The 283,314-nt window shown below is 40.4% G+C and overlaps 20 protein-coding genes and 1 long non-coding RNA gene across 35 annotated transcripts in view; 10 read left to right on the forward strand and 11 right to left on the reverse strand.

The window, feature by feature from the left end:
* Positions 1–4,987, forward strand: part of b3gntl1 (UDP-GlcNAc:betaGal beta-1,3-N-acetylglucosaminyltransferase-like 1) — a 20,755-nt gene extending 15,768 nt beyond the window's left edge. For all 3 annotated transcript variants that reach the window (XM_067583034.1, XM_067583043.1, XM_067583051.1), the window contains one exon: positions 1–4,987. This exon is cut by the window's left edge and continues 518 nt beyond it. The gene's annotated coding sequence lies outside the window, so the exon portion shown is untranslated.
* Positions 4,988–6,263: 1,276 nt separating this feature from the next.
* Positions 6,264–11,934, forward strand: metrnlb (meteorin like, glial cell differentiation regulator b). Its single transcript, XM_067583072.1, has 5 exons — positions 6,264–6,640; positions 7,727–7,910; positions 8,048–8,273; positions 9,468–9,527; positions 11,038–11,934. Exons 1-5 carry the CDS (start codon positions 6,546–6,548, stop codon positions 11,352–11,354), a joined length of 882 nt encoding a protein of 293 aa, XP_067439173.1. The 5' UTR covers positions 6,264–6,545; the 3' UTR covers positions 11,355–11,934.
* Positions 11,935–15,417: 3,483 nt separating this feature from the next.
* On the forward strand, positions 15,418–21,535 carry LOC137176991 (polymeric immunoglobulin receptor-like). Of its 2 annotated transcripts, XM_067583060.1 has the most exons (9): positions 15,418–15,552; positions 15,871–15,915; positions 16,151–16,477; positions 18,417–18,737; positions 18,889–19,209; positions 19,632–19,709; positions 20,020–20,127; positions 20,238–20,299; positions 21,004–21,535. In XM_067583060.1, the coding sequence occupies exons 2-9, from the start codon at positions 15,879–15,881 to the stop codon at positions 21,178–21,180; spliced, it is 1,431 nt and encodes a 476-aa protein (XP_067439161.1). In that variant the 5' UTR covers positions 15,418–15,552; positions 15,871–15,878; the 3' UTR covers positions 21,181–21,535. The 2 variants fall into 2 exon arrangements, with proteins under 2 accessions (XP_067439161.1, XP_067439170.1); XM_067583069.1 differs by lacking the exons at positions 15,418–15,552; positions 19,632–19,709 and having other exon boundaries at positions 15,642–15,915.
* A 6,789-nt stretch (positions 21,536–28,324) lies between these two features.
* Positions 28,325–33,221, forward strand: tekt4 (tektin 4). Its single transcript, XM_067583085.1, has 7 exons — positions 28,325–29,876; positions 30,951–31,021; positions 31,157–31,300; positions 32,068–32,154; positions 32,286–32,421; positions 32,501–32,655; positions 32,754–33,221. Exons 1-7 carry the CDS (start codon positions 29,349–29,351, stop codon positions 32,965–32,967), a joined length of 1,335 nt encoding a protein of 444 aa, XP_067439186.1. The 5' UTR covers positions 28,325–29,348; the 3' UTR covers positions 32,968–33,221.
* Positions 33,222–36,027: 2,806 nt separating this feature from the next.
* LOC137177013 (lysyl oxidase homolog 4-like) lies at positions 36,028–57,242 on the forward strand. The gene is made up of 15 exons (XM_067583098.1): positions 36,028–36,599; positions 37,555–37,823; positions 37,924–38,540; positions 39,278–39,489; positions 45,530–45,568; positions 45,694–45,901; positions 47,028–47,208; positions 48,691–48,845; positions 48,970–49,137; positions 49,632–49,794; positions 49,881–50,124; positions 51,079–51,194; positions 51,596–51,732; positions 56,260–56,371; positions 56,482–57,242. Exons 2-15 carry the CDS (start codon positions 37,556–37,558, stop codon positions 56,550–56,552), a joined length of 2,691 nt encoding a protein of 896 aa, XP_067439199.1. The 5' UTR covers positions 36,028–36,599; position 37,555; the 3' UTR covers positions 56,553–57,242.
* A 5,160-nt stretch (positions 57,243–62,402) lies between these two features.
* On the reverse strand, positions 62,403–68,681 carry r3hcc1l (R3H domain and coiled-coil containing 1-like). 2 transcript variants are annotated; one of them, XM_067583116.1, is made up of 7 exons: positions 68,600–68,681; positions 67,536–68,042; positions 65,884–66,071; positions 65,517–65,587; positions 64,656–64,751; positions 64,411–64,551; positions 62,403–63,791 (listed from the first exon to the last, which is right to left on the reverse strand). In XM_067583116.1, the coding sequence occupies exons 2-7, from the start codon at positions 68,016–68,018 to the stop codon at positions 63,739–63,741; spliced, it is 1,032 nt and encodes a 343-aa protein (XP_067439217.1). In that variant the 5' UTR covers positions 68,019–68,042; positions 68,600–68,681; the 3' UTR covers positions 62,403–63,738. The 2 variants fall into 2 exon arrangements, with proteins under 2 accessions (XP_067439217.1, XP_067439224.1); XM_067583123.1 differs by having other exon boundaries at positions 68,515–68,631.
* Positions 68,682–68,866: 185 nt separating this feature from the next.
* Positions 68,867–74,418, forward strand: crtac1a (cartilage acidic protein 1a). The gene is made up of 14 exons (XM_067583109.1): positions 68,867–69,124; positions 69,905–70,110; positions 70,222–70,418; positions 70,534–70,670; positions 70,799–70,955; positions 71,038–71,172; positions 71,475–71,611; positions 71,733–71,869; positions 72,008–72,090; positions 72,303–72,403; positions 72,493–72,661; positions 73,614–73,759; positions 74,045–74,084; positions 74,171–74,418. The coding sequence occupies exons 2-14, from the start codon at positions 69,914–69,916 to the stop codon at positions 74,176–74,178; spliced, it is 1,644 nt and encodes a 547-aa protein (XP_067439210.1). The 5' UTR covers positions 68,867–69,124; positions 69,905–69,913; the 3' UTR covers positions 74,179–74,418.
* A 1,387-nt stretch (positions 74,419–75,805) lies between these two features.
* golga7ba (golgin A7 family, member Ba) lies at positions 75,806–81,933 on the reverse strand. 2 transcript variants are annotated; one of them, XR_010925940.1, is made up of 6 exons: positions 81,807–81,933; positions 80,679–80,804; positions 77,954–78,106; positions 77,175–77,276; positions 76,822–77,055; positions 75,806–76,609 (listed from the first exon to the last, which is right to left on the reverse strand). XR_010925940.1 is itself a non-coding variant. In XM_067583136.1 (5 exons), exons 1-5 carry the CDS (start codon positions 81,852–81,854, stop codon positions 76,972–76,974), a joined length of 513 nt encoding a protein of 170 aa, XP_067439237.1. In that variant the 5' UTR covers positions 81,855–81,933; the 3' UTR covers positions 75,806–76,971. The 2 variants fall into 2 exon arrangements, 1 of the variants encoding a protein (XP_067439237.1); XM_067583136.1 differs by having other exon boundaries at positions 75,806–77,055.
* Positions 81,934–83,801: 1,868 nt separating this feature from the next.
* Positions 83,802–93,817, reverse strand: zfyve27 (zinc finger, FYVE domain containing 27). Of its 4 annotated transcripts, none has more exons than XM_067583162.1 (13): positions 93,486–93,813; positions 91,485–91,722; positions 91,293–91,363; positions 90,998–91,184; positions 89,980–90,075; positions 89,466–89,578; positions 88,846–88,964; positions 88,355–88,426; positions 87,958–87,978; positions 86,143–86,284; positions 85,975–86,021; positions 85,778–85,859; positions 83,802–85,610 (listed from the first exon to the last, which is right to left on the reverse strand). In XM_067583162.1, the coding sequence occupies exons 2-13, from the start codon at positions 91,718–91,720 to the stop codon at positions 85,540–85,542; spliced, it is 1,257 nt and encodes a 418-aa protein (XP_067439263.1). In that variant the 5' UTR covers positions 91,721–91,722; positions 93,486–93,813; the 3' UTR covers positions 83,802–85,539. The 4 variants fall into 4 exon arrangements, with proteins under 4 accessions (XP_067439263.1, XP_067439253.1, XP_067439272.1 ...); XM_067583152.1 differs by having other exon boundaries at positions 93,476–93,812; XM_067583171.1 differs by lacking the exon at positions 87,958–87,978 and having other exon boundaries at positions 93,476–93,811.
* A 1,481-nt stretch (positions 93,818–95,298) lies between these two features.
* Positions 95,299–100,365, reverse strand: si:ch211-284e13.5 (uncharacterized protein LOC793850 homolog). The gene is made up of 4 exons (XM_067583189.1): positions 100,130–100,365; positions 99,133–100,061; positions 98,067–98,402; positions 95,299–97,389 (listed from the first exon to the last, which is right to left on the reverse strand). Exons 2-4 carry the CDS (start codon positions 99,662–99,664, stop codon positions 96,821–96,823), a joined length of 1,437 nt encoding a protein of 478 aa, XP_067439290.1. The 5' UTR covers positions 99,665–100,061; positions 100,130–100,365; the 3' UTR covers positions 95,299–96,820.
* Positions 100,366–102,052: 1,687 nt separating this feature from the next.
* avpi1 (arginine vasopressin induced 1) lies at positions 102,053–106,379 on the forward strand. The gene is made up of 3 exons (XM_067583211.1): positions 102,053–102,348; positions 103,229–103,694; positions 104,944–106,379. The coding sequence occupies exons 1-3, from the start codon at positions 102,315–102,317 to the stop codon at positions 105,143–105,145; spliced, it is 702 nt and encodes a 233-aa protein (XP_067439312.1). The 5' UTR covers positions 102,053–102,314; the 3' UTR covers positions 105,146–106,379.
* Positions 106,380–106,430: 51 nt separating this feature from the next.
* On the reverse strand, positions 106,431–112,890 carry pi4k2a (phosphatidylinositol 4-kinase type 2 alpha). Its single transcript, XM_067583202.1, has 9 exons — positions 112,397–112,890; positions 110,474–110,674; positions 110,254–110,385; positions 109,196–109,349; positions 109,042–109,103; positions 108,811–108,910; positions 108,020–108,153; positions 107,867–107,926; positions 106,431–107,666 (listed from the first exon to the last, which is right to left on the reverse strand). The coding sequence occupies exons 1-9, from the start codon at positions 112,733–112,735 to the stop codon at positions 107,505–107,507; spliced, it is 1,344 nt and encodes a 447-aa protein (XP_067439303.1). The 5' UTR covers positions 112,736–112,890; the 3' UTR covers positions 106,431–107,504.
* Positions 112,891–115,074: 2,184 nt separating this feature from the next.
* On the forward strand, positions 115,075–118,595 carry pgam1b (phosphoglycerate mutase 1b). Its single transcript, XM_067583213.1, has 4 exons — positions 115,075–115,456; positions 116,826–117,100; positions 117,209–117,389; positions 117,946–118,595. The coding sequence occupies exons 1-4, from the start codon at positions 115,318–115,320 to the stop codon at positions 118,110–118,112; spliced, it is 762 nt and encodes a 253-aa protein (XP_067439314.1). The 5' UTR covers positions 115,075–115,317; the 3' UTR covers positions 118,113–118,595.
* Positions 118,596–119,444: 849 nt separating this feature from the next.
* Positions 119,445–124,619, forward strand: exosc1 (exosome component 1). Its single transcript, XM_067583252.1, has 8 exons — positions 119,445–119,592; positions 120,716–120,831; positions 121,105–121,179; positions 121,305–121,393; positions 121,496–121,529; positions 121,640–121,690; positions 121,970–122,054; positions 123,337–124,619. The coding sequence occupies exons 1-8, from the start codon at positions 119,460–119,462 to the stop codon at positions 123,441–123,443; spliced, it is 690 nt and encodes a 229-aa protein (XP_067439353.1). The 5' UTR covers positions 119,445–119,459; the 3' UTR covers positions 123,444–124,619.
* A 62-nt stretch (positions 124,620–124,681) lies between these two features.
* On the reverse strand, positions 124,682–129,566 carry knop1 (lysine-rich nucleolar protein 1). Of its 3 annotated transcripts, XM_067583241.1 has the most exons (8): positions 129,457–129,510; positions 128,822–128,933; positions 128,659–128,733; positions 128,344–128,412; positions 126,965–128,227; positions 126,789–126,860; positions 126,554–126,622; positions 124,682–125,682 (listed from the first exon to the last, which is right to left on the reverse strand). In XM_067583241.1, exons 5-8 carry the CDS (start codon positions 128,177–128,179, stop codon positions 125,377–125,379), a joined length of 1,662 nt encoding a protein of 553 aa, XP_067439342.1. In that variant the 5' UTR covers positions 128,180–128,227; positions 128,344–128,412; positions 128,659–128,733; positions 128,822–128,933; positions 129,457–129,510; the 3' UTR covers positions 124,682–125,376. The 3 variants fall into 3 exon arrangements, with proteins under 3 accessions (XP_067439342.1, XP_067439338.1, XP_067439328.1); XM_067583237.1 differs by lacking the exon at positions 128,822–128,933 and having other exon boundaries at positions 129,457–129,566; XM_067583227.1 differs by lacking the exon at positions 128,822–128,933 and having other exon boundaries at positions 128,659–128,759; positions 129,457–129,560.
* A 2,669-nt stretch (positions 129,567–132,235) lies between these two features.
* Positions 132,236–138,755, reverse strand: gprc5bb (G protein-coupled receptor, class C, group 5, member Bb). The gene is made up of 3 exons (XM_067583263.1): positions 137,408–138,755; positions 134,431–134,543; positions 132,236–134,326 (listed from the first exon to the last, which is right to left on the reverse strand). The coding sequence occupies exons 1-3, from the start codon at positions 138,510–138,512 to the stop codon at positions 134,282–134,284; spliced, it is 1,263 nt and encodes a 420-aa protein (XP_067439364.1). The 5' UTR covers positions 138,513–138,755; the 3' UTR covers positions 132,236–134,281.
* Positions 138,756–144,744: 5,989 nt separating this feature from the next.
* LOC137180537 (LITAF domain-containing protein-like) lies at positions 144,745–156,497 on the reverse strand. Its single transcript, XM_067585929.1, has 6 exons — positions 156,362–156,497; positions 147,521–147,588; positions 146,031–146,139; positions 145,796–145,855; positions 145,488–145,635; positions 144,745–145,392 (listed from the first exon to the last, which is right to left on the reverse strand). Exons 3-6 carry the CDS (start codon positions 146,128–146,130, stop codon positions 145,287–145,289), a joined length of 414 nt encoding a protein of 137 aa, XP_067442030.1. The 5' UTR covers positions 146,131–146,139; positions 147,521–147,588; positions 156,362–156,497; the 3' UTR covers positions 144,745–145,286.
* Positions 156,498–165,073: 8,576 nt separating this feature from the next.
* LOC137177145 (somatostatin-like receptor F_48D10.1) lies at positions 165,074–178,231 on the reverse strand. Of its 2 annotated transcripts, none has more exons than XM_067583275.1 (5): positions 177,510–178,231; positions 175,623–175,763; positions 175,116–175,405; positions 173,016–173,145; positions 165,074–167,256 (listed from the first exon to the last, which is right to left on the reverse strand). In XM_067583275.1, exons 1-5 carry the CDS (start codon positions 178,089–178,091, stop codon positions 166,957–166,959), a joined length of 1,443 nt encoding a protein of 480 aa, XP_067439376.1. In that variant the 5' UTR covers positions 178,092–178,231; the 3' UTR covers positions 165,074–166,956. The 2 variants fall into 2 exon arrangements, 1 of the variants encoding a protein (XP_067439376.1); XR_010925980.1 differs by lacking the exon at positions 165,074–167,256 and adding an exon at positions 168,798–169,901 and having other exon boundaries at positions 170,948–173,189; positions 175,133–175,405.
* Positions 178,232–196,509: 18,278 nt separating this feature from the next.
* On the forward strand, positions 196,510–263,388 carry pkd1a (polycystic kidney disease 1a). 2 transcript variants are annotated; one of them, XM_067583284.1, is made up of 56 exons: positions 196,510–196,778; positions 212,281–212,352; positions 212,468–212,536; positions 213,669–213,740; positions 215,131–215,294; positions 215,915–216,165; positions 216,753–217,004; positions 217,112–217,280; positions 221,759–221,936; positions 223,992–224,206; positions 226,067–226,188; positions 226,313–226,463; positions 227,646–227,908; positions 228,229–228,609; positions 228,993–229,481; positions 229,622–229,753; positions 230,719–230,894; positions 231,612–231,742; positions 231,920–234,573; positions 235,404–235,601; positions 235,712–236,011; positions 236,160–236,605; positions 237,043–237,193; positions 240,493–240,645; positions 241,332–241,472; positions 242,938–243,259; positions 243,448–243,664; positions 244,164–244,323; positions 244,432–244,584; positions 244,777–244,921; positions 245,080–245,415; positions 245,554–245,642; positions 245,921–246,236; positions 247,008–247,185; positions 247,423–247,687; positions 247,777–247,972; positions 248,481–248,651; positions 248,759–248,902; positions 248,994–249,204; positions 249,312–249,438; positions 249,574–249,684; positions 250,018–250,067; positions 250,515–250,729; positions 250,879–250,957; positions 251,089–251,204; positions 252,202–252,404; positions 253,313–253,507; positions 253,609–253,748; positions 254,396–254,526; positions 254,799–254,907; positions 255,061–255,186; positions 255,937–256,108; positions 256,242–256,532; positions 257,960–258,094; positions 259,512–259,838; positions 260,102–263,388. In XM_067583284.1, the coding sequence occupies exons 1-56, from the start codon at positions 196,510–196,512 to the stop codon at positions 261,152–261,154; spliced, it is 14,082 nt and encodes a 4,693-aa protein (XP_067439385.1). In that variant the 3' UTR covers positions 261,155–263,388. The 2 variants fall into 2 exon arrangements, with proteins under 2 accessions (XP_067439385.1, XP_067439392.1); XM_067583291.1 differs by having other exon boundaries at positions 254,805–254,907.
* LOC137180538 (uncharacterized) lies at positions 200,287–203,163 on the reverse strand. The gene is made up of 3 exons (XR_010927987.1): positions 202,448–203,163; positions 201,430–201,535; positions 200,287–201,098 (listed from the first exon to the last, which is right to left on the reverse strand). It is a non-coding gene; the product is annotated as an uncharacterized lncRNA (long non-coding RNA).
* Positions 263,389–264,080: 692 nt separating the features above from the next.
* tsc2 (TSC complex subunit 2) overlaps positions 264,081–283,314 on the reverse strand; it is a 25,862-nt gene continuing 6,628 nt past the window's right edge. Inside the window, exons 17-42 of one of the 3 annotated variants that reach the window (XM_067583305.1) lie at positions 282,638–282,760; positions 282,436–282,542; positions 282,191–282,347; positions 281,783–281,905; positions 281,512–281,646; positions 281,034–281,223; positions 280,763–280,856; positions 280,572–280,674; positions 279,163–279,257; positions 276,462–276,602; positions 272,762–272,923; positions 272,462–272,620; positions 272,259–272,371; positions 271,182–271,424; positions 270,152–270,400; positions 269,365–269,454; positions 267,475–267,632; positions 266,727–267,376; positions 265,900–265,978; positions 265,727–265,813; positions 265,348–265,534; positions 265,121–265,260; positions 264,951–265,029; positions 264,765–264,856; positions 264,575–264,673; positions 264,081–264,486 (exon numbers count right to left, since the gene is read on the reverse strand). In XM_067583305.1, coding sequence (XP_067439406.1) covers positions 264,319–264,486; positions 264,575–264,673; positions 264,765–264,856; positions 264,951–265,029; positions 265,121–265,260; positions 265,348–265,534; positions 265,727–265,813; positions 265,900–265,978; positions 266,727–267,376; positions 267,475–267,632; positions 269,365–269,454; positions 270,152–270,400; positions 271,182–271,424; positions 272,259–272,371; positions 272,462–272,620; positions 272,762–272,923; positions 276,462–276,602; positions 279,163–279,257; positions 280,572–280,674; positions 280,763–280,856; positions 281,034–281,223; positions 281,512–281,646; positions 281,783–281,905; positions 282,191–282,347; positions 282,436–282,542; positions 282,638–282,760 — 4,023 coding nt within the window. In that variant the 3' untranslated portion in view covers positions 264,081–264,318. The remainder of the gene's footprint in view (positions 264,487–264,574; positions 264,674–264,764; positions 264,857–264,950; positions 265,030–265,120; positions 265,261–265,347; positions 265,535–265,726; positions 265,814–265,899; positions 265,979–266,726; positions 267,377–267,474; positions 267,633–269,364; positions 269,455–270,151; positions 270,401–271,181; positions 271,425–272,258; positions 272,372–272,461; positions 272,621–272,761; positions 272,924–276,461; positions 276,603–279,162; positions 279,258–280,571; positions 280,675–280,762; positions 280,857–281,033; positions 281,224–281,511; positions 281,647–281,782; positions 281,906–282,190; positions 282,348–282,435; positions 282,543–282,637; positions 282,761–283,314) is intronic. The other 2 variants (XM_067583318.1, XM_067583310.1) reach the window with 2 other exon arrangements.

Here is a 283,314-nt window from a genome sequence, read left to right on the forward strand (position 1 = left end):
GACAGGAAGATTGATAGCGCTCTGCTGTTTGTACGCTAAATATCAAGCTTGAGCAGAGGATAGTTAGCTTAGCTTAGCAGAAAGACTTAAAGACATAAAGACCAGAACTTCTAAGGCTCAATAATTAGTCATATTTTATTTGTTTAATCTGTTCAAAAAAATATAAGTATAAAACCGCCAAGTTGTGGTTTTACAGGGATTATGAGCGTGACTATTTCTTGGCCAAGACTCTTTTCATTCAGTTTTTGTACTGATTCAACACAAGACATAACGTTTTAATTGATGAGCTTAAGAAGTGCTGGTTGGGGGATCTTTTTAATCTTTTGGCAGAGGCAGGCTAGCTATTTCCCCTAGTTTCCAGTGTTTGTGCTAAGAGAAGCTAACTCTGGCTGTAGCTTCATATTTAATAGACAGATGTGCATAATGACGATCTTCTCATCTAACTTTCGGCAAGAAAGTGAATGAGCATATTTCCCAAAATACAAAAACTATACCTTTTTAAAATCTTGAACATGAATGTTTAGGCTTATAAAAGGAACCATTACCTGACCTCCAGGTGGAAGAAGTGGCAAGAAAAGAAGAATTTGAGGGCTGCTTTGGTTATTCAATCACAAATAGGAGGGCATTGGGTTCCTCATTTTACTTATTGGAGCACAGCTATTTATCATGCAAGGCTGACTGCCAATGTTGACCATTGGAGGAATCATCTTATTGTTGTTTTTTAATACTGTGTAGACTGAGACATGTGGTATTGGCCAACCTGTATACTTGAACTTGTATTGAAGTTAAAGAAGTGATGACAGAAGGGTAAACTTATCAACGGTGGCATGTTTTATGAGCAGACTCCTTACATAGCTTTCTTAACAGTCACACTCTGATGCAACCAGGCAAAATCAGATACACGCATATATCTGCTACAAACGTACAAACATGGATACTGTACGTATTTGTTTTTCTTTCTCTGGGTCTCTTATGAAATCTAAAGAACAATAACCTCTTTAGGAGAGCACAGTTCTGATACATAAACACGCACAAAAAGTTTATTTTACCTCACAGAGTGTGGAGTTTTTCTGCCCAAAGGTAAACAGACCTTTCCCCACAAATCTCCCCGGTGTTTCCTGGGTCGGCGAGGCGGTCTGCTTTACTGTAAATCTGGCCGCAGCAGTTTGTAGGGAAGCGGCAGTGACGGTAAAAAAAACTGAAGGGGGTCTTCAACTTTGCCAATGTTTTGTTTCCACTACCTTTGTTTGTTGTCATAGACTGAACATACAGTTGCACAGCAGTGTGAATGTACAGAATCACCGTACCGTATTAGAAGTTTGACTTGAATTCTTTGTGTTTGATGAATAGCAGGACTGTTTGGGCCTGATTCAGCTGGGGTTTGAGGTGAAAACCCCAGACCTCTGCCACCCACAGTACAGCTCTGTATAGGGGCTGAGAAAAATATCACACCCACTTAGCACTTACTCTCCACTTAGACCCTCTTCCCGCTCCGTGTCTCTACACACAAACACTTAAACAGTGATGTGTCTTCCTCAGAGATGTCACGTCTTTGCAGTAGGCTGGTTATTTTTGTCATAAATTCATTTGGCAGCAGTTTTGTCAATGAATTAAGCTAAATCATACTAACAAGGCAGGTATCATAATCAAGTAACATTAAACTTACCTATCACAGCTGTCAATCAGCACATCAAAGCTACTATAAGTTTTCAAATCTTATTAACGGAGCAATAAGTTCCAAATTGACCACCATCACGCTTATTAGAGGGCCCAAATTTAGCAGAGATTTGGAGATTTTTTGGTGGCGTTGCACTTTAAGATATTTCTGCTTTGGCTTCAGCCTCAAGCCGTGGTAGTTGTTGCTTGTGCTAAATCCATACAAACCAGGAAAAGCAGAAAAAATGTTTGCAATTAAGAACCTGCAACCAGGGAATGTTTGGCATTTTTGCTTGAAAAGAACTTAAAATAATTGCTGATTAATTTTCTCACTAATCAGTCAACTAATGAATCGTCTCATCTCCACTTTGCAGAATTTCACTTTTTTGGAGAGATATTGTATCTATTGATCTGTGACGCAAGTGTTGTATTCACTTGTGGTTTAGGTTGTTTTTTTGTTTTTTTGCTTCTTAGCCTCTCTAGTGACTCTCTGGCAACAACAGCAACATGGTATGGCAATGTCTGTCACTTCATCAATCCACCACTTTGATCTAGACTAAAATATCTTGATGGATTGGTATAAAATAATGACTTTAATGATGCTCTTACTTTTCCTCCATTGCCACCAAGAGGTTTACATTTGTGTCTTTTAGTTAAATGTCAAGAACTATTGCATGGATTGTTATGGAATCTGGTTCAAACATTCATGTCTCCCTCACCGTGAATTATAATCAGCGTTGGTGATCCTTTAACCTATAACTAAATACCTGCAAAACTAGAGACATACCCATCAGACTGTAGACACATCTGTATAAATCTGTAACGTAGTTTAATCCTTCATCACATCTTATCAGTAAAAACTGAATACATTTGTCAGCTCTGCTCACCACGCCTGTTGCTAAATATTTGAGTGAAACTACAAGGTTGACAGTTATTGCTTCCCACTGTGGCCACTCAAATTCAAAGTCTTGGAGCTACAAGGTGCTTTGGATAAATGTCCACTAAATTGACATCATATATTTTAGAATGTAACGAACCAAAGGGAGTTGTTTAAGTAAGACCGCGCTCCGTCTAAATACATCCTGTCTCTTTTACCCACTTTGCACTCATGATAAAGCACTTGGTAGATGATCAGAGTGAGCTCTAATGGAGAATCTATGAAAGAGACTTGCAGAGAGAGTAAACAGAGCTTTACTCAGTGTTTACACTCTGTCTCTCTGCAGACATCAGACCTGATAACACACACACACACACACACGCACAATAAATGACCCTGACCCTGGAGCCTGTTTGACTTCACTGGTCAAATAAACCTGCACGTGTGTAGAAGAAATGCACACATACACACACACAAAGCTGTGTGTTTTCTGGCAGTGCAGCTGATAAGAGAGTTAAGAGTTGGGTGTATTTGGGTGATGAGAGACCACAGAGGTCAGACACTGAAGGCTTTTTCATTAACCGGGAACTTTACCACATTCCTTTGTTTCAACATCTCTCTCTTTTTTCATGTGAGGTGTGTCTGTCACTAAAACTGCTGCTGAGCACAGTAACCACATCGTCTGGAATGATGAGATCTGGAGTACACGGTTATATAATAGCTTTTTGATAAGGTGCAGCTAACATTTTTTGACATAAAGCATGTCTTCATCAGAGTAACAGGAGGCAGTGGCAGTGTAGACGGATTTAAAACGCCTGCAAATCATCCATTTGGTTCAATGGTGTTCAATGTATAAATCTTCATCCGCAGTATCTGCATATGTAGTCAAAATGGAGTCAAAACCAGAACATGACTTTGGCGTCTTTCTTACCATTTAAAAAAATCATTATGCTACAGACAAGTGTAATTTCCATTGTCACATCAGGAAAGACAACCACTAAAACAGGAATGAAAACTCTTACTGTTGTAGCTGTTGAGATAGACAGGCTAGCCATAGCTAAGCTAACACAAAATTTACATATTTTTTTGTACTTTTAATTGACAAACATCCATTTAGATGAACCAATATCTCGGTAATTTCACATAACTACATAAAGTAGTAGCTAAAGTAAATGGTAATGCTCCTGCTAAAGGCAACTAGCTAAAGAAAGTAGCAGACTCACCATCACAGTTTATGACTTTTGTAGAATTCACATGACTTGGTGCAGTTAAACTACCTTTAAAATGATTTAAATTGTAGATCAATATGCTATAAATATTAAAAGTATACAGGCAGACAGACAAACTAGTTCAAATGAACAAGAAAGCTGAAAGAAGGTGCATTTTGCTTGTAGCCAGGCCTACATGTGTTTGTGTGTTTTCCCATGAAAACGTTGCAGTATCTGCCTGTTTAGGTCTTACGTTGGCTCAATGGCACCTAAACAGGCATAAAATTAACTTCAGTCTCTCTGTTATGCAGTTTTCTGGCCATTCAACAGTTAACTTTTTCTCAATTTCACTGTTTTCATAGTCACTGCCGTCTTCTCTCTTATGAAGTTGTTAGTGGTGCAAGCTGAATGAGTGATGCTCTCCCTTCTTGCGTTGTCAAGCTGCCCTTGAGCAAGGCACTTCAACAGTGCGAACCGACACTGCTCAGATGTCCCCCTGGGTAAATAAAGCTTTTTAAAAAGAGAGAGCAGTACGCTGCACACGAGCAGCGAGGAAGTGAGGGTCATGAAGGTTGAAATCAGAGATAGAGGAATGTGTGTGTGTGGCTCCGTAAGGAAGCAGTGTGTGGACAGACGAAGCGTTCCTCCTGTCAGGCTGCCTGAGAAGAGCCAGGTGACGGCAGGAGGATACGGCGCGCAGGTCAGAGGCTCTGCTGCTCTGTAAATACTTCACATGGTGAAGGAGCACATGAGGTCAAACAGCACATCAGCAGCTCAGACTTCCTCCGCTGTGGTGACAGGATTAGACTCAGGTCAGACTCCCTCTGCAACCTCCAGATCTTTGGGCTTCAGTTGTGTTTACAGTGAAGCTACATATATTTCATACCAGGGGCTGAAATGTGCTTTACAGTGGTACAGAGTTGTACGTTTCATGCAAAGAGACGAAGGAGGGGTTGAAAGTCCCTTATTAAAGCAGTCCCTCATACCAAATCCAGTTTTTTATTTATTTTATGCCTTTTTTTCCTTTTGAAGAGGAACTTGATGTCACAGTTTTTGTTTGGTAGCAGTAGCCTGGATGCATTTGTGTGAAAATAATTTTGGCTGTACTTTTTTCTAATAAGGCACATTTTATACAAGGTTTATAAGTTGTAACTGGGGCTCTATAATGTTTAAATCTGGAGTGGTGTCTGATATGTTTTCCCACAAAAGAGTTCAAGTACCTCATTAAAAAAATGCTTCAAATTGACATCTCCTCCTTCTCTTTCATTAAAAATCCATCATCTATGAATATGCAAATATTGTTCATTTAAAAAGTTTAACTATTAGACACCTTGTATCCTACTGAAAAGTCCAGTGTATATGCACTGGAGGTTTTCACATCGCACTTGTGTACAGTAGGTTGCATATTGGACCAGGATTATAAAATTTAATGGGCAAAACAATTGAATGGCTTCTTGAATGAGTCACTTCAACTTGTAGGCTTTGTCAACACAGAGGCTCCTGGCAATATTGGAAATTCCCACATTATGGAAGAGTTTGTGGGGGAGTTTTGGGGGCGGCTGAGAGGGAGAGGGAGTGGGAGGGGGTGTAAGACAGTCTGTCTTTAGGTATTTCTCGAAATGCGTTACATTGCTCTGGCTGTCTGGGGGAATGTGACGAGTCAGTAACATGCTTGCCGTTCCGACTGTTTTCTCACGGGAAAACCGCCCGAGAACCAAACAGGCGTTTAGAGCACATGTGTGATTTCTCGTTATGTCAGGGCCTGTCTTTTTTTTTCTCTCAGAAGACTATACGATATGGAACAAACACAGCAGTGACATGAGGAACGAAACAAGAATACTATAGCCTAACATTAGGTACCAAGAGTAAAGTAGAAGTCCCACTTGAAGCCCATTGTCAGTTTTGTGTCCAGTAACGTGAATATCTGAACAGGCTTGGCAATGACTGCAGAAGCTTTTGGTAAGGAAGTTGCTGTTCCAGATCTGCATGCTGCTCTAATTTTCACTGCGATGATATGATCCATCTGTTTATAAAGCCGACACGCACACACAAACACTCAAACAGACTTACTGTTTGTCTCTTTGCATTTTAAAGGACCTGGTGGACGTAAATACACGAGGAGCTGACATGCTGAATAGAAGAGAAATTGTCTAAGAAATCTATATGGTTAAAGGAATAAAGCCAAGTCGTTTTAAAGATAATTTATACTTTGTTTGCTTTTACTTAAATGTGATTTTCATTTGTGCTCATTCTGGTCAAGTTCCTGATGCATTTGGCCTTTATTTCTGGCCTTAAGTTTCTTTTATTATTTCTTTTTTCTTTGTTGTTCTTTATTTTTCAAAACACTTGAATGTTTTCTTTATCGAAATTACACACACACACACACACACACACACACACACACACACACACACACACACACATACATCTTTCAGGGGAATTTGTGGGCGTGGTTTGGAGCGAGCGCACGCGTGTCACTCAAGCAGACTCCTCTGCTGGCACGCGCCCCCGCTGACGTGAAGCGGAGCGCGCGGCGAAAGTTTTTTAAACAGCCCCTGTGTCCCGCTGCGCGCGCACTCTGCTCCTTTTACAAACCTCTTGTCAAAATGTTTTTGTGGCTCTGAGGCAGCGGCAGACGCAACCTTTGCCTCGGCTGAACTCGCCATGTAGCCCGCAGGCGCTGAACGGAGCATTACGGGACATTTCACTGGATCTTGCGGTTCGGGAGCTGCAGAGCGCGGCTGGTCTGGTCTGGTCTGGTCTGGTGTGCGGGATCCGGTGACCGCCCGGGCGGACTGGCCAGCATGCTCCGGCCGTGGGCTGTGCAGTGGATCACGGCTGTGCTCCTCTGTCGGGCGGCGGCACAGTACTCCAGCGACCAGTGTAGCTGGCGAGGAAGGTGAGGATGGAGAACAAAGGAACCAGTATACTGTTATGACCGACTGCAAAGAAAACACAATGTACATCCTTCAGGATTGTTATAGTATGTAGAGTTGTTATTTTCATCTGTATAATCCTTTTTTGTAAAATGATCTCGCTCCTCATGGATGTTACTTTGTGTGTAATCGTGTGGATGCAGAGGAGACATGAAAGAAACTTCAGTCGTGTGAGAGGGAGGTTGTGTCTTTGAACTGATTATGTTGCACATTATCCGGGATTTCAGTGAGCTCAGAAGAATGATTAGACGCACGGATGTTTAATTAAGATTTAATGCAATCCTCAGGAAGGGCACAGGAAGGCCACAGGGAAATTAGTGACTTTCATTTTGAGTCAGGGATGTTTCTGGCCGCTTTGTGCATTTGCTTGTGATTATTACTCATACATTAAATGACGTCAGATCTCAGTAATCTATAGATGAGTATTTTATTTTATTAGAGAATCACTTCTCAGAAAGGAAACGACTAAAACTAATCATACAGGATGTCTGGAAGGCAGCAGGAGTCTTACTAAGAGACTATTCTGATCAGCATCTAAAGTCAAATTTTTTGAAATGTGATTCATACACTTATGATCACAGGAATGTCTCTGCTCCAGCTCCTATCTTAAGTCAATAAAGCCATATGGCGCCTTTGATCACTCCTCCAAGTGCCAAAGTCATAAAAAATGAGAGCCTGTACTTCGCACTTGGTGTAAAGTTTACCCGCTTCAGACTTCTAACGACTTAATAGCCCAATCAGTTCCTGGTGTTGAGGTAGCTAATCCACATCTGAGACCAGCGACCACATCAGTCCAAGTGAAAGATTTGTTGGCAGACAGCTGCACCAAAGTAGTCAGTGCTACAAATGAATGATTTTGTCTCTCATAAAAATCCCTTATATATGTTTTTTAACAATGGTTTTCCAGCATATCCTTATAGATTTTTTTATTTTTGTCCCTGATCAAAATTCCCTTATTGCTGGATTATTTTAGCTATTTGATGTGATTCAGTGAAGTCACCCTTGATAATAAGGGAGGATAAAAAGACAATCTGTCCTCTCCACTGCAGTGGTCTGAGCCATGAGTCCCATCGCAGAGACGTGGAGCAGGTCTACTTACGTTGCTCCCAGGGCTCGCTAGAGTGGCTCTACCCCACAGGGGCCATCATTGTCAACCTGAGGCCAAACACAGAACCTTCATCAGGACACATGGCAGGTCTCCATGTGTGCATCAAACCCCATACTTACTCCCAGGTAGAGTACAACGTCTATATCAGCATAGGACCTTGCCTCAGTGTATTTAGAGTTTAAATGAATCATAGAGGAGCTGTATTTATTTGAAGGCAGTGTTTTGTCAAATTATAAGTATCCTTTTGACCCTCCTTGTTTAGGGTTCTCATGTGTATCTGGAGCGAGCTGGGGATCTGAAGCTGCTGCTGGCAGAGGGGGAACAGGCTCAGGGCACAGTGCACTGCTTCAGCCTGGCGGAGGGGGCTCTGTTTGTGGAGGCCGTCCCACAGACAGACATCAGCCGGAGGATCACGGCTTTCCAATATGAGCTGGTGCCCAGCCAGGGGCCGGGGGCACATATGTACCCATACCTGCACCCTGGTTTAGGTAAGAGAATTCAAGCATGTGTTTATTGTTTGGCAGATATATATTTTATGTAACATGGACAAAAAAAAAAAGAGGTCTTTATTTGTATTCAGCCTTTGTGTTGAGTTTTGTGCCACCAAGAATTTGAGTTCTGTGTTATTTTCTGTGTGACCAGTGAGAATGTAAGATGTGGGTTTTGAGTCAACGTGGGTTTTTTTGTTTTTTACTTGAGCTAGTTTTTAAAAGTTCAAATCATAGTATTCAGTTTCAACAGTCACTACCAAGTTCAGAACATATATTTCAAGTTTTATTACTCTCAAACCACACATTTCAAGCTGTCAAATCTAAGATCATAACACTGGAAAAACATTTTAGAAAAAGGCAAAATATTCACTGTGATAGATTATCTGTTTCAAGTCAGTTTCAGTTGTCTAGACGTAAATTTTCACACCGTTGGGCGTTTTGTCGATTGTCCAAAATTTGTCTGTAGTTGTCTAAAATGGTCTGTTAAACTCCTGCCTTGACACAGGTTGCCTGTTCAGTGGCGTAAGTGAAAGTGACAGACAAGAGTTAGGCTAAAAAAAGTTTTTGCCCACATTACTGTTTCACCTTTGTTTCTTCATCTCACACTCTCTCGTCTCAGCCAGACTTATGAAAACAAGCAGGGCAATCAAAAGGTCACGTTAGGGTCAAGCAGAAAAGTCAGCCAATCGTCTCTCAACTGTCAATCAAGAGCAAACCCCCCCTCAAAGCAGGGCGTTTTGGGTAGCCCACCCGTATGAGTAAAGCAGTCTGGTGGAAGGGAAGGGCAGTGGGTGGAGAGGAGAGCTGGAAGAAAGCCTGTCCAGGCCTGTCTGTCTGTCTGTTTGTGTGTGTGTGTGTGTGTGTGTGTGTGTGTGTGTGTGTGTGCGCGCACGCCTCTGTGTTTTATAGCTGTTTTTATAGCTGACAGGGTCAAGGGGTAATTCTCTGATTACGTCTCTTCCCTCACCTGCTGTTCTCATTCACATTCTCTCTTGATGTCTCTTTTGTCTCATTAACTCCCACCAATAAAGAGAAACAGAGAACCAGAACCAGACTAAGGGGTGAAACAACTCACAGGATGATACAAAAGCTAATGAGCAAAGAAAATAAGAACAGCAGTGATTTCTTATGTTAAAGTATTTAACAAAGAGCGTCTCATGTCATTTCTTTTTTTCACGTTTTCCATTTTAGTCACCTGTGAACCATGTTCAGATGAAGAGGTCCTCATGGCTGTGTGCACCAGTGACTTTGGTAAATCCATACACTCAGATACACACATACAGTACCATAGACTGTCACACACACACACACACACACACACACACACACACACACACACACACACACACACACACACACACACTGCTTCATTGCTTTAAAGGTGCACTATGTAAGATTTGGAAGAATTTTAGTTTAAAATGTTAAAAAAATTAACTAAAACTATCAACAGAATGTGAAGAAATAACAGTTTTGTCATTATGTCAAGGACATCTATGTATTGTGTTGCAGAGATGTCTACTGAAGTTAGCATGTGAACCAGCTAGCCCTGGCCCGTCCTGTCTCGTAATACCACTTCGTACCTCAGGGGTGATAGTGAGTCACTGTAGCGTCCAGTCTGCCCTCAGTCCAATATGACAGGAAGAAGTAGCGCTGCCGGAGATTTTGAGCTAGGCTGAAAGCTGTTGTAAGTTTCACTGTAGGACTGTTAATATGTCACTTTATTAAAGTAACCATTTAGATTCCCAATATGTGGTCAGTTTATCCAAGTAACGCCTATTTGGAAATTTGCGCTGACATTGTTGGAAAATCTGCTGCTGTAGCCGCTGGCTGGGTGAGACAGCTCGTCATCTCAGCTGCATGATCCTGATGAACTGATCTGTGCAGCTCTTTGACAATTTACCGCTGGCTCTAATGTCTCCATAGCATTTTGATATCTTGACAGTGCGATAGCCCAGATTCACTGTAAACAGTAAGTTTTACGCTATATTCAGTGAGTGATAAAAAAGGGGGGGCAGGTGCTGCCCCCTATTTGTTTGGAGCAGATGGCCAAATCTAACACATTGCACCTTTTTAAAGTGGCTAGAAATTGATATTTTTTTTATATTAACAATGTATTTACAGAGAATTATCACCTGAGTGTATAGCTCCTCTTGGCTTTTCTGAGTCTCCCTTTAATTCACGCTTTTTTTTTGCATTTTAGCTAACCGTAATTCATTAGTCTGCATTCAGTCACTTGCATGTTTGAGCTTCACTGTGCAGAATGATGTTTGTGCAGAGTTTGACACTAGAAGGCTGTTTTCATGTTCATCTGCTGAAAGTGAAAAGTTTGTCTGAGCTCATTGAAAATCTGGTTTTAAGGGGCGGGCCTATGAACATGATTTGTTACATCACAACTAGTTTGGAGCAAATTGTGGTCCAGTATTCAACTTACACATGTGTGATGAGGAAACCTGAAGCTTTCTGTGTACGTACACTGAGAATGGACCTTTCAGTGGAGTACGAGACATCTTGTGTCCAACAGTTAAACTTCTGAAACAAAAAAAAAAATTGCATGTTCATAGATTCTGGATTTTTCAATGAGGGAGAAGGAAGAGATGTTGTTTTAAGGATTTTAACAAGATAAGCGAACATTTTTGTGGAAAAAAACATGTTACACATAAATTACTATTCAAAGTAGAGTATTTTACATGCATCTTAAAACATGTGTGGAGGGGATCTTTAAATTTCCTTCTCTTGATGTCTCCTGTTCTTGTCTCTCTAGCGGGCAGTGGCATCATTCAAGGTGTGGCGTCAGATACAAACGACCACCTCCGAGTTGTGGTGACTATGAGCCGGCTGTTCCGTCAGAAGAGTGGGTTGTTCGCTTGGGGTGGAGTCAGAGGGCGGAGCTGGAGTGGACATGTCAACGTTCCCGCAAAGTGCGGTGTGCATCCTGGAGGGGATGAGTACCTTTTGACTGGCTATGTGCATTTTGGCGAAGCCTGGCTTGGCTGCGCACCTCGCTACAAGGACTTCCTGAAGTTGTACATCAGAGCACAGGGAGCGGGAACAAACCCCTGTCAAATAGACACAGACTGAGAAATCTCCTCATGGTTCTGGATAAAACAGGGTGAAGGATTATGAAAAAGTCAGTGAGGAAGACGCAAAGAGGAAGAGGCTGAAATGTGGAGGATGGAGCTACATTATTTTGAGCCCGATAGATAAGCAGGGTTACGGACCGCCAGCCATCATTAAAGGCTACTTCTACAGGCTCTTTTGAATGCTGTGCAACTTATTGCTGCCCTGCAGCAGAAATAACAGTTTGAACAATTAAGTAGCCAATGTGCTGCCTAAACTGTTTAGAAGTACTCATTTGACTGTACTTGTATACTGTGTGTGTAAATTTGTTTGTGCATGAGTGAGACGATGAATGAATGATGAGCTTAAATTAATTTTGTGCCTGACTGGTTAAAGGTTTTATTCTCATGATGATACGGCTTGCGTGGTCATTCTTGAAAGAAAGTTTGCTTTGTAAAAAGCTTTCTGTAAAATTTAGGAGTCTTCTGACAGAAGTGTACAGTTTGCAGCTCTGTGAGTCTTTATGTACTTAAGTGTGCGTGTTTTGCTAATGAGTTCAAAGCGTCTTTATATTTACAGAAAATAAAAATCCATCCTTCAATCTGTCATTCTTTTTAATTCACAAAAGGTATACATTTGATCTGTCTACTTCTCTCTCTCCACATATATATATTAGAGACCCCGCATCATATCTATTATGTGTCACTTTATGGCTCACTGTGGTTTGGGTGCAGATAATTAAAAACAACTGGCAAGTGAAGTTAATAGTAGGACCAAAAGTTACCAGCCTCTCTGTTGGCCCCCATGGATGCAAACAAAGAGATATTATTCACCTAACTACCCAAAAGAAAAATCCATTATGAGTGTTCAGTGACCATTAGCTGGCAGGGGAGCCGCAGTGCGTCAGCACTGGCGTAACTACCCCTGTGGAGCTTTGATGAGCCACTGCTCTAGTTGGCATCCTCTCTCTGCTTCTGTGTGTGTATGTTGTGGGCAAGTCCCCTTACCGTAAATCATTCATTTCAGAGTGAAGCCGTTTAAAGTTAAGGTAAATTTAGGGTTCTGGTATGGTTAAGGTTAGGGTTAGGCTAATTCTCGAGGAAATGAATGTAAGTCAATGTAATGTCCTCTGAAGTGATGAAAACTGACTGTGAGTGTGTGTGTGTGTGTGTGTGTGTGTGTGTTTTCATGCACGGCCGAGAGAGAGAGAGAAGCAATTATTTTTTCCAACATAGCCAACCAGGTCCAGTTCAATAGCTAATGAGCTGAAGTTTTTTCCCTTTGGTTTCATGAAAAAAGGAGTGTGTGTTTGAATTACAATACAAGCTAAACTATAAGCACAAATGCAACTCTGTGTTTTCTTATGTCAGTCAGAGATAACTAATTGATCATTTAGGAACTGACCAAATTGTTATACAGTTTGATTTGGCAAGAAAGGCTCTTTAAATGGTCTTTCAAAGAATTTGAGCAGCAAGATAGACATACATGGATATTCTCAGTCAAAAGTACCAAAAGCTGAGATCATTAGGAGGAAGTGGTCGGAGCTGCTGCAGAAAACTGTGTGGGCATAAACGTATTCATATCAGTGTGATATTATAAATATGTATTAAGATGATTGGATGTTATTAATCAGCTTGTAGCCAGGAAGCGCATGAGCAACTGATGGTGAAGCATGAATGAAGAAACTGATGCAAGCACAACTTCAGTGCTATTCCTGAGCTAACGCTCATACACAATGCATTAATTTACTTCACCAAAACTAAAATGTATGTAGACTGCTGGATGGTTGAGAAAGCTGAAAGAAGAGGCAGATGTGTACTGTAGATGACCGTAGAGGAGTGTATGTGTGCCTCTCCCTCTGCCTGCTGTCAGCAATTGTATGTGTGTGTGTGATGATTTCTTTCCTCAGGAAGAGCAAGAATGGATGGAATGTCCCCTCCCACACACACACACACACACAGACGTGCACGTCTTCAGATACAAACCACGTCTGCTTTACTACACAGTGAAATCAACCGTCCTTTATTCCTGACAAGTATCATTGTCAGCATGCAGGTGTGCAAGCATGATGATGTTTTTTGTCACAAGTCTGCAGTAATGCCTCCTCCCTGTGGGGCAAAGAGACAAACACACTGCCAAACACTTACAGGGGTACTCAAATAATTTAGTACACTTCCATAAAGTTGGAGACTAATGCAACTCATTTGCATCTTTCGCTAGAATCACTACCTAGTAAAAACCCCCATCTTTCCATCTCCATTCTTCCAGAGAGAAGGTTTACATCAACATAGAAAGAACTGTGTGGGTGATACAACCCTTTTAACACATAGTGCCCAAAGTTTAGGAGTTCAAACATAATTGGACACTTGGCTACTAGATGTTTCTTGGGCAGCTGTGTGTTGTTTTCAGTTCATGCTCAATATGGGGAGTAAAGAGATGACTATGCGTGTAAAGAAGATAATGAGGCTGAAAAGGAAAAATGCAAAAAATCTGTCAGAGAGGTATTAAGGGTAGCTGGTTTGCTAAAATCAACAGTTGGGTACACTCTGAAAGAGCAGGTGCACTCATGAAAACTAGAAATGTCACAGTACTTTCTATATGAATGTAAACCTACTCAAGTTAAAGCTGAGACTTGGTACTTTAATGTAGTATCTACTATTTTATTTCAAATAGAATGTGCTGAAGCACAGAGCCTGAAGAACAAAATATATGTAAGTGTCCAAATACTGTCTGGACTGTAGTTTGAAGGTTTAAGATATACCCTTAAGACTTGAGAGGATTACCTATAAATAACACCCCAGCTTCATACAGACTGAGGGCTATATGGATGTGTGTGTGTGTGTGTGTGTGTGTGTGTGTTTGTCTTGGGTTGTAGTTTGAGAAGACCACAACACACGCGTTCTGCACGCTGCCGACATGCAAACAGGCCACACTGCAGAAACCCACTATAGCAACATTCAACACCCCTTGGCAATCCAACCTGGCAACAGCCCAGCTCTCCTTGGCATCCTCGCTAATTCAGGACACAGTTAACCCTCTGCACAGGGGTCTTAATGTTAGCCTTTCGGTGTGAGAGCTTGTGAGATATGGAAACAGTCTGTGCTGCAGTATGCGAGGGGCACAGCTGAGCGGTCAGCTGGAGTCAAGGGAATGGCTGAGCTCAGGGAAAACACACACGCATGCTCTCGCCCACATACACTGGCATTTTATAATGCATCGGTCAGGGTGGGGTCAGTAGTTTTTAAAGGTGGCATAATATTTTAGTTTGTAAGTCTGTCTGGTTTCTTGGTATCTGTAGGAAATATGACACAAAGACTGATAAATGAAGTTTACATAGACTTAAAAATCCACAGAAAATATGGTTCTTTATTTTAATACAGACAGTAATTATTTATCCCTTGTAATGTATGTATAATGTTTAATGTATGTTGAAATTGTACTTTTTGACAGTTAGTTGAAAAGTTTGCTATCTAAAAGCTCTGTATGAATAAACCTGTCTTGCTGTATAAAGTTGGTGTAATATAATGTTGGATATTAGTTGTTCAAAAATTAAAAGTTTATACTAACTCTACTGAAGAAAGTCATGGTCACACAGCAGGGTGGAAAATGAATAGTTGAGTAGCATTTTTAACCTTTTGAGGACATTATGAAATCAGTATCTTATGAAGAATTTCAGACAGTCGACTCAGAAAGGCAAATATTAGAAGTTGTAGGATTGTACTAACAAAATCAGCAGGATTTGCATTTCAATTTATTTGAATCAGCTTTAATTGATCAGTAAAAGAGCTTAACAAGACAAGATATGCTTCTGTGTTATATTAATAATTCAGAATAATACTGGATTGAAAATGACATGCCAATAATAGGTGTAAATTAAAAAAAAACTACTGATACCAAATACTACTATAGCAAATTTACCTACAGTATATGTGAACAAAGCTCCCTCTAGTGGTGAGCATCTCTCCAGGACTACCACCACCCATTCGCTCTCTCTCTCTCTCTCTCTTTCTCTCTCTCTCTCTCTCTCTCTCTCTCTTTTTCTCTCTCTTTCTCTCATCACATTCACCTAGCACATTGACCCTCCGTTTCCTGAAGCAGTCTGAAGGCTCACGTGCACATTCAGATCTTTCTGATTCCTTGTTCTATTCTGTAGACAGAACATCGATTGCACATCTGTCCGTCCTGGTAGAATGATCCCTCCTCTGTTGTGCTTCCTGAGGTTACAATCATTTTTTCTTTGATAAAGGGTTTTTTAGGGAGTTTTTCCTTATTTGAATCAAGGGTGTAAGGTTAGAGGATGTTGTATACTGTATAGATTGTAAAGCCCCCTGAGGCAAGTTTGCAATTTGTAAAATTGGGCTATACAAATAAAATTGACTTGACCTGACTTGATCTAACTCCAAGGATAATAAAACACTGTTGATCTAAATGCAGAAGTGACAATTTTCAACATCTGAATGGCACGTCACCACAGGGTGGGTGTAGCAATTTCAATGTAAGACATACTTAGCTTGTGGTTTCTGTTCCTTTTCACAAGAATTGAAGATGTGGAGCCGTCAAAACCTATTGTTCACCCTGTGCAGTAAGTAATATTAACTGATTAAATATATCTACTTTTATGCAAATACAAGTGGTCTGGCTTTGCCTTGGTATCGATATTGGTTTTGGTAAATTCATTATACAGCTATAACAAATAAAAACTGATTCAAATGTTCAGTGACAAATGGATAAGAAGGTGTGTGAACCTCACTTTAAAAACCATGAACAAAGTCTGTTTCCAGGTGTTTCTTACATGTCATGATGATTTCTCTTTGCAGTTGCTTCGAGTCAAGTCATCAGCGCAGCAGGGTTGATCCGTGTGTCTGGATATGAAGGAAGAGAAGCTAAAGTTTCTTGCCCCTATGAAGAGGGTTATGAGTCTTATGAGAAATACCTGTGCAGGAATGAATGTGGCGATGATGATGTTCTTATTACGACCACAAGAGGGAAGACAGACAGATACTCCATTGATGATGACAAAAATAAAAGAGTCTTCACAGCGACCATCTCTGATCTTAGTTCTACGGATGCTGGTAAATACTGGTGTGGGGTGACCAGGACCGGAAAGGATATCTACACTGAAGTAAAACTGGATGTAAAACCAGGTAAATAAATAATCTCAGTACTGAATTTGACTTCTGTGGTGGAATGTAATAAAACACATATTTAATTAATTGTTTCAATTTTGAGGCACTTGTACTTTACTTGAGTACACATCTGTTACTCAATACTTCTATCCCCTACATTTCTGAGGAAAGTATTGCACTTTTATTTTACATCCCTTCATTTAACTGACAGATATACTTACTAGTTACTTTGAAGATTGATGTTTTATATACAAAATAAATGATTAGCATGTAAAATATGATGCCATGTTATAGATTAAACTGACCAAAAATATGTTAATGGTTAGAAAATACTGCTTGACTAGCTATAGCATTTAAATGCGACTTACATGTTGATATATCAGTAACAATAATCCAGTGGCAATATAACACTTAGAGGGGTCAAAAAACTGAAGATACCCCGAGCACAGCAGTGCCTCTCTCGGGTGCCAGCTAATGCAGGGAAAATACAGTAAATCAAAAACGTATTCCAGCGCACACCAGGATATTAGGACTTTCTTCAGTAGAGTTAGTATAAACTTTTAATTTTTGAAAGTAACTACTGACAACTAATATCCAACATTATATTACACCAACTGTATACAGAAAAACAGATTTATTCATACAGAGCTTTTAGATAACAAACTCATTACATTCTTAAAACAAACAGATGTCAAAAAATACAATTTATAAAGTGTTTCATCATTTTCATAATTTCAATATACATTATACATTGTATATTAATTATAAGGGATACATAATTATTGTCTATATTAAAATAAAGAATCATATTTTCTTTATGTCATATTTCCTACAGACACCAAGTAACCAGACAGACTTACACTATTTTTTTAATGGGTCACATTAAAAAGCAAAAGGAGGTGCGAGTTCACAAAACACGTAGTTTGCTCCTTTTGCTTTTTTAATGTAAGGCGTTAATAAAATAGTGTCAACCCTAATATCCTGGTGTGCGCTGGAATACGTTTTGATTTACTTACATTCTGTTGCACTTTTACTTTTGATTCTTTGAACACACAATATGTAATTTCTGCCGCTCGGGGTCTCTCAATCAAAACAATAACAAAGGATGAAGTTTAATGACGTTGTGAAGTAGAGTGGGAACATGGGAGTTGTTGTATTCACTGTTAAAAAACCAGCTTCTCCCAGTTAGGATTCCTTCAGTGTTCATCATTCAGGATCTTTTTACTGAGAGCTGAATTATCCGTAGAGGTCTCCTCCTCTTCAAAACAAACGTATACAATGATTAAAACCAGTAAAAACACTGAATATAGCAGTTTGACATAAAAAAATCAGTGTTTCTCCAATACTGTTTTGGAGACAGAGGACATCCAGAAGGGCTCTGTATGAGCTGAGCTGCCACTAACGTTTGCTCAGCTTGTTTGTCTGATAAATTAAGATCTAGACATCTGATCACTAAAATCCTTCATCCGGTTAAAAGATATACTTAAAAATGACCAAGATCTAAAAAGTTATTGTAAAAACATGGCTTAAAACTGAATAAAAGTCAATTTATGACAGTTTCTGGTGGACACCTACAATGCCAACATATTATCTTGTATGTGTTAAGTCTTTGGTAGACACCACTGTGGCAGGCAACCACAACGCATGCACATGCCAGATGATTATCATCTTGTGCACACATACTCTTTCATAGAGCGGGTATGACGCCATTGTCAGACGACCAAATTAAACGGACTGTTACCTTCATAGGTCCAGTCATATTTAGACATTTTAATGCAGAATAGTAATATATTATATCTTTAAGGACATTTAGCTAATAAAACTTCTGTACTTTAAGTAATATTTTAAATGCAGGTCTTTTACTTGTAATACTGTGATATTGCTACTCTTACTCAAGAATGTCAATACTTCAGTCTGCGCCTGTAACCGTCTCTGATGTTGTTTGTCTTACCGACAGACCGCTGCTGTGACCATTTCGCCAAAGTCCAAGGTTATGAGAACAGTTCAGTGTCCATCAATTGTTCATACAAGTCTGAGGACGGGAACAACCTGAAGTACATCTGCAGAGGAAACCAGCCCTCCACCTGTCTGCAGCAGGCAGTAGTCACCTCTGACATTAAACAAAATGGACAGTTCAGCATTAACGATGACAAAATCTCGAGCAAATTCACGGTGACCATTACCAGTTTGACCCAAAAGGATTCTGGGATGTACCTTTGTGGTGTCCATAGAAACACCGGCCTGGATGTCTTCTCTGGTGTTGAGCTAGAAGTCAAAGGTGAGAGGTCATGGCTCTAACTATATTAAATATTTGAAGGTGAGGCGTAGCATGAAAAACATTCTTATCCATTTCTAATCTGACCTGATTGCAAACTGCAGTATTATTCAATTCTTAAATAATGTTGCTCAAACCTCCTTGTGTTTGACAGAGTGGTGCTGTATGAAATCCCACACTGTGAGCGGCATTGTGGGACTTCCAGTAACTATGGAGTGTCCCTATTCACCACAACACAGGACAAACATAAAGTTCCTCTGTAGGGGAGACCACCGTAACGACTGTACAGTCATGGTGACGAGTCAACACAGCTCAGATCAGACGGACCACAGGTTCACACTGCAAGATGATGCTGCTTCCAGCTCGTTCCTGGTCACCATCACAGAGCTGAAAGCAGGTGACGCTGGGACATACTGGTGTGGTTCAGACCCACAGTGGAGTGTTGGTAACTACACCAAGATTCAACTGTCTGTAGGTAAGATTATGAAATGAGCAACAAACAATACAGCTGAATATATGAGTGTAGCTGTAAGTTACGTCTAGGTTTGATTCTCACTGTATAAACCTGGGTGTCCCGGTGGTTCAGGAAGCTCAGGTCTGCATCATGTAACCATGACATCCTGGTTTTCATCTCTCCTTCTAATCTCCTAACACCATAGACCACACAGTAATTGTAAAAATGCCTTTTTTGTGGTACAAAACATGGTAAAAGTGTCTCACAACTATTTATGTCTCTTGCTTAATCAAAACTCATCATCAGATAAACAGTAATTAGTGCTTGTTTAAGTTTCAGTTGTAAGTGATTTATAGTGGGGTTTTTTTCAAATGGTTTAAGCTCATTTACTATTCAGAATGAGCTGATTCAGTGATTGTCGTTATAATCTTTTCCTCTGACAGTTTTTCCACAGCAGACCAGCACTGTGGAACAACTTGTCACATCACAAGTCACACAAACCTCTAGTAGACCTATCACAGGTGTGTGTACTTCTTTTAATCACCATGTGGGGACAAATATCTGTTCACACAGTCCCATTATGACCACATTATAATCCATACAAGGTAAACCATTACATGTTAATGATTTCTGGTTCAGATTATGGTTGGAGTTTTGCATATAGTGGATATTGTCACAGTTAAAGAGAATATGAATGCAGTGAGGGCACAGTTCTGATATTTGGTGCCCCTTCTGCTGTTTTGTCCTTGAAGTTATGATAAATGATGAGTGAGCTGTTGATGTGTGTTTTCAGGAAGTGGATATTTTTATACTGTTCTCGTCTTGTACCAGATGCAGCACTCCCCTTCCACCCTGTGGTTTTCATTGTGCCTACTGTGCTGCTCGCTCTCACGTTTACCCTGGTAGTACTTTATAAATACAGATGCTGCAAAGAGCAAGGTATGATTTACACAAAACTTGCACACATGCACACAAAGTTAACAGTCAAACACACACACATATGCATACAAACAAATTGTGTAACTAATTATTGTGCTTTGTGTTTCCAGGAATCAACAAGAACAGAACCACTAAGACAGCAGAAGCAGATGATGGGATGAGTGAGGACAATGTAAGAAAATTAAACTTGAACGACTGCAGAGTTCGTTACAGTCCACATTACAAACATGTGAGACAGAAACAACATACTGATGATTTCAACCATTAGAGGGTCTGAATATATGAAGTTGTTTGTATTTAGGATGTCACTAGTGAAAAGACGGTGGATGAATGTGTTGAGCAAATTTCATTGCAGTCTGCCTGTTAGACTATTAGATATCTTGTGTAAGTTATTTGGTGGTAGTGGTAACCTCAGGAACTAAAACTGACGGGGTTTCATCCTCTTGGGAACATTTATGTACTCAGTTAATATCATGTTAATTTCAGTTCTTTGGTAAGCATTTTTCATTGGAAAGATTTTGATCGGACACTGGTGCTGAATCAAAAGTCATGAGGATCAACAAAATTATTAGGAATGATCTTTCTTGGACCATGAATATTCACACTGAATTTCCTGGTAATCTTGCCTGTAAATGACAAGATGTTTTGCTCCGGAACAAAGAGTTGCACCGACACATCGACCAATTGACTGACATCGCCATTCTTAGAGAGGTAGAGGTGCAAAAATAATATAGTCTATAATTTAAGGTTATTAAACATATAATTAAAGAATTAATATATTTCAAAATATGTTCATAATAACTGGTGCATTTACAACATTAATTCTCTTCAAACTGTTGCCCTCTTATCTGTTCAATTTTACTGATTCTTTTTTAGGATTATGAAAATCAGGAAGTGATCGTGAGCTCAAAGCAGGGGACCTCTAAACAGCAGAGCACCTGGCACCGTGGGGATGAGGATGCTGGTGAAGATCAACAAGATTCTGTGTACCAAAACTTCACAACAGATGACATCTACTGTAATGAAGTTTACGTTAAAGCCAATAAGAGATGAACAGTATAAATAACTTTGGTCAACGATGCATTTGTACTCAAATTATCCTGTTTGTATTGTCTTCATATGAGAACATTTTCATGTGCCACTGTGGTCCAATTTTCCGACTGTCTGACTTAAAAGCCACAGTAGGTTTTGTTGTGATTATTTGTACAAAATGGTTTTATTGTTAGCATGTATATATTTGTTGGCATAACTCTGATTTTACACTATAGTCTTTTACACTCATTATGACAAACAATTTAACACACCTGCACTCCTTGTAAGAAATTGTGGATAACCATTTCAGGCAGTTACCTTTATATATGTATATGTACCTTTAAAAAAGTGAATAAATAAACAAAACCAAGAGAAACCCGTCTTCACAGAGCAGTCATCATTGAAACAATTCAGCATTGTTGTTTGCACTATAAAAATGGGAGTACAAAAAACACTATCGCCACACCATCGATTGTCAGTTCCAAACATTTGATGAATTGAAATAAATAAGTGATTATTCTTATTACATTAGGACATGACAACATATCCCGGAGATATTCAAAGAGAGAAAAAGCAGTGCAGTAGAGCCGTGGCTATTAAATGGACTTGAAACAAGATTAGAGCAGGAAGAGTTTAAACTGTATGAAATCAGGTATTTCAGAGCAAGCTTAAATAAACCTGCATTCTCTCTAATGGCCAGCAGGGGGCGACTTCACTGGCTCCTAAAAAGTCAAAGCAGAATGTAACAATGTTGTTAAATGTCTATAATGGATGTATTTCAAAGAGGAATATAGAGAATGACTCTGAGAGGTTGTGATGCTTTACTGTGTCTGTATTCAAAATGTTTCAAATGTTCACCACAACTGTTTCATCTTTTACTTCACAACTTTGCAAAGTTCCCAAACTTGGGTGGAGGTCACCAGTGATATCCTCGCATCACTGGTGACCTCCGCCCAGCAATTACAGATGGAAATAGCTTTTAGCTCTATCTGGTACAAAAAATGTATTGTGCATTGTATCTGTTAAATGGACAATAAATAAATGAATAATTAAATTGTGTATAAAGCCCAACACACACACACACACACACACACACGTTACGTAAGGCAAGGCAAGTTTATTTGTATAGTACATTTCAACAACAAGGCATTTCAAAGTGCTTTATATAAAGTATAAAAAGCATCAAGACAGAATATAAAAGCAACACAACTAAAAAGACATTTAAATGCAATTAAAAAGTATTAAAGTATCTTTACACTAGCTTCCTGTCTGTCAAAGAATTGATTTTAAAATACTGCTGTTGGTTTATAAAGCACTGAATGGTTTAGGGCCAAAATACATTTCTGATCTGCTGCGACATTATAAACCATCTAGACCCCTCAGATCATCTGGGACAGGTCTGCTTTCTGTCCCCAGAGTAAAAACTAAACATGGAGAAGCAGCATTAAGTTTTTATGCTCCACACATCTGGAACAAACTCCCAGAAAACTGAAGGTCTGCTGCAACCCTCAGTTCTTTTAAATCACAGCTGAAGACTTTTCTGTTTGCCTCTGCCTTTTATTAAACCAAATTTGAGACCAAATGTCTCTTGCTTAATCAAAACTCATCATCAGACAAACAGCAATTAGTGCATGTTTAAGTTTTAGTTGTGAGTGATTTACGGTGGGGGTTTTTTTTCAAATGGTCTCATTTACTATTCAGAATGAGCTGATTCAGTGATTGTCGTTATAACCTTTTCCTCTGACAGTTTTTCCACAGCAGACCAGCACTGTGGAACCTGTCACATCACAAGTCACACAAACCTCTAGTAGACCTATCACAGGTGTGTGTACTTCTTCTAATCACCACGTGGGGACAAATATCTGTTCACAAAGTCCCATTATGACCACATTATAGTCCATACAAGGTAAACCATTACATGTTAATGGTAACACTTGATTTCTGGTTCAGATTATGGTTGGGGTTATGCATGAAGTGGACATCGTCACAGTTAAAGAGAATATGAATGCAGTGAGGGCACAGTACTGATATTTGGTGCCCCTTCTGCTGTTTTGTCCTTGAAGTTATGATAAATGATGAGTGGGGTGTTGATGTCTGTTTTCAGGGTTTGTTTTTTTTCATTCTATTCTCTTTTCTTGTCAGATGCAATAACTTTTCACACACTGTGGTTTCCATTGTGCCTGCTTGCACACACAGTTGCACACACAGTTAACAGGAAAACACACACATATGCATGCAAATAAACTGTGTAACTAATTATTGTGCTTTGTGTTACTGTGTCTGTATTCAAAATATTTCAAATGTTCACCACAACTGTTATCTTTTACATTGCAACTTTGCAAGTAAAAGTTGTCAAACTTGGGCGGAGGTCACCAGTGATGTCTTCATATCATTGATGGCCTCTGCCCAGCAACTACAGATGGAAATGGCTTTTAGCTCTATTTGATACAAAAAATGTATTGTGCATTGTAACTGTTAAATAATAAATAAAATGAATAATTAAAATGTGTATTGTTAGCTGATTCTGATGTACTCCAAAATCTAACACAAGTGTCAATCTGGGCACTGCTTAGGAGCCTAGGCCACAGTCCTATGAAGTACTGTCCCTATCGGTTTGGTGCCATTTAACTGTTCACAAGTTCTGCTGTAGGGCTTGAGTTACTACTATTCTACCAACTGCCTATCAGTTAAATTGCAAGCAAAAGTATTAAAAAATCAGGCAAAGAGCTCTGCTGCAAACTCAAAGCTTGTCTGTCAACTGCGCTCCTCAAAAGAGACATGTCTTTTAATACTCGGGGACCAAGGGGAGGTCTCCCTAAGATTGTCTTATCAGCTTTCTCCACATATTTTGCATATTTTTTTCAAAGCAGTTCATTGGTTACATGGAACATGCATACATTATAGTATTCAAAGGTATACATTAGAATATTGTCATATGAAAGAAGTCACAATGCATCTTTACAATGGTGGTTATTCACATGGAGATCCTACAACACCTCTAAAAAAAGATCCTCTTTTCGTTTAGTCCATCAAACAAGACCGTGGTTGTCTTCCAGAAAACCCAGAACCCATCATTAGCAACGGTTCTTATTGATAATGATCGAACACAGGTCTGTACAGCAGCACATCAAATTGACAGTGTTAAAAAAAAATCAACATATAAAGGTGTCTAACAGCAGTCCTTTAACTGATCAGTCCAGATATCATTAAAACATATAGTGCGGAGCAGTCCCCGACTTGAGAGGGTCAAAGATGTTCATCCAATAAGGATCAAACTGCACTTAGATGTTGTCTCTTGCCGTTCTGAAGATGAAGGTCTGACTTTTGGTCTTTAACCCCAACAGATCATCCCACAATATGAAAAATTAGTCTATTGGTTCATTTAGTTTCTAAGCAAGGAACTTGCATGGAGCTTCAGGTCACCGTCAGCACATTCAGGTTTGAATGTCTGATTATGCCCATGAATCTATGCAGTCATCTATCTGTGTCATCTAGGAAGGCCACCTCCGACCATGGTAACCACCTATCACAAAGTCCTCACTTTGCAAAAATGTCCTTACTGCTAAAATGTCCTCATTCTCAAGGTCTGAGACTCAAATTAGTCCTCACAAAGATAGATGTCCAAGTACACTTAGACCTTTAGATACACTGAGTCCTTTGCTGGTGCTGTTCTACAGTTACACTGAATTCAGGATTACACACTTACAATCCTACAGCCCATTAATAACTATTAATTAGTCCATATTGTTGATCTCATATATATTCATTTAATTTAAGAGGTTTCATTGATTCTGTGAAACTTTTTTCTGGGAAAAGTTTTGCACACACTTTTCCTATTTTTAAAATGGGAGAGAAGTTGGGGCAACAATGATGTTCTTATTATGACTACACAAGTGCAGAACAACAGATCCTTCATATATGATGACAAAGAGAAAAGAGTCTTCTCAGTGACCATCTCTGATCTTCAGCTCATGGATGCTGGGAGATATTGGGGTATGTTTGGAAATGATATATACACTGAAGTTAAGTTAGACATAGTGCAAAACAAACAAATATGTAATGTCTGTGTGTGTAATTTGACAATTTAACTTCAAAATTTAATTCACTGTCCTTCAGTTTTCCCTTGATGGTATTGTTGTGTTCAAACACCAGGTTTCAAACTGTATGTATTGTGAGAGTGTGGGAACTGATAGTTTCACACTAACAGCAGTGTGTTATGTGTTTTATTGCACCTCACAATATGTGTTAAACCTCTCAGTCCAGCATCTTGAGGAAACAGCTTCATCAACTGTCACATTGTTTCGATGATGACCTCTTACGGACCCTAAGCAGAAATCTAAGTTGGGCCCCCTGTTTTCTTTCTTTGTCTATCAATCCACATTTTACTTAACACTGTCATCAGCCAAAAATATGATCTCTAACAAGTCTGAGCTTCATTACTTTTTTCATCTTAAAGGAAGCATAGGTAGTTAACAGCTATACAAGTTTTCTCTTGATATTTTCTTGTGTGTCCCTAAATTTTATATTTGTACCTTATATTGTCATAAATACTTTGAAAGTGACACAGCAGCAATTATCCTTGCACAAAAATGCGAGCACAGTAAATACATGTGGAAGAATAAATTTCACTCACTCTTCAGTTGCATTTGTGTACATTTGAGAAAACTGAATACTATGATACAGTATGTGGCGTATTTATCATTTAAGAGCAATCATATAAATCTTTTCACAAAAAGATGCAGTAGTGTGATAATTTGTAGTTGATAAAATACTGTTAGTATGAATGCGGAAAAGAGAGATTTTAACATATTGAGAACATATATTGTGGGTGTTATATTTACCCAGACAATATTCTCAACATCATACAAACTGTGAAAACAGTTCACACAGTAACACACATCTGCTGTAGTTGCTATGTTTCTTTGAAATAACACGAAGACGTGGAGCCTTCAGAATTTGCTGTTCATTCTCTGCAGAAAGTTATTTGTATAATATAAACACATTTATTTATTTCAGCAAATACAATGGTTTATGTCAGATAGCTTTGTCATAATAGAAATGTATCTATTATGACACATTTCATTAATGCAGCTAGGATTTATGTCTGCATGATAAAAATGAAATATAACACTGAAGACATCACAACGGATGTGCTCTGACAGTTAAATACTGTTTGGTATCAGTTTGTCATGAATTGAGGGGGGGGGGGGGGGGGTTCTTATGAGAGCTACCTGCAGGAATGACTGTGGTGACAATAATGTTCTTATTACAACTACACAAGTGAGGAAGGACAGATACTCCATCTATGATTTCTTGACACAAAGAAATGGGTTTTCACAGTGACCATCTCTGATCTTAGTCTTATGGATACTGGGACATACTGGTGTGAACTGACCAGTGCCAGAAGGGATATCTACACTGAAGTAAAGCTGAACATAATGCCAGGTAAACAAACAAATATACAGTATAAATGATGATGATGAGGAGGAGGAGGGATACATTTTTCTACATTGTTGATATTTTCATTATTCATATCTCATATATCTAAGCTTTTTTACTTTTTACAGATACATTTTCATAGGGATGAGTGTTAAAGAGTTGTACATGATTAAATCCACTGAACAAGAAAGAATGTGCCTGAAGAAAACAGTTTTGTGTGAAACAGACACTGAGATAGTTTGAATAGTGGGCTTCTGAAGATTATATATAATCGGACAGAAATGTATTTGAAGAAAAGGCTTACCATAAAAGAAATACACAGACTATCCTGACTGCAAATTGCACTGTTGTCAAATTGCTAAATCATTTTGCTCAAACTGTCTTTTCTTTGACAGAGTGGTGTGAAATCCCACAATTTGAGCACCATTGTGGGACTCCCAGTAACTATGGAGTGTCCCTATTCACCACAACACAGGACAAACACAAAGTTCCTCTGAAGGGGAGACCACCGTAACAACTGTAGAGTCATGGTGACAAGTCAAAGAAGCTCAGACTGGACGGACCACAGGTTCACACTGCGAAATTATGCTGCTTCCAGCTCATTTCTGGTCAACGTCACAGAGCTGAAAGCAGGTGATGCTGGGACATACTGGTCTGGTTCAGACCCACAATGGAGTGTTGGTAACTACACCAAGATTCAACTGTCTGTAGGTAAGATTATGAAATGAGCAACAGACAATACAGCTGAATATATGATAAGTGTGCACCCACCACTGAAAGTAGAACAATAATGCTTGATTTGTTTGGGACCATCAGTTGACATATTGCTCAAGTGCAAACCACCCTAAATCCATCTTTAGACACTTCAAATATAGGGCAACATAAAAAAGCTTGTCATGTAGAAACGACAGAGTCTGCAGTGTACTCATCAGTAAGAAACAGTGACTAGGCGCGCCTCGGTAGTCTACTTGTTCAGACGTATACAACGTAAACACAATATCCACGATACAATTCCAGCAGCAGAAGTTTGTTGCATGTCTTTCCCCATCTCTATCTCTTCTTGTTTCCTGTCATATCTTAACTGTTGCTATCCAATAAGACATAAAGATGCCCCAAAATATATTTAAAAAAAGAATGACCTAGCAGGTTATAATCATATGGCCTGATTCAAACTTTCCTGATTGTCACTGATAGGACATTTTTTACTAATCATGATGTACAAACAAAGACGTACAACAGAAATTGTTTGTAATGAGACTTTAATGAAGGTACATGCACTCTGTAAATTTTCAGTGTGTTGCTTTATTTGCTGTCAACAGCTGGCATTAAGGAAATTTGGTCCCAAGTGATTTCCAAGCAATGTAATTCCAAAAACTGGCATTAGCTGACGTGTTTTGACTTATCACTGGTGGTGGAAGAAGTATTCCGATCTTTTACTCAATGCTAATGTGGTGTCTGATTTTATTTTAGGTGAGTTATTGTGTGTATATGCTCTCTCTGATCTCTGTCTTAGAGTGATCATTACATGTTTATTACACTCGACACAGAAACATATCATTAGCATTTGGCCAAAACTCTTATGTCCCTTCTTAGCTGACTCAACTACAACCATCCATGAGCTCATCTTCTATGTCTACATTATAAATACATGCTTCCCCCCCCCCCCCCCCCCCCCCCCCTCTTTACTGCCCCTGCAATTCTGCCTGTCCTGCTGAGCCTGACATTTGCCCTTGTTAGGGTTTATAAGTATTACAAAGTGCAAGGTATGTTTTACACACAATATGCTCAAACACACACAAACACATGCAAAACATTAACCATGATTCAGTCTGCCGTGTTGTAAACTTGTATTCAAGGTCTTTATTGTTACATCTCATTGCACAAGTATGAGAGAGTAAAAATCTTAGGTTTAAGCTCAGTAAGGGAAAAACATATAGAATATACAGTATATATATAAAAATCATCATTACAGTTTTACCTTTACATACTATTCAGGTCAAATTCAACCCAATTTTACATTTCAGAGCAGTAAAAACACCCCAAACGCCATTGTTTTAGCCTGAAATTTAATGACTTTTTCTAAGTGACCCAGGGAGTGTTTCGGGTTTAATTTGACCGATATTTATTCAAAAATCACCATTCAAAACTGTTGTTGCATTCTCCACATTCAATAACATTCACTGAAATCATTCTGGCTGTTATGTTCTCCCGATTTATGTAAGATGAGACCATAATATAGTAGTAGTTGTAATGATAGTGGTTGTGAATGTTTTTTCTTCATAAACAAATAGTGCAAAACCTAAAGAATTCACTCTCTCTGCTCTCTGAAACTTTAATTAAGGATTAATCAGCCATTTATTGCTGACTGATGAGGTATTTATGAATGAAAAATGGATTCGTAGTTCAGAGATTTTGTATACAGACTAATTATGAGGGGACAGTGTGAAGGGTCAGAGTATGGACAGTTTATCGGCTATTAGAGGTTTTTATTAGTGATTATTTCAGTAAACTGTACTGTGTATGTTACACTTGTTTAATAAGTGATATTCTCCTTCAATCAGCTCATTTGATAATTAGTCACCTGAGCCAAAGCTGCCCCTGCCAGCACCTGTAACCAGGCAACACCAAACAAACTGTCTCGGGACTGAAAACTGTTCACCACTGTTGACACTTTAACTTCTGGTGTAGCTGTTTGTTACAGTTTGATGTGTTTTTTTTTTTTCAAGTAAGAATCCTATAATTGTCAGAAAATGAGCTGGGAGGTTTTAGTGTCACGGCCACACTTTGACAGCCGAGCGGTGGCCCAGGGAGTCCCGGAGAAGGAGCCTCCAGTAGAGCCGGAGGTCCCGCAGCCGTCCTCGGGTTCAGCCACCGCGGGGTACCGCTCCGCTAAGTACACCCCAGCTGAGTGGTTCTCCAAATACCATAGCATCCTCCAGCAGGCAGGCTCCGACCAACATGAAGCCCGGAGAATCCAGCGAGGGTCCAAAACTCTGTACCAGGACACCGAGACGGCGACTTTAAGGACCCAGGCCGAGGGAACATGTCATCTGGGAGAGAGACTCCAGGAGATCCACCATTGGAGGTCTGAGCTGCAGCGGCACATCGAGCAGCTACTGGCCGACACCGAGTCACTGCTGGCGCTGAAGACGCGGCTAGAGAAGGCGCTGGACGCCACCGAGACTCCGTACGCCATCGCTACCGATAATCTGAACTGCAGGACAAGAAGACTGGGACCAGACCTGGTCAGAGACACAGTGGAGGAGGAACTGTTAAAGGTGAACATAGAGGTCATGTGAACTGGAGATGTGTGTCAAAGTGAAACAGGGCATCACTTTAAATCATTGTGATTAATGTCACTGAACAAAATAAAGAAATATGAATAAAAAATTGTGAATTGATGAGTTCAATGTGAATTTTAAACTAATAATATATCAATTAATTTTAAATAAGGGATAACTAAAAGCGAATGATAAAGGTACATAAATACAGCAAATATTTTCACAGAATAAACGAAAATGTCAAAATGAATACTTATGAAGTCAGCAGCTTAAAGACTCATCAATATTTAGTCCAAAATCTTAAGGTAACAACTAATGATAATTTCCATTATTGATTCATTTCCCAAATATTTTAATTATTTTCAATTATTTTCTTCTTAAAATAGTAATAGCTTGTTTTGTTCAGCCAGCAGTCCAAAGTCCCAAAGATATTCAGTTTACTGTCACATAAGATAAAGAAAAGTGGCAACAGAGAAGTTTGAACTAGGTTGGCATTTTCAATCAATTATCAAAATAGCTGCCAATTAATATTTTGTCAATTGATTAATCAATGTTTGTGTCATTGTTTCTGCTCTAAAAAAAATGAATTCATTGTTGTATAGAGCTGCAAGGATTAATCAATTAATCGATCAACAAAATTTGTCAGCAACTGTTTTGATAATAAGTTTTGAGTGAGACTGAGAAAAAATACTAAAATTCTCTTATTCCAGCTTCTTAAATGTGAATATTTTCTGATTTCTTTTGTATTCTACGATAAACTGAACGATAATCATCGGGTTGCAGACTGTATGGTCAGGGAAAAAGACATTTTAGGTTGCATCTTGGGCTTTGGGAAACCGATTGAGATTTTTCAACAGTTTCTGACATTTTATAGACCAAATAACTACTCAATTCATTGAGAAAATAATTGACTGTTTAATTCATAATGGAAATAATCATTAGTTGCAGCCCTAGTCTTACAGTAACAGGCTTAAAGCAAAGTGTCTACTGGATTCAGTGTAACAGTGAAACAGCTCCAGCAGAGGGCTCAGTGTGACACATTAACCAGGAGTGTAACTGCGTTTTTTGTAGGAAGTGGACTTGATAAGGAGCATCCAGGCTTTATTGAAGAGAACTACAACTCAGGTTGTCAGCCAGATAAAGTGAGTGTCAAACCCTGTTTACTGGAACTTAAGCTGCCCAACATGAGAAATATAACATATATAAATATTATAAATGTTATAATATTATAAAACGTCATCCCTGGTCCTCTTTTGATTTGTGTCTCTGTGTGTCAGGATGAATCGAGAGGCCAAGCAGATGCTCGAGATGGACTGGTCTGATAAGTACCAGGCCTACAACTTTGATGACCTCAGTGGGAGATACACTAATATGAGTCCAGACACACGGCACCACCCCAGCTCAGCCACTGTGCAGGACCAGTGAGTCTGTGTATAAATACATGACATGCTTACCTACTTAATCCTCTTCGTTCCTTTGTGGAACATAAGTCCGTGACTACCTGCTTCCATCTGGTCCCATCCTGTGCAGTATTTTGTGTAGTTAGAGTTAGACGTTAGCCGTTTTCAGTTCCGAGGTCACAGTTCTCTGCCAGGTTGTTTTTGGCCTCCCTTGTTTCCTCTCTCTAGGTGGAGTCCATCTCAAGGCAACTTTAGGAAAGCAGTCCTGGTCCATTCTGAGGACATGTCCGAGCCATTGGAGCCACCAGTGTTTAATTTCCAGCACCACATTGCGACACCTCTTGTGTTGCTACCTTGCTTGTTTGCCTCCATAACTCTGAAGGCTATACCGGCAGGGGTCATACCCCCAGCAGGTCCAACCAAGCCAGGCAGGTTTCAGGGTAGAGGCCAGACGAAAAGCAGCACCTGGCCCTCCAGGTTGGGGGCTGGGTGTGGGGCTAACAACTCCACCCCATAAAATACCATCCTGTTACAGAAACTGCGACAAATGCAAATGCTAAAACCATGGGCGCTACAGTAGACCCGAGCCAATCCATTGGTAATCTGACCACACCTGATGAAAGCCAAACATGACATACTGTACCAGTCAAAAGTTTGGACACACTTTCTTATTTAAGGGAATATGAAGGTGTGTCCAAACTTTTGACTGGTACTGTAAATATGTGAATAAAGATGAGGAAATGTGTCAATAACCTTTCATGCACAATCTGGCTTCTGGTCTGCTGCAGGATGTGTAACCACACGTCATGGACAAAGTTTACGCAGGACAACCTGTCTAAGGCCTTGCAGGAGGAACATGCCACTCACAGTCTCAGGTCAGAGCGCTCTCTGTTGCCACTGTGTCAGGCAGATTAGCCTCAGTGTGATGGGAGCTGAAAGTGACACTGGAGTTCATTGTTTTAACATTTTCAGGAAAAAAAAAACTGGTCTTCTGTTTGTGTGTCAGACTGCTGGTGGAACAAGTGCTGCTGGACACCACTGACGATCTGAGAGTCCAGTGCTCCAGTGTGGACCGAGCCTTCGGCCAGCGCTGTGGGGAGCTGATAGAGGCCAAGACCCAGCTGGAGATGAAGCTCACACAGGTAGACAAACAGACAGGCAGGCAGACAAAGAGATTGACTCATTGATTTGGATTGATGTTGTATGATCGTGTGTGTGTAGACCTTGGAGCAGATTGGAGCCCAGGAGAAGAACATCGTGGCTTTGCAGCAGGCCATCCACAACAAAGAGGCTCCTTTAAGAGTAGCTCAGTCCAGGCTTTACCTTCGGTCCCTCAGACCCAACATGGAGCTCTGCAGAGATGAACCCCAGCTCAGGTACACACACACACACACACATAAGTGTCCCAGCTTTTTCTATTGATCTCTTTATCTTTCTTTCTTTCCATCTCCTCTTTTGCTGTCTGTGTCTGTAGTTTGGAAGGGGAGGTGAGGCAGATTGATGCCACTCTGGCGTCTCTGCACCAGCAGCTGAGCGAGGCCAGAGGCTCCCTGTCCCACCTGGAGGAGTCCCGCATGGCCCTTGAGAAGGACATAATGTGTAAAACCAACTCGCTGTTCATAGAGAGAGACAAATGCATGACTCACCGTAAACGCTACCCAACAATCTCCACACTATCAGGATACTGAAGACGATGACTCTGAGTTTTTGTGTGGAGTTTGCTTTGGCTTCACTAGTTTTTCTAAGTTTAAAATCTTGAATTGTTTTGTCTCTTTGTGGTGGTGTGTTGTTTCTATCAGTGAGCCCGAAAACTCAGTAAACATATTTAGTTGTATTTCAGTCCATTACATGATTAAAAACTGATTTGCTTACTGTTGCTATACACTGGTTTCTGATTTATTAATCACTTTGTCAAAAGGTCAATAAAATGAGTCATCCAGAACTTCTTACCAAGAGTGCAGGTGCTTAAAATTGTTATATCGGTTTAGTTGTTAATCAAACACTACTGTATAAGCAGTTCATAACTGGTGTGAATGTGAAAGCCTGAATGTAAAAATAGAGTAAAAGCAATGACATATTTTTATATTTAGAACAAACATTTGAACAGACAATAAGGGTGTTGGCCTTGTGCATAATGCACACAGTGTCTCTCTCAACGGGGAGATGTACTTATGTACCACTTCTGCTGTGGTGGGATCTCTGCAAGTTTTTAATAAACTCAAACATTTTATGGGAGGGGATTTTGGGGGGTTTCCAACTGAAATCATGTTTTCATGGCTATGGGTTCACACGCCGATTTATGTGCCATTTATGAACCACATTCACAGCTAAATTTATATGTATTTGCCTGCACAATCAAGAATGGAAAATCAGTCACAGTGGTATGGATAGTTTTCTTGATAGAATAGAGTGCAAGGATGCAGTTTTCTGTAAAATGTGCAGATTTGTTTTTTCGTGCAAACAATAGCTGTAGGCTATAATGAATGCACAAGGGATAATCTATTACATGTGGGATTTCTGTCAGTTAACACCTCTGCTGTCTGGGTTTATGTTTAGTTGCCACTTTATGCAATAAAATAGTTAATTAACAGTGTCGTTCACTGTAAAGCCAACGAGCAGCTGGTCTTGCCTGTGCAAATATACTGTATTTTAGACTGAACTGGCTATAGAAGACACTTTTTATCTATGCTGTCCAGCAGAGTAATGACTATCTTCAGTCCTTTATTTAACTAAATAAAGACTTATTTTTAAGAGACAGCCTTTATAGACTGTTGCTGTTGGTTGAGCATGTTAAGGCAGTGTTTTGCTGTTATTGCCTTTGTGATGCAGGACGTTGCAAAGTAAAGAGGTCACTCGTTTTTTCAGTTTTTTTATGTTTGTTCTTCTTCTTATAACTTTTCATAAGTCAGTATTTCTGGAAAAAAATGGCTCACTCACTTTTGTGTTGGCCCACCCAAAATACAATTTCTGCCTACACCACAGGCTCATTCACACACAAAGCAGGCCACACAGAGGTCATCATGTGCTGTAACCTGCTACTCTTAAGACAGAGTTGGGGTTTTTTTATATGTTCAATCCACTACTCTAGAACTAACCCAGTTCCCTTCCTACCTGAAGGGATTACTACCTTACTTTACATACTTATCTTTGGTGGTGCACCCAGGCACACCACACACAAATAACAAAGTGGTGCTGGTCTGTCCAAAACCTGCCGGTTTACTCAACTGGGCAAGTTAAACAAACTACCCCATGTGGCAACACATAAATGACTTCACTAACTAACCACAAACTAAAGGACTAGGTTTATATCCCAGATGAGCCTTATTGTGTTATGGCTGACTTGAACACCAAACACAATGGATACAATACCAGGATAGAAGTTTACTGCATGAAAGTTTATTGGAATAAATGAAAAGATAAATGAAGAGCATATACCAGACACCATAGAGGTGCTCCAGGAAGGTGGAGAGAGAGAGCTGCATAGTTCAGCCCAAAAGTCAGATGATCAACCCAAAGCTGTGGACAGGAAACACCAAAATAAACAGGATGTAACACATTTCTCTGTAGTGACTTCACTTGTTCAAAACTCTTCACACAGTTCTCTTAACATGCAACTATGCAAAACAGTTACTTTCACATCCGAAATGCACTATAATGCAACCATAATGCAACACTTCAAACATATCTCAGGATTAACTTTTGTATTTGTCTTCCAACAAAAACTAGTAACACAATGACATTGACAACAAAAATAATAGCACCTCTTTACTGCATGGATTATGCTACCTTACAATATGTTACAGAAGTAACAAAGAAGTAGTAATAGTAATAAAGTAGGTAAGTATGTAATTTCAAGATCCAGTATTGTCATGTTTGAGACTGGTGTTCCACTATACTAGTAATAATTTACTCCACTAGAGTGAGCTCTTGAGCCTCAATATCTCCTGTCCTGTCATATCTCATTATTACACTAAGCTGACACACAAGCAGCATAAAAAACCTATTGTAGGAATATTTCACCAGCTTTATATAAAAAATTACTCACAAGTTTAGGATATTGATTAAATCAGTTATAAATACTAAAAACTATTCATTCTAATCACTTTATAACACAACTTTTTCATTTTCATTGAGTTGCACTCAGGTTTATAAAACTTTGTATGTGAGAAGGTAAACTTCCAACAAAAGGGACTCTTGACTTTTTAAAGGCATTTCTTGACAAATTACATTCATCACTGTAGATTTATTGCTTCTTTCTTATATTTGGTTACTTTGGGGTCATCTCATAGCTCATCTATGGGAATATCTGCCCTTAGTTTACGTAAATGTGAGCCACCATCCATCTCTATTCTTAGAGAGAGCTTCCTGCAAGCGAGGAGGTGCCACGACTAAGGATGTTATGAAACTTAACTTCATGCAGAGAGAAAAAAACATTCAGACTGGCAGCTCCATTCTTACTGCTGCAGCATACATAGTATTTATTTCATGACACCACTAACTGTGGGCAGAGGATACTGCCAAGGCGTGTGTGTGTGTGTGTGTCTGTGTGTGTATATGATTTTACCATTGTGCGGGATAGAAACACACCCCCTTTCAGACATCAGATGGGAAAGTTATTTTTTATTTAATGTATATATACATGAAGTGTTACAATGAGAATGAGAATCATGGTTGAGTGAGACTACCACACACAAAAAATAAAACAAATATTCACTTGTAGAACTAAGTGTATACATGTGAGCACGTTGTGAAATAAGGAGAGAAAAAGAAGAGAGATCCTTATAAAATCTTGGTGTTTTATAAGTTGAACTCACGTGGCCTGTGTGTCCAAACCACGTGACCAGCCTGCAGCAGAGAGGTTGGTTTGAGTTAAACTACTGTACTTGCTGCAGAGTGGCAGCATATGTACATAAAACAAGTGTTAACAAGTCTGATTTTGGGGTGCACTATTTATGACACAATCAGCTAAATACTGATATTCAAATATGGCAGCTGAAATACCAAAAAACTAACTAATTTGCTATGTTTTGGATTGTCTTTCCTTTGTGTTTTAATTGATTTCTATAGTTAGTTTTCCTTTGATGGGTGATAGGTGATGTAAAGGATAAATGTAACCAGATGAAAAGAAGAGAAAAGTTGCATAAATGAAGGAAATGGGAGGGATGGATAAAGTAGCAGATTGGAGGGAGTGACAGAATAATAAAGAGGGAGGGAGAAGAGGAGAATAGAGAGACATCAGGACCAAACTCACTGCCTTCTTTTCCTCCAGTGCTCTCTCCCTTCTTTCTCTCAGTGAATCCAGGCTGAGATCAACAGATAGGTGAGTTCAACTTCAGCATTTTTCTCTGTCTTCTCTTCACTTCACCTTTTGTCTTTTGTTGTTTTTTCTTTTTTAATTTTTTACCTCAGTCCCCTTTTTCCTCTATGATATATGATTTCATCCCTGCAGCTGTCTGAACTCATCAAACACTCATCTCAATTTTAATTCATCCTTCATTAGTCTGAGTTACTGCTTTGATTTACATATATTTGTTAATCTTATTAGATGTATTTATGTATGTTGGCATGTTATCCACGTGTAGAGCAGAATTTGACTGACCTCTGACCCTACTTTAACATGCCTCTCTCATCCTCTCCTCTTCCTCAGATTGCTCCTTTTCTCCAGTTTCTTCCTCTTTATTAGAAGAAAAAGGTTTTAGAGATGGACCAAGGATGAATCAATCATTGCCCATTAACCAAAATGTCTCTCACAGGAGCAGACCTGATGTTTTATTTATGTGTGAGAAGATTTTTATGACAGTGTTTATTTGCTTTTGTGTCTGTTGGCTAAATTCATGCAGCTAAGCTTGAGGGTTTGCGGAAAGCCAAAGTTTCCGTTGGCTGGATGTAGAGGCTACATTTAGCTCTGGTTATTACCCCCTTGCCCTGACTGGTTCAGACTGAGGGCTGTGCTCAAGCCTCTGACTGTCCTTTAAATGACTTTGATTATTATAAAAGATAAAAAGATCTATTTTTCTTTTGTTTTACTGTGGAATGTCCCATAAGTGTTAGAACAGTTTCTAATTATATGTTTTGTCAGAAGAAGGAATGTGAGTTTCATGGCTTTGCGTGATTTGGGGGATTTTTGTGGTACCATGTGCATTTTTATGTTGGGGTTCCTGCTTTACATTCACATTCTCCGGTTTCTGTTATATTCCCCTCGTCTTCACACACCTTCACACTGCTTCTGTTTCATTCGCACCAGCTTTTCTTCACTCTCCTTTTTTTCTCTCCAGGATGGTGTGCCTCAGCTCCCTGCCCACACTCCTCCTCCTCCTTCTTCTCTACACCCCTCCGCTGTCTGCCCAGGAGGTGCTCGTACGTCTCGCAGGTGTAGGACGGCGCAATGCAAACGAGGGACGTGTGGAGGTGTTCTACAATGGCGCTTGGGGTACAGTGTGTGATGACGAGGTGGATCTGCACCTGGCCAATGTGATTTGCCGACAGCTGGGCTTTCAACGCAGCTTTACGTGGGCACACAGTGCCAAGTTTGGCCAGGGACAAGGTATGTCCTGCCAAGAACATTTTGTTTTGAACACCTAAAGTGCTCACTGATTTTTTTATTTCTCTTGATTCAATGACTTACCACCCTTTGTTGCTCTTAGGTCTGATCTGGTTGGACAATGTGCGCTGCATGGGCACAGAGCTCTCTATTGCAGAGTGTCGCTCCAATGGTTGGGGAGTCAATGACTGCACCCACGCTGAGGACCTGGGGGTCATTTGCAGCCCAGAAAGGAGACCTGGCTCCCCCTCTATCTCTTTGGAGGAGGCCCCTTCATCCTCCAGGCGCCAGCCAAACCAACCAAGACAGAGAAACCATCCACCGCAGTCTGTGTCACCCCCAGCTCCACCTGCAGCCCAATCCCAAACCTCTTTATCTGCAAGAGGCCATGAAATCGCCCTTCATCGCGGCCCATCTTCTTCACGTCGCAGCAGCATCTCGCCACAGGAGAATGGCCACGAGATCCAGATTTTGCGACGGAATCGTCCCAGAGGAGACCAGCAGGTCAACCCAGCCTTGCCTCAAGGGCACCAGCTACCTACACATCTGGCAAATGGCGCTACCTACAGGCAGAGACAGGAGACAGCAAGGAGCGGTCCACAAGCAATGAGACAGGAGGCACAGGGGCAGGTGAACAGGCAGCAGTTCAGTGGGAACCATGTTGAACCAGAGCCTGTTTATCCAGGCATGGGAATGGAGACAGATGCACACTACACACAGGTAAAAACACACACGGGCATAGATACACACACAACTTCTAGCACACACCAAAGAAGTAAACTGCTCAAGCTTTATTCAGGCTCCCATACATAAATGTCATTTGTGGAGCCACAGGCCAGTGGGCATGTATAATTAGAGACAAACCTAAAACCAGACCTTCTCCAGATCCAGTTCTTAAGCACCAGCAGGGCCTGAAGTTTAGGAACCAACCACCAGTAGCTGAAGAGTCCCAGTTCTTTGCAAGGAAATGGCAAGATATTTATCACTTGTGTTTGGCTTTCTTTTCAACTTGGAGAATTTAAACTGTCTTCACTATTTTGTTATCGTCATGACACATATCCCTAAACATTAAACAAATTCTGTGTTCTGGTAGTTTTCTTCCTGTTGCCTATGTAATGTGGATGATTAGAGGGTATGATGATTAGAGACATAGCATATCATCTTATCATGTTATTCTTCTCTCGATTACGTGCTGTTGGCAGTTAATTAAGTGAAACAACTGTTGTTTGAGCAGAAATGAAGTCATGTCTATTAACTCAGATTAATCCTGTTTTAGTGTGCACGACAAAAGCTTGTCATGCACACTAAAACAGTGGGTTGAGGTTAGAGCAAAGCCTTCAAAGCAAGTGAAAAAGATCCATTTCCATCCCCTGACATAAAACCTTTTTTTGTATAAAGCAGTGCCATATTCAATTATTTATCATCTTTTTAAAAATTGCATGTTTTCTGGTGGACAGGGATCTTCGAGGGTTCACTTAGAGGAGGCTCGTCTTCGGCCTGTGCTCTCCAGCAATCATGGCGGTCTGGTGACAGAGGGAGTGCTGGAAGTGAAGCATGCTGGGAGGTGGCGTCATGTGTGTAGCCAGGGCTGGGACCTCAGCAGCAGCCGTGTCGTCTGTGGCATGTTAGGATTCCCTGATGCAGAAGCCTTTGACCAAAATGCCTACAGGTGAGTATGTGAGAGTGGATGAAGGAGGGAGACAGAAAAAGAGTGAGTGTGCACACAGATGCGTATGTGTGTGTATGGTTATGAAAGGGATGGAAAAGTGTGGTGGACACATCCCTTTGCGGATTAGGCGGCCCCATGCCTGGATTGCTGTTCCATCCCCCCCATAGTAGAGGTTAACCACAACTGCTGTCATTAGTACAACCACATTTGGCATGTCCACTGTGGCATCAGCCGAGCCCGGCTGCTGGCCAGGTCTGTCTGCCCCATTGGCTGAGTGAGGCTCGACACAGAACTTTAAAATAGTCCTAGAGAGTATGTTATTACTACAAGATTATCATCATCATCATGGCGTGTGTCTTCACATGAAACCTCCCAAACATGGTTTCTAATCTCATATAATTAAGAAAGTCCCAGTGAAAACTGTGCACAGCAGCACTTTCTAATGCGGTAGCCTGCAAGAATGACTGAGTACTCACCTCTATTGAACTTAAATAGATTCACCATTGAAACAATTTGATTTCTGTGTATGTCTCTGTTAAAATCATTAGTTAAAAATCATTTAACAATGAGGAGTCAAATCACAATTTACATTCACAGCATCATCCAATTATTAAGCATTGAGCTCTTTTCGAGCTAGCCTCTGCTCTTCCATCTGTAACTCAACAGGTTTCCTTTTTTCTGTCTTTCTGAAAAGCTCCTCCTGGGGTTTTCTGCCCATATTTTAAAGCCCATATTTATTATATCATAAGAATATAATAAATATTTTTTATAATAACAACTAATCAAATGTGAAAGGTGTCAAATGCTCCCAATCATACTCCTACACCAAATGGCAACTAGCTGGTAAACATATTGTAGCATTTAGCTACTTCTCGCAGGAGTTCTTGGAGACGAAACCAGCACTAAAAGTGAATATTGGATTTACATTCATCAAGTGGACAGAAACACAACTCCAAATGAATGATGAAGTTGCTCTGTATCACCTGCAAAACTTGTATGCTAACAAGTTTGGCATATCAACTTAAAAGGCAATAATATGTCAGCGTTGTGTTCATTACTTGTTTCAGCTGCCCCCAAATGACCAAAATTAGTTGTTGCCGGTTTAATCAAACTGGGTTTCTTTTACTGTACTATACAGTAAAATCTGAACACTTCATTATCTGAACAAAGAGAAAATGATGATTTGTTCATCAGCATTCAACAACAGCTTCATGTGAGCTGTATAGTTGTTGAATCCCAGCAACATAATCACAGTGTTTACTTCTGAACCTTCTTCTGTTAAAATTACAATGTGCTAACATTTTCTAGGTAGTCCAGTCAAAGATACATATTTAGTATAACATATAGACAGAAAACCCCAGAAATAAAGACACAAAATTTGCTCAACTAATAACTTATCTGTTTAACTGCAGCCATAAATACCCCCAGAAGCACCAACACAAACCTTCAAAGCCCTTACACACATACCATTAAAACCCCAGTACCTCATTCACACACATACACACTAATACATCCCTACAAGCCTTACATCGACTATGTCCAAAATCCATGTGCACACACAAATAAACACGCAAACACATGCCTGTGCGCACGCAAACACAGCCCTCTGTGTGTCAGTCTGTCTGCCCACAGAGGTCTTTTTATGGCTTGGCTAACAGGACGACTGTACTGACCGCTGGCCTGCCCTGCACCATCTGTCTCTCCATGTCGCCAAAAATTACGCCTTGTGTCTTGCTCTGGTCTGCCTGGCATTAGGATACAGGCTGTTTCTCCTCAGCTTCGCTGTATACCACTGCCGCCACAGCCCTAGCAACAAATAAGTCTTGCTCATAGTGGTGCTTCCTTCAAGTCACAAATGGAGCAAAGACATTATCAAAAGACAAGACTCTAGTTGTCCATCATACTAACTTTCTAAATCTAAAGCTACTGTAGACAACAACACTGAAAAACACCTAGAGCCAAGAACCCAACCAGCAGCTTGTTGAAAGACTGGACTGGGCTAGAGTATGTTTGTTTTTTGTCAACCTCCACCCAGCTACGTGGGAGATGAATGGAGCAGCCATTTTTGTCCAACAGTAAACAGCTGGGGGGGGGGGGGGGGGGGGTTGAAAAAAACGCATTAGGTGGATCTTTGGCATCTAGTGCCACTGGTGTTCATGTATTCTAGGGCAGATATTTGTGTGAGGTTAATTTTGTGACGTATTTTATCCGGTTACAATAACCATTTTTAGCTGGGGCATTGTTGGTTGGTGGGATAGTCCACCACTTTGGTTCAGACTGAAATATCTCCACAAGGATTGCCATAAAATGTTGAACAGATATTTAAGGTTCCCAGAGGATGAAGCCTACTTGGCTGTTTCTGTTTAACCATATGATAACAGTCACATCACATCCTCCTGGTGCTGCCAACTGTGCTGGCAGTGGGCCATGCCTGCTCTTCTTTGGGGTTTGTGTCCACTTGAACAGCTGTAATTATGGTCTGAGAGATCCTCTAATCCAGAATATTCTTTCAACTGAACCTGCTGCACACCCTTTGCTGTGTCAGCACTTCCCCCTGTGGCCATGTGGTTGTTTTTTTGGTGTGACTGCTTTTGTCTCAGCCTGTTAAGTTGCTCAGCGCATTTTTACAGATGTTTTAAATACTCCCCCACTTTGCTGTGCTTACAAAAGGCAAGTGCTAAAGCCATTTTCCAGCTCCCTTGTTTCATCAAATCCACACACTCTTTGAGGCTCACAGTAACTTCTTTAGTTCCCCTAATTTATTTATTTTCACCCCCTGCTCCTTGTTGCTCCCCTCCTCAGTTACAGCTTTTTTAAGAGACTTTTTATGTCTTTGTGGCAATTATGCTTAAAGCCACATTTCATGGAAAGTACATCATTATGACCCCTTTCAGTTTTCGTTCCATGGAGGTTGATGGGACTGTCTAAGGGCTGTTGTGGAGTCAGTGTGGCAACCTGCTGTCTCTTGAGTGAGCCGATTGTTCCAGTCAGGCAGCTTTGCATTCATGCAGTATAATGACAGGTTATGTCTCCTTTCCTGACAGTCAGCTCCTCTCTCCAGTGTGGCTTATGGTATTGTGTGGTCAGGGTTGCATAAAAAAAAACCTGGCATCTAGCTGATGATCCTGAGGAGTAAGGAACTCTTCTCCTGGTTAAAAGGATTCATCAGAACCTGTTTGTTGAGCCTGAGGCTTGATGCTGCGGTTGACTGTGCTTTGTTTCAACCTGACAAGTGGCATCATCCACAGTGCTTTCAAGTCTCAGTAAGACCACTGAAATTGGTCTGAAAACCATCTCTGCTGTGAAGTTAGGCAATGCTTATAAAAGTTGCCCAGTTCACAGAGATTTCAGTCTTACATCACTCGCTCCTTGTTTCCCAACACGCAGTCCTAACGTTGGGTAACGACACGTGGGGATTTAAAGGGCTTTGTTTTTACAGAGGCAAGGCAGGGAAAGTTGATATGTACGTGCATATTTGCATGTCTGGTGTGTGTGAACCAACATGCTACTGCTCGACCGCACAGTAGACACTGCCAAGCAGAGCAGGCAATTATATGGGTAGCACTCACCCCCCCTCTCACTCTCCTCAGCCTCCTCCACCCCCCTCCACCCCATGAACTAACACCCCTCTTACAGTCTGTCTCTCTCTTTTTGATTTACCACTGTGTAATGAAATATTTTAAACTGTGCAGACAGACACACAAGCAGATAGACGAATGCAAACACACACTGTAATACATACAGTACCCATTTACAAAAAAATCACTCCTCATCTACATAAAGAGAGATCTGTATTTCAAGATTAATGTAGTTGTAGTTGTTCTGTCTATACAAGAGAGAAATAGAGAAAGATACTAATTGCAATGTTTTATCTCATGTAAAATTTAGTAGCAACTAGTGGAACCAGTTACTCAAGCTAGTGTAAAAAGTACAATATTTTTCTCTAAAATGTAGTGCAGTGGAAAGATTCACTAAATAAGAAGTATTTAAAGCTGAAAATTATACTAAAAGCTACACTAATCAATATTTTTATATTAATAATGAATTGAATAACAAACCAGCTCCTTTCAGCTCTGTGGGGCTTTTTTTTCAGTCTCATTATTCTGATTAAGCTCATTTCCAGATGTAGCAGGCAGCGGTTTTCAGTGAAAAAGCTCTGATAAACCCACAAAGAACCACCTGCTCAACACTAAACACTGGTGAAAATAGCGGAGCATATAACAGCTGAAAAGCCAGATAATTCACCACAGGAGAGCATAACAGTCAAGAGGGGCCAAAAGCACGTGACTAAATATACATTACTTCTACCTCTCAAACTCCACAATTTGATGTGATTCCAAGATGTAAAGAGGAAGAGTCAAAGACAGAGTGTTTCTCAGCAGATTAAACCACTTTGAATGTGTTCATTGTAGAAGAAGATGAACAAATGTATCCACCAGAGGAGGCCAGCTGACTGTTGTTAGACTGTTTGTCTAAATTACTTTTCTCCATTCTTTGACTTCAGCAAACATCACAAAATAGCACAATGTAACAGCTTATCTGAGGTTGGAACTTTCCTTTTACTGTGACAGAAATGATACATATAGTTTTCCCTTGAGTGTCTGGCTTGTTGTTGGATTGATTGTGGTGCACATGTTCCCTACAGTTGTTTTTCTGGCTCCACACACACATTTCTCAGCTAATGTTGGGAACGTGCATAACAATTTGTGAATTGCTAGGATACTGGGGTTCTCCTGGAGAGGAAACATCTCCCTTTTTAGTCTGCAAAATGTTTAATTGCATCACAAATCTGGTTGTATGGTAAACTCTTCTTGTGTCTATACTTAGTCCTCTGACTCATTTAATTCAGGCATGTTCAAGGCGTCAGTCACGCTGCACCTGTCTGTGGTTACACTGGTTGATGCATGTGGTCAGTTGTAATGTGTGTGTCACAGAAGTATACTTCCCAGACTCTGCCTGGTTTGTGAATCATCCTTTTTATTGAACTCCCTTTTTTTTCTTCGCTGTTTTAAATTTTAGCATAGTGTGTGTGTGTGTGTGTGTGCCCAGGCGTAGGGAGCCTCATTATGTGTATAGGCTACACACTGTTTCCCTTTAGGATTTGACTCTAGTTTAAGGCAATACCCATGAAACTAGACAGTTTTGAAAACCCTGTTGGAGTTGGCAGACCTCAATAAGGCCTCTTACAGGGATTAATGTATAGTGGCTTATTCATATTTTTAGTTTTTTTTCCACACGGATGCCCCAAACCAGACATACACTGTAGACATATAGACAAACACTGAAACAGAAATACCCATGAATGTAGAAATGGAAGATCTAAAAAAAAAAAAAAAAACATAACAAGAATGTGGAGGTTTGAGAGGAGGGAAAGAAAGAGGGAGTTATGTGATCCGTTATTGTAAATCTCTCATACCCTGTCTCGTCCATGAGGGCTATGTTTATCTCCTTCATGTTGTGTCTCCTTCATATTTACAGATTCCAGTCTGCTTATTTAAGGTTTGATAGATAGGATGGAGGAGATGTCAAAGAGGAGAGGCAAGGATGATTGAGAAGAAAAGAGGAGAGTAGGCAGAAGGGAGGAGCACAGACTGCGAGACAGCTGGTTGTTTTGTCTACTGGATGTAAAGCTGAACAGTTGTCAGGAGTCTACAGCCATGTTAAGGCCTAATATTCACCATCTTAGTTTAGCCTGTTAGCATGCTAACATTTACTAAGCACAAGGTACACCTAAGGTTGGCAGGAAATTTGTTAGTTTTGCCGCATCAAATTTTGTGGCAATCCATCTAATAGTTGTCGAGACATTTCACTCTAACCATGAATGATAACCTCATGGTGGCACTATAGGAAAAGTAAGGGGATCACCATAGACAGTAGGATTCATCCTCTGGGAACCATGAATGTCTGTTCAAAATCTCACGACAAATCCATTCAATAATTCAAAAGTGTTGGACCGACTGACAGACCATCATTGCCATCCATAGAGTTATGTTGCTGGCATGGCTACAAAAATCCAATTATTGTGTTATTTGTCTTTCAGGAAACAGTGGGACTCTAAGTTAGCGGATCCATCCTCCAGGTAAAATCAACATCCACTCTTTGAAGCACTCTTTGTATCGTGTGTATAAAATGGTCATGTATATAGCAAATCACAAACCTCACTATTCATCTATCATCTATCTTTCTACTTCATTCCCCACCCAGGCTGAGGACACAGATCAGTAAAAAGGCCTACTGGGTGGAGAAGGTGCAGTGTCAGGGTGTGGAACCCTCTTTGTCGCAGTGCCAGGCCCAGCTGTCCCTCCCCAGGAATGATGTCCCATGCCGGGGGGGCATGCACGCTGTTGTTCGCTGTGTTCCCGGATCCCAGTTCGCACGCTATGGCAGAGCACCTGCACCACCCGCCGTGCCGGTCAGTGTGGAGGTGGAAGCCAAAAAATATAGATTGTAAACGAAGAGTTATAATTAAAGGAATAGTTTGACATTTTGAGACATATTCTTATTTGCTTACTTAGAATTAGATGAGAAGATGAATACAACTGACCCAGCAGGCTAGTTTAGCTTAGCATAAAGACTGATAACAGGGAGAAACAGCTAACCTGGCTGTGTCCAAAGGTTAAAAAATCTGCCAACCAGCACCTCTAAAGCTCACTAATTAACCCATTGTGTTGTTGTTTTTTAAATCTGGACACAAGCAGAAAGGTTAATGAGACAAGTTGTGGTTGCCTGTTGGCTCTTGCTTCATATGTAGCTAATAAGTATGAGCGTAGTGTCAATCTTCTCATTTAACTCTTGACAAGGTGAATAAGCATATTTTCCAAAATGTCAAACTATTCCTTCAAAGTAGCAGAATTACAATACATGCAAACAAACAGCAACATTAGAGGAACAGTCTGTCCCATGGATGTATTTAGGGAGCTGGATACAGCGCCACCAGTCACCCTTGCTGCCAATTTGTCCTAGTGGCCACTAGCAGTACTGCAGCAAAGCCCTGCGGTCCAAGAGTATTTTCCCCATAGACCACCATTATAAAAGAGACGTCTATAAAACTGTTGACAGGACACCTAAAACTGCAAATAAGGTTAATTATTACTCTTTGTATTAGGAGTTCTTAATCCATTAAGGTCTTATATTTGTAGAACTTTCCTATAGACAAGAAAAGCGATTTTAAAGTTTGTAACTTCATCATAATGTAATACATCCATGGTCTTTCCCGGGGGGGTCATTTAACAGAATAATTTAGCTATTTTAATTTTCTCAGGCTGTTCCACACTGTCAAGAAAATATTCCTTTGTCTTCAGTTTAGCTGAAAGAATAGAGCTTTCCATAAGGATAAAAATTTACCAATACAAGCGTACAAAGAATGTCTGTCACATGAAAAAAAATTCACATTAAAAAATGATGATAAAACAATTATGAATAAAATAAATTAAAGTATGAGGCTGAAATTTAGTTGTTTAGGCAGTTTAACAATCTGAAGTTGTAGCATCTTAACAGGCTTTAAAAGTTAAATTTTTCACCTCTCCTTTTCCTTGCAGTCCGTCGTGCGTCTGAAGGCGGGGCCCCGTCTCGGAGAGGGCCGTGTCGAGGTGCTGAAGGAGGGGAAGTGGGGCACCGTGTGTGACCACCTGTGGGACATGCCTGCAGCCAGCGTGGTCTGCAGGGAGCTGGGCTTCGGGACAGCCAAAGAAGCCCTCACCAAGGCTCAATTGGGACAGGGTGAGACAGAATACATAAACATAACTACACAAATAGTGTACATAAGGTCACGCTGCACTTTGAAGTCTATGTGATGCTTTCCAGTGATGCGTTCTGCATTACTCACCATCACTAAGGAAGTTATCATGTGAGATGTTTGATGTTGAGTATCACAAAGACCCCTGGCTACTGTGATAACCGGTGATGATCTGAACAGTACTGACTTTGATTCGGTGCCTAAGTTCACCACGCACCCCTGAGCATGATCAGTCCAACTCAACGATCCTTGAGACTAAACACTTCTCACTAAATATGTATTTCTAAACGGAGCGATGCAGTACTCTGAGAACTTTGGACCCAAGCAGACAAATAAACCCTGTGAAAATGTCTCCTCCTGTCCCAGAAGCTGATTGTTGAGGAATTCGACTCATGACCAATTATACAAGTGTAAACTATACTAGGAGGTTCCAGCGGCCAAAACAATGCCTTGTGTTGTTGTCAAAATAAACCTGTTATATGTGAACAGCTAGCAAAGCTTTGAAACCAGGATGTCAAGCAATCAGTGCTGAGCAGGACCAAACATTCAGAAAGATTGTGATTATTTTGGCGCTGCGTTTTTTGTGGGCAGGAAAATATAGCCATGAAAGTGTCTAACAAAAACAAATTTAAACATTTTCCTCGGAAATAGACCCTGCTTTCACACACTCACTTTTTATTCGTGCCATACCTCTGCAGTAGCTCTGTAATCACGTTAATTTCCTGCCATTATCTTTCTGCCCAAATAAGCACATTGCATGTCCTATAATGGTGGGTGTATTTCCTCCTCTCTGCTTGACTTAATGAAGTAATTCATGGAAAAACATTTGAGTGTTACTTTTAGGGCTCTATTAAAGTAGGTGCTATAGTGGTGCTATGTCTAAATAATGAACACGATTAAATGTCAGGATGGAGCATTGTGGCTTTTAATGTCAAATTTCAGGCCAGTTTACCAGTGTTGTAAGAACAAATAAGAGACAGACCTGTGCCTTGCAGGAGCCATTTGAAAGCTCATGGGTAGCGCAGTCAGAGAAGAGCGACTTGAATCTAGACTTGATGACATCTTTAGCTATTTAAGCCCAAATTATAGGCTTTATAGGACTTCAGTCTAGGCCTCACACACCTACGCAAACATAGATGTGTTCAAAGATTTTCCTCCATTTTGGCGTTTTGGTATCTATTTTGGGTTATAAAGCGTGGCCCTGGTGGAGTGTACAGTAATTTGGATAGAAAGCTCTCTGGCTAAACTCAGTTTCAGAGCCACATCAGAGGTCCCGATCATGTCTGGGCTTTTAATCCCTCTCTGTGGACATTTGTGGCTGCAGAGCCATCAGGTTTTGGAGACTTTAATGTACTGTGTGTGTATGTGTGTGTGTGTGTGTGTGCGTGAGTGTGTCTTTTTGCATGTGGCCTATGGTTAGAAGACATGTGAATCAATCAACTGTCGTTCCACACCCTCTTATGTAGGTACTGGCCCCATCCACATGAACAGTGTGCAGTGCACAGGCAGAGAGAAGTCGCTTACAGAGTGTCACTTCAGGCCGGTGCCGCTTTACACCTGCAAACACAGCCAGGATGTAGCAGTCCGCTGCAATGTCCCCAACACCGGCTTGCAGGCCACGGTGAGAAACACACACACACACACAAAACTCAAAAACATATCCACCTATTCACATATAGGCACTGATATATGGTAGTGTTCAAGGATACGCAAGAAAACAGTCTTGGCCCTCGATCCAATTCCAGGTGCGTCTGGCAGGAGGCAGAGAGCCAGCCGAGGGCCGTGTGGAGGTGCTGATGGAGGTCAGAGGAGTGAAGCGCTGGGGCTCCGTCTGCAGCGAGAACTGGGGCATCAACGAGGCCATGGTGGTCTGTCGACAGCTGGGCTTGGGCTTTGCCTCCAGAGCTCACCAGGTGAGCGACAGAATAGAATACAAATGTTCAGTCTTTGCTGTTTTTCTCTCCTTTTTTGGCTTTAAGCTTTTGTTCTGTGTGCTCCTATGTCAGCCGCTCTCTCTGTCCTGCTGTTTGTGTGTCTGTGCTGCCGTGTTATTACCGAGGCCTGAGGTAGGCTAATTACAGGCTTCTCAAAGGTCCACTTCCAGCACACTGAAAATAAAAGTGGGAAAGTGAGGCGAAGAAAGATCGGGAAAAATTCACAGAGCAAACAAACTGAAAATAGAACTGTGCATGGAAAGGGCAGTGTGAGACTGTTTTGGGGGGGCTGCTGGGAACATTTAACAGGCCGTTTTAAAATTATGAAAAAGAGTGGAAAATGTGATAATGTCTACTGATAGTTACAAAAATATAGTTTCTTTCTTTCTCTCCAGACGTATTTAACACAACGACACAAAAACGAGCTCTAAAGATTTTGTGTGTGCACATTCTCTCCTTGTGTCTCTCTGCAGGAAACTTGGTACTGGCCTAGTTCTTCAGATGCTTCAGATGTGGTTCTCAGTGGAACTCACTGCACTGGCAATGAGATGTCTATCCAGCAGTGTCGCAGAAACACAAATGTGTACTGTCCCAGAGGAGGAGATGGCAAAGCCGCAGGAGTCACCTGTGTAGAGAGTGAGCCAAAAAAATAAAACACACAGACAAGTTTGTATTTATTGTGCAGCGACTGTGAAGTAAACTCTGCGTATTTACTTCAACAGCTGCTCCTGACCTTGTACTGGATGCCCAGCTCGTCCAAGAAACGGCCTACCTGGAGGACAGACCCCTCCACCTGTTGACCTGCGCCAACGAGGAGAACTGTCTGTCCTCCTCCGCCGCCAGGATGAACTGGCCCTACGGACACCGCCGCCTGCTGCGCTTCTCCTCACGTATCATGAACATGGGCCGCGCTGATTTCCGACCCCGGGCCTCCAGAGAAAGCTGGACATGGCACCAGTGTCACAGGTAAGGATGGAGGGAGGATAAAATGAGGGAGTAGATGAAGTTAAAGGCTGCAGTGTTGACAATGAGCCAGTTGTGTCACTTAGAGGAGCTCTCGGGTTTTCATTTTAACCAACAACTGCTCATTTTACGCCTTCGACCGGATAGGGGTAACAATGTGGTGATTTTAGCTGCTTGGTTGGAGAGAAAACCTGCATAACCTCCTCCATGGCACAGGACTGGGAATCATTATGAGGTGGTACAAGAAAAATAAGAATCAACATTTAAAAAAAAAAAAAAAAACACAGTTGCTACCAGAGGTCAAAGAATTAAACGTCTGCAGCAAAAGATGAATGGGAATTAAAGATTTGACGAGTAAAACGGGATCACTGGGTGCAGCGCAATGCAGAGATCTGAACTATAAATATCGCACAACTTATAAAAGTCTGTTATTTAACGCAATAAACACAATCCTTTACCCTGCAAAATGATGTTTACAATAAACATCCTTCTCATTGGTCACCCAGTTGTTACATTCAGAGCCATGACGAGGTTCACAGCAGCTTGGCTTCTTATCTCAGCGGTTGCGGTTTTGTGTGTCCCAAAACGAAAGGCACAGCTCAGTGTCTCTCCCAGCCGCAACCCAATCACTACCTCCCCAACCAGCAAAAACATGGTCTGACTCAGTTTTGGTAGAAAATGTCCTGGGAACGGTTGTGTAATGAGAGAAAGAGCAGCACTAGATTGATATCCATCTGCCCACCTGTGTTTTTACAATTGCTGTCTTTCTCAACAACGTAACAGGATTTATGATCGCTATATTTAAAATAAATGTCAGGGTTTTTTTTACCAGCAGGAACAACAACAAAAAAAACAGCAACAAATTCAGTGGAGATCGCTTAGTTTCTGTCTATAACATTTTGCCATTTGCTTCACTTTCTTCATGAATTAATTATGCTATCCCGATCCAACTCTCAGGCACTACCACAGCATTGAGGTGTTCACCCACTACGATCTGCTGACCCTCAACGGGACCAAGGTGGCTGAAGGTCACAAAGCCAGTTTCTGTCTGGAAGATACCTACTGCCCTGATGGTGAGATGGAATTCAGATTAATGACACATAAATCTACTTTTGGGGGGGGGGGGGTCTGGAGATGAGAGGCAACATCGTGACAAACAAGAGGACAACAATCAGGAATACATAGAAGTGAAAAGCTGAAATCCCATAATGAGCATTCAAAGGCAGCGGCAGACTCAGAGGCCAAGCCTAAATTGATCTTGGCTTCACAAAGCACAGACAGTTTAAAACAGCTTAGATCCTCTCTATTCATTTGAAAGTCACTAAAAAAAGATCTGTTTTTGAAATAATTTCGTTATAATTTCAGCCTGTTTAGTACAAGAGCCCAATTCAAATCCACAGAGACTGACAGCAAGGAAAATTTACACATCATAGCTTTCTCTTTTTAACTCTCCTTATTCTGTTTTGTCTCCCAGGTATCCATAAGCGGTATGCCTGCTATAACATGGGACAGCAGGGTATCTCAGTTGGCTGCTGGGACACCTACCGCCACGACATTGACTGCCAGTGGATCGACATCACAGACATACGACCTGGTGAATACGTCTTCCAGGTCAGGAGATTTCTTTATTATGGAAAAAAACATCTCCCAAAGTGAACTGTCACCTTATTCTTTTATACAGCATTCATGATGATATTGCACCAATGATCTCTGTAGCTTACAGTCACGTACAAAAGTGAAGAAAAAGAAAAGAACAGAGCAAGCACATCTAAAGGCGCACGAGATAAAAGCTGTGATAAAAGACTGTAATTTCAGCTAAGTGGCTCTTGGCTGTGTTTACTGCCATTCAGGTGTACAAATGTACGTAGTTTTAGGGTGTGTGCGTATTTAAGGAAAGTGAATTTAGTCTGTATTTATACAGAAAGCAGACCTGCTATTATCAATCAATCAAACTTTATTTATATAGCACCTGTCAAACAAATGCAATTCAAAGTGTTTTACAAGCGACTGACAAAACGTTGAATGTTAAAAATGGATTTAGAGACTCATGTACACCAAAACAACTAAAAAGCAAAAAAAATAATACTAATACTAATAATTGAATAAAAAATAAATAGATTATAGTAAAACAGTAAAATGTTAATAAAATTACAATGGAATAAAATAAATAATCATGATAAAAGCCAGACTAAACAATGGATTTTAGTTTATGTTTAAAAATATTAATATTTTCAGCTCCTCTCAGATCCTCTGGAGGCTGTTCCAGTGGCTTGGAGTGTAACGGCTGAAAGCAGCATCAATAGATGTTTTTGTTCCGCTTTGGGGAACAGCTAAAAGAGAAGAACCAGAGGATCTGAGAGGCTTTCCTGGTTCATAAACCAGCATAAAAGCATTTCTGAGAGGCAGTTTGGAGTTTCTCTCTCTGAGCCTTTGATACTTTATATCTAAAATAAAGTTAAAAAGTGAGTTAATCAGCCAGTGCCATCAGGAGACACAGCCACATAGAGCTGAGTGTCATCATCATAGCAGTGGAAGGAGATGCCGTGCCTCCTGATGATACTGCCCTGGGGTAGCGTGTACAGATTAAAAAGTAACGGTCCTAAAATTAATCCTTGTGGTACCACACAGGTAACCTCATAGTGTTTGGAAGAGTGGTCATCTATACGTACAAAACATTTTCTTCCACAAAGATATGAGGTAAACCAGTTAAAAACAATTCCAGACAGGACAACATGCTCACTTAACCTATCTGAAAGAATCTGGTGGTCCACAGTGTCAAAGGCAGCACTCAGGTCAAGTAGCACCAGAACTGAAGGCTTGTTGCTGTCAAGATTTGTTCTGATATGATTCACTACTTTTAGCAGGGCTGTCTCTGTGCTGTGATGTCTCCTAAAACCTGATTGAAACATTTTTAATTTAGTGTTTGAGTTTAAAAAGGTACTTAACTGATTAAAAACTAGTTTCTTTAAAATTAAGCTTAAAAATACGAGATTTGAAATGGGTCTAAAATTGCTGGGTGTTAAAATATCCAGCTGTAGTCAGTGATTTACTATGGCAAGGATGTCTTCAGATACAGAAATAAAAATAGTTTTAACAAGACTAGGTCAAAACCTAGTATAAGGCTGGGCCATGTATGAAATGCTAGAGGGCTTTTAATTTGTACTTCGCCTGGTTACCATCAGACATGGACAGCATTCATTTTCAAGATGTTTTTTTATGTAAGTTTATTTATTTGTATTGCACTTCTCATACAGTAGCTGTAACTCAAGGTCATGTACACATAAGAATAACATTAAAGATACTTAAAATACATTACACCAGATTTTGGGTGTAGAAAGGGAGAAAAAATATTAAAACATAATAAAGTGACATATTAACAATCCTACAGCGAAAATTACAACAGCTTAATCTCTGCCATCGCTGTTGGGTGGTGCAAAATGCATTCTGGTTTGCTTCAGTGGACTTCGGCCGCCTTCAGCCAACCAATGCTGTAACTTCATCACTCAGTTAGTGACAGACATTCTGTTATAGGACCGGCCCCTTGACATCACTCTGTAGAGGATATACTGTAGGTAAAAGTGCAGTGTGCTTGTTCTGCTGGCAGATACCAGGTCTAATGTGGATTATTTTCTCCCTGAAGTGGCCAGCAAACTCTTCACATTTAGAACCTGGAAGCTCGATACTGTAGTTAGTTGTGGTCCTTAGAAAGTATGGGCTTATTTGCAGAAAGTACAGGCTTATTGACAGTGGAAAGGCTCTGTCAGCACTTTACATACAGAGTGAGTTTTATGTTTAAAAGCTGAGCTCGTTGGTTCGACTGCACGTGTCTTGTCTGCATCCTGACATCCAATCTGCTGTGGTGACCTACTCATCTGTCCTCCCTCTGTCATTTGTTCTATTTTTTCCTTGATAGCTCAGTTTCAGTAAAGTGATGATGTTTACAGTTTCTAATTATTTTCAGTGTGTTTATGTAAAATAAAGATGTTTAAGTCTGGCTTGCATGTGTGTGTTTGCGTGTGTGGACTGTATGTAAACTACATGCAGGAGTGGTCCTCCTGCACTGTATGAGCCTGTACAAATGTGACGAGTTACGTCTCGAGAGATCAAACCACATACATGTCATAAAGCAGAGATACACTGTTGCCACGACTACGTGACACAGCAGCACTTTGTGGCCAGGATTGTGGTTCAACAGTAGTTGAGCTGCTCATAAATTTGTGTTAGAAGTGAGAGATTGGGGGAGAATGCAGATCTTTCATGCAGCTGGGTGTTTCTTTGGGTCTTTACTAAGAATGACAGGGTGGCAGTCATTTTTAGGATCATACATTAAAGCCGATGAGTCACGTTCACATCAGCTTGATTGCTCCTGATTGCTCTGTCATTTAAAAATCAGCTGTGCAACCTCACAGTCTTTTACATGACAGTGACGACCTTCATTGTTCTGTAAAACAGGCTGTTGGCCTTTTGTTTCACATTATTACAAGAGCTTTTAAAAAGGCATCAACTGCCACCAAGTTAATATAATGTTTTACACTGGGACTATAAAATATGTGCTGAAATCATTGGCCGCTCTCAACATGCGATATTAAAAACATATGAAGTGCTTGACACCAAATTTGGCTGAAAATATAATGAAAAAGAATCACAATTATGAATATTTTAAATCTTAAATAGTGCTCTGTATAAATATAATTGGAACCACAAAAATTATACTGTATGTAAAAAAATGAAACTGGGTCGCTTTATTGAATGTGTGGTCAGGTTATCTGTTTGATGTGTGCATCAGGAAAATTCATTTGTGCGCTTTTCTTATATATATGGCAGGCAGACAGACAGGGTGGAAAACAACAAACCATAGCAACCAACCATGGCTACAGCCTAATGATAGGCTGCAATTTAAATCCAAAACCAAAACTGTCATCTGCATCTCTGGGCCTTTTTTTCCTGTACAGATAACAGTGGAAAGTGATGTCATGTAACGCCTGAACCCCCAATTTATACATCATGAGCCATATAGAAAAAGAGAGAACAATAATCCTGTGGCTTCTAAGTGAGCCCCGTTGACAGCCAGTTGTTTCCTAACTGTCTGAAGTAAAGTGTTACTTTCTCACTTGTTCCCTTACTTTATTAAGAGACACTCCTTTCCTTAATCGAAACTTCAGAAAGGTACTTTGTCAAGAAACCAGTGGAGACTCCAGGAATCACTGCTCCTGGACAAGAAATAGTCCTGCACATAATAATTTTTACAATTTGTATTTTGTACAGATTAAACAAACATATAGTTAAATATAACGTGTTAATTAGTGTGCTTTAGAGGTGCTGGCAGGCAGATTTTTTTAACCTTTGAACAGAACCACGTTAGCCATTTCCACCTGTTTCATGTATGCTGAGCTAAGCTAGCTAGCTGGCTGCTGACTGTAACTTCAAATTTAACATAGTCAAAGTGTATTAAATCCTTCAAAGTGTAATTGACAACTTCCCCAAAATACACTCCCAAAACATGCATCTGTATGGTGTAAAATAGGTTCTGTGAACAACATTGTTCTTAATCTGTTGTTGAGCTTAGTTATTTGAAGGACTGTTTAACTTAGATCAAATAATTTCCCAATCTAAATTAATTCAGTAAGAAAAAACAGAAAATTGAACTGTGTTAAAGATTCATCTTTACAGAACCTGCCAAGATACCTATTGATACTAGAGTTGGTATATGCAGTATTGTCTTTAATGGTTTTCAACATGGTGGGGTAAATCTGTATTCCCAGATGGGTAAAGGAATCATTGATTGTCGTTTCAGATAGATAGGGAATACTTTTGACTGAAGTACAGAAGGGCATGAGTGTGGATTTTAACTAATTATTTTATATCCAAAGTTAAATATATAGTAAAATATCATCTGCATACAGGGCAATGACTCCTATTACAATAGTAGAGAAAAGCTGGGATGCTCTAACTGCTTGCACTAGTGGTCCAATTGCCAGGGCGAAGGGCTGTGGGGACTAGTGGTACCTTTGTCTGCACGAGACTTGCAGTGGAAATGGGAATCAATAAGTTAATAAATCCTGTCTGATCAGTTATGGCGAGGGGTATGATTCACTTGAATCTTGCAGCATCGTAACTGTAGTCTCTCTTCTTTTACAGGTGGAGGTCAACCCTACCTTGGACATGGCTGAGTCTGATTTCCAGAACAACGTGATGCGCTGTCGGTGCAAGTATGATGGAGCACGGGTTTACATGTTTGGATGCCATGCAGGTAGAGTGTGAAAGCTTTTTTAGTGCACATAAATCCCATCTCTACACCTCAATACTCTCCCAATTTGCTGCTGTGTATTCCATTTTCTCTTCTTTGTTTGTTTTCATCAGGTGACGCTTACAGCCCTGAGATCGAGGACTTGTTTGACCACCAACGTCAGATCTCCAACAACTTCCTGTGAATTAAGGAACACCCAGATATAAGGACAAAAAACTGTACAACTCCTCACCACACCTCAACATATCAGGGGAAGGAGGTTGAATGACAAAAAAACATGCCAGTAAATAGAGACATGAGGGTCAGAGGGAGGAGGGTGGGGAACTGGGATGGTTCGGGAGGGAAGGAGGGAGGAACTTTATGGAAAAATGCCTAATTAGTATCCCATGACTGATCATCATCAAAGTGACTGTTCCTGTTAGAAAGTCGAGGAGATAAAAAGACGAATGTAGAAAGAAGGAAAGACAGAAAAGTAGAAAAAGACCAATGTAGGCCACCACAAGCTTCATTTCACCATGATAAAACGTTGTTTACAATATTAAAAACTTATGTTACATTTTTTTATCTAATTGAATTCCCTTGATTAAGACATAACCATAGTTAAGAAAGTGAAGACATGAAGGCACATGAGTACTTGTACAATACTTCAATAGGCTGTTGTCCATATAATATCAACACAGGTACCAGACTGTCTACAGAGCTCTGTGTATGCTTCCTCTGCTTTCACTGTTCACATTACAAATGCAGTATTTCCTGTTTCAACCTTGTGGTTTTTGGATGATTTGGATGATGGTTTTGGATTAGAATTGATTTTTTTTTTAATTTCATGGTGCTATTTTGCCGTATTTGAATAAATATTGTAATGTATTGCAAATGTATTGTCATGTACAGTTTTATATTACCTCTCTGGAATATTGTTCTTTAGGTCTCTAATTTATACAGAATTTTAATGTACTTTTAAGTTGAACCTTGTCCCTGTGTGGCTGTTTTTTTGTATTTGTTAATTTTATTATGAGAAATATTTTAACTTGTTTGTCCTTTACCTGTTTAACATCGGTAACATCAGATGAGATCTGGTTGTACCACGGTATTGCACCTTCAACAGTACTTAATGGTAGTGAAAGAATAAACATCAGATTGACAAACTGTATGGTTATTTGAGGCATGGTTATTTTACTGCAGAGCTTGCTAATGTAAAACAAAGATAAAGATTAACATTACAATTTCTGCAGATTTGAGGAATGCTGATTCACTAAAAGACAGTGATTCCCTTTTTAAACTGACTATATAGTGAAAAATTTACAATTTACAGTTTCATTTAGCAAATGCTTTTATCCAAAGTGACGTACATCTGAGAGCTGATACAACACAAGCAGGGATCTAGTCAGGTGAAAACAAGACGAGTAAGTGCCATAAAACTAAGTTTGAGTCTGATAGGACGTAGGTGCCAACAGGAGATGCCCAGAGGCAATGCATAGAGTACACAGAGTGCATAGAGGCAGATTTTTTCCCCTGTTCGTGAAAGAGCTGGGTCTTTAGTCTTTTTTTTAAAGGTTGAGAGGGACTCTGCGGATCAAACAGAGTTTGGTAACTTGTTCCACCACTGAGGAACTATAGAAGAGTCTCGTAAGCGACCTGTTGTGGTGGTGGTACCAAGTGCCTTTCATTAGTAGAGTGTAGTGAGCGGGAGGGAACGTAGACTTGAATGAGGGAGTTCAGATAGGCAGGAGCTGTTTTAGTTGCTGTTTTGTAAGTGAGTGTCAGGGTTTTGAATTTGATGTGGACAGCAACTGGGAGCCAGTGGAGTGATATGAACAGTGGGGTGACATGTGTTTTGGGCTGGTTGAAGACCAGATATGCCACTGCGTTCTGGATCATCTGCAGAGGTTACAGTCATATGCGAGTACATGCGAGTACATGCAAGGATGCCTGTCAGTGAGAAGTTGGAGTAGCCAATGCGTTATATTATGAGAGCCTGAACCAGGAGTTATGGTGCATCCTCAGACTGGTAGGGTCTGATCTTCCTGATGTTGTAGAGGGCAAATCGATACGACCAAGCAATCGAGACCATGTGAACCTTAAAGGTTAGTTGATCATCGATCATGACACTCAAGTTTCAGGCAGACTTTGTGGGCATGAGTCGGGCTGATTCGAGCTGGATACCGATTTGTTGTATTGAGGGACTGGCTGGGTTGTCAAGGAGCTCAGTCTTAGAGAGGTTGAGTTGAAGATGGCGTTCTCTCATCCACCCTGATATATCGGCAAGGTATGATGAGATCTGGGCTGAGACTGTGTGGTCTGTGTGGTCAGGAAGAGCAGGGTATAGTCGGCATAGCAATGGTATGACAAACCATGAGAGCCTTGGGAGGATTACTGTGCTAAGTAAGGTGGTATATATTGAGAAGACAAGGGAACCGAGCACTGACCCTTGAGGAACCCCTGTGGATAAGCTGTGCAGTTTGGACACTTCTCCACTCCAAGATACTCTAAAATATCTCCCTGAGAGGTAGGATATGAACGAGCGGAGGGCAGATCCTGTGATACCAAGCTGTGATACCACACAGAACACAGTCAGACTCAATGGTTACACAGCTGATTGGTCTTTAGTACATGTTTTTGTCTGGTCTTGAATGCATTGATAGAACTACAGTTCTACATATCGTCAGGTAGGGTATTCCACTGAGTTGTGGCTTTCACAGAGAAAGCTGACTGCCCAAATGCAGTGCGACGAAATGGTTTGGTACAATCTTGTATAGAGGATATTCTGGAGGATCTCACAGAATTTACTGAGCAAGTGTACAGAAAGTCACATAGTGGAGGAGGGGCCAAACCATTTAAAATTTTATAAACTAGGCACAAATCTGAGAATAATCTAAAATTCTCAAAGCTCAATACCCTACAGTGATGGAAATGCATTGGCTTTTTGTCCAGAGCTTTTAGAGTTTGTTTGTATAAGGACTCAAGAGGTTTTATGGTTGTTTCTCCAGCTTGCCCCCAACATGTGATGCAATAACACATATGGGAAAGAATCATAGCATGCATACATATCTTGGCTGCATCCAAAGAGAGACAGTTTCGAATATGTCTAAAATTTGCTAAGTTGTACTTTATGATTCCATTACCGACAGGAGTGCAGTCTCGTTAGAGTGATCCTGTTTAAAGCCAGATGAATGAAGATAAATAACAAAATCACAAGTAACAGCAGTTCATGCAGTTTATACAGTGCTTTGTGCAAATTTTATACTCTGATAACAACCAAGTTTAGACTCCATTGCTCCCTTTAGCAGTTTCTATAAAGGTTTAAAAAGAGCGACTGGGTTTCCCATTTTCTCCTGGGAGCCTGAGCTAACTCATTCTTAATGGTTGTTTCCAACCTCATTCCCACTGATGAACACATACACACACACACCACACACTTGTAACTCTCACAGCTGCCCACTGTCACATTACATAAGCTATACTTTAAGTATGGGACTTTCGAGTTAGATAAGAATATCATTTTCACATTCAGTAAAGAAAATGACAATAAATATCAAGTGAGTTACATAAAGAAAGTTACTACTGATAGCTACTGTAAATAAAATCATTTATTAGTGACAGTGGCAGCACAGTGTTACTGTTACTAGCCACCATTTTCCATAAGATAAAGACCATAACTATCTGTTATCTGAGAATTTTAGAAACTCCTACTCCATCCTACAGTAACGCTGGACATAACATATCATGCCTATCAGTACCTGCTCCCATTATTAACATAATCATTTTATTATCATGCATTGCAATGTCCTTTGATTAAAGGAAGACAAACTTTAAATGAACAGCAGCCACTGTAATCCCCATTATGTAGTAATATTCACCTTAAGTTTGCTAACATTAGCCACCATAAGCAACTGTATCAGCTGGTGCATTTTTGCATATGAATTCTGCTTTTTATTTGTAATTGGAACACTGTCATTTCTTCTCTCAAAAGTTCAATAATCACACTTTAAGTGGGCACTATCATCTTAAAGAACGTACTGTTGTGCTAATGCCAAGATGCTACTGACTGCACAGGTCATGATCAAACTGATTGATTGTGTAATTAGTAGCAAAGCATTGAATTTGTGAAGGGAGAAGGCTGATGTAAGGTGTGATTGCTGACAGTGTTTGGTGCTGGGAAACGTGCCACCCTACACCAGCACACTCCTTTATTGTGGTGGGACATTAGATTGTTTCTTCATTTGGACCATGCCTCACATTTCATTTGCTCCATGACATAACAGCATTTCTGTGTAGCACATTGAGGGCAGAGCTACTCCCCGGGACCACTACTTGCTTAGTAGTGGTTTGTGTTCGTGTATTTAATCTAATGATTGTGTGTGAAGCACCCAGCGGGCTGTTCTGCGGTGCATCACCTCCTCATGAACCCACAGTAAAGCATGACATTATGGGCTGGGCTCAGATCTCACATGATGATGGTAAAGAAGAGCAGCTCCAGGAGGCGTGTAGTTCAGCTGCAAGAACAACAGCGCACATGGAGGTCCACTTCTATTCTGGCAAACTCACTGTGAAAATGTGGCCACATTTGCTTTTATTCCACACTGGAAGACATTTTTGGAAGTAAGTTATGTAAGAGAAGGGTTATGTGTGCATTAAACCCAGCAAAGGCCTGGCTGCAACAGTTAAAAAAAACATAACCAGCAATAACAAGAAAATAATGTAATTAATCACAAATTAGAGGCATGATCTATTCACTAGACACTACAAAAAGTCTCACAAGCTTGTGTAGCTTATGTGGTGGTAATGGGTACATTTTGTGTTTATTCTTCTGTCTTGAAGAGATTTAAGTGACATAAAAGAAAAAGCAAAATTACAAAAAGTCTACCAACCATGAAACAAAATCATATTTTTGTTGTAGACTTTACCCACCTCTTTCCAGACTCTCAGCAATGGATATGCAAGTTTAAATTAATGAATCAGAGTATAGTTGATGAATCAGAATATAGCAGTCAGACTGAGAGGTAAAATATGAAAATTCACAGCCCTCTTTGCCTTTATTTTTAAATCTCATCACTTATGGTTCCTGGAAAAGTTTAAATAAATTATGGTGTACCAGCAGCCATAAATAAAACTTTAAAAATACTACTACTCTAACTGATTTTTAATTCCTTCTCCATTAAATAAAACTGCATTTTTCTTACTAATATTCAGTTTGTCCCCATTTTGTCCGTAAAAACACACAATACACATGCTGTCAGACACATTTTCATCAACTTAAGTGTGCTGGGCTCATTTGATTCTTAATCCGCTGATCCTGCCTACATCTCTAGAGATAAGGGACCTCTGAAAGGGGATTTGTTGCTGCAGAGATTTTATTTGGATCACATAAAATGGCTATTAATTTAAAACCAATGTGAACACAGAAACTGAACGTGCAGTGGTGCCTCCTCTGAAGCTGCAACACTTTAATTAGCCCACAATGAGCCACGTGGCACCATGTCTCTGTTGCTCTTAGCCAATGATCTAGACACAAACTCTTTCTTCCAGCGGCACTGGAGAGTACAGATTTAAGAGAGAAGAGAAGTAGTTGTAGTATTGAATATTAGGCAAATACTGTAGACTGAATGGTGTCTGAAGGCAACATAATGTTTTAATATGAATGATCATCTTTTAAGCAGCAATTTATTGTCTTACTTTTTTTCCCACCAACATATTGCAGCTAGTGAAGCCAAAAGTTAACAGCATATTTCAGTTTGAAGTTGATGCAAAGTTCACTAACCGAAAACAAATAAATTTGCAGCTCTCAAGGTAAATGAGACGCGTTGCCACATGGTCTGTGGTCAGCTGCCTCCAGCTGTCAAAGAAGTCTTGAGCCTGGATGTGTGTGTTTGAGGAAGCTCATACTAAATTATGAAAGATTACTCTGAACTGGGAAACTGAGGTTGAAGTTAAACCTTAAAAATTCAATAAACACTCTCTCTCTCTCTAGAGAAAGCCAATTTTACCACTTCAAAATTCTAGCTTTCCAGGAATAAAGACACACAGGCCTTAGAGCTTGACCACCACTCTTTTTTTTTATCTAAAGCCGTTTGAAAGAGTTATTGTGAACATTACTGTTAGAGATTTTTCTCAACCAACAGATTGCGTTATACACCAATTGGAGTGGAAACGTATTATCAAAACTGGAATTGAAATAGTGTCTTAAATTGTTAAACATGAATTATTCAATAACTTATTTTGCCAAAATGCTTGTACAGTACACAGTGTGACCTAAATACAACATCTACTTATTCAAGTTTACTGGCCAGACATCTCTGCTGGCTGTGCAGGCACATTAAAACCCCATACTACGAAATTTTTGGGATTTATTCTCCAGTCATACTAGTTCCATATAATAATGCTCTTCATAATGTTTTAAATGTCAGATTTTTTTCTAAAAATGGATTTGAAGAGTAAAGGAGTAGTCACACAGATTAAAAGGAACATGAACAGAATATTAGACACATAACTGTGATTTGCTTTGGAATATCTTGTTGATCACCAGGTTGAGATTTGTCCTTCAGAATAAATGACATCATCATCAACAAGACTCCTCTCATTGAAATTGTGTACAGACAAGCACACAACACAAAATACAAACATTACATTAAATCAACCTGCTGAGTGGTGGAGGCCTTTCAATGGGTGTCAGCTGAAAACTGAACTGATTCAAAGGTTTGTAGTAAAAGTTTAATAAGAAGTAACCAGTTATGATGCATTTACTATAGCGAGGTTCAAACGGTAAAAAACGCTGCGTTTTTTTAAAACCTTTAATTCAACTGCCAACAGAAATCTTAATGTCTTTGTGTAAAATGATGCACTGTTTCACAAGACTGAATTCAACCCTCAAATTTACAGGTGGATTTACTTGGGTCATCTTTACAAAACATAAAAAGTCCATATAAAGACAAACATGAATAACATAAATTAATTTGTTACCCTTTACAAGTGATGAGGCTCAGTCCTCGTTGCAATGTTAAGAGATATCAAAATAAGTGAGTCTGTTGTGCGACACACCCTGCACAACCAAAATATGAAGATAAAGGTTAGGGAAAGGAAATGGGACGCTCTCATGTGATGTAACGCTGCAGGCTAACAAACAGACGAGGATGAGATGTTCAGTAGCAGTTGGTGAAGGACTGTGGCAGAAAGAAGGGGAAAAAAATGGTGGGAATCCATTTCTGGGAAGTGTAGTGGTAGGAAGGAGTGACCAGTTAAGAAAAACAGAGCAGGAGAAGGACAATCTTTATCGAGTGTGAAGAGGTACAAGATGTCTTTAGCCTCTGCTGATTCAAGGAATCTAAAAAAAATAAAATAAAAACCAAACAGAAGGGAGGTAGTTTTCTGTCCAGTCACTTCCCCTCCCAAGCATCTTCCCTCTGTTTGACTGCCAGGCGCTTTTTTTCTGAAAGATAAATCACAGAGAGACAGTTCATCATATCAATCAGAGAAAGCCCTTAACTAAACAACACTTTCATGATTTGTTGCTCTAAATTTGTAACAGTCTGCCACATGCAGGGATCTGTGGAGCTGAGGCAGACTGAACAGCCAGTTGTGGATATGACCATACGTGGCATCCAGTCCAAGGACATAATGTTCAGCACATGATGCACTTCAGCGCTGACATTTACTCTGCGTGTTGTGATGTTAAATAACGAGCGCAGCAGTGCATCCATGCTAAGAACAAAGGAGCTTTTTTTAGTTCACTATACTCAAGGCTCTGACTTCCTGACTAGCTGTTCAGTGGACAGCCATTTGTGGTTTTCTGTGCTTATATACTTATGTTCCATCTAAGAGGGGAAATAGCTGCTGGACTGATTATAGACCTGTTATGATCTGCACAGCAATGGACGGAGAGCAACTTCTCTTGGCATCAACCTGCAACTACACTTGTAACTGTAGTTTCTTTGAAAAGTATGAAAACAGCTCCCACTTGTGGTGAAAACCTTGTGATGCGAACACTGAGGCAGTGAGACTGTCAGATTAGGGTTGTCATGTTCTGCTGACCGCAGTTCATCTCTTACCCTTTGCTTCCTGGAGCTTCTTCCTCTCTGCCTCGCGCTGCTCCTTCGTCAGGTTGCTCTTTACACCGAGGGCACCAATCACGAGCTTTCGAGCCAGTGCTGCACTCGTCTGAGGTCTCTCCTTAGCAGGCAGGAGGTAGTCTTGGGATGGGAGGTGAATTAAGATAAGATTAGTCTTTAAATGTATATGAGATACAGAAGACAAACTGACAGAGAACCGGGAAGACGGTCGACTGTGTTTGCACCTGAGCAGCTGCGGGCTTTGGCCTTTATGGCAGGGGAGGATTTGGAGAGTGGTCGCAACTTCATCAGCATATGTTTGGATCTCAGAGCTTCACGGGCTGAAAAGGGAAAAGAAACAAAAGGTTGTTTACTATTATTTGTATACGATGGAAAAAGACACTTTGTAAGATGATGTGAAAAAGTAAAGACAAGTAAAAGAAACAACTTATAACACCATATAATACCTCAGCAGTAAATGCAAACTTAATGTTAATAATGTTTTGAATTTCTCAGTCAGAGGTTACGGTCTACTAAAGTCCACTGATCCTCCTTAATAAAACAGTTTCCCTCCCATTATGACGGGGAAAAGTGTCACAACATCGATTTCTACTGCAGAGGATAATGTACTGTAAGGTAGCCCCCCCCCCCTTTCCGGATTTTTATGTGTGGTGGAAAATTCATAGTGTAATACATAGGTATTTTTAATTGTGTTGAAATTTATGATGTAATGCCTATATACTCTTTAATACTCTTTAAAGCTCTCTTGTTTTTGCCCCCACCACCAGACAAAATCAATAGTCTGCCAAGCATTAACAGACAAAGTAAATAAACCTGTGAGCTACTCTTTAATATTATTATAAGCAGTGATATTTTAGGGGAGTTACTGGGATAAATAAGAAAAGACCAATGAGAGGTGTAAGAAGGATCAGGAGAATGTATTGCCTGACAGTTTCAGTTGCTCTGCGCGGAATAACTCAAGGTCTTTACCACTTCAATTCAATAAAAGACATTATACTTTTTTGACAATCTCACCTCTGGACGATTTTTGTTTTCCAAAAGTTAATTCATTTGCCACAAATGATGTGAAGCAGAATTTCACTAACCTGCTATGGGGCTTGAGAAGAGACCCAGGGCATGTGTGTCATCAATCCACTGAACATCAAAGCCTCTTTGTCTGAAAAACATAAAAGTCACAATTAAGCAGAACTAAAAGGTTACTAAACCTGAAGGTAGATAAAACTGATACTTCAAGTCATCTGAGTTACCAGAGACCCCACACTGAGTCACTGAGATTTCAAATTTAAAGACCTTTCTTGACTCAGTGAGTCAGAAGCTGTTTAAGATCAGTTAAAACTCAAAGTTGATCTTAAAATGAAGAGTTGACAAGAAACCTGAAACATATAGATGACTTTGAACTACAGTATATTAAGATTTGAAAAGTATAGAAGTAGTACAATGAATTTTACATACTGGTAGGACTGAAATAACTTAAGAAGATCCTCGGTCTTAAACTCTGCAGGAAAATCATAGATCTCGACGATGTGAGAGAGTTCGTCCTCTGTGAGGTCGATGTCCTCATCATAATCTCCATCCATGTTGTAGTAATCAAATCGGGCCTCCTGGATGGACTTCTTTTTTCTACCATCCTTCGGAGCCAGCTGGAAGGGTGAGGAAGGAGTGCGAGCAAATGACAGAATGATGGTGAATAAAAAAATCAAACAAGGAGGAAACAGATAAAGTCTGATTTGTATCTCTGCTTTCAGGTGTCACCAAAGCCTAGTCAGAGATAACATCCAGGTTCAAGACTAGCATCCTGACACACACATTAGATCCAAGTAAAGTCAACAACACCAAAAGCTTAGCACATGAGGAGGAGGTTGGCAGCAGTTCAATAAGCCACCAATGGAGAACCATGAATGAAGCAGCTGATGCAAGCACAGCTTCAGCTCAGCTACTCATACTACCACAAGGCTCAATTTATGGAAAACTGGTGCACATCATCTACAACGTGTCCAATCCTGGGTGGACAAATCTATCAATCATTGTACATTGTAAATACATTTAATATTCTTAGCCAAGCCGAAACATTTTCCTGGTCTAACTTAACAGTTCAAAGCCGTTACTGGGTCAGAATTATAAAATACTGAGAATGGCAGCTACAAATAACATTTTGTTTTTTTGTTGACCGTTAGCAGTGTCACTGCCATCATCCAGAAAACTTTACATGTCGATTTCTATTTCTAAACTGATATCAAGATACTGAATATCAGTGGCCAGTTTGGTGGGTGTAGTTTGTGGTGCTATTGAGTTGTATTGCATTATACTAAGATATCAACAGTTTAATGGTCATAATTACATTTCTAATTTACAAATGTGAGATGATCAAAATATGGTAAAGTCTCCATTCAGCACAGGGAAACTTTTTCATGTAGCAAACATAAGATTGTATTGTGTTACACTCAGAAGTGTTATTAATATGTAGTCTACCCTAATTTATATTAACATGGGGAGGCAATATATATTAGAAACAGCTCTCAATTCAACAGCATCACTTAAGGGCTACAACTAATGATTGTTTTCATTCTTGGTTAATCTGTCAATTATTTTCTCGATTAATTAATTAATGATTTGGTCTATAAAATGTCAGAAAATGGTGAAAAATGTCGATAACCATTTCCCAAAGCCCAAGATGCAACCTAAGGTGTCTTCTTTTGTCCAGACCAACAGTCCACAACCACAAGATATTCAGTTTAATATTATAGAAGACTAATGAAACCAGAAAATATGTGTGATTAAGACACTGGAACCAGAGAAGTTTAGTATTTTGTCTTTAAAAATGACTCCAAACAATTAATTGATTAACATAGTTAACGATTAATTTTCTGCAACTGATTAATCGACTAAATGTTGAAGTTCTACAACAACCACTAGCGACTACAGCCCCCAGAAAGACCATGAAGTTCAATCAGCATCACCATTAACAGTTTCAACAAAGCCTGAACATTTTAACCTTGGATTTTATATAAGTACAAATAAACTGGCAACTGAATGTATGAATGTTGGGGGAGGTTCCTCTGGTTACTTTTTTTTTCCTTTCATCCAAACCTACTGTAATTTCTCACCTCTTCAAGCAGGTGCGGATCAAGACAATCCCCATCATCATTGAACAAGGTGTCCCAACTCTCCTCTTCCCCCTCTTCTTCAGGAGAGGATGCCGCCTCCAACCGTGAAGTGACCTCTGTATCCACATTAGTTGAGTCAGGCTGCCCATTAGTCTCCACCTCTGTATCCTGTAGCCTCTCTTCCTTCACATCAGTACTGGTGTCACTGTTCGGTACCTCACCCCCATCTTGTCCTCCAACAGGTAATGTCTTTCCCTCTCCTCCAGCCTTGTCCTTCTTGTTCTTGGCATTCTTTCGTGCTTTGTCCGTGTAGCGAGGCCTGGGTCTTGGTTTAACTTCTCCCTGAGTCTTAGCTTTGTCTTTGGAACCCTGAAGTCGTTGTTTGGGCACGTACAGAGCCTGACTTGGCCTCTTTGACTGAGAAGAAGGTGTAGGTGAGGGCTGGGCAGTAGCACTGTCTTCCTTTGGCTGTTCCAGTTCCATTATTGAGAGATGTTATCAAAACATCTGGATAAACGAGCAACGGAAACAGGAGAAGAGGCAAAGCAATAAAATAATGTAAGTGGTCACTTCTTTGCACTATTTGTATCCTGTTTACAGTTCACAGAAACGGTTTCAGCTGTTTATAGTAATTCCTTGTGTATATTTCTAAAGATTGTTATGTTGTTATGTTGCGTAAGTACATTGAGAGCCACTAAAAACATAAACACACTTGGCCAATAAAGATGATTCTGATATAAAGTGTTAAATCTTTCTCAAACATTAATATATTTCAAAATAGTCTTGAATAAGTTTAATGACAGTATTATTTCGTTTTTATTCCAACGACTTGGTCTAGGCAATTCCCCCGAGAGCACAGTCCAAAAATGAAAGAAGCATTTAACATAATGCAGTTAGCTGAGTTACAGTTAGCTTCCTCTCGCTGAGGCTATAAACATTATTTACTGAGGACACAAACATAAAGTTAACACCGACTTACATTAAAAAGTAATTCTGTTCATTTATTTTCACTGAGACTATTTTAACTACACGTATATAGGATAAATATTCCTCTTTCGGCTTACCCGTATTTGGTTTGTTTAGCAACAGATTTCCGTCGCACGACTGACGCAGGCGTCGGATAAACGCAGAGAACTCTGGGAGTTGTTGTTCTTATATGGCTCTGCAGCAGAACCACTGTAGGACGACGAGCTCGTTTGTTTTGACGTCGAATTTGTTTTACAGCAGAATATGCACAGTCTTTATGAGTCAGGATTTCTGTCCCGACAGGAATAATGAATGTGCCGTCGCCTGAGTGTATTATTATGTGCTATTGCTGTACTGTGTTTATTTAGCAGCGCCTACAAACAGAACCGACTTCCGCGTCTCACACACATGCTCATAGAAATACCGGTCAGCCATTGGCCAACATCCGTATTATTTAGACCGTTCGTCGCTGATTGGCCAAATGCCCTACACGTTACACAAGCTGTTTCGTAAATTTTAAAACGCAAAGTTGTGTAAGGTCTCAAATGGTATTATAAGGGTGCAGACTGCTCTCACACCATTTGTGGGTCATTTGCATCTCTGTACATTGTGAGAGTTGTCAGGTAAGACAGTATTTAGTCTCTGAAGGAATTTAACTCTTGCATGTTACTGGCTCTGCTCAGGTGAAGGCATAGATGAGGAATATGCTGCATGCATGTGTGTATTAAGAGAGCATTCATTATATTGTACATCAGTGACTTCGAAGAGCAAACGATTGTATCTTGCATCATTTTTAACAATGAAACAAGAAAGAATCAATAATGCAGAAAATATCCAGCGTTAACAAAGTATGTGCTCATATTGTATAGCTGCAAAAATATGCATTTTCAGGGCGGTATTCAAGTATCTTACTTTTTTTTTTTTTCAGATGTAGAATTACTTTTTCAAAATGGCAAAAACATAATGGTGTTCGCTCATGAATTTAGAATAAAAAATCTCATACTTAAAATCTTCTACCTGGGCTCTCCACTGATTTTTGTTGTTTTTTGGACACTACTCAACTTCTACCTCTATATCTCATTTTTGCTTGGTTTGATGATCTCACCAAATCTTACTAAATCTTTAAAAGTTGTGGGACTCACAAGAGACACATAGAAAAGGAAATTGGTGGAGTTTCCCTTTAAACACATGTTCTTATAATTTGCTATAAATGTATGTATGATTTTGCTTTAAAGAAGCAAACTAATATGCTCTCTATCATGTCATGAAGACAGGATGTCTGTGCATTATATTTGCTCAACATAGTGTCCTGTTAACTTACATTATGTCTGTCCTGCTCTCTATAAAAAGAAATTTCCATGTGAATTGTGAAGTGAAATGTTTAATGCTCTGTGTGCCACCAGGTTATAACGATGTGGGGTTCAGGTGTGTTGCTCCTGCTCTTCGGACTCTGGCATCAGTCCCAGGCTCAGAACTCCGACCCCATGCTACAGGTTGTAACACAGACGATGCTTCCTCCTGACAGCCTGCACAATCCGACACAGCTCAATTATGGGATGGCAGTAACTGATGTGGATGGTGACGGCGACCTGGAAGTGGTTGTGGCAGGGTGAGTGTATCATTACACATCTCTTAGCTTTGGCTAATGTTCATTACACTTTGTAGGTTTGTTATATGAAATTGTGTGAGCAAAATAAAGCTGTGTGTTCTCCTCCCTCAGGTACGATGGGCCCAACCTGGTGTTGAAGTATGACCGCGTTCAGAACAGGATGGTAAACATTGCTATTGATGACAGTAACTCTCCATACTACGCACTGAGGGACCGAGCAGGGAACGCCATTGGAGTTACTGCCTGTGATGTGGATGGAGATGGACGTGAGGAGATCTACTTCCTCAACACAAACAATGCTTACTCTGGTAAATACTTCATTCTTATGATCAGTCAGTTATGATCAGCAAATTGCATGACCCCAGCAAGTAATTTCAGGTAGATGAATAATTTTTCCCCCTTATTACTGCCTTTTTTTTGCAGGACGGGCAACTTACTCAGACAAGCTCTTCAAGTTTCGCAATGGCCGTTTTGAAGATCTGCTCAGTGATGAGCTCAATGTGCGTCGTGGCGTAGCTAATCGCATGGCAGGACGCTCTGTGGCATGTATCGACAGAAAGGTCAGTACACCCACTTTGTCCAATGGCATGGTTCTTCACATCTCACCCTCTCTACTTTCTCTTTCTCCTGTTCTTTTAAGGGATTGTCAGTTCTGTACAAAACCTTTCTTCCTGTTGTTTCTCTGCAGGGAACTGGCCGCTACTCAGTCTACGTGGCCAACTATGCCAGCGGCAACATCGGCCCCCACGCTCTCTTAGAAATGGATGAGGCTGCCAGTGATTTGACCAAGGGCGTCATCGCTCTGTCTGACGTAGCCGCTGAGGCTGGAGTCAACAAGTACACTGGTCAGTTTGGGGAATATAATGCGTGTGATGTTTTGAATTTGGCTAAATCAGCTGCTGCATTCAGAGTTTGGTTGTTGTGCAGGTGGCCGTGGCGTGGTGGTTGGACCGATCCTCAGCCAGACAAGGTCAGATGTGTTCTGTGACAATGAGAACGGACCCAACTTCCTGTTCAAGAACAATGGAGATGGGACTTTTGTTGATATGGCCAGACAAGCAGGTGAGAATAAATCAGGAAAGAAGAAGCTGAAAGCAGGCAGAGGTTTTTTTTAAAATAAGTGTAGCATGAGTGCAGTTGTTACTTCATGAGATATTTGTATGTCTTTCAAAGTATGTCCTCTTTGTCTAATATGTTTTACACCAAATATTCTAGTTTTTGTTCTGTTTAAGAAGTACAGAAGTATAGTTAAGCTTTAGTAAAACTAAAGGTTGTAGGTAAATTATTATTATCAGAATATTGAGGTTAATGCAATGCAAATAGCAGCATTATCTTCTATCTTTAACACTGTGTAACCTTTAAAGGTGTGGAGGACCGATACCAGCATGGCAGAGGAATAGCACTAGCTGACTTCAATGGCGATGGAAAGACAGACATCGTCTATGGCAACTGGAACGGCCCACACAGACTTTACCTGCAGGGCAGCGACTCTAAATTCCGGGTAATTAAAGAGAGCAGGACAGTGGAGGGAAAAGAATAAAGGAGGGGTGGAAAGTAAACGTTTGTAACTGACAAGATTTTAATAAAGCCTGACATGAAAAGCTATGTGTTCTCCTGTGCAGAACATCGCTACTGGAGGATTTGCCACCCCCTCCCCTATTCGCACAGTCATCGCTGCTGACTTTGATAATGACAAGGAGCTGGAGGTGTTTTTCAACAATATTGCCTACAGAGGCAACGCCCCTAACAGGCTGTTCAGGTAAGATTTCAATAATTATGTGAGCCCAAACTCAAATGAGAGGCATCCTTCATTCAAGGAATAACTGGCAGTGGTGCACATCCCAGAGTATTGAGATCATTATCAGCTATTTTTAGAATCTTGTTTGTTTGTTTACAGGGTATCAAGGAGAGATGGTGCAGACCCTTTGATTCAGGAGCTTAATGTGGGAGATGCTGCAGAGCCACAAGGGAGAGGAACAGGTGAGATATGTCTGAACTCAGACCAGAGGACTTTGGACAACATATTTTCTCTAGTTTCATTCTCAAAATGATGTAACCTGAACTGAATATTCTGATATTCAGCTATCTCTGTGTTTGAATGAGATTTACAGTGACACAGCTGTCAGTAAAGCATCACAGTGAGGTTGTTATGTAGGTCAGCGCAGTGAAAGCTCTCTGCCTGTTTTGGACAGGTGGCACTGTGACAGACTTAGATGGGGACGGACAGCTGGACCTGCTGTTAGCACATGGAGAGAGCGCCCAGCAGCCAATCTCTGTCTTCAAGGTCACCCAGGTGTGTGCATGTGTTTTCGTGCGTGTGTGTTTGTTCATGATAACTCAGCTGTGACTATCCACAATCTAACCTGTCATCCGTGTTTTCAGGGCTCATCCAATAACTGGCTGCGGGTCATCCCTCGCACCCAGTTTGGCTCTTTTGCCCGAGGTGCCAAGGTAACAGCCTTCACCAATCAGAACGGAGCTCAAACACGCATCATAGACGGAGGCTCAGGGTACCTGTGTGAGATGGAGCCTGTTGCCCACTTTGGTTTAGGTAAGTTACACGTACACACTTTATAGACACTGTAAGAACATGAGACACTTATTTCAAAGAAAAGACAGTATAAGTGGCCATTATTTAAGATTGTATGTATTAAACTCAATACACACATTGATCGTATTAGTATAGACAGATTTTAAAGGAGTAGTTCAGCATTCTGCTGTTAGCTTTCTTGGTGAGAGTTGAATGAGAAGATTGATACCACTGTCATATCTATTCTCCATATATGAAGGTAAAGCAGGGAGGCAATTAGCCTAGCTTAGCACAAAGACTGGAACCAGGGGGAAATGGCTAGCACTGGTCTGTCCAAAGTTTAAAAATAAGCCTAACAGCACCTTTAAAGCTCATTAATTAACATAAATATTTATGTAATTTTTTAAATCTGTACACCAACAGGAACAACAATTTGTGGTTTTAGAGGGAGTTATGTGCTGTGACAGTTTCTCTTACAAACAAGTCTCAACTGGATGCCAGACAGCCTCAGAGCAACACAAGAAGTCACTGCTTCCAGCTGTTGTTCATCAAGAAAAAGCTACAGCATAAAACTCCCAGTACATCATAAATTGTCAATTTTACATTTCTGTTTGTATACAGATTAAACAAATGAAATACAGTGTGTTAATTAGTGAACTTTTAGAGGTTTTGGCAAGAACATTGGACAGAACCAGGCTAAATGTTTCCCTTGCTTCCAGTCTTTATGCTAAAGCACGCTAATTGCCTCCCTGCTCTAGCTTCATACTCAACACACAGACATGAGAGTGGTATTGATCCTCTCATCTAGTTCTTGGCAAGAAAGCAAATAAGCGTGCTTCAGAAAATCCTGAACTATTCCATTAATATGTGATATTGTGTTGTCCTCAAACATACTGAAAATTATAGGACTTTTTGAAGGCTTTATTTTCCTCTTCGTGTGATGCTCAGTGATTTTTCTGGTCATGACTCCCAGGAAACGATAAGGTGACGGTACTGGAGGTCTCCTGGCCTGACGGCAGCTCCATCACTCGCCTCCTTCAGCCTAGTGAAATGAACTCAGTGGTGGAAGTAGCCTACCCCAGAGAGGGGGAAATGTCTGTGCTTGCCAATGACACACAGGTATGCACTACGGATCCACGGCATGAGTTATGAACACGGGTAATGTTCCACTCAGTCTGTCTTACTGGCCTTTTGAGCTGATCAAATCAACCACAGTATTTATATTTCTCTCTTACTGCCAGCGTCAATTCAATTAGAAGCAATTTTACAAAAAGAAAAAAATGAAAGTCTCTCTTTCTTCCAATCATAGTTGTTCAATGATAATTTTCAGATCTTTCTATAAAATCCAAATGAATCAACATATTTGGTTTGGATACCATTAAATTCCTTTTTTCTTTTTTTCAGTGTGGTAAAGGCTTTACTGTCAAGAACGGCCGCTGCGCAGGTAGGCAATTTTTTTAAAGACTTTCTAACATTATAAGTATTAATTTGTATTCTTTTTAATTTTCTTTTATGTTTATTTTTCAACAGGTATTTGAGGACAATGGCATGTAATGCAATAAAAAACAGTGTGGAAAAGGACAAATTTTATTTTTCTTTCTTCTGTGCTTTGGGACAGGGGCCTTGTTGTTTTCTTTACTCTATGAGTAGTTTTAATATTTTTGTTATACTTATTTTTTAACACTTTCGCTTTCATTGGTTGCCTAACTACTACAGCTGGGTTACGGTTGAGATTTCATGTACCATGGCAAACTCCCTAAATAAACTGCTTCAATCAATATGCTGGGTGTGTCAGATTATCATTTCATAATTTAAAAGTTATATCACTGATTTCAGTAACTTGAACCACTGTATGTATAAGGAAAAAATAAGAAGTGTCTCCCATGTGTTTGCACGCCTCTCCTCTGCCTTTTCTAGCCTTCATTCCATCTCTTTCAGTTTCAAACATTTGTGCAGTGTTGTCCTAACCTTATGTATGTCTTTCTTTGTTTTCCCCCACCCATATGTCCTTGTTCTCCCCTGTTCTCTCCCTCCATCACATGCAGCGTTGGCTCCATTTTATGATGGCATCCGCTCCACCTCTGCCTGCACGTTTGAAGCCTGCTGTTTTAAGACAGTTTTATTACAGTGTGTCTTGGTTCTCTCTGCACTGGCAGATCTGAGAGGATGGTAGCATTTAGGGCAGCAATGATACAGTAAGAGAGCATTTATCCAGCACTTCCTATGATATGCAGTAATAGCATGTCTATTGGTTTTATCTTGATATACTATTTAATCATGTCCTATTATCTGGACATCCTGCAGTCTGGACATTTCCTGTTTGCTCTGGTGAACTGAGTGCATGCTTTAGACTCTCCATGTTTTAATTGAAGACTGGTTAAACTGAGATTGTGGCCTTTACCCAGCTGAATATGCTGCAGTGTCATATAGTGAGTCATGCATGCATGCAAACATGAGGGAATTTGCCTGACCAAAGCTTTCCATGCATCAAATTAGCAAAGCTTTTTCATCCAGGTGCCTAAACCAATGTTTTTACTGCATGAAACAATTTTTAATTAATATTATGCATAAAAAAACTGAATGTCCTTGTGAACATTTTCCTGTGAATAATTTGTCCTTTGTGGTAAAATTACCATGGTGACATGAAGAGAGGATTTGTTCATGAAGTCAGTGGTTTAATAAAATCAAAGAATGTTCTTTTACATAAACTAATAAAACATTCTACTGTTCAGCGAAGATGATGAAAATGGTTCTCAAATTCTATGAATTGTGAATTATGTTTACTCTAATATAACATTAACATTATAACAAGCTAATATGCTAACAGGCTAGCATACAGTTCTCTGTTAGCATTAAAACAACAGACAGAGCAACAGTAGCACTCTCTTGGAGTTGTTTTTCTGGGTATCTGATGAATGCAAGTTCTATATTCACTTTCCTTTCAATCGGTTTTGTTCTCCACCAATTCCTGAGGGAAATATCTGGCTGTTTGTCAGCCGCTTGGTGCAGAGCAGAGAGCATGCAGTGGGTTTATCAAAGACTTTTGGTTAAAGAGTGGTGAGTGACCATTAGCTTTTCCTGCAGTGACAGGTCAAATCATATGCCATAAGAAACATCTATTATATAGATTTACAATACAACAAAGAAAGATAAATTCTGTGTAGCTGTGATGAAACAGTATTTATTTGACACCAGTCATATACACCTTGTTGCTATGTGTATCAAACAACCAGCAGTACGAAAGTTTGTTCTTGCACAAAATGTCACCAAAGGAAAAGACACATTCACATTTGTAAGCCAGTTTTTCGGCAGTAATTGTTCTTTGGAAGTTCGTTCAGAAATCAAGGAAGGGTTGATGTATTTCAAAACACAACAGGTATGATTCAGGAAGACTTTTTTTTTTTTTTTTTTAACCCATCCTTTTTCTACTTACTGATGCATTCAATGCACCGTATGTCTTTGCATAATCATCCAAATTTAGGAAGAGTTGGTCTCGCTCAGTGAAACCAAGAGGTTAGTACTAAGACTTGTGCATGTGTCCGAGTTCGTGTATATCGAATAAAATGCAGGCTTCACGTGAGCAATGTGGAAGATCTGCTACATTATATACATGGCTGAACGACATTCAGCGTCTACCAGACAGCATGATTTACAGCAGAGGTGAAGGAGGAAGAAGGTTTATGTACAATATATCTGGGCTCTGGGTGGGTGAAGCCTTGTGATGCCCTGCTCAAATAATTGGTACATCCTTCTTACATTTCCTAAAATCTGGAAAACCAGAGCTACAGATACATGGTGAAGCGTTAAGTCCAGTTTTGTGGTTGGTTTGCAGCGTTGGCTGATCTGGACCACGTGGTGCAACTGTGGTGGCTGAGGTATGAGGCTTGTGGTGTTCACTCATATTTCAACACTTCCTCTCACTTCCTTCCATCCTTTTCTCACCCACCAGATGACACATAGCTGTGGGAACTTCAAAGAGGACAGGAGGCAAAGTAATGGTACGATCACACAAAGTATTACTAGCAAGATGATTTTTTTTCTTTTCTCTTAGACTTTCCATCCTACATTACTGTATCAGTGCAAGCACACTAACTACTGTTGCAGTGCATGTTTTAAGCACTCACTGTGAAGAAAAAGCTTAAACAACTTAAGTAAGTGATGGCAGGTCAGGAGCAACATGCCTTTCTTAGGTAAAGATAGTGAATCCTTTGTGTGAGCGTAGCTTAGGGATGTATGGCGCTAAGTGTTGGGACAGGAGTGGTATCGCTGTCCTAAGTTCTCCTCTGGGGTTGTCAGTGATCAGGGGGACATGGTTTTTAGGAGGCACCCAGTCATCGAGCGGTGCTGCCGGACACAGAGCTGCTGCCTGAGCTGGAGCCACTGGAGCCCCGGTCTTCATAGATGGAAATCTCTATCTGGTGAAAGTAGTTAGGGACCAAGATTTTTTCCATGGAGTAATGGTTAAATTGAATAGAAAAAGATAAATGTGAATGTTTTTTGTTTACTTGCAACTGCAAACACTGAGTAAGGATACGACACGCATTCCCCTCTCTATGGGATCTGTGATGAGCAGACCTCTGGGAGCATAGATCTTCTCATTCTGCTCTTGAATGTACTTGGCTATCTTCTTCAATACCTGACACACGGATGGAGAAAAAGAGAGAGAGAAACGGTACGGAATCAAAGGCATGTTAAAGGACAGGTTCACAATTTTTCAACTCAGTCTTAAATCAACAGTCAGGTGCCCATATGAATATTGAAACAGATTTTTGCTCGCTATAATCATCCCTCCTGTTCATACTGGCTATTAGAAGATCTCCTCTAAATGCGCTTATAATGTTTAAGCAAAACTGTATTCAAAAGTTGTTCAAAGATAATATGAGGCTTCAGAGTGTCTGAGTTAGTCAAATAAAGTTGATATCTTCCATAGTCACAGTCTTTTTAGAAAAATTCCCTCTTTGTGTCTTGACGGACAGTGTTTTCCGGTTCAGCTGCAGTGGAAGGATTGTAACAAAAAGAAGGAATTTAGCACTAAAAAGACAATAACTTTTAAAGATATTGACTTCATTTGACTAATTTGGACAGCTGACACCTCATATTGGCTTCAAATAAACTTTTAAATATTTTTTTTGCACAGAAGAGCGTTATGAAGGGATTTCTTAATGTCCAGTATGAACAGGGGGAATGATTACGGCAAGAAAAACATGAGTCATTGTTGATTTGGGCACCTGACTATTGTTTTAGAAAGGCCTTGAAACTTAATCCCCACACTTTATCATTAAAATGCATGAGGTCGTAGATCGCCAGTCTGACCTTCTCATAGCGTGTCTCCATGCAGAGGAAGATAAGATATGCTGTAGCACAGGCCAGACAACCCTCCAGATAGGACTGGCCTCCAATCTTTTCTGCCTCTGCGTAGTAGTTATTCAGTGTCTTCACAGTGTCCTCAAACAGTGTCCGCTCAATCTGGAGACACATGGACAGAATCACGGGTAGTAACAGAAAATATTAGTTTTCAAGATGTAAACCAAAATTTAAACTAACTTATTCTTCATCTTTAAAGTCTCCCTCCACTCAAAAACCTTGTTGCTGCAGTTGGATGTTTGAGCTTCACTGTGCAGAGTTTGTTTTTACATTCATCTGCTGAAAGTGGAAAGTTTCTCTGAGCTCACTGAAAATCAGATTTTTTGGGGCGGGTCTATGAGCAGGATTTATGACATCACAATGAGTTTGGACCCAATCGTGGTCCAATATGTAACTTACACAAGTGTGAAACTTGAAGCCTCCAGTGCACAAACACTGAGAATGGACTTTACAGTGACGTAGGAGACATCTTGTGTCCAGCTGTTAAACTTTTTTAAACAAACAATATTTGCATATTTTTAAGATTCTGGGATTTTTAATGAGAGAGACGGAGGAAATCATAGATATAAAACACTAGATGGGACGTTACGTCATACCTCATGGGATAACCATCTGCCATCTTAATCTAGGTACTGTTCACAATCGCCACCAGCGGGCAGCAACTATGGATGTCAGCTATGCAGCACCTATTGCTTTACTAAAAGGACCAAAGAGACCAGGGATACTGGCATCACTTTCCACACATCAGTATATAGTAGATGAGATACTTATTTTCTACATATTGGCCAACTAAAGCAGTTAGTGAACTAGGTAACCTCTCTGTTAGCTACCAAGTGACAGACTGGCTGAGTTCTAAGTCAAAGTTACTGCTGATTGCGAGCTCTCAACAGCATTGATCTGTTAGCTAAACAGATAAGTTATAACCAGCGAACATTGTTTTAATGTTAGCTACACTAACTTAGAGCTCAAAGGTAACGTTTAGTAACGTTATAACAAAGTTATTAATATTACTCTAACATTTGACCGCTAAGCAGCTGATTCCATGCTGATCAAATGTTAAGTAAACATACAACATGGTAACGACAAGGAGAAGTGCATTTATTTATTTCCTGAATTTATCTATGAATTTTTTTCCATGTACTTTAGGATATTAGCAGTGTTAATGAGTATTTGCCAGTGAGTTAGTGTGTGTGTGTGTGTATGTATGCATTTTTCTATCCTTGGGACCGTCTCTGGTATAAACATTGACTTTATTGGGACCAATAGTTGTCATGGGGAGCAAAGCCCGGTCCTAATGCGGCAAAACGTCATTTCTGAGGTCCTGGTTAGGGTTAAGGTTAGGCTGTACAAAATGAATGGAGTCAATGCAATGTCCTAACAAGGATAGCTGTGCAAACTTGGGTGTGTGTGTGTGTGTGTGAGAGAGAGAGAAAGAGAGAGAGAGAGATTTATCTTGCCTTATGTACAATTTATGACATTAATAAATATATTAATATACTAGAGTAGGTGTGTTTCCCTCTTGTGTTTCTGATTGTAACTGCCTGCAAATATAGGCCATAATAGTCAATCTATTTAGGATTTCCACATAAAAGGTATTCCTTAATGTAGTATATTAGCCATTCAGAATGCCAAAGAAAGTTCTTACATATTAAGTTCAGGCAACATTGAAAAAATAAAATCATTGTCTGCAAGATTATCGTCATGATTGAAAGCATGATTTGTTCTCCTGGAGCTTTAATAATCAAACTCCTACCAGAATCTTTGTTTTTTTAGTTCAGTCTAGACAGGCACAGTTCTCTTATGCTCATTACTTTGAATAAAAAAACAGTATGTGTTGGTAGAAAAATACAAGGATTATAAATAGAACATAAGCCTCTTTCAACATAGGTTCCAAACACAGCAAGTTTAAAACTGGACCCAGGTAAGATGGCTACCATATGGCTCCATCCCAGAATGTCAAGTCACTATGTCAGGTCGCATCTAGAGTTTTATATCTATGGAGGAGATGTCATTTTAAACATTTTAAAGTGGTAATTATACATTTTTGTGGGAAAACCATATTAGCCACAAATTATTGCAGAGTATTGTTACATGTCTTAGTACATGTCGGAGGGGAGCTTTAAAGTCACCTGGTGAGTAGAACAGTTTTCATTGTTTTGGTTACAGGTTTAGTTCCCAAAATGCAACTGTAAACAACAACATCACTTCATTTCTGTTAATGATGTCATTAATTAAACTAACACTGTTTTTGCTTTGTATAGTCACCTCTCCTTCAACATTGCACATCTGTAACCACTGTTAATATCTCTCTAAAGGAAACAAAGCTTTCCTGTACAGTGCTAAGATATCCATGTAAAGCAGGGTTAAGAAAACAATTTGTTTGTATTCTACTCATTAATTACAGCATAGCAATCAGTGTTTTGAATTTAGCCGGTATTATCCCTTCCAACATGAAGACATGTGAAACCTTTTTAAGAGACATGCCTACTATTAATGTTTTAATTAGTAAATATCTACCTACACATGCACGCCACACTGGCATCACCTCATACCAAGCACTATGATAGCTACAAATATACATCCAGATGCAGGTGTGGTTCACTTGGAACTTGTCAAGGATAAAAGGGCAACACAATAAGCAAACACAGCACAGCACTGCTTTTTGACTCCTCACCCTGCTCTCCAGCTCAGAGGGGAACTTGGTCTGGAACTTGCAGGTGGTTCCCTCGCTATAGTCTCTCTGGATGAAGACTTTGTTGGCCAGAGATGCACTGTGCCTCAACTCCTGCAGGTTGTGGAACTAAGGAGGAGGAGACAAATAAAACAAGGTTTGATACAGTGTCTCTTTAATGAGTCCCCAGAGTTAAGCCTACTCAGTTATAATGTGTGCAAACAGTGGCTGATGTTTTGGTCTGTGGAAGTAAAGGATGATGGAGGAGAATGTGATCCATCACTTTATGGCTCGGTGTCTGCACTCATTTCTGCCCTGTTTGCTGTTGGAGCAAAGCCCAGCTTTTGGACATACTATCTTTTCCTCACACACTTTCATTCTCTCTCTCTCTTTCTCTCTCTCTGGTGTTACAGGGAGGTAAACCTTGCAGGAGTGGGGCAACATTTCACTACAGCTCACAACAGATCGATCAGGCGGAACACGATGAAACAGACTGATAAAGAGCCAAATCTTGCAACTCTTTAAATCTCAAATATTTTTGCAGTGAATTTGGATTATCCTAAATGTGAGTGTTGGTTTGTTCCCCCCAATGAATCATTATCATTTTTGCATTCTATCAAACTGACAGCGAGAGAGAGAGAGAGAGAGAGATACTGGAAAAGCAGTGAGGAAGGTTTAGGGCGGCGTGGCTTCTGTCCATGGTGCTGAACGGGGTTTGTCGGTGTGTGTGTGTGTGTGTGTGTGTGTGGTCACTGGTCAACACAGTGGCCTGTCACCGGATTAACGGGGCGTCTCAACACACAAAAACAGATCTGCTTTCACCAAAACAGCTTAACATCGAGGCGAGGATCCACTGATTCTGCCCCATTTCTGTTTCCATTAAGGTCAGCTGACTTTCAAAATTCCCGTTAATGAGGTCCTCTCTTTAAAAAAATGCTCACAGGAGGACGAAACTAGCGAGATAATGTAGGACACAGTCGTCTGTCCTGATTCAGTGTGGCACAGTTTGAACGTGAGCCGTCTCAATGCCCTCATTGACCATGTGAACTGCAGCCGCGCTGGTTTCACTGAAATGATAATTATTATTGTTCATGCTGGTAAAGGAAACCTCAGATAATGTGCCAGTCTTACCTCTGTCGCCATGTTGCCATCCGTGGCCGTAGGGACGAGTCCCTGCATGCGCTGAAATCGCTTTAGTGGGACACAGGGACGGATTGGAGGAGTGCAGGGGGGAGGGGCGGGGAGGAGGCGAGCGGAGGGTGAGCCGCGGGGGGGCGGGGTCAAGGGGCGGGACTTATACGAGTACAGTGTTAAGGTCATACCAATTTGGCTTTTTTTTGTGAGTTTGGACTCTTAATTTAACCAACTTACAATTTAATGTTCAATTTCTATTGTATGGAAGCAAAATAAAGTATTCATTGTTTTTGGCCATATTGTGGGACACTGGAAACAGCTGTAAACACAACATTTCCCCCTAAAATTGACATGCAACAGTTGCCCATCCAGTGGACATGAAGCAACATATAGCTTTCAGTTGAGTCGTGTTTCTGATCACCTGACAAATACAAGTTCAAAATTCACTCTTTTAGCTTGGTTTTGTTCTCCACCAACACATTAGGGAATTATCTGGTAAATGCTCCTTTCAGCTAGACGCTACCTTCAGCCCTGTTTACACCTGGCATTCACTTGTGTCTTGGGCGATCTGATCACAAGTGGACAGCTTTAAGTACACCAGTTCACACCAGGCACTAGAATGTGTCTCCATATGCCTCTCGAGTGACCACGTGTGATCAGATCTCACTTCCCCGCTCTATATGCAGATAAACACGTACATCATTTCCGTTTGCAAACACCAAATGCGTTGTTGTTTTTAACTGGCAGGAGGCAGCAACGCACCACCTGTGTCTAGTCTGCCAGAAATTCAAAAATATGGCTAGAGAATCCGTTTTGCCTGTTGTTGTGGCTTCCTGTTGTTGTTTCGCACTTTAATATGACACGGTTTGCAAATGAGTACATACTTCTGCTCATGCAGAGTCACTGGAGTAGGCAGTCTTTCAGTAAGACCCAGGACACATTTTTGTACACTTCTAAAAAAAAATGTGGCCACACATGGCCCAGACCACCTCCGAATGTCGCCTGAGCAATCAGAACTGGGTGCATTCACATCTGTACTTAGAGTTGTCCACTTGTGATCATATCACCCAAGACACATTTTAATGCCAGTTGTGAACGAGGCCTTTATCTGTCTACTTCCTTCTGAGCAGATAGCATACAGTGGGTTTATTGGAGCTTTTTCACTGAAAAAAAAACTGCTACCAAAAAACAAGGCTTATGAGAGCAGTGAGGGTGAACCAACAAACAATTATAAGTTAACAATAAGTTGAAAGACGCTAAAGTGCTCCACAGAGCTGAAGAGAACTGCAGAGTCGGCTGATAATTCTTCATGGCTATGGCTTCATCACAAGCGATTCTGCTCACATTACACATACTCATTTGGTCCATTGTTTATATAAAACATTGAAAAGAGCAGCTGTAAGGATATTCTTATAAGCACTTAATACATACTGCAATTGTGAAATTTCTAAAAACTTAATATTGATACTTCAACTGTTATTGCATTGAAATTTTTTACTTTGAAAACTATCTACTTGAATTTGTTTGGATTTCAGCAGCCAAGGTAATTTCAAGTTGTGCAATTTCAAAAACTTGTAGCAGAAGTATCTAATGTTCAGAAATTACACTCAAGTTGTTCAAATTAAATTAGTCATTTTTGGATCCAAAAAATTCCAGTCAACAACTCAAAATGCTTAAGTTTGACCGGTGAAGGTCAAACATCAGAATTCAACATGAGTTTCAAACTTAAACATTGGGTTTAAGTCAAGTATGAATGGAACTGATCAGATCTCTGTCCAAGCAGTTTGCGTTCTGTCAGAAACGTTTTCAGTTTTTGAAATTGCAAAACCCCAAGCATTCAGTAGTAATGAAATTTTACAATTAGGTATTCAGTTGCTTATTAAATTAAAATTATTATGGTCGTTTTTCTTGGCCTCCATACAACTGAGGCAAAGACACCAGCTTCTTTAAGAACACCTCCAACTCAAAAAGAAAATACTTACCACTTTTGACTTTGAGTTAATCAAATCATCACAGAGTTTATTTCAATATTGGCATATTTCAACCATAAAATAAGGGCCATTATATACAGAATGAATCATTAGGTCAAATAATTACTTGGACTTTTGGAGTTTTAAATTAAATATATTAGATATAGAACAATTTACAGTAACAGTTTATATATGATTACAATAAAAGCAAAGCATACAATTACAATCATCTGTGTCTGAATCATGATTAAAACAAACGTTGCATCTAGGATCCACTTCTTGGGTTACAATGCCACCACACCAATTCTTTTAAGTCCTGCTTGCAAGAGTGTGAGGCTCTGCTGACAGTTTAAGTTGGTTGTGCAGCCCATTCAAATGACTTAACTCCAGTTGGGCTGACTTTGATCCAGTTAGAGGTAAAACATGGGTTCCAAGGACCTGTAGCTCAAGGAGACTTTTAGGCTGCTGTTATACTCCAAAAAGCTCATTTCACATGTCCACATACGAAAAATGACGACCAAATTGAAGCACCAATTTGATCATTACGAGAAGCTTTGTCCATATTTTTACTCCAGTACACCATCACTGGCAACATGTCAGACATAATGTGATTCATTGCAGGCCATGCATTTTCAGTTTACTGCCATAGAGTTATCATAGTCTCACAGCATGTAATGTCTGCTCCCTTTGTGCCTAAGCTCCTCAAGCTGGTGGGAAATAAGTAAACCTCACTCACGAGTCACAGTGAGTATTCCTGTATTTCACTGGCAGAACCGCACTTGAAATCAAATTTAGAGTTTGCACAACATGCTCTTGAAGATGGCTCTGTGGGCAAATACCAGCATACTTACAGCCTTGAGGTCTCTCAAATAATGTGCATGCCAACAGGAGGAGCACATAGGTTGCAACGGGTGCAGACAACTAGTAACACAAGAAGTAAACCAAAACCACTGGCCTTGAAGACTTGGACAAACTCAGAATTAATCAGCTGACATTGGTGACCAGCTGCAAGTGGATTGGGGGGTTGAGTATGTGAAAAAAAAGTTTGGCTGGCCAGCCTGCGCACATTGTGGCAATCAAAGCCAAACACAAAGCTTCTTTTGGTCGTACATCCATGATTTTGTTCATCAGAACACAGAGAATTCAAAATAGTTTGGAGTACACAGCCATCCTCACGTCAAATTCATCACCAATCTAAAAATATGCAAAATTTATACAATTCTTGATCGTACAGAAAAGTCCCCACAGTTGAACTGCTACACAGGGCTGCATTTTAAGATATCAGCATTCAAGTCTGATCAACTTTGTGGCAAGCCGAAGCACGTAAAAGCAAAACCACTGACATCCTGTAAGCTTATCTGTTACACTCAACAGCGCCAGCCCAATCCTGGCCTCCACCCTGCATGCTTTGCACTTCCTTCTGCTCAGCAAAGGGCAAAAATAAGGTCCTTTAATTTTAGAGCCATTGTGCTCTGTAGTAAGTCTCATTGATCCATAAGGTCCAGTTTTTCATTGAGAACTGAAACAGGAAATATCTAACATATTACAGTAGAAGTCCTATAGGCAACACGAATAGCTAAGGAGGGATGCAACTGGAAAAGGCAGAAAGGTTCTTGGTGTTCAATATGGGAGGTATCTGAACAGATATGAGTGCTCAAAGTTGAAAACCAAGGCTTGTGTTAGGGTTTCAGTAACTTGTTGAAGGGCTCAGGTGCAAACGGTGGATGACCTCCCAAGAGAGACAAGACTGACATGCCATCTCATTGTAACTTGATGAGAGAGGAATTACAGGCAGCACAAACAAACACAGTCTCTCTCTGGGCCTCTGGAGCTGAAGAAGAAACAGAAATAAGACAATGTGATCAGTCAAAAGTCAAAGAGCAGATAAGAAAGAGGAACAGAGACAGGAGACTGTGCTTTGACATGATGCAACTGTCATGCAATTTTATCAATCAGTCACCTGTCGACATGAAATATTCGAACATTCTCCCTTCTCACCTGTTGCTCCCATGCAAGATCTCAGCACTTTGAAAGAGCAGCATCGGGAACAAAAGCTGTTGCCACAGTTACTGCAGTTCCTCTGAAATAGGAAGAGACATCGTGTTGAAGCTTGTGCCAATGGAAAAGTAAGACAAAATTAAATATGATGATGACGCGATGCCTAAATATATCTTTAAACAAGTTTTCAGTCTCACCCTTTTCTTCAGCACTGAGAAGACGGCATTGCAGCTAGAACAGTTGCCTTTGTAGACAGAAAAAGAAACATAACATTATGAAAAGCATCTGTTCACAAAACGCTCTTCTTTCATCACTGAGGTATAATAAGAGGGAGGAAAAAAAATACAGTGTCAGAGCAGACTGACCTGTGCTGGTGGTGGGGTAACGTTTACGCAGTTTCTCTGTCAGCTTGGACACTTTGCTGCGTATTGGTTCGTTGCGACTCAGGAGACCATTTTCAGAGATGGTGTCATACTCAGGAGCTCCAAGCGGCCCATCATCATCCTCCTAAAGAAGATGGAGGAGGAGGGAGAGACAAAGAGAAAGGCAGACTGAATGAGACACTTACCTACACTGTAAGCTACAGTAATTGGAGTAAGTCTTTTATAGTATGAAAACCTGGCCAGAATACTGAGCCGAACTCAGCAGTACAGCTGAACTGGATGAAATTTATTATTACAATTACAGCCAGTTTAACTGATAGATGTTTGGCAAATGAATCAAGCATGATGATGGCAAATACTTGGACTACTAGGGAGATAGATCGAGGGAACAAACATGCATGTACATGGAAAAATGGATGTATGTTTATACAGGATCTATTTGCTTAAAATGAGGACACCAAACCCCTCATAGAGCTGAGAAAACAATACTTCTCTATACTTACCTACATGTTGCACAAATAAGACTTGTTAAAAAGACCTGTTCCCACTTTCTGGAAACTTAAAGCTGGGTGATGTTATTTATTACCAGTGTGCAAAATACCCTGTGACAATGGGGAGTCCTGGTGCCGAACAGAGTAGCCATACATCAGCAACTAGATCCCAGTAACTATACAAGAACGAGTGCAGTTGTGTATCGTGTATTGAACGTTTTACATATGCCGAGGCGGAGCAAACTGCATTCAAATGACATAAATGCTTTGACTGAAATATATATTGTTATTTTGTTATATAAAATAAACCTTACTGTGTCGATAAATGGAAAATAATCAGACACGTTGTTGAGACCCCGTTCAAATTTAATTTTCAGATTTTCAGGGGATCCAAGCTGTTAATTAGGCCTAAGAGTTCACTGACAGGCAAAACTACCACTTCACATGACAGCAATAAGATGATACAAGAGGACCAGAGAGTTAGAGGGCAATGAATTAGAAGGAAATAGTCTCAACAAAATAAAAGGATAACGATGAATGTCAAAAAAAAAACAAAAAAAATGTCTGCCCTCAACATACAAGGCTTTCAGAGAACAGGTCAACTTGTTTCTCTTTGGTGTGCAAAAAAACACCAATTAGCATAAGGAAACGTGACTTAAAGCATGATGTATATGTCATTATGCACCAAGTTAAATTTGTGTTTCATATGCTGTAATTAAATACCTAAATGTTTACAATATGGTTTCCATCAAAACACACACACACAACATAAGATTAGTGGGTCCATCTCACTAAATCGGTTTGAGGAGGGAAAAGCTGATGTCAATGACACAATATGACGTATCTATGGTGATGAACAATGACCAGATGTCCTTGTGCAATGGTTTCACTGGAGCCACAATTATGGGCCTGCAAATTATACAGCACTACCTATCACTACTGCATACTCATGCTCAGGGAACAGACACAGGAACAGACGGATGGATGGACTGATGGAGGGTTACCGGGAAATCTACTCACCACTAAAACCAAAGGCGTTTCCTTCTCGAGAAGCAGAACAACACATGAGAACGACGTTACCCACAAGCATTGATATTCAGTGTGACTACACATGAACATACATACAAAACCAGGCTTCAACGAGCAAAGCAGGAGCTACACCACAAAAGTAACCTCACACAAGCTTCCAACACATGAAATAGTTGTATAATAAAACAGTTCATGTGTTAAGTGGGTTTATAAAAGCAAAATTACTGAGTGGCAGTGCACTAGCCTCTTCTAAACAGAGGTGGGGTGACACACTCACCTGCAGGGAAATTGCATTTTCCTGAGTGCAGAGGAAAGCAGAAAGAAAACAGGAAGTAACAGGAAATATGTCGTCAGCATGAAAGGGGTTTTTCACATTTAACGCAGAGATATGAGAGAGGTATCGATCTTCCCATCTAACTCTCTGCAAGACAGCAAATAAGCATATTACCCAAGATGTTGTACTATTCCTTTTACATTTACCAGCACATGGCTGCTGTAAAGATTCTTTTTACCCTGATGTGTCTTTTATCACTTATCTAACAAAACACATCTGACGCCCGGATGTCCATAATTCCAACATCAGATCTGATATTATGAGGAAGAAGTTAAAGGTTGCCGAAGAATAAAAGCAAGGGATCCCAGATTTGGGTAAAAAGTTTTAGGATTGTATTTACCTCGATAGCATCCTTAAATTCATCATCAGGCTCTGCCTCCTCAGCTTCCTCCACACTGCCGGGAGACAGATCCTGCAGTAAAACACACACACATTAATTCATAAATACTTGTTGTAAAAGCACCTCAGACTGCTGCAGGGTGATCAACAGATATTCTTTAACCTTGATCACAGATGAACATAATATTATTTTTGATGGGTGAATTTTTCAATTCACTGTTGCCTTGTTGTGACCATGAGGCCTCCAGAAACATAAAGTCACATGAATCTGACCCCTTTCTATGCCTTTGGCTGAGAATAAAGTCACAACAGGATGGAGCAAATCCATGCAGGGATATGCATTATGGTACTGGGTGAATACATTGAGAGCATGGGTTAAACTGGATAAGAAGCTTACAGCCATGGTTGGTTTTAATGTAAACCACGACCACTAAATCCTTCAGTGTTCAAACCCACATGCACTTTTCTCCACACTGTCCTCCATCTGCTCACCTCCAGACTAGTTGGTGTGGGGGTTCTGTCCAATATGTTGCCCTGTTCATGTTCTTCACATGTCACCTCTGAGGCCTGGACCTGGCCCACATGAAACAGCTTCCTAAGGTCCAACAAAACTGGAACAAAAGAAATAACACTTGACTTTACTTTCTTAAAGGGATAGTTCACATTTTTTTTGAAGTGGTAGTTGTATGAGGCTGTAGATCAGATCAGCTGTTCGGGTCGGAAAGTGCTGTTGCAGCGTAGTACAGTGTGCGGCATGCGTAGGAATACAGAATGGTTGAGAAAATGTAGTGCAAAAGGAGAGGGCTGTCTGATGGTGAGGTAAAGTGGTGAAAATATTCTAAATATAGCATACACTTAATTATTACACTATATTTTTAGGTTGCCCTTTTTCTTTTAGGTGGCTAAAATATGTTTTGTTGCTGTCCACGGCAGTACTTTGTTTAGCTTCTGTGCCGGTACTCCTGCCTGCTTCTCCAAACTGGAGGATGCGGACCACCATATACTGCAAGTAATACACTGACTATGGATAAGTACGACCCCACATGCGAAATGTCTCTTTAAGTTAACCTGTTAGTGTACGTCCATGCTGTTATTTGACAGGATGAACTCACCTCTGCAGAAGTCTCTGTTCCACAGGAAGATGGCGCTGTTGAGCCCGGCAAGCACCCAGCCCACAGGAGCAACATAGAGCAGACTCAACACTATTAAAATGCCTCCATAGAACCTGGAGGGGGATTTAACAAATGTCAGGTCACACCACTATGTAAGTGACTGATCAGCCAGTACATTCTTACAGTGATTAACACAGTAACCTTGGTGTGAATAAGACAGTATTACACATAAGCTGTTCACAAGAGTCACCCCGCAAATTATGTTACAACATCAGTTTCCCTTCAGTGAAACTAGAATACTCAATGGCTTTATTTGTTTATGCTTATACCGGATTTGACACTGTTTGGTTTAAAGTAACCACAAGTTAGTACTACTGTAGTAAATCTATGTAAATATGGCTACTGACAACATCAGTACAGAAACAAATAACCAAAGACAGCAGCTCTTGAGTAATGACTCCTCAGCTACACAAGGCCATCTCTGTGTGTTTTATGTGTGTGTTCACATGCAGACCTTGATGACTTGGTGTGATTGTCCCAGTACAGGACCTTGTAAAGAGTTTCAGCTGACTGACAGGCAGAGGACAGCATGTCATCCAGGTGCTTCAACCTGGTGAAGACAGAAAACATGAGCCCACCCACAAACACAAACACCAGAAGAACAAAGATACACTTCCACCCACACAATAACAAATGTCCTGTACAAATGTCACATATATGTAGGACACATGAGTACAAGGCACAGTGTGTAAACTTGTTCCAAAGAGGGCAACTGATGAATATTTTCATTGTCAGTCTATGAATTACTTTTTCTATTAAATCTTTAATTTATAAATCATTATTATAAGATTAATATTGAGATTAAGACCTTCTTTATCGTCATTTCTCAGCACTCACATCCAAGGTTAATGATGGTAATGGCTATAATGGTACAGTCTGTGACCACTAGCAGAGCTGTAGTTGTTGGTTTTGATGATCGACCCCATACAAGTTTGTAATGTGCTGTACACGGTATCAATGTGGCCATAAAAGTAAGACTGAAAGTAGATATAAACAATGCAGGATAAAAGGAAAACATGTTTTACGAGGTATGAAATGAATTGAACAAGTTTGTAAGGCCTCGAGAGTATCCATTTTTGATGAAAAATAGTGAAAAAATGTGGTGAATCTTTGGATTTTGAACTGTTGATCAGACAAAACTTGACCTTTGGCTCTAAGACATCATAACAGGCATTTTTGCTACTTTTTGGCATTTTATAGACAAAACAATATCAATTGATAGATTAAGCGATAATGAAAATAGTCATTAGTTGCAGCCCTAAACAAATCTTTACAAAAGTGACTGCGACACAGAGGTGAGCAGCACATAATGCAAAGTGGAGTGGCATCTACTCCACAATTTTTTGCAAACAAATTGAGATCCAGATCTGGATTAAATACCCAAAGTCAGTTGCACACATGCGTAAACATGCTCTCATTGCCAAACCATTCAATACAGAACATAACCCAATCCCCTGCAGCATCTGTCTTACAGGTCTTTGACTTCCAGCATAGCCTCCTGTTTAGTGAGGTGCACTGTCTGCAGGTCTCTGCGATGTACAGCATGATAGCGCCTCTTCTGGAGCTCCGCTTCCGAGGATCTGCCCACGCACCTGTCCTGCAGGTAACCCAGGGCAGCAGGCACTGTCACTGCCACCACACCCACTGAGAACCAACCCACTGATACCAGAGAGGTAGACAGAACAGTGAGTAGATAAATTATTCAAGTGTCTTTTTAAACACCACACTAAAGATGGATAAATATTAATGCCTAATGCCTCATCTTACCTTCATTAACAGTGCAGAAGAAGACATTGAGGAATATACAGACAAGCAGAGAGCACACGGGCATCTTCCACCTGAGGGATAAAAAAATCAACATGGAAAACTGCAATATAAATATGGCTTCCTGCTATCCAGGCCAAAAGCAATTACATCAACTGATTGTCAGGCAGGCCACAAATAAACACACATACACACCCGAGCAGGAAGCGTGCCAGCTCCACCACATCTGCAACTGGTTCTAGGAACAGTGCCATTCTCTTATAAGACACAACCATGTTGAGTAGGTCAAAGTTGGGGGTAGACCTCGGGCTCCCCAACTCAGAGGCGTCAGGGGACCCAGGAGTCTCTTTGGATAACGAGTGTACCAGCTCCCCCCGTTCCCCTGCACCCTGCGAGGGGTCCTGGGATGCTGCTGCACTGTGCATCATCATTCCTGTACAGCGTGAGGAAAAGAAAACAATCCTGACAGTGAAAGGGCAAAAAGATTCCTGGCTTAATGTCACAGCCCCCTAAATAAATATGCTCTGGACCCCGCCTATAAAACCTGCTTACATGGAGTTACAAGCAGCATATAAAGCTGCGGGTATGATGTTTAATCTCTATCATCTGATAAATAAACAGCAACAGGTCATGGAGTTGATGTGGTAAACTTTAATTTCCACTTTTCCCAACTTTTAAGTCTCAGCAGAAACCGTGTGACACATTTTTCATCTGGATTCAGGCGGGACAAGCTGAGTGAAATGTGTGTTTATTACATGTGTCTTATTAATGTGTGTTAAGTCTGTGTTTGAAGTGTGTATGAAGCTGTTGATACACATTTTGTTTATGTGGCACAAAGAGCCATAGATTCAGGTCAGTAATACAGCCTTTTCAAGGGTGCACTGCATCTAATGAAAACTATTCTTGGTACTGTAAATTCAGACATTTTTGAGTGTGTTCCTGGTAATTAAAGTTGCAGCCAAGTATTTGATTAAGTACTGTAGTATTGTAGCAATAATAATAGTAAAGGAAAGATTTTAGAGCTGCAACTAAAGATAATTTTCATTATAGATTCATCTATTGATTTCTTTCTCAATTAATTGATTAGTTGCTTTGTCCATAAAATGTCCAAGATGCAACTTAAAATGTCTTGTTTTGTCCCAGTAAACAGTTCAGAAACCAAAGATATTCTGTTAACTATCATAGAAGAATAAAGAAACCAGAAACTGAAGAATCTGGAAACAGAGAATTCTGGCATTTTTTTCTTTTAAAAAATGACTCAGAATGATTCACCGATTGTCAAAATAGTTTGCGATTCATTTTCTGTCAATCAATAAATCAATTTATTGACTAATTGTTGCAGCTGCACAAGATTATTAGAGGGTGTAGTTGGTTTAAGTTTGTCTGAACATTTACTATCTCAAAAAATAGTTAACTGAGACTTAAAAGTTGGGAGAAGTGGAAATTAAAGTTTAAGAGTAGGGATGCACTGATCTGAGTTTATCAATGCCGACACCCAGGCTTTGGGTATCTGCAAATACTGAGTACCGATTTGATACCAGTGTTTAATTAATAAGCTTTATGCCTCACTGTGTGGAAGAGACTGGGATCATTCTTTTATGTGTAAGGCAACATCAGACTTGACTTAAAGATTGCTGTAATAACTTAATAAAACACAATGTAATAAATAAATACATAGATATAAATTTACTGAATAGTTATTTATTAAAATAATAGTATCCAATACCAGATCCAGCTATTTGAGTCAGTATTGGATCGATATCAGATATCAGATATCAGATATCAGATATCAGTATATATATATACTATTTAATAGTATATATATATATTTAGGAATGTGCACATATGATTGTGAACAAAACTTTCTCCCACTTATGTGCATACTCCTGCTATGATCACTGATGTAAACTAATCTTCCAAAGAGCTACTTTCTTACTATACAAGTAATCTTAACCTATCACTCAGCTACATGAGTGGTTTTGCTGTAACACACGAATTTAGACCATTTATTGTGTCCTGAAGAGCACCTGATTCGCTACAATAAGCAACATCCTCAAATCAGGGCCTCAGTGTTGTGGCCTGTGAGATGCTGTCAGACAGGAAAGTTAATGCATGCTGACAGACGGACACTATAAATATCTTATCGTTACTTCAGCCCAGTTAATATGATCTGGGAGATAACTTACCCCGACCTACGTTTTCGACAACAGCCAACTAGAGAAGCAGCAGCAGCAGCAGCAGCAGCAGCAGAGAGGGAAGCTCAGGCGAAACTAGCCGACATCATCCGCCTGCAGGAAGGAAGAGCCTCCACATTCAACGGCCCGGTCAACATGACAGCAGCCCGGACTCCTCCATGAGCATTAATGTGTATAAAAGAAGTACTTTTACAAAAGTGCCGCGCTGTCTGCTGCGAAAACCGCCGGATAAAAGCAGCTATTTTGACTGTTGACGGCTGCTCGGTCCCAGCTAGCTGTTAGCACTTCCTCGTCCAATTCAGGCCAACTAATTGATAGCAGAAGAAGGAGCATATGTCCGATGTAGTCGATCACAGAGTGGTATGATCTTTGGATGATGAAATGAATTGATGTGGATTTTCTTAAAAAAAAAAAAAAAAAGAAACAACACTATGAGGGCTTGTTTGAGGGTTGGATTATTTTGGGCTATTACTGAGGTATAGCCAAACATTCCCCACACAGCAACATTTCCTGTGTTCCTTCATGATTGTTGTCTCACAAACAGTACTGGTTTAAAAAATTTCAACCAGTAAAAGTTGCACGTCCTCTCCTTACTGATAGAGTCTCATTACTGAGTAGAAATGACTAATGGCAAAAGTTAAATTGGCCTTATTTTGTGTGCACATTTGATGGCATTTGTGTCAGCAACTGCAATTTGGAGCTTTGTTTTCACTGCTGCAGGGCGGGTGGGGAGTCAATAAGAGAGAGGGAACAGAGATGACAGCTCATACAGGGAATATAGAAAAAATATGAATGAGGATGGAGGAGAGCAAACAGAAGTATCAGTGTGTCAAAATAGGCAAAACTATGAATCTGATCTCTGTGTAGCAATGCAATTATTTCTTCAAACCTATATAATAAATTGAATTGAACTTTTAATGTTCTGTGTTGCATTGAGAAGTTCACTGGTCCTGAAACACAGATATTCACTTCAGTGGGAAATATAGCCATATAAACACACACACACATAAACTGCCCCTCTTTTTCCTTATTAATACATCCAATCAAACTACTGAGTCAACAAACGGGCAGGGTGTGATGGGACGTGACTATCTCCTGGGACACTAGAGTGATTCCATTAAGCCTTAATGAAACAGTTTAGCAGCTGCAGCAGGTTCATAAGTACCTAATCATTTATAACTCCTCCACACAGCAGCAGCAACAAGCTCTTTGAGGACATATGAGAACATGTGATGTGTGATACTACTGATGCCTATGAGAGAAAGAGCAAGACAGAGTGAAACAGGAGGGAATGGACAGTTACCTGCAAAACAAAAAAGAGTTATAGTAAATCTACTGCATATTCTGGCTAAAAGTAACTTATCTGTTTTGCTCCCTAAAGTCTATACAGAATATCTTAGTGATTATTGTGTGAATGGGAGAAAGTTGACCTAAGGTCAGGAATAAACAATACAGAAATCACCCTGTGTAGAGAAGGGCAGCAGAGAAAAAGATGTCAACAACAACTACTGACTGCAGCTTTCAGAAACCGCTGTTTGTGACTGACAGTAATATCATGTAACTACAACTACATCACAACTCAAGCAGTCTGAATCTTGGCTGCAACATACTGGGAGTTGTAATTCCACACCCAAATATTTCTGGTTTGGTATTGAACATGTTTTATATTTGAATCCACTGTCTGAGCACCAAGTTCCTCCAGCTATATCTGACAATACTTTTTTCAAGACCTTCATTTCTCTTTTTCTAATGTCAAGATTGTAGTTGGTGTTTAATATGACTTCTTATAAAGGGCATATTTAGTAATACATGTATATGATATATGGTATGATTTATTTATGGATTACAAACACATAAACAAAATCCAAGAGATAACATGCTAAAGTGAAAACACTTATTTCCAACAAGGTCGCAAGATGTTAATAGACAAAGAAACATAAAGAAGCACAAGACATTCAACATAAAACTAAACGATAAAATCCTGACATCAAAAAACACATCACCACAATTTAAATTAAAGAATGATAACACACACATCAAAACAGTAAAAGTACCTAATCATTTTTGGATATATACTATATGTTTTGATATGATGTTATTTGTCTAATGATCAATTCATTTTCACTTCATATGACCTGTCGCCCTCTACTGGCACCCAGCACAAGGTGCCTCTGGCACAATGTTAGAGATCAACTATATAGAAAGAGCCAGCAGAGCCATCCTCCTCAGCAGTCTCAGAAGATGATGTCCCTCAGACTGCATTCGACATGGAACAACAGACTTGTTGAGGTGGACTGGGACTCTGCAGAGGCCTGGCTGTTCTTCTTCTGGACCTGGCAGCGTCTTCTGGTATCAGTTACAGTGCTGGAGTAAAAGTTAATTTGCATCTTTGACCAAACCAAATATTAAAAACACATCATGTGAAATGCTGGGGTTTTGAGCAATTTCAATACTTCTCTATATTTTCCGTTAACTCTCTGACATGTCACACCAAAACTGCATATTAGGATAAATTAAGCACAAATAAATAATTAAAAAACAAAGATTTAAACAAAATATATCTTTCTACATTTTTAGAGATTGTCATGAATAACAAACGTAAACAGACTCATCATAAAACAAGACAAAATTGCACTTAGAATCACACTGAAAGGTTCCACACACTTAATATAAATTAGTAATACTGAGCCATTGTATACAGTATGTAGCAAAATGGTTGACATGGTCATCAAATAGCCATAGTACCCATCTTTTGTCTATTTTTGCCTCGTCTAATAATGAGATGACGCCTCTTACAGAGCATTAACAATGGAATAAAGATTAGTTTCAATAACAGAATAATTAATAGTTTGAGAGAAACTACAGACAGCTCCTGTAACTGTGAGAGCAGTACCTGCCATCTCAAAAGGAAGACCTGGTAGAGAAGAGCGAAACAGTACAGACAGAAGATCTACTGGTTTATGTAAAATCAAGAGATCATTTAAGGTTAGATTAATATATGTGGGCCATTCATGGTCCTTCTCAAAAATCTGATATTAGCCTGTGATTAGGCTCCACCTCTGAAATGTTGATAGTACCTGCCTGTGCTAGTCACAACTAGGAGGACTGTTGTTTGTACTGCACTGTAACTCAGATGCCTGCAACTATAATTCAGACTTTAACTGTCTGAATAATTTCTTTCAACAGCTTTAGATCTGTAAAATCCTGTAAAAATTTCTTTACACTAAGAAATGATCTAATTAAAACACATTGAGCATTGCATAAAATCAGCTGTTTACATCTTGTATTGAAAAATTTTGGTCCTTAACCTTAATGTTGTGTCCCACTCAACTGGAGCTACTTGCTATGTGAACGCTGGTGGAATTTGAGCCCCCCGCAGTTTCTGAAGGACTTTCCACACTGTCCGCAGATGTAAGGTTTCTCTCCGGTGTGGATACGGAAGTGCCTGGTTAAAGCCCCAGAGTGACGGAAACACTTGGAGCACACTGAGCAAGTGTACGGTCTCTCTCCTGTGTGGATGCGCAGGTGGGTCTTGAGGTTCTCCATGCGGTTGAACTCTCGGTTGCATTCCGTGCAGCGGAAGGGGCTGCAGCCCGGTGGGTAAAGTTGCAGTCTGGTCCTCTTGCTTCCCGCTACCGGCTGCTGACGCTTCTGCTGGCACTGGCCGTAATGCCGCCGCAGCAAGCTGGGCAGGTGGAAAGTCTGACCGCAGGACTTGCAGGAATAGATGTTGGCGATGGTGTGGCCGAGACTGCGGCTGGTGCGGACATGGACTCCAAAAACCTGTGGGGAGGCTTCCTGGATGGGAGCTTGTTCTGTCAGCTGGAGGATGTTTGGGAACTCTGAGGAGAGGGATGGAAGATCTATGGATGGTGTGAGGCCGGTGGTCAGGTTTGGAGGATGAACTGTACAAAAATCACACATGTAGGAGTTCAACTGATGGAAATTTGAACACTTAGAAACTTCATATTAAAAACAAAAACGTAAAGTTGCAAACATCTGATTTCAGTAATAATTTTTTAACAACAATGCAGAGCACATTACTTCAGTCAGCAATAAGAAGACACAAATGTGATTACATTCTTATGAATTAGTCAGCTAGACTGATAATCACATTTATTTGATCTTGTTAATCTTGAAAGCATTCAAACTGCACAACTGTTTAGAAGCCAACTTAAATCACATTTGATGTTCATAATTATTTGAACTTTTAACTTTCTGTTTGCATGTAATTTTGTTTTAATCAGTCTTATTGTAAAGCTGTTATTCTATCATAAATGTTGTATTTATGCTTTATAAATTAAGTGTATTATTAGTAGTATTTAGTGCCCAACTTGTCCAGATGCCTACTTTGAACCCCAGCACTTAAATGCATGATGATACAGATGATAGAGGCCATAAATATCATGACAGTAGTCTAAACTAGAGGTTCTCAGCCATGGGAACAGGATACCACAGCTGTTTCAGCTGCTTCTCCACCCTGACTGGGGAAAAACCGAGCCCTTGAATATCAGCATCAAATGTCAACAATCTGAATAGTTGTTGCTATAGAGGTTCATACTTTCACAGTTTTCCATCTTACCCTGTGCCAGCCTGGTGCAGGACAGCTGTGTGTTTGCGTCTTGGCAGTGAATATTCTGCCCTTCTGGTTTCCACTCCTCCTGCAATGTGGACTGGACCACAGACATGCACTCTGGGCCGAAATCCTCCAATTTGATTGAGTCTAAACAGCAAGCAGAAGCACCTCCTCCTTCCTCTTCTGGTTTCTCCTGCTTCACGGTAACCTGCTCTGTTGGGAACTCGTCGTCGCTGTTGGGAAGTAGTGGTGAGTGGTGGTGTTGAGCTGCCGGGTCTTGACATGGTTGGTTGATGCTTTCTATCTTCACCATACATACAGGGGAAATCTCTGCAGTGACATCTGCAAAAAGAAAGATCAGAAGCACATTTGACCTTTTTCAATGTTTTTCACAAGTCACTAAAACATTACTTAAATTGCCCTGCAAAGTTTGCACTCTTATGAATTGCGGATACTTGAGCATATTTTCTGTGAAAGCCTTTTAAAAGAACAAAGCAGTAATCTAAGTACACTGCTGAGTTTAAACAATCCATTCATTAGGGAACTGAAAACCCCTCTTAAGTTATTTTCAGTTATTATAATGATGTGCATTGATTAAGTCATTTGAAGGAGAAAAACAACAGAATTTATAAGAGACCAGTATAATCCTAAAATGTTACTTATTTAAGGTAAATTTAAGGCATTTAAGACTGTCACCTGGGTTAAACTGTGTATATTAACTAGTGAGAGGGTGCATTAAGAGGTGATGAGAGCTTTTTAAGCTTTTCAACTGATATTTTGTACCATATTGTGTAGATTAATTTATCAAATTACATTTTTGAGAGGGTACCTGTAAAAATTTGCACACACAAACAAATGTATCTATCTGCAATCGCTTTTGCACGATAAAAATAACTGAAGAGACCGGTGTTTGTAGGTCAGTCTTGACTAGCATGTGGGTGTTACTACAAACCGCACTCATGTGTCAAAATGTATGAAAATGTCATCTGAGGTATTATATTCTGCTTTATATTGACCTACAAGGTATGATGGCAGGAAAGTGATCAGGCAGAAAATAAAAACTGCTGTTTACCTTTAGTCAAAGCAGCAGCAGCACATCCATCATTTCGGTTTTTCTCCTGGTCTGAAGCAGCATCACTAATAAGCTGTGTCCTTACATCACCGTCTGATCTCCGCTCCTCATCTCTGCTCACATGGTTACCTTTGGGGTCTGGATGAGGCTGATGTGCACGGCTGTTACCTGCAGGAGTGTCACCTCTGCCCCCCGTGCAACTGTGCACTTTGGGTTTTTGCGACATGTGACTGATGTGAGGTTGATGTGTCTGCTTTGCAGGAGCAGTACTGTCAACTCTTTCCTCCAGCATGGCTTCAGCTCTCTGCAGTCTTTGTTTGAGGGTCTCGTTCTCTCGTCGCATCTCTTCATAGATGTCGCCTGTTGCCTGACCTACAAGCTCCGTCACCTCCCGAACTGCGATCTCCACAGCCACTTCAAATGCTCCATGTATCGCTGCAACAAGCTCCTCTTGCAGGGACAGAGCCACCTCACATGCGGCTACAGTTGTCACAGACGGGCGCTTTTTGCTCCCAATCAGCTGCGGTTTCATGGTGCATTCACTCTGTGCAATGGTTTGGAAATATTCACAAAAATCTCACCAGAATTCGGACTTTCCTGCCTTTTCTATCTTATGCAGCCTCATCTCTGAGCATTGCAAGAGGTTTCACTTCCGCCAACCGCTTCTGACACCTACCGGTGTAAAGGCTGAACTGCACCAGTTTATTAAAGAAAAAAAAAGTGACAAGGTGAGTTTAAGAAATTTAAGTTTATTATTTTAACAAAACAGTTATAACAGCAGGCATACTGGTTTTAATAAGTGTAGGCGACTCTTCCGTGCAGAGCTTCATCCATCAGCTGCGGGTTTTATAATAATCCAAGTGAGCAAGTATCCAACCAGATGGTCCGAGGGTGGCCAAAGTCATCACAGTCAGGACAAACACAGATTCCTGCAAATCATTCAGAAATCACTTTAGGAAATCTGAGACATTTTCCAGTCACGCATTTGGGAACTTACCATGGCGCCAACTTTATCTTTAGCTGGTTTGCAGTTGATATAGTTTGCTCGCTGTTGAATCATTACATCTGCACCAGGAGCCAAAGCCCGATGAGCCCTCAGCAGTCCAACAAAAAACCCACACATGTCTGGAGAGAAGGGTCCGCTTCAGAGACAGGCGAGGTAGCTTATGAAGGCTTTGGGGAACACCTGCTTTAAAGTAGTTGTCCTGCTACACACCTGCTAATTGGTCTGAGTTTAATTGCTTTGCCTTCAGGTGCTGTAGGAATAACTGGCCAAACTTTGATGAGTTCATGTTTCATGCGTTGTATGACTTCTCTATGGTTGCTTTCATCGGCTTTTCATGCTTATAAAACTAATACGCTTTAATTCATGTTTTGCAGCAAAAAATTAGTTTCATCCACTTTTTCATTCACTGTGATTGTGCTGCAATGTTACCTTACAAAATGACTGTCGTTTTATTTGAAATGTATAATTTCATGTTCCTTGTTGATTATGTCAGTTAGAGAAAGATGATCTTTGATTGAATAGCTCATGTTTTTAGTTCTGATAAGCTGAGACACAGTGGAAGCTTTCATATTACAGCTCTTTTTGATAAACACCTATGACCCTTATTTAACATGGCACAGGTTTGACAGATTTAATATGTGATTTATGAAAATGACTACTTATACTACTTATTTCTAAGCAATCACACCGCTTGGCTTCTGCTCAATTATATTCTTGGCAGAGTCACAACCAATGACAGATTTATTTGCTCGTTTTTTTTCTTCTTATTTATGGTTTTGTTTTTTTTACACTGGTGCAAATGATGCTGATTTTTTATTACTAACCTATCAAATGTGAAACCTGTCACAAGTTAAAAGACTTGAGTCTTGAAATTGCTTATTTTGTTTGACCAACAAAATACCTATTCTAAATGAATAATTGATCAAAATTGTTGTGGAGCCAAGGTGAACTTGGACATCGTAGTTCTTTTGTTGTTGTTGTTGTTGTTGTTGTTCTTGCTGATGACTGACAGAAGAATGTGATAGGCTCTCTGGGTTGCTGGTCAATACCTCTAAGGACAGACGGTCATAGACCAGAGTGTGAAGAGACACAATGCATCATAGAAGTGAGACAATAATATGCAGTGACGCAGGATGCTACAGTTCATCAATCAAGCTGTTGTCAACACTGTCATGGATGGCTCTTTTCAAATCTATTAATCTTTGTGAAATGAAAATGATAAATACCAATATATCTCTCTTAGACACCTAGTTGAATCTATCATTTGCAAGAGATATGTCATTCAGCCTTGAGTCTGAAAAATTGAAAACCGAGTCCTCACCCTAGATAACAGGAAAATGGCACCCCTTGGTGGCCAGTTGTTATAAAGACACATTCATTCTAATTGAGTCTCCATTTATCATTCATACATTCCCTCAAAAAACCTCAGAGAAGATACTTTAGTCTAACAGAAAACTATATAAAGCAGTAAACATAAGACATGATGTGACAATACATGCAGGTCAACAGTCACTGAATTCCTGTGAAATTTACAGATTATTTTAAATTTTATTCTTCTATCATTCTGTACATTTTCTGCAAATTTTATGTTCCTACATTATAATCTACATATTTCAAAGGCTTCTCCACACTGCCAGGATATATGAAATCCCTCTGTTATATTTTAATTTAAATTAACAAGTTTCCCCAAAACTGATTTAAAAATAACATTAAAAAACAGCTTTCAATACCTACAACATGTACACACTGAATTTAAACACCTCCACCCCCAAATTTGCAGAAACAATACTGGGAACATGACTTCAGTGTCCTTATTAGCCTAATGACCATCCCTGTGTGTGGGAAGGCAATGCCAATCAAATATCACTGTTAATAAATAACACATGATGTAATTGTGGCATTACTGCAGCAAATATACACTTAATCAACAGTGGTGGGAAGAACATTTGAGGCTTCTGTTGGTCTGCTTGTTTGTTTCTTTTTGTAGACTGACTCTTGATTTGAGGTAAGCACCTCACCTCAGCACTGACGTCATGACTGGATTGATTAATTCTCACGGCCTCCGTGTGCCACTGACGCGCCAGCTGGAAGTGGGTCAGCTCAGCATTAGTGGGTGTGAAGGTTGTGGTCTGGATGCTGGTTCAATAATCAGGCTGTCTGTCTGCCTGTGTGGTGCATGCTCAGAGTTTCTCTCACTCAAACTGCGGAGGGTAAGAAGTCAACTCTTTCTTTTCTACATATGTTAATTGTAGAATATTTTGTTTTTTCTCAGTGTTGCCTGTATTTTCTCTTTATGTTGTTGTAGACAGATACTGAAAAATATCAGCCAGGATACGTTTTTATGGAATGAATTAATTTGAAATACCTGTATGTATTAGGTTTAGGCTACGACAGTGGTTACCAACCTTTACCAGTTAGGGTTAGGGGTTAGTGATATTATAATATTATAAATTTAACCACAAAGCTATTTTCCTCAGTTTTATTTGTTTGAGTAATTTTAGAGAAGAGAAATGTGGGTAATTTTCTTCCAACAGAAATCTACATTTTTCTGCTGTCCTCCGCTTTCATCATCTCCCCTGAGATATACCTAGCGTCCCCTTGCGGGGGTCTCAACCCCCAGGTTGGGCTACTATTTTGTGAAAGAGGAATGTGGATGGAAACAACATTACAGAGCAACTTGGTTTCTCTCTGTTTTTTTACGTCATCCCTTTCCCCTCCAAAGGGTATCTCCAAAATATCCATTTTGCAGGAAATAGCAAATACAGTTCCAACATTACTCAAAAGGATAAGGATGCCAGAATTTGTCTAATGATACAGGAGGCTGGAATGCTGAAGCTAAAAAATGAGCATCATCTAGTTTGAATGTGCCAGATTTTTATGACACTGGCATCACTGTGTTTGTGCATGCATGTGTGTTACCTCTCCCTACGCACTTAAGACCCATGAATAATGAGATAAGACAGACGAGGGAAGCTAAGGTAACTAGGCTTTTTGGCTGCAGCCCCGGAAATGTGTCTGCTGGCTGAGGGCTTGATCTCTTTATCTTTCATTTAACCAATTGGGTCTCTTTCCTTTCTCCCTTCTTTTCAGCTTACCTTTCCTTCCTGTCCTCTTGCCTTCCCCCTTTATATTATCCCCCAGTCCTGCCCTTGTTTCACCATCTAGACGTTCTCCACCCTCCGGGCATGGCAGAGGCCCCAGCATCCACCCCCGCTGAGAATGGTCTGCCGGTGTTGTGGAAACACTCCAATCGACGCTGCAGGAAGTCTGGATGCTCCAACATCTTTACAGGGGTAAACATGCACCAGTTGCACCGGCTGTTCAGGACAGCAGGAGACAGAGACGCTGAACATCGGGCGAAACTGGTGTGGCAAGGGGCGGATGCAGACATGGAAGGAGCAGAAGAAGAGAAGGAGAAGGAAGGGGAGGAGAGAGGGGATGAGGCAGGGCTGGCCCAGGCCTTGGTGGGGCTCCGAGTCCGAGCAAGGAATAAAGCAGGCTTTAGGGCAGAAGGACACAGAGACCACACGTGGCTCAGAACATCAGGGTACCTCAGGTGAGTTTCAAAGGTCATGAAACCAGCAAAATGTATAAAAAGGATGTGACAAGTGAAACGTAGATGAAGAGTTTAAAAGGAAAAGGGGTGAAAAGATTCTCTTAATCTATCAGAATAGTAGCAGAATAGTTCTCAATTCTCTCTCTGCTTATTAATAATCAAAAATACTGTCATTTTATACTTTTAAACAATCGATCTTAATATTCAAGGTCTTGTCCAACTACAAACCGGCCTTGAAATGCAGTGTGTAGATTGTCATGTGCCTAATCAACTCAGCATGACTTCACAAGACTGTGTCCTCTTCTCTCTGCATACCATAACACACACACACACACACGCACGCACACACACACACACAACTGTCATACTTTGCTTTTGACATTCCTCACTGAGATGAAATTAGATTTGTTGGAGGAGTAATGAAGTGCCACAGAATGGTAAAATGGTAGTGTGTCTCTACAGGGCGGGGCAGTAATAACAAAATGGTGAGCTGTAACAAAAATTGTCTGATACCAATTAGCTTAGTTTTTCTTTTTTTAAGCAAAATTCCTTCAGCACAGTGTTGTTTAAATGAAGTAGGGTTCTGTCTGAAGTGCAGCTTGATTTGGGTGATGATTAAGAGTGCCACACCACACAATAATGTCATTATTTCAGTTGCTGAATGGCTCTTTTCCACTCATTAAAAGGAAGATTTTTTAATTTTTCATTTCTGAGTAGAAGTAACCTGTTTAAGTGACTATTTACATTAGATCATGGTGGGATTTATTTCTGCTGTAGAGGTTGTGGCAGAGGCAAAAATCAAAGGCTGTGCAAATGCATCGATTCATGCTTCTCAACACATCTTCAGTGATATTTTTGGAATCATCGAGTCTGTTAAAATCATACCCCCACCTCTAGGCAAGGCAGAGGTTGAGCAGACCTTAGCTTGTGTCCAGGTGGCAAGCTAGCTCATTTCTCCCCATGGCTCTTGCTTGAAGCTCTCTTTACTCCGTCAGTAGTGTCATAGTTGGCTATTCTATACCCTTCCTTGATGCCCAATCTACTGTCAAATCCCTATAACCAACTTTAACCGGCAGACACCTTTATCTCGCCAACCACCATCCCTTCTTCAAGGGAATTAGGGTTGTAAAGAAGGAAGCATAACATTAGCAAGTCATTCTAAGAGCTTGTTCTTCCAACAGCATTTGTTCATAGCCTATGTAGGTGTGTAATAGTTCAGCTAAACCAGAGTTACTTCTCTGTCTTCCAGGATTGAGGAGCCATTATCTGGCTACAGTGTTGAGGGTGAGGAGGTTGACCGAGCACCCAGTCCAGGAGAATTTCTGCTGGCGAATGAAGAAGACATCCCAGAGAACCAAAATCCCTTCAAACCCTCCTCTTGGAGGTTGGGTGTGGCAAGGCAGGAGGGTGCCAGAGACTCTGAACGCTACCTTCACCGCATCCTCCACTAAAAACTGACTAGAGTTTGGGGCAACACAGACAGTGATGGAAGATGCAATGAAGCTGAAGTCATGAAATACATGATTGGTTCTACATGAGGGGATATATTGTATTGCTCTGAATCTTACTGCTAACATGTACTCTACATGTTAGACCCCAACACAGAGAAAAACCAGAGAACTTTCGTAAACCTGTTTGGGGAGTAGTCCAACTATTACAATTATAATGTGTATCTCTTCCAGTGCAGGCATATTGGAGAGGCTGTGTTTTAACAGAAATGGGGTATTGTGTAACTCTGGAATGAAATTTCTGATGCACAAAGTTATTTTTGATTGCACAGTTGATGTTGGACGTGCCACAGAATTCATGGTATATTAGGGCAGAATATTGTTACACTGAATTAAATGTTTGTTTGAAAAGCACTTTAAGAGCACTTCTAGCCTGAGATGTTGTTTTCTTTAAAGTACTTAATACTGAAATGTCTAAATGAAGATGCCATGAATCACGTTCTTTTAAAAAACCGATCAAAACTAGAACAAAACTACCGCCTCACGGTTGTATGCCTCCACCAACCAGCCAAGTTGCAGTTAACATCCATGTCCAGACTCATAATATTTGTAGAGAAGACTTTGAAGGAATTTCATAAAAGGTACTAAGTTTGACCTTTGACCACCAAATTCTAATCAGTTCATCCTGCCCGTTTGTGCCAGATGTAATAAAATTTGCTCCAGGCATTCCTGAAAGATCGCATTCACAAGAGAATGGAACGGACATGAGATCACAATGACCTTGACCTGTTACCACCAAAATCTAATCAGTTCATCCTTGAGTTCACCAGCTAGTCACTAACTTTGTATGTCTGCTTTGTGCTGGGCAGGTAGCTTTTGATGTAAACAGCTGCTGGAAACAGTGCTGATGAGAGTGGTGTAAATGAACCAAAACAGTAACACTGCAACCCATAAAACTGAAACAAAGAGTAAAAAGACACTGAAACAATCCGTAGAGCTGAATAAAACTGCAGTCTGGAGATAATAATCTGTGAGTTTGTCACTATTAACGACTCCTTTCAAATTACACAAAGTATCTTGATCTGTTATTAATATAAAAATATTGATTATAGCAACTTTAAAGACATGATTTGTTTGACAATTAGCATATACTATAACATTTTTGACATTACCTACTGTTGTATTAAACCCAGTGTGAACATGAACAGAACACAGTAAAGCAGTGGATGATTTTTCATATTTGTGTCATGTGACTGTACGTTTCTCATTCACAAACACACAAGTCATCTGTATTAATGGAATATGTTTTAATTATAATCTATCATTAAATATTACATACAAATTATACAGTGCATTGTCACAATACATTTCAATTCAGTACAGCAGGAAGTTACTTCGTTGTTTACTTGGGTCCACATCGCGAGTCAGAATAAGTAACAGAAATCGATCAATCAAGATGGCCGACACAAACAGGAGCTTGTGGACTAGGACAGCCACCATAACCCTGCTCTACCTGCTCGCAGATGGGATAATTTTGTCTTCTTCGCCAGATTTAAACCATCAGTGAGAGAAGAAAAATTAGACAAGCCAGTTGTACTTAGCTTAACAGACAATGTGTTTCTTTAACAAAAAGTTTCTCTGCTCTCCAACATCACTCCAGATGACTTGCAGATCCTATTCTAAACAGTTAGGAGGAGCAACGAGTGACTGTGAAACCAGCTCACGTGGCTTGTGTTCATTGTGTAGTGAGACATACACACCACCACTGAACGTCCAGTTTCTAAATCTTCAGACTTAACCACAATGAACACTTCTCCTTATTTGTTAAAAAAATAAAAAGCTGATCATCACTAGTGGCACCACTGCTTTCACCAACCCCGAGCTTTTAACGGCGTGGGAGGGAATATGCAGGTGAATATTAAAAGGCAGAGAGGTAATGAAAAAAAAAAAAAAAAAAACGACATGGAATGCAACACCTCCCATCCAAAAACCTAGCATGAGAGGCTTTTGACTAGCGTGCATATGTGAGTGAGCATATGTGCACCCAGGAGACCAACAGAAAAGTCTGACATCTCACTGAAATCTCTCTCTCGCAACAAGGTACAGAATCTTTTATCATTTAGGCGTAAATTCTTGACGTCCAACACAAGGCACAGAGGCAAACGGGGAAGATATGTTGTGAAATTCTTCCTCTTTTGGCCTCATCTCTCCACCCACTCACTCAGTCTTTGTAACCAAAGTATCCGTAAGGAGAGGAGAGGAGGGGAGGATGATTATTTCAAATTCCATTTTGTCCTCTCTTCCATCCGCACATGGACACGCTGGCTTCCTGCTGTTCGTCCTCCTCTTTGCTGCTCTTTTCCTACCACCAGGTGAAGAAGGGTCTTCTGCTCTGGAAACTCTGTGTGTAGGACTCACTGTTGGCTCTCTGAGGCGCTCTAGCTGTTTCCACGATTACTGGGGGCATCTGGACCAACTGGAGGGGTGTTTTGCCATCCTTCAGGGCTTGGCACAAGTTCAGGATCTTAAAATAGAAAAAAGGGCAAGATTTGTTTTTAAATTACGTTCAATGTATGCTTCCATACAAAGACTTTCATCTGAGAAGTAACAGTTTTATTGGTAGACACCATTTCTTTCAGAAGTATGACTTCCCCTATTTGGTTTTGGTGGACTGGTGTATCTGTATGTTATCTAAATACAATAAAAGCCTTCAGTTTTGCTCACCTGCCCCCTCATTACAGCCACTTGTTTGTGAAACTGTCCTCTGTCGAAACCAGGGTCTTTCTATGGGACACAAAACGCGATACATATATGTTTTACATAATGTTTACAGCCACAGAACTGAGTTATCCTCAATCAATCAGAGTCACTCCATACCTTGAATAGTTCATAGAGATCCTCTTCAAGGTCTTTGATGAAATTTGGATCAGAGAGTTTGGGCAGGACCAGCTCTCTGATTTCCTGGGAGAAAGGAACTTTGGCCTGGGAGAGCCACGCCCAGTAGAACGGGTCTGGTGATTGGACAATGAAAAGGCGTCTTAATGAATATTCATTAGTTGTAACGAGCTGGAGAGTTAATAGGGTGATGGAATAAGTGATCTATAGTGACAAGGTTAAAGAGTTAGTAAGAACTAGAACAGTTAGTATTAGAACTGCAACAATTAGTTGATTAATCGATTAGATGATCAACATAACATTTTTCAGCAACTATTTTGATTATTGATTAATCGTTTTTGAATAATTTTTTGAGAAAAAATGCCAGAATTCTCCGGTTCCACTTTCTTAAATGTTAATATTTTGTGGTTTCTTTAGTCTTCTTTGACAGTAAACTAAATATCTTTGGGTTGAGGACTGTTGGTCAGGACAAAACAAGAATTTTAGGTTGCATCTTGGGCTTTGGGAAACGGTGATCAACATTTTCTGCCATTTTATAGGACAATCGATCGATTGAGGAAATAATCAACATATTAATCCATTTTTAGAGAAACTTTGATGATGGATATATAGACAGGTAAACAGAGATGGATAAAGATATAAAATACATGACAGCTGTAACAAAAATACTATAACAACTTTCTCTCATAAGTGTTGAAAAAGGATTAACAGATTCTCTAACAGCAAGGTTTAGAGCCATAATTGGTTAAAACAAAGTCGATATAGGTGCTCACAGGCTCTCCAGGAGTCTGGGTGTTTGAGGGGGAAGGCGAGGCCGTTGTCTATGGCTGCCAGCTTGATGATAGGATCTTTTACTACCACCCAGTCTGTGTCCTGCAGAAAGGGAGTGAAGGCACATACAGGAATTAAACATAAACATATTCCGCCATTAGGATCAACACTTAAAAAGTTTATGTAAAGATTCAGGCTGTGTGTGTGTGAGTGTGTGTGTGTCGCATTCTCACCCTGTTCCCGACAGGGTCCATGGGGCAATCATACTTCAGCAGCCAGTTGTCATTTCCCCTATCTAGAAGATCAGAAAAATCATTCAAATTCAACACAGAGTGCTTTGTTGAGAACACTGCCTGAAATGATGACCCAGCCCTGATGACTACATGCCTGTGTTCCTGATGATGTAATCGAGGACTACGAGCCGCTCAAACTGCAGCTGAAGCTGACGGTTAGTGTTCTCAGGCAGAGGCTCCGCTTCGAACCTCCGCAGCCAGAAATCTGCATCCTTGTACCCATCAACAAAGAGCTGGAAGGAACCGACCTGGTGGAGTAGCAACAGATCCCTCAGCGCTCTGGATTTTTGGTTCATTTCATTATATTGTATTGCCATCGAGCAAAGTGCACTGAAATGATTTAAACTAATTTCTTGTTCTCCTGGATACAAAATAAATGGGTCATTTGTTGCTTAACGGTGTTATTTCTTGTATTCATGTGGATGACTTGACAAACAGACGTTGTGAAAGCTAAAATGACGTTAATGCCAGAGTCAAATTTAAATATTAAATCGTGTCATGTCATTTCAAGTTCTCGTCCACTTAGAAGGTGTTTTTCTTCTTGTTTCTTCAGTTGGATGTTTGAGCTTCACTGTGCAGAATGATGTTTGTGCAGAGTTTGACACTGGAAGCTATTTTGACATTCATCTGCTGAAGGTGGAAAGTGTCTCTGTGCTCAGCGAAAATCTGAGTTTAAGAAGTGCGCCTACAAGCGTGATTTGTGATATGACAACTACTTCGGAGCCAGTCGTGGTCCAATATTCAACTTTCACAAGTGTGATGTTGAAACTTGAAGCCTCCAGTTCACAAACACTGAGAATGAACTTTACAGTGAAGTAGGAGACATCTTGTATCCAGCAGTTTAAATTTGGAAATGAACAATATTTGCATATTCATAGTTTCTGGATTTTTCAATAAGGGAGAAGGAGGAGATGCCATTTTTAGGATTTATAAAAAGTAATACCTTTCTTTGGGTGGCTGAATGTTATTCTGGGTAAAGAAGGTAATTACCAAATGAGGTTAGAGTGGACAGCTCATTGAACATCAATCAACTGATAACATCCAACACTTCTAAAAGTGAATATATCCTTTGACAATCACTGTTTGGTAAGCAGTGAACACAAATCATTCACTGAATTACATCACTGGTGTAATAAGAATTCATCAGCTTACCTTGGGTGGTAGTCCAATCCTGTGGAAGCGTTGGCCCACTTTAGGCACCTTCTCCAGGGCTAGCCTTTTTCCTCGAGACTTGACCCTGTCTATGGCACTGTAGTTGAACGTTTCACTAGCTAGGTACACTACCTGTGGAGTGGAGAAGATTGATCAAGAGAGGTAACGTTTCTCAAATGGTTTGTTGCTTTGTATAATGCAGATGCGTGTGCATGTGTACCTTGGTCCTAGGAACAATGTTGAGCTCCAGTTTCTGATCAACCAGACTGGCCCCAGCCTCGGAGAGGTAACCCTGGTTCAGGACCAAACAGTCACGACCAAAACAGCAGGGACAACACAGTTTCTGGAGCCACTTAGTCCACTTTGGGTTCAGCTGGCCATAGGGCTCTTCATTCTTAGGTTTGAACACTCCGATGATCTTCTGTAGAGGGAGACAAAGAAAGGAGAATGAGGATGAAAGGCGGAGACAGAAAGTCAAAGCAAAACAAGATTTGGTTGTTTTCGAGGTAAATAAATGTTTTAATTTAAGATTTTTTTCCTTTGCAATCTGTTTAAAATATAACTGAAATATAATGAGCAAACTGATGGACAGTGGAGAAGAGGATTATTTGAAAATATGCCTTTTTGTGTCAGTGAAAACCTGTCACTATCCACTAGGAGCTGAGGCCAATGTGCTCTGTAAAATCTGAAACTACAAGCTTTCTATAGACGCCTTTCAAGCATATATGTTTCATAAGCAAAAGATAGATTTTTGGGTGCGGTGTTACTTTTAAGTTGTTTATAGAAATCACATGTTGCACTAGTATGACACACACACACACACACTTACACACATACACCGATTACAACATGAAACTTGGTCATAGAAGAGAATTATATCCTCAGAGAGCTAGCACATGACTACTAAGCACACTGGTGACTAAGTAAAGAAACTGGAGAGGTGGGGGGATGGCGACGGGAGCAGGGTCATTGGATAAAAACCTCACACACTCAGCCTAGAATACTTATGTCTGTGCTGTAACAGTGAAGAAAAAGGCACATAAAAGTACCAAGACTATCCTATCTTGAACTGAAAATACAACAAGTGTAATTTATGAGGATCCATCTACACAAACCACAGACACGCTTCCTTTTTCAACATGTCCCATAAATAGGAGCGTAATAAGAGGACAATGAGTTGCTCAATATTTTTATTGGTCGGCTCCAGTAGTGCTGATTGAATTTTACTGTTGAGAAACAGGCGTCATTAGAAAGAGTCAAGGCGACAAATGTAAGGAAACAATATAATAATTCATATGGTGATTCTCTGATTTGTCTCGAATGTGAAGCACTTTGCAAAAGACTCGAAGACAGTGGTTACAACTGCTGTGACAAATCAGCAATGTGTGCTCAACCTCTTCAATTTGATTAGATCCTTAGGACTTTGATCTTTACCCGGAAATGCGATACAGAGAAAGGAGAAGACATAGAAGGAGCAATACCTGATATAACTGGGGAAAAGCATGTTATCTACTAGAGTGTTGCTGTTGACATCATTGTGACTGTGTGTCAGAGATGGAGGTTCACAGATTAAAACTACCCTTTTAGGGCAGAAGGATCTGAAATGATGAAAACCTACCAGCAATGCCACAGTCACATTGATTGTGAAAGCACTTCAGGGGAATCTAGGCAGATGCTACAATAACATAAATAAGAACTCATTTTTCCCACCAATAAATGACTTGTTCAGTTTTTAAAGACTAAATTTTAGGTATATTTTGTTTTTCATTACTTGAAGTATTTATGCTGTTGTTGTTATTGTTGTTGTTATGTGCTGCACATGCATGTTTTAACTTCCAGATAAAGAAAAACTATTTTCCACCTTGGTGAACAATGAAATTGTATTCTGTCCTATTCTAAAATTGTCTTGTTTATTGGTTTAAACTGGGGAGATGTGGGGTCAAGTTGACATGTCTTAAAGCCTATTTGCAAAGTCATCACGGGCTAGTTAGAAAGAGGCCTTTCCTAGAAGCGAGTGGCACTTTTATCATAAACAGTCTTCACTGCATCCCACATAACACCTCAGATTTCATGGATCACCCAAAGGGGCCGTTAGGATGGCAGCAGCGGTCGGTAGATCAGTGTTAGCAGCTGTTCTTCTTACCCCCTGTGAGTCTTTGACAAAATAGCTTCCACTGGATCCCTGGTAGATCCTCTCGGGGTAGATACCCTCCTCGATGGCTCGCTCGGCCTTTCGGATGATCTCTCTGAACTCGGGATCCTCCGGGAACTCGTTCCTGTGCGGCTCTCGCGGCGAGCTTCCACGGTCCCGGTCCAGAAGCGGCTGTCTCTCCCGGCTGCGCCCCGGACTGCCAGCCGGGATGCGCACCACAGAGCCCGGCGTGCCTCCAAACGCGCCCCGCGGGCTGGTGGGCTCTGTGGGACAGTAGCTGAAATCACCCGAGTCCCGGAGCGGAGAGACAAGCGGACTCGTCTCGTCCATGTTTTTTTTCTATTATTTGTTGGAGGTGGACGACAAGTTATTTCTAACTCCTGGAGAAAGAGAAGACACAGAGGAGGGACAGAAAGTGGGACGGTTGTTTTGTTGGCTAGTCCTGACGTTGGCTAACAAGGAAACACAGAAACAAAAAAACAGAAAATCAGATGACTGTCAGTTTCCGGGAAGAGGCGGGGCTTGTTGAGTATTTTGATTTTAAACCAATCAGCGTTCAAATACTCCTGTCAACAAGCCGATCTCTAACGCTGATTGGTGATCATCTTTCCGCCCACGGAAGACATGTGAGAGCGTAGCAGTTAGTGCAATCAATTAACTCCAAATTAAAAATCCTTTGATTAATATCAGTTATTATAGGACTGAGGAAAAATCGTTTTTCTTGCCAGTGTCAAACTAGTAAATCTTGGAAAATTGTCTTTTCTCTAAAGACACATTTAGATTCAAAGGAATGAATTCTTTTGGTTTTTTTCATTGAAAAGACATTTTTTTGAAAGACCATATCTTTTTTTGAATCCTATATTTGATTGAAAGTCATTGCCATCATTTCATTAATTCAATGTCCACTTTTAATCTTATGTCACATGACAGCTTAATCAGTAATAATGAAACAAATTAAACGTTTATCTTCAGTCTGATGTCCTCAACATTGGCCTGCTAGTGAGCAACAACACTCAGTCTTTTAACAAAAGCACATTCAATTTCAGCCTTTTTCAGTGGATAACAAATGCATTTTGTCTGTAACCCCAAAGTGTTTTAATCTATTTTGTTCAGTATTAGTTGCATGAGACCTTGGACAAAAGTTTTGTCTTTTTTTAAAGCATGAGGGCAGAGCATTGTGTCATGGGTTCATTCATGATCATTGCAGTAAAAGGGTCTTGTTCAGGCGAAAAATAACATTTAAACTACTGTTAGTATCGTCTATCAATCTTGCTGAAGAATTAACTTACTATGTATTTATAATGAAACTGAAGGGTTTCAACATCACAAGGATGACATGTACGCTATTCAGCCTGCTCATGTGACTTTGTCACTCATGTCCACTGACATTTAATGGAGATATCAGCAGTAGACCTGCACATAGAAGTATAAATGCTACACAAATCTAATTAACAAAGGCAGCAGTTTATAATCAGTCCAATCGTATTAGCCTTGTGAGCTTACGTGCCCCATAATGGACCGTGTGCACCCCTGACTCCTTCCATTTGTGTTGCTCCCAAAATGCTGAGACGCAAACTTTGACTACCTTCCCCCTTCACCATGAAGGTCAAAGTTCAGGGGTGGCACCAGCTGTCGTCTGGTGTCCAGGTCAAGAATTCTGGATCACTTATGAATGCTTGCTAACCACATATTGCTGTACTTTGAAAATTCAATGCATTAATGGTCATATCAGTCACGCTTCTTTTAAGGCTCTTGGGGCCATATCTTAGACAAGTCTCAACTCCTTAGGGCCAAGTCACGTCACATCTTCATAACCAAACTGCAAGTTAAGCGACCTTCAAATCTGTGACTGCTAAGCATTGAAATGACACAGCATTTATTTTAAAAATGTGCTAACAGTGTTTATGCATAGTGTTTTCAATGCTTAGATCTAAGAATTAAAACATTCAAGATGTGTGGCCATGCTTGCTCTCTGGTGTTGTTTTACTTATTCATATTGACCAGGTCAAAACAACTCAAGACTTGAATGTTTTTGCTTTTAAGTCTCAAGTCAAATAAGCAAAATAGGTACTGAAAGTGCAAGTCAGACATTCAACTCACACAAGTCTCAATAAATGTTTGTGAATTAGTCTCTAGTATCTGTGGATGAACGTCTGTGAGTGAGGCAACATAGCTATTCAATAGGTTTTCTACCACACATCAACACTTAATGATTCTGTCCATCTTTAGGGGGTGAGGATGAAATGAGCAAAATGTTCAGCTCTTTAGGCATAAATGTCCTTAAAGAGCTGCACATTTTGATAGTTGAATGGTTTAAACAGCTGAAAGTATGGAGGAGTTATAAGAGTGGACTGCTGGTGCTGCTGGAGCAATCTCAGATAATAGGCCAGTAAGATGTAGGCTACTGTTTGAATACTCTAATATGGCAAACATGTAGTATACTGTGACTGGTATCTGAAGATATGTACACTAGTATTTTCCCACTGACCATGGTCATCACTCATGATGTTAATTTGTGTAAAAAAAGGCATTTTTTCCATAAGATGTACAAACGCCAGCCCGCAGGATGCACTGCTGGGTGTGTGGACGTGCCGCTGTGCGCATCATCCTGCCTCCCTCCTCCTCCGGTGCACACAGCTCGCCTTCTGATTGGTGGAAATCAGCAGGAAGAGAGGAAAAGGGCTCGCCTCGTGAGATCTGTCAAGTTCAGACAGACCAGCAAACCCAGTGGACCCAGTGCTGCATCGCACCATCTCTCCTATCTACCGAACATACCGCGCCCGCTTCTGTGTAGCCGTCTGTGGGGTTGCGGCCAAGTCAGGACCAATCTGCAGACTTTGCTGCCGCATTTGAAGAAGAGTCACTTACCCCAAAGTTTCCGGAAATACAGCGCAGAGGGCATCTGTGTGAGGATGGCTGCGTACAAGCTGGTACTGATCCGCCATGGAGAGAGCTGCTGGAACCAGGAGAACCGCTTCTGCGGATGGTTCGACGCGGACCTGAGTGAGACCGGGGAACAGGAGGCGAAGAGAGGAGGACAGGCTTTGAAAGGTATCAGATAATGTCACAGGGCCTAATCGGGCTTTCTGTCGGTCTTTGGATTAAGCCAGTGCTTATGCAACTCTGCCGGATGGGGAAACAGGTAGTCGGCCCACTGCGACACAGCAAGAGACAGCATGAGAGGAGGGATGGAAGTGACAGAAAGAGTGTTTATCAGGCGAGGCTACGGTTATTCTTTTCAGTGAAACAGTTGTATTATTATTCCGCATTTCTAGAGGGAAGTGGCCTAAATGTGGGAAATGGTTTCACCAGTTTTTCAGTCTGCAATAGATCATCATGATCACCATGATGGTTCCGCACACCAGTACAGCCAGACAGTCTGGTGCTGTTGTAACATCTTTATTTTATGTTTTTCTTACCTTTTTTGATAAATAATATTGTATGTATTGTGTAGTGATTTTTTCATGATGATATCTGCTGTTAAATTCCCATGATGATGTTTACTGGGATGATCACTGGGATGTTGGCACATGTTCAGATTTAAGGCCCCTACAGTATTCTCAGTTACTCAGCTCAGATTCAGCCAAAAGTTTCGATGCTCTGATTTTTAGATAAGCAGACAGACTTTTACTTACTTATTGTCAAATTCAGTTAAAATAATTTCAATAGCATAGTGAAGGCATATATATGGATTTTTACTTTTGACACAAGACTATGTGCAACTTTACTAAAAGTGCCCTCTTACCAGATACACAACTACCAACACTGCATGCTTTTTAAATGTGATTGCTATGACAAAGGTAAATGTATATGTATATATGTGCCTTCATACAACAGAAAACGAAAATAATCAAAAGGAGGATCACAATATAAACCGTATAGAGTCTTTTATTTCACATGTTTCCTTTCCTTTAAACACTTTCTGTCCTTGTGGAGAACAGTTCATCAACAATACTTGTTCATTATCACGGTCACATTTTTCATAAGCAGAGTCATAATTTTTAGTGGGGGGTTTAGTGAAAAAAGCAAAATATGACAAAAAAAACACAAAGAAAAGACGCCTAAATTATCAATATGGGTTACTGCTATTTGCAAAGTGATTTTTTTTTTCACCTATTTATTGTGTCAGATGTGTCCACCACATTATTTGATTTTATTGGCACACACACTCCTGTTGGTTGTCTGTGACCCAAAAAAATCATCTGCAGGCACATTCTGCAGAGCTGACAGTCTGCCACTGTCACGTGGCCAACCCAGCCACTGACTAAGCAAAACCAAATGTGTAAATGTCAGTAAAGGAGCAATAAACAATGCAGATTATTGTCTTTGGGTCTATGATAAAAATATATTTGTATGCAGCTGTCTACTAACATATTATTGAGTGATGTATATTTCATGTCCTGTCTCTTATTCGCCCCAGACGCTGGCTATGAATTCGATATTTGCTACACCTCTGTCCTGAAGAGGGCCATCCGCACCCTGTGGCATGTTCTGGACGGCATCGACCAGATGTGGCTGCCCGTCCACCGGACCTGGCGCCTCAATGAGCGTCACTACGGTGGCCTGACCGGGCTGAACAAGGCTGAAACAGCAGCTAAACATGGAGAGGCCCAGGTCAAGATCTGGAGACGCTCTTTTGACACCCCACCCCCACCCATGGATGAGGGGCATGACTTCTATCAGACCATAAGCAAGGTGACCCCTCAGGAAAACCATGAACGATTGTCTGTTTATCTGTTACATACGCTGTACAGCTGTACACTGTAACACAATTGACAACATTACATTTCTCATTTGTGGTAGGACCGGCGTTATGCCGACCTGACAGAGGATCAGCTTCCAACCTGTGAGAGCCTCAAGGATACCATTGCCAGGGCACTGCCTTTCTGGAACGAAGAGATTGTTCCACAGATCAAAGAGGGAAAGAGGGTGCTGATTGCCGCCCATGGCAACAGTCTCCGTGGCATCGTCAAGCATCTTGAGGGTAAGAGACAGAGTAGGGACTTAAGAAGAGCTTCTGGTGCCAAATGTATTTTTCTTCTTTGAAATTCCTATCGGAACGTTTGCATTTATTGACAACTTCACTGTTACTCAACACTGAATCAGTGAATAATCTCATTAACCAAACAATGCTTCAAGGTTATAAAACAAAATCACAGCCTGAATTAATTTCAGTTGCTTAATTAATTTTTAGAAAACTCAGTCTAAGCTTCAACTGGGGCAGAGTGAATTATTTCAATTTATTTGATTCAAGAACAATACATTATGAATAAGTGTAAAAGTGAAAATATTATCCATACCAACTTAAACCAAATCCATACTAACAAAGGTAAAATGCTCATCTTGTTTTTATTGACTAACTCAATTTAAAGATGAGGCCCCAACGCTGTGCATGCAGCCACCATATCCAGCTAGCAGCAACTGTTGCTGAGTCACTACTTGAAGTGAAGCTTGCCTCAGTCTGCATCAGTTGATGAGATGCATTTAAGGCACCCATGCAAATAGGTTATAAGCTCTGCATGTCCGTTATTGTTCCCCAGGTATGTCAGAGGAGGCCATCATGGAGCTGAACCTGCCCACAGGCATCCCCATTGTGTACGAGCTGGACAAAAACCTGAAGCCTTTAGGACCCATGCAGTTCCTGGGAGACGAGGAGACCGTAAAGAAGGCCATGGCAGCTGTGGCTGCTCAGGGCAAGGCCAAGTAATAGACTCCTCTAGAGTACAGATCAATCATGTGCTGTTCAGTTATCAAGTTAAAGCAAAGTCATTTACTGTTAGTGTCATCACAGACTTGCACACACTCACACACACATTGTGCACTTTATTTTATTAAGATGCAGCTACCACACAAATATACAATCTAGTGTTTGATTTGATTGGTCTATATTTTGTGACATACCAAGGTATTGAAACATAGATTTCATTATTAGACAATGGATATCAACTGTAATATGATTTATGCACTGACCAAATTGCAAATTAGGGACCAGCGAATAGGTGCAAACTTACTGACTTTGCAGATTCACCCCAAGTATTCCAATTTACAATCTGTGTAGTTCAAACTGAGTGGGAACAGAATAACCTAGGAAGTAACACTGGGCAAGTTGATATGCTCTACACTGCTGAATTTTGTTTGCTGTGGTGTTGTGAGAAAAAGAATAAATGTTGTGAGCCATTATGTGATGAAATCTGTTTTCAGTGTCTGATATCTTTCTTTCAGTACAATGTCCATCATTCAAGCAAGTAGCCAAATAAGAAATATTGTACTCATTCTGTAGCTGCTCCCGTACTATTACATTTTTTCCTGCTTGGAATTTAGTGCATATACAGATGCTTACACATACAAATAAACAAAGGAGACAAAAATGAAATAGCCGAATTACATTTACAGTTAACAAATGAAGGAGAAATCTGCAAGGGGTTACATGAGACTAAATCTGTTTGTCCATTATTACCCATGAATGTTCTGCCAGTAAGCCATGTGATTTCAGATCAAATCTGCACATGTGAAATTATGAATTTGTTTAAATTATACCAATATATTTTTACATGATCTGTTTGTGTTTATGGTGATCAAATCAGAATGCAACATGGAAATTACATGTCACTGAATGCTAATGAAAACAACTGGCAAATTTCAGTAGATTATAAAAATGACTTAGCATTAATTGGCAAACAATCAGTATTTGGTCAGCAGAATTGTCTAAAATCTGCATCAATGTCTTCTTAATTGGTTTATAATAATAATAATCTTCTGGGCACCTCAAAATCCATCTCACAAAGTGCTTCACAAAGGCAGAAATATATAATAGACAAATCATAAAATCATTGGGTTTAAAAAAAACAAATTTAGTGTAAGATAAAACGAGCAAATTTAAAAGAAATAGAAACAGAAATAGAAGAAAAATTTACTATTAATTTAATATCAGTACTTTGCAATAATAAGAAATTACTATTTGTTCATAAACAACCCGCTACATGGGTCAGAATATGTGTGCTGTGTTGCTATGACGCATCAGCATGTGGTTCGTGGTCCATGTGCCTCAACAAACATGGCGGACCGAGCTGGCTGTCCTGCTTCTCCTAAGCGACCAATCAGAATCAACCCGAGCCTTTCGTCACAGCCAATCGACGAACGGTCTACTCTTCTCGAAAACATGTCGCCCATGAAGCTGTGTGTTCCAGGTGAGTCCCGCAAATATGTCTTTAATTTAACTCAGCGTGCAGCTGCATTACACTTCACATCGTTCAGCAGTTTCTTGCTCATGTTAGATTTTGTAGACGTCGCTGTTTGGAGTGAAAATGTAGTCAGACAATGTGAAATCCTGTTAATTATCACCTGCTGCCATGCGTGGGGTTGGTTTCGCCTCGTAGCATAGCTAACGTTGCTTATTAAATTGTGGCTGCTAAAAGTAACTCGTATCAGGTGAACGTAAGTGGGAGTTGTACGTTTCCCTGGCCGTGTGCCCCCCTGTTTTACGTTAAAACAAGCATGTAGTCGTGCAGGGCTGAAAGTTGTTGACATTTACTTTCTACGGCAGGTTTTCCTCTGCAGCCCTGCCCATCGCCTCAGGCAGGACTTCAGCATTCCTTCTTGCACTTGTTGTGACTCACCCATGGCTTTTAATGTGCGTTTGGCAGTCGTAAATGTCAAAAAATGTTTCACGCTTTCAAAATTTGTTTTGTGAGGTGTGATGGTGGTTTATCTTTGTGTTAAAGTAGCATGTAAACATAATTACATGGCAGGAGGAACCTGGCGTGGTGTCAGCCCTTTAAAGATCATGCAGGATTGACATTTCATGTCATGTTAATGCCTAGGTTAATACCAAGGTTTAAGGGCTTACAGTGACTCTAGAGAAGTTATTCTAGAGCAACAATTGTACTTATATGAAGGGCATTTTAGTACAAAGAACACACAGATGTCATATTAGTTAAAACAAGACAAGACTGCTTCTGGATGAGTTTCACTTTCATTCCTAATGTCCAAGGGTGGTCTTCTACAGCTTCTAAAGCTGTGTACAGTTCTTGGTTAAAAAAACAACAACCCAGGAATACTTTACAGACTTTATACCAGAAAATTGCTTTGCCAAGGTGGTAGTCCACACAGATCCTAACCTATCTTGTCTCATGATCAATCAAATTAGCAGATAACAGTCTAAATGATAAGGCTAGCTCATTATAGCTCTGCTATAAAACACTTTATGAATTTCTGACATTTAATATGCACAACTTTCTCCAGTATTTTAACACCCTCCTCCTCTAATGTTTCTTTCACTGACACTTCCTCTGTCTTTCTCTTCTTGCTCAGGTGACAAACTATGCAGTGTAGAAGACTGTATTCCCGGCACAGGAGTGTACATGCGGCACGGCTACATATACTCCTCATTAGCAGGCTATGTGCTCAGGAAGAACGAGGGAGAGGAGGTGAGGAATGTGGAGGGTGCGGAGATAATGTGGGAGAGAGGTGGGGAAAGCTGTAAAAGCATTTAGACATGGAAGAGTTCCAAAGTGATGGTATTGCACAATGTTTGTGAATAAGAAATAATAAGTCTGTTCAGTGCCTCTGATGAGATATGAACCATAGTTTGAGTGACAGGTCTTCAGGCTGTGCTTTAAAAAATGGAATCAAAAGAAAGTAACAGGTTTTGTGTGAGCTTTGTGTGCAAATAATGTGTTTTTATTTTTGTCTTTTTTTAGTTACCAGTAATCTCAGTGGTGAGGGAAACAGAAGCACAACTACTACCAGATGTAGGAGCAATAGTCACCTGTAAGGTATGAAAGCGGATCAATTTTTTTCTACAATTGGGTGATCTGTTTAACTGATCTTACACTCTACACAGTTTAGATATATATCTGTTTATCAAAAAGGTTGTCTGCCTTGTTCTTTGACTGGACAGGTGACCAGCATCAACCCCAGATTCGCCAAGGTCCACATCCTTTATGTAGGCTCCACACCGCTCAAGGACCGCTTCAGAGGCACCATCAGGTAACACCAAAAACTAACCCCATAGTGAATTAATGTTCTACGGTCATGTTATATCAGTGTCTTTGCTAAAACTGAGCTCACTCTCTCTCTCTGTCTTTCTAGAAAAGAAGACGTGCGAGCAACAGAGAAAGACAAGGTGCGCTTGAATTCTCGTATTCACTCAGATCATCAGCAGCTCTCTCTGCAGCTCTTACTTGCTGAAACTGAGATGACATGATCAGTGTAAAGTTTTTTTTATTGTTACAGGTGGAGACCTACAAAAGTTTCAGACCTGGTGACATCGTCCTGGCGAAAGTGGTATCCTTCACCTGCCCCCGGGTCAAAGACAAATACCTTTTTCTGTAGTGTAACATTAGTCGGCCATGACAGCCACCATACTGCATTTTTTCAGCCTCCTTCATTCCTAAACTTAGACTTAAACAAAATCAACCTCCAAAGAAGTTATTTGTGGTTATTATCTCTTGTAGTGTGTTGGTATTCTTACATTAGGTGTGAGGATTGTAATGCATGACAGTTGTACATTTTTGGTTTTTTGAATTTACTTTTGTGTTGCTAACCCTTGACCTGAGATGTCAGATTTCTCTCGGTGATGTGCAGTCTAACTACCTGTTGACTACGGCGGAGAATGAACTGGGAGTGGTGGTGGCACACAGTGAAGCAGGTAACTGTCAGCTCTCAGTCAAACAAGACTTTTGCTTCTGTCAGATCAAAACTTTTATCTAAATTCTTTCAAATAGGATTCCAGCACAAATCTGCACAAATGAAAATCTGTTTCAACACAAGGTGGTGCAAGTGTAACTGTTCAGACATCAGATATTTTTAGAGTAACAGCAGCAGTCATGAAGCTGTGCCCGTCTAGTTGTCTCCCCCGTTAATCAACTGAATCAAAATGCACTTACAGCTATTCTGACGAGCAGCTAAATTAATCTCATCATAAAGGTGACCTGTGGAGTTTTCTTATGAAACGATATTTCTGTTTACATTCAGTGTTTCCACCAGAACTCATTGTGTTTATCCTCGAGGCCTAAAAAAATCATATTGAATACATTTCCTTCCAATTTTCTTAGACGTTTGAAACCTGCAGTGTTTACATCAATGGTTTCTTCTTCTCTGTTGTTGTTGGTGCGTTCCATTGCTGTGTTTCTGTGCCACCTGTAAAAACATTGCTCCGTAGTGCTACTAGTGGCCTCACACAGGCCACTCCACAGGGTATCTTTAACCCATAAGAACCCGGACTCTTTTATCCTTAAGGGAAAATTATGTGGAATATAAAACAGACCAAATGGACCACAAGGAACACATTTCTGAATTCTACCTTCAGTGTCAAAGATCTGTAATGTAACATATATGTCATAATGATATTTCCATAACTTGTTTTATATCAATTTGTTCAAGAAATGTGGTCAGAACAGGTTAAATGTAATACAGGACGTCTTATTAAAGCATTAGAATTGTTAAATGGGTTGAAACCTACCTTTAGTAACAAAAATAAAGTTTTTTACAATTGGCTAGTTCTGTCATATTTGCTGACCAGGCACACTGCCATTTTGGAAGTGATGTCACGGGTACACAGATTCACACATTGTCACATGACTGCACCAGGATGTTCAGTAGATGTCACTTAGGGACTTCATGAGTTATAATCAAGGATAAAGCTGTATAAGGAATTTTCCAGAACATTGAAAGGGTTGGTGACACCTGCGTCACCATGGCTTCTTATGGATTAACCTCCCATTATAGCGGAGCCACATTTCTCTGAACCTGACCAAAAGGCTTCAGGAAGGAAGAATAGAAGACTAAGAGTCTGATTTTGAACATAACACCACATATACCTTATTTTTGCATGTAATGTTTTGTAATTTTTTAGTTTCCAATAACTCTTACGGTTATTGTAATACTTCTTGTTTTTCTACATAACATCACATCTCTGCTACCTTTCCCAGGTGCCCAGATGATTCCCATCAGCTGGTGTGAGATGCAGTGTCCTCGAACACATTCCAAAGAATTCCGCAAAGTGGCGCGAGTGCAGCCGGAGTATCTACAGGCATGAGAGTCCTGAAACGTTTTTCTCCCACAAGGAACACACAGCTTCCCCTCCCTCCTTCACTTACTGTCGTCATGCAGCCTCCCGACTCTGTTTCAGATGTATTACGAGAGACTGGACGACACGCATATCGTTGGCTACTTCCTGGCTTCATGTCATTCTTAAGTGTATAAGTAGCTTTCCATCTGCACATTTTGTCATCATACGATTATGCCAGCTTGAAAACACTGATGCAGCATCAGACCAAACTGCAAAATTGTCAGGATGCATCATAAACAACGCAGCGACTGTTGTTAAGACATGTTTATGGAAATCTGAAAGCATTTGCCAGCGGTGTGGGTTTTTTAAAGTTGCCTATAAATTGCCTGATGGCAGCCTGATGAGAACTGTAAACAGAAGAAATGACTCAGTTTACTCAGGATGTTACACCGCAGCTGACAATCTCCAGATTTCTAAGTGATCACTATGTTGAGAAGCTAAAAGCATCAGAATTTTGCACCTAGTAAAGAAAGGTGTCTTTCATAGATGCAGGATGCTCTCAGTTTTGCTAATAAGAATTATGACATCATCAGGTCGCTCAGGTGATTTTAACGTTTGGTCAAGACTGCATCTTGTGTGAAGAGAAAAACGAACACTCTGCATTTTGTAACCAGAGAAATCATTGCAAAGGGCAGTGGTTATATGTGTTCTGAAGTAAGGAGGATTTGACCAAAATGATGCATAGTGCACATTGCACTTCGGATTGCATGATGTCATGTAGGTGGCTGACTTGTTTTTTTATACCTTGTCCATAAAAGTGACAAAAACAGTTTAGTTGAAAGACACTTTAATCTTCCGAGGCTCCTTTCAAGCTTTTCCAGTTTCAAGTGAACTGATGGACAAATGTTGTCCACAGCCTAGTTTTTAAAGGAAAATGAATGTGATTAAGAGAGCTTTATGTTCAGAAACAGCTACTGAGCACAGACTATTGAAGTACGACATGTGATAGTCATATATTTCTTTTTTGTTTTCTAGCACATTATCAATGTGAAACAATAGTGAGCCTACAATAAACAAGCAGAAATGCTTTCATGTTATCATTCTTTGAAGCAAAGCGTACTTGGACTTCCTTCTTCCTTATTCTTTCCTCACTTTACAGCAGAGGTCATGTGCAAGAATGAAATAAAACGACTATCAAAACCATCAACATGTTTCCTCCTTTTGTCCAGACTGATGCAAGTAATGAAACTTAAGGTGAGGAATAGTGATTTGTAACTAAAACTTTTATTCAGTATTTGACACATACACACCTCCACTTAAAGTATTTAACTGGCAGGAAAAATCTGTGGTTCAATGGCTGTGCTGTGACTGAACATCAGACTCACTTTGCTCCTCAAACACAAAGACGCAGCAAGCTTTTTTTTTTTTTCTCCCCACACCTTAATGAACACTCTTACTCTAATTCCTCTTGTGAAAAATATTCTGATGTGCAGTCGAGATACGGGTCAAATCAGCATGGTATGTAACACTGCACACGATGCTTGTAGTCAATTGTTACCATCATGAGAACGAATATAAACAATGAACTCGCTCAAAATGTTTTTGTCTGCAACACTAACAGAATGAAACTGAAATGAGGAAAACAACACTGTCAGGCCATTACAATGTTAACACATGAACTCCTATGATAAACTGATTCTCATAAAAACAGTCTGGTTCATTAACAGTCTGTTAAACAATCTGTTTCATTTACAGTATGTACAAAGGGCATTTTGTGTTGTGTTCATTGTCTGATATTTATTTACATACAGGTCTTCATAGTAATCTGTAAGAGGTTGATTCTTCAGTGGAACTGAGCAAACATGACAGCGCGCAACTCTGCAGCTAAAACACGTTACACATAAAAAATAAAAACCATACACACACACACATCTGTTCAAGATGACCACACACACTTTGATCAATCGTCAAAGCGGACTGATCGACATGCATTGATGTCGATGGCGAACTTCTTATTGGACGGTGCAGTGAAACCGAGTCCCGCCCCCCTGTTATTGAAGTCCATTCTGCGCGACTGGGCGCGTTCAAACTCTCCCAAAAGCTTTTGCTGTAACTGCTGCTGTCGATCTTTCCCCATTGCCATATTTGCTCCTCCGGTGCTCGTCGCAGCCGGCTGGAAACTCTTTTTGAAGCCGCCCATCAACCTGAGGAACTTCTGCTGCTGTTCAGAGCTGTCAAACTGGGCTGTGCTCCACTGGCCGAAACCCTGAAGAACAGAGATTTTGAGGACAAATGTCAGTAACTAAGAGCGTTAAAGTGGATTCAGACACGTAGGTCTCAGTTTATCTGATCAGCCTGTGAAAACAGAAAAAGTCTGAGAAAATATTCCTGATGACATCATCATTATCTCAGCTCAGGCTTGTAGACTGTATATTTATAACTGAAAGCCTACATTACAAACTGCCAGTGTGGACTTTAAATGACACAAGCATTTATCAGGTAGGGAGGGTCTGGTGTAAGATGCTGTTAAGTTGCATTATGGGAAATGTAATGTATGGAAAATGCATTCTGACCATTTTTTTTTTTTTTTTTTACCCAGCTCTCCCATTTCCCGCAATTTCAGTGCAATACTAAAACACTTGGGTAACCCTTTAAAGGTGACATATCATGCATTTCCAGGTCTATATTTATATACTGGGCCTCTGCTAGAATATCTTTGCATAATTTACAGTTTAAAAAAAACTCCTTATTTATCTTACACTGGCCCCTTAAGCACCCCCTCAGTTCAGCCTCCATCTGAAACAGGTGGATTTAGCTCCCGTCTCTTTAAGCCCACTCTGTTCTGATTGGTTAGTTTCCAGAAGCTGCCACTCTACAGACTTCTGATGGTTCGAGAGGCTACATAAACAAACAATAGTAGTAGGATTTCACTTCTTTTTCTTGTTCTTTACTCGAAATGGAAATCGCTCAAATACATCCATTCAAGTTCGAATCCGATCTGAAATATGCATCATACATCATAACAGTATAAAAATAACAGAAATTCACAAAAAGCACGCTATGTCCCCGTTAAGGCAAAAAGCCAAAGAGAGATTCCACTGTTATATTTTCTTTCCAGGACAGGGGTTGATACTGACCGAAGGTTTAGCTGGTTTTGGAGGTTGAGAAGCTTTGTCAATCTCCTTTTGTAAAGCCTGTCTTCTCTCCTGTGCCAAACCACAACAATACACTTCATTAAGCGTCATTGCATAAAACAACTTACTTGATCGACACCACTCAGAAGCAGATAAGCAGATTAAAGAAACAAGATGATTTTATAAAATGTATTTATGATGACTCATGAGGTGAAATATCAGTGAGAGACGTGTTTACCTGGTTGATGGTCGTCTCATCAGTGTTTCCAGTCTTCTCTGACAGGAAGACCACATCCACTTGGGGCAACTCCTGAAACACAAAGAAACCCGATAAAAGTTTTACTAACCATGCTACAAATTAAAAAAAACAAAATCCAAGCTCAGTGTCATTAATCTCCGACAATACACACTCACATGTTGGTCTTCCACCTCTTCTTTGATCTTCTTCTTCTTCTTTTTTGCGCCGGTTTCAAAACACACATCCTCTACCTGCGTTTCCTCCTGAGATGAGCTCTTCTTCCTTTTGTTTTTCTTGCTTGTGTCACCGGCCGCCGTCACAAGAGTTTCACTACTCTGTCCCTCCTCCTCAACTTCTTCACATTTGAGTATTAATGGTTCTTCTCCGTTTAAGTCAGCCTTTTTCCTCTTCTTCTTCTTCTTGGGCTCTGTCTCCTCTTCTCCGCTGACCTCCACAGCATTTTTTCTCTTCTCTTTTTTTCCTTTTTTCTTTGACTTCCCTTCCTCTATGATAACCTCACTCTTTGCGGATTTGTCTTTTCTCTTGTCTCTCTCTTCCATTTCCTCCTTAATTGCAGCTTCAGGCTTATCTTTGTCTGATGCTGCTCTTTTCTTCTTTTTGTTGTCTTTGATTTCCTGTGTTTCTACTCCACTTTCATCTTCTTTAGTTGCAGCTTTATGTTCAGTTTTGACTTCTTTCTTTTTCTTCTTTTTCACTTTCACCTCCTCAACCTCATCCACGTCTCCCTCTGGTGTTTCTAACTTCACTCCGTTCTCAGCTGCTTTAGTTTTCTTTTTCGTTACATTTATTTCAACTTCTTCAGCAGTTTTGTTTTTCTTCTTTTTCCTCTCTTTAATGTGCTCCTCAGTCTCCTCTGTGCTCGCAACTAACATCTTATTTTTTTCTTTCTTAACCTTCTTTGGCACATTCTCCTCCTCTTCCTCTATTTTTATATTTTCTGGTTGAATTTGTGAAGCCTTATTCTTTACTTTTTTATCCTTCTTCTGACTCTTTTCCTCACCGTTTTCTTGTACCGAGTCCTGTCCATTCTCATTCTCAGCCAGCTTTTTCTTTTTTGTCTTCTTTTTGTTAACTACTCCGTCATTTCCATCCATGACATCAGAACCGTTGGCATCATTTAAAGAGTCAGTGATTACTTTCTCCTTCTTCTTTTTCTTCTTCTTCTTTTCCTGTTCACCACCTCCATCCCAAGACTCCTCTTCATCAACCACTGCCTCAACTCTTTTGCCTTTCTTCTTTTCTTTTTTCACTTCTGCTAAGCTCCCGTCATAAACAGCGCAGTTTTTGTTTTTAGCTAGAGAGGCTTGTCCTGTCTTTTGTTTCTTCTCTTTCTTTACAGGATTCTCATTCTTCTCATCCTCCATCTTCATTTTCACTTTTCCTTCTGACCGCTCCACAGCAACAGACCTCTGGCTTTTCTGGTGAGAGAAATACAATTACTAGAAGTTAATAGCTTTCCCTGAGATGAAATTACAGAACCAGGAATGTAGAATACATGTGCATGACTGTGACTAACAGAGCAGTAAATACTAACCAGCGTTTTGGCTGACTGCTTGGGCTGGGACTCCTGATCAATCTCTCTTTGCAGGGCCAGTCGCTTCGCCTGCAGGAAGAGAGCAGAATCAAATCAAAACATATGAAAATGATGCAAACCCGCTTGATGCAGTAACACCAATTACTCTTTTATTTAAGAAGTTGTACATTCATGTAATCTAATCTAATCAAATCATCAAATCTAATGTGTCAATCCTCGACAATTAATCTCTCTTGCAACATGAATGGGTTAACGCAAATTATTCCATTTCAAATCATAATTAAAAGTGGGATATTTGATGTTGCGTATCAGTACCTGATCAATGGTAATCCCACTGGATTTAGGTGCAGACTTTTCAGAAACAAAGATCACTTCCTCATCTGAATCCGTCTGAAACATGAAATGAACAGAGTGCTCTGCAGATGCAAATGAACATGCTAACCAATTATTTTGATGATCAATTAACCATTTAAATAACCTTTCAAGCAGAAAAGCCAAACATTCCCCTCATTCCAGCCTCTCAACTGTACTGATGTGTTGCTTGTCTTTGACTTGTCTGATGATAGATCTAATTATGTTAGGGCTTTGGACTGTTAAGAAAAAAACAAGCAAATACTGTAGGTGACTTCACCGCACCTCAGACTTTGGTAAATTGTGATTGCCATTATTTACTATTTACTGACCTTAAGAGATAGAATGATTAGCGTCAATCGATTACTGAGAACGTAACCAGCAAAATAATCTATAAGGAAAATAACCATGAGTTGCAGCTCTAATGCTTTCAACCCCCATGTTGATAAGTGAGCCAACTTAACAGATTGATATTAAACAACATTGATAACATGCATGCTTCAACTTCATCTTCAATGGCATATGTAACAAATTCAGAACCACAGCAAGATAAAAAAAACCTTGCAGGCAGAGGGAGCTGAGTTTATTCATAGCACCATTCTTGGTATGAACCATGCTACAGCTAACTTAGCTTACAGCAGCTACATGACAGCTAAAGGTTAAACCGCTGCAGAAACAAACTAATCGGTCAGTCTGTGCGACTATTATATTATGGTTGCATAGTGTATAACAAAATATTAATTTTACGAGCGGCTTACTTACTTTTTACTCTCTGATAATTCACGTGGATGTGCGTTTACTTTCTTAACCTGGAAGTAGTTTGTTTCGTTCCGGTTAGCAACGAGCCAGGCGTCCCTAACAACCAATGCTATATTCACTTGCTAATCGGATGGTCCCATTTCCCGAGTTGGGAAGTGGGTAATGTGGAAACAACATTGACGCTACAAAGAAGATGTATTCTTTTTATTGTTCAGAGTGTTTATTCAACACACTGATATCTATTTCCAGTTTTTGCGTGACAACGAAGAGCAAAGGAAACGGATCAACTTTTTTTTAACTAATCTAGCTCAATCTACGTGGTCAGCAACTAACGGTTACAACCTAATACCATATTACAAACTACATGCGAGCAAAAAATGTGTATGCAGTACATAAATTAATAAAAAGGTTTTTTTTAACCATCATCCATACTTTAGTTTTGTCCGCCATGTTTCTGCGTATATTGTGTACATTCATGTGGTGTCAGAATAATCGAAAAGTTCCTGACTGGGAAAATTTACGTGAACGCACCCTTAAATCAGAGCAACATCTGAGAAAGTCGGCGACAATATTGGCACACAAATGCCACAAATTTGACGTCATATATGCATAAACATGGCGGACGAAAGTAAATGGTTGATAGCAAGAAACTTTTTACTAATTCGCATATTTCATAGCAATATTTTAGTGGTTTTAGGGAATGTACTGGTTCAGCAACAAGTCTGGGACAAAATAATCTAATAATTATTATATAAAAATCTTTGTAGTGTCCGTGTTGTTTCCACATTACGACTTAAAAGCTGATAAACACACTGAAGTTGGAAAAACGACTTGGGACCATCTGAGGAGCACGTGAATGCAGCATATGACATCAACTTTCGACAAGTCGTGTAGCAAAATTTTCACCAACTTTCCCAAATTAAGGGGGCGCTCATGAATTTTGCCAGTAGGGAGCTATTTCTTTCTGATTATTCTGACACCACATGAATGGTACATATGTCATTGGTCTTATTTTGATTTTGTTTGGTTTTAACTATTAAAGAATATTAAATCAATTAAATGTGTTTGTCACAATCGTGTCATAAGTTTATGTCAGTTTCGAAGTGTATTTCCACATCACACTTGTATGAGTCAAATATTGGACCAGGATTGACTTCCAAACTAGTTGTGATGTCACAAATCCTGCTTGTAGGCCCATCCCTAAAAATCTATTTTCAGTAAGTACAGAGAAACTTTCCATTTTCAACAGATGAATGTGAAAACAGTCTTCTAGTGTCAAACTGCACGTACATCATTCTGCACAGTGATGCTCAAACAGTCAACTCTAGGAACAAGAAGAAAAACAGGTTTTTGACTGGAGGATGACTTTAAATAACTGAAAACAACAGAAAATCAACAGGATAAAAGGTTACACAAACAGGAAAGTCAAACCAGGTGTTAAATTAAGTATATCTTAGACCATGGTTTATTTTGCTACCTGGAGCCTCTTGCAGCAAACTGCAGTGTCCAGTTGTCAGTATGCTTCAACTGAAGTAACTCACGGATCGTCACAGCATCTGAAACCCCCTCCCCAACAGCTTTACACCTTTAGGGCTGTCCAACAAGTTCTGTAAGTTTCTAAAACCAACAATCTCACAAACATGTCCACATCACTCAACGATTGGCCGGGTGTGTGGAGGTAAGAATGTAGGCAGGGTTTGGACTAATCTCTCAAACTTTCTTTTTACACACCTATTTCTGTCACTTCTGATATGTAGTGTACAAATCAGAGCAACACCATAAATGCCTTCAAGAGGGGGCTGAAAGTATGCACCACTGGACAACTATTGTGTCTCACCCTTCAAGTGTTGCCGTTCTGAACAACACTTTTACCTTTGTACATGGTTGGACAGCATGTCACACAAACTACTTTCAAGCACACACAGGCCTCATTCTTTGCCTCAGTACTAAAGGAAATCATTCGCAGCCTCAAACTACAGCTTCCTAGGGCTGCAGTCCCAATCTCCACCTACAGCTTCGAACAGGCCATGAATTTAAGGGTCCATAGCTTATATAAAGCAAAGGCTACTTTTAAAACACTCCCACGTGCAGTGAGAAATTTTAGAACAGCTGCTCCCTTGCCTTTTGTGATGACTAGAGCTGAATGCATGGATGAGATCATAAACTGGCTCATGATTCAACACATCACACAGAGATGAGACCTCGTGCATGTCTTCACTTAGCTCCTCAATAATCCATAAACTTGCTTTTCTGTGATGACCGGCAATAATGAAATATGTAAAACACGTTCTTTTTATGGTAGGAGCAATACTCAAACTAATTTTGTGAAATATTATCTACACTTAAAAATGCATTTTTTAACACAGTGTATTCACTCAGGTCCTCAGCGTTTGTTTTATATGTGGACCTGTTTTAAGAATAATCTTTATAGAAAGCACACGTTTATCAGTTTTTATAGTGTCCGCTGGAAACCTCTTTTGTGTTGTAACATAGTTCCTTCGTTGTATATGACGTGCAGCATTTCTGCATTTGCAGGGGGTTTCAAATTTGTGATGTATTTCTAATTTTGCTTCTGTATTATTTATTTGCTACTTCTGTGTTGTCAAAGTGGTGAAAATATTTTCTTCATTCACTTGTTTTTTTTCTATCTGCTTGCATTTTTTTTTTTTTTTTTTTGCGATGCATTGAGCTCTCTAGGCCATCGTATATATTCCCCTGCTGAAGGTATAGATTATGTATCTACTATAAATGCATATTATGTATCTACTACTATCTACTCTATAAAGTGACACATCCCTACAGTAAAGTGGCTTCACTGGTGTTCCAAAAAGGACAAGAGGCTGAAGAAAAATCAGTTCACAACCAGACAATATTTAACAGAAAATGTGCACTGATGTATTAGTCACTTTGTGCAAATCACATTACAGACATTCATGTTACGCTGCCATAAAACAGTGACAGTGCTATCATCAGAGGAGCATCATAAAAGGAAAATACCAGTGCATTTTCACATTTGGATTATTTACTTGAGTAAAACTCTGTTATATAAGGTTATTACATAAAAATCTTGCAATAATATTTTTATTATACAATATTAGAGCACACACCTGTACACAAAAGCAAAGTTGATGACAATTTAGTTAATTAGTTAGATAGCAAGAAGAAATGGTCACAGCATGAACATGTTCACAGCTCTTTGAATTGTATTTTACTTGGATAAATTGTTCCTGGTTGAATTCAGTGTTGCTGCTGATGCATTTGAACAGCCACTGCCAACTACACATCAATCTAGACTTGGAGCCAAACTTTGTAATGTCATTAGTGTAAACAGTATGCATTGGTTTGATTCACAGTGATGGATGGCTGAATGCTTTCTCCATATTCGATGGAATTTAAAATTTAAAGGGATCCTGAATGCCAGAATACAAGGCTATGTTGCCGTACATCTCCAACAAAGTGTACAATATCATTTATTTAATGATCATAGCCTTATTGAATCCAAATTTGGAGAACAAAAGTGAAAACAGACTAAAACTAGATGACAAAACAGTCTATTTAGTAGCTGTTTTGGAGCTTTCAGTCATATCACATGCTCTTCCTCAGCACACACAGTTTTCCTAAATTATAGATGTTAAAAATACCATTTTTCTGAGCACTTTAATGACTTCTCATCCATGTGGCTTAAAAGTGGTGAGATTGTTTTGTCAGCTGATATTTCCACTCAACAATAAAACCGGTCATTTTCTTCAATGTATATATCAAAATTCTAGAAAACACTGAAAATACATTAAGCTTGACAAAATACATTACCTTTTAACTTTTACATGCATCTGAAATGATCATAGATCTCAAATATCACAATGCCCAGACATGATTAGCGCTGATAAAGTGCAAAATCACAACCTCCAACAATAAATACCCTATACTGCACCGTATTGCAGTATTAAATGGCTTTTTATGATATGCTTAAAAACTAGTCACCCGTGAGCTGTAGACTCCTCGTTCACTTTTTAAATAATCTGATACAGTAATCCATCAGCAAGCTCGGACAAGCTCTGTTAAATGTTACATGGATAATATCCAGTAGCACTGTTAATGGATAGATGTGGTGAGAAAAACACTGAGGGGTATTTTTCATCTTCCCAGCTGAACAGGCAATTTACATAAACATCCTCAAGGTTTTTATCTGAGTTGGAGCTTGAAACCAACCAGAAAGAGAAGGACAGTGAGGTTTTATGAAGCGAATAAACATCAGAAGGTAACAGCAGTGGTTTAGAGCTGCTCAGACAGACAAAGTGTTTTCTTTCCTACATTCAAATCCTGCTTTAATCTTTACTCTCTTATGGTCCAACAGCAGCTATTTCAGTTACTTTCCTTCAGTATCACAATGGACAGTGGTTTTTGATCTTCATAGGCTATGTATATATACCTCATATCTAACAACATTAGTGCTCCTTGAACACTTCTTCTCAGCATATTCACATATTACACACAACACTATATGCTGATCTGAGCTGATCAAAGTAATGCACTGTATCCTAAACTGTGGAAGCTGCTTCACTCTCACCTCCATCTCTTGTCGTTTCATGTTCAGTCTGGTCATAAAGAGGCAAATGAGACAATCTCAGCAAAAATACTATTGCGGTTTGTATTTAAAATTCATACATGTATGCAGAAACACAAATACATTAAACTTATTTTGCTCCCACCAATCCATCCAGTGTGATATGTTATGTCTTTGATATTTCTTTCTCCTTCTTAGGCAAAAGGAAATTCTTCTATCACACATGTGACACCGGTGTATATCCTCCTCAAGTTTTGTCCCACTTTACCATAATCGTCGTCCAGTGTAGTTAACTGGGGCTGTGGGCATCTACAAGAGAGAGACAAACAAGTAGCAGATAACTATAATAGTCTAGTTATTTAGTGATTGAGAGAGAGTGAAATACACAGAGTGTGTATTTCCGCCATACTTACTGTGCCACCATTCATGACTAGAGCCATTTCAGTTGGTTGGTAGACGTGACCTCTGAAGGCAATGCCAGGACGCATACTCCCATGGCTGCTGTGGTATGTTCCACTTCGGAGAGCTGACAGACCAAGCAAAGTAAATCACACACAATAGTTACAGTTGTCAGTCACACAAACAAGTGTTACATCTTCTGTATTATATTTGCTCCAATTAACTATATAACTTTTCCTTAAAAGCAGCCACTGGATGCTATTACAGGATAACAAGACATTGAATTTCCCTTTGTTTCCTAATAATTAATCCTATTATTTTTTGTCAGTTGATTTAAGAACATAATTATTAGACGCCCTGACCAAAGACATATGAAAATAGGAGCAGGAAGCAGGTAACAGCATGTCTCTTGGTGAGATATGGAGTGTTTATTCCTTGTTTTACTTTTGCAATAAAGCAAGTGAATTGAAGTTAGCTAACAGCCACTATAAGCTATAAACGGTCACACCAGTCGGCTGACACTGCAAATATTCTGAGTGTAAAGATTAAACCAGGGTGTGTTTTATTTCTTATTAATTGACTTTGATTTGCCAGAAGACACAACATTATATATATAATATTCATCAAAAAAACAGAAACAGTCAGAGTTAAGGTTTTGAAAACATCTTTAGGTATAAGTTAATAGATGTTTAACTCTCAAAAACTCACTTGCTATTAAGCAACATAAGCAAGCAACCTGCCAACAGTCTTTTGATTCAAATATTCCTACATCTTGATTTGTGCACAGGAATATGTGACACCAACAAAACTGTTAGAAAATTGTGTGTTCATGTAGGATGCTATCACTTATAGCAGGTCATAATAGGCATTGGGCCTTTTTTGTGTTTGTTTTTGTCAACCTGGGTCTTATTTCTGGCCATTTTTCCTATAATAACACATCATTCACAAGCTCTACTGCAGAGACTTCAGTTTAAAACACTGCCAACACAACACTGCCCATTAGCACAAAAGTCTTAATCTCATCCTTTCAACCACAAAGTAAATCCTTCCTCTGTTTATCCTAATTCCTCGTGGTTTAGCCTTTTGTCAGTGTATTTGGCTTCAAATATGGAGAACAATCACATTAAAATGACTCATACATCTCGCATCTCCCTGTAGAGAATTCTGTTGGATAATAAGTGTTTCAAGGGGTTTGATTGGATTTTGGATTGTGTACAGTAGCTAAAAGTGAGCCACACTTTGCTGTAAACAAACCTACATGGCACTCATGTATGGTAGTCATCTTGCATGTTACACCAGATATTGGTCTGGAGTGCAATGGATGATTTCAAAGGAGATTCCGGATGAAAATTTCATATAAATATTTCATATAATTTTGGTTAAACTGAAGTTTTTATTTTATTTATTCAATTTATCTCTCAGGGACAATGCATATTAACAAACATTACTGTAAAAATGCCAGAATGAGCCAAGAGGCTAGTTTTCATCCGTAGTCCCTGGCCAGGTGTGAAGTTGGCAGCCTAAAGTCAGCCTAAAATCAAGAAACAAGTTTAAAACAATAATCATGATGTAAGGCATGTTTCAGTAAAAGCAGAACACAGAACTGGGCAGCAATAGAAGCCGAGCAAATTATGGTTCAACAAAGCAACAACAAACAATTACAGAACAGCTTAAATTACAGAACAGCTTTGCAAAAACAGACATAAGCAAGGACAGATATGAGCGACAGGATAACAGTAGCACCAATGTAAGTCAAGCAACAGGGCTGTTAAGAGGGTTGCCAGATTTAAAAATTGGCGTTACTGGTGTTATGATAGTCGTCTCCTAAGCAATCGGGAAGACTCCCTGAGAGAAGGACCGGTTTAATATCTTTGTGAGGGGAGAGACTAATGATGTCTTTAGATCTTTAAGCATGGCAGTATCCATATCATACACATCCTTTGCTTTTGATGTTTTAAGAGAATTGATTATTCTTTGCACATCTGCCTCAAGAATATCTCTTATGTGAAAGGGTAGTCCTGCAATGTCCAGTGACAGGGAGAGTGGCTGCAAAGCTGCAGCCTCTGATGGAGTAGTATTTGTTTGACTCACAGAGAAACTCTGTGCAATGGTGGCCACTGAATCAATAAAATAATGGTTGAGAGCTTCTGCAATTTCGACTGGGTCCCTTGAAAGGTTTCCATTGATTTCAAGTTCCATTTGCCTTCCTACTCTGTGATCTTGTCCTGTCAGTATCTTTATCTGCTCCCAGATTAATTTAGCATTACCACGTCACCAATTATGTTCAGGAAAAAGTCAGCTTTAGCCTTTCTTAGCCCCTGCACTACTTTGTTCCTTATCGTAGTGAATCAGTTTGTGATTATGTAGCTTAGCTTTAGGAGCTGTTTTCAGGGCAAAATCTCGTTCTTTCATCAGTTTTAGTATGTTCACGTTGTGACATAGCAGGCTGGCAGAAATATGGCTGTAACATATAGAATGTAGGGATGGACAGTGGTGAAGTGGATGATGCTGCAGGGGTGATTTGGGATTTGTGTGGATACATATTATAAACACTTATTTCTCATTAAGAAAACATTGTAAATTACATGAATTCAAGCTGACCTGAGCCAAATTTATGACGACCATTTAAAAATGTCAGAGCCCATAGAGGTTACTCTTGTTGTCCACTCTTTTTTTCATTCCTAAGCATGACATTGAATACAGAAATCACAAAGTCATCCACCATTTTTGAAAAGGATCAAGGCAATGTCCATTTTTGTTGTCAGTTGCCTAGCAACAGTACCCTCATGACTTACTGAAAAACACTTAAATGCCAAGCTTGTTTTTTGCTTGAACTCCCATGTAAGAAAGTATGACCTCACAAGTTCCATTTCAAACTAGAACTTGACCCAAGTTGGTTTTTAATAAAATAAAAAACAGGTTCTTTTTATACAAACACGAACATGCACAGTGACACACACACACACACACAAACACGTTACATAAGCTTACTTGCACTGTGCTCCTCCAGAGCAAAGGCCTGGTTTTCTGGGAAGGGCCGGTGAGAGTGTGCAGGGAGCTCATCTCCGAAATGTGGAGGAGGGGATGTCTGACTGGTGTCAAAGAAATCTTGCGTGTTGGATTGTGGAGGTTTACGGAGACACAGGTGCGCCTCTGGAATAGCGTGGAACAGCAGCAGAATCCAGCCCTGAATGACCAGGGCCACCGCTAGCGCAGGCTCGTCCAACACCTTTACATCCTTCTTTCCTCCTCCTCCCAATCTTTCCCCTTTCCCTTTCACCCTCAGTGCCTGGCTGCCGTAAAGATAAAACCCCAGCCAGGCCACCCATAGCAATGCTGATGCCAGACAGGACAGGAAGAGCCAGACAGCGTTACACTTCCATCTCCGTTTTTCACTCTCTTCTTCTCTATCTTCCTCACCCGCTCCCTCTGCCCCGAACTCTCCTCCACAGAGCACCACCCCCAGGGAAAGCCCCATGGCTATGAGAAGCAGCCCCAGGGTGTAGCTGCATGTCAGAGCAAAGTCTAAAGGTGGATATTCGCAGGCTGGGTGACCTTCCCTAACGACTGTCAGCAGGACCCATTCGGCAGAAATGATCCCCTGAACCAAGGCCAAGGCCAGACCCAGCGCTGCCAGGGAGCTGCCCGATGGGCTCGACTTGCCAGCCACCAGCCTCCTGAGCCTCACCCCCTGGACTAGCAAGCTGGAGAAGCAGAGGGCAAAGAGGGGCCCCCAAAAGGCCCTGCGGACCACACAGAGTGCCTGGTTCTTCCCCACCAGGAAGGCCAGAGAGATGGTGAAAAGCCCGAGGAGTGTGCCCAGGAGCAGGAGCAGAGGCCCCAGGCCGGAGCGCCTGGCGGGGTCAGAAATGGAGCGAAGTTTGACCAGCAGGAGCACAGAGAGGACCACAGAGGTGAGGCCGCCACTACAGGCCACTGCCTCCAGAACAACACCCCAAACCGACTCCAGGTCACACAGCACTCTGTACGGAGGTTCCACATTCTCACTGCACCCTCGAGGAGGAGGAGAAGGGTGGGATGAGCCATAGCCAGTCAGCGATAGGAAGCAGATGATGATAAAAGGGCTGACAGCCATCTTAGAAACACAGAGACAGAAAGGATGTGGTTATGAAGAGAAACAGGGAAAGGGTTAAAGGAGAGAGAGAGAGGGAGAAAGGTACACAGATAAACAAGAGGAGGAAGGTAAGAAAGAAATATGTAGAGATACATTTCATTAGTTTATACAGTACAGTACAGGATCTTCATGATTCACAGTGGTAGAAAAAACAGCAGTAAGCACATAATATCCAATAAAGCTGTTATATACCAGAGATTAATATGTTTCTCTCTCTGTCAGACACACAAACACACACTCACACACTCTCAGCACAGAAAAGAACTGCTTTTAGCACTGGGCAATGGTTTCCATGGGAACGGGAAGCAGCGTGGGCTGACTACATTGCATACTGGGCTTTGAGAAGTCGAGTTTCTGTACCCAAAGCACAGAGACATGCACATGTGCACGCACACACTCACACACAATGTTTGTGCTTACTTGTGAGGACCCTCAACACAACACACTCTTTAATGTAAACCTGATAGTCTTAACTAACTCTCAAGCCTCAACCAGGCCAAAATGTCCTCACTTCTAAACAATGCCCTCACTCTCAAGGTCTGAAACTCAAATTGGTCCAAACAACACACACATACACACAAATACAGACACACACATGCATATAAAATACCAGAGCATTACAATAAATCTTCAATCACAATCATTTCTAACTCACCTCAGATAAATTCTTAACCTGAATTCTTGATTATTGATAAAGAAGGGGCATCATAATTTTCCATTCATCATTTTCGGCATCACTTCAACTAATGAAAGTGTTCTTGTAATCCCAGTTAATAAAATCCTTGAGGCAGCAGAAGCCAAACGGTTTCCATTTTGTCTTTGAAAATGTCTCTGCGAACACAGCTCCCACTGTTTTAAAGTGCAAAATAACACTTTGTTAGACCGATAATGTCTTGCTGCTACAATGACACGTCCAGCTGCTCCAAGAAAAATCCTCAATTATGATGCATGCCTTGATACTTCACACACCCACATGGTCAAATATATCTGTCTCTTTATCACTCTTCTCCCTCTCTCTCTCTCTCACTGTCTCTGCCTCTCTCTCGCTCCCTCTGTCCTCCTCTTTCTATTCATTCTGTCTGCATGTCTGTGTTTCTCTCTCCCTGCTTCACACTGAATCTGCGGAGGTGTCAACAGAGATGCAATCCCAGCTTTACTTCTGTGCACCCACACACAGGGAGTATGAATCGCTCATGCACCTGTCTAACCAGGAAGAAAATAGGAAATAAGTACAGTGTATGAGCATAGCAAATCACAGCCAATCCAGTATTAGTCACTTGTTTGCACATCTCTGTGTTATTTCCAGCCTTCAAGCTTCCATGTCCTCCTCATACCACTTATGCAATGCTTCCTCACACCCAGAGCTGTAGGAGATGTAGATTCATCTATGACTCCTGTGGTGTAAACCAGATTGGACCAAAACAATTAGAAATCTCTTCAGCAGTACGATGTCCGTGGACAGTCGGCATGTGTTGCAGAGTGAGGATGGGATTTGGATTGGGAGGGGCAGATGGTCAATCTAAACACAGGTGAGCCCTGCAGCCACGTGGCCATCCTAGTAGGGAATGTTACGTAATACCCTTGAAGGCATGATTCAGCCAAGTCTCCCTTTAGAGTGGAGTAATCTCCTCCCCAGGAGGTGGCTTCAAGTGGGGTTAGAGAGGGACACAACATGAAGAAAACCATGACAAGGAACAGCCATTGTGTTAGCTAATCGAGTCAGTTTGGATCAGCGTGTGAGGGATTGATGCTGACAGACACTAGAGAGCTCAGTGACAGATAGAGGTCAAACACAGGAGGAGCCAAAGCTGGTTTTGTGGTACGCAAATAAACTCACAGACACATAGACAGATGTAAGTAAGGGAAAGCACACCTGCACCCTGCTGTGTCAGTCAAGACAGTCTAATCCAGAAAGTGAGTCCTTGCTAGCATGCAAGCAGCAGGAGTCACTACTTTGATGATAACAGAAGAATCAAGTGATGAATGAGTTTTTCACACAGAGTTCAGTCGCATGTGTATCTGTGGAGGAAGGAAGCTAAATCCCATTATAGTTCTCCAATATCCAGGGGACAGAGTGTTCTAGGAAGCCAAGACTGACTCTATTGTTTCATTAACTAAGATTTAGCAAAATGCAAAAAGACGTAGGCACTTCTGATCATAGGTCTATTGCCTACATGTGCCACCATCCATCCCAATTATCCACCACTGACAACAAGACAGTTTGCAGCCATGCTAGTAGATCTGTAAAGCTGTACTTTGGCTTCACAGAGGGGCTTTGACCTCAGTGTGAATGTCAGTATGCTAACATGATGATGGTATTATTCAGCTGGTATTATGTTTATTGTGCTCACCCCCTTAGTTTAGCATGCTAATATTTGATAATTAGCAGTAAACACAGTTTTGCAGGTAATTTATTTAGTCGTGAACCAAAGTATTGCACAAATTAAATTTTTGATCTGATGATGGCAAATGATCCTGAAGGGAACATGCATATTTCTACCAAATTCATGGCAATATATAATGTAATCGTGGAGACATTTCAGTCAAAACCACAAATGTCAACCTTATGGTGGCGCTAGAGGAAAAGTCAGGGGATCACCAAAGTCAGCAGGGTTCATCCTCAGGGCTTTGTGGATACTTGAAGCAAATTTAAGAGCAATCCATCCAATAGTTGTTGAGATATGTCTGGACATACGTTGTGGAGTGTCCCACAGACATTGCCATCCTTGGAGCCACACTGGTAGTGTGGCTAAATATCTCAGATGGGGTTCCCTGACTCTGAGGTTTTTGAATATCACAGTCTCTGAAAAAAAAACAACTACAGATCATGTCTGAGTTTAAATATTTCGGCATCACCGTTGACTCAGATCTGTCTTTCATGTCACACAAAAAAGAGTTGCAAGGAATGTTAGATTTAATCTGGTCAATTTCAAATTCGCAAGGAACTGAATGCAGTGAAAATGTTCATGAATACAATGATCCTCCCACACAGGTCAATAACACCATGCTAAAGCCGATAGAATCCCTGTACAAACAAACAATAAACACCCTTCTTCCAACCATCATTGCAATATTTTGAAAAAGCACAATTTACAGTTGACTGTGTCTTGTTTTCAAGGCGTTACACATTATGGTTCCTCCACTCTGTATTTACATCACATTAAAAACAAGCCAAACCACTAGAGCAACAACTAGAGGAGACTGTCTTGCTCCTGGAAGACTAAGTCGTTTTGGCAAATCTGCTTTTTCTGACAGAGCCTCTCAGGATTGGAACAACTTGCCACAACACATAAGAAACTGTGCCAACTACTATTCATTCTCCACAACATTAAGAGCCTGGTTCATTAGAAATCAAACTTGTGAACACTAGAACAGTGAGCTGTTTTCATGGTGTTTGTTGTCTTATTTGTCATGATTATGCTTAGTGTAAGAGCTGCTCCTGCTTATGACAGGCTCTGTACATAATATCCACACTTCACCAGTCCTAACATTGTGTTGTCATGCTATTTGTTGATTTTCTGTGTCTCCAGAGCTATCTTTCTTTTCTCTATGTAGTGCAGGCTCTGATCGTTTCTGCATATTTTCACTGCTTTTTTTGTCGATTGTATTTTCAATGCTTTCATTCGTAACGTTTGTGCTTTCAACTATTTGTCTGCCCAGGGACTACAGATGAAAATTAGCCTTTCTGGCTAAATCTGGCATATTTTCAGAAATGTTATTAATATGCATTGTCCCTGTCAAATAAAATAATAAAAAAAAGATTCTGACTAGCCTCACCTTTCTGAATTGCTTTGTGAAAGCCTCTCACAGACATGATTGTCTGGTATCCCTGTTTGCTTCAGACATTAAGTCTAGAAAACCTTCTCCAGTTCAGATGGAATTTGTTGCCTAAAAGGGAGAAATGTGTGTATTGGTGTGCTACATGTATTTTGACCCATTGTGTGTTTGAGTATTTTGACAGAAACAAAAGAAGACAGAGATGGGAGACAACAGCACAGAGAACTGCTGACTAACAGGACATCAGTCCTAATCTGGGTAATCCAGTCGTCACTACGGCCACAGTCCAATAGGACCTTGTTAAGTATGGTCCATCCAATAATCCCATCTTTATCCCACCTCAGATCTCTCCTGACAAACCTCCACATGCAAGTTTAGAAGGGAGGGCTTGTTGGGCTGAACGTATTGTATATGTTGTGATTCTGAAACACCTTATTTCACATGTAAAAACATTTACAGCTGAAGATCAATATTTCACTCCTGTTGACCACAATGCAGCTCAAGGGTATCAGTTATTATGTGACCAGGATGTGTTAGATTTTTCATTAGATTCATGAGTTTTTGTGTCCTGAGTTTAATGCACTGATAGTTAGCATGAAGTCTTTCGCAGCAGCATTAGCTGTATTGACATCCACCATAGAAATAACTTTTTTTCTTGGCCTCTTGCTGTTCTGTTGTAGTTGTGATAAGATTATTGAATGAGGATTAAACCCACCACCACCAACCCAGGAAGACATTCTGGCCTTGGAAATGATCCAGTAAAGTGACTCCTAGCATCTCTCCTTCTTCCTCTTATTTGTGTTTATTGGTGGATCACAATCCAAAAATTAAATACAGTCACGTACTATATCAGTGTGTTTAAAGTCATGGCACAAAATCATCTGAATTCTGATTATATACTGTAGGTAAAAAACAAAACTCACTGTGAGCACTCAGTGGCTCTATTCCTGCTCTGCCTCTCTAAATGTATCTCCCTCTCTAAATTGCATTTATTACAGTACAAAACAACATGTTCTGTATCCTCCACTAAATGACACCACTGACAAATACACAGAGGTCTCTTTCCCATTAAGTACAACACAGAATTAAAAGCAGCAGCAGCAGCTCAGACTCCTTCACATGTCGTAGGCCCACACACACACACACACACACACACACACACACACACACACACACACACACACACACACACACACACACACACACACACACACAGACATAGCAGGAAAAGCACAGGCAGAGCTAATATCATTAATGATGGCTCTTTTCTATTCACATATTGCAGCTAGCCAAGTCAGACACATTTTAATAGCATGCAGCCATCATTATTGATATTAGACACACCTGTTCTTTACCTACTATGTCAAAATGTCTGCTGTGAAAAAGTTTTATGCTGCAATAATGCCTCCCTTTAGTACATGTAGCCCTTCTGTCTGGCATTAATCACACTGTTCTCCAGTAATTAATGATTTGATCTCTGCCCTAAATTAACACAAATAAGCTAATTTTGAGCAGAAAAAGCAGTTACACATAGTGTGTGTATTGCAAAAATCACATGTATTAACATCATACATCAAAATAAGTCAATGTGATAATGTGTACAGCGTAAAAAAATGATTTAGTGTGTAGTTACCCTTTAAATGTGTGCATTAATGATGCATGCAGACATATTTACTTACACTACTTTCTCTATCCACTCAATGACAAAAATAATTTCAATTATTTCTGCAGAAAATTTTGATATATTATTGGTTTATTTGACAGTCTATGAGACTATATATTAATATAATATTTACATTACATACAGCACCAACCTATAGAGATGTTTTATAACTGATACAGTGAAACTAAAATACAAACTGTACAATGGATGTTTTTGACAAAGTAATTTTCTCCTTACAGCCTCTAGGCAGCACTGCAGGATTTAGTCTAGTTTGTCACTCTGTAGAGAAGACTGACAGCCAGGTTAAGTGTTTCTTTAGCAGTTGTCATTGAAATATATTTGACTGGTTTTATGATGTCATTTCAAATATTGTGTCCCTGATTAATGATGATGTGATTTGATAAATACCACATATATTTACAGGGAGCTTAAACCGTATTCAAATAGTCAAAGAACCAATACAGATTTTTTTCCCTTCTTTGGTTTTCTAATACTTGTTAATAGTGATAGTGACATTTTCATCTCTACTTATATTCAGTTGTTTAATTATGGTCATAAAGTCGAGAGAAAAGTTACGAATGAATGAATCAGTAAACGGAAGACATTAATGCTGAATAAATGCTGATTTATTTATTTTAATTTTTCAGTAGTAAAAACAGATTTGATTATGTAAGACTTATTATTATTCATTATTATTTATTAAACAACCTAACTAAAGATGATTATTATATAATAGTTACTTAATTATCTCAACATTTTATGACAATATGTATCTGATCATATTTTTAAAAGACAGGAATATTGAAGAAAACATTTTACATCTGCAGTGCGGATTTAGTAGATTTTTTTTCCATGTTTAAGTATAAACAATTAATTTCATGTCAATGTGTCATCGAACTAAAATTTCAATGACAGCATTCAAAATGCAATTAACCTATTAACTCTACATGTAAAAAGGATAATTTGACTTTATTTACAGATATCTTACTTTAAAAAAAAAAAGCATTAGAAAACAATATACTGGGTTTTATTTAAACAAAATAAGATATTGCTCATCATAATAATGAAAATACATTTTCACATTACATTTTTACAACATGATTTCACATTTTAAATCATCAGATAAAAAGGAAGAAATCACAGCTCTTATGTAATCTTCTATGAATGTTTTACAATGATGTCAGATGTGTTTACAGCTGAGGTTTGTTTCTCCTGTACAGATGTTTGTTTAGCCATGCGTCTCTACCTGCAGTATAGAGAGAGAGTTGTAGTAGAGTTTTCCCTGCGGTGCTGCTTCACCTGCGTTGATGGATGTGGAGGACAGTGTTGCAGGCGGGGCAGGAATGCTCCACATCCTTGCAAGCATCCACGCAGAACGGGATCAGACAGCAAGGCCAGCACCTGGTGTGGAGCATCAGAATAAAGTCAAAATAATACCTCAACATGTGTGCACCTGTGTGTATGCCTGAGTTGTGTGTGTTGTGTGCAATACTCACACAAAGATTCCAAGTAAGCCACAGAGCAGCCAGGTGAGAAAACCATTTCTGTACTCAATTTTAGTGATAACGGTGTTTCGGCAGGTAGGACAAACCATCTCTGCAGGAGCATCAGTTGGCAACTGCTGCACCATCACCACCTGGGCCACTGTGAGGGACAAAAACACACTGACAACTACAATCCGAATCTCCTCACCAACCCGTCACTGAACTCAAAGCCGGCTTACAAACAAGTTTTTGCAGTGTTTGCTGTATATTCTGCAAATTAGAGGTTATTATAACTTGTGAGAAACAGTTGGGAAACTCACCGGGTTGTATGATCTGAGGTTGTTGTGGGTTGTACAGGTAAGCAGGCTGACCTGGAAAACCTGGATATGAGAAGGAGATAATTAACTCAGAAAAGATTTAAGGAGCAGAATGAAAGCAAGCTGATAAAAAATGGAACTAATGACAGGAATAACTCAAGAAATAACAGCTGCATTGCAGTAAAAGAGGGTTCATAAGCAGGAAAAATGACACGGTTAAAGGTCCCTGATCTGTTACCAGGTTGAGGGCCAGGCTGAGTTGGGTAGCTGTGGTTCACAGGTGGGCCAGGGTACGGCGGTGCTGGTATTTCCTGGGGAGGCTGTGGATTCTTCTCCATGATATCTGTCTGATGGAGTGAGAAAGAGGGGTTGTCAAGCAGAAAAAAGTATGGAAAGAGAGAGCTGAGAACTGGTGTAAGGTTATGTAATCCAAAAAAAAAACTGCATTAGTTCTCCTGATCTCTCTGAATGAAGGAAAGCACAGATGTTTAACAGAGCAGGTCGGATGGTTAAATGCGGAGCGTACCTGAGTCCAAAGTGAAACCTGGAACCTCTTCTATCTCTTTTTGCATCACTTCTCTCTCAGTGTGAAAACTCACTGATCAAGTTTAGGGCACTTTAAAACAATGAGTGGCCCATCGTTAGGCACACACAACACACCCGTCAACAGCTAATGCAAACAAGCCATTGTAATGAATTTGCATTGAAACTGGGAGTATTGGTTGTCATTCTGCAGGGGAGTGCCAGCTGAATGGATTCAGGTAGATGTTTGTCAAACATTGTAATGTATGGAAAAGGATTAGGGTGACAAATTTATCTGAACTCAAATATATTTTTCACATGTGGCCCCTACATGTTCAGTGGGTTTCTTTGTATGCTTTCTTCTTTGTATGTAGCAAATATGTTTCTTAATTTACTTGAGTTTTATTTATTTGCAGCATTTTTGTGGCCTACGTGTTGTCAGCGTGGTGAATACCTTTACTTAAAGTAAGCTTAAAGCTAGGTGCAGTGCATTGATCTCTCTTGGCCTCTGTACAAGTCAGAGAATGTATTTTGATACAAGTGGGAAGAGAAATGAAAATAAAAAAGGTGTGGTGGTGAGTCCAGATTAAAGATCTCGTTTAACCTGTCCACCTGCACTACTTTTCCTGTTGCGATAAGTGTTCCAGTAATTATTCCTCTGTGGAAACTTATAGTATTTTATTGTCATGTTTAATAGGTCAAATAAAAGTAATAAAATGACCTGTTCAAAGGGCTCAAACTTTAACATAAACCTAACATCTAACCAAAGTCTCTTTTAAAATGATACACACATGAAAACAAAGCAACACACAAACACAAATTCCAGGATTAAATTGTGTCTAGTTTGAGTGCAACACAAAGAGCTGTTTTTAACTATGAAAGTCAATACAGAGCAAAGGATTAAGTGACTTTCAGATTGATCACTGGATAAACAAATCCTAACAGCAGCACTTTAGACTCCTGCTTGTCGTAAAAGAAGAGATGAAAAACAACAACAACACTTTTGCATACTAAGAAGGTAACCGGATGAGAGATTTTTTCTCACTTTTCTCACAGTCCTAGAGTTGCTGCTCTTTGATTTTAAAGCATGTAAGTCTGAACAGAATTGTCCAAAAGAGAAACTTTCAGCTCCTGTTTTATCCAAGGCTTTCCCCTCCCTCTATGCTTTATTTGATCTCATCTCCAGACAGATTTAATGCTGCTTACCTTGATAAAGAGGCTGAGAGTGTGTGAGAGATCCTGCTAGTGCTTCTTCCTCTGAGGTTTGAGAGTAACTGAGAAAGACAAGACAAATGTTATTGTCACAAAGAGGGTGGGACAACATTGTGAAGAAGTATTTATGAATCATATTGTATTTCAAAATCTCTCATTCCAGCACATTTTGCATCTCAACTACATTTATAGTGTATCAAAAATAATAATGATAATAATAATAATAATCATCATCATCATCATCATCATCGTCATCATCATCATCATCACTAGCTTTCTATCTTCTTTCTTTTGAAACAACAAAACTCTTTAAAGATATTTTCCATTTTTTTATTTACTATATTTGATGTTATATTGTTATATTATTAGATTTTTAAATGTAATATATCGGTTGACCTTTATTCATACCAGGGGAGCTCACTGGGAGCAAACAGGAGCGCCCTGTTTACTATAAAAATAACCCAGTGTCTTCACTGCTGGTGAGGCAGAGCAACAGCAACAGCTTTTGTGTGAGTACACAGGAGGCGTTCAGGCACAGTGTTGAGTGTAGGTCACCTGTGTTTTGGAAGCACTCAGAGCCCAAAAATATACAATCACTGCAGTTACACACGTAAAGGAAAAAAGAAAACTACACTGAGTTTGTGTGGGTTAGACTGAATGTGTTTTATACAGCCTACATATCTTAATTTGTAGGTGGATAATGACACTGTGGCACAAATGTGACAGATACAAGTTGTTCTAATGATCCAGGTTATTGGCATAGCATGATGCTAAACCTGTCAGTAGTGTTCTGAAGGTTTTTTGTCAAGGAAGAATTAAAAGTCACTCTGGGAAGCATCCAAAATCACGTTTAGTGTGTCATACAGTTTTCAGGCAGTAAACAGTAACAATCAAACAGTTTAAGTTTCAAACTGTACACTACCTGACATCTGAAATACCATCTTTATGCAATGCTGGTATTTTAGGGGCCTAACCCTCACCATTTACTTTTTGTATTTGTACATTTTCATTGGTATCAGTTTTATTTGCGTTTAATCAGTTTTTATTCCAGCCTGTTTGGCTTTGTCTCCCCATAATCTTGTATTGTTAAGATTATTGTAATTTACCTTTTCTGTGTGCAAAAGAGTCTACTGAGAATCTTTGAAAGCTTGTAATGTCAACAGCATTACACTCTTTTAGTTTCACATGTAATGCTGCGTACTGGCCACTTGGTAGAAGCAGTTAACCAAGAATGGGATGGATTGAAAGCGAGAGATATAGTTTGTTGCAGTATGTGGCCACCATAGTTACAGCTTTTCTTTAACTGAATCCTATGTGTCCCGCAGTATCTGTGACTAAGAAGTGAGGTTCGGTCTCCTGCTCATGGCAAATTGAGTCTCCACATCCATCTTTATTAGCCTGTTTCTACAGCCAGGCTGTGTACACTCAAAATCTATCCAGTGTGTGGAATAAGTTTCTGTTTGCTGTGACATATGCAGTTCAATTCATTGCCCAGAGGATGGTATGGTAGTAAGTATACTGTTGCCTTACAGCAAGAGGTTTTCTGAAGGTGCTGGGGCCAAAGACGCAGAGGTCAGGGTGATAGATTGGCTGGACTCAAGTCCTCCATGAGGATTAGTGGTTTATAGAAAGGGTGGATGGCTTGTTCACCAGAGGGCATAAATCCGTGATATTTGTGATATTTGCAGCAGAATCGATGATTTGTGTCTGTCTCTCAACCCTGCAGGGATTTCTGCAGAGGTCAGAGGAATTTGATAGGGTGCATCTGAAATTTGATAACAAACAGGTAGATGCTTTATCTTATCTCCTTCTCCCACAGAAAATGCAAGTGTGTGCAAAACAAATTACTGATTTTGGACACAGCAAAGATAACATCACAAGCAGCATCATACATGTCAGCTCTTACAAATACTTGGATACAGTGTTTGATTTTTAAGCGTAACCAGCGCAGAGTACAGTTGTTCTTAGTCGTTTTTATCAATCTGTTATTGAGAGTCTCGAAACCTTTTCTTTTATTTGCTGGATTTGGAGTCTGACAGTGAGAGAAACAGCGTGAACAGTATTGTGACCATCTGTTCAAAGACGCCTTCTTTATTCCTCATAGCGGTGTTTTGTTAAATGCTTTTTGCTTGTACAGCCTTTGTGTGTCTTTTAGATTGTTGTATTTATAGTTATGTATTAATATATATATATTTTAACAATTTCACTCATAGTTTTTTTAAAAAAAGTTTACAGCCTTTCATTGTTTCTATCTTTACAATTAACATTATTTCCTATCACCTGTCTGTCATAAATAATTTAGCTGCTGTGATTGGAAACCTGTCCTTGCATCTGATCATTGTCAAGGAATTTAATCACTTTGCCTCAGTGAAAGATATACTGTAGGTATTTTTATCTCAGACCTGCAACCAACACAACAGTTGACATGTGGAGGTTGTCCTCTATTACTGCTTCCCCTGGCAATAAGCTCATCAATTGTTTTGACTCTCACTGTATAGACTGTCACATCCCCCTATAGAGGTCCAAGCCTGGATAATGAAGACAAAATGAAAAAATGTAGGAGTGAGGGCAACAAGAATGTTACATTCAAATAATTATATTAATATACATTGAACATTACAAACAATATCTATTATTTCTTTCATCTCTTGCAGTAATGATGATCTTCATTTGTGTTGTTTGGTTTAAGGGATTCGTGTGTTTCTCTGATGCCCTCCTCCTCTTCCTCCCTCTCTCTCTCTCTTTCTCTCTCCCTGGGCATACAAAGGTCATTCAAAGAGGAGAGCTGAAACGTTACCTGTGTTTCTGTCTTTGATTTAAAACCAAACAGAAATATAACAAAGCCATGATCTCTAGTGTGCCCTAAGGCATCTTCTTCTATCGTGTGTGTGCTCCTCTCGGTTCTTTCTGCTATTATCAGAATCAAAGAGGTTGTAAAGCTCAGAGCAGAAAGTTGATCAAATCTATAGTAGTAGTATATGTTTATTCAGTGTCACTGAAGACTAACAGTAACTTTCTACTTGTTTTTCCTCATCATTACATAGTTATTTCTATCACAGTTATTTTGTGATTACAGTAATCTGTTATTTCATCACATGACAAGAAATCAAAACAACTATTGTAGGTGTCGATGGGTTATATGCCTTTATATAGCACATCTTGTTTCAAGATTTTTACACATCTTTTTTCCTATTATGGCATTTTACACATATGTCATTTGCTGATGTACACACTCATCATATATATTGACGGACGCATTCACACTGGGTGTTTCTGCAGCTGCCAATTTGTGCAATTTGTGTCTGGCTGTAAGCAGGCTGACAGGGGACTTGAAGACTTGATGAAAGAGTGAGATGAATGAAAAATGTAAGAGCAATTCAGTAATAACAGAACTGAGTGATTTAGTTGTATGAAACATTCAAAAAGTGGGGCAAGAAGAATAGATCTGTAGAATAATGAGAGATATTTGAAAATAAGTCTATCTGTCCACAGTATGTCACTGTTTTTAACATCTACCTGTCTGAATGTTCACGGTATGAAATATGGAAACATACTGCACAATTTTGACCTCCTTATTATATAATTATGACTTGTTACACTTTATTCTGTGACCCTGTCATCATACTTTATAACATGTTTTATCTTGATATTACTACTACATGACCCAGATAGCATATGGAAGTGGGCCACTTCAGGTAATGACTGCTGGCCTTTTTCTGGCCCAGATATCTTTGGTAAAGATGTGGTGATTTTGCCGGATGTGGGCCAGTTCTGGTTTATCTGGTTTGTTCTTGTTTGCCATATGGCATTGCTATGGCTAACTTGTGGCCCAGATCCGGGAAACAGGAACTGCCCAAGTGCCATCATTCCACACGGTATGTGGGCCGGATGAAAGTGCTGAAAGTGTCAGGTGCAGGCCAGATTTGCTATCTGGGGATAGTGATAGTAGTACCACCACTGTACTTAGAGAGGGGTCACAAATTTTTCCTGTGACATCAGAGGATGAACTATTTTTTGAACTTTTTCCACACTTCTGTGTCATGATAATATTTCTGCTAAACATCAACATAGATTAACATATATTAATGAGAATATTTTAATTTAATGGTCTGTGTTTTTTGCGAGTGTCATGTGTATGTACAGTATATATTCAATGTGCAATTTGCAAGCCAACGCTTACTCAAATAAATTGGGTATTTGCAATGCAGATGTCTCGATGTCTTTCCTTGCATCTAGCACCTTCTTGTTTTGTGATAGTGTGAGGTAGTTTTGGGACGTTTTCCAAAATCCCCAGATACAGTAATAGGTGTCTGCCAAACATTTGTTTCCTTGTTTTTCCTTCCTTCTAGGGAGTGTATAAAATGTTTTCTTTCAGCTTGAAGTGTTTCCCAAGCAAGGGCAGTGATGCAAGGAACCCTGCCTGTCTTTTTTGTATTTCAATTAGAGACAGAGGAACAAACATAAGTCCAATTAGTGCTACCCTGGAAAGTAAAACATCTTAAGAATTTCTTGGCACAACTTCATTTCTAATTTTATACCCTCTTTCATTTTGTACTGATATTGTTGACTCTACACTGCCACTTTCTCACGGTACGTGCTTTCATCCACTCAAGCTGATGGAGGATTGTTATAGCAACACTTATATAGTTTGTGAGGGGCGTTCGATTTCAACTTATCTTGTAGGTTTCACATCTTGTCATAGATTGCATCATTGGTGGCTCAAAAAGGAACAACGGCACGCTAACATGAAACCAAATGCAACCCCTATTTCTCAGGGCTCAGAAACCTGCAGGGTTAGCAAGCGATTACAGCTGCAGATAGAAAACAAGCACAAGAGTCTGGAGTAGCTAGCTTGAGGGGCCACTGTTATAAGGATCTATTTGCGTCAGACATGTGAAAGAAGAAGAGGAATTTTAATCCAAATCATTTGTAGCTTATGACAGTGTGGATAAAGTGTGAAAGGTGAATGTGTGAATCACTGCTGCAGAAATAGTAGACCAAGAGCTTATGAACATTAGAATGTTTTCTGGGTATAACAAAGAAAGAACTGTTTCAGAGAAAAAAGGAACAAAAAAGATTTTGAGCACCAAAGTCAAAGATAGACAATAAATCAATAAATACAAAACATTCCTAAGGCCACACAATGAATGTGTACAACAGATGTGCGAGCTGAAGCAATGACTACGACTCTCAGCTTTAATTTGACATTTTGTACATTTTACAGTTTGGTTCACTCTCACTGCTTTCATTAGTATTTCCAGATGCAGCAGGCAGCTGTTTTCAGTGAAAATGCTCTAAAAACTCACTGTACTCCTCTTGCCCCACACCAAATGGCTGACAAAGTTTGTAGCTAGCGGGTGAACATATAAAGAGCCAAATATTTCCCTTAGTATGTGGTGGAGACCAAAAACAGAGCAAAAAGGAGAGTGAATTACAGTACATTCATCAGATGGATGGAAGTATTACTCTAAATGAACGCTAATGTCGCACTGTATCTGCTGGATGTATAAATGAACAACACTTGCCATACAAAACTGAGGTAATGAGGTGATAAAATGTCAGTGTTGTGTTTACAGCTTGTTTCCACCGCCCCCAAAAGACCAAAAAATAATATATATAGTCATGCTGGTTTAAATTCTTTTAAATATAACTGTCAAAGGCATTTTTTGTTGTTGTTTCTATCAGTTGCTTTCTGGTAAAGTGGTAATAGGTATACCAGTCACACAAAGTGTAACTACAAGACGGTTTCCAATACATAAGTACATAAGTAAGGATTTGTAACTTATAATCATAATAAACTGTATCATAATGTCAATGTCAACGTTGATTGGTGAAATTGTTGTTTCCAAAAGTGGAGGACATGGTGACATTATAGCTTCAGGATGAATCAACACTGAAAATCTGTTAAAAGTCTGAAAAAAATGGTGGCCTCTTGGTTTTAGTAGGAGGCTTATCTTAGTATCCTCTACCCTGTCGTTGTGCATATTCTGAGGAATTTGTTGGAAATTTGTCTGGAATCCTCTTGCACCCTTTGAATGAGCTTGAAGACAGATAAACAGAGTTAGCTGATCCTGAGACAAAACTCCATGAATTCATGCATAAAGCAGTCACAGTCCAGAACTTGGAGTGCTATTGTTTTTATATCCAGCCATCTAATCAGGGTCTGATTACAGCTTAGTTACCAGACAGAGAAAACCTGCAGAGCTGTGAGCCAGGAGGAACACTATGGTCGACTCTAAGGTCCAAGTTTGTCAACAACAGCTGCCTGAGAGAGAGGACTAACTCAGACCAGAGGCCATGAGAAGCTCATTATGGTGTGAAAAAGGTGTGAAACATAGCGAAGGATGTATAATTCCCTGCTGCAGTAATAAGTGTGCATGTGTGTGAACGTGTGGGAGAAAGACAGAAAAAAATGTGAGAAATGTAGTTTGTACTCCTTTTAGGAAATAAGTGTTATATTTCTTTTACTACTGTCTATGAGATACTACTTGTTACTTCATACTAATTGAGATATTTTTACATGATCCATTCGACTTTTTATCATTGAGGTTATCATGATTGGAAATAAGCTGTGCAATTTCATGCTGACAAAAGCAGCTGAACTGAATTGAGGGCAGGCGACATGATATCCTGGTTTTGCAGAAAAAGAAGGTCAGGAAAGAGGAGGAAAGGAGCAACAGCTTGATGCTGAGTACAGCAGAGAGGGTGGTTAAGAGATGAGAAAGGGCCAGCAGAGTGGATTGTGAAGAAGAGACAAGGGAGAGAGGGAAACCGGTGCTGTGGAGCTGTGATAAATGCAGACCGCCGACAGCGTGGCCTTTCATATTTCAACACCCCTGCTCCTCATTTCTTTCCCTGGCAGACCTGGTTGTCTGGCCCAAAAGTCTCATAATCTTGCCAGGGGGTCTTCAGCTTTTAAACAAAGACATGATTCTGCTTCAACACAAACTGTCATATGCACAGAAAGTTACACACACACACATAAAAAGGATTTCTGTAGAGGCTTCATGTCGACTCTCTTTCTCCTCCAGACTCCAAAGACTGCTCCAATTATATGGGAGTGCAAATGCCACAATGGCTATGGTGACCAGGAATGTCACTGTAATCAGTTCAGCCAAGAAGCCGCTGTGTAAAGGTGTTGGGTTTGACTAGTTCTGATTGTTAAATATTAAAGCTGCTATATATTTCCCTATTTTTGTCATCTCTCTGTCCCCTTCTGCCTCTGCTTTGGAGCCTTTTCTTCTGCTCTTAATCAGCTGCAGCATATTTCCCTCAACTGTGTGGCTCGTCTTAAATGTCCTTCATTCTCTCTCCTGCTGTTACCAACTCTTTCACAGTTTTACCTGGCACATCCCCCTCTAGTGTCTCACTGTACAGGATCTAAAATATTTTTTGTCTCTTTTAAAAGACCCGATCACACCAGAAAGTGGCATAGCAAAGTTTATCTGCACATCCTCTCAAATTAGGAAATGATACACCAAGGTGATGTACTACTCGCAGGGCTAATTGATGAACCACCTGTAGCTGGTGAGCTAATGGCTAACATGCGAGCAAGCCGGGAACATGCTAGCGCTAGAGTCAGTCATAATAACTCTCTAAGCTTCTTTTTATGTGTTGTTTACTCCCTCTTGTTCTCAGAATTTTATTCAATAAAGAGTTATTGAGATGGGATAAAGAAAACATTCTGAGCTAACAGTTGCTTGATAACTGTAAGATAGCGTTTTTCAACCAGGGCAGTACCGCCCACCAGAGGGCATTCAGAGAGTGTCACTGAGCGCTGGAAGCAATATTTTTTAAAAGAGGGTGCGATGTTCTTGGGGTTTTTTTGTCTGTGTCTGTTTTTAATGCCAGTTTAGTCCTACATTCGAATGCACATTTTCACAATTTCATCTTTAGACTTCAGGGTTTTCCTATGTTTTTTCACAGTACTGTCAGGTCTATTTTTCTCCGTAACTACAGACAAATTTGTGTGTTGGGCTCTGAGCACTTCGAAAACATGGGTGACTTACGCTCAACACTGTAACTGATCGCCTCCTGTGTAGACAAGGGAAACAATGCTGAGTCTCTACTACTCATGGATATATTATAAGAGCTGGATACCGGACCAAAAATGGCGTCCATTCGGTCCTAAAGGAATTGCTTGGCTGACACATACGCCAAAAAAGTTTCTAGCTTCTGGGTTTGCTTCCGTGTTGTGTGGCCCAATGAATATGCGCACTGATTATGCGCAGAAGCCCCGCCCGCAAGTTCCCGCTCGGCCTTTAGACTTTTCATTGTGATGATGACATAGATTTTTTAAGTTTTTCTAGTCTTGAATAAAATTCTACAAATATAAAACCTCCATGAATCAAACATTCATAATAGAAAGAATCATAATTCACCTTGTTTGCAACTCAAGGTGTCCTGTCAACAGTTTTACAGATGTCTCTTTTACAGTGGTGGTCTCTGGGGAAAATGTTTTTTGGGCCGCAGGGGGATTTTTCACTGCAATGCCACGAGTGGCCACTGGGAAAAATTGGCTGCAAGGCTGAGCAGCAGAGCCATATCCAGCCCTTATTATACATCCATACATACATAAATCTATTCTAATCCTGTTCTGAATTTTTTTTTCTTTTTTAAAATAATACTTTAAAAACCCTGATTCTTTAGTAATGAAAAAGAGCCAATAAGAGTATTGATACGTACTCTTATTTCTTTCTCCTGGAGTTTCATTTGTTCCCCCAATGCAGTCAAAAACATAACATGACTCATAACTCATCACCACAACTACCATCTCTACTATTATCAGATCATTTTGACCTTCCCAGACATGATGAAAACTGTTGGTTACGTTACCTTTAGATGCTGAAGATAATCTGAATCAAGCGGATGAGTGAAGGTGAAATTAATCAGCAGATTCAACCAGGAAACCAACCAGAGGAAGAACAAACAGTTGTCAAGGTCTGCTGATTTACAAACAGTCTCAACTTCCGTAACCAGAAATCTGATCAAAGAACAGCAGCTCTGAACTTTATAATGAGGAATCTGGAACAAAAGTCAAATATTAACAGACAGTATAAATCTTTATCAGTGGGATCATAACGTCTGATATGAAAGAAGGAAATAAAAAGTTGTGAGATGGCATTAATACAGTCTGTTGTGTCTCTGATATGTGGAAAACGGGACAGATAAATTGTTTGTGGATAATACATAGTTTTTGTTCAAATAACATCAAATTTTCTTAGGGGAGGACTCCCAAACACCCCAACCCAACCCCTGTGGGCCAAGCCCTTGAACTCTGATCATAAACAACAACAACCATATCATATCAGCAAAATGGCACAGGAAAAATGCCACCAGTATTCTATTGAACACCATGGCTATGGATACATATCCTTCTGCTTTTTTCCAGTAGCCTCAGACTTTTCCCTCAGTAGGCTGATCTTTGTTTTCCTTTGGAACAATTAATAAGAATCTTTCTTGTTTGGCATCAGCACCAAATTACCGCTTTCTGATTGGCTGCTGATCGTGATCAATAACGAGACCTAATTAAAGTTTGAATGTCAAATTTCCAACCGTTGCATCTGTTTAACATTCAACACAAATATAATTTCTATTCACATGTTTTTTTTGCTCCCTGAGAAGGTAATGATAATGATATTCCATCTGTCCAGTTAAACAAATCTGTTATTTGGCATCCAATGACATGCTTTTTAATGATATAACTCAACATTAATATTCAGGGAGGACAATTAGCCTACATTTTAATTGATGGGGGGCAGTAAGGGACCTGGATAATGGATAAGGGGGCACTGGCCCAAAAAAGGTTGAAAACCACTGCTGTAAGAGTTACTAGCAAGCAGTTGTCGCTAAAATGACAATGACTGTAAGGTCACACTGTTTATTCAGATGACATAGTTTTACCATTGACTCATCTCTCAACTGCAATCCATGCCTCTTTTGTGGAGCAGTTTTTATTCCTATAGAGGGAAAGGAACTGCTCGGCTTCTCCCTATTGCTCAAAGATCAGTCCACCAAAGTTTGCCTCAATACAAAAAACACATGGATTCAATTTACCCTCGTGAGTGAATTTAATTATCATTATTATTATTTAATGATCATGGTATTTCTGTTGAAAGGAATTTATTTTGCTATGAAATGTCCTTTTTTAACAAAAATCACCAAAATCTTAACAAAAAGTATATATGAGAATGAGGACTTCACTGCATCATTTTTCTGTCCATCACACTTGGTATCATATCTGTGAGCATATTTTGACAAAACCTAGAGAAATGAAGATGCATCTCACTTCCGATTGATCCATGTGGTGCTTCATTGATTGTTTTTCTTCTTTTGTCCATGAGAACCAATCAATACCTCTGAAACCACGGACTGGGCATTGATGAAGCTTGGGGAAATGATAGATCTCATCAGGGCAGTAAGGCAGTTTCAAGATTACACTGATTGGTTTAACAGCCGGGGCTCTACCATTACAGGTCCGGAAAAAAGTGATGGACCTGCTATTGATTGTTAGAGAGGTGGACTCCATCATCTACAGAAGATGATATGCTTACTGTTGTACTGTCTTACACTGTCTGTCAACATGGAGAAAATAGAAAATGAGGCCACAGGAGATGACTCAAACATATTCTGAACCTCTTTGTTTCCTCTCTGACAACTGAGCTCTCTCTTTCTCTTTTAGTCTCTTTGTGTCCCTCTCGATACACAGCATGTGGTCAATTTTTCATGATTATTATTTCAATGGCAGGAGAACTGCTCTGCAAGAGCACATTGGCTGAGTGAATAGCTGGATAGCACAGGAAATGGGGAAAGAAATAGTACAAACAGTGTAAGCTAATCAGTCATCATTTGTAAGTATCTGGTTCTTTATAAAAAGTCAAAAGTACAAGTATTTTTCGTATTATGAAACAATGGGCCCCTGGGCACAGACATGTGCAAGATCCACCACCTCTCCTACATGGGAGCAAGATGTCAAACTGAAAGAGTCTGTTTGTGTCTCATTCAGTGACCTTTTGCAGGTGAAGCAGAGCTCTCAGGTTCTGCTTTTGGTTAAAAAACAACAGTTAACCCTCAGCATGGAGATAAAGAGAGTCCAAAGCTTCCTGCCACAGCTGATCCTCTGCACAGATATTATACAAAATACTACAGCGTACTATACAATATAGGAAGCCATCAAAGAAAGCCTGAGATGCAGGTTCTAGCTACTCTGTGGATCTGATTTAGATTGCTTTGCTAATGTATCGCAGTGCAGCTGTGATATGGAGGAAAAAATGAGCAAATGTGAGCAGGACATCTTTCCAACAAGAAATGTTAACAATCACTTTGAACAGAGTCTTGGGCCTGTGTCTGCAATCAACTATGACCAAGAGTTGGAAAGAGCCATCCTATTACTGAGCAGTGTTGACGAAACAAAAAAACAATCTGCAGTTTAAATCAATTCACTTTAGATGGATGCCGCAGCTCTGGCATCATGTTTTGTTCTCATCTGCAACAAAAAGCATTTTAAATTCACTACTGCTCTGATTTGCACCTCTGCCTGGCCTCCTCTCCACGGCAACAGTGGCCTGGGATCATGGGTATTGTAGTATTCAGACCATCCGCCATTCCAATAATAAATAAATAATTAAAACTGGTAGGATCGTTACATTCTCCAGGAGAGTCCTCTTTTTCTACGTTAAGGAACATTCAGGATATCGTTTAGAGAGATCGTTGAAATGGGAATAGAGAATGAGGGAAAACACTTCCCACTGGATACAGACACATGTGAGCTTGCAAATGCCCACCTGTGTTTATCTTTTGTCGTGTGTGTGTGTTTGCACAATGTTTACCTGCTGATTATGGTGTTTATCAGCTAGACATAATATATCTCATATAGATTCCCCTCACTGCTTTTCTGCAGAAATCCAGCCTTTTCATCTTTTTATACTTTTCACATGTTCACGTCCTCACACACAAAGCCTAACAATGGTGTATATACCAATACACACACACATATGTATGTATGTATATATATATGGAGAGAGAGAGAGGTGAGTTGAGGAGGATTTCAGTGTGTGGCCTGCCTTTTCAGCTTTGTGAATGTGCTCATGCTTGTATGTGTGGGTGTCTAAACTTGTTTGTTAATAAAAAGCAGAGCTAAAGGTCAAGCAGACTGAGCCAACAAAACAACTCATCAAACATCAACAGGGCAGTCCTTTAGCTCTGACTTTACTAGCATGGCAAGGATCAAGAATTTGGTCAGAAGAAATAGCTTTGCATTGTGCTATTTTCATCTCTGAAAAACATATTTTCATGCAGTACAGTTTCTTGACTGTATTGGCGCGGTGAGCTTCACTGCACACAGTGAACGTAGCCGTGTGTGTGAGCATGCAGTCTGCAGCTTTACAAACTGTTAAACCACTACATCAAATACTGAAGGCATGAGAGAGTGCTGCTGTTAGTCACTGCTAGTATTTTTGTATCTAGTTTAATTTCATCACTTCTTGTGGATAGTAGGGGTGTGTCAGTATGGTAATACTTTGTGATATGTTCCCTTGTGAAAAGTTATTCATAGACTGATACCAATATCATAATGTGTTCTCTTGTGATACAATAACACAAGTGAATCCTCCATTTTATTATACATGAATCTCTTTCTTTCTGTTCTTTTGGGGCTCAGGGTGTAGAGTGGGTGGTCCGCTAACAGCAGGGTTGGTGGCTTGAAGTGTCCTTGTGCAAGACACTGAACCTCAAGTTGCTCCGGTGCCGTCAGTGTGTGAATGAGAGGCAAAAATTGTAAAGCTCTTTGTCAGTTAGTGTAGTAAAGTGCTAGATAAGAGCAGTCCATTTACCATGTTGTCAGTTTGTGGCTGTTTGACATTTGAAATGACGCCACATGTGTACATGATGCTGTTTGTTTGTTGGAAAGGCTCAGACTCTGTGCACTTCATCATAACTGTTTCTTCCACTGTAGTGTGTGCTATAAAATTCTGAAGAAAAAAAACAACTGAAAGCACTTTATTTGGCAGTAACTACATATTGTTTTTTGAAAGATTATTTAGTAATTTAGGGACAATTGACAAAGTAATTTCACCACACAGATCATTTAGCAGCTCTTCTGGTGCTTTCTCATTGTTGAATGAGAAGTCCTTAAAGAAAATACACAATTGAACATCTTCAGGGCAAACTGCATCTGCTGATGAAGAGCGTGTGACACAATCGAAACCCCCAGAACAGCAACTAAATGGAGGTTGTGGTGAGATGTTTTGTCAGTTGATGATTCCCAGCTTTCAGTCTAAACATTTACTGGTTTTAATTACATAGACATCATAATGTATCACACATAAAAAAACATTAAGTCATATCGTTTATTGTCAGTAAATGTTAATACTACTGTTATTGAGCATGGTGTAGTGGGTTAAATTGTACAATTAAAGTGAGACAGCGAATGAGAAACTACCGTGCAGCTACCCTTCATTAGGACAAGTGCTTTTTTTTTTTAATCATTAAATTTTAATTTGTGTAGCTTTTGAAGCCTCTACATCTACTATAAATTTAAATTTCCGACTTTAGTGCGCCCTGGGAATAGTGTCAAATATTCAAAAGATGCTATCCTGCTTCTTAAAGCTTAAAAAGTTTCATTTGCAATTCGTTTTCTACATTTATACATTTCTGGCCCTCTATCTATTAATTCTCTCCCTCAGCCTTCTTCCTTTCTCCTCTAGTGGATAATGTCAATAGGGCTTCAAACTCTTGTCATCATGACTCTTTTCATCATCTCAGTCACTCAGTGGAGCGAACAGTCAGTCTGCCCGCGTGTCTGTAGACTGATATGCTGAGTGACAGTCAAACCCCTGGTGATTAACGTCAGGTTTAAATCCAGAGTGAAAGCTTTATGCAGGGAGCGTATAACAAGCTTTGATGGCCATTTGACTGGCACGTCTTTTATGTCAATTATGATCTTATAGAGGAGAAATGGGCTAACTGAACTGATGATCGGGTGTAAAAATGGACTAGATGTGTTTGAGTGAGTTACAGCCTACAATTAAGTCATAATGTCTGAGTTTTATTTGAGCTGTTTACAGTATATGTGATGAGTATGTTTCATTAGTTGGTATTTGTAGATTACTTATTCAGATGTTAATGTATTAAAATGTAATTAAGATTCTCAGGGTTTGTGTGGGTGGCGTGTAGAGTGTGCGTAACATAAAAATAGTCTCTTAGACGAAAGGATAAATAAATTTTTTTCTTACGTGTTAATTGTGTTGATAATCAGCAACAGAGAGTTATAATTACACATATTTTTTCTTCACTCTATCACAGCATTGCAGCATGGAAGGAACACAAAAGACACAGACCTCAGCTAACATGAAACAATGCTAAAACTTCCTGTTACATTCAAAGATAGTATTTCTGTTTCTTAATTTTTTTATTACTTTATTTTATTTTTTGCTGAATGTGAAAACATACAGGATTTGGACTGAGGACTTTCTCAAACATCAGCTGGTTCATAGTTTTTAAATGGCAATTACCTGATGATTTTGTTGTTAACATTTCAAAACCACAGATAATTTGACAGTTAAGGAGGCAAATTGACGTTTTCTTTTCAAATAGAAATACACTCAAGAGGGGAGAGGAATACCCGTAAGGATCATTGTGACACATGTGAATTAAACAGCTACAATCTGTATTTTCATGTTAACAATGGATCAAATGTAGTAGTGATGAAGCCACAGAGAATAATAACAGACTGTGCAGTTGCTCTCAGCTCAAGAGTGTTTTAACGTCTTTCAGCTTGGCCCACTTTGTACTGTTTATGTTCAATCGATGTTACTGAATACTCAATGTTCTTACCAGCTTCATTTTTAGCAGCAGCAGACAGCTGATATCAGTGAAAAAGCTTTGATAAGCTCTACAGACAAAGTAGGAACATTTAACATCCAAAAGAGCCAAATGTTTTGCTCAGACGTCGGTGGAGACCAAAACAGAGTTAAAAGGGGGTTAGGGTAAATTTTGGAGTTACATTGATCAGGTGGGCACGAACACGACACCAAATAAATGCTACTGCTTCTCCATGTCTGCTGGATGTGTAAACAGGCAACCATTGGCTAACAAGTTTGTCATAACAACATAAAAAGGGGCGGTTGTTTCTGCTGCCCCCAAGTGCACAAAAAAATCAGTTCATGCAGCTTTAAAGTTTATATGCAGAGCAAACGAACCAAAAATAATTAAGGGCCAAAAGTTAATTCATTCGTTCAACCGTTTAACATTACTTTTGTATCACATGTGAGCTCACAAAAAAAGCAAACACAAAATAACGAAAGACAGTCTGCGCTATGACACAAAAGAAATTAAATCCTTGACACAAAACAATTAAATTACTGGTATTTCTTACTGGGTCCAACTCTCCCGCTGGATCACCAACAAAATCTACTTCTTTCCTTTGCCAGGTGCATCTCTGTTCACTAAATTTCATGTAAATTTATTGCTGATTTTCAAAGAAATACTGCTGACAGCCAAACTAATTAACCAAGATGGAAACAACCTTCTTAGCAGGGGTGCTTACGCTAAATAAGCCACTTCCCACATCTGCTTGATGTTGCACAATATACAAGTTAATGAATAAAGATTGTTGCTCACATTCCTCCTTCTCCTCGTCTCACAGCTGTGTGTTTGAGATAATGAAATGTACACAGATAAAAAAAAAAAATCTATGTTCTGCTCTGAAAGTGCACACATGCAAACACACACATGCATGTCTGTGATGTCAGTCTTAGAGGACTAAATAATATAAATTATTTCATGTATTAATGAATAATGAATTACATTATGCTATTACGAGTGTGTACATTTGGCTGTGGTAGTGTGTGAGACGCTACATAAGTAATGAAGGAGAGTCAACCTGACATCCAGTCTCTGGTCATTATAAAGATGGACTGTCTCATAAGACCTTTCTGGGAAAGAGGAAACACACTCACGCACACACACACACACACACACACACACACACACACACACACACACACACACACACAGTCAGATAATGACACAGTCATATATAATAATGTGATTCCTGCCAGTCCTCTCCTTCACCCAAAAAATAATTAATTAATGAAGTTAAGATGGTGGTGCAACATACCAGTCAACACAGCACTAAAACTTGAACAAGAACTCAAGTGAGAAGGCTCACTTACTGGCTTTTCCTGGTGCTTTTGACCATATCCTATGGCTATGCCACATGATAACATATGGGGAGAGATCATAACCTCTGTCTCTATCTTTCTCTGGTCATCCATGACTCTTGGTTGATTGCCTTTGACCCCTTCCCAGTCGATGCTGTGATCAGTCTTGGTCTGGTGTTCAGACAGCTGATGTTGCATGTGGTGTTAACTAGGGATGTGCAGAGATCCCAGTATTTGTATTTGTATCTGTATTTGTTGAGGCAGCAAAATCATTTGTATCTGTATTTGTATTCGAATAAAAATGGAAAGAGGCATAAAAATCCTTCTCTCTTATTAAAAATGCAAATATTTTTCATTGCAAAAGTTTAACTGATGGAAACAAGATGTCTCCTACTTCACTGTAAAGTTTATTCTCAGTGTTTGTGCACTGAAGGTTATAAGTTTCTACATCACATTTTTTTGTAAGTTGAATATTGGACTACAATTGGCTCCAAACAAGTTATGATGTCACAGCTCGTGCTCGTAGATACATGCCTTAAACTCTGATTTCATGTGAGCACGGAGAAACTTTCCCCCTTCAGCAGATGAATGTGAAAAAAGTCTTCTAGTGTCAAACTCTGCACATACATCAAGCTCAAATATCCGACTGAAGGAACAAGAAGAAAAACACATTTTTGAGTGGTGTTGAATGGTTTGTGCTGTTGTTGACTCCTTGTGACTTGGCCAGATGTTCCGACCCATCCAAGAGTCCTAATGTGATGCTGTGTCTGTAAGATGTGGTTAAGAGCTCTGGAGTATTCTGCCAATGTATTCTATAACACTATCAGACTCATGATGGACACTTTTCAAAAAAAAAGATTTAAAAAATTGATGCAGCAGAACCAAAGACATTGTCTTTTTTATTACAGGCATTCTCCTCGCCTACATTACGCACAATGCGACTCAACCACTGACAGTTCAGTCAGAGATTCGGGTGTGCTATGCTAATGTAGCCTTGAGCCCCTAACCTCAGAATTCCTATCACATATTCTGACTTGTTGCTAAGCATATAAATGACCTTATATAGCAAGACATGACAAGATTGTTGACATGTGAGTTAAAGACATGATTACACCATATTCTATATATATCACCTGTGAGAATGCACAAACATCCAAGTTTTCAGGTCTAATAGAGGAAACCCAGATGTTGTACGTGTAAAGAAGAGCATCAAGCTGCACATGTCACCAGCCTCTTGTTGATGCTGTCTGCCTCACAGTCTGGTTACAATGTAGGTGCAGGCTGCTTGTGTTTATAATTGGCAGTCTCTATCATTTCCATAGATTGTAGTGACACTTTCCAGATGTCAGTGTGTAATTGTGTGACAATAGCAAGCAGAAACGTCTGGTTTATGATCACACTCTTTTATTTTGAAGCCAAACGAATATACAGCACCAAAACATCCAAACAACTATAAATAATCTGGTAAAATACACACCATAGTCTCTGTATTTGCATGTGAAAGCCTTCATTATGAACAACCTTGATTTTTTTTTTTTCTTCTCATGTGGACAGCTTCCATTATTTTTCCTGTCACTACTTCAACTTATTATATTCACCTGCTCAGCTCCTTTGACTGCATGCCAATTTCCTTTTTTATGTACGCAGATAGATTAAAAGTGGTTGGAAAAGCACAATCATCCATCATTGAGATTTTATAAGTTGATTCTCACACTAATGTGTGCTATTACAATATACTCATCCTATTGATGTGAGCGTTATTAGATTCTAATTAGTTTTTATTGAATAACACTGACCACAATGACTGCTTTTATAAAGAGATTGGCAGTGGGCTGATATGATATAAAGAGCGGAAAATAGAGAGCGATTATGTACAGTACAGTAAGCAATAATACAGCAACAATAAGGTGTCTTATACAAAAAAAACAGATTTCTGTGTTTTTGTGCTTGTACCACTTTTCTGTAGCACAGACAAAAAGAAGATCTGTGTGACTCTTTTTTTCAAGTTTAATAGTCCAATTATCTCATATTTAGGTCTGTTTCACCAATGAGAGTTAAATGGTCACATTGTACAAAGCAGAAAAATTGTTTCTATGGTTACCTGCTTTGGCTGATGTGGTAGTAAGTATGTCTGAGGTGTTCTGTTACGCAATTTTAAAAGACGCCTACCAGCCAATCAGAAAGATACATTTTTTGTAGTCATGGTACGATCATCTCTACCCTGTCTGAAAAAACTACACAGGACCTTTCATGATAATAAAAAGCTTACAGGCAGACATGACTGCAATATAAACATTTCAAAGGCCAAAGTCAAAGGAGGCTGTGTGAGCTGAGGTATTGTGCTGCCTGTCTGATAAAAAAATAGCATCCGCTGCACAGTAAATAAGCCGCTGAGCAAAGCATGGTCAGACAACAACACTAGCAACAATATATTCTGCAGAGAGAAAACGTTTACATACACGTGTGCAAAGCGACCACAAATGCACATGCACGCACACATTAGTGAAAACATCCACAAACACCCGTAAAGAGCAGCGCATGCACAAAGAGGTCATCGGTTTTGTGTTCAATGCTGGCTACATATCTGCAGAAAGATGCTGAGCAGGTAAAGAGGCACATTTTCTGTGACTGACAAGCTGACAAACAAGCTATTTTCTGGAAATACAAACACTGTACAAAAAAAAATATCACAGCAGATTCTGTCCACAAAGCTGTACAGATGTACATTGTGAATTATGAACTCAATTCATCGCAATTTACCCCTTCTAAGAGGCAAATCGAACAATAGTGAGTGGCAGCTTGAAACAGAAAAATGGGTTTTTGCTATATGCTCGATGGAATTTTTGGTTCAGAAACGTGAATACATTCGCACATGATGTGTGACAGATAAACAGGAAGTGAGAGAAGCAAGGTATAAATGTTTCTGTGTCCATTTAGGAGTCATGATGATTGCTGAGAGCGGCTGAAAAGGCACTTATGTCAGATGGCTGGATGGAGGGGGAAAAAGGAAAATAGCTGGGTGATTCGTACAGGTACAGATATACATCAAGACTTGAAAAATATTCATGAAGTTGTTTCACTGATATGGAGCATAAATGATGCAATGTTTTAGAATGAGTGCACATATGTGTGTATGTTTGAGAAAATAGTCCAAGAAATTGATATTTATATTGTAACCACAGAAAAATATATATATTTATATTCCCCCATTTTGATCAGCTTATGCAACCTACCTGCTTCCATCTTCTCATATCCTTTTTTCCCCCCTCCTCAGCTCTCCTTACACACAGGAAGTGAATCTTCTACATTTTTGTCCATGCTTCTCCCTAAAACACCAGACAGTCCATACTGTTCCTGTGGAGCTATGGAAGCAGACGAGGAAGGTGTAGTCAGGGCAGTAATGGTTGGAGGTTCAGCTGCGGTTACCATGTAGGCTGCTGTGGAGATTACGGTGGTAGTGGTGGTGGGTCCGAGTCCTGGGAAAGTGGAAGGACATTGACATGTAGTGATGCAGCGGTGCAGGTCTGCAGCTGTGTGAGAGGTAGACGAGCCTGGAGGGTGAGGAGAGATCTTCAGAGGGGGAGAAGGGGATAAAAAAGAAACAAGTGGAGGCATGTTGATGAAGGAAAGAAGGAGAAGGAAAGAGGAGAAGGTCAATTCATCTCTCAGTTACCTGCATGAGTCTGCAGTATGTTTAAAGCAGAGATTTCCAGCCTACAGATTGGGCTTCTGAACACTTGCTACCAGGCCATGAGAAACAATATGATTCAGCAAAACAGCTGAATAATAATTACTTTGCTGTATTTTTCCACATCATTCTCCCTGTCACGCTCCCAAAAACATTATACTGATTTTATGCAAGTTAGTCCGTCATCAGCGGCTCTCTGCATTTAGCATCAACATTAAATCTGTGCGTGGTCACTACCTGAGTGTAGCTGAGAAGTCTATCTAGATTATTTATTATTTGTTGGTTGGGAGGATGAATAGAGAGAGATCATGCCTGAAACAAATCTGCACCTTCCAGCATGCATATCACACTATTAAACCCCCCCTTTGACCAGTCCACCACAAAATTGTAAATATAAAAACACTCTGTGGTGCAAAAGTGTCTGGTTTAAAGCGTGTATGTGTTAATATTAATTTCCTATCTTTGCATTCCTGTCACATGAAGAGGAAGATATATGATTTCTGCTCTGAGAATAACAGGATGATCCATGCATCAATATTTGAACACTTGGACTCTAACATATACTCTAAGATGTGACTTATAGAGGAAGCTGTAGTTTTGATATCCTTGAACCAGCTGAAGGAGCTTAAGGAGAGTCTCATCAAAGCCACTCTGTCAGTCTAATACACCTCACTGCTCTTGTACAAGTTATTTAATTGGACACTAGGAAGCCCCACACTGGCTAAGTCAAAGCTTTTCCCCTCTCTGACAGCTCTTCTCTAACACACACACACACACACACACACACACACACACACAAACACACTCAACCCTAATCTCATAATCTGTCACTTCTGCCTTCAGAATTTTCCCTAATCATTGCCTCCACAGGAGCAGTAATTTACCATCCTTCTTTAATTTGTTGCTCTCTCACATACACCTGCCTGCTGATTGAAGTGAAGTGTTGGACGTTTCTTAGGTAGGAGAGCTGCCAAACCTGATGCGTCAGACTCATTGGTGATGCAGAGAATCGCAGTAACTGAGTGTGTGTCTGAATGTGTGGATCTGTGGGGTTTTTTTCCGCTGTCCTTAAAATATCAGCAACTCAAAAATAATGACTTGATGTTCAGCTCAGCTGCACTAAACATACATTTTTTATTATTACATCTTTTCATCATTCTTGCAAAAGTCCTTTTTACCTTCTCTGGTAACACTTAATAATAACAATCAGAAGTGAGACATTTATAATGATAAACTAATCGTGAACAAAACACTAATATACCTTTGTGAATGTGTAATTAATTCTATGTTAAAATATCACAAATATGATGTAAGCCATGTATAAATTAATAGTTAATTATGAAATATTCATGAACAAATAATTAATAGATGATTCATTAATTATTTGTTGATATATTATAAATCACTATCCTGTGTTCCAGTATTGGCCAGGTGCTTCATAATGTGAACCTGTGCATGTTATGACCTGCCAGTATAGCTCCTCGTGCAGGTGAACAGGTGCTGGGGACTCCATGTGTCAGCTCTATACCATCCCCAACTACTTTCATCATCCTCATCAGTTATAAATGATGTGCAAATGAATGACTTAATCATTTATGAGACATTTAAAAGTTCTTTTGCATCCCCCTGATCTAAAGTGTAAACATTTCATCATATGTAAATGTCTAACCTATCACTTTCAGATTACTCAAACCTCTTACAAAGATTTATGCATGTACACAAGGCTTTTACAAACTGTTTGCATCCCCCTAAAGTGTAAATAAGTAAGCCAAGTGAAGCATAAGTGAAAAATAGAGGAAAACAAGTTCAACTGCCTTTATTAAAGTCAACATATGAATTATATCTGACTTGATTAAATTGTGTAAAACTTTAGAGAATAAAAATTGAGTTGATTCTCTGTGTCTGAGTCAACTGTAATTGTCCATTTTAAATTTTTACATGTTCACCAACTCTTCTTCTTTAGGTATATCAAATATACTTTGAACAATAAGTTAGCATCAACACAATTCACATTTTAACAAACTATTATATATTATTAACATTCAATTGTTTTTTTATGTTTGATAACCAATTCTTGCAGTTTAAATTTAAACATTGTTTAAACTTTAACATGGAAACCAACAGATAATATGAATCAAACCAGAGATCAAACATTTCTGACAGTCGGATAAACAGACCTGATGTTCCCTCCACAAAAATTACAGTTTGACTCTGCAATGTGTTTAGTTTCCAGTAATCAGCTTACAAAATGACAGACAGACAATTTTAAAGTGCTGCTAAATGTCTCATTTATAAACATCATCCATTAAACCAGGAGCTTCAAAAAGCTCCATATTTTGCCACACATACTGGAACACACAAAAAGCGTGTATGAGCCAATTTGAGAAGTTTGAAAAGTGGAAGAATATTTGGGGTTGAAGGTGTCAGTCAGGATGAGGAGAGTGCAGCATTCATCAGCCACATTTTCAGGACCAATCAGCACTCAGGTTCGCTCATTGATGATGCATATGACTTTCTGCTGTTCCCTCTAAAACACACAAATACACCGCAATTATTAGAACAATACACTGTCACAATTTTTGATGTAAGCACAAATGCACAGTTCAAGAGACAGGTGATGTTTCATTCCTTTAGTCTTGCTGGAGCAAAACATATAAAGCTTTATTTGTAAAAAATAAACACAACAAACAGCTTCTTTGGGCATTTTTACTCAATATACTCTGTAAAAGAGCCTTAAACACACACACGCAGTGCCAGTCTGTCCTCAGCTACCAGCTTTAAGACTGAGCTTTTTTATTATTTTACATTTGTCTGTGAAGATTCTCAGTCATCTACATCATCAAGGAGGGTTGAATCAAGGGCAACTGGACTTGGTTCCAGATACTTGACTCATTTCGTCTGTCATTCAAGGGGCTTCTTCAGTTCTAACTGACCGGTGGGTAGTCCCAGGTATTCAGACTCTGTGGGGTCGTTATCAAGGTCATTGATACCACTTGGTTTGTTAGTGCTCCTGGCTGTTGTAACGGCAGTCGTTCAAGTGGGTCGAGTCACCTGAGGCCAAGTGGAAACGACAGTTGATGGAGTTGTCACATGAAGCCAAATGTGAATGGTTGTTAAGTCTTCTGGGTTGTAGACCTCCTCCTCTGTTGAGGTCTACGACACCACTTATCCCCCGCCTACAATGCCGTCCTTTCATCCCTTCCCAGGAGACTTAACAACCATTCACATTTGGCCTCATGTGACAACCCCAACAACTGTTGTTTACACTTGGCCACAGGTGAGTCCAACGACTCAAACGACTGTTGTTACAACAGCCAGGAGCACTAATGAACTAAGTGGTAACAATGACCTTGATAATGACCCCACAGAAGTTAAATACCTGGGACTCCCCACCAGTCAGTTAGACCTGAAGAAGCCCCTTGAATGACAGGCGAAACATCTAGAACCAAGTCTAGTTGCCCTCATTTCAACCCTCCTTGGATATTTTACATTTGTTTCACCTGTTGGTGTAAGCTACCAAAATAAAATGCATGTGCAACATTAGTTTGTACTCAGGAGTCTAATAGATTTTACCTGAAGCATGGAGGAGACAGATGAAGACCAGGCGGGGAAAGGTACAGAGGAGGCTGTGGGAGAATTTCAGGCAGGACACTGCAGCAGACCAACGTGGTGCTCTGGCTGGTCAGACCATTGACTGTATATAAATATGGACGTAGTGACAGCTCCCCAAAAGTGAAGCCAAAACATCTTGATTGCCCCCTTGTGGCTGGCTGCAGTACACGTCAAATAAATTTTTCCCAAAGATGGTTTTTGTCATTTTATCCAAGTGCTCATTTTTCTGATGTTTGTTTTAATTCATTATTTGACAATATAAAAAGGGAGTTTTACATCATGATCGAGACAGCCACTCTCAAACCTCCGTCAGGCGATGGAACGGCTGAGGGGGCATGTCCCGCTGGCCGTCATCCCACCGCCCAACTCTACTGCGCAAACTCTGGCTCCCAATGACGTTACACAAGCAAGATGGCACCTCCTGGAAAGGAGATGTTTTGGCTTCACTCTTGCATAGCAGCAGGAAGTGGAGACGCGTCATCCATATTTATATACAGTCAGTGGTTCAGACTGAAGCTGCAGCAGGTGAGAGACATGTAGGTATGCCTCACAGAGTCACAGTAGAGTTTCCTCCACTAGTACAAACGACGTCCCTCTCCTCAGTCACCTTAATAAACTGATGAAGCTTTAACTTTAATTTTCTTAACTAACTTAACAATGCTAACACACATTAATATACAGTAAAGTGGGGTGCTACCACATTGAGAGCTATGCTACAGTTTCTAACATGCTAATGCACTAAATGTGATTAGCATCACAACTTTTACAAACTGCACAAAATTGGTATAGTATTAAAAATAAACACATGCATTTATCTACTGAAGATTGTAATAAATCCCCATTCAGGTGGCAAATCTCTGCATTAACCGACATTACAGACTTATCGGTTGTCTACCAACATGCTAATGTGGGCTAGTATGCTAACGCGCTGATCACAATTAGCAACACGCTTTTTTTACAGACTGCATCAAATTGGTACAGTGTTAAAAATACACACACATTCATTTACCATCTGCAAATTGCACTAAATCCTATATCAGGTGGTATAACTCTCCATTAACTGAAGTTATTCTGCAGAACTGCTGCGTCCGCGTTATATCCTGCAGCTACATACTGTAGTGTTACCTCTACACAAAAGGCTAAAACTTTAATTTAAACACTGAATAAGAGCTTACTTACGTGTCTTTAGTAGAATTTAATTCCTGGGAGACTCCATACACCAGTGATTCTCAAAGTGGGGCCCGTGGACCCTCAGGGGTCCTTGAGGGGGTTCCAGAGGGTCCCCAGCAAAAAGGGGAATAGTTTATTTTCACTATATTTTCATCCATAAGTAACACAATAACATAATGTATGACTATTTTTGCCATGGGTCCTTGATGTGAAAAAGTTTGAGAACCACTGCCATACATAAACAACCTCAGCAAAGAATCTGCACCACCAGCACAAGTTCAACCTGGTTCTGTGGAGCAGGGCGGGTCATCAGAAGCTTTTGATAAGCATGAGTTGAGTTATTGGACTGAACATACTACAAAGTTTTCTAAACCTCAATTTTGTAACACCTGTTACAAAGGACATGTAAATGCATTAAATAAACTTTCACTACTCAGGTGCAAAGCTTTTTGTATACTATTAAGATGGAGAACAATCTACAGCCAAAGGATGTTCATATAATAACATAATTTCTAATAATTGCTTTGAATGGCTCACAGGTGATTCCTACTATAGCAACAAATCATTAATTAATTATCTAGCCTTCAAATGATTTGTTCATGAGTATTTCATAATTAACTAATCATTTATAGACGACTTACAAAATGTTTGTGATATGTTAACACAGCGTTAATTAATCATTTACAAAGATATATTAATGTTTTGTTCATGATTAGTTCATCATAAACTAATGTTTTATAAATGACTTACTACTGATCGTTATTATAGAGTGTTACCCTTTCTCTTACCAAACAAAAACAACTTGTTGCCTACACATAACAACAACACAAACACACACACACACTCTTACCTGGAGTACCTGGCTGCTCTGGGGATCATGGTAGACCTGGTTATGAGTGGAGAGCAGGATGCAGTCATTCGCCGTGGACTTCTCAGTGCGCGGAGCTCTGGGGTCACCGTCATCTACACCGTTGGTCTTGCACCTCATCCTCACACACAGCCCTTGCAGGGCCACAGAAATTATCTGTAGAGGCTGTAGAAGAGCCATTCTGTTGAAGGTCCATTGACCATATGCACATAGTAAGATAACAGTATTTGATAACCATGCTAGAAAAGGAGAGAGGTCATAACTGGTATACAGAAATGGACATGAAAATGGAAATGGACTCCTGTTCAAACAAAATTTAAAGGTGCAGTGTGTAGAATTTAGTGGCATCTAGTGGAACGGACTTGGCAGACATGGAATATAATATTCATTAGTATGTTTTAATTAGTGTATTATCACCTAAAAATAAGAATCATTGTGTTTTCGTTACCTCAAAATAAACCCTTTATATCTACATAGGGAGCGGGCATAGATGTATAAAGAGAACTTGATACAGCATCGAAGGCGGGGCCCCTTTCATTCCTATGAAAGTTGCTCAGTGGCACATGAAGCCAAAAAAGTTCAACTTCTAGTTATAAAATTACCCGGATCTTCCGAGATCATTGGGCCCATAGAGCAAGCGCACTAGCTACTTCCCGTTTAGCCCTCCGGCTAACTTGAATGGGGATAAAACAATTCAAATGTGCGGCTCTTCTAGACTGTCGAAATGTGATCGGACCGAACGGATCAAATTCTGAAAGTGAGACGAGTCATTTCGCGGGGGTTGTTATGTTCAAAAAAAAATTATCCGCTGATTTACAGGCATCTTTTTTACAATGTAAGTCTATGGGAAAAAGACTTTTTGGGCCAAATGGCATCACATGACGTTGTAATTACGCGGTTTGGCCACTATGTCAAAGCCCGGTGCTGTTCTTGGGGGCTTGGGAGCAGGTCCTCTTCCACAGAGCCCGCCATGTTGCACTGCCATGTTTCTACAGTAGCCCAGAATGGACAAACCAAACACGGGCTCTAGAGAGGGACGTTCACATTTTCGCGGTTTAGCGGCCAGCGTAGGTTCTCCTACACGCTTGGAACAGAAGGGGAGGTGTATTCAGTTGCAATCTGCAACCTCACTAGATGCCACTAAATCCTACACACTGTTCCTTTAAATCCACAATGTGTAGACACTTGTGTATAGTTAGAATCTTTCATATTATTCTCATAACTTTGTCAGAAAAATGAGGTAATCCCTGTGAAACTTGGTGCAGTCTTTCTGTTGTTAGTAGCCCATTTATCTCAGGGTCTTTGAGTCTGATCTGCAGAGGTGTAACACAGGGCATTGCTGGCTGTCAGAGCCTTATTCTAAATACCACCACTGGATGGTGCCAAAATACAAACTTTTCAAATCCTATATATCGTGACTTTAAGTTATCCTAAAATAACAAGGTTGTGCAAGGCCAGGAAGAGAAACACAACTGCACATGTGCAGTAGGCGTCCTATATCAACTTCTTATAGTATATCCATGAGAACCATGCCTCCAAAATGATTAATACTTAATGGTTCGTTTCAAGTCAACAAATTTTCTTAAAGTTGCATTAACAAGCTGAAAACACAACACTGACATATTATCAATTTATGAAGCTGATATTGGGAATATGTTAGCAAATAGTGGCTTATTTACACTTCAAGTAGACACAGAGAAAGTTTAATATTCATTTGGAGTCGTGTTTCTGGCCACCCAATGAATGTAAGTCCAATATTCACTCTCCTTTTGGTCTCCACCAACTCTTGGAAATACTTTAACTGCTAAATGGAGTCATTTGATCCATTGTTTTTGCCATTTATTGATCTCATGTTCAGATGTTTTGGTGATCAAATTATCAGTCAGACCCTGCACAAAAACATCTTATTCTGTGACATGAGTCTCCAGCTTAAAAATGCAATCAGCTGTTCTAAACTGGAAGTTTTAAGAAGTTTTAAGAGGTCTGAAAAAAGAAACACAACAAAACAAGCAAATCAATGTGAAGAAAAGACAAACTGTAAAGCATCATTTCAATACAGAGAGTTGTCCAAAAGGTTTTAAGCTTTACTACAACAGTGTACAACCTACTTTTCTGAAGCTCTGTTTGAAGTTGTCCGACAGGAAGCCGTAGAGCACCGGGTTGGCACAGGAGTTGGCGTACGTCAGGATGACAGCAAAGAAGTAAATTCCTGCTGTTACGCTGGACTCCGGGATGATGACCACCAGGTTGACGAAGTTGATTATGAAGAACGGCAGCCAGCAGAACACAAACACCACCACAATCACCACCACCATCCGCGTCACCTTGCGCTCCGAACGCCGGCGCTTGGTGAAGCCCGCTCGCATCCCCGAGGACTTCACCTGCAGGAAAAACACCGAAGATAGTTTGATAGAGATGATGGTGATGGATATAAGAGTGATGATGATTATGATGAAAATGAGAGGGAAGATGATGGTGATGGTGGAAATCATCATTACAGTGATGCAGAGTAGAGTGTTAATTTAGACATGAGCTATTTTAATCACACACACACACACACACACACACACACACACACACACACACACACACACACACCTTAATGACGATCAGAAGGTAGCAGAGGCAGATGATGAGCAGTGGTCCAAAGAAGCCCATTGTGGCAGTGTAGAGAATGAAGGCTGTTGACCACACATCCCGTGGCTCTGGCCAGATCATGTTGCAGGAGTTAAATGTGTCCTAAAGGGAAATTAAAAAAACATGAGTAAAATGTAAATATTAAAGACTACGGCAAAATTTAAAATTCAGTCATTATCTACTCTTACAAAATGCTTAAATTATGCAGCCAGGGGTGTTTGGCAAAATATGAATGTCATTATCTGCTTTTGGGAGTTTTAAAGAGCATTTTGCTTCGAGGAAGAGCTTCCCAGGTGTTACTGTGTTTAGTTTGTCTGTGTCCTAACAGGAAATAAATGTCTAACCAAAGGGTAACTCTTAACTACACTACCTTTTTGTCCTGTGGCCTCATTGTTATCAAACCTGTGGCCTTCAGTAAGAACAGCAGTGGCCTGTATCACAGCAACTTTGACAGAAGTTACATTTTCCTCCCTACCTTTCTTGTATTCAAAAGCTTCTGTGTTTTCTTGCTGTCATGCTTTTCTTTTTCATTTAATAATTTTCCTCTGAAAGCCTGAATGAAAGACTTCAGTGTGTTTTACTTCAGCGCACATGTTTAGCATTAAAGCAAGAACTCACATACTCTTATTCAATCACAGCTCAACATTTCAACCATAAAGTCCAAGAGATACCAAAGCATCCCTTCCATGTAGTTAAATACTTCTTAAACCTGCTTTATTTATTTATTTTGGCCCCTTGGGGCCAGCTCAACAAGCTGTAAACACCATCCGCACATCCAGCAGATACAGTACGGCAAAACATTAGCATTCATTTGGAGCTATGTTTCTGGCCATGTAATAAATCAAAGTCAAATATTCAGTCTCCCTTTAGCTCTGTTCTGGTGTCCAACAGTTCCTGAGATAAATAAATGTGTCTTTATTTGCTGAATGTTCTACTATGTTATCAGCTAGTTGTTTACTTTGTTTGTTGTTTGTTTATCAGAGCTTTTTTTGCTGAGAACAGCTGCCTGCTGCTGCTGGAAACAAGGTTTTTGAGTTCAGTGAGAGTGAACAATAACAGTAAAGTTGCATGTTAGAAAAGAAGAAGAACTGCAGAGTTGAATGATTATCACCCAACTCACTCACCCCAAGAAAAACCTTTCACAACAAAGTCATTTCATCTATTGGATTGAAAAAAAGTCAGAGCAGCTTTATATTTGAAACTAGGTGTTAAAAATAATTCTGGCACAGCATTGTATTCTGGTGCTATGTTTTTGTCAAGCATGAAGAGAAAATATGAAATTCAATGTGGATTTGCTTATTTATTACATCAGGTTGCCATTTAGCAGATTAAGGTTTCAACAATACTTGTAACTTGCAACTTTACCACACAACAAAACCTCAAATATGAAATCAGAAGGAATTTGAACACAATATGTTCACTGTGATAGATTAAACTCAATCAATTTTCCAGTCTGAAGAAAACAGTGATTGTATAGAAAGTTTAAATTGTGTAATTATTACATTGTGGCATATATTTATTCATTTGTTTTGCTCCTTTGTTTATGCTGCCTATCTTGTCCAGGGCACTCTTGAAAGAGGATTTTAATCTTAAAGAGGCCTGACTTCATGGTTAAAATAAAATGACAATGATTAAAACTAAAACTATAGAATTACTGCTATGGCTCATTATAACAAATGTTTAATAAACATTAATACTTTTAGATGAAACTACAGGGATCATCTGTGTGTTTGGTGGTCTTGAAGTTCTGACTGACTTCGGGCTGAGTAGACAATGATTCATTTTTTATCAGGAATCAGCTGCTGGAGCTCATTTACACTTGGAAGGGAAAGAGCAAAAGGTTTATACCTGGACATCAGAGAAGATGACCACAGGCAGGACCATCACAAAGGACACGGCCCACACGGCTGCGCTCACCACCGTGGCCACGCGCGGGTGTCTCCACTTGGTGCTGCGGATAGGGTGAACCACAGCCAGGTAACGATCGATGGACATGACCGTCAGGCAGAAAATAGACGTGAACTGGTTCATAGAGTCTGCCGTCATGACCACACGGCACAGGAAGGAGCCAAACGGCCAATAGGAGAGCACATTCTGCGTGGTGAGGAAGGGCAGCCCGAGGATGTAGAGCTCATCGGCCACAGCCAGGTTCAGGATGTAGATGTTGGTGACGGTCTTCATCTTGGCGTAGCGCAGCACCACATAGATGGCCAGAGTGTTGCCCGTCAGGCCCACTATGAACACAGTGAAGGAAATGACCGCAGTCACCAGAGTGCTGCTGCCCTGAAACGGGACACTGTGAGTGGACATGTTGGAGGAGGTGTTGGAGAAGTGGGGGAAAGAAAAGAAGAAGGGTGAGGGCGTGGTTGCAGAGGAGGAGTTGAGGTCTGATGATAGAGGAGTCCAGTGGCTCTGGTCCAGAGGTTCCATTGTAGCTGTCAGAGCAGAGGAGCAAAGATGGCACCACAAAGTCCAGATGTAGATTTGTTTCCTTCCGTTTCCACCCGATTCAGAAGAAAGTCCTCACTTCCATCCTATTAGTTTTCGCGCTTACTTTGGAACAGAAACAGAAGGAGGAAAGTCAGCTGCCACCACACTTAACGTATCAGTTGAAAAAGATGAAAACGTGGTTTAACACATCTGACTTTCAGTTTAGTTTGCCTCAAATTTAAGCGTGTGTGTGCGCGTGTATGTGACATGGAGAAAAAGTGAGCACTCCGACCACAGCTGAACACGGTGAGTTCACCCACCTGTACTCTTTTTATTGGAAAACCCTTGTGTGTATCTTGTTGCGCACCGTGCGTCATCGTGAGCCAACTCCATAAGAAAGGTGTGTTCCCATGTATCCTACATTCTAACTAATAAAAACATCACATAAAATGTTTTTTTTTTCACAAGGAGCCGTATCCGTAATTACGCACGACAACCTGCCGAGTACAAATGATGATGTATAGTCGTTGTCACCTGCTCTCGTCCTGTCTCCTGTCTCATGCGTTTGTAATATCTCTGATTAGTGACACTGCAAATACACACAAGTCATCCGATGTGTCGTGCGTCAAGCAGGAATATCACCGGGAATAGTGCCACGGCTTTTACGCACGACGGATCTTCTTGACTACAAGCTCAATAACAACATCTGAGTTATGGATGTATTCTATAATGTAAAGTTATCCCTGTGCTAGAGGTGTCTGAACTCTACACTTAGTAAATTGATGCCCTCCCAAAGCAAAGCAACATTTTTTAAACTGCGCATACTTTTGGTTTATTCAGAGATCAAGATAAGAACAGGCTTACTTTGGCGAGCAGTGAATAATCCCAAGTCTCTGTGTGACCGAATAATGGATTAAAATGAGTAAATCTCCCAAACAAAACTATACATTGTCAATTCAGTCTTCTTATTGTCCAATAATTCTCCCAAATCGACGGATAGCTTGTGTCCGAGTTGCTAATTGTTCGCTGTCCGTGGTGCTGAGCAGGATGTTTCGACAGCAGCTCCACTGCTTCTGCTTCAACTTTCTACCCACACAGCTCTGCTCTTTCTTTGATATGATTTGTTAAGAGACAGAGCGAGGAGGGGAGAAAGTGAGAGACACAGAGAGAGAGAGAGAGAGAGAGAGAGAGAGAGAGAGAGAGAGAGAAGGGATGAGGGTGAATAAATATTACTCCTTCATGAATACACAGCAAGCGCAGAGGGATCGGGATGTTCAGTCTGATCGTGGGTGAGTTTAATGAAAGAGAAAGAAAAGATTTGCTACATTCTGAGCTGCTGCCTGTCAACATTTCATCAAGACATGGGGATCTTTGTGCACGTTTTCTGCTTCAGCATCAGTGGTGGGATGTAATTAACATTTACTCAGGTGTTCTACTTAAATACAGTTTTTAGGTACTTACACTTAACTTGAGTAGGCTATTTCCATTTTATTTTATACTTCTACTCCACTAAACTACTTAACAGTACTGTAGACTTATATAAAGTAGTTACAATAAGGTTGGATTCAACGACCTGCAACATTAAATGCTGCTCAGTGTTACAGTAATGTGCCAGTATAATCCAATAATATAAATTATATGACATTATAACTCATTGAAGGGGCCATTCTACCTGATGACTACTTGTTCTTTTGATACTTTAAGTACATTTTTATTGATAATACTTAAATACATGTTTTAATGTAGGATCTTTACTTGTAATGGAGTATTCTTATGTTGTGGTATTACTACTTTTTCTTGAGTAAAACATGTCATTACTTCTTCCACCACTGTTCAGCATGTATGATCCATTGTACAAAGACTCACACTGCAGCCCAGGCTATTTTCATTAAGTGATTACTTTGTTATTCATAATAATAGTATTTAGTATAATTTTTGCAGTAATCAAGACATCAAACTGGTGTCTGAATAATAGTTTTTGCAATAATAGTTTTAGTTAAGACCTATAATTTAATTCTGTGTTTTAGGCACTGAAAAAAATGGGTGGTGAAAATGTTTTGAATAGTGATTTTGTTGGTCCGCAGGATAGTAATAGGGCCAAATGCTGGATCAAAGAGAGAGGCATGCACCTGTCTTAACAGCCTGTTAGATACGGACCATCTGCCAGATGTAAACTGAACCACATTCTGCTGAATTTAGTCCTGATGAAGATGAATGTGCAACAGACTGGAGGCTACTCTGACAAAAAAAAAGATCAACTCATGTTTTATGTATGTTTCTTTGCTGACATGAAGCATCTCTTTCTCTCACATACAGATGCCATCAGCTCTACAGGCTGTCCAGGGTTGATAGGGGAGTGTGCATCTTCTGCAAACATTTCTGAATATCACACATCACTCTCCACAGTCCATGATGACTTTATGACTTCAAAATACAAGGCTGGGTATTTCAGTAGTTTGCCAGATGTAGGCAAAAATACAAATACATACACACAAGACAAGTTATCTGAGGACAGACCACAAGGTAAACCTCAGTATTCCACAGGAAGCTTCTGATGGATGATTGTGAGAAACAAAGAAATGCAGGGAACAACAATGCAGAAATCCACCTGGTTTTATATGAGCTACAACCTCAACATCAACTCAGATGCACCTGGAAGCTGGATGCACATATAAACACACACAATACTGTACATACATATCTGAGACACTAAGAACACCATAAGAAAAATGCAAACTATTCAGACCTACATCAGCCAGTATCACCTTGAGCTCCAGTTTATGAACTCACCACAAATAGCTGCACATAAAGGTCAATAATGATTATGCGGGGGATGCTGCAGACATAAATACACACACTCACAGAATCACTCAAGACAAAATAATTTCCTTTGAATGACTTGTTTTATGTTTGTTTTTGGGTTGTTGTTTTTTTCAAATGAAGTACATTTTCCAGAACAGTCAGAGTCAGGAAAAGTCCTCACATTTGCACACAGACTACAACTCACCAGTATATTTTTGTCCTTGATCTAGAGGAGGGAAAAATAGTCTATATTTCCAGAACAGCAAGCTCACATTGCCTGAACTGGGTTTGTCTGCTGTCCTCTGCAGTTGTCTGTTATTTTCATGTAAGACAAAAGTAACAAGTAATGAGCCCATTTAAATTTCAGTAATTGTAATTGCATAGTGGAATTACAGTAACGTGTTACTTTCAACACTGGTGACAGTCAATACAGCACAAGGCAACATATTATAAAGCACTGTCACCAATGTTACTATGGTGACGTCTGGCAGCTGTAGTGAAGACCCTGAGTGCCGTGCTTTTATTGGATGGATGATCACCCTGATGCATTTCTTTGATAGAGAGGTCGATGGAGAGCTTTTCTGAAAAAAGAGGATGCTTCAAAAAAGAGTCAAGAGCTTCATTTTACATCTGCCATTATGATAGAGCACAGGTGGTCACACGTACTGTATGCTGTACTGTACCTTACTATGCTGTACATATACATGTACATATATATATATATATATATATATGTATATGTATATGTATACATGTATATATATATAGGCAGCAGAGGAAGAATGAGAAAAATCAGAAGAAAAGAAAAAGAAAAAAAAGAAAAAACAAACTAACACAATGCCTATATGTTAGGTTATTGTTAATGAAGAGACCAATCAATACTATAAACACTGGCCAGTGTCTGTGGTAAATGACTGGTTTTGACAAATACATCTCAGGATAGAATAGTAATTATGGAAATATGAGTAGAGGCTTGCACAATCTTAAAATAATCACATGGAAAAATGAACTCTGAATATACCCTGAATATCTTCATGGCTGAGATGAAACGATAACTATATCATTTGTTAAATGATAACAAAATTGCTTCAGCTGTGGAGAAAAAAACTATAAAAGAAATGTTATCAGATGGGAACAGAGAAGCGCTAAAGGTTTGTGTGTGTGTGTGTGTGTGTGTGTGTGTGTGTGTGTGTGTGTGTGTGTTTTGGGGGGGTCAAGTTTTGCTATACTTGTAAGGGCCAACTATTGACAGCCTATTCTTTTGAGAACATTGTAATTTATGGCTATTGATCTCTGCAAAAAAGCTGACTTTAATGTCAGCAGTTCAGATTAGAATCAACGTCAGTGTAACGGTTGCAGCAGGCAGTACTAAAAATCTTCATAACCTCATCCACTGACTGGAAATTTAAAGGTGCCCTGTGGGTTTCTCTTGTAAACAACAAAAAACTTACATTTATATCCAGTGTCACATTCGATGAATTTTCTTCCACATAAAACATCTGCAAAGCAGTTTTTTAAATATTCAAAATCATGGATGGATGGTTGTTTGCTAGCAGTCTTCTTCTTCACTGTCATTGCCACAGTGCTACGTTTCCTGGCAATACTGCCACCAACTGTCAGCAGAACAGTGTGATACTGACAGCAGGGAGGGCGTGCAATCACATGAGCAAGCTTGATACAAACAAAAACAGGGACCCACTCATAAATACATCACTCCATGGTACTGCTAGTGGTCACAAACTCCTCTGGATACCATTAACTGGTGTATGGCAGGCAAACTAAAGGCCAGTGCATTTTGCTAAAATCACTTGCCCAGCAAATCTGAAAGTACGAGGTGAGTGTTTTTCAGAGAGCACATCATCAGAAGTAAGCCACAGCTGATCCAGCACAATCTCACACAATGAGTCTTGATATAATTAAATGTTCCACTGTAGCTGCTACCATATTTCACATCAACAAAACATATTCCATATATCAATGTATTCCTCATTTGCTGTCCATATTGTACATCTCACCCCTGCCCAACTGTGTCATTGATGCTATTTGGTGCTATTTGGCAAAGTACGATGTATTCCTACAAATAATATGTTTTTGGCGTTTTGCATTTATTAGTCAGAGAGAGAGATAGAGGAAATTTGGGGAGAGCGAGGGGAATGACATGCAACAAAGCTTGTCGGGACATTGCAGTTGCCTAGAATACATGTTAAAACACTGAACTACCAAAACAGGTTAATATGTTCTGACCATGTGTATAAATATGGATGTAGCAAGGTGTGATGTCACCCATTGGTTTGCATTGGAACCAGTTTCAAGCTCAGAGTTGCAGCTTATGGTCGGTGCCATCTTTTCTATTTGGAGCCAGGACCTTCCAAATAGCGTAGGGTGTTGCCTTTCAAGCTCTGAAAACATGTCCCACTACCTCGGACAGAAGTGAACACGAGCTTATTGGGCACACTCAAGCTAACATTAGCTACTTTATCTAAACTGTACTAAAACAGCAGTTATCAAAATCAAGTAACATTAAACTTAGTGAAATATTGCAACAATAGTCCAGCTCAGAGCCAGGGATTGCAGCAGATGAGCTACGATAATTCGTCAAATATTATTAGCAGAGCAATAATTTCCAAAATGAGCACCAGCACACTTATTAGAGAACCCATATTTAGTGTTTGATAATATAATGACTCAGTGAAAAAACATTATTGACTTAGTATTTCAAAATGGATGTTGACGTATTTTGAATGGGAGTCTACTGGAGCCAGCATCTAGTGGCCGTTAGTGGTATCGCACTTTAATGTACTTCCACATTGGCTTCAACCTCAAGCTGTGGTAGTTGCCGCTTGGTTCTGACCCTTTAGTCACACTACACCCTTGCCTGACAAAGACAAAGGTTATAAGTAGGTGTGGGTATGATAGACAGTGACAAACTGGCTACTCTCAACAAGGAGCTGCTGCGACCTCTTAGGATGGGCCACTGTATTGATTTTTGAAAATTCCACTTGTCCTTAAGACTGCTGTGTGTATTGAGGGTCTGTTATGCCTCGTTGCAAGGTTCATGGATATGACAACTTTCTTACCTTCCACTTGAAGTGAGCTAAAGCAATCCAGCAGTGAGTGTATGGGCTTTACTTTGAGCATGCAATCTAACTTATCCTTGACTATTATGTATTGAAATCAGGTTCATATGGTAATCTGCCCTTCTCTGAGACTATTAACCTGCCCAGTAGGATACTGAAGGGCACAGGCCATGTAACCATTACTTCAGGTTCTTTTTCCTGGGATTTTTTCCTGCATGAGTGACAGGTATACTGTCTATGAAGCCCTTTGAGAATGCTATTGCGGTTAGGAGCTAAAGAAATAAACCTTCATTCTCCCAGATAGTCTTCTTGGTATCAGTAAACAGTAAAAAATGAAACAGCAAGAACAACTTATTTTGCAAATAAAAATAATCTTGTCTATCCATTACGACTGTGATTCTCACCTTGTCGGTGGGTTTTTTGATAATACTAGCACTGCTTGTGCTTGCTGTGTGAGTTCCTTATGTTTGAAAAGATTTGGAATGATTTGTTTACCTTTTTGTTGTCCTTTTCTGCTTCCTCTGCACAAATCCTGAGTCACTGGTAGTAAGCTGTAAAATGAGCCCCCAGAGGATGCTGCTGCCATCTTGTTGCATTCCAAAGGGATGAATTTAAAGCCACTTTTAACAATGCAGTGTTCAGCAGTGTGAGTTTGAACGGCTCACTAATATTAAATAAGATTTCCACTGCAACCATGCAGACTGACCTGGAAATTTAGCTTTCCAGGCATCAAACAGAAACACTGAAACAGGTGGATGAGTTCAATCTTCGAGTCATATGTAGAATATTTGTAAAGAACTCAAACTTTACAAACAGGTGAAAATAAAAGATGTCAAGTTTGGGATAATCTCACATAATCCATTTCCATGGAGAAAGAGCAAAATGCTTGCATAATTTTTTCCACAACATATAATCTACATCTTTAAGTTCATACTCATGTGTGTCATGCATGAATAAGAATTGACTTTTTCTGCGTAAGATAATAATGCACAATGTAATGGTGCTATTATGTTATTTCATGAAAGGCTGAGATGTGGCATTTCATAAATGCTTTTAAAACGCTTTTTCTTCCTCACACTATTTATTAATTTTAATTACGTAAATGTCAGGCATCTGAAAATATGTTACTAACAGACAAGTCCTACCTGTTACTCTTTCTGCACACACACACACACACACACACACACACGCACAGAACAGCAGAGAAGCAGCAGACAAAGCAGATACGTCAGGATGCTTATACGCTCCCATGATCATAACATAATTTCCACTGCTTAGTAGCCTCCCATGCTACCTCTTTTTTTCCATGTATTCCTTCTCTGCAGGGAGTGTGGTTGCAGGGAGAGGAGGACCCCCCTCCCACTAACTCACCCCCCATACCACACACACACACACACACACACACACACACACACACACACACACACTCTTTAGTTAATAACTATAGAGTGTCAGGTGGGTAAAGAGGGAAGAGTCTATGCCCGTCTCCTCAACAATCCCCTGGAGTGAAGCTATCACACAGCCCGAGGGTTGACCTTACCAGCCTGTCAGAGGACATTATTGTCCTGTGGGCAGTGTGTGTGTGCGTGTGTGTGTGTGTGTGTGTGAGCAAGAGAGAGAGAGAAAGAGAGAAAGAGAGAAAGAGAGGGAGGAAAGGAAAACAGGAAAACATGTCCAACAACAAAACAGAGATAATTCTAACATTATAATAATTATCATAATTGGTACACATAGAAGTCAAGCAGCTGAATATACTCCTGCTCAAAATATAAACATATTAGTGTTTAATATTAATTATATATAGGCAACAACAGCTTATTTTTGGCAAGTGCCCATGATTGTGCCTAAGGAGGTTTAGGAGAGAGTAAGCACCAGAGCTGGGTCAGTTACAGCAATCCACAAAAATTATGGAAAGCAGGGAATAAATTGAGTCCCAGCAGGTCAAGTAAAAACATAATAGAAACTGTAATTCTGGGTATGGGAAGAAAAAAAGTTTGTGTGAACTAGGAGAAGTGGAAAGTACACCATATTCTTCTGCACTACATATGCTACAGGACGTGACAATCTTTCAAGAAACATTAAACCCTTGAAGCTTTTAAATATTTACTGTTACAGTTTAATCCAAACCTCATCTACTGGTGCAAGTCTTTTTCTCACAAACAGAATACAGCTAGTAAAGGTAAATGATACACTTTCCTCTCCAATCAGGACTAAAGTTGGAGCACCTTCAAGGCTGCATTAGCTCACCTGTGTTGTTTACATTGTACACTTCAGATTGCACCATCAGTGTGCCCAATCAGTTTCTTTTAAAATACTCTGATTATTCCCCTTCACTATCTCTGCTGACTGACAGCTATGACCCCAGACTGTACCAGTGTAATGTGACTGGCTAATTGAATGCTGTGACAAAAATGCTTATTAATACTAATAAGAGAGAGGAAATTGTTTTTGGCCTTCCTCCTGATTGTCATCTGCCTCCAGTGACAATCCACAATGTAGAAATTAAAAAAGTCTCTTTACACAGATACCTGGGTGTTATGATAGATGCCATCCTATCATGGAGTCCTTATATAGAATTTATTTGTAAGAAGATTCAGGGTTGCATTTACTTTCTTCATAAACTCAGATCTTTTGGAGCCAGTAGCCAGATTATTTTTCTGTTTTATAAATCGGTTATTCAGAGTGTCATGCTGTACTGCAGAACGGCCTGGCTCAGCAGTCTATCTGTGAAACTTAAAACTAAACTATATAACCAAATCTGAATATGTGCAAAGATTATTTTCTTGTGTATTTGCAAACACAAAAAAACAAAATGCTGTTCCTCCCAGCTTACAGCAGTGCAACAACAACAGAAAGGATAAAGATACACTGTATATCTAAAAATTCACTTTAAAAAAATGATTAAAACACATAAATCCCAGGAGAAAAAAAAAGAAAAATGAAAGAGCAGTTAGCAGCACAGTGTATCAGCACTGATGGGGGAGTTATATCATCCATTTTGCTGTCCAGAGAACATTAGGCAATATGATTGTTGGATGTTGTATATGGGTTAACAGTTAGCCTGGCTTGCACTCCTCCACGCTTGCCCCGCTTCCAAATCCTATTGCACTGCTTTCGGTGTTTACTTTCCAGTCCAGAGAGATATCCAAAGATGATATTTCATCTTCTGTTCCTGCTGATTAATGATGTCTTTTCTAAAAATGATTTGAAGGTTATTTTGCAAAATGTCCCACTTTTTAGGTCTAAGTTTGAGATGTATTCAGGAGCCCATCTCCGGTGCAGCCGCTCTCTCTCATAGACTACCTGATGTAAGTGATGGGTGACAAAATCCACGTCGTCGTTTTGAACAAAAATGTATTAAAAGTTTGTTTGAAGCTAATAAGCTGTCTGAGTTAGTCAAATAAAGTGGATATCTTCCCCAGTTACAGTCTTTTAACTAAAAAATTCCATCTTTGTGTCACAAAGTAGACAGTGGGCAGAGTCCTGTTCAGCCGCAGTGGAAGTATTGTAACAAAAAGAGGGAATTTGACACTAAAAAGACAGCAACTTCCAAAAAATGACTTGATTTGACTAATTCGAGTGAATGAAACTTATCGGGACTTGTACCATCGCAACCAGGTTACATCACTGTCTCTGTCTCTCCGCTCTGCTCTCTGTCTCTGTGTCATGGATGTATAAAGAGCCGCAGGTTTGTGTGTCTGCTTGACTGAGGGCAGGGCTGAGCTACACACACGCAGAGCAGAGAGGCCACAGCAGACAGGATGAAGCTCTGCATTCACACAAAATCCAGCGATGTGGCACCTTCCAGCAGGGTTGTGCAAAGGTGTTGGCATGTTTTAACCTGACATGCCAGATGGTTTGTTACACAGAAGCATCTGAGAAGTCATCAATGGAAACTGTTTGGAAAAGGGCAGGCACTTTCAAAAAAATACTTGGCAGATGATTGGATGACCCATCTGTCTATCACTGTCTGTCACCGTCTTACCTTGCGAGGCAGCTGGATTTGTGGCGCTGATTGGTCTGGACCACCAGTGGGTCAGTGGTTTTGGACCTCACTTCCCAGAGATCCAAACAGTGTTGCCTGTGTGACATCAGTCAGTTAGCAGTTTGTGAGTGAGTCTGTTGCATTAGCTGCGCCTTCCCTCTCTGGCAGACCAACCACTGCTAGATGATGGAAAATGCGTTACTAACTGTGTGCCACTTGTGATTTTTCCCAGGAATGTCACCACTGACGCCCAGTTTGTAATACTGCAAATGCAAAGGCTTCATCAGTGGACCATAGAATCAATCACCATTGTGTTACCTCATTCAGCGATAGTGACTTAAAAGGCATTTATTTAAGAGAAAATCTTTGAGATTATTACTTTAAATACTGAATGTATTGATTTATTCTGTCAACGTAGCACATAGCGATTAACTCTGTAAAAATAGCAATATATATTGATTGATTCATAAACAAGTTCATTGATTGAACAAACACTGCTTATTACTCTCTTCCCCTCTCACAGACATAAAAACATGCACTGTTCTCTCTTTATTTGCAAAGTCTGAGTCATCATTTCTCTTCGCAGACAGACAATTCAACTGTGATCATGAAAAGCTGACAATCAATAGCCCATTAGATCACACTATTGAGACGTCGTCCTTGGAAACTGTTTAGAAAAGGGCAGGCACTTTCAAAAAATACTTGGCAGGTAATTGGATGAACCATCTGTCTATCATTGTCTTACTTTGTGAGGCAGCTGGATTCACAAGATCACAAAATCACAAGATGACAGGAGAATCCTCATGGGATGCTGATTGGTCCAAACCACCATTGGTTCAGACACAAGCGTTAACTTGAAGCCTGACAAGATGGATCCTCATGTGATGTCGTGATCTCACAAATCCAGCTGTCTCGCAGGGTAAACAGCAGACTGTTGCTTAATGGTAACATTTTATTTTAACCCCCCTATTTAGCATTCATAAACAGTATATAAACAATTAGTAAATGGCTTTTCACACACTATAGTGTACATTTATAACTGGTGTATAAACAATTAATGAAAGTCTGATAACACAGTACAACATATCTGTGATCATATAGCTTCAGTAGTTTAAAACACATTTATAAACACATTTAAACTTGCCTCTCAATCCGTATAAACAGTTAATAAATTAGTTAAAACACACTGTAAAATTGTTATCAGCAAATATATAAATATATCTTATAGTGTCTGTTTTTTATCAGGTCTTCAAAGCAGAGTCCTCCTCCAATTTAGTACTGCATGTTTCTAAAGTCAGGGCACTCATAATAGAATATTTTTATTCTCTATAGGTTTCTTTCTCTGAAGCCTAACTGCACTACCCATGATGCAATTAGATGATGCAATTAGACTAGTCTTTTCCTCAGGCCATCCACGTCTTCCCACTCCCACTCGACATGTTTGGTGTGGCTTTAGCACAACTTGTGTGTCTAGTTCAGGATTTTTTTTTTTTTTTTGAACCTAAGTTATAAGATGTTTGACAATTTTCCTGTTTTGACTTTTAAAAAAAATCTTTCTCTAGTTAAAGTTTTTTTTGTCACATTTATACAGCACATATAACGTTAGTGACAGGACCACTGTTTATGTTTTAAAGACTGTATATCACCACTGATAGGTAATCTGTAGTTAACATTTCATCAGCTGTATTAACAAAGCATAGCAAACACTTCACTGTAGGTCCCCTTTTGATAGTGAACAACAGTGATAACAAACATTAAATATTTATTAGTGCATGACTCAGAGTTATCTGGTTAAAAGGCCTTTTTACATGGATCCATGTTCCAGTTTTGTTGAGGTTCCGTTAAGTTAAGTAGTAAAGCTGCTTCTTGCTTCTTGGAGCCGGTTATGCTAAACACAGTTATGCTCAATAGAAAATACACACTGATTTTGTTGTATAAATAATCAATGTCCAACTACACATTCTTAGAAAGTAATTCATAGGTGCAGGAAGTGTAAAATCAGTGAAGCAGTTTGCTTTTCTAAAAAGAGAATGACAAATGGATGGATGCACATGCTCGATTAGGGTTTGAATTGTTCATACTGTATATGAACATTTGAATTAAAGATAATTTGATAACAGATTTCTACAGCTGTATACTGTGTAAGCAGGCGTTATAGTTGTTAACAAAGAAATTAGTGAACGCTTTAAACTAAATATAATGGTGTTTACCAATTTAATAATGTCATTTTAGGTATCAAGCACTTTTCACACAAAGGAGTGCAATTCACTCTTCTTGCCACAGGAGGCTCGCCACAAGTAGTGAATCATCTGTATCGCTGTAACATCACTGAAACCAAGAACTAGCAAAAATGAGTCCACTTCCTCGATGAGATGAGACAACAGTTCATTACATTCATTTGGCAGATGCCTTTGTCCAAAGTGACTTTGATTTATCATCCCCCCTCACCTCTACCTCATGCACACACGCCTGGAGCAACTTTGGGTTGAATGTCCTGCTCAAGGACACTTTCACACGAGGACAGGATTGAACCACTGACGCTACAGTTATAACAGTAGCACCTGAGCTACAGGCTGAGCGTGAGCTGACTTTAAAAGCTGTTGCTAAAGAGTTAGCAACTGAATGGCAAGTGTCCCCGGTGAACCTGACTGTTTAAATAAGAATGAAGAGAATCAGAGTTTGCCGGCGTCAAGGAAAACGCACCTCAGTGTGGAGAATAACACAAAGAGAGATTCAGAACTATTGTCAACTGTTTCTAGCCAGCTATTTATTTGAGTCTATAGATTTCTCATGACTGGACTTGAGTGGCTTATGCTCAATGTTTTTACTGGGTCCAATGGGATTGTAGCTTAAGTAGGTTTATCTTATTACCTGTGGTCATGAAGTTTGATGGAGAATACTACTGCCTACTTCTTGGCCTTGGTATGTCTTCTGGACAATAAAACCTTCACATTTTCTCAAAGCTGAATGAATATCTCAAAGCTTTCTATTCCCCTCTGTGTGTTCACTATTTAGTTGTATAGCAGTCACTGCCAGTACTCTCACTGCCAACATCTAAGATGATGATTTTTATATTGACAGTTAACAATGAAAGGAGAAGAATGGGGTTTTTTTTATTGGTCCAGCTCTCAAAGAACATTTTTTACAATTTGAGAAGTTGAGAAATGATTACAAGATGCTGTAACATCTTATTACTCTGTACATCAGCATTACTGTATTAAAAGTGGAGAAAAGAAAATATTGAACAGTTTCTCTTTCTTACACACAATGTTACATACAACGTTATACATACAAAGTTATAAAATATAGTATTAAGAGGACAAGAGCTACAAGACATATTACAAGTACAGACCAACATTACATAAACTCAGTGACCTTTTGTACATTGCAAGATATTCTTTTTTAATTTATTTTATCTAGCTTGAATCACAGAAGTGCAGCCTCACAGAGCAGCTAGCACAACTGTAGATTCTTTATTTTCGGTCTGCAACACATAAAAGTTAATGCAAATGTTATCTAACCAGAATACATACCCATAAGCACATTTAACAAAAACAGTCAACAAATCCTCTTAAATAAGAGAGAAAAGATGTAGGGCTGAAACCAAAGCTTATTATAACTACCCTACATTCACCGAGACACCGGGTACTTCATTGTATTCCTCATTCACAGTAAAGTAAAATAAATCAATAAATACTGTAACTGGAAAAAATCTTTAAACAAAGGAACACTGAACAATGTAATGTCAATAAACACAAGTAAAATGTACCTTGTTAGACCATATTGTACTTTTTCTATGCATCATTTTTGCTCTGGTTTTATTGAACATACATGATCCTACACTTTTTGGTAGTAGCTTATTGTGAGCTTTAGATGGATGGATGGATGGATGGATTCCTTTGCTCTTCATTCCTGCCAGGTATCATTGATTTGTTGTTATTGGTCTTGAGTTATTCAACTGTATCTGAAGTAGATGACAGTATAAGGTGTTTCTAAGGTGAACAAACTACAGAAACACATTTCAAATGTTCAGTGTAAGTGAATCAACACACAAACAAATAGAGTAATATTAGTATTGCATTGCTTTACATCATCTCTCTCGGTGTATATTGTCTCTGTGGGAATACTGTCCTCACAGCAGCGACAGTTCCCGAAGCTCTGAAAGCAGAAAAGGAAGATCTCCACAAAAACTGCATATATGTAAGGTGTGCGTAGCATACATTTAGCTTGCACCGTAATAAAAACAAGAAAAGACACGTCAATAATTGTCCCAAATAATTCATAAACATATCTGTAATCAGTTAATCTCTGAAATAAGAGGAAAGAAATCAGACAGAGGGATAGTCGAAGAGCTGTTTCTAAATTTAGAGCCACTATTTCTTCACTTTTCACCGTTGCACTCTTACAATTACAATCAACCTCTTTTCACGAGATTTTTCTTCTTCCCACTTTCCTCTGGTCTGAATCATTATCGTCCTCTTTTATGCCCACATCCTCAACGCCCCGTCTTTCACCCTGTGACAACAGTTCTTCCATTCCTCTCTACTCTGTTCCTCCGTCTCCCTCACCCTTCATCTCTCGTCCCTCTGCAGACCTTCTGCATTCTCTCCTCATCCCTCCCTCCACCCCCTCCTCTCCCCCGCTCTTCCTGTAGCCCTACAATAACACAGACAGAGGCCTCAGTAAGTGCTGTTTTCCTGGCCAGGCTGGAGGACCCTCCCCATAACCAAACAGGGGCCAAGCTCATTTTACCTTCACCCGGCCCGGACTGGACCAGTCCGGGCCAGATGAATACAAAATAATACATTTCCAGTCCACTAGTCCTCCATGGTCAGATCAGCATAAAATCTACTGGATGTCAAATTAATATTACAATATTATTAAACCTAATCAAGTTATTGTTTTATGGAATCACCTGTGATCTAGTATTACACATAACATTTTCACACATGTAAAACTAAAATGGCAGTAACTAATTTTGTTCTTTTTAATATAATTTTTGTAAAATTATAACATGATATGCAGAACACCTGATTCATTGATTTAATTGAACCACACCTAACTAACCTGAACATAATAAAAATGCATGTTTTATCTTCAGGCTGCAGTAAGATCTAACACGCTGACATTTTCTGCAGAGGTTTTCTCTTTGCTGAGTTAAGATGATTTTATTTTCCTTGTACTGAATGCCAAGCCCTTTGAGACTCTAATTATGGGCCACACAATTAAACTTGACACAAATTGTCTCGACCTTTATGCCGTTTCCTTGTCTCTGTTCACTGTAAAAGCACCAAATACCTAAAAAGCTCCTCGTATAAACTGGTGCTGGAGCTTTCAGAGAGGCTGCACCTGGGGTTCAAGAGCTTACAGTTGTGACTCGAGAGAAGATGTAGATTCTCCAATAAGAAAGTACAACTGCCACCCAATGAAGACTCAAGTTTCATCCCTGAAATGTCCACGGTGCAGGATGCACCACTTTAGATAAAATCACGACTGGCATCAAAGTTAAACTCATTGGCAACTCTTTAGGGTGTCACGTTTTATGATTTTTATGTGGAGCAAGGGTCATGAAAGTTTAAGCCATAATGGATATTTTGTATCGTTTTCTTTATTATGTTTCTCTTTATTCACTTTTTCTCTATTTTTTCCCCCTCATTTTTAAGCATATCTTGCCAAAATGCCTCTAATGTATAAATCATACCCTTGTTTTTATCAAGGCTATTTCCTGTACAGTGCAGCCAAACTTACAGAGAACTTTAATGTTTAATTCCAGTGGAAATCCCAAAAATACTAAATACATGTAGAGCTACATTTTGTAGCAATGTGTATGAAATATTGCACAACACGTGTTGAATATTTCCATTTGATAGAACTGTGCCGCCATGAAAATCGTGGAGTCTATGTATCATATAGGTTCAACAAAAAGCTATACTATACAGAATATATATGCTACTGTATGACAGTGTGAAAGAGCCTTGAAGGATAATGCTGGTGATTTTCTATGTTTTTCTTATTGTCTGCAAATGTCATGTGCAGAGCCAAACCAACAATGAACTCATCCTACTCACAAGTATTATGTGTGTATCCAAAGCCTGATATATAGTATTCCTCTGTGCCATAGAGCTCTGTTGTTGTCCAGAAATTATTAAAAATACATTAATGAATCACACTGCTGCACTGGTGACATGTTGCTTGTCCCCAAAGAGTATGTTCACCATAGTTTATTTAAGAAACGGCTTCAAAGATTTTGCTCTGCCCATGAGATTTTTTAACAATAAGAAAAATATAGAAAATTGCCGCCAATCCTTTAAAGCTACTTAAAGGAATTTATGAAGGGGTTAATACTGTTGTGTACTCTTGCATAATATGTTTGGACATAAATCACAGTGCAGTTATTTACTTTCAAAAGTAACCATTTGAGTTATTTGACTGAACGTATTTAGTGCATCCCCTCTCAATTCAATACACTTTTGTTTGGGTTTTTTTTTTTTTTTTTTTGTGCTTCTCAGATATGAACTCTGAGATGCTGCCAATGAGGATAAGAGAGTGTGAGGGTTATTGTGGGAGTCTTCTTTTCTTTGTACAGAGCACCAGACGCCTGCAGGGAGGATGGGTGCGCCCCGGCCAAGTCAAATACCCAGGAAACACCTCTAACACGTGCCCTGCACTGCAGAGATACTGCAGAGAGAGAGGGAGGAGGAGGAGGAGGAGGAGGGGAGGATAGAGGGGGAGGAGGGCACTTTTTTTCAAATATCTGAAAAATATGAAGTTTTACAATTGTCATTTCAAAGTCACTGATGAAAGATTTCACATCTCTGGCGGTGAAGGAGCACATAAGGTGGTCAAGATGAGGGGACAGCTAGAAACTGATAAGTGATTTCTCATTTTTCTGTAAGTGTACTTTGATTTTTTTTGTATACCTTTTAAAGAATTTCAGAATCCATCTATGCATAGTGGAGGTTTTGGGTACAGGGTACAATTTTTATCAAACAGAGTGGTGGCTGAAGTGTGCGGTTAAAAATCAACTCTCTTATTCTTCGCACAGTATGTGTCTTTTATTCTGTCTTAGCCACACACATAGTTATTTAAGGCTTAACAATTTTGTGTCAATACAGCATCTATAAATGTAACAGGAATTAAATTGATTTGACTTGAACTTGAATTCCATGTTCAAATGTCACCACGTCATGCTGAGTTTTTTAAGTGGCTCTGTCTACCCGGAGACAGACTTCCTAAGACACATCAAAGAGACCTGCCAGCGCAACCTCTCCAAGACACCTCTAAAGATACCTGGCAGACATAAACTGTATACACTGACAATTATTCAATCACATGAAACACAATGTTTGTTCACTAAATAAATAATACTGTCATGTGCAATATCTGGTTATGTAAAAAATAAATAAATAAGAAAAGAAAAGGGGAGCTGTTGGATGTTGGAAACCCTGAATGATTCAGAGACCTCACAAATGGACTGGATGGATTTTTCTCCTCTGCTGGATCCTGTACCAAGCTGTTGAGAAAAGCTTTATTAGCCACTATGTTAACACTCCGCTGCGATCAAGGCTGGATGACCAACTGAGCAAAGCAGACCTCAGACCATCAGGCGGGCCCAGAGTTTGTCATCATTAAATTGGTCTGTGATTAGCTGCTGCAAATTTATTGAATATCAAATGACAAATGGAATTAAGGTGTCAAGATGACCTGTGTAAAAATGTATATGGTGCATATTCAGGCCCCCCAGCATGATATATAGTTAAGTAAACCTGATATGAACATACACAAAAGGTTTTATTTTTCTGTAATGATTTAACTTCATTTTGAAGTTTCGTTCCATGCAAGACTGCAGATATTATTTGATAAAACTCAATAATATTCATAATTTAGATGATTTTTTAGGACATTATTTAATCTCAATATATTTTAATACAGTGGGTCTCAAACCTTTTCACATCAACTGACACAAATTAAACCCCCATTTATTTTGAAGATTTTTGCTTTTAGATGTGTTTATTAACAGAGAGTGTATGAAACCTATGACCACAATAGTCGCACATTCTGTCATTGTGTTACTTATGGATGGAATTATAGAGAAAATGAATTATTGCCCTTTTAGCTGGGAACACCTGGAACTCCCTCAACGACCCCTTGGGATCCCTGGACCCACTTTGAGAACCACTGAGGGCGCAGAGGAAATAAAACTGTGAGCAAAGTCTCAGCGGTGGTAGGGGGAACTGCATGAAGAAGAAGGAGGAGGAGGAGGAGGAGGAGGAGGAGAGAGGAAGTTCTCCAAAACTTTTTTCTTCGCTAAAAGGATTGTGGAGACGCACCGTTAGAATTTCAGAGGAAGGGGATCCGACCTGAAGAATAAAGAAAACGCTGGGAATATAACGGCAGATAACGGCGTCAAAAAGTTCATCCCTTCTTCTGTGTTTGTATCCTCACATGAAAACCGTGAAAAAGGACGCGTGGGTTTGCCTTTGTCCTGTGCATTTTGTTTCTTCCCAGAGTGAGAGGACTTACACCATCAGAGGCGATGAGATGTGAGTAAGCTATGCCTTGTGGAAATGGACAGACTTTATCCAAGCGAAAACATGGCGTCTGCGTCCCGAGGTTTAGTTTCATTTCCAGTCTGCTTGTGGCGCTCTGCTGCCTGGAGGTATGGGGCTCCGGGCCGCAGGGGGACGGCGGCAGGAGCTGCAGCCCCTGTCCCGTTAACTGCAGCTGCGCGCTGGCGGGGCCCCAACCGTCCTGCGTCGTCAACTGCTCCAACATCGGGCTGGAGAGGGCCCCAGCCGACATCCCGCTGGCCACCAACGTGCTGTAAGTAAAGCCGCTTAACAGGCTAAAATATGGATTTACACTGTAGAGGAAACACAATCAATTTTCAACCAGGTTTTAACCTCTGGAATGGATTCAACTCAGAAACCTGAATAGAAAACAACAACCTTAATTTCTATTAAGTTTGGGAAGCAAGTGCGTGATAAACTCCTTTTTTCTCACATTTCAGTCTTATCTCTTTCTTTTTGCTTTGCCTTTTTTTTTTTTTTTTTTTTTTTTTTTTTTTTTAGGGAGGGGGGGATGACAAATTGACAAATATTGATTTTTGTTTTCACTTTTAGCCACCGTCAGGAGGTCACAGTTTACCATGTTGTTGTTCATCCTGCACCACATGTTTCTTCTTTGCATCATCCAAACATGAGAAAATGATACTTCTGACTCCAAGTTCATTTCATTTGTGCTTTTTGTTTTTTGCTGTTGTCCTGCAAAGAGCTGAAACAATGAGTCAATTAATCAATTAGTCGATTGACAGAAAATTAATCTATTACTATTTGGATAATTGATTATATTATTGATTATCATACTTGATTGATTCAGTCACTTGTGAAGCAAAAATGCCAAGCAATGTGAGTATTTGCTGCTTTTTTCCATTTTATATCATTAGAAACTGGGCATCTTTGGGTTTTGGATCGTTGGTCCAAACCCAGTAAACTGAATACGTCACCTTTGGCTCTGGAGAAGCTGTGATGGGTATTTTTCACAATTATCGAAGATTTTATATTTTACATAGTGATTAATCAAGAAAATAATCTGCAGATTAGTCAATAATGAAAGTAATTGGTAGTGGCAGCCCTAGTTATGCATGAGTAGTCTGACAGATGTGGTGAGTGGATTAATCTGGCCTCGAAAAAATTGTCTTTAAAAATGTGGACTGAGCACCCGTGTTGCTTGTTGAAAACAAAATATAGAAAAATATACTTAAAAACCCCCAAAGAAAGAAACACACACAAAACTTGGATACACAGACGGACAATAATAATAAAAGACTATATGCTTAAAGGTTACCTTTTCTTGTGACCTCAGGCTTCTATTAGAGGCCACACTGCTAGTGACATTGTGTGTGTGCATGTGTGTGTTTTAGTGCGTGCGTGTATGTGTGTGTGTCTCAGATTGGTAGTTTAAATGGTCACCAGAAAAATGAGCCTGGTGTTTGTGGTGCAGATCAGCCTTCAGCCTCTGGTGCTGCTGCAGCGAGAACATTCTGTTCTGTGCCGACGGAAGCCATATGTTATCAATTATTCATTTCCCTTCAAACTACCTTCTTTTATTTAACTTAAAGATTTACCCTACATACCAGACCCATAATCAGTGCACACTGTTTCTGGACTTGCTTGCTTCAGAGACTCGACTAAATAAGCATATGAATATTGTTTACATGAGCTTTTCAGAAGTGCGTGTTTCCGCTGAAATCCTTCACAACTAAAGCCACTGCACTGATGCATTACACCTTCCCTCTCATCTCAACAGGTTTCCTTAATGTCACATGACATATAGTTATAGTATTTGCATAAGAGAGGCAGGGTGCTCTGTAGGCGCCACATTAATTAGAGACGGATCCTGCTGCAGGATCTCTAATCATGTCAAATCTATTGGAGTGTTAATTGCATCAGTCTGGATAAACCTCCTCGGTACTACTGTACCAGCGGCAGCCATATGTGGAGGTGACTGACTGTGAACATTACTGTCCTCACTAATTTGGCCTCTTGCTTCCCGCTTGCACCTTACAGCCAGAAGCATGGAGATAAAATCAGAGATTTTGCTTTTAATTAATTCTGATTTTCATGGTCAACCAAGGCAGGTGGAGACATACAGCCAAGATCCAGTGGAGAACTTAACAATATTCATTTTGTAATGCTGCCGGCAGCGCTCGGCCTGTGTTACCTATCTGCTCATTATTTAAAGAATAAAAGAAGGTCATTTACTCGCAGTGACTTGTCTGGGTAATGGCCTTCAGACTGTCTGAGGTGGGGAGATGAGAGCGCAGGACTGAAAAATGTATCGGGTAGTTAGCTCTCTCAAAATCATCTTTCTCTCCGTTTTATTCAGAGGGAGTTGGCCTGTTCATGATGATTACCATGAAACTTTACGAGGCGCACGGACTTAAAAGGAAAGGTCGCTTCAGTCCATATCCTTTAAGCCTCATCTTTAAAAACATGATGACAGATTAGACTTTTTCCTCTCTCTGCAGTCCAGTTTGTTATTAGCATTGCTGTGTGTGGGTTTGAGAACTTGGAAGTGTAAGCGAACCATTGATCTGAACTCGATTAGTTGTCAATTGCTCACTGAACATGACTGTCCTTTATACATCTACCAGCAGGGAAGCTGTAAATGAATAACAGGTCGATACTGTTAATGGTTGTGGTAATGAGTGAGTGTGTGTGTGACTGTGCACAAGTGTGTATGTCACCATATGAGTGTGCATGCCACTCAGTCAGGTGGATTGAATGCTGCGTCAGCTTGAAGTTTTCACTGCGTGCCGCTGCGACTCTTTTGCTACACGCAGACTTAGCTGCAAAATTAAACAGAGGCATTCACATCCTGACATCATGCTATAAATGTAGCTACAAGATGACGGCTTAAACAATTGCCTCGTTAAACTTGTTAATTTCGCGGTATTTGCTGTGTGATGTAGCATCCCTGCTCGTTCTCCCTCTGTTGCATGTTATGCTGATCTCTCTTTCCTCGTTTTCTGTCTGCCACTTCACTGTCAACTGTCCAATAAAGGCAAAAATGCCAAAACAACAGTCTTGGGGGAAAAAAAAAAAAAGACTTACGTGTAAAGCAAAGTTTTAGACAAATTATAATTTTGACTGGATGATGGTGTTAGATGAAAAGTAAAGTGAATACAATCCTGAGGGAGACGTGAATGTCTGCTCCAAATGTCATGTCAGTACATCCTGAAGTTGGTGAGGTATTTCACTTAAAACAGCAAACCCCTCATGGCGGCACTAGAAGAAAAGTCAGGGGGGCATGAAAGTCATGAATGAATAAAAGTACCAACATTTGTGTCAATCCATCCAGTACATCTGTAGAGCCACACTGGTAGCATGGCTGAAAAATATAATCATTTCTTCACAGAGAGTTAAGTGCTCCTTATTTCAAGTAAGGCAGGGCGCCACGTTATCACAATGTGAATACTTTTTAAGTACATTTATTCAGTCATTTGTTTACTTCTGCAGTAAACAGATGAAAGGAAGCTGGTATGATCCAGTACTGCAGGACATCCAGTGTGAGTACGACTGTTATCACAATAAACTGGAAAGAGAGAGAGAGAGAGAGCTCATCATCTCACGCTGTGACAGAGGTTTATTTCATCAGATGAAATTTCAGGCACATTTGCTGTGTTAAAACGGTGACAAATAACTTGATGTTCACTTTTTTCCAACACAATAAGGAATTTGATGTGACCTTCATCTGTTGCTGTGAGTCTCTGCTCGTTGTGTGTGTGTGTGTGTTTGTGAGAGAGAGAGAGAGAGCGAGAGGAGAAGGAAAGATTTAAAAGTTTTATTGACATTGTACTTTATTGTTTTATAAGGACATTTAGACCAACGCAGTGTTAGCTATTTAGCCAGAATGTAATTATGTTGACTTGAATTTGTGCTTTAATACTATATTGTGTTAACAATATTTGGTGACAGAATGTTCTCACTGGTTATTGCATTTATTAGAGGGTAAATTAGAATATAAATTGTTATTCTGATAGAAAAAAGGCCATTTTATCAAGGCTTAAAGATAATGAGATACTACTATAAATATTCCTGTATTGAGTTTGGTCTTAAATATGCACACATGCGCTGCAGGCCTGGACGGGATTTGTGTGTGTTTTCTGTTAGTCGCAAATCCATTGGCAGCCAAAAACCTTACAGTCATACAGCTTCTCTTTCTGTGAAAGGCAGCAGATTTTCATGTGATGAATTGAAACGTCAGACGGTAATGGAAACTGCTTCGACTTTTCCCTGATTGCCTAAAATTAAGTTACATCTTCTGCTGTTCCCCCCGGCTGCTTTCCTACTGTGCCCCCATATCAAAGACACATCCCAGGTAGGAAATCATCCAGGGTTAGTTGAGTATTTACTTATTTATTTATTTTTGTATTCCCCTTACACACCAGCCCATCTGCTCCAACCCACACACATAATAAAAATCTCCTCACTCTTCATACAGAGTTTATGCAACTCTGAAGTCACTTCTGGGAAATGCTTGTGGAACGGTCTCAGGTTTTTTCTTTTTTTTAAGGTTATTATAGCTTTTGTTTTGTGCGCAGATTTTGGAGCCATAAATCATCACGATGCGTTGTGTGTCCTGGGACAGTAAACAGAAAGCAAATGAGAAAGCGAATGAGAAATTAGTTCAGCATCTGTCCAAAAGTATACTGAACAGAACTACAGCTACAGTGGAAGAGGAGGGGTTGGTGTAGTTACTCAGATCAATTATTTGGAAATTTCATGTTCTCCTTCAATGTGATTAATTAGTATTTCAAATTTCTGTTTTTCTTTTAAAAAAGGTTAAATGTTTAATAGACTGAATGATATGGACATACATATTGAATCAGACATTATTTGACCTGTCATATATACATTACTGTTATTAGTCATTTTGATTGGTTGCCAAACTTCAAGAGGGCGGGTCTTACCTAATGTGAGCCAGTCAGAGGACAGACGACAGGGGGAGAGAGTAGAGACTCGTATGAATTAAAGTAGAGAGCTGCTGAGGAACTCAGATGACCAACACGGAGCTCACTGCACAGTTGATAATAAAATGATTAGAGCTGCAATGATCAACAGATAATTCATCATCATTGTCATTTTTGAAGGAAAAAAAAGCCAAAATTCTCTGTTGCAGCTTCTTAAATGTGAATATTTTCTGGTTTCTTTTAGTCATTTATGATATTAAACAGAATATCTTTGGGTTGTGGACTGTTGATGGGAAATAGCGAAGCATTTGAGGATGTCGTCTTGGGCTTTGGGAAACAGTGATTGACATTTTTAACACTTTTCTGACATTTTATAGGCTAATCAATTGGACAGTTAATTAAGAAAATAATCATCAGTTGCAGCCCTAAAAATGACACTAAAATTGAAATGACCTTTTGCTTAGAAGATATTTTGACTCATCAAACACAGGTGTAACTAACACCTTCACTAATTGCTATATTGCATTTTTATCATTAACGTTGCCAGCTCCACCTGTGCCGGGTCAAAATCTGTGAAATATTTTCGTCTTTCAAAGGAGGGAGCTTGACAGAAAAAAAGTTTTGGAACCACTGCAGTACAAGAGCCAAGTTTGAATCCACAAGTATCACTTTTGTTGGGAATTTGATCGTGTTTAGTTTTAGAGATACTTTAACCATGTTGCTTGTGTGGCTTTAAAGAAAACTGAACATCTGAATTCAGCATAAGCTGACAAATTATTATAAATATATGTATACACAGTTATATAAATATGTTCATAATTCTGTTTCTACATGAACATTTTTTTCAAATTGACTGATGGAAAATGGGAAAATAACATCAAAAGTTGCATTGTAGACAAATTAACGTAGTAAAAAAAATAGCGATTATTTAAACCGTGCGATAAAATGAAGTAACAATTTAGTTTCAAAGTTAACTTTCCTCAACATCATTGGCTTTCTTGGGCAGTGAACCGTTTACCTGAACTGTAAACACACTCGTGCTCTCCTTCACCATGGTCCTATCTGCCCCGCACAGGAGAATTTTGTGTTGTCACCATGGCAACGAGATGCATATACACACACACACACACAGTCGAGGCGTGGCAATGAGCTTTTGAAACAAGTCTGTTTACAGGGAGCAGTTTTAGCTTCGCACCGGGTCATGAGGCTTCACAGCTGTCATACAGACAAGACTCTCTCTCTCTTTCTCGTTCTGTTCTCTATCTTTCCTCCTCCAGAGCCGGTTATCATCCATACAACCACCTATACACACACACTGACTTTAATGAAGTGGGGAAGGAAAGTGGGACTGAATGTACCGACCATATGCGAGGGAGAATTTGTTGTGTTACCATGGCAATAGTAACTAATGACATCACTCACAGAAGAACAGACATTCCAGGTCATAAATAAGAGAACGAGGGGAAGAAACAGAGAGAGAAGAGATAGCTCCCATCCTCTCCTCCTGTGTGTGTGTGTGTGTGTGTGTGTGTGTGTGACCATGCACTTAGTCATTTTTAACTGCTGGTAACAGAAATGTCTTGGTTCATGATTAACTCACTCAAGTGGTGGTGGTGATTACATGGCAGACTGAAGAAGGAACTTATTTTTGCAAGAAGGCCTTTGTATGTGTGTGTGTGTGTGTTTGAGATGCAGCCTCCAGTAGCCTGAAGTAAGGCTGCAGTTAAGGATTTTTTTCATTATTGATCGATCAATTAATCTGCCGATTGTTTTCTCTATTAATTGATTATTCGTTTAGCCAATTAAATGTTTAAAAAAAAAGAGAAAAAATTGCATCGTTAATCTCTCAGACGCCACGGTGATATCTCCAATTTGCTTGTTTTGTCTGACTACGAGGTTATATACTGTATGACACGGATAACTGGAAAGTCAGCTAATCATCACATTCAAGAAGTTGAAACCATCAGATGTTTGACATTTTTGCTTGAAAAATTACTAAAATTATTATTTGATTAGTTGATAAGAGTGAATCAATTAATGAGATAATCATTGCAGCTCTGGTCTGAAGTTATCCTTTGTCTTTGAGGGTTTTTTAAACTCTTTAACTTTAACTTTTTTCTCGCTCACACCTGCCAGCACAACTGGCAGCTGACACAAAGTACACTCCTCTTTAACACTCAGAGCCTTTTTATGCCAGTCATCTAATTTGTCTATTTTACACCCTGCTTACCATCAATCGCCACATGTATGGCAAACATTTTAAGCAGGTTTGACAGTGACAAATTGACGGTATTAACATGTGCAGCTGTGCATGTGCAGTCACATTAATCATATTATGCATGTGGTGCAAAATGTAGAGTAGGTTTGACAGAAGTAACTGAGCTAAAAAATCAAAAATGACACTGATGTTTTTTAAAGAGATCACTCAAAATTTATACTTTGAGTACCAAACACTCGCACGCTGTACTTTTACAAGGTGGATGTAAAAAGTCAGTAGATTGTTCGTGACAGAGAGCAGCGGCTGTGGTCAGTTTTGAATTCAGTCAGTCACTTTCAATAGATTCAAATCTTGGCAAGTTTTTGTAGCAGATCCATAGTGTCTTCTCATATTCCTCCTGCGGCGTAATCCACTTCTCTGCAGTCTATCTGAATTCTCAGTATCCTCCAGGCAGTCATACCTTTACCAAAATACGGCTAAATACACTGCAGCGTTGAGGATTTAACAGTATTTTGGGGAAGCTGGATGGTAGAGAAGTGGATTTAATGTGATCAGACACATTTTTATGGGCATTTTGATACTTTTTTTTCCTGCCATGACTCAGCAGGTGTTGATAAAACATGACCTGACAAGTAACATCTAGTGGGAAACAATGCTAATGTTGCCTAGTGAGTTAGCTTACATTTTCCAAGTAGAAGACAAACTTAACTGCACGATGTTTAATGTTTCAAAATAATAGACATTTTAAATCACTGATGGTAGTATGTGGGTTTGTTGAAAAAAAGGAAAAACACGTCTTGTATTAACTTTCAGAGGCGATACAGAGCTTCGACGTGCTCCATTCAGTAGCACACCATGAAAGTTGACAGTGTGTCTCCTAGCAACGCAGCCCCAGGGTGTCAGTCAGCTGCTGCCATGGGAACCAATCACCCAGACATCTGAAGCTTAGATGCTGTTTAGCTAAAAACAATTTCACCCTCTTTTGAAAAGTGGAAATATGTGAAAAATAGCTGCAATATCATAGTTTATATGATGAAAGAGAAACTGACACTGGCTCCGCAACTGTTCTGAAATACCCTCAAAATCCTAAACATAAAGTAATTTATCATGGCAGCTTGAAATGACACATGTACAGCTAATGCATGGCTTTTTAGCTCAGGGCTACATTGTAATGAAGTCATCCAGGGTTTCCTACATTAGATCTGCATCAGAGATTGGTTTAGCATGCTGACAAGCATAGCTGACTGGTGGGTACCGCTGAGGAAAAACACAACGATGTGTACGCTTGCAGTTGCAGAGACTTATTCCCTGGTGAAAAGTCTAATCTATGTGTTGTCTTATGATGTGAAGAGAAGTGAATATGAGAGCTTGATCAAGATGAGAAACCTATATAGAGCTGATCTTGATTATATTCTCATTGTTTTGGATGCAGTCAATTTAAAATTTTTCCCCCTTGGGGTGGGTTGTGCTAGGCGGCGAGAGAGAGAGACAGAGAAAGAGAGAGAGAGAGGTGTGTATGGGGGGGGTGGGAGATGGGGGGTTGCAAACAAACTATGGCAGTGTGTTCACATTTGACTTAAGCTCCAGCTCAGCAAAACAACTTAACCTGTTGTCCTCCTGTTGTTATTTTTACAACAGAAATTACTGGAGACAGTGATAATTGGATTTTGTTCCCTGCATTTAGATATAAAAAAACAGGACTATAGACTGCAGTGTGTGTGTGTGTGTGTGTGTGTGTGTGTGTGTGTGTGTGTTCATAATGCAGTTGCAGAAGCACAACCTGTTTATATAGTCTGTTCAACCTGTGTGCAGAGAGGCACAGACACAAAGATATCCCAGGACTGCACTCTGTCCTGCATGGGCTAAATGCTAACAAGGGGCTCTGACTCTGGACATGTAAAATTCAGTTGTTAGCCTCTAAATTGTGGAATTACAACCCCGCCGAAATTATAATGAAATGCAAATCAGCAGTGTGATTCGTCTGTATTCAGTGTCATGACATGATTCAAAAAGCCTCTTTTGCATTTGTAAGTTATGGCCATGCAGTCCATGTCCTGTGTCATTTTCTGATGTGACCTTGTCACAATTAAAAGAAAAGAAAACACAATGCAAACATAATCTCTTATTTTTAAATCCACAGAGGATTCGTGCCTGTGAATCTGTAGGGGCTGTGTAGGAACATTTGATTCATGTTTACATTATGTCGGTGAACGTGAAATTGAGGCAACAAGAAACACAAGGAGAAAGAGCTGAGAGAGCAGGAGCACAATGAACAAAAATGAATCTAGTAGGAAAAGGATGAAGTGTTGCTGTCTGTCACCCAGCTCAGGATATATAGAGGACTCGGCCAAAGAAGTCGTTTTCGGCAGTCGGCCCCCTTTTGCTGCCAGATCGGCTGAAACCCTGCTCGTCTCGATGGTGTCGGAGGCTTATTTAAGTGCTGTGACAGACTTCATTATTGCGCTTTCTGCTCTCTCTGCTGTTTGCTTGTATCGTCGCATTGCTCTCTGCTTTCTCAGCTCTTTCTGTTTCACTTGTTGCGTCAGTTTATTTGGAGCTTCTCACTTTCACAAAGAGCTAAATTATACCACAGCTCTGCTTTCTACAAATCCCAACATACACAGCTCCATTGCCTGGGGCCAGATGCATAAAAAAAAACACTCTGTAGGTTCAAGACCAGAAATCTGCATATGCGCTCTTCGTGTCAGATTTACACAGCAGTGCTCACATGTGTTTATGTTTTTTGATTCTCAGACTTTGTTAAACTATGCACACAGGATGTAGATTTGTCCTTAATCTGACGTTTGCATGTCAACAACCCTGCTCCAACAATCTTTAAATGGGTCAATGAAAAGAACAGCGAAGAAGAAGTGCAGTGTTGTCAATTTACAATTTACACTTTCATTTAGCACTTTTATCCAAAGCATCTGAGAGTTGATACAACACAAGCAAGGATCTAGTCAGGAGAGAACAACACGAGTTAGTGCCATAAAGCTAAGTTTGATTCAGATAGGAGGTTTGTGCCAACATGCAGTGCACAGAGGTAATGTATAGTACTTCGTAGATTGCATAGAAGCAGATATTTTTCTTTCAGTCCATCAAGTGCGGAGGTGTTCGCAAACGAGTTGTGTCTTTATCACCATGTCCTCGTTGCATTGGCAAGGTCATCCGACAATACCAGAGCAGCCGTTCATATAAACATACTGAACAAGCGTTTAGATGTTTGTTTTAGAGGAATAATGTATATTTCCAGTTTTTAGCTCCTATCAAATCTGAATGCAGTTATTGCTCGCCTCCACCAGAAAAGACAAAAGATGAAAAGGTTTGCACCGTACAGCGTGTGGACAGAGGAGACAAATGCATTAATTGAAGTAACATAAAAGCTATCTTATAGTGGCGGCAGCAATTCAATACCAACTTGTACCTGATGTACAGAAAACACTGGCTCTCTTTTAATCATGTAATCTTGTTGCTACCTCTTGAAGATATTAAAGCACTAGGTAGTGGAAACACTTAGACATACATTTACATGTTTTAATTTGCTTCCTTCAAGGAAATCTGCTCATGAATTGTGCAACATTTGGGTGCAAACATAACTATTGTCCAGCAATACTACAAAGAAAACGCAAAGTCTGCTTAAGGACATAGAAAACCTAGTTCAACACAGCAGTTTGTCATTGTAATTGCATAATATGTGGCATAAAAGAAATTGTAATTGCATTCGACATTTAACATTTAATTAGCATGTTTGTGTGATGCAGGAGTGACATTAATTAAATTCAGTGGGGTTGGCAGCGTTTTACATTATCATTTCCAGAAGGTCACACATCTATCCTGCCAAAGTTCAAATGCAAATTGTGTTCATCCTTTACATTTTCATTTTTTTTAGATTGAGAAGATCAGGGGACAGGTGTATAAACAATACATACACATAAAAACCATGCATACACCATTTCATGCACAAAACTGGTATTTGTAAAAAAAACCAGGTGCACATATGATTGAGCCCAGTGAGATATAGTAACGTAACTAATACTAATATCCATCATCATCTTTTTGCAGATTTAAAGTATGAGTAGATTTTAAGTATTTTTTTTTTTTTGTTTACACAATTGTTTATAAAATTCTAATCAAAGGCACATCTATAAACATATTTTAGTCAACTTTTGGTGTTTTGCGTTTGACATAATTTTATTTTGTTGTGTTAATATTTTCTTCATTTTATCCTTTATTTTGAATTAATACTGTTTTAGTCCTGTAACCTAAATCACTGAAAATCATTATTTGTCTAAAGTGACAGTTGAGAAATCACTTGGCATTTGGCAGACGCTTTTTGTTCAAAGTGACTTAATCGTAGATTTCAGCAATGTGCGGATGATATGTCTACACTGTCGGAAATCAAACAAGACAGTGAAGAAGTAGAAGCAGGTCCCAGAACGCTGTTGTTTATTCAAAACATTTGTTTCCATTTGCTCCCAAGTTTTTTAGGGATCTTTACCAGGTTTTTCTCATTCCTGGCATTGTCATTCAGTTTTTGTATGTGTGTTTGTGTGTAAATTCATAGAAACAGGTGGGAAAGAAAATAAGAATTTGACTTTTGCCTTTTGATTTTGAGTTAATGTCAATTATTATTTTCCATTTTCATTCAAGTTCAACTTCTCATTGAAAGTAATCAGAAGTTGTTTTTTTTCCTTCATATAGTCTCACACCAGAAGCAATGTAGGCCTGCAACTGATTTCTGATCTTCGCCCACAGTTTACGACTGTGGGATTGTTACTGTTTCGTTTACCAGAAAAAGAGTGAGCAATGAGCGCTTCGACATCGTTACAGGATTTTTTGTTTTTCCTGCATGCACTGACAGCATGTGAGAGTGTGTGTCTGTGTGTTTGTATGTCTGTGTGTGTGTGTGTGTGTGTGTGTGTGTCTTTCTTTGAGTGAGTGTGTTAAACCGCTGCACACAGCTGCCCTTCACTTGCCAGCTGGACACCAGACAACCCAGGCAGCAGCAGCTGGAAAAATGGACAGAATGTCCTAAAGAGGAGAGGAGACGAGAGGAGAATAGAGGGGAGGAGAGGAGAGGTTTGTGAGTGTTTGTGACCCAGCCAAGCAGACTGTGAAGCAAAATGTTAGATGGTTTAGACCAAAACCTCTTCAATCAACACCCCCTTCTCCCCAGCTCCTAGCCCCATTCCCCTGATTTCATGCTCCCACTGCTCTTCCTGCAGCAGGGAAAGTACCCAACTACTACTTCCACCCCCTCCACCCGTGTCTCGGGCATGAGATGGCCAGTTAGCAGCTCTCTCACATGAAGCTGTGTCAGTGTAGAGGAGACAGGGCACAGGTAGGACAGGAGCCCATGGGACAGGCAGCCCACAGTGGGGCCATTGTTCACCAGACCTCACTGCTCGTTCCCCCAGTTTCTCCTCTCCTTCCCTTTCACACCTAGCTTCTCCACCTCCAACTCCATCATCCTTAACTCCTCCTCCTCGATTTTGTCTGTGCAGCTCCCGCTCCCCTTCCTGTCAGACTCGTATGGGTCTGCCCAGCCTCCGAATATAAACAAAGCAGCGGAGCGACAGAAGGAAAAAGAGGACTGGAAGAAGGAAAGAAAGTGGGAGAAGTAGTGAGTGGGGGAGGGAGCAGCGGAGGATTCAGGCAGGGAGGCTGAGGGGGATGAAAGCGACCACAGAGCAGTCTGTGTTTAGTGGGTTAGTGGAGCGCTGGCCTTCGCCACCACGATGCAGCAGATACCAGTCTGTCCACGATCAGACCTACATCACAGATTTCATCATCAGACTAAGGACTTTTTTGTGCTTGTTTTTGTGCAGAGGGAAATAAAACCAATATTAATCTTCTTTAGTGGTGGTTTTATTTTTTGTCTTTTTTCATTTCCCAGCACTTCTCTGTCTCTTCAGATTTATCTTTTCCTTTGTTCCAATTCTCTCCAGAGCCCGTGCCCACTCCTCCTCTGTCATTCCCACTGCCCGAGCACAGAGTAGTCAGTGAGGACTGTGTGTGTGTGTGTGTGTGTGTGTGTGTGTGTGTTTTCTCATCCTCCAGCTCAGAATAAGTGGCACCAGACAGGCCTTATAAGGAGTGGTTAGATCATTGGCCACACCGTTAGTAAAACAGAACCATATGTGTGCTCTGTGTGTGTGTATGTGTGTGTGTGTGTGCTGTGTGTATGCGTGCACAGGGCTATAGCTCAAGTGTGTTCTGCAGTGTGTGTCTGTGTGTGTGTGCATGTGTGTGTGTGCGTGTGTGTAAGTAAAACCATGTGTGTCCAAAGGTAGCTGAGAGAACAGGAGCCTGTTGCTAATAGACATGGTGAAGGTCACATTATATGGTCATGTTAAACACACACACACACACACACACTCTCTCTTAATCTCCTCTTGTCTCGGCAGTGTTTCCCTTAAGGTCAGAAGACAGTTTTCATGTAAAGTCAAGTAGTATACACACACGCATACACACACACGACTGGCACTGATGTTTGACAGCATTACATAAGTCGAGGTGTCAGCCTAATGTGTGAATGATCAGCTCGTGGGTGGAGTGTCTTTCTGCTGTCCCGTTTTATCTTCTGATGGGTTTAGCAGAGGAGAACTCTCTCTCTCTCTTTCTCTCTCTCTCTCACTCGCTTTCTCTCTTGGTCTCCATCTTTCTTACACAGCTTGTCTGGAATGTACAGATGTTTCCTTTTGGGAATGGGCGTCCTGCTCTGTTCTCACACACACACACACACACAGTTGTGTTTCCATCACTTCAGAGGACATTACATTGACTTACATTCATTCCTGGAGACTTATCCTAACCATAACCACTACTTGCTTAACCTTAAACCCTCCCTTAACCTTAACATAACCCTAAACTAACCTTAACTTTGAACCAAGTCTTCCCTTTTTGCTTTAAAGGGACTTGCTTTTTGTCCCCATAAGGGAGGCGAGTCCCCACAACATGACTGTGTAAACAGATTTGCGTCTCTGCAACACGAGGAATACCTGGACCACACACACACACACACACACACACACTAGAAAGAGAGAGAGAGAAAGAGGGTAGTGCATTCCCACACACTCAAGCTCACATACACATTTCCATTTTTAATTTCAGCTGTGAAATTAGTGTCTACTGAACACATACTGACAGTAGAAAATATGGCAGCCCAGTACATTTTTTTTTAGTTAGTTAGTTTATTGCTTTTGTCTAGACCAGCAGTATCTTGTAGTCTTACATACACACAGTGCATTTTGTCCTCTCACAACCTCTGGCTCCTTGTCTCCTGGCTCCTTGTTTTTTTTTTTTTCTTTTTTTTTCTCCCTTTTGTTTCCTCTTTCTCACGTGCAGCTGAGGCTTTGCTGTCAAGACACAGAGAGGAGACTGAAGTCACTTAACTCCGCTCTGTCCTGCTTCTTCATTTGCTCTCCTGGTTTGTCTTGGCAATGACCTCAACTGTTCAACCAATTCAGTTTTTCTCACTTCTTTAGTTATTTATCCACTGTTTAGTTTTCTCACCGACTCCAACTCTCTTTTTCCACCTTTTATTCACAGCCTGACTCACAGGGGTTTATTTCAATTTCCTAGTGGAAAATTAATCCCAGTAACTCATTGCCAAATTAAACCACTAATCACATTGTTAGGCAACTCTTGTTTTTTTCTCACATGCATTGAAGGTCTAAAGTTGGAAGGTACCATTTATGGTTTTACAATGTAAATCCTTTTCTTGCCTGAATAAATAAACTTGACTTAACAAGTGTAATTTGAAAATAACTTAACTTTTTTGGTGAAGACCCTCAAAGCATCAGTACGCTTTCGAACAAAGAGAGGTGAGATGCAGTGAATCCTAAAAAAAGGAATAACAGCACCTACTTTTGGACAAATGTTCTTACAGTGTTGCACTTGATTTTACATACGAAAGGCGGCCGAAATAGTCGTGTAAAGAATGGCGAGAGAAGTTCAAATCCAGCTTAGTGGGCATGAATGTCAGATTGTTGGTTTCAGAAAGTTACTGACCGGGAGGATTTCAGACGCTGTTCAGCCATCCGAAAAGCAGTTTGGTCGGAGCATGTTCAAAAACCCTTGGACTGGTGAAAATCTTTCAACACTGACTGAATAAATGGAAAAAAATCACCACGTTTAAACAGAAGCATTTTTCTTCATGAAGATTTAAGATGTGAAGTTTTGACCCTAAAACAGCTGCATTGTGATGTGTCATAGCAAAGAAAATACAATCCAGACTGCTGTAACCAGAAAGTCCTGCATTGTTGTGTGTTTTTATGGTTCTTTGGCACATCTACATTGTATTCTATTTCTATTTTTTTCTTTTTATCGTTTAGAAATGTTGCTCTAATGCATTTCTTTGCCTTATGTGACACACTTTGAATTGCCTCTGTGTCTGTGTGTATGCTTGGATTTATGCCATCGCCCCTGTTTATATGAGCTAAATGTTTCCCTGTCTCTCTTCTCCTTTGCTATTATTACATTTCATTTCCCAGCACTAACGTGATCACATTATATGGTGAATTACTTTTCAACTTCTGATGATACCGCGCATGGGTGTGTGTCAGTGTGTGTGTGCAATCATCTTGTCCTCACATGCGTTTTTAATGTGGATATGTTGGTTTGTCCCACAGAGATCTGTCCAAGAACCGCATCTCCTCCCTCGATACGAGCCTGCTAGATCGTCTCACTGGCCTCCAAGAGCTGTGAGTAGTACACACATCCATTTGTTTTGTGTCTGTCTGTCTATCTATCTATCTATCTACAGTCAATCTACAGTATACATTTATCTATTTAATTATGTACCGATCTATCTTCCAGGTATCTTCAAGAGAACAGGATCACTGTTCTCCCAAGAGGGGTTTTCTGCTGTGGTCCACTGTCAATCGTGTGAGTACAAAAGTCAAGAGAAGACACAGACCTGACAAATCCAAGGTGGAGAGGAGAAGAGATGAAGAGGGAGAGCGAGGGAGATGAAAAAGAAAGCAGGAGAGAGAAAGACTTGGTTTAGTCTGGATTTAAGTAGGCAGAAATCCCAGGAGTGGGCTAGCTGGACCAGAGAGCATTCAGGAAAAAAAGTACACATATACCCACACACATACACACACACCAATCACAGCACGATTAAGTTCAATTACAGCTTACTGCTCCAGGCTCCCACCACCTCCCTCTCTCCATCTGTCCATCTCTCCCTTCCTCCATCCATTACCTTATTTCTTCCACCCATTGAATGGGCGTTTAAGCATGTGTGTGTGTGTGTGTGTGTGTGTGTGTGCATGCGTGCATGTGTGCGTGCGTCTATGTATGATGAGAGAAGACTGGTGGTTTCCATCAGCTCCTTCCAAAACCACCACACAACGGCCCCATTATGTAGCCTACTGGATAGAGGAGGGAGGGAGAAGGAGATGATTGTGAGTGGAGAAGGAGAAGGGAGACGAGGAGTGAAGGAGAAAGAGAGAGAGAGAAGCATGGAAACAAAGCGTATGAGTGGGAAGAGGGGGGAAAAAAGCTAGAAACAAAAGTTTTAAGTGTTTTCTGTTACTCAGCATTTCAGTCATTTGGGATTTATCATTCAGTTAGCTCTTGTGTTATGGTTAATGTTTGTTAACGAGGACGTGAGAACATACCCACACCTCATAAATGTTGCTTAAATTATGATAGTAATTGCCACAAATTAGTGAAGTCAGAAAACGGAAGGAAAAAGGCTTAACCTGACACCCCAGACGCCAGATGAGAAGTCAGATGAGAAGTCTCTGAGAAGTCTTGGAACCTGTTTGGAAAAGGGCAGGCACTTTCAAAAAAAATACTTGGTAGTTGATTGGATGAACCATCTGTCTATTACTGTCTATCACCGTCTATCACCAGATCGCGAGATCACACGAGAATCCTCATAAGATGCCGATTGGTCCGCAACGCAGACAGATTCTCACGTGATCTCGAATCCAGTTGCATCGCAAGGTTAAAAAAAAGACTTGCTCCTGTTTTAATGCCAACAATGATTTGTCTCTTTTGTTTCCATCAGCAATTTGAGCCACAACGAAATCACCACCATAGAAGAAAGAATATGTGACAACCTATGCAATTTAACTCAAATGTAAGTCATCACAATTCATTGTTATTCTCTGTGTATTTCTGTATCTCTTTGTCAGTTGTCTCTTAAACAAATATGGAATGATAAATCAAACATAATTAGACCCTATTTATACAGTATACAGTATATACACACACACATAAAGAGGCATATGCACAAAGAAACACATCCATCTGTTCACACATGCTTAAATAAGCTGCACGTTTCCAGTTACCTCGCCTACACACAACATGAATGAAGCACTATTTCAGACTAGAGTGGGAGTTAGTGACTAGTAATTATTCCTCGCCGGGACTTTTGATGAGAAAAGTTTTTGTCTGTAATTGAGCTAAACAGACTAGTTGATAATAGATGGAGAGAGAAATGCCACATATTATTGTACTCTCACTCTATCCTTTCCTCCTCCTGTTTGCCTCTTTTATTTCTCCTCTGTCTTTTCAGTCACTTTTCCCTTTCCCATTATTTCCATTCACACTATCTTCCTTCATTTGACCTCTTTGCCCTGGCTCTTTCCTACATCATTTTTTTAAAAAAACAGTCCTTTTCAATGGCTGACATTTTGACATGGCATAGCAACAAAAGCACAGGTGTAACTAATGATGTTAATTATGGCTGTATTCCACTTAGTTGTGCCAGTACTCTAGTTGTGGTATTGTGCTGTCTGGCTCTGACTCACTGCCATAGTTTCAATGGAGCAGAGCCATCATTAACGTTATTACAACTGCACCTTTTCCGCCACGAAAAGTCAAGTCTGCCATGGAAAAAGCAGGGGGAAAAAAGTTCGCCTAACTTCGCCAGTGAGGCCTTTCCACTTCTCCAAGGATGTATTTAACTGGACTTTGTTGTTACACATTGGAGCTGTAACGCTACTGACCAAAAATGGCTGGGTCTTCTCCCTATAGTGAAGTTTCAGGCTTTTTGTACTTTTCCAACTCTAAACAAAATGTATTCATGGCTACTGCACTAGCTTAGAAGACAACATCTAAAATACACCTTCCAACATTTGTTGGAAGGTGTATTCAGCATCAACTTTTTGGCAGGAGCTAGCCGTTTTGCTAGCTAACTGTTATTTGTCTCATCTAGCTCCATTAAAAGTTGGAAAACTGTTTTGTCCAAAATGTTTGAGTATTATTTTGATGCAAAAGGTGAAATGTTTAATTTGTTTTTCTAAATTTTTGGTCTTTTTGGTAGAGTGTTGATACATTAAAAGTTTTATATTGTAATATTTACAAAATCTTATACTATTTTGTATAATTTCAGCACATAATTAAAGACATTATCATTTAAGCTAATGTGAGACAAGAAGACACTGAATGTTCAGCCATCTTTGTTGTAGCTAGTTGAAACATCATTTCAAGTACCATCACATCCACTATCTTTCCCTTTCTTCAAGTGACCTGAGCTTTAACCCCTTTGAGTGCGACTGTAAGCTGTTCCGGTTGGTCAGCTGGCTCCAGGAGAAAGGGGTGCAAGTTCAACGGCCGGACGCCATGCTCTGTAAACACCCACCTAAGCTCCGTGACCAACCCCTGCTCAACGTCAGCCTGCTCACCTGTGGTACAAAACAAATACACAGTAATGCAGACACTTGCATATGTTACTTTTATAATTCACAAAAATGACAAAAGCTAAAAAAAAAAATCTTGTTAGTCTCCTTTCCCTGTTTCTTTTGTAATGGAACCATCCTGCCTTTATGGATTCATGTGTAGTATTTCATGGCCTTCCTTGATCTAGATTAATCTCTCTAATCTCTCAGGCAGTTCTTAGTCCCAATAAGGTGTGAGCTGTGTTTCATTATGCAATCTGATGCCTTAAGAGGCTCAACTCAAGGAAAGAATGTCATCAAGCAATGCATGCTTGATGATCAGTAGACAGGCTTTATCTACTAGAAAGTAAAAAGAATATCAATGAAAATGCATGAAAAGTGAACTTCTTAATTGTTGCTTTTTGGTTTAAAACAGATCAAAGGATAAAAATAATGATACTGTATTTTTTTATTCTTTGTGGTGACAAATTCAGATATTAGAGGAATAAACCATTCATCAGTTCATCTCTTTTTACCGATCCCATGGTGAGATGGTCTGATGCTGGTTAAAATTATGAATGAAATATGAGACAAAATATGTTTCATCGTTAAACTACGTTGACTTGAGCCATATATCATCTCCCTTTTTCAGGTCTGAATTATGCAGCTTGTCTTGAGGACAGCAGCAGCGGAGGAGGGGAACGGAGCGAGCTTGTTATCTTCTCTTCCTCCACGCCGGGCAACTTCACACGTGAACAGTGTAACAGTGTGTGTTTTGCAGCATCTCACCGCTATGGGGGCTTGGGAGAGAGGCACGAGTGTCTCTGCAGCACAAACTCTGAGCCAAACTTCATCAGCGAATCTCAATGTTCTGCTGCTTGTACGAAGCCCCAAGTTATGAAGGTATGCAGCACACAGAGGTCCCAGGTAATGATTGCTGCAAAACAAGATCACCAGATGTGACAAATTATAGTCTGGGTTATGACGCTTTTTTATGCATATTTTTGTTTCATAGTCAAGAAGTCAATTTACACACATAACCACTTCATAAAACTATAGTTAAACATTTATATCCTAAAGCGCGGTCTCTAAAGGTGACCTCCTTTGGTAGCTTCCTTCTCTTTCTTTGTTTCTCCTTTTGTAAACACAACATTCAGGATTTCCTCTAAACCGACCAACAATTTCCCTCTGCGGCTTGAATAACTTCCCTACATCCTCAGATTCAGTTTCCTGCATGACTACTGTACAGAAGAACTCCAGAGAAGTTAGCCAAAATTGAAAACAATTGAAAATCAAGATTTGTTATTTTTAAATCAGAGCTGCTCATAAGATTTATTAAACCAGTTTATTTATTTAAAACCATAAAAATAATAGAAAAACCACAAACATCTTAACAATCAACAGTGAAAAAGTTTCCTTTTACTTTTAAATATTTGTGCATATTAACACAAAAAGCCCCTTTTTCTTCACATGGTTCCCTCTGTGCACAGGAATGTGGGTGGACTCTGGCCCATGATGTGTTTGCGGTGGACTTCTCGGTCTCGCTGAAGCCTCTCTCACTTCAAAGTGTCCATGACTGTATCGGTTTCTCCGCCGCCTCCTCTGTCGCTCCAGTAACACTGTCCTGGGACTTTGGTGACCTTTCATCTCGGGTCAACACTACAGTCACTGCAGCAACTCACAAATACGGACTTCCAGGACGATATGCGGTCAGTTTGATGGCCTGGGCTGGACACAAGGAGGTGAGAGAGAAAAGATGAGGAATCTTTTTTTATTTTTATATAATATAATAAAGTAACAGGTGTAGCTCGTAATGACGTGATTTTAACAATTTGTGTCATGTGTTCAGGTCTCTGCACGCAGGGAGGTGACCGTGACACTTCCTCCCAAACTGGAGCTGCGCTGTCCACCTCTTGCCGTGGCCAATAAGAGTCTCGAGTTCACTCTTGTCAGCTGGGGTGCTGTTGGAGTGGATGTAGACTGGCAGATCAGAAAGGATGATGTCCAGGTTGCCAAAGGTAGGATACTCCAACAAGCGAGCTCTGAGCAGTTAATGAAACTCAGCGGACATCTGTACTGATTTGATCAATAATCGTAGTGTTACAGAAACATTGTTACATCAGGGGTAATCAACAGCCAGTTAGTTTTGGCTTTCCTTTTGGTGTAAACTTGAACAGTTGCTCTGTGGCTCTCTGTTGGTTTTATCTGGAAAACTAGGAGGATAAATGTCTCTGAAAAAATGCTAAATGCTTGTCCATCATTGGGGTTGAAAGAAAGACTTAATTAATTTCTCTGTTAATTCACAAATAATCAAACTTACATTATTATAGCCAGTCCCAAAAATCTGTGAGAAATACAGGATTTGGCCTTTTAAAAACCTTCAATTTTTTGGGCTACTTGTGTTAATTTTGACAGCAAATTTTGATCTAGTTTTAGTCATACTTTAGTCATCTGCATTTTTTTAGTTTAGTTTTAGTTAACTAAATATCTTAAAGGTGACGTATTATGCTTTTCCTTATTTTCAGACATATATATATATAATGTCACAATGTCGGATGTTCATGTTAAAAGTGGCCGACGTGTCAAATAACGAGGTAAACGTATGTAGCAGTAATCCCTGTGAGCAGAAAGCAGCAGCTTCAGACTGCTCTGGGAGTAGTTACGCCAAGCCACGACAACATTACACAGCACAGCAAAGTAAAATAAGTAGTTTACCTGTTAGAGGTGTGCTGGTTGACTGCAGCTCTTCATAAAACATCTCACTGTGGCTGTTTCTGCTCGTACTCTTCCTCCACGCATTATTTCTACCTGATCCGCTGAACAAATAGCTCCATAATTTGTTGTTTCAACCGATTTTTAGCGCCGCTAACGCTTAATTTGAAGCAGTAAAGCAGGAAATGTTTGGTTTGCATTGACGGTAAAGTTACACAACTCTGATACATAAAGCTGGCCAATCAGAACAGAGTGGGCTCATAGGGAGCGGGGCCTTAAAGAGACAGGAGCTAAAACGGAGTGTGAGAAACTGTGTATATTGAGGGGCTGCATAAAGGGCCAGTATAAGAGAAATAAGGAGTTTTTTGAACTGTGAATCATGCCGAGCTACTCTAGTGGAGTCCAAAAATAAAAATTTAGAGCTGAAATGAGCATAATAGGTTCTCTTTAAGATTTTATTGGACTAAATCTACAGTAAAATCTAACAGGTTTAGTTGAAGTGTAATGCATTATTTAAATGTTTCTCTGGAATTTCTGATTAATTTTCTGTACATTCACAAATGGCTCACAAACTCATTAAGTCACGCTGCATGAAGCTTCAGGTCATGATTAGCCACTGTTGTCTAATTATACCAATTGAATCTACACAGTCACCTGTCATCTGTGGTGTCTAAGGAATCAGGCAGTCACCTTCTCTGACCTTAGTAACCACAGCAACACCGATTTACCCTTTATCAGAAAGGCTTCCACTTCCCCCAACATCGCAGACAGCTGGTCTGAGTCTCAAGGAGAGGAGACAGTGTCTCCTTCAGCTTAAGACTCAGTGTTGCTAACTCTGTCACCTCAAGGCCAGTATAACCCAATAGCCCCTAAAGTAAGAAAATTCCATAAAAGTATTAAGGTTTGAAGGTTTGAAACGTTTCTTTATCTTAAAATCAAATAGAAATAAAACCAAGTCTCATATAAAAGAAACAAGAATATGTTCTTGCTTTTTTACAAAAGACCCTCTCAGACTATAACAAAATAACATCAAAGAGTATTAGGCCCACTCTGCCAGAATAATTAGATATACTCTACTGTTTCAATCATAAGAACAAAGTCCTCATCTCCAGTCGTTGTGACCACTAATCCTGTGCGCCCAATCCATTTAGCTATGCCCTGCTCCTTGGTATGTTGTTCTTTAGATTCACTTTTGTACTTAGAAGATCTGTTTAAATATTCTGCTGAGATGCACCATCTTTATTTGCACTCAGCGGCCCATCCTTGTCATCGGAGGTCTTCTGTATTTGTAAGGTTGAATAAGAGGGAAAAAATCAAGTTCTGATTTTTCTCTCTCTCATCCCCTAACCTGCCCTCCCCTCTCTCGCTCATACACATGCATACATACAGCTCCAAGCTGTCTCTATACTGCATTTCTGCTCCTTTCTCCTGTCATATGTCTGACACTAAGTAACAGTAACATTAAGTTAACATGAACATGAAGTTAAACATTATGTTTTTTTGACACGTTGGTGTAGTACTGAAAGCTCAGTGTAAACATTTCTTCTGACGTGCATTCTTCTGTTTGTTACATATTTCTCTCAATTTGAGGACAGTGAAACTTTGCACTTATTATCTTAAGTGTGTCAATCAATCTTTCAATTTACAATCTAAGATTAGCAACTCTGGGTCACTTCTCTAATCAGTAGAGGACAGCGGTGGTTTCCTTTAGCTTGTATTATCTTGCAAGTTTATCGAAAACACACCAGCTGGGGTGGCTGATAAAATAACATTAGCTTGAAATATTTTTTAACTGCGTTACGAAGGATCTTGTGAAAATGTGAAACTTATCCATATATGTCTGATCTCGTCCCAACTCATCTCCCCCTAACATTTTTGTCTCATTTTTATTTGTTGACAAAAGTGTCAATAGATTTTGTCATCATAAATTAGTTTTTATTTAGTTACCGTCTTGTTTTCATCAGTGAAAAATGTTGTTGACAAAAACTATGATGAAAATTATTGGTCAACAAAATTGATACAAAAACAAGCTGCGAACACAATATTGGCTGATATTATTGTATTTGATTCTTCCTCTTCTTCTTCTTCTTCTTCCTCTTCTAATTATTATTATTATTATATTGACCTTTTAGGTTCATATGGCAAACTTGTTAACATACAGCTGCCTATTTACACATCCAGCAAATACAGTATAGAGCAACATTAGAATTCATTTGGAGCTGTGTTTGTGTCCACCTGACCAATAGGAGTCCAATATTCACTCTACTTTTAGCTCTGGTTTGGTTTCCACCAACTCCTAAGACAAATATCTGTCTCTTTCGCTGCTAAATGCTCTACTTTCCTCACCAGCTAGTCACTGACTTCACTTGCTGCTTGATGTTGAGTAGGTAGTGTACAGAGGGCTTTTAGAGCTTTTTTTTTGCTGAAAACAGATGCTTGCTGTGCCTCCAATTGGCTTATGAGAGGGGTGGTAATGACCAAAACAGTAAAGTTGTGGCTGGAAAACAAAAACAATGAGCTGAAACAAACTGAAAAGCTCCACAGAACTAAGAGGAACTGCAGTGTGGGGTTGGGTTCATCACCACAACCAACATCCTCCATGTTATACAAAGTTGTGTTATTATAAAATATTGATTGTACCTGACTGACGTCCAAACCTTGCTGCTGCCTGTCTCTCACAGTTGGTCACAGTAGAGTGATCCATCAGTTAAGTCTTGTATGAAAGCAGTTACACATTAACTGTATCCCTATCTTCCTTTTTCACACATACACATACACACAATCTCTCAGATGTGTACTGCATATGGACCCACATACAAACTTTACCTATCCCCCTTCTCATCATATCCCTTCTCATCTCCTATTTCAGTCAGTTAAAGATTTCTTCCATTTGTTGATTTTTATGATTTTATCTTTTACCATTATTTGATCCATGCACCAGGTTTTTTCTTTGAGATATTGTGGGCCTGGCTTCTACAAAGTGCCAGATGAAGCTTCAGAAGAAAAGCAGAGACAGTAATAAGCGAGAGTTTGTGAAACTAAGATGATTCGCTGGAGGAAAAAGTGGGAATATGAAAGACAAGAAATGTCACTGCGAGTTCTTTCTGGCTGCCTCAACTGGATACTTTGTGTGTTTATGTGTGTGTATCCATGCAGCTCAGGCATGTGGGTAAGGCCACGCAGTCTGTAACAAGCCTCAAGGTTTTTTTTATCCTCCTTAACTTTTATACCCGGTTTTACTTGTTACCTATTTACCAACATGTATTTGTACCTCCTTTTCCTAACCATGTTTATCTAAGCCTTTCAGAAACTCGTACCCTTTAACTACTGTTCAAGTATTTATCAAAGACTGAACATTTCGAAAAGGATATGAGCAATCCATTTTTTGTAGCTGAGACATCAGATGTTTTCCCACCCATATCGATCAATATTACGTATGTTTTATTCAGGAATTTAATGGAAATGAAGGTTCACACGCCTAGAAGAGAACTTTTCTGTGCCTATTGCCACATTTACCAGAGCTCCCTAAATATTAGTGTATTTCTCTAACGGTATAAATGCAGCTTTGTGAACACTGTGATTTGTAATGATGTGTAAGTTATTCGCAGAGTATACAGGTATTGTACAGTATGTAATGTACAGTTAATTTTGTAATGTTCATCAAAAACGAAGTCAAGTCTTTAAAGTTCATATTTCTAGAAATAAAATAATGATTGTTTCTTTCCACGATGTTGCAAGTTTGACTTCAAGCAATCTGAAAAATCACGTGTCTGTCCTCTGCCAGCCTCCCCTTACTGTCCAAAGGATGGGGTGTACCACACCGAGTCCTCACGCTGTTTCCAGATCATTCCGGGGGAGTTGAGCTGGACCGATGCTCGACAGCAGTGTTCAGACCGCGGTGGGGATCTGGCAATAGTCAGAAGTGACGCACTGCGTAACCTGCTGGCATGTAAAGTCACACAGTGAGTATTTCTGTCTGAACGGGGTGAAAAAATCAGGCCTCAGAGTTTGTCTTCTCTGATTTTTCCAGCTCTGTGACTAAATGCCTCATCCCTGCTTGCATGACAACATTAATAGTTCTCACCACGTCTCAGTTTGTTTGCAGTAGTGCCAGAGAAAGAAACATTTTGACAGACTACAAATATTCAAAACAGGTGTTGACATGTTCATTGCTGAAAATCACAAAAGTACATTGTCTGGTTGGGCATGTGTAAACTGTGCTTTTCCTGTGTCTCCCCCCCTCTCTGCGTCAACTTTGAGGCTCATTTAACTGAATGTGACTCTTTGTGTTTGTGTGTGTGCACGTGTTGTTCAGACATGAGGCTGTTTTCAAGGCCAGTACGTCTCATTATTTATTATTTACTGTTCATGAACTTCATGCCTTGAAGATCACTGCATTGATTGATTTCTCTGGTTTATTTTTTCCATTTATTCACCTCTTTCTATTGTTTCTTTTGTTTTTCATTAATTTTCTTACTGACAAACTTCCATTACTGTCTTTTTCCACATACAGTTTGTATTGAGATGCAAACAGAGTATGTCAGGCTTGGGCTTGTTGACAGTAAACACTATATTTCCACATATAGTAATGCTTCTTTTCTATATGTACTCTAACGTTTGTGTGATGCACCGTTTATGTACATCATGTGAGGTACACTCTGGATTCTGCTTTGTGATGATGAAAACCTTTCTGGCCTCACGCTGATATGAGGGCCACCAGTGTTTGGTGTTTAGGTCTGAGAAGGTCGCTAAAAACACATCTGTAAAAGCACAGCTGCATTGTAACTTTAACACCCTGGGAGGAGGAGTCCACAGTTCATAGTGTGTGTGTGTGTGTCAGTGTGGGGGTAGAGGCCCTGCCCTCATCAACCAAAGTGGATGAGAGAAGAAAAAACCTGCTGCAGATGGAGCTTCTCCGCTCTCTCCTCCTCCACTCTCATGTTCCTCCACCCCCGCGCTTATATAAGGAACTTTTTTTTCATCACTCTTGGTTTTTTGCCACAGAGACCCTTTTTTCTTGTTCCCTCTCTGCTTGTATTTTTTAACCCCTGTCCGTCCTTTCAGATGTCCTTTTCCCAGATGTGAGTAGTCTGCCATTGTAGAAAAGCCTGACCAAAAAAAAAAAAAAAAGACAAGACAAGACAGAAAGGAAGGAAATTGCTTTTATCCAGGTGATGTTTTTGGACATGTCAGAAAACAACGGAGACAAGCATCAAACTAAATGTCTAAAATGCTGCTTCCGTTTTCTCCCACAAGTCTTTAGATCACAGTGAGTCATACACTGACTTTTCTTTTGGAGGGAAGACCATTTTGTTTTCAGCTAACAGCATGTGAAAAAGAGAAAAATGGAAGCAGGGGAAAATGTGCAGTCAATTAGTGGACTCATGGAGTGAAAATCCAATTTATCTGTTGTAATCACAGGGATGTAGAAAATATCTGACATCCCTTCAGTAACATCCCATTGAGGCTCAATCAAAGCCCATTTTCATGCTCTCTCTGCCCTGCAATCATTGATTGTTTAAGGCAAGATGGCACATAATTCACTGACTTCAATGTCACTTCTTGAGTCCCATATTGATTCAAGTCTGGATGTTCTATAAGGAGTAGTGTGTGGTCTGTTGTTCCTGATCTGACAGTACTGGCACATTCAGAAGGACATGTGTGAAAAAGATTTTTTCTTTTCATCAGTTACCCTTGAACTTAATACAGGTATTTTCCTACTTAGGCTACTTTTGGGGACAAATTTCAGACTAAAGACCAGTTACTTGGGGAGGGCTTGTCCAATTTGGGACAAATGCCATGTTTCTAATTGGTAAATTATGGTCAGTGCTTATGGTTAGGGTTAGGGTAAGTCTCGATGTAAGTCTATGTAATGTCCCCAAAAGTGACCTAGGACAAAGTGTGTGTGTGTGTCACATCAGCACAGAAGCCAATTTTTCAGCTGTCAACAGCCGCATAGCTAAATACCAAGCAGGCATTGTGTTAATCTGTGTGTTACCTGTCCATTCCTGCCCTAGGGAGCGAGGTGTATGGCTGGGACTGAGTGACGTCGACTCTCCTGGCAGGCTGCGCTGGGCAAACGGCTCAGAGGCACAGGAGGGAGAGGAGGGCCAGCCACCTCGTTCCCAGATATCCCGCGGAAACATGTGCGTGTCACTCGATCAGCGTGCTCAGACCAGTTCACACCCATGCCACGCCAAACGAGCCTATGTCTGCCAGTACAGCCCCCAAGGTAGGCTTTATATATACACTCACACACACTGACACATGCACATCGACACAAAAAAATGAGGCAGTCCAAATGCCTAGAAATCCATAATCAGAGCAATAAGAGGAAAAACCAGAGGTACAGATTCATTGCAAATGCAGTCTCCCCAAATCCCTCTGCTCCTTAGTTGTTTGGGCAAAGAGCAGAGAATTTCAACCTTCTTCACTATCAATTTTATGTAAATTTAGTTGTGGCACAAACAAGTGCAGAAAGGAAAAGCAAACAGCCTCCTTCATAACTAATCACAGGCACAAGACGTGCTCCCTGAAGCACCATTTATAATTGGAGCACACTTGGCATTGATACAAATTGCTCCTTTTGTAAGAAGCATCCAGAGACGGCGCTCCATCATTTTCAGCATTATAGTTATTTCAGAATATTATGGCAAAGCATCTCTGTATTTTCATATGGCCACATGCATCATTTCAGTATTCCCATTTATCATAATGTCTGGTTTTATATGTAAAATTTGTGAAGGGATAAAACATTACAGTTATCAAAAAGTGGACGATAAGCAGACTTCATGAAGCAATTTATGGTATTTATATGTGGCAGCAGCTTGATATCTGTCCAAACACAAAGTAGATGAGAAGTGGCCCACATAAGTGTTGCTGGATGTAGACACCTGTGATGACATCTACATATAATATGCACATCCAGGAAATATGCATTTTAGTTTGGCTGTGTGTGTGTGTGTGTGTGTGTGTGTGTGTGTGTGTGTGTGTGTGTGTGTGTGTGTGTGTGTGTGTGTGTGTGTGTGTGTGTGTGTGTGTGTGTCCTCATGTGATGCTCTGGAAGAAGTCTGAGCAATCTTGACCCAGACTGTCCGTGAGCTCACAAACCCACTTGACAGAGCCTCATACATAGCATTTAATGAACGTGAACATTTGTTAAAAATTCACGTACAGCTGAATGCTAATACAGGGAAGTGGCTAGGAAGAGAGTAGGAGCTACATTTTTGAACGCAGGCAGCAGAGCAGCAGCGAGGATGCAGAGCTCAGTGTTGAACGAGTGTCAAATGTTTATATGGGAGAGTAGTTGTGGACATGCATGATTGGAGTGTATATAGAACATGTGACCGTAAAAAGACCTCTGTGCCTGCCTGAACTACTGCAAGCTCCATTTTAATCAGCCAGCAGCTTTATGTTTTTTGGGGGTTTTTTTTTTACCCATTGCATAGTCAGTGAATAGAAGGCTGTCTGATTTAATTATTATGGAATAGGACATATTCTTCCTTATACTCAGGTTCATAATGTAACACTTCACTTGGTGCAGAAGAACCTCAAGCTGAAGTTAAACTGGAGTGACCGCTCCAGTCTGCTCCACAGGAAGAGTCTTAATGAGGCTGAATTCCTCTAAAAAATGTACAACAGCAGACAGTCAGCGAGAGCAGCGCAGACTAAAACTACCTTCAAAACTGAAGGGAAATTCAATGTCACAGTGTGAGACTCAATGTATATGTGTGGCAGGGGGAATTTAAGTGTGTCTCTGCCTGAATGTTTAATTGCGTGTCTTTGGTCTTTGATTCCGTCTCTGTTTTTGTGTCAGTCAGCAAGGAGCCAATACATCCTGTACTGAAGTGTTCTTCTTTTAGTATCTTTGACAGTAGTTTTGTTTGGTCTGTGTCTACGGAGGTTTGCTCTCCCTCTCATTTCTCCCCCTCTCTCTCTCTCAAAACAATGTGTAACTGTGTGGACTGCAGTCCTCCTGCAAAAAAAGGAAACATGCTTCATCATTGCCTGTAAATTGCCTGCACTACCTCTCTACCCTCAATCCTCTCTCCTCCTTTGGCAACTTGACTTCATTCTGTTTCTCTCTCTATAGTGCGTGTTCCAGATGCAGGAATCTACATGGTGGGCCTGGCTGTGTTTCCCTCCCAAAATCCTTTGCACCATGCCACCACCACTCCACTCTCTGCAGCACAAACACCCAGCAGTGCCATAGAGGTGAGGGGAAATCTCAGCTTGTTTATTTAATCACTATAGCTCTACTGCTCTCATAAGACTTTGTGTCTCTTTCAAACTTGCTCTCATTTTTTCTCTATTTTGTTGTTGTTTTTTTTTCACTCAGATGTTGCTGTTCCCAGCACTGAGTTTTGTTCAAGCAGGTCGTCTTTCCTCCCTGGAATTTGTCACTCAGGAGCTTGGCTCACAAATCCACATCCGATTCCAGACCTACAGACCTCACTGTCATTATCACGACCTGCACCTGCTACTACCCAGTGAGTCACACACAGAAACACACCTCTTTCTCACACACAAATGACACGTAAAACCATCTGCACATTCCTAGCGAGTATCACCAGGTGTTATAAAATATATAAACCACCTGTTAGAAAATAAACAACAAAAACACACATACTGACCAACCTTGTCTAAAGATGTTGGCTGGGTGAACATGAAAGAAAAGTTTAAATAGAGACAGAAACTGGGACAAAGGAAACAAGACCAATCAAGGTCACCTCCCTTCTGAGGGCTTCCTGTCCTTGTCTGAGATCACCAGACACACGGCACGTAACGGCAACACTATGTCGCACAAAGCACAAAAGACAGAGATGCTTTCTGTGTTTTTTGTACATCTCCACTGAGACATAGCAGCAAAAAATGTGCAAGAGACAGAGGAGCAGAGAGTGGATGCACATGAAAGATGTGAGAAACAGAAATCCACAGAGACAGCAGGCGGTTTGTAAAAGACAAGCGAGCACGTTTTTGTGAAGCTTTCACTTGGAATTTGTGAATGCAGCAGTAGAGGATGAGACACAAGAGATAATAAGATAATGCAACGGTGTTATTAATTACACAGTTCTGCAAGTTTGCTCTGCCCCACTCAGAGATGGATATCAGCCCAGCACATTAATTATGTTCCCACTACAACACACACACACACACACACAAATCTTTCACATTTATTTTCCACAAGTACACACTTTTTTGGCTTGTTTTGGAGAGATTTTCTTGTTGATTTAATCTCTTTGATCCAATAATTCATTGCTTTTATCTGCAGTTTTGCTTCATCATGCTTGTTATATTTAAAGTGACAGGCAACAAATCAGCTTTAGATTCTGATTGGTTTATCTTGTGATTTTGTACTTTTTCCTTAAAGTATCACTCTGTGTTTTTTAAATGAACAAGTTTTCTCCTTTTTAAATTTGTCATATGCAATATATGATATTAAACAGAAAAAAATAACAAATATGAATAAATTAATCTACCTCATTTAATTTGCTGCACCTGTTCTGTCAGTGCATTAAAATACATTTTTGTGACTTTAATTGTGAGATACCTGATTTGCACTTGTACACAGTCTCCCTGAGCAAGTTGGTGATCTGTTTTGTATTCTTTTGTAATCTGACCACGTTCAGTAAAAACTAAATGATATTAAAAAATTAATTCTTGTGTCTCAGGTTGTGGAGGTCCAGCCTGTGCTCCTGTGGCTGTTTGTGTCCCCAATGACACCAGGGACAGTGATCCACCCTCTTGCCCCGGACTAGAGCAGTGGTGTCCTTTCCAGCGCCGGTGCCTGACCCTCTCTAGTCCCTGCCAGCCATCATCCTGTCCTAACTGCACCCAGGCTCATCGCCTGCCCCCCGGGGCACTGAGACCCCGATACAAGCTCCAGAACGAGGTGGTCTTCACACTACCAGCAGGACCAGCTGCACACATACTGGTGAGAGGATAGTTATTTAGACAGAGTTTTCAGTGTTTAGGCTTTGGATGTGAAATAAGACCAGAAGAAATAGCTAATGACTTCCAGCTTTAATTTGAGGGTGTTTATAGCTGGATTATATAAACAGTTAAGGGATTGCAGCTGTTGTGCAAGGCCTGCCATTTCACTGCAACAAAACAGGCAGAGGAAGTTTTGATTCAATAAAGAAATCTCTTCTCATGTGTACACAAAGTTGGTGACACACAATGTGACTTTTATCTGTCTGACATTGATCTGTACCTGCTGATAACCTACAATCTCTTGCAACCTGTTTCTCCCAGGTGCAAGACCAATTGGAGGACCTCCTGGTTTCCCGCGGCGACATAATCGCCCTGCAGCATGATGCTGGCCCCGCCTCCCTTCTCCGCTGCCAAACCTCCTCACACTCACTGTGGCGACAACCTGTTTTAGCCCTTAACCAATCAGAGTGGTTCTTGATTAACAACACCAGACAGTCAACAGACAGCTCAGCTGACCACGACGCTGACGCTCTGCCTGACCCAGAGCTTGACCTGGAGGCGCTGGTGCAGGATGGCGAGGGAGGCTGGCTGGAGGAAGCAGTGTGCCCCGTCAGAGTGCTCTATGTGGGACACAGTGAGACCCAGCTGCAGGGAGCACAGCTGTCTGCTGGTCTACACCAGCCCGGACTCTACAGCCTGCTGGTAAGACATCAAAGCTGTATGTCATATCCCAGCATGCATCTGACAGATGTCAACATGATGGAGGAGGCCACGTGAGAACACAGAACCTATACTTAAAGGTTTTTCCTGTAAGAAGTGTGTTCTTCTGTGTTAGATAAATTAGCAATCAACTAACTAACAGTGTGCAAGAGATTTTAAATGTGTGATTTTAAATTTGAACTTTCTATAGGGATTCATGTAATTTGAAAATGAAAAATTGTATCAATATTTTTCCATGTGTTAACACTGGCTAATCAATCAACATCCATTAAGTTCGGATGATTATCTCCCCTTTTTGCTCTATATTGGTTATTATGCTGCGTTAACATGATAATTGACAACAAATTTGATTCGATCATTTCCAGGTGACTTCTGCTGAGCCATCATACAAAGTCTCAGCATCATGTCCACTGCGGGTGGTGCCTCCTCTGGGCTTGACAATCCTTCACCCCCCTCCTGGGAATGGCACCCTCTACCTGCAGCCCAACAACACCCGGCTGCTGCTCCGTGTCCAGTCTCGCTATGTAACAACGGCATCTCGGCGCAGCAGTAATCACAATGTGACCTTCCAGTCTGACTGTCCCCCAGAGTTTTCATCCAGTCCAGCACTCTGTCAGCCTGGGCCGACCTCAGGGTCAGGGGTGGAGGTCACGGAGCCAAGCCTGTATGCAGTGCTGGATCTGAGCTTGGAGGAGGAGGAGCAGGAGCAGAGGGGTCCACTGCAGGTCGAGCTGGAGGCCTACAATAATGTGACAGAAGCCAGCTTGACTGTGGTTGTCCACCTGGAAGAGCCACTCAGAGGATTGGTGGTGCAGCCGCACCCTGCCCACAGGGTGTTGATGGAGTCTGTTGTGGTGAGTTTGTGTGTTCATGACTGTATTTAATTGGTGATGGGTAGTAGTATTAAGAGCCTAGTTCATATTTGATATTATTCATACTGCACTGTGTTTTGTCTTTTTATCATATCTTTTTATTTTATACGTGTGTGTGTCAGAGTTATACAGCGTCAGTGCTCGAAGGCTCTAATCCAACATTTAAATGGACGGTTGATGACAAGCCCTACTTCACCTATTACAACACTGTCCTCAATGTGATCTACCAGCACGCTGCCGTCTATAAGCTCACGGTGAGTTTCTCTCTCATGTTCAGTGAGTCAAACTGTTGTTATACTGTCAAACTGTCTTTTCTGTTACCATTCATGAAAGAATATTAATTGCTTTAATTAAAATAAAATATGACTGCCTTGTTTTTGACACTCAGTATTTGTGATGGGGCATCCTCAAACAAATTGTCAAAATGTGTCAAGCACATTTAACGTTTTCAGTTGAAATTAAATTGAGGTAGGTTTAACCAGAAAGTTTTCCATTTGTTTTGACAGTTTTATACACTGATGAGCTTAATCACAATCAACATGTCAAAAATATGGGACAGAGTGAAACCTGTCTGCCTTTGAAAACATAGAGCTTCAACAGAGCACAGCCATTTTTGATATATATTTTAGGTTTCTTTATTTTTTTCTGTTAATTACATCTGATAAAAAATAAATCTATTGCACATACAAGCCTGAATAGATTGGAATAGGTTCAGCCCAACACATTGGCATTTTTGGTTTTATTTAAGACCTTTTTGAACCTTTTTAGTAATACATAGTGACAAGGTCTGCAATTAACAATTACTTTCACTCTCCATTTATCTGCTGATTGTTTTGTCATAAATTGTTGGTCTACAAAATGTCAGAAAACTGTTAAAAATGGCCTTCACAGTTTCCCAGATCCTTAGGTAACATCTTCAAATGTCAGACCAACAGTCCAAAACCCAAAGACGTTCAACTTTAAATCATAGAGTGCAAAGAAAACCAGCAAATATATACATTTAAAAAAGTGAGAACCAATACAGTTTATAGTATTTGTCTTAGAAAAATGAGAGGATTAATTGATTATCAAAATAGTTACAGAGGTCACACCATGTGTTTGGAAGTATTATGACTGCACCTCATTGGGTTGTGTCACCATCAAGGATAACTTAGATGTGGCACAAGACTTCAACTTCTTATCTTCAATCATCTTACCGGTTGTGTGGCATCTCTTCCAGGTGACGGCTATGAACCATGTCAGCACCCTTACAGAGCATTTCAACGTCACAGTGGATCGACTGCAACCCATGGCCAACCTCACAGTAAAGGGTGTTCCAGATGTGGTCCCTCAGGGCTCCACTCAGACTCTCACCACCTCTGTGCTCGTGGACATGTCTGTGACCGCCACCTTCCGGTATGAACCGAGCAGATAGATAGACAGCATGATAGATAGACAAATCAGATAGATTTGAAACAAAAAGTATTTTTTAAAAGACAACTTTTTCTCGCTGCATGTCTCTTCTCGTCTTTTTTTTTTTAATTTTAAGGCTGAGTGAAAACATTGTGCATCTGTTTATGTTTGTCTGCTCCTTTCTTCTCCTCTATCTGTCTGTCTGTCTTTTCTGGTCTTTTCTCTGTTTTCGTCTTCCCGTGCACCATAATAGCACTGCAGCAATCATACCATGCAGAGCCTTGGATTTATAACCGTGTGGTTAGAGCAGATTGCTGACAAGAATTTTCCCTTCTGCTCTGCTGTTTCCCCTGTACTTCTTTTTCCTTTTTTTTCTTCACTCTTTCTCTTTTACTCTTTTCTCTCCCTCCCTCTTTCACATTCCCACCCTCCCAACTGTGGCGTACTCTTTCACTTAGTTTCCCTCCACTCTCACCATTCTCGGTCCAGTGAGGCTTCCTGAGTTTTGAGTTTCCACTTCTCCCTGTCCAAACCCTATATTGCCTCGTCAGAGAAGATTCCCACTTTCCAGCTAGTGATTGAGCGTGTATGTGTTTGTGTGTGTGTGTGTGGATGGAAATGGTTATCAGTGCATCTATTCATCTAAGCTCCATGTAGTTCTCTAAAGGTCCTGTTTTAATGGTTTTACTTTTTTTTTTTTTTACATTTGTTATGCTGCAGATGGTCCTTTGGTGACGGGGGATACAAGGAGTTTGAATTCAAGCCTCCCTACGCCACCTCCCTCCTCTGTCCAGACTCCCCAAATCAGGTCCTTCTAAGCAACAACGTCACTTATATCTACTCTCAGCCAGGTGACCCATCGTCCATTTCCCTATCTGCAGTGCTTGCACACAGTCATGACTAATGGAGTAGGAGCCAATTTAGTCTGACTTTGTTTCAACTTATGCAAGGTCACAATTTTTTAAGCCTGTGGTTCGATAATGATATATGATTAATGTCACCTCTTTGTTCTTCCTCTTACGCTACAGGAATATACACAGCGCTGGTGTCAGTATCCAATCGTTATGAGAACATCAGTCAGAGCATCAACATGAGCGTCTACAGCATCCTCACTCGTGTTGATATACAGACAGAGCCCCAACTTCTCCTTGCTAACAAATCAGCAGAGTTTGAGGCTCATCCTTTGCCCTCGCCCTATGGCATCCACTATGACTGGCACTTTGGAGATGGTTCTGCCCCGCAGCAAGGTCGGCGAGTGGCACACACCTATACACAGAGTGGCGTCTTCAATGTCTGTGTATCAGTAAACAACACTATCAGTTCTATGGAGGCTTGTGCCGAGATGTTTGTATATGAGGAGATTGAGGATTTAACAGCTGAAAGCTCCTCTCCGACAGAGCTTCACAGCCCCACTACAGTGTGGGCGCACCTTGCTTTAGGTAATAACATCACATGGACATTCTCCATGGGTGATGGGACCATCTACACTGCATCTGAACCTCATGTGTCACACAGCTATATAAAAGATGGCAACTACACAGTGAACGTGACTGCCGCCAACGCTGTGAGTTCTGGCTGGACAATCTTAACAGTGCAGGTGTTTGTCTTCCAAGTGGTGAGGATGGAGCCGTCTGGGTGTGTCCAAGAAAGGACCACCGTCAACTTCCAGGCCTGGGTTTCCGGTAACGCATCAGCTCATCTTTATGAATGGAGCTTCGGGGATGGAAGCCCCAATGAGACACTTCATGGCAACCCCAGAGTCTCACACACCTACTGGACAAATGGGAACTATCACCTCTCCCTGCTTCTTTCCAGCGGAGTCAACAAGGCCACCAAGGCCAACTTCTTCAACTGGGTGTGTGTGCAGCCAGCTTTAACCAACATCAGCCTCACCCTTGAGAAATTACACTATGCTGTAGGTGAGGAGATACAGTTCCAGGTCAGAGCTGAGCCAGAATTTAACTACAGCTATCAGTGGGACTTTGGCAGAGAAGAAGATCCTGTAGTCATCCCTGGTTCTGGGAGTAAAGTGACAATGTATAAAAACCCAGGTCATTACATGGTGACAGTAACAGTCTTCAATAACATCTCCACAAGTAATGCTAGTGTTCTGATTGAGGTTCAGATGCCCATAGGAGCAATCGTTATTCAACATAACAGCACTAATTACAATAACCTGACTCTTAGGGCACCGTATGCTTTCACTACTTCTTCCTTGGCCTCCAATGTCAATTACACCTGGGACTTTGGAGATGGGAATGTGCTCACAGGCCAGAATATCCTCCACACCTACAACTTCTCTGGAAACTACAATATTACTCTGAAAGCAGCCAATACAATTAGCAAGAATCACACTACTTTACCCATTGCTGTGCTTGCACCAGTCCGTGGACTAACCGTTAACGCCAGCTTGGTAAATGTCCCTCTCAATGCCTCAGTCCACTTTGAGGCCCAAATGGAAGAGGGAGATAGTGTCCGGTTCTCTTGGATCTTGTGTGACCGCTGCACCTCAATCCCGGGTACCCACACCATGTTCTACACCTTCCGCTCTGTAGGCACTTTCAACATCATCGTGACAGCGGAGAATGACGTGGGAACGGCACAAGCGAGTATCTTCCTGTTTGTCCAGCGTGAGCTGGAGGGGCTGCAGATCTTAGCAGAGGAGGAGATTGGAGGAGATGGAGGCACAGTATTAGATGGTTGCTGCTTTGCCACAAACCGTGTTCTCCACCTTCAAGCAGGATTGAAGGAAGGAACCAACATGACCTTTACTTGGAACATCATCAAAGAGGGAGACCCCGCCAGCTCAAGCGTCAACATAAGCGGGAAAACCGTGGAGGCTCATTCCTTAACACCAGGTCGATGTGACATCTTTCTCCGCGCCGCCAACCTCCTGGGCCAGCTGTCTGTCAACAGAACCATCAACTTCTTGGTGCCAGTCAGAGGAGTGCGCCTGCAGATCAGCAACAACCCAGTTGCAATCAATGTCCCAACTAACCTGACAGTATGGACTGAGGAGGGCTCAGACCTGCGTTACCGCTGGTTTGTGGATAACGTCACTCTGCCGGGGACTGGTCCCTGGGAGACACACACCTTTATCAGTCCTGGCCTAAAACACGTTATTGTGGAGGTCTCTAATAAAGTTAGTTCAGTGAATGTGTCAGAGACAGTCAGTGTCCAGCAAGTCATTTCTGGGCTAAGTTTCTCTGCTCAAACACCCAATGTGAACCCTGCTCTACCACCTATTGTGATAGAGCAGGGTTACGTAGCAACAGGCGTCAGTGTCTCACTCTTTGGGGACGTACTGACAGGAACCGATGTGAGGTGGACATGGTTGTTGGAAGGAAGAACATACACAGGAATGAACACTTCTCTCATTTTCCATGAGCCGAAAACAGCTACCATTACTCTGAATGCCACCAACGATGTCAGTGGGCAAGTGGTTTCCAGGGACTTCTTTGTTCAGGACAAGATTCAGGGGTTGGAGCTGAGGGCAAGTAAAAACATTGCAGAAGTCGGTGAGAAGGTGGAGTTCAACATTTCTATGGCAGCAGGCTCGGATGTTCATCTGATCCTCAGCATCAGCGGAGATTTCACTGTTACCCCTCAACCCAACCAAAGCTATGTCCACACATTCACCAGGGTGGATACATACATGGTGAATCTCACTGCTCACAACCAGGTAAAGTCAAAGGAGACACATAACAAACACTATAAGAGCATGTAATAGGGATGTTTTGGCTGGTCAATTTTCACTCGTATGAGATAAAAAAAACATACAAATATCATACATTAATTGTAACAGCCATCACTCACATAACTATCATGACACTAACTCATCAGCATCACCCATTTTCTCAGAATATAATAAGTGTTGCCACATCTGAGAGGTATAACATGCAGATTTTATTGGTACATTTTTACAATTATGCTGACAATTCTTTGCACACACAGTAACAACCTCAAGGCATCACTGTAAGAGAGTTTAATTTTCTGCATACTGGTATTGTAAATTTAGGTACAATTGTGCCCCAAGCATGTAATTGTGAACATTGTTGATATATTTGTTTTCATTCATCAAGTTATCAGTGAATGGTTACCAAGATATTTGACCCAACTGCTTACTTCACTTTAAGCTGATATGTGGAGTGTTTAAAAAATCCAGACTTGTGTCCCTGCATTATCAAAAAAGATTTTTGGGTGACCATCACCCAAAACCATCTACCCATTGATCTGACCTGCTGACACTGAGAATAAAATGATGAAAGCAACATATACTGATGACTGCACCAGCACTGCACATTTTCTACAAAAATATATTCCACTAGAATCACTTGAAAGTAAATCACATAATATAGTAACAGCAATGGCTCCAGGCAGAAATGAGGAAATACTGTTTTTAAATCTAATTCTATTCTTTTTGGTATTAATTGGCATGTCAAAGTCAACAAGATAATTTAATCAAACTAATACAGTACACATATTTTTATTTGTTGCAATATGACAATCCAGGTGAGTTCCAAGAGGCGACACCTGCAGGTGGAGGTGATGGAGCCGGTGCGTAATCTGTCCATCCTGGGAAGCTGCGAGGCAATCCCCGTAGGTGTGAAGAGATTGTTTGTGGCTGACATCCGGACAGGAAAACCTGTTCACTTTCTGTGGACATTTGACCTGCACCACCTCCATAAGACATCACTTATGGGCAAAGAGGTCAGATCACTTTAAGATTTCACCTTATAATTATGACAGTATAGAAAATGATGCATAAGCTGTCAAGCTGCGCAAATGGTGATGTATTTTAATGAATCACACAACCACAGGTGTCCTACACGCCAGAAGAAGCAGGGTCATTGACCATTTACCTGGGGGCCATCAACGCACTGCGCTCTCTGAACATCACCAAGCTCATCCAGGTGCAGAACTTACTGACGTCTGCAGCCCTGCATGCAGCACCTCGGGACACTTTCGTCAATAAGACGGTGACCCTGATGGCCTCTGTCACACCCAGATCTAGTCCTGTGAAGTGCTTGTGGGACTTTGGTGACGGTTCTACTCCAGTTCCCACCGACACCACAACTGTGTACTACAAGTACAGACACCCAGGACACTATCTGGTCCAAGTAGGTTTTTTGAAACCGCATTATTCCATGTACTGTATAGATCCATTATTTGTATGTTGATCTTTAAAATATGAGATAGATGCTGTATGTGACAGCTTTAGATCTTCCCAGTTTTGTGATTTCATCGGTTTGTTTTTCTCCCTGCTAGGTTAACTGCAGTAACCTGGTGAGCTGGGTGCTGGCCCAGGTGGAGGTAAACATCAGTGTATTAGAGTGTGAGGAGCCAGAGGTGCAGGTGGTTCAGGCCCCCCGCCTGGCCATCTGGCGTTCCCAGCCCACCTTGGTGGAGGCCAGTGTGGACCTGAAGGGTTGTGTGCGCTATGGAGCTCAGTACCTCTGGCAGATACTCTCAACGCCCTCCTGTGATAATGACAAAGACCACCGTGTTGCCTCTGGGGTGGTGAATCAGCCCTCTCAGTCTTTACCTGTCCCAGTAATTCGCCTTCCAATGGAGGTTGATGTGCGTCGGCTGCAGCTTTCATTGCCAAAGATGACTCTGGCAGCAGGAAACTACACCCTGGTGTTTTCTCTTTCATATGAAGGCGTGCCGCTGAGGAAGGCTGCCTGTCTGCAACTCAGTGTCATGGCTGCCAGGTCAGTGGAGAAACACAAAATTTTTACTCTCTTCCCTGTGGAGCACATATTTTTCCCCCTTTTTTATTGTTTCTGTTCCTGTCTTTGAATTTATGACATGTTACAGTGGATTCTAATAGTGACCTATTTTCATGGCCATAAAAAAGTATCAAAACATCTATAGAACTTTCCCAAACCACTGCTACAGCATGATCCACTTTTATTGTGTTCATGCTTATGCTCAGTGTGTCCCAAGCACACATTTTTGCCAAAATATGGCTAAATTCTATCTTTTCAGTCCTGATACACATCAAACTTGCAGGGAAGCATGTGTTGATAACTGTTGATATTTAGACCAGTAAGCTGAAAACTAGTTCAGGTTAAGAGGCTGATAATTAAATTTGCATAATTTTATCTTTTTTATGTTAATTTTAACCCTCTCCTCCTCTCCTTGCCAGGCTGATGCCCATCATAGAAGGGGGCACCTACAGGGTGTGGTCGAGGACACAGGACCTGCAGCTCAGTGCAGAGCAGTCCTACGATCCCAACATGGACCCAGAGAGCCAGTCACTGCTCCACTACCACTGGGAGTGCCAAAGCACTTCGAAGGTAAGGGCATGCATGCAAATGTAAACATATTAAGGTAGCTGGATAAGCTTTTTTTTTTGTTAAATTAGTAGTTGCTGTTGCTCACACATGCATTCAGTGTGTAAATTGTTAGGTCATGTCACCATGACTGTTAAGTCACTCAATCCTACATTATCTGTCAATAATGTTTGCACTTGAACATTTTACTTATATAAAAATATTTCTATTGTTGCAGTAAGAGTGAAGAACTGATTGCCATTACGACTAGATAATGAAAAGCTACTCATAAAAACTATGTTGCAAATATTTTAGCCACATGTTGATATCTACAGTAAATGTCTCTTTAAATGTAGTAACACACTGAAAAAGAAGAGAAGCAGGAGCAGGCTGCTTCTTATTATTTTATTAAGAAGTTTATCTAGTAGAATAGTGAACGTACAAGTACTGTTTTCAAGTACAGAAGAGAGTACAGAGTTCTCTGCTGTTCTGCTTTTGCTCCTGTGGTTACACAGTGAGGACTGTCTCTTTCTCCCTCTCTCTTTCACTATTCTGCATATTTGGCTTGAGTCTGGTAGAAATAGAAGAGGGTTGAATTGTCAAACCAAGCTCCACTCTATAGCATTTTGTTGGCACTTTTTAATAGTGAATTCATAAGACGGAGTTTGGAGGACAGTTCTTATTCTGCAAAGGAGACAGTGGAAAAATTACGTAATGGTCATCTGGTCCTGAGTACTGTAACTGCCCTCAGAGAGGCGTGGCAGCATTGATGTGAAGAGGAGAACTCAGTTCAGGACAGTTTGTGTGTGCGTGTGTGCGTGTGTAAAAATTAATTTAGTGTTTTTCACAGTCACCACTTCCTAAGTTGGGTGGGAACACATTCTGCCTGTGCAGCAAAAGACCACAATATAAGACCCAATGGGATGGGTGTGTCCAGCAGGGCCGTGTGTGCGTGTGTGCGTGTGTGTATAGTGGTGTAGTGTATGTCTAAGCAGACAGGCATTTAAAGGGTTATGTAACTGTTTAGAGATAAACTCAGCATTCCAAAGCTGGTGCTTTGCTCCCTGCCCTGACAGTTACACTTACACATCATACAACATGCACACACCACCCAGACTCACACACACACACACACACACACACACACACACACACAGCTATGCGTAACTGCTGATAAAGAGAAAGAAGGACGTCACAGTCTGGTAGGAGTCAAAGCTGAACAGACAAGTAGAAGTTCATTGACACACAGTTGATCAAATGTCAAACACTGTCCTGAGCGTGGATACAAATACAATTAGGGTGTAATTTGCCAGGGGGGATGGTAGGGATTTCTCCCCCTCTATCTATATATCCCTGCCTCTGCCGAGTTATTTTTTATCTCCTGTGGGGACAAAAATATATCCCTCATAGTGATTCATGCTGCATAGATCATAAGATATCTAAAATTAAAATAGGCTACTTAGATTTAAAAAAATCTAAGTAAAGCACTGCAACGTGAGAGCATTCATTAGTGCAAACAATAATAAAATCAGAAATGGACCGACTTGACAATGTGTGACAATAGAGATGACACGGCGTCTAGGCTACGTGATGATGCAGTGAATGGACCAGGGGTCGCTTCCTTCCCTGCTCGGAGATTTGCATAGATGTGGGTAAAAGAGGGGCAACATGGCACAGATGAGTCCGTCATCAAAGCAGACTGTTCTCTAGTTTGACAAGTAGGGACATACTGTAGCCTGTTTATTTTATGATGATCATGTTCTTGCATGTAATTATTTTCTGTTCAGTATTGAAGTTTGCTGTGTAGGGCTGAATTAAACAGTGAATTGCAAGAATGACATTAAGTGTATTGGTTGTTAAGCTGCCCACAGTACTGAAAGGAGTGTTGGCATGTTAAATTAGCATCTAACCTTTTGTTTTGTTGTATATGATCACATCTATGTGTCTGGATGAGTGAAGGACAAGCCATGAACTTGACATCACATTGCTGACAGTGAAAATATTGCACTACTTGATGAATTAATTTTTTTTTAATAGAGTAAAATATTCCTGCAAATGCAGTGGTCAAGTTCAAGTTTCGTAATTGTCTGATTTAAGTTCATAATTATTTTATAAGTGTTACTGTAACAGCTGCAAGGAATAGCCTTACAGGCTCCATAGTCTATAGACCCACTGAGGTTCTGATTTACTTTCATAAATAAAAGCATTTCAAAAACATCTCCCCTCTGTTTTTTTTCCACAAATGACACCCTGAATACAATCAAAGGAAATGATGGTTTAAAAAGAAAAGAAAAAATCATTCACTATTGTGCAACGTTGGCTTTTTTTTTGATTTTCACTGAAGTCAAGCTGAGCAGTGCTGACAAAATCAAATATTTAATATATATTTATGAGTTTTTAGTGAAAGACTACCCTCCTTCGTTAGATCTTTACAAACAAGATTTTAAGAATGAAAATCAGTAGCAATTGGTACAAACAGTGAGATTTATTTTACTTTATTTTATTTACTCAATTAAAAACCTAAAATCTGAAGAAGGATTATACCAAATTAAAAGTCAAATTAAAACATGGGTATATAATGTCTTTTGAACTATACCATTCAAGAGGCAGGGCATAAAAGCAGGAAGCAGCCTTACCTTTGTGGGGAGCAGTGTTTGTTAGAACATAAAATGAAAAATAATCACAGATATATTAAGGTGCTATGTTATGTCAGGCTTTATAAATAAAAATACTTCAAATAAATTCTTAAGGATACAGGTAGCCAGTGATTTGATCTCTGTTTTAGTATTAGTCAAGATCTTGGCTGCAGTAGTCTAAATCTCCTGTAATTTTCTCACATTTTTTAGGTAATCCAATAAAGAGAGAATTGCAATAATCTAATAATGTCTAATATGATAATGACTTGTAATGAAAGCATGTATCATTATTTCTGCATCACAATAATCATAGAGGTTAAAAGTCCAAAAGATTGCTCAAAAACCTACAGAAACATTTTATTGAGAAATTGAGAAATTGTTGTGCCTAAAATGAAAAAACATGTATTTGTGACCTTGTTAAAATGACAAATAAATTTAAGTTACAACATACTTCAGAAACAGTCAGATTGAGCCACTTGAATGTCTTTTCCTGGTTTTAATGGCTGCATTACAATGAAGCTATATCTTAATATTGATATATTCAAATAAAGTCTCAAAAAATCTAATTTCCTGTCAATATATTGCCTACCTTTACTCTGAAGAGCAGTACTGTACTCATGTTATGTGAAAGTAACACATTTTATGAACAAAACACTCATAAAATTCTTGCCCTATTTCTGCTTGCAGGGTCCAGAGCACTGCTCCAGTCTGAACTTCGGCCTGGGCTCCAGCGGTCCAGTACTTGGAATCTCTGGCTCCGAGCTGGAGGCAGGTGTGGAATACACCTTTAAACTGACTATCAGCAAAGACGGCATGGCACCAGAGTCCACCACACAAACTGTAAGTGCACACATTCTCGTGCACATATGCATCCTTTAAGCTGGTGGTTCCCAACCTAGAGTCAGGGACCCTCCAGTGGGTCACAAGATTAATTGGAGGGGTTACAAGATGATGGATGGAATAGAAAAGAAGGTCTTTCTTGAGAAAGAAATTCAGTTCATCAGGAAAATGTTCTGCAGAACTCGTATCTCTTTTTACTAATTTCATCATCATATCTCATCAATCACATCATTCACTGTAATGACAAAAATCAGTCTCTTCAAGTCATGATTACATCTTTCTATTCTCTTCTCCAAAACTTTTGTCTTGATAACTCAATTGATCAGGATTTCAACAATTAGATACAAAAGCCACTGCCAGCAAAACACATTGATTATTTAGTCCATTAAGTGAGATGAAAAAAAAAATATGAGACAGCAAATATCAATAGATAAGATAGAGAAAAAATATAAAATAGAAACAAGAAACAAGTGTAGAAACAAATGTGGTATGAATTGGATGAATTGGGTCACAATGCACAGAGAAAGAAAGAGTGAATGAGAGACTGCACAAGAATCAATACATGTTGGTGATTGAAGTTTGTGGTGGGAGGTTAGTTTTCTGATCGGAGAGACTGCATCCCACTATCTCCTGAATTACTAATGTTTGACATTTTAGGTCTGTGTGTGTGTGTGTGTGTGTTACAGGTACTCGTCCAGAGCCGCCCTATTCCCATCGTGTATCTGGAGTGTGTGTCCTGTAAGGCCCAGTCCATCTACGAGGTCAGCCAGAACTCGTATGTCTACCTGAGAGGAACCTGCACCAACTGCCAGGGCGTTCACCACGGGGTAATCACACACATACACACACACACACACACACACAAACAAACAAACCCATACAGTGGCATAAGTGCACAACTGGTCCAAATCAGTTGGCCCCTGTCTCAGTGAAATGAGTTCACTGTACCACAGAAGCGACAGTGAAGTTAACATTTCCAGATCTTTTCCTTCGTTCTCCTCCTCTCCTCCTTTATTCAGACTTTCCTTGGGATTTGTGATGCAGGCAGTAGTGTGTGGGTGTGAGAATGAGGTCATTGTACAAGTGGAGCCAGAGAGAATATGTTATATCCTTACAAACACAGGGAAACAATTTGAAAGACAAAACACTTGTTGAGTCACTGGGCCTCAAATTTCACATACCAGCTGACTGTGCTCAGCTGTAGTCTGACCCAGGTCGTTTTGTCTTTATAATTACACTGTACATTAGTTTCCATACTGCACAATTCTATATTCAGCCTTTGCAAAAATATGACTTCATGCAGTTCTCACATACACATACTGTATGTCATCAGAGGAATCATAGCACAGCATCAGATGTGAAAGACACAGATTTTTCAGAAGAATTTCATTTTAGTATTCCTAAAATGAATCAATTTCCTATTTTAGTAATCAGTTTCAATCTGGATTGCCTTGTAAAGCCTGTATGAAAGCAGTCAAATTAAGTAAGTAAAGATCTATTTATATAGCACTTTTTAAAACAATAGTTATAAAGTGCTTCACAAAAACAAACATTTAGCACAAAATATACAACAGGTAGGATAGTAAGAATTTACAAAACCGAAAAAACAAAACATTAGTTAAGAAAAGTGAGGGAACATCATTGAGTCTTGAGAAGTCACAGCTCCTCAGCTGAGGCAAGACAACCATGAATTACAATAATCAAGTTGTGACAAAAGCATGGATTCGTATTTCAGCATTACTAAAAATGTCAGACCTTAGAAACATTTCTAAATTGGTCCAAGAGTCAAATGTGACACCTTAATGTGTGAAGGTGTGACTTCTTTCTCACACACCTGAATCACAATAATCATAGAGGTTAAAAGTCCAAAGGATTGCTCAAAAACCTAAAGAAACATTTTATTACCTTTGGACATAGGAAAAAATGTCAAAACATTCCTTAAAGCTGTCTTATTCCCCGTCATGTGCTTCTTCCTCAACCTAACTACCCCTTTTTTAAAACCCGCTACCCAGGAAAACCACACAAATGGCATTAAGGTTGGACAGTTGTAGCCTGGTTTCTAGACCCGATGAATCATTCCTTTAGCTAAGTGGCGTTCCCCATCACTGTTGGCTCAACTGATTGGTCTGTATTCAATTTTAAAAAGAAGCATGAAGATGGCCTTACCTTAAATGAAAGCTTTTAGGCTGGCTAATGCTCATTTGATTTATTGATGGCTATATGGCTCTGAGAAAATCACCCAATTTAGCTGTCTGTCTCTAAAATCTCTCTCTGTCTCTCTCTGTCTGTCAGCGCTGGAGTGCCATGACACTGCAGAACGAGACTCTGGTCCTGGACTCCTCCTCCACCACCACGGGAAGTGGCGGCATGCGTCTGGTGCTGCGGCAGGGCGTCCTGCGCCTCGGAGACTCCTACAACTTCACGCTGCACGTGACCGACAGCAGCCTGGTTGGCGAGGGCGCTGCCTCCATCACGCTGCACCACAATATGCCCCCAGCTGGCGGGGAGTGTCACCTGAGAGGGGGAGGAGAAGCAGGAATGGACTACGGGGACAGAGACAGCAGAGTCTGGAGGATACGCACACTGGTGGACCGGGTACACTTCAACTGCTCAGGTAGGAAGAAGGAAGTTGTGACCTCTTTCTCACACACCTGAATCACAATAATCATTGTTTCTGATCTCATTAGTCGATGTCTTCCTCATCACCTTTTTACCAAGATCATCTTTTCTTCTCTTATTTGTTTTCTTTGTCTTTCTCACTTTCTTTTCCCACTGTCCTCCTCCCTCCCTTCCTCCCTCCAGGTTACAGTGATCTGGGTGTTTCAGAGACACCTTTGCTCTACAGTCTGCTGGTGACGCGGTGCAGAGAAGACTACTGCGAGGACTTCTGTGTGTACAAAGGCAGCAGTCCGGAGCACTCGGCCTTCCTGCCCCCAGGCTTCAGCTCAGCCCAACACCGTGTAGCCGTATCCATCACAGTGGAGGACCACCAGGGAGCCGCCATCACTGCACTCAACAAGTAGCTACATTTTACTTTACTGCTTAGATGAGTTAGACAGCAGCATGACAAAGATTTCACCACCAGAAACGTTACACAGTCCTTCAACTTTTCTTTTTTGTTCCTGTCTCAAGCTATTCTGGCCTGCCAAGCATGTACACTCCCGAGCAGTACAATAAATCCCTGCCAGTGCCTCGTAGTAGAAGATTTCAGCTGAATTTAGCCTAGCTTGGATCAGTTGCTGAATTATAATGTTTATGTGATCTATTGGCAGCTAATATAAAGGAATAAAAAATGTTATTGAACTTGTCACTCTTATTAAACTAAGTATACTGAATGTGACTGTCAGAAAAATTATTTTAAAGCTTTACTGTTATTGTAAGAAAGTTGGTGATTCATAAATTTATTCTCTAGATAAAAAAAAAAATCTAAAATCATATCCAAGTCTACATAAATATGGAAAGATAGAAACACAACATTCAATAAGAATGAATGAATGTTGTTCTGTGTTTGTGTCCAGGTCTATCGAGGTTGTGCTGCCAGATCCGCCCCATGAGTACAGCAGCCTTCCCCATTGGCTGGCTGAGCTAACAGACAGCAAACTCAAAAAGCTGCTGGAGCAGGGAGACTCCCAGAGAGTCCGAGAGTTATCTCTGGTTCTCATTACAGTCCTAAATGAGGTAGGAGAGGCCTAGAAACCCAACACTAATGAATTCATTTATTGATCCAATTACTCTTCAGTTGATAACACATGAGGCATATGTATACCTGTATTTACTTTCCTCCAGTATGAGCAGACAAGGGAGACAGAGCGGGTGTCCCGAGCTGAGCGTGGTTACCGAGTCAGAGTCCATAGCAACATCACCAGAGCTCTGACTGCTCTGGACCTGAACACTGTAAACGACATCCAGCAGACCTCCGCTGCTCTGGCGCAGTGCACGGTGAGCAGGATGAGAAGGAGGGGAGGTGGGAAGGAAAGGAAAGGAAAGGAGGCAAGAAAAGAAAGACAGAAAGAAAAAAGGGCAATTTGAAAAGGCAAAGAATAAAGCTAGAAAAGAAGTTCAAAGAGCAAAATAATGATCAGTTGTGTGTGTGTCTGTGTGTGTGTGTGTGTGTGTGTGTGTGTTTTCCAGGCGGTGAGTCGGGAATTCATCTGTGAGGAGTGTCAGAACAGCACTCTGAACAAACTGGAGTCCATGTTGGAGATTCTGCAAATTGACACCAAGCAGGGTACTGTCACACCGACTGAGATAGCTGACAATATCCTGAACATCATGGGTAAGAGAGTACATTCACATAAAAAAAAGCTGTGTCTGTGTCGGTGCAGGAGTTCATGTTTTCATCTTTTAGAAAAGTACAGTTGCTTGTCAGTCAGCTACTTACAGAAGATGAACTACAGTGAATGAAACTGCTCGAACTCCTTCCCTTGCCTCCAGGTGATCTGATCCATCGGGTCAGCCAGTCAGCCTCCCAATCTTACCCCCAGCCTCCCTACGTGGATTCCACCTCACCCTCCTCGACCTCCCCATTTTCCCCCTCTGGTGAAGAACAAGGAGGTATCCTGTTAGACCCCTCTCCCTCCTCCTTGGAACCACACCCTCTGCGAATGGCAGCCAAGGCTTACAGCCTGTCCTTGGTCCTCATGCTGATCCTGATGCACGCCCGCGTGCTCAACGAGGAGCCGCTTGTGCTGAGAGGAACTGAGATCGCCGCCACGGGAAAACTGGCAGACCCCCAGAGTCTGCTTTGCTACGATGGCAACAACAGTCCAGGTTGGCCTGTGTATTTAGTGTCATATGAGCTGATGAAGTTACGTTTCTGTAGGTGGTAACTTTCATCACCTCACAATGTAAAGTTGCACATTACAGACATATATATCTCTCCTCTCCTCTCCTCTTCTATATTTCCAGAATGCCAGCGATTCTCCATCCCTCGAGCTTTCAACAAAAGTCTTCACAGAGCTGCTGCAGGAAACAGTATCATGCAGATACTCTTTCAGGTAACATCAGAAAACATGACAGACGCTACTCAGTTGAGTACAAAATTCTCCTCTTGAACTTTTTCTTTAGATTGCTGTCAAAGAGTTTGGCAGCATGAGAGCTGTCGGTGCCAGAGTCACTCATGAGCACACACTCACAGAAATAACTTGAATAACTATTTGAATTGTTCCTGTCTTTTAGACTTTTTCCATTTTACCCTCTATTTCTACCAGATCTCATTTTCCCCACACTACACCTCCTCTTATGATTTTCTCTCCCTCTTACTTTTTCTCCCCAGGTGGAGTCCAACCCCTTCCCTTTCAACTATGTGGCCAACTACACCATCTCTACCGAGGTGGCATCCATGGAGTTCCGCACTGAAAATGGCACCCAGATACCGATCTCCGGACTCGACGATAGTCTAGCCATCACTGTTTCCATTAACAATGGCAGCAGTGGAGAAGCGGGTGCCGAGGGTTCTGGTGCCGGTGGCGTCCCCACAGCTGCAGCAGTGAACATCAGCCACTGTGACTCTGTCATTGTCACGGTCAGCACAGGAAACACCAACGAACACGCAGGGCTGTTTGTGCAGCTCAACTTCACCTCTTTGGACGGTGAGCTCTCTCATTCATTTGTTTTGTTAGTTTATTTGACTGGTCTGGAACAATCCTAAAAAAAGAGCCAAAGCTAGCTTAGAATGCTAATTTTCATGTTGTCCCTGGTTATGATGTTAAAAAGGCAGCCATCATATGCACACTGCACATACTTAAGGTGGACATATTAACAGGAACAGCAGAACAAATACTGTATTCAACAAAAAAACATTAATTGATTAAGCATACGATGTTCAAATTGTGTTAAAACTGTTAGGACGGTGTTTTGAGGGGATAATTTATGGTAGTGTTGTGTTGGAGGGCATTACAAAAGAGGTGGACCTCTTGTAGCCTTTACATTTTTATTGTTCTCATTGTCATTGTTTGTAAAGTCATCATTTGTCAATTTTCTCTCTGGGATCAATAAAGAACCATTATATGTTGTTTTGGCACCCCAGTTCTCTTTATAATTAAATCTAATGTTATTATATTTCCAGAAATTACATATAATTATGAATCTGTCCAGCATTTAATTGCAGCATGAGAGAGTTGCAGTGTGAATGTTGAATGGGTTTGCCAACATGTAGCTTTTACATGGGCCAAAAAGGGAGATTACATATTATCTATAGATGCATTAACATGATGGATACAAAGAGGTAAAACAGATTGCACTTTAGGGATTACATACCTGCCTGGGTTGGACATTTAGCGACAAAGCACAGGCCTACAAAATGCTTTGATAAATGGTGGCCTCATTTTTCACTTAGTCTTTTTTTTTCTTTCTTTCTCCAGATGCCAGAGAGAGGGATAAAAGGGAAGAGGAGGACGAGGAGCCATACATCATAGCCTACCTTCATTCCCATGAACAACCTAATGAGTTCAACCAGACAGACAAAAAACATATCACACTCAGTATGACCAGGGGGCAAGATCTTGACCACAAGAAATACACCTTCTTTCTGTCTCCAGAGTAAGAGTCCTCGTTCATCCTTTGGCATGTAACATGATGTATACTAAACATGTCACAAAGTTAGCTCAGAAGTAGACATTGTTGTTTGCATCATCTGGCAGCAGAGCTTTATAGAAATAAGTCTGTCGCTAAAACTGAGGTCCTGAGTTAAAGCTCCCATGTCACCAATAAATTTATTTTGGATATAATTGTCTATATAGTAGGACTACAACAAACAGTCTCTCCTGTGTTACACAGGAAGTACAACACCACACTGGACCACTATATCAACGTGAGCACATCCTGCGGGCCCACCTCTCGGCCTGTGGGTGTTAAACTAGAGGTCGGGGTGTTTGCCTCACTGTGTCAGTACTTCAATGAGAACGAAAAGCAGTGGCGAACAGATGGCATGGTGCCCCTGGCAGAAACCAACGCTAGCAGAGCCTTTTGCCGCACCAAGCACCTCACAGCCTTCGCTGCAGGCCTTTTCGTACCGACCAATACAGTCAGCTTTAAAATGCCAGTAAGAATCACACACACAAACAAATCATTGACTTTTTGTGCTCATGCACCAGATAAACACAGACATTAACTATCCCTCTTCTCCTTCAGGAGCGTTCCGGTCCACCAAGCCTGGTCGTCATGTTGGTGTGTGTGCTGGGCTTGCTAAGCTATGTTGTTGCAGCAGCCATCCTGCACAAGTTGGACCAGCTAGATTTGCGCCGGGCCGGTGTGGTTCCACTCTGCGGCCGAGACGGACTCTTCAAGTACGAGGTTCAGGTCAAGACTGGCTGGAGCCGAGGGGCAGGTGAGATAGGTTCACTATTAATGGATTAATAGCTCAATAGATTTTTACAGTGCTATATTAATTATACAGTATACAGTACAGTATTGGCCTGAATATAAGACCCTGTTTAAAAGCTGAACAGAAAAGACTGAATGAAACAATCAAGCCTGAGATAGAACATAGAATTGACATAGAATCGGAAATCAATACATGTAGGATAATTATCTTGCATAGAATAATCATTTTAAAATCTTTAAATAAGAATAGTAAATGCGACAAACTAGAAAGAGAAAGAGAGAGTTCATAAAAGAGAACCTGTCTAATGGCATTTGTATCAAGTCTGCAAAGGAAGTGCACAATCTTTTGTTATAAAAGTGTTATAAAGTGTTATTTTTTTTATTTGTGCCAATAACTTAATTATGTAAATACCAAAAACTATGTTAGTAAGGGGGTGACTTATCAAAATGGTTTGTGAAGAGTTCAGAATGTATGGTAACTGTTGATATAATGAGTTCCTCTACCTCTGCAGGCACTACGGCTCATGTAGGAATCAATTTGTATGGACGCGAGAGCCGCAGCGGACACCGCCATCTCGACAGCAGGGGAGCCTTCACACGCAACGCTCTTGACATCTTCCATATTGCTACAGATACCAGCCTGGGAAGTGTGTGGAAAATCCGAATTTGGCATGACAACAAGGGTAAAGACACATGCGCACACACAACAGAGGCCTGTGATCACAAAGAGTTTAACTCACTTCAATTTGGAGAAAACTAATGTAACCATCATTTGCTGCCCCTCCCTCAGGTCTGTCCCCAGCATGGCTGCTACAGTACGTGTTGGTCAAAGACTTGCAGACAGGAAGCAGCTACTACTTCCTGGCTGAGGAGTGGCTGTCAGTAGATAATGAGAGAACTGACGGACGGGTAGAGATTGAGGTGGAGGCTTCAGGTAAGAAACAAACATCCAAATGATATTTGACATCCACTGATGGATGATTCTTGTTTGTTCACTTTACTGCATTTCTTCCCTTTTCCTTCAGAGGAGGCTGCTCTTCGTCAGTTTCCCCGCCTCCTGCGGTGTGAGCTTCAGAGGGCGCTATGCGAGAGTCACCTGTGGTTGTCGCTGTGGGAGAGGCCCCCCCGCAGCCCCTTCACCCGCCTGCAGAGAGCCACATGCTGCGCTGTGTTACTGCAGCTCTTTCTGTTAGCAAACACATTGTGGTTCAGCATTGTGGTGGATAAAAGATACAGGTAAGGGAATGTGTGTGTTTATGAGTTTTTCCATCTTATCTGCGAATGTCCACATTGCAACTTCTGGTCATCTGTTCCTAACACTTCAATGCCATCCTGTGTCGCAGCCCGCGGGCCGTGGCAAGGTTGTCTTCATTAAATGGAGAGACGATAGCAGCAGGCGTGGTGACCTGTCTGATCGTCTACCCTCTCTACCTGCTCGTCTTCACGCTCTTCAGAATGAGCCGCAGCAAGGTAACACAAACATGCCTCGAACTAAAACATGATCAAGGTTTCAGTCACTTCCATAGGCCAAACAGCTGAATATTTTCTGTGTGTGTGTGTGTGTGTGTGTGTGTGTGTGTGTGTGTGTGTGTGTGTGAACATTAGTGTGTGTCTGTGGAGCAGGTGCCACCACAAGTGGACCAGGAGTCAGTGGAGATTGATGACTTCCTGGACAACTCCATGGCTGGAAGTTCCTTCCTGTTTTTTAATGGCGAGGTAGAGTCTCACAGGAGAAGACTGGAGTTTTAAATTGAATCACGATTGATATGTTTAAACTGAATCATCCCTGATATGGTTAAAGTTCAGATGCCTTAATGTATTTTTTAACTTATCATGGAATCAATATGAAATTTAAATGAATCTGATGTTTTGGCCCAGTGATTATTTTAGAAAGTAGAGGAACATTGCAGTCAGGCAAGGAAAAATGTATCGTTTTCCCTGGTGAGGTCATTAGTATATGTCTCTCTCTCTCTCTCTCTCTCTCTCTCTCTCTCTCTCCATCTATCATCTGTCTATCTTTGCATCCATCCATTCCTCTCTGTTTCTCAGACCAATTCAGAAGAAACCAATGTAGATTTGCCCACTCCATCAACCAAAAGGTGAGTTGCTCTGTTGCCATGAGGGTGTTTTAGATAATGCATAATTTTACTTATTGGAAGCCAAATGCCAAGTATAATAGCCAGATGAAATGAGGATAAGATAGAATAGAAGAATAAAGAGCATACAATAATAAAGAGAAAAGTGGAAGTAGATGGATTAGATTAAAGAATAGTGACGATAAAGAGACTGAGAAGATTAAAAAAAAGTATTTTTCATCTTCATATTGGCTTCTCTTGAATGTGATTTCTGTCTTGCCACAAAACAATAATAAATTTAGAAACCATGATTGTCTCAGTATTGAGTCCAGTCATAGCGCAACATAATTCTTGTTCTGTGAAAAACTTGTTTTCTTTAAGGGAGACAGAGAAGAAACTAAAAAGACAATTTGAGTAATTGAATAATTTGCTGAAGTCTTGCTAATAAAATCCTCTCACTGTGTATTTCAGCGTGGAAAGCTGGGACATGGCAGAGGAGGAGACGGAGGACAGGGATTGGCCGGAGCTGTTGAGTGATGTGTCTGTGGTGGGAGGGGCGGGGCATGGAGCAGGACTGCCCAGGCTGAAGAGGGGTCAGGGGAGCAGGCACCTCGGCGTCGATATGACCTTTAACCCTGATGAGGAGGAGGGGACTGAACAACGCAACAAATATTTCACTTCCTCAGGTAAACAAAGCACGAAGAGGCTGTTAAACACAGACAAACATCTAGTTTACAGAATGAGGACATCCACGTATTTGACTGTGCAGTCATACTATATTAATACACTGTCTACTGAAGTCTTCACTGAAGTCGAGCTGTTTTTTTACACACAGACGAGGATCTGATCAAACACATCCTGACAGATGGACAGAACTTCTTTCCTCAGGCAGATGAAAGCGAGATGGCTGACCTGTAAGTTGAACAAGGAACTAATATTTGATTCATTTTCATTGTACTTTTATGATTGTGCAGAGGATTCACCAGCCATTACATGGCAATTGCTGCTCAAGTTTAATTTTTATTTTCTTTTTCCTGTGTGTCAGGTCAAGCATTTTTGGAGACAAGACAGAAGTGATTCTCCTCCAGAAGCTGAATGAGCCTCTTCCTCTAGAATCTGTCAGAAGAGACCCACCAAAAACTGCTTTCACCTCAAATACAGGTGTGTGTGTGTGTGTGAGTGTGTGTGTAGAGGCATCAAACAAATTACCTCCCAGCGCTTGTGTGTATCAGAGTTGGTTGTCTTCTCAGTGGACAAGATATCTTAGTAGAAAATGGCAAAGAAGTCTATTTTTTCTCTGTGTTAGTATCCCTGCTTCTCTAAGTAAGGCTTATTTTATACAAAAAAAATAGCTTAAGTAGCACTAACAGCAAAGTCATCGTAAAAGATCTCCAAATTGGACATAAGAGGGCATCTGAGAGTTCTTTGCCTCATAGATCAATATCTGCAAACTGCTCTGCTGTTATTCAGCCTGCTTGGCTTTTCTGTCAGTTTAGTGACACAGGATACATAAATTACCCACAACGTTTTTTTTGTGTACGACTTACAACTCTCATTAAGCAAAGAGCAAAGTTTGATGATTATTACTGCTCTGGCGGCTGAGTGTTTAGCTCATTATAGTCCGGTTTTGATGAGAAAACAGAGCGTATGCATCGTTATTTCTTTCTGCCGCCTGAATGTTTAATAAGCGAAACAATTTGTTGCGTGTTGTTTCTTTGTTGTCAAGAAAAGGATAAAAAAGAAGAAAAAAAAAAGACACTTGTCTTCACACTGGGTCTGAAGTACTTACAACATAATTTATTGTTCTTTGGGAAACTTGAATGTTTTGTCAGTAACTTTATTGTTTGAGCTGACTTTGGAGTTCTTGTGGGTGAAGAATTGAAAAGTTTCTTAGAACTTATTTCCCTTGTGAAAAGTGAAGTAATCTTCAAAGACATATCTATTACACAAGGTCATTAAAATGCAAATTCCTTGCTTTTAAATAGTTAATACTGGGGATAAAAAATGTATATATTCCCAGTAGTCTCTTTTTTTATGTCTTACTTTTTCTTTTCTGATCTTTTTTTTTTTATCTCTGGCACCTTCACTTTTCTTTTTCAGTATTTCCTTTTACAAAGTATGTTTTCCACTCCCCTGACCTCTCCTCTCCCCTCTCCAGTTGTGACGGACGTGTGCCGTCCCAGACGGTTCCCTCCCTGGTGTGGACGTGCGGCCCTGTGGGGAAGCTGGGCAGGGATTGCTCTGGCGAATAGTATTTCAATTTTTGCGGGCCATGGGTTCAATCAAAGTGTGGCCATGATGTGGCTCATCTCCTGTTTCGCCAGCTTCCTGTGCTCTTGCCTGCTGTTGGAGCCAATTAAGGTAGGACACAAACACCTTTATGTTCATAGATGCTGGTATACCACACACATACACACTCTTTTATAAATTCACATCAAGTTGCTGTCAAGTGAAAACCTTATATAGTATTAATCAATATTTTTATATTAATGATGAATCAAATGATTACTGTTATTTGAAAGATATTGCAAGATTTATCACCCAGCTGCAGTTCCCCTCAGTTCTACAGTGTTTTAGCATCTTTTAGCTCATTGTTTTGGTTTTCCAGCCTCCAACTTTACAGTTTTGGTTCACTCTCACAGCTCTCATCTTGTTCTTCAGCAAAACAGCTCTGATAAACCCATTTTACACTACCTGCCCAGCACCAAACAGCAAACAGACACAGTTAGCAACTAGCAGGTGAATATGTGAAGCATTTAGCAGCTAAACAGTCAGATATTTCCCTTAGGAGCTGGTGGAGACCAAAGCAGAGCTAACAGGAGAGTGAATATTTGACTTATATTCATTCGATGGACAGAAGCAGAATTCCAAATGAGCACCGCTGTTGCTCTGTGTCTGCTGGATGTGTGAATAGGCAACATTAACATAACAAAATGATAATATGTCAATGTTGTGTACAGTTTGTGGCGCTGCTCCAAAGTAGCCAAAAAAACACTTGAAACATTGTGAATTTAAAACCCTTCAGATGAATTCATAATGCACTGACTGGCTGACAATCAGGCCATTGTTCCTGAAGCACTGGAATGTTGTACATGTAAAGTACACACCCCAAAATCATTTTGATTTAATTCCCATTACTTTGTATCTCAGTTGAGGTTTTCCTGTTTTCACTTCAGCTGATCAGTCATGAATCACTCATTCCTCTTTGGGTTTATTGAATTCAACGGCCTCCTGAGCTGAGCAGCTCTAACACTCCCTTCGCCCCTCAGGTGTTGTGTGAGGCAGTTTACTATGCGGTGTGTGTGCGTCGCCTGCGTCCAGAGGACCAGGATGTGCTAGTGGAGTTTCCCCGGGTAGAGAGAGTGGTCCAGCGGGTCCCCAGGGTGAGACCTCCGCAGGGCTTCGCTCTGTCCCAGGCCCGGCACCAGGCCCGCAAGGTCCACATGCTGCACACCATGCTGAAGGTGAGCGAGAAAGACAGAGAGGAAAAAACAAAAAACAATGAGAATCTTTCTATCTTCACTGTGTTTTGTTTGATAACATAATTTTTGGCTCTCATTTTCAGAATTTCCTGGTTTACATGTTTTTCCTGTTGGTGGTTTTACTTCTCAACTATTCTGACTCAACCAAAGACACACACAGCCTGAGACTGCGCACGCAGCTGCAACGAGCACTGCACACACCTGAGTACCACAACATCAGCAGGTACACACACACACACACACACACACACACACACACACACACACACACAGGTTCTCAACTTGACCTTATCTGAAAATGTGGTGCTTCAGAGGAAAAAATGTAAATAATTTTAATAAAAAATACTAACGAAGACCATTTTTTAACTAGTTTGCTAAGAATAGAATCCCATTTTCAAGGATGACCTTCTGCTTGTCCACTGGTGCTGAATAATTCTTGGCACTTAATAGTATGTGAAGTCATTAAAAAAATGATTTCCGAGGCTGCTCCCATGACTGAGCTCTAGTTTTTCTCTCATGTGCTCCTGAGACTTGACCTGTGTTACCTTATTCAGACCGAAAGAGAACAAGTGCAGAAAAAATTGGCTCTAGCAAAGCCGTAACTGTGTCCATAAGTCATGTTTATTTTAAACAGAGCAGATCCATAGTGTCTTTTGGTCCTCTGTACAGTCATCCTGTGTACACACAAACATCCTGTAGTTATTTATAGATTATAGAGTTGTCACAATGTTGAATCAACACACACTGCTGTCAAACATACTAATCTGTTCTTTAGTATGACAGCAGTACGTGTTTATTATGACACTGTGATGTTTAAACATGACAAACACACCATGTATACTTCTTCAAATCCTCCTCTTTGTCTTTTAGCCGAGATGACGTTCTGATGTGGCTGAACGAGTCCTTGTTACCACGCCTACTGGATGACTCCGCCCTCTTGAGAGACACAGGAAGCGTGTTACTCGGCACACTTAGGCTCCGACAAATCCGTGACACACAGGGTGAGACTGGTCATCTTATTTTGTGATGAGCTTGTTTGGAGCTAAATCTCTGAGTAAACTGGGGCTCCATTGATCTGACTCTCTAACTTACTGAGTCTGTACACATGAAAAATATATCTTGTGGAGAGTTTTTCCTTCGGGTCTTCTGTCATTCAATAGTATCGAGTGAATTTGATAAAATGTTAAGCATCACAGGGACTCCAGCAACCCTTCTGGACTGATTCAAATCAAGCAATTTAATGTTTAGATATTAATAAAACTGCTTTTTTCAGTCGCAGGTGGTTCCAGGTCAGGAGACAGTATTCGGGGACAGGGCTGGGTTACATCTCCAACTAAAGACTCTGAGAATTTCACAGCTTTCGGCGTCACCAATGCAAACTGGTAAGGACAGTGTCGAAAATCTGGGTGTGACAAGGCAGGCGTTACGTACCTTCTAGGTCAAATATCAATGTCTGTTTAACATCTGATCTTTGTTTATGTGTCATGTTCTTTTTTTTTTCTCCTCTATTTCTCAAATCCCACTCATCTTTCCAGGGCGTGGCGTTTGGGTCAGGTGAACGCGAATAACAGCAGAGACGTGGTCGTTCAGCTAAACAGAAGCCTGGAGGAGGCTTCGTCCTCTTTACAGCAGCTGCAGCAGCTGCACTGGCTCAACTACAGGTAGTAAAGGGGAAAGGACAGGGCTGGAAACAGTAGAAAAAAAAGAGTGTTTTTAAGTCTGAGTTACAGCAAAATAAAAAATACTGAAATCCTAGATAATAAATACACCGGCCAAGGCAATACACTCAATCAAACAGTTATATGTAAGTTTATTTTTGATGCTGTAAAAGAGGAGTTTGCTCACTGATCTCACTGGCCAGGTTGTTCCATAGTCCAGGGGCCAGATGTAAGGGAGTGAAAATCCGGCTCTATGTGCATGTGTCCACAATTCCACAATGATTGGAACAAAACAGAACCATGTGTACTCATGGCTTTTTAAATCTGGAGTGGAGTTTTATTGTCCCTGAAGTGCAGTTTGCCTCTCAGTGTGCTATCATTAAAAACTTGCACATGAAAATTTATACTACATCAAACGTAAAAAACTAGAAAACAATGCAGTAAATAATGCACTGAAAACGTTGGCTCACTTTCAGCATTTTGTTCTGAGAATGATAACTGATGACATAAACAAACTTTTAATCCAGCTAATACCACATTTGGTGTTAGGCTTCAGAGGGGAGCAAAAAGAGGTGCGTTTTATCTCTCATATGAATAAATAAAACTTCCTGTGAAGAGAAATAATATCTCAATTCCAAAACACAGAGGCAGCCAAAACAGGAAGTGAAAAAGAGAAATATCCTGACTCTTGATCTTATCATAAACCATTAAGTGTGTTTTTCTGTATGTGTGTGTGTGTGTGTGTGTTCATAGGACCCATGCAGTATTTGTGGAGTTCTCGCTCTACAACATCAACACCAACCTCCTGGCTGTCTTCTCCTTCCTCTTCAAGTTCCCAGTTTCTGAGAGTGCTCAGTCCAGCCTTGACCTTCTTGTCATCACTCTGTGGCCAATCACAGGCCTGGACTTGCAGCTCCTTCTCATGGTAACCCTTAGAACAAGGCCAATAATCAACTAATATTCCAGACTTTACAAAATTGCCAGTATTACCTGATCTTTATCATTTCGTCATACATTTCGATTAACGTTTTAACGTTGTATGCTTCCCTGTTTTCCAGATTATCCTTCTTGCCCTGGTGTTGTATTTCCTGGTGCGGGGGATCTTGGGCTTCCTCAGAGAGGGTTATGTGTACCTGCTGTCAGCCTGGAGGCTCCTGGGTATCTGTAAACTTGCTCTGGCAGCATCTGTGTGCGGGCTGCATCTGAGCCGCTGCATAATGGCCAAACAGCAGTGGGCGTCGTACCTGAAGCACCCGCGCAACGCGTTCACAGATTTCTACCCGCTGGCCAAACAAAGCCAATTGTACACAGTCATGTCTGCCATGCTGTTGTTCATACTGGTGCTCAAGGTAAGAGTGAAAGCTAAATTATTGGCATATTAAAGATTTATTACAACTTTTGTTTTATCATCAGTTAATTTTTCTTAATGTTACTAAAAACATTTAAACTCACCATGTTAATTTCTGAGATTTAGAAACACAGTGACATTGCTAAAAGAAGTCTGACGGGGCCAGTTTAGCCAAATTTATTAAAGGTGAACAGTGAAATGATCACTCAAACCCTCTGTTACAGACAGTCATCACAGTTTATAGGATAAATGTGATGAGATTTTGTTTTCTTATTGTCAATAAATCCCATAAAAAGACCAAAACCAATAATGAATTGATCTTACTAATAAATATCGTCTGTGTTGTCAAAGTCAGATATAGATTATTCCTCTTTGCTGTAAATCAAACAATATTAAACATGTGACATGTTCCTTCATCGCTACGAACACACACACATTAGTTTAGTTTGATCTGATTCCAAATACTCCGTTCTGCTGCCGGTAATCCAGTTGAAAATAGTCGCCAACAAGTGCATCTTCAATAGGAACCATGAGGACAGAGTGTAACAAACAGGGCAGGGAAGTCCCAAAATATTGATAGAAGCACTAACTTATTGCTGGATTTGGTCTTTTCATTAAATTTGGCCATAATAAGAAATTAGATTAGATTGATTAGATTCGACTTTATTGTCATTGAACAAGTAGAAGTTCTGCATGTAGTTGACATCTGACCAGAAGTGCAGATTTAGGCATAAAGTGCTGATATGCAGGATATAATTTACTATGAGCAGCTTACAAGATATAAAGAGATATAGATACACAGATATATGCTTATAAATTTATTGTGTGTTAGGGTTTATTTTAGTTCAGAAAAGAAATAGCAGCAGGAAAAAAGCTGTTCCTTAGTCTGCTGCTGCGGGAGCAGAGGCTTCTACATCGCCTCCCTGATGGTAGTGGAGAAAGCGGTTCATGGATTGGGTGTGAAATCACTTTGATGATGCCCTTCGCCCTCCACAAACATCTTTTCCGATAGATGTCCTCAATGCAGGGCAGCCCTGTCCTTTTTAAGACTGACATTCTGGCTCCACTTTGATCTAAAGAAAAATATTTCAGGTGCTTCTGCTATCAGTTTAAACTCCAAATAAAGTGGTTTAGATTATCTGGCCAAGCTGCTTGCTTGTTTACAACCTGTCTGATTGTCTGACCTTGTTGTAACAATGTTATCACACTCCCAGAACTTAACAAATTGGGGTGGCTGTGGCTCAGTGTGTGTAGGTGTGGGAAATATTTAGCATGTGCTGAATAAATGTGATGTAATGAGCACAGTTTTATCATAAAAGTGATGGCAAAAACTATGAAAACAAGGCCAAAGTTGCAATACGCCATAAGTTTTCCTTGAATACAAAGAGAAAATAAATGTTCTTTTGTTGTCTCTGTCTGATCACGCAGGCGTCTCACCAGCTGCGGTTTCTCAGAGAGTGGGCCGTGTTTGGCAGAGCTCTGCGGCGCTCAGTCTGGGAGCTGCTGGGTGTCGCTCTGGCATTACTGCTGTTGGTGCTGGCTTATTCACACACAGGACACCTGGTCAGACATCTTTTCTTTCTGTTCCACACACATAAACAGACCAAACATAATTTAAACCTGTACATAATACATTACGTACAAGTACATAACCTTCACAAAAACCTGCCCACCCACATGTTTGCCTTTCATGCACAGTTATGTCATGCTTATAGTCAGCTTTTCTTTACATAATCTCCAATAAACATTCACTTTAGCACAGTTTAGCACTACGTAACACAACTTCATTTGTATTGTCAGAGCAACTGTAACAGCCGCCTCGCTCTCTCCACTGTGCTGCCAAACGGCTTTGCTGAAAGATAACAACATGACATTTACTGCACTCAATATTTGACAGAACTGTTTAAAAAATTAAATATAGAAGAGCCAGAAGACTCAGCTGTGTACATAACACAATGTTTATTTTTTACTTTTATTTGACCTTTATTTAATCTGCATATTCCCCTGAGATCATGATCTCTCTTTTTGAGACAACCCTGCCAAAATGGAAGAATAATGATGTTACATGAACTATTATTCACAGAAGGAGAAAGTAAGAAAAACATTTACACATAACAAGCAAAACACTTTTTTTTTCAACAAGAGCTAAAAAACTACTGATGTGTCACTCTTGAGCTTTTTCTTCTTCTTCATTCCCAAACTTTTTTTTATTTTTTTTTTTATAGATTGCCTTACTTTTGGTCATGAGTCACAGCTAATTTAAGCAGGACAGAGTACATCTTGTTTTTTGAAAGGTGGCACTGATCCATCAGTCACATCTGTAACAGACCTGTTTCCAAACTTAACTTTCCAAAATTCAGCTGAAAGTCTTCACCAGCAGCTCTAAGAAGAGAACAACACATGTCTGTCGGAGTAAATGTTTCATCATGACATGCCCTCAAATATATCAATTTAATATCTCTTAATTATTACAGCTTTATGTGTCTGTTAAATGTGATGGTCTCAGATTAGCTAACAGAGCATCTTGTGGCTATTTAAGTTTTATAACTAAAACTGAACTGAATTTTTTGACACTGAGAACATTTTGAAGGAAATCCAGATATCAGAAGTTCTTATCCAGCTGCACAAACAGTTATATGTATGGCCTTCATATTCATAGTCACATACACTGTATATTCTGTATCTCGAGTCCAGTTAGTCTGAAATGCCTGATTACTCTCTCCACTCTCCACGGTTCATTTTCAATCAGTTTTCATTTCACACAATGAAGAGCATATTTAAGTGTCTTATTATATTTCTGAGTTATTGAAACCGTCAGACTCACTTTGGTCCGCTATCACAGAGCTCTTGATCTTGATTGCACAGAAGCTTACTTTTGCTGCTGTTGCGCCTAAAAATAAGATTAAATATATTCATTAACATTTGATTGCATCTTATAATTATGGTGTTCACAGTTTCTCCTCTGTCTCCTTCTCTCCAGCTCTTCCACTCTGTATTCGACGGCTACGGCAGCATGAGCTCCGCCTGTCTGTCTCTGTTGGGCGCCGGTGGACGTGGCCTGTTGTCGTGGCGACCTGGCTGGACTATTACCGGCCCCTCCGGCACCGTCTCCTCACTGATGTTCCACGCCAGCTTCGCCATACTTCGGTTGGTGCTGCTATGGTTGGTCACCTCTGTGTTGCTTAGGAACTACCGGCGCGCACGAGCGGAGCTCTATCGTCCAGCCGTGGATCTCCAAGACTACGAGATGGTCGAGCTGTTCCTCAGACGACTCAAAATGTGGATGGGACTCAGTAGGGCCAAGGAGGTACAGGATGAGCCCTTTCCTGTTTCATATCTATAGCTGTTATGACTGTTGTTATTCCTGTAACTTCTAGGGCCTCAGCAAGAAAAAACACATTATTTTTATGAAGATTTTTTAAAATTTTTTAGATTTATCCCATCAAATTCTTTCACAAAGATGAGGGTAAGAAAAGAAAAATGTATTAGTAGCCTGAGGAATCTAATTTGCAAAGATATACATTCATTTTCATGTTTTCCCCAAACCCTCCCTCTTTTTTTCCCTCTTAGTTTCGTCACAAGGTGCGTTTTGAAGGCATGGAGCTGCCACCATCCCGTTCATCCTCCACCAGTGACTGTAAGTCCCTGTGCTTGCCTCCGCTGGATGGTCCCGACTCCCCTCCCACACCAGACAGCGTGGATGCCGGCTCCGAGGCCTCGTGGCGCCCGGCCTCCTCCAGCCCCTGCAGCCTGACTGAAGCTCCAGGGATAGGCCTGGGGCTCGGGCTGGGCCTGGGGTTGGGTCTCGGTCCAGGGGTGGTGGTGGGAGGTACCAGCTGGAGAGAGAGAGCAGAGACTGAAGCCTCCCTGAGGAGGCTGCTCCCCACCCTGGACGCCCTGCTGCAACAGCTTGACCGTGTCACCATGGCAACAGAGGATCTGTACCACATCGAGTGTAGACTGGAGCGAGCCCAGAGGAAAAGGAGGCGCAGAGGAAGAGAGAGAGGGGGTGGTCAGGGAGGGAGGAGCGAGGCAGGACAGAGGGGAAAGGGGGAGGAGAAGGACTCTGGATGGAGAGAACGAAAGAGTGGCAAAGAAAAGCACAAAGGGAGCAAGAAGGGCAAAAAGACGGATAAAAATGAACTTCCAAAGGACTGCGGGAACACTGTTGCCAATCCCAAAAAGACTCCTGTAGCCACACCTGTTCCCTTTTTAAAGCCCAGACCGGCCTCTGCCTCTACACAAACCCCAGCTCCTCAATCCTCAGCCAAGTCTTCAGTCAGTGCACCAGTCACGGATAAATCTGCCTCCGACTCTTCTTCTCTCCCCGTCTCATCAACCAGCACTCTCCCTGCCCACGTCCAACCACCCAAAACAACCACTGCGCCTCCATGTACCCCTGCACCTACCCTTTCCTCGCCATCTACCCTCGCCCCTACGCCCATTAGCAGGGACTGGGATCCCCCAACGGAGAGAGAGACCCTACCCGCCTCCAGCCTGTTCAACCACCCGGCTCACACCACCACCATTCCAACACGCAAGAGAAAACGCAAACCCCCACCCCTGAAAAACAAGGTACACCCCAACTTAGACAGACACGGGCCAGGGCACCCAAAACCCTGAGGGGGCAGGACTCTGGAGAGACGGACAAGCAGAAGTGAAAGGTGGAGCAAAAGAATGTGAGAGTGAACGTTGGGTTAAGGACGAGAGGAGGACAGGGGCAGCAGGTTTTGTCCCCAGGCGCCCCTCTCTAAACCCAGGGAAAGGAAAGAAAATAGTGGATGGGAAAGTAATAGGACAACGCACATGAAGGAAGCAAGAAATATCAGACACTACAAAAAGAACAGAAAGCAATAAAATAAGACTTTGCGGTCTTATAGGCAGTGCTCCGTCCAAATCCCATTTCATTTCTCTCACAAACAAGGTGCAGGTCACCAGATGCTAACTGAGCTCCGTTAGTCGGCTCAGATAGCTGGGTAAAGGTCAACATTGAAACCAAGAAATACTCCTATACCTTATTTCCCTGGACCAAAACTGACCCCTGATCCCATGTGACCCTGGAGGTCACATGGTTGGTCACCGACAGGAGCACAGGAGCGTGCTCACCCAAGGACTAACGAACTGAAATCAGTCTTTTGTGTATCTCAGAAAAAAAAAACATGTTGATTTCTCAGTTATGTTGTCTGTCTACATATTTTTATATGAAATGTGTTTTTTTTTTTGCGGTCACCATGGGTACTTGTGGCCTGTTTGAAAAAGAAAAAAAGAAAAGAAAAAAAGTCATGTTTTACGAACCCAAATTTGCATGCAGGCACACATAGATATACGCACATGCAGGTACTCACACGCATAGAAGTAACACTGTAGGCACAGACGCGCTAATGGTGATGTGTCGTACATTTGAGCCCACAGAGGGAACGAGGGAAAACTAACTGAAGCAGACGCAATCACACACACACACACACACACATACACAAACAAGGCTGTAGGGATCCCAGCAGCCAGTTCTTCAGGGTGCAGATATAACCGTGCTCTCCATAGTCGACCAGTTTGGAGAGATGAGGACAGTGGCGAAGATAGAGAGAGAAGGCAGACGAGCGAGAAGGAGGAGGAGTAGCAGGTGGTAGTAGCGCAGGAGAAAAAAAAATAGTGTAGAAGTGTTTGAAAGAAGGAATAAAGAAGATGAGATGAGAGGAAATAGGATTCGTCTTCATGTATACACGACTGAACATTTACACAAGTTCACCCATTATAAAGCTATAATGACTCCCAGTCTTATTACCTATTCTTAATGTTTTTTTTTATTGTTGTGTTCAATATGGTTGTGATTTTAAAGCACTTTTGTTTCTGATGTAGATTGTTTTTTTTTAATGAGGTGTGGCATCATGTCTTCTGAAGTAATAAGCTTGGTATCAAAACCAATAGAGAAAGCTTCACTCATACTGTATCGTAACTATAAACGTTGCCAAAGCTTTCACATCATTTATGCATCTTGAGTTTTACCATGCCAAGTAATTAACTAATTCGTTTTGTACTTAGCACTTTATTTCCTAACGGAGCTGATATCCAATGCCATATTTAACTCTTGTGTGTCAAGTTTTCATTTCCTTTTTGTTTTTTGTTTTTTAAACAGCTACATTATAGAAACATCCTAGTAAGTATTATCAAGGTATTGAAGCAGTAGCTAGCAGTTGTGTCTTGTACTCTTGTCTGCTCTTAATAGTGTTTTTTTTTTTATTGGTTATATTGATCAACATGCGTACTTCCTGTGTGCAGTGGGCAGATCTCAGGGAACCCACCTCTTTCTCAAAACCTGGTAAGACAACCAAAACTGGGGGCTAAATAGGTGTTTTTCAATCATCTAAAGAAATGATATATTTTGTGGTTCAATCGTCGACTCCCGGCCTGTTTTGGACTTCAGCTTCCTTCCTCTCGCAGCCAAAAACTAGGAGGTTTCTACCACAAGTTTTGGCCCTTTTTTTAATGACATGATATGAAAGAGGACCGACGTTGCGGTACTTTCTCCCTCTTCCAATCACATCCAACTGTTACACATCATACAGCAAAAGAGCAAAACGCCAACACCCTATATGATTTTCTTTTGGAACTTGACCTTCATTTACCTATTTCCTGCCCAGTAAATTAAGTAAGATGTCACAAGTTTCAGGACCTCACGTAAAAGGAATGACAAAGACCCAGCTTCATGTGTGTGTGTACATTTCTGTATATATTGGTGCTTTATGGTGTATATATTTTTGCTTATCAGGATCAGTATTGTTTATGTGCTGCAGCGGCACATGCATAGGTCAAGCACTGGCGTTGCAAACCCCACATTTTTTTTTTTTTTTTTTTTTTTTTTTTACATTCCTCCAGTCTAACTGAAGCACTACAGCCAAAGCTATTGATGTATTTTACATAATATGTTGGGGTCCAACCAGAAACCACAGGAAACCGAACAGTTAACGCCTCCACTGGCCTTCATATTCCTGCTGTGTGTGTGTGCGCAGTGAGAAACAGAATAGTGCCAAAGCCCACCTTCATGTCTCCCAGCTGTCTCTTCGTGTTGTATGGTGCATTAAGTTTTAAAACGGTGTTATGGATTTGTCATTGAAAATATTTGTCTATGCTCCTTTTTTTTTTTTTTTGTATCTCTTATGTGTATTTTGCAGTTGTAGCACTTCTCATGCTTTTGCACTTGACAAAGTCGAATAAAGAGTTTGACAGCTGAACTGCGCATAACGAAATGGTTTCGGTGTCAAACATTAACACCACAGTACTAAAATAATTATTCTCTTACCTTGTTCTACAGGTTTATGCAGTTCACACGGCCGACTATTATTCAATTCATAGACAACACTGATAAGGGGTTGCACTTTTTTCAGGGAACAAGAAAGAGCACAAATCCAATTTCCTTCATGGTCATTTTTTATGCACTTGAACATCTTGATTAGATTTTATAATAATATACTTATATATTATAAGTGCAATGTGTCAGCATTTCAAATTTTTCGAAAAATATGCAGAATATACTGTGTTCACAGATCAATACTTCACAAAATAAGCCTTTAATATGATCCATTAAGCTTGTAAGTTTTCCATTACAAAGTCCCGATCGGTTTAAGTCAAAATCAGTGTATGAACGTCATCCTGAATTCTTCCACACATAGAGGTGAAACTAAATTCACCTCGGTTCTAAGGCAGGTGTGTGCATGTCTGTGGTTGTGTTTGTGTGTGTGTGTGTGTGTGTGTGTGTGTGTGTGTGTGTCTGCCAGGATTCAGAAATGTAATCAAACAAAATCAGTGAAGTCATCCACTGTTGATACAAGTCTTTTCCTTTGCCCGGAGGCTTCTGGGTTCGATGCAGGAGCGCTCTGCTGAAACGACTTGTTCTGCTGAGTGTGTCCTTGGGTCAGTGAGATGCCGGGAGTCGAGCGAGACTGTATGTCTTCCTGAGCCTGAGCAGACAGATGGCATATATATATATATATAACTGAAATTTATGTGAAACTATTGAAAATATTGAGTAAAAGTTGTTTTTCTCACCCTGGTCCTGATCCTCTTAATGTGTCGTAATCTTGCGAGCCACTTGGAGGCGTATGCATCAGAGGGGTTGGCTCTGTACTGATGCACCAAAGAGGCCATCTGGGAAGACACAAAGAAGAAGTGTGTGTATGTGTAAGAGAGTGTATGCTTGTGACTAGGTGTGAGAGGGAGACATAAGCGGAAGACTTACATTTGCATGCAGAGCCATCTGTCTGACCAAGAGTGGAAGGTTGCGGTCTGAAACGATTTTTGCCACAGTTGTGTCTACTAACCCTTCAAGGTCTAAAAAGAAAGAGCAAGACAAGGAATGAAAGTCAAACAAAACCCTGATAGCAGTTTAAAAAAAAAAGAACAGAACAAACTTTGATCATCTCACCTTTGCGGCACTGTAGGGTGACGAGGTTACATTCATAATCCAGTGGTTTTATAATCACTTCTACAAAGTTAAACTGACCCTAATAGAGGACAAAAGAAAAGAGATTAGAGTTGAACCACAGAACATACATAGCAGGTTTCAGATTCTTACGAATGTGTGTGTGCGTGTACCTTTATGGTGCCCAGTTTATACTCCTCTCCAGAGTCATTGTACACAACCATGACGAAATCATTGCCGATGTGGCGCTTTTTGTTGCAGCAGCCCTTGTCGCTCTCCCTGTTTGGCATCAGTGTGGCTATGTGGAAGATAGCTGCGCAGACACAATTTCATTAAATGCCATAAATACTAATAAAATAAAACTACCATAAATATCACAAAAGTTCCCTCGCTCACTCACCCTGCATGATGTCGTCATGCCAGCAGTAGGTGAACTCTCCGTCATCTCCGTACTGGTCCAGCCCTCCGAGGAAGATCTGGTCGGGGTCACAGTCTTTCAGATGGATTAATTTGCCGAGGCCCGTCAGGAAGGCGGCGTAGCGGTTTGAACCGTACTCGTTTGACAGGATGGCAACCTCATTGTTAACCTAGAGAGAAGGCAGAAGATGAAGGCGGCAAGTCAGTGAATTTTTGGACAGCAATATATATATTTGATTATATAAATATATATATATATATATATATATATATATATATATATATATATATATATATATATATATATATATATATATATATATATATATATGCGGTTCAGATTGAAGTTTGTGTGTTCTCACCTGACCAGCTCCGACAAATACCACTCCGATCTTATGGGTGTCATAAGGAGGCATCTGGTCAAGAACCTTTACAGCGCGGTCAATCACCTGCCACAGAGTAGACACACTCTGAACAACACTGTGTGTGTGATGCACTGAAGCAGACTTCAAATAGGCCACACAGGGCGACTAACCTGGGTTTTGGGAAGCAGCAGCGGCTTGTTGGCTTCATTCCCAAAGAAAGGAGAGTGGTACAGCTGGAGGAAGACAAAGCTAGAAGAGAGGAGAAGAAACTGTTTGGCACAAGCACAAGACTTAAAGTTTATAATCCACATTTGAACCATTTTTATATGTCTACATGGTATAAAAATACAAGTAAAAAACATGATAAAATTAAGTTAAGGATTGTATAAAAACTACAGGTATAAGCAAATATACTTCTACTTATACACTACATTCCATTTCAGGATTTAGGAGGTTGTGTATATCTTAATTTTTTCATTTGTTTAATAAGTGTTCCTGAACTCTCGATCATATTACATGATTGTTATCTGTAGATCGAGAGTTTGTGAGTTTCTAAACGAACCTTCTTGTGGTGAGATTGTTTTCTCTTGAACTTTGAACAGAACAAATGAAAATTGAACGCCTACTTCCTCACAACAAAACTCCATCTGCTGATGGAGATTATGTAATATGATTGAAAACCCAACAACAGCTACCACATGGACCTTGAGGTGAGATTGTTTTCCCAAGAATAGAGAATGAACTTCATGAACCGCAGCTGTGTTATTCAGATGTAAACCTGCAACTGTAAACCTGATTTTTCATCATCTCAATTAATCTTTCCAATTTTAAACTGAGCAAAACGGCCGCCTGCCAGATTTTCTTTGCTGGCAGGCGGCCATTTTGGATCCTGCCAACGGAGAAGAGATTAGTTTACTGTCTTGGGTTTATAAATTGCGTCACTTGTGTTCTTGGCACAAACAAGCACCAAAGGCTGCAGTAGTAAATCCTGCAGTACCTGGGGCTCAGTCCAGAGAGCTTCTCTGTGTTGCTGGGTCCGGGTCGACTGTGATACGAGTCTCTCTCTGTCCTCCTCTCTCTCCTGGAGGACGGGGCTGATACTGAGATGGTGTGACCCCGGGGTCGGTGGCCTCCGCTGGGGGAGATGGGTCCAGGCTGCGCTGCCGCTGCTGGAAACTCCAACCTCATTCTTGCTCCTCCGCTTTGAGTCGATTGTACACCCGGGCCTTCACCCGTTTGACTTTGACCTCCAAGTCCATTAACGTCCCCTGCTACACTTCCCTCCACCTTCTCTTTCTCAAAATGAGGCGGCTGCGGCTGCGTTTGTGGCTGCGGCTGCGGTTGCGGCTGAAGCTGTGGCTGCTGCTTGCCCTCTGAAGGTGCTCTGGGCCGCAACGCGTCTCCTGGCACAGTCTCTGACTCCATAGCAGCTTTGGAGAAGGCTTCAGGTAAAGTTTGGAGCTCCGGAGAGGAGCTAGACTTGTTGAGTCCATGACCTTGGGGCTGAGTGTGGGTCTGGAAAGGAAGCTCGGGGCCCTGGCTGCCTGGGGTGGAGGTTCCCAGAGTGGGCTGATCGATGGGAATGGCTCCTTCACTCACTTCCTCCAGAGTAGACTTTTCATCATCTTGACTGGAGGTGGAGGAGGACTGGAGGACGGAGATAAGAGGAGCCGATTTTAAAAAACAACAGAGGAAAGACTTTTTTAAAAAAAAAAAGGAGCATGCCGCTTTATTTTTTTACTTACCCTGCTGAGCGTCCCAGGAGCCGGAGTCTTTGTGAACTTATCAGCTGACATGAAGATGGGATCGGATGGCATGGGTTCAAACTCCTCGCTCTCTAACCAATCAGATGGGGTTTGTGCTGTGGTGACCCCTGACCCCTCCTCCAACACCACAACAGAGTCTACAGCAGGACACAGCAACAACCATATGGGTTATACTATAGGTGGATACACAAAAACACCCCTTCCTCACACACACACTCACACACACACAAACTGTTGTCCACCGTTAGTTACACAATCACAAACACATACCCAGGTGTAAAAGTCCCGCATCAAGCATCACAGATTTAATTGCAGCTGTCAGTAGTAATTTTGACATCAACACCTCACACACATTCTCTCTAAAATCTAAATTCTAGTCGAGTACATACTAAACTAAAGAAATCACAGCAACATGAAAGAGAATCAGATGCATCCACATTGATCAAACAGGCAAACAAACACACACACACACACACACACACACAGAAATTAAGATCATGACCTGCAGCAAACCCAACCTATAAACACTGATAAGAAACGCAGGCAGATCAATGCAGCGGGCAGCATCTATCAATCACTGCTTCATCTATTTGATTTCCATCAAGATGCATGCATCTGTTCAGTTGGCTTGTTGGTTATCTCGGCCCAAATTACACTGCAGCTACTGCAACAGCAGCCCAGACCAGGCCCTCCAGTCCTGTGTATCCCAAATGACACGCTGCCTACGCTCGAGGAAGATGAAGAAGCCAACGCAATGAGATCTCTTTAAAGAAACCTAGACTTTGAAATTCAAGTGTTGGCCCTCCAAACTGCAGCTCTGAATGTTTCTTCATCGCCCTACTGGTCTACCAGTAAGGCAAGGAAGAGCGTATTAGTCGGATGAGGTCTGGGCTTTCCTGTTGGCAACATAAGAGGGTCATGGGTTAAAAAAGGTCAACCTGGGAGTATATTTCAGAAACACAAGAGTTAGAGGTCATGAAATGATTAGGAAAGAAAAAACAAATCATGGAAGTAGTCAAATCTCTTCTTTAGGTGTCATTGGACTGATTGATCCGAGTGCAGGCACGTTTTCTACTGTCACTTGTAGAGGACCCTCCCTCCCTCCCGTGTTAATAGAAGACTGACGGGTAAATCAGAAATCTGAATTCCTTCACTTGCACAATTATGGAGCAACAACAGCAGGTCATTTGCACAACTGAGTTATCTGAGACATGTGTGCAGGAAATAGCTGCAAAGAAAAATCTTTCAGGATTAGTTTGACGTTTTGTGAAATACACTTAATCACTGAGAAGATCAATACCCCTCACAAATAGTCCAGGGCGCATAACTCCCTGTAAAACCTCTGTGTCCTTTTTACCCTTCTGTTTTTGTAACAGACTAAACTAACGAGATATTAAGTCTTAAATTGGTGAGCTTTAGAGCAGATTTTGTTACCTTTGGATAGAGTCAGGCTAGTTGTCCACCCCCTCCAGTCTTTGTGCTAAGCTAAGCTAACCACCTTGCAGATGTAGCTTCATACCAAACACAACAATATGAGTAAGACATTGATCCTCTCATCTAACTCTGCTAAGAAAAGTAGATTTCCCAAAATGTCAAACTATTTTTTTTAAAGAATTTATTGGGAAAAAATATATTGGTAGGTATTTTGATCTTATTCTTTAAAAAGCAAGTAAGAGTATGGCTTACTCTGCCAACATTTTAAACTTCTAGTAAAAGGGATACAATGAAAGCCATCTGATGATCAAACATCACTTTCAGTGTGTGCTGACAGACCGCTGTATTGTACAAGTGAGAAGAAATACACTACACCAGGAGTTTTCTGGAGGAGGAGGGGGGGAGGTGTGGGGGCACACATGTGATGGACGGTACCTGCCCAGGAAATGCTCCTGTGCAACCTGCCAGGGGCTGGAGGGCCTGGGGGGGCAGAGCCCAGACCCAGAGACCAGAGAGAGCCGCCCACTGCAGGGCGGGACACCAGCAGACAGGTCGGTGGCATATGACGCCACATAATACGCCGCAGCCAATCACAAACCAGCATGGTGGTGAGGATGAAAAAACATGAAAACAAAGCAATCAGAACAAGGGGAAAAAAAAAATCTCAAAAGCAATGAAAAAAAAAAAAAAAGTTGACAAGAAGATTGAAGGAAAAAGATGAGTTGGTGGTAAATAAAGAGAAACGTGGAGATGAATAACTGGAGACAGTCGAGTCCCAGAGCAAGAGAGAAAATGAACACAAAGCTCAAGACATCACTGGCTTCTGCAGAAAAAAAAAAAGACATCTGACTCATAAAACAAGAGCATGCCAAAGCAGTGATCTTTAATGATCAATGACCTGAACAAATCCGAGCTGGCCTATTGATCACCTTCAGGTTCAAATAAAGTGTTCACAGGCAATTTGTCAGGGAAGATCAGCATTTATCTCAGTCCATTAAAGGAGACCAAGTACAGGCAGTGAGGCGGACACAAGGGATGCAGTCGTGCGTAACATCTGATTATATTATTCCATTATGATTTTCTGTTATGTATCTGTAGCTATTCTAGATGTGGTGTGTATTCATTTTACTAAAAACACGATGCCTTTTTTTTTATGATCTTCTACATGAACCCTTTCTGATCTTTCTAACTTTCTCCTCAGACTTGTCAGACTGTTACTCACCAGTGTTAGAGCGCTGGATCAGATGCGTCTTCCCTCCGACACTGCTGTGTGTTTGGGTTAAGGGCTCGGAGGCTGGGGCTGGTGCAGGGGCAGCAGTGCTGGCGGGGGCGCTGGCTGTCTGGGCAGGAGGCTCCTTCACTCCCTCCATCGCCATGAGGACACTAGAGAGCTCCTGCAGCGGCATATTGCCGAGCTCGGAGGAGAAGGGACTGGGTGGGTTCTCCAGACACATCAGCCAGCTGGTGTTGCCTGTTAAACAGAGAGAGAAAAAGACAGGCACAAGAATTAGATGCACACTTTAGACTGCTGATTGGCTGTAAATAGACCATACCAGGGCTCTGTCCATTAACTACAAGAAAAACATTTACAACATTTACCAAAGCATATTGTAGGTTTTTAGAGTTTCCTCCAGGCAACCTCTCATTAGTTCACTATGGTTTAAAAAACCAAATTGCAAAGACATGAAACATGCTTGAGGTGGGAGATTCACCACAGTGAGCATCAAGTTGCCTTTTGCCAAAAAAAAAAATGTTGTCATAATATTTTTGTGGTTCAACATTGGCAAATCTTCCTTTGCTGGTGTCTTCAAGCAAGACAGACATCCAACATTTGTGATTCCTCTGCTGAAAAACACTACATTCATTATGAAATTGGCTGTTTTATTGATTTCAAAATACAGCAAATACAAAAAGGATCAAATCTATCAGGATGCTCTTGAATCTAAACATTTCTTCTAAAAAAAAATCTCCATCTCTGATCGATTAATATTCTCCAGGTGCAAGATGAAAGTTCCTGTGAAAGTTCATAGGAACATCTTAGAAACCTGCCTGAGAGGCACAAAATCAATATAACAGCATATGGTATGCTTCAGAAAATGGTCTGTTGTATTGTTACTAATAATTCATTTGTCTTGTGTCGACCAAACCAGACAGGCATCAAACACACAGCTATTTCTTGGATGAATGACAAAATAAAAACCTGTATGGACTTGGTATTCATCTGCTTGTTGTGTTACGTGTGGTGTGCATACCAGACGGTCTTCGAATGAAGATCTCCGCCCAGCCCTGAGTGAGCATGGGGACAAACTCAGCCAGGCTGGGGTTGTCTTTGAGAGGCGGGGGAGCAGACGGGGTGGCGGAGGTGGAGGAGGGAGGACCCAGTCCATCCAGGGTGGGACCAGAGGAAGGAGAGAGTGGAGCAGCTAACTCACCCTCAGAGGGGGAAACTAGTGGGCTGAGACTCTGGGCAGGACCGGCACGTAGAGCATGACCACCTGGAATATGAAGTAAGACAGAAAGAGGAAGGTCATCGTTATCATTACGTGCCAGATTCTTCTCCTGACATCGCTCACATTACATTCAATGGTAGGTTGAATCAGCCGGCTCTTTTATGACTCATCTGATGAAATTTAGATAATATTTAATAAATAAATCACAAAATATAACATCAAACACTTCATTTCTAACATGCGATGTACTATGCAGGAGAAAAACAGGCGAACACATTTAGGTAGACTGACAAAGTCAAAAAGAATGACATCATTAAAATACACACTTGCATAACATACAGGCAGCGTCACCTCGTTATGGTAGCTTATGTCATGCAGATCCACAAACACAGAGCGTAGAGTACAGAAAACATTAATGTGAGGAGGATCACAGCAAAGAAGCATAATTTTGCATCCTATTTTGCTTTGAATGTACTAGAATAAGGATAAATAATGCCACTAATCGAAAATTTACATAATATGTTTCACGCCTATTTAAACAGGACTGCAGCGAGATAAGAGAATGGCTGCAAATCTGCGGAGGATGAAAGCAGCTTGATTATTTCTCGGTTCAAGACAGCAAGACTGCACAATTCATTGTACCTTCTCCTCAAAGGCTGCTTCAAAAATGGATTTTGGAAAATATTACTGCCGCCAAACTGTGGTTCTTTTTGGTCATAATTATTATACTAGGAAGGTATGTAAGTTTTATCCCACCAACATTAGAAAGTTTCCTCTTATACCAAAACCATATTATTTGTCTACAATAATGAGGGAGAGAGGCTGGTGTATCATGGGATGTGTAAGTCCTGAGGCAAAGAATGTTTGAATATTTATTACCTGACATGGAGCGGACCCGTATGCGTGTGGCTCTGTTGTGCTGCTGACTTGACTGTGACTCCAATTTAGCTGGAGCCTCTTTGGTTATTCGTGTGTGTAGTGATGGATCTGACCTGTGGGGACAGGAAAGGTATACACGATGAAAAACAAGTAAAAATCTGAGGTTTTTTTGGATTCATGTTCTGTGTGTGAGCGTGCATCACCTCGTCATTTCCCCTCCTCCTCCCAGCCGTTCAGCCATGTCCAGGCCCAGCAGCGCTTGCGTTCTGACCCCTCCGCTGGTCGTTATGGTCACTAGCTTGTTGCCCACCAGCCAGGTCATACTGCGACCTCCTGCCAACAGGAACTCCGCGATGGGAGACCTGAGAGGACAATCAGAGGTCGAAATCATGACTGCTACACCCTTTCTCAATTCTTCTAACAAAACATTTCCATCATCAAATACCAAATACCACACAAGCACACACACGAGATTAAAAAGAAAAAAACAAGTGCTTGTCAACCTCTTGGGCAGCGCTGAGAAGTTGGAAAACACATATCGTGCCATCATGTCTAGACAGGTCTCAGTGAGCTCCAGGTGGACAGTCTTAAGCCCCTCGTCTGCCTGAGTCACTGCGTTTTCATCAGCGGAGCCCAGGCTGCAGGTAGTGGTTGAGGTGTGCATCCTACAGGAGGAAACAGAGAAGGTTAAATAACAGTAAGAGGGGAAGAGGAGCGAGAGGAAGGCACGCAGGCTCCAGATATATTTTAACATGTGATGAGTGCACACAGAGACATGCAAGCTCTGATATATAGATACAGAGAGAAACGCAGAAAAAAAAATATATCACATAAACACACCAATGTTCATATTTCTGCCTATATCACATGCATTTATATACAAACATGCATCCACACGTGTATATAAACAAGCTCAAAAACTGATAATTCAATTTTCTCAAGCACACAACAAACACAGACACACGCTGGGACATGGTATGAGTGGCCTCATAGGCTGTGATACCACACTGCTTATTTCCCTACGTGCAGTAGGCGATTTGAGGGAGGATGAGGGGGGATGCTGTCCCCCTTGTAAGCAAAATGACCAAAATGCATCCCCTTTGTTAACCTGCCATCCCCCCTCTCCATCCCCTAGTAGCAGAGAGAGTGCAGGGGCAGAGGGGTTGTTTAGTTGAAAATGTTAGTCTAGTCTGTCTGACTGACTGATATGATCCTTTATCTGACTGAGGTTTGTGCAAGTTTGAATCTATGGCCTTGACCGTGGCTCTGAAATATCAGTAGCCTAACTGTGCTGTGTATTGATGAAACCATGGCGCTGTCCATGGTGCTGAAGTAGTAGATGCCTTTTTCTCTCAGTCTCGCCCTTCTGTCAGTCTCAGCTGGATCTATAATATCCTCTCAATTATACACTATAAATACTAAATTCTATTCAATATTGTGGCCTCTATACTCTATAAAGTAGCGTCAAATAATGGTTAAGTTTATACCGTCAAAACTGTTAAAATGTTTAATGCCCACATCTCCAGTAAAAGCATAGACCTACACAAAATAAGTATTTAGCATTATAGCAGTCTTATAAAATCAAAATTATAATCCCAATTATAATATCAAGAATTAAGCTATGTTTATATGATAATCCTGCAGTCCTGCTAACCCTAATCCTCCAATTGGGCTATCCCTCCTGTTAAAAATTAACAAATCACCTGCTGCCTACATGTAAATAAGCTCTGTGTAGGAGGGTGAAGGGCTCTACGGTGTAACATGATTTGATGCTCTGGGGGCCACAGGACTGCAGAAAACCCAGCAGGTATAAGCTGAATGCGACTCAGCTGAAGCCAAATCTCTTTATTAGTATTCACTGTAGAGTGAGCAGCACCTCTCTGTATCCACAACTACCATTACTCTATGCTCTACAGGCGAATCAGGTTAAAAGCACATTTACAGATGTTAACATTAGCCTCAGTCAGGGCTGGAGAGACACTGGAGTGAATTCTGCCACCCTCGGACAACACGCTTGAAGGCCACGCTGGCTCGCTGCTCAGGGCTGAAATAAACACACTTAAAATGAGCAATTTACAACAACACTCTCAGGATGACTGAGCCTGACTGAGACATCTCATTTCTTCACAGTGGGAAGTATTCAAGGCAGGCAGACTGTTTTCATGTCTCGTCCTGAGAGAGTAATACAAAGAAAAACAAGGGAAAGTGATATCAAGAAACAAATATTAAAACAAATGATTCTGATACAAAGAGAACATCTGTTGTTGGTAGATTTAACAATTTATACAAGACACTATCATGGCTCAATACAAACTACTGATGTGGGAGAGCTGTCTGACAAGAATGCATCTCAACTGAAGATATTGTCATGGTTTATCACATCTATAAACTAATAGGTCCAATTCAGGATTGCTCACAAACGCAATCTACATATACAGTCAGTAAAGGACTAAAATATGAGAGGTTTAAAGATATATCTTTGATACAGTTGTGCAGATTATTTAGAACAAGCAGAGATCTTTTGCTCAGACCAAGTCCCAGCATGTTAAAAGACTATTCAACACATTTTTATACTCACCATTCTTCTACTGACAGTGATTATTTTTCACTTCAATGTCTAGTGGACACGCACTCCAAACAACATGGCCATCAAACACTGTCCACTACTTCCTGATATCATTTATCACATCACAACCCATTATACTAACTACTTACTATACTATATATCCCATTGCTTTTACACAAGCCGAACCAAAGCGGAATTTTAATGCATTTGTAAGAATTCAAGAAAGACGTTTTGCTTTTTTTTTTGCTTTTTTTTTCACGCTATTACAACTGTCAGTGATGATGTATGATCAGCACAACACGAGTTCAGCCAAACAAGAAGCCCAACACTAAAACTTAGGCGTTCGGGCTCATTTCTCAAAATCACATAGAAATTAATTTAAGAAAATATGTCACTGTAAAGTCTGTAAGCTTTAACAATGGTCATGTTGTCTGAGAGTGTCCACCAGGAGGCAGGCTTCAATCTAACTTGACACTCAGACGTTAACATTCAAAAGATACAAAACCAACTGTTGAGGAAATAGTAGATTTGCAGCCATTAAGCGGTTGAAGCAAGTTAAACAGATCTACACTGCAGTTGTTTGGCCTCATGAAGTTCCATGTTTCACTGTGCAATTAATTCAATATATAGTTGTATTCAACCATTACATTATGTCACAAGTACTAGACTTTTACTGCCACCTGTTGAGCATGAGTAGTATGACATATTCAATAGAGAGCACATCTGACAACTGCAATGTTAGATCATACATCTGTCAGTCACTTGAGCAGGTCAGCCAAGCAGAAATAAGCATAGAGGTATGTAGATAAGTAAGGCAGTGTGTGTGTGTGTTTATGTGGAGATAATTATTTTAGTCTGTAATCAAACTGAGTCAAAATTCACATCAGCCCAGCTAGTCCTAAAATCCCATTAAGAGATTGCCATGGTCATAGCAGCACAGTGTATGTTTGTGAGTGAAGCAAAAATAAAAACAAGAATATGTCAAGCAGGCAAACAAAGCGGTTGTGTTGCTGTTGTCCCCATCACTGGTCGAGAAAGTAGAGGTGCCCTCCCATCAGGAAAAGGGGGGCGGTGGGGAGTTGTGTTGCACTTGTTGTCAATCAGGATAAGATCCCCTCCCTTTAGATACGCATGCTTTTCACCAGTTACTCCTGCCATTCATTTGTTGTTAAGGCCAATCAAAACCAGTCAGCATAACACCCAGCAAAACAAAAACAAACAGAACCGAACATAAAGTCAAAGGAAAAATTGAAATGAAATGAAAATAAAAGCAAAATCTGTGTTAGAGCAAAATCAAACAGAGAAACATCAACATGGATCGAGATGTTTTCTGATGTCGTCTGTAAACACAGCATGCAAAAGCAAATCATAAGAACAAAATCTAAAAAACAGCACGTGTATGATCGCAGCCCAAAACTAAACCAAAAAAAAAAAAAAAAAAATCAACACACAAACCTTCCTCCAGCATGCACCACCCGCTCCAGGTGTCCCTGGCAACAAACCACCCAACGCCCGCCCAACGGCCCCGCATGACAATGACCCTACACCCCATCACCCATCCCATGGAGGAAGCAACCAAAGTAGTGTTTAGATTGTTGTTGTTTTTTGTTTGGTTACCCAGAAGGCTCATTTCTAACCTGCGGACCGCATGTTCGGAGACACTGATGCTGCGGGAGCGGAAAGCGTCCATGGCTGACAGGTCCCTCAGCTCTTTAACTGGAGAGCTGCTGCTATTGGCTACCGCCGCTGCCGCCTTCGCCACTTTTGCCGCTCGTAGACTGGATTGCGATGAGCACCATGACGAAGGGCGAGGGGAACGGGCCCGGGTCGAGGTTACAGTGGCGGTGGGTAGTAAGGGGGTGAGTCGTCGTGAGGGTGGCGTTGGTTTGGGAGTGTAGGTTGGGGAATGTGGTGTGTTGAGGTATACCAGGACAGGAGGACAGCAGGAATGTCGCACCAGAGCAACATGAGCAGGTGACCAAGCGGCACACGCCATGAAGAGGGGGCAAGGGGGGGGGGAGGGGGCAGGGTACAGAGAACAGGGCACAAAGGTCAAAGGGCAGAGGTCACAGGAGAAGGGAGGGGCCAGGAGCAATGTAGGAAGGATCCAGGATGACACGACCACCCCCCAAAACCACAACCACAATGCAGCACCCAACCGGAGGCGGCAGGGGTAGGGGGTCAAATGAAGAATTGAAAGAAAAACAAAACAAGGTGAAAATTAACAGCAGAGGACACTATGAATCAGATTACAGGAGAGCGGAGTAAGAAAAGAGGATTTAAAGAAAAAAAAAAAAAAAAAAAGAGGAACATCAACTAAAAGAAAAACAGACAAGCTACAGCAGAGGGTAAAACAGCTTCTGCTATTCAGAAAAGAAAATACACACACAAAGTATTCAGGAGAGCAACAAAATAAACATTATTTCACACAGCAGGTACATAGTGAAGCCAAGGACTAGTACAGGAGAAGTAAAATAGTAGAGATGGACTCAGCACAGGCCTGATCAAATGGAAGCGTCAACACAAGAAAAAAAAAAAAGATCACATCCAACTGAAAATGAAATGCTGGGTTAAACCTGAGGGTTGGAGCACAGCAAGTCTGGACTAAATATTCAGAAGGAGCCAATGAAGGGCTTGACAAAACTCTAAGTGTTGCACTTACTTGTAGTTCAATAGATTTAAATGGTAAATGAGGCTTTTGGAAGCACCGAAATTAAACACTTTTCATAACTTCATCATATCCTCAAGCAAAGAAATATTGTAGAAAAGAAGAAGACCAAAGGCTAAAAAAAAATAAATAGTCATAAATATCAACTTGAAGTGATCCATGTGAGATCTGACATGCGGCACTCCAACACCACAGCGGGCAATGAGCAGCACACAGACAGATCACTGGATGATTGATGACACGATATGGAACACTGAAAGTGGCTGAAATGGAGCATCAGTGGAAACTGATGTTAGCAGAGGCGCTGTGTTATTTCTGGGGCAGCAAGGATGTTATGAGATTTTTTTGAAGTGTGGAGGCCCAAGCAAGTTTGCCAGGACTTTGGAGTGGGGGCGAGAGGGGGGGGGGGCACAATGGAGGAGGAGGAGGAGATTTAATAAAAGAGCTACGATTAATCTGAGAGCAAAAAAGCCGAGAAAATAATGAGACACATGGGGAGGAAGTGTAGTCGATTCATCTAGAGAGTTCTGCTTGCTCTCAAACAATATTAGTGACTTTTTAATAGCCGTTTTGGGTCTTGAAAATATGCAGTGGAAATATTGGTTTGACTAGTTGGAGATTAAGACTACACATCAACACTAAACCATCTCATTTTTAAAACAGTTTGAATCCACACTGGTGTTTCCAGGCAATTTTCATAAAGATCTCTGCCTACGCTAAAACAACGGAACAATAGGAAAGTGACTAAATATCTTCTTCGTCCCCTTTTCAGTTGGCAGCAAAACTGCGCATCACAGCCAACATCTGGTAAGTTGAGGCATAGCCCAGTTTATTTAGTGATTCTCAGCTGTTTTAACATCTGCTCAGTCCTCTCCATCTCTCTGAGGTCGGCCTGTACGGTGTTTTAATGAGGTACTTCAAATGTTTTTTAATCGTATGACGTTAGGGAAGATTAAGACACGACAACCGACAAACATTTACACCATGTACAGATGAGAATGGCGCCTTGCTGAGAAAAGCTTCCTTACACCTCTGTGTGAAAAGACATCGTGTATTTGCACATGTGAAGGCTGCATTTATTATGGTTATAAACAACAGTCAGATGGCGAGATGTGAAAGCAGGTCTTTCAACATGCCACCACTGTGTATGTGCTTGTATAAGCTACAGGTGGTGGACACAGTAAAACAAACGCCTGGATAAGACAACGCAATCCAAAAACAAAACATAGTTCAGCCTCAGTAATCAGTAGTTGAATCAACGTCTCTGACAGGAGGCCAACTTTACATTATAAACTCTACAGAGTTAGGATTAACTGCAGGGCTGTTACCTCAGATAACGTTATATTATACAGGTGTTCATGTTATTTTGTCCACCCCTGTCATTAACATGAGGAGAAGGGGATTTGAATAAAAAAAATGTAAAAAAAGCATAAACAATAAATAAAATGAACTAATGATCACCATGGCAACCTGAGAGAAGTCACTGCAGCCATCACGCCACAATACCAGTCATGCTGAGTCCCCTGTTACCTTGGCAACTCCAACCCTCTTACACAACAATTGCCGCATGGACAGTGTGTGGTGCTGTTGCATTGGTACGTCAGCGCTTGCTGCTGTATGTGTGTGTGTGTGTGTGTGTGTGTTATTGTGTGTGTGTGCGTATGCTTTACCTCTTGGGCCTTTCATTGAGGCTGGTGCTTCGGGCACGAAATGAACTTTGCTCGTGACCGTCATCAAATGGCAGCAGGGCGTTGGAACGCAAACCCTGGAGAAAGAGACAAAAGCATGTAAAAGCATAGAAATGTAATTAGAAGTAAATACAGCATCTGCAGAAAATGTCAAACATGTCAAAAGATTTAAACAGCTCATGCAATTAAATCATTTTAATTGTTACTGTTACTGCTTTGGTTATAGAGAATTTACAGGAATAGTTTTAGGAAATACACCGATTTGCTTCTTGCCAGGAGATACTGGAGAAGATGGATACCACTCTCATGTCTGTGAGTTAAATATCAAGCTACAGAAAGGAGATGGCTTGCTTAACTTAGCATGAAAACTGGAAACGGGTAAACAGCTGGCTCTGTCCAATGGTAAACCCACCTGTCGTCACCCCTACAGCTCACTAATTAACACATTATACCTCTTTTGTTTAAATCAGTACAATAATCAAAGTGTAAAAACAACAACATGCCATTCAGTTTCTCCCTGCTTCCAATCTTAATGCTATGCTAAATTGTCTTCTCATCTAACTCTGAGAGAAAGCAAGTAAGAACATCTCCCAAAATGTCAAAGGTATTATCTGATGATGATCAGACGGCAAATTATTCTCAGGCACTGAAACTCCTTTTCAGTGACAGAGTAGGAAAGGTTGCCACATACAAAAGAATTCACAATGTAATAGAGCAATTTCCTCAGCTGGAGCATTTTCCTTTATAAATGGAAAAGGATGAAAGAACATTGATTTCAAAGTGGGAGTTATGCTTTTGTTCTTTCTCTAAGTATTATTGTTTCTTTTCTCTTTTTCTCTGTATTTATGTTTTATTTGTATTTACAGATGTATTTTGGTTTACCCCTCTTGTTTGTTGTAATATTGGAGGCAGGCTGTATTTTTTTTTTTTGATTTACAGTACTGTTGATTAAAATTTCAACTAACTGAAAGAGTTGAAGTCTGCAGTTATGGTGTTGAATAACAGCTGCAAAGTGTTTTTGTAGAACATTACGGTGTCACAGTGAAGTTGACCTTTCACCTTTTGAATATAAAATGTCATCACTTATCCTATTAGACATTTGTGTGAAACTTTGTCATAATCAGTGTATAAATTCTTGAGTTATGGCCAAAAACATGTTTTGTTAGGTCACAGTGACCTTGACCTTTGACCACCAAATTCTAATCAGTTCATCCTTGAGTCCAAGTGGACGTTTGTGCCAAATTTGAAGAACTTCCCTCAAGGTGTTACTGAGATATCATGGGACGGACAGATAAGAAAGACAACCCAAAAACATTATGCCTCTGGCCACAACTGTCACCGGTGCAGAGGCATAAAAATCGATACAGGTAAGAGGACAAACAGACACACACCTTTGTGATGTATTGAACGAAATCCTTGCGGAAGGGGAGTCTGCAGCGTATGAACCACATGGCAATCACGTGGTGGGCCAGGGACACGATGTACTGGTTGAACCTGAAGGGAATAAGAGAAGCTAAGAGGTCCAAGTGTGTCTGTGCATCTGAGACTATATATATGTGTGTGTGTGTGTATGAGCACTTACTTGGAGGGGTTAGTGTAGGGTAGTGAGATGGCAAACACACTGACATACTGCTCAGCTACAAAGTTGGCATACAAATGGGGCAGACGCACCAGAGCTGTGAAACAGAACAGAAGAAAGAACACAACAGCCAGACACTTTATTAGTTTGTGCTGCCACTATGACAGAAAACTTTGACAAAACTGACTGACCTTGAAGATTCAACAATGGTTTAAAAAAATAAATAAATAAGAGAAGAACTGAAGAACTTCTTAGAGGAGCTTTTGGGACTCACTTGAGAGGAATTCAAGCATCGGAGATGCCATGGCAACAGTTGCAGAGATGTGGGTGAGCTTGACAATAAGAGCGGGAAGGAGCTTGATCATGATGTCAGGCATCTCCACTGTGCACATTGTAAGAGCCACCACACACTGCTTGGCACAGCGGTAAATGAGACCAGTCTCGAGGCACTGAACCAGCTCTCTCTGTAGAGGGGAGAGGAAATAAAATAATGTGATTAAAAGTTGTAAAGGCTGTTTGTGTGGATGTGACTCCATGTATGTGAGGAGTGTGTGACATACAGGACCAGAGATGTTCTGGGGCCAGAAAACCAGCCATAATAGGCTGCTGTTGCCCAAATTTGGTCTTTTGGCTCCATGTGAGTGGAAAATATGTTTGTGAGCAGTAAACCTATAACACAAGCTACAGACCGTCCTAGAAACCTGTTGGTGATGCCCAAAACGGTACGATTGTTTCTCTCTGCTGGTTTGTACCTGTCTTGACTGCTCCAGGTAGTTGTGGTAGGAGGTGATAGCTGTGAGAACAGGAACCACCGCCAGCTGAACGTCAGTTCGTGAAAACCCCTCTGGGGTCTTCTTCAAGCGCTCTGAGATCAGCCGATCCGTCACCTACACACAGACCAAGAAATTGGCAACACTGAGTGACATTTGGTGGTATGTAAAGAAGTGAATTTGAACGTATTGTATACATAGTTAATTAGTTTCCATGTGTATGTATATTTATATATATATATATATGCACTACCATGCAGCAGAGTGTTGAACAGAGCTGATCCAAGCTGCATGGTGAGGTGAGCAGCAGCACTTTGTACTGCAGCGTCCACGGCAGCTTGTCGAGAACCAGCTTCAGCACCTTCCAATCTGTCTCCTGCCAGAGAAAAACACATCACTTACTGAACACTGTGGGTGCATGACAGACATCTTTAAAGACAGCAGGGACATCACTGTAATCAGCTGTTGCAGGAGTACGTGTGCTGTGCAAAAGCTATTTGCTACACATGAGCACTGGAGCATTAGCTATACTCAGTTATTTACTCCTCAAGAAATAGCAGACACTATTTCGATGCAGATGCTGTCACTCCGTGCATGCCACTTATCTCGTCTGTGAGTTGGATACAATCATATTTGTGTGTGTGTGTGTGTGTGTGTGTACCATCTTGAGGCACTGCAGGAGAACACTGAAGGCAGGTGAGTAGGGCAGGTAGGCTGAGCGTGTAGAGGGGGGAGGAGCGGCAGGGGGAGCAGGGCTGCCAGCAGGAGGAGATGTTGAACCTGTTGGCTTCTTCTCACTGACTCGCTTCTCTGGGTCCCTGAAACAATAAAAGACACAATTAACAGTTTTCTTATGATTAAGATAAGATGAGAGCTGTGTCCAAAATGGTGCGTGTGCAGACTCACCCTGTGTCACAGTAACAGTAAGGGCTAAACCTCATGGCCCCGTCTTTGTTGGGCACCCCGAGACGGTGAAGAGAGTCTGCTCGCATCATCAGGAAGAAGTCAAACACCTGAAAGAGAGGGAGAAAGTTCAAAGGAAAAGAAGTTAACAGGCAAGTGTATTACAGATGCAGTAAGTGATATAGAAATACTGAATCACCCCTACCTGCAGTCTAATACTGGAGGCGATAGCTGAGCAGTACTTGTTCTTGTAGTGCAGCTGCAGGTGGCTGATAAGCAACTCATAAACACGACTGGCATGGCTGGCTGGTAGGCTGTAGAGCTTGCTCTGTCAGGAGAAAAAAAAAAGATGGATTTATCATCAAACAGGTCTTGTATTTCTGCTAAATTCACAAATACATCATTAGATTGGTTTTTATTGCTATTTTTCATAACTCAAAACCTCATGTTATTAGATTCCTGCTTTGATTTAACACATTACTTATGTAAACAGCGCCAGGAAAAATCAATTAACTTGTAGTTTGTATTTACTTGCTGTTTATTGTTGATCTGTGTTTTAAAAGACCTGTCAATCATTTTGGGGGTGACAGCAGGCTCCAGTCCTGTGTTCTGAAATTTGTTGGTGGGTGAACCTTTTGGCTATATTTGGATCATGGAGGGAAGTTAAACTGAATGTAGATAATCAAATCAGCAAAAATTATATCCTGTTTGTTTGTTTTTTTTTAAATCACTGAAAATACATTTTTAGTTTGAGATGTTTGTAGAAGTATGAAAACAAAGCAAGTTTGGAAAATAGTAAAAAGATCAAATTCATATTTTTTCAACAAACCGTGTCATTTCTCTCTGAAATTACCTCTTAATGTTAATTTTAATGTTGTTTTT

This window comes from Thunnus thynnus, chromosome 3 (genome assembly GCF_963924715.1).
Source record: "Thunnus thynnus chromosome 3, fThuThy2.1, whole genome shotgun sequence".
In the NCBI taxonomy this organism is placed as follows: domain Eukaryota; kingdom Metazoa; phylum Chordata; class Actinopteri; order Scombriformes; family Scombridae; genus Thunnus; species Thunnus thynnus.

Bases quoted from the DNA above. Each gene is read 5' to 3' on its own strand.
- LOC137177145 (XM_067583275.1), bottom strand. From the start codon at position 178,091: ATGGAACCTCTGGACCAGAGCCACTGGACTCCTCTATCATCAGACCTC. The intron at 175,764-177,509 runs GTATAAACCTTT...ATTTCCCTTTAG, and splicing joins TCATCTTCTCTGATGTCCAG to GACACATTTAACTCCTGCAA. The intron at 173,146-175,115 runs GTAGTAAAGCTT...GCTGTGTGTGAG, and splicing joins AAAGTAGGTTGTACACTGTT to GATGAGGTGCAAGACCAACG.
- zfyve27 (XM_067583162.1), bottom strand. From the start codon at position 91,720: ATGATGATGCACAGTGCAGCAGCATCCCAGGACCCCTCGCAGGGTGCA. The intron at 88,965-89,465 runs GTGAGTTCATCC...CTTTTGTTCCAG, and splicing joins GAACAGAGACTTCTGCAGAG to TTTTGTTGGACCTTAGGAAG. The intron at 86,285-87,957 runs GTGAGTGTGTCA...CATCTTCTTTAG, and splicing joins AAAATGCAATTTCCCTGCAG to GAGGATGATGATGGGCCGCT.
- crtac1a (XM_067583109.1), top strand. From the start codon at position 69,914: ATGTGGGGTTCAGGTGTGTTGCTCCTGCTCTTCGGACTCTGGCATCAG. The intron at 72,091-72,302 runs GTGAGATATGTC...TGTTTTGGACAG, and splicing joins GCCACAAGGGAGAGGAACAG to GTGGCACTGTGACAGACTTA. The intron at 72,404-72,492 runs GTGTGTGCATGT...CCGTGTTTTCAG, and splicing joins CTGTCTTCAAGGTCACCCAG to GGCTCATCCAATAACTGGCT.
- avpi1 (XM_067583211.1), top strand. From the start codon at position 102,315: ATGCTCAGAGTTTCTCTCACTCAAACTGCGGAGG. The intron at 102,349-103,228 runs GTAAGAAGTCAA...CCTTCTTTTCAG, and splicing joins TCTCACTCAAACTGCGGAGG to CTTACCTTTCCTTCCTGTCC. The intron at 103,695-104,943 runs GTGAGTTTCAAA...TCTGTCTTCCAG, and splicing joins AGAACATCAGGGTACCTCAG to GATTGAGGAGCCATTATCTG.
- pgam1b (XM_067583213.1), top strand. From the start codon at position 115,318: ATGGCTGCGTACAAGCTGGTACTGATCCGCCATGGAGAGAGCTGCTGG. The intron at 115,457-116,825 runs GTATCAGATAAT...TATTCGCCCCAG, and splicing joins AGGAGGACAGGCTTTGAAAG to ACGCTGGCTATGAATTCGAT. The intron at 117,390-117,945 runs GTAAGAGACAGA...ATTGTTCCCCAG, and splicing joins CATCGTCAAGCATCTTGAGG to GTATGTCAGAGGAGGCCATC.
- golga7ba (XM_067583136.1), bottom strand. From the start codon at position 81,854: ATGCAGGGACTCGTCCCTACGGCCACGGATGGCAACATGGCGACAGAG. The intron at 78,107-80,678 runs GTGAGGAGTCAA...ATGTGTCTCCAG, and splicing joins CCTCTGAGCTGGAGAGCAGG to ATTGAGCGGACACTGTTTGA. The intron at 77,056-77,174 runs GTATCCTTACTC...TACTTTCACCAG, and splicing joins TAGAGAGGGGAATGCGTGTC to ATAGAGATTTCCATCTATGA.
- metrnlb (XM_067583072.1), top strand. From the start codon at position 6,546: ATGCTCCGGCCGTGGGCTGTGCAGTGGATCACGGCTGTGCTCCTCTGT. The intron at 6,641-7,726 runs GTGAGGATGGAG...TCTCCACTGCAG, and splicing joins CAGTGTAGCTGGCGAGGAAG to TGGTCTGAGCCATGAGTCCC. The intron at 9,528-11,037 runs GTAAATCCATAC...TTGTCTCTCTAG, and splicing joins TGTGTGCACCAGTGACTTTG to CGGGCAGTGGCATCATTCAA.
- pi4k2a (XM_067583202.1), bottom strand. From the start codon at position 112,735: ATGGACGAGACGAGTCCGCTTGTCTCTCCGCTCCGGGACTCGGGTGAT. The intron at 110,675-112,396 runs GTAAGAAGAACA...CTCCCTCTACAG, and splicing joins TTGTCAAAGACTCACAGGGG to AAGATCATCGGAGTGTTCAA. The intron at 108,911-109,041 runs GTGAGAATGCGA...CCCTTTCTGCAG, and splicing joins TGGACCCTGTCGGGAACAGG to GACACAGACTGGGTGGTAGT.
- LOC137180537 (XM_067585929.1), bottom strand. From the start codon at position 146,130: ATGGAGAAGAATCCACAGCCTCCCCAGGAAATACCAGCACCGCCGTAC. The intron at 145,856-146,030 runs GTAACAGATCAG...TCTCATATCCAG, and splicing joins TCAGCCTGGCCCTCAACCTG to GTTTTCCAGGTCAGCCTGCT. The intron at 145,393-145,487 runs GTGAGTATTGCA...GCTCCACACCAG, and splicing joins GGCTTACTTGGAATCTTTGT to GTGCTGGCCTTGCTGTCTGA.
- knop1 (XM_067583227.1), bottom strand. From the start codon at position 128,742: ATGTTTCAGACGGATTCAGATGAGGAAGTGATCTTTGTTTCTGAAAAG. The intron at 126,861-126,964 runs GTGAGTGTGTAT...TTTGTGTTTCAG, and splicing joins AAGAGGTGGAAGACCAACAT to GAGTTGCCCCAAGTGGATGT. The intron at 125,683-126,553 runs GTCAGTATCAAC...TCTGTTCTTCAG, and splicing joins CAAAACCAGCTAAACCTTCG to GGTTTCGGCCAGTGGAGCAC.
- pkd1a (XM_067583284.1), top strand. From the start codon at position 196,510: ATGCCTTGTGGAAATGGACAGACTTTATCCAAGCGAAAACATGGCGTC. The intron at 221,937-223,991 runs GTGAGTATTTCT...TTCCTGCCCTAG, and splicing joins CTGGCATGTAAAGTCACACA to GGAGCGAGGTGTATGGCTGG. The intron at 259,839-260,101 runs GTACAGGATGAG...TTTCCCTCTTAG, and splicing joins GACTCAGTAGGGCCAAGGAG to TTTCGTCACAAGGTGCGTTT.
- si:ch211-284e13.5 (XM_067583189.1), bottom strand. From the start codon at position 99,664: ATGAAACCGCAGCTGATTGGGAGCAAAAAGCGCCCGTCTGTGACAACT. The intron at 98,403-99,132 runs GTAAACAGCAGT...TTCTTTTTGCAG, and splicing joins TGCTGCTGCTTTGACTAAAG to ATGTCACTGCAGAGATTTCC. The intron at 97,390-98,066 runs GTAAGATGGAAA...ATTTTTGTACAG, and splicing joins CTGCACCAGGCTGGCACAGG to TTCATCCTCCAAACCTGACC.
- exosc1 (XM_067583252.1), top strand. From the start codon at position 119,460: ATGGCGGACCGAGCTGGCTGTCCTGCTTCTCCTAAGCGACCAATCAGA. The intron at 121,691-121,969 runs GTATCCTTCACC...CTGAGATGTCAG, and splicing joins ACATCGTCCTGGCGAAAGTG to ATTTCTCTCGGTGATGTGCA. The intron at 122,055-123,336 runs GTAACTGTCAGC...TACCTTTCCCAG, and splicing joins GGTGGCACACAGTGAAGCAG to GTGCCCAGATGATTCCCATC.
- tekt4 (XM_067583085.1), top strand. From the start codon at position 29,349: ATGAGCTGGGAGGTTTTAGTGTCACGGCCACACTTTGACAGCCGAGCG. The intron at 31,301-32,067 runs GTGAGTCTGTGT...GGTCTGCTGCAG, and splicing joins TCAGCCACTGTGCAGGACCA to GATGTGTAACCACACGTCAT. The intron at 32,422-32,500 runs GTAGACAAACAG...GTGTGTGTGTAG, and splicing joins TGGAGATGAAGCTCACACAG to ACCTTGGAGCAGATTGGAGC.
- r3hcc1l (XM_067583116.1), bottom strand. From the start codon at position 68,018: ATGGAACTGGAACAGCCAAAGGAAGACAGTGCTACTGCCCAGCCCTCA. The intron at 64,752-65,516 runs GTTAGTGAAATT...TTCCCTTTTCAG, and splicing joins CTTCTCAAGCCCCATAGCAG to CCCGTGAAGCTCTGAGATCC. The intron at 64,552-64,655 runs GTGCAAACACAG...TCCCATCCCAAG, and splicing joins CAAAGCCCGCAGCTGCTCAG to ACTACCTCCTGCCTGCTAAG.
- gprc5bb (XM_067583263.1), bottom strand. From the start codon at position 138,512: ATGGCTGTCAGCCCTTTTATCATCATCTGCTTCCTATCGCTGACTGGC. The intron at 134,544-137,407 runs GTAAGCTTATGT...TTGGTCTGTCAG, and splicing joins TCTGGAGGAGCACAGTGCAA to CTCTCCGAAGTGGAACATAC. The intron at 134,327-134,430 runs GTAAGTATGGCG...TCTCTCTTGTAG, and splicing joins TAGTCATGAATGGTGGCACA to ATGCCCACAGCCCCAGTTAA.
- LOC137176991 (XM_067583060.1), top strand. From the start codon at position 15,879: ATGTGGAGCCGTCAAAACCTATTGTTCACCCTGTGCA. The intron at 19,210-19,631 runs GTAAGATTATGA...TTCCTCTGACAG, and splicing joins CAAGATTCAACTGTCTGTAG to TTTTTCCACAGCAGACCAGC. The intron at 19,710-20,019 runs GTGTGTGTACTT...GTCTTGTACCAG, and splicing joins CTCTAGTAGACCTATCACAG to ATGCAGCACTCCCCTTCCAC.
- LOC137177013 (XM_067583098.1), top strand. From the start codon at position 37,556: ATGGTGTGCCTCAGCTCCCTGCCCACACTCCTCCTCCTCCTTCTTCTC. The intron at 38,541-39,277 runs GTAAAAACACAC...TCTGGTGGACAG, and splicing joins CAGATGCACACTACACACAG to GGATCTTCGAGGGTTCACTT. The intron at 49,795-49,880 runs GTGAGCCAAAAA...TTACTTCAACAG, and splicing joins AGGAGTCACCTGTGTAGAGA to CTGCTCCTGACCTTGTACTG.